The 283,653-nt window shown below is 25.7% G+C and overlaps 57 protein-coding genes and 1 long non-coding RNA gene across 62 annotated transcripts in view; 29 read left to right on the top strand and 29 right to left on the bottom strand.

Annotated features, from left to right (window-relative positions):
• Window positions 1–520, top strand: part of LOC128964753 (uncharacterized) — a 2,203-nt gene extending 1,683 nt beyond the window's left edge. Inside the window, exons 5-6 of the mRNA XM_054311390.1 lie at window positions 1–132; window positions 190–520. The exon at window positions 1–132 is cut by the window's left edge and continues 217 nt beyond it. Of these exons, the coding sequence (XP_054167365.1) occupies window positions 1–132; window positions 190–520 (463 nt within the window). The remainder of the gene's footprint in view (window positions 133–189) is intronic.
• A 3,888-nt stretch (window positions 521–4,408) lies between these two features.
• On the bottom strand, window positions 4,409–5,473 carry LOC128964752 (uncharacterized). The gene is made up of 3 exons (XM_054311389.1): window positions 5,276–5,473; window positions 5,093–5,206; window positions 4,409–5,013 (listed from the first exon to the last, which is right to left on the bottom strand). Exons 1-3 carry the CDS (start codon window positions 5,454–5,456, stop codon window positions 4,409–4,411), a joined length of 900 nt encoding a protein of 299 aa, XP_054167364.1. The 5' UTR covers window positions 5,457–5,473.
• A 4,042-nt stretch (window positions 5,474–9,515) lies between these two features.
• Window positions 9,516–13,464, bottom strand: LOC128964751 (BOS complex subunit NOMO3-like). The gene is made up of 4 exons (XM_054311388.1): window positions 13,138–13,464; window positions 12,855–13,083; window positions 10,038–12,788; window positions 9,516–9,971 (listed from the first exon to the last, which is right to left on the bottom strand). The coding sequence occupies exons 1-4, from the start codon at window positions 13,272–13,274 to the stop codon at window positions 9,516–9,518; spliced, it is 3,573 nt and encodes a 1,190-aa protein (XP_054167363.1). The 5' UTR covers window positions 13,275–13,464.
• Window positions 13,465–13,963: 499 nt separating this feature from the next.
• On the bottom strand, window positions 13,964–15,321 carry LOC128964538 (ER membrane protein complex subunit 7 homolog). The gene is made up of 3 exons (XM_054311160.1): window positions 14,987–15,321; window positions 14,578–14,917; window positions 13,964–14,511 (listed from the first exon to the last, which is right to left on the bottom strand). Exons 1-3 carry the CDS (start codon window positions 15,217–15,219, stop codon window positions 14,383–14,385), a joined length of 702 nt encoding a protein of 233 aa, XP_054167135.1. The 5' UTR covers window positions 15,220–15,321; the 3' UTR covers window positions 13,964–14,382.
• Window positions 15,322–15,569: 248 nt separating this feature from the next.
• LOC128964448 (protein unc-50 homolog) lies at window positions 15,570–16,641 on the top strand. Its single transcript, XM_054311035.1, has 3 exons — window positions 15,570–15,896; window positions 15,958–16,304; window positions 16,383–16,641. The coding sequence occupies exons 1-3, from the start codon at window positions 15,724–15,726 to the stop codon at window positions 16,619–16,621; spliced, it is 759 nt and encodes a 252-aa protein (XP_054167010.1). The 5' UTR covers window positions 15,570–15,723; the 3' UTR covers window positions 16,622–16,641.
• A 65-nt stretch (window positions 16,642–16,706) lies between these two features.
• Window positions 16,707–19,754, bottom strand: LOC128964456 (exocyst complex component 1-like). The gene is made up of 2 exons (XM_054311043.1): window positions 17,106–19,754; window positions 16,707–16,895 (listed from the first exon to the last, which is right to left on the bottom strand). Exons 1-2 carry the CDS (start codon window positions 19,614–19,616, stop codon window positions 16,743–16,745), a joined length of 2,664 nt encoding a protein of 887 aa, XP_054167018.1. The 5' UTR covers window positions 19,617–19,754; the 3' UTR covers window positions 16,707–16,742.
• Window positions 19,755–22,755: 3,001 nt separating this feature from the next.
• Window positions 22,756–29,396, top strand: LOC128964750 (proton channel OtopLc-like). Its single transcript, XM_054311386.1, has 9 exons — window positions 22,756–22,955; window positions 27,182–27,296; window positions 27,371–27,464; window positions 27,608–27,790; window positions 27,874–28,046; window positions 28,100–28,562; window positions 28,623–28,817; window positions 28,894–29,042; window positions 29,109–29,396. The coding sequence occupies exons 1-9, from the start codon at window positions 22,756–22,758 to the stop codon at window positions 29,394–29,396; spliced, it is 1,860 nt and encodes a 619-aa protein (XP_054167361.1).
• Window positions 29,397–44,759: 15,363 nt separating this feature from the next.
• Window positions 44,760–46,364, bottom strand: LOC128964749 (leucine-rich repeat-containing G-protein coupled receptor 4-like). Its single transcript, XM_054311385.1, has one exon. The coding sequence runs from the start codon at window positions 46,362–46,364 to the stop codon at window positions 44,799–44,801; it is 1,566 nt and encodes a 521-aa protein (XP_054167360.1). The 3' UTR covers window positions 44,760–44,798.
• Window positions 46,365–70,769: 24,405 nt separating this feature from the next.
• LOC128964581 (ubiquitin-like domain-containing CTD phosphatase 1) lies at window positions 70,770–72,202 on the top strand. The gene is made up of 6 exons (XM_054311208.1): window positions 70,770–70,832; window positions 70,903–71,086; window positions 71,149–71,454; window positions 71,523–71,621; window positions 71,701–71,837; window positions 71,905–72,202. Exons 2-6 carry the CDS (start codon window positions 70,912–70,914, stop codon window positions 72,163–72,165), a joined length of 978 nt encoding a protein of 325 aa, XP_054167183.1. The 5' UTR covers window positions 70,770–70,832; window positions 70,903–70,911; the 3' UTR covers window positions 72,166–72,202.
• Window positions 72,203–72,745: 543 nt separating this feature from the next.
• LOC128964575 (ATP-dependent RNA helicase Ddx1-like) lies at window positions 72,746–76,083 on the bottom strand. Its single transcript, XM_054311203.1, has 13 exons — window positions 75,801–76,083; window positions 75,686–75,737; window positions 75,485–75,624; window positions 75,264–75,427; window positions 74,843–75,206; window positions 74,421–74,763; window positions 74,139–74,340; window positions 73,901–74,081; window positions 73,713–73,826; window positions 73,481–73,633; window positions 73,313–73,384; window positions 73,089–73,243; window positions 72,746–73,007 (listed from the first exon to the last, which is right to left on the bottom strand). The coding sequence occupies exons 1-13, from the start codon at window positions 75,814–75,816 to the stop codon at window positions 72,783–72,785; spliced, it is 2,181 nt and encodes a 726-aa protein (XP_054167178.1). The 5' UTR covers window positions 75,817–76,083; the 3' UTR covers window positions 72,746–72,782.
• A 956-nt stretch (window positions 76,084–77,039) lies between these two features.
• LOC128964583 (transmembrane protein 170A-like) lies at window positions 77,040–77,654 on the bottom strand. Its single transcript, XM_054311210.1, has 2 exons — window positions 77,432–77,654; window positions 77,040–77,342 (listed from the first exon to the last, which is right to left on the bottom strand). Exons 1-2 carry the CDS (start codon window positions 77,526–77,528, stop codon window positions 77,041–77,043), a joined length of 399 nt encoding a protein of 132 aa, XP_054167185.1. The 5' UTR covers window positions 77,529–77,654; the 3' UTR covers window position 77,040.
• A 71-nt stretch (window positions 77,655–77,725) lies between these two features.
• On the top strand, window positions 77,726–78,853 carry LOC128964579 (GPN-loop GTPase 2-like). Its single transcript, XM_054311207.1, has one exon. The coding sequence runs from the start codon at window positions 77,833–77,835 to the stop codon at window positions 78,844–78,846; it is 1,014 nt and encodes a 337-aa protein (XP_054167182.1). The 5' UTR covers window positions 77,726–77,832; the 3' UTR covers window positions 78,847–78,853.
• Window positions 78,854–78,951: 98 nt separating this feature from the next.
• LOC128964577 (MICOS complex subunit MIC60-like) lies at window positions 78,952–80,994 on the bottom strand. Its single transcript, XM_054311205.1, has 5 exons — window positions 80,797–80,994; window positions 80,664–80,725; window positions 80,068–80,608; window positions 79,704–79,932; window positions 78,952–79,645 (listed from the first exon to the last, which is right to left on the bottom strand). Exons 1-5 carry the CDS (start codon window positions 80,833–80,835, stop codon window positions 79,008–79,010), a joined length of 1,509 nt encoding a protein of 502 aa, XP_054167180.1. The 5' UTR covers window positions 80,836–80,994; the 3' UTR covers window positions 78,952–79,007.
• A 139-nt stretch (window positions 80,995–81,133) lies between these two features.
• Window positions 81,134–82,824, top strand: LOC128964582 (ubiquitin domain-containing protein 1-like). Its single transcript, XM_054311209.1, has 6 exons — window positions 81,134–81,441; window positions 81,514–81,565; window positions 81,652–81,724; window positions 81,813–81,924; window positions 81,978–82,257; window positions 82,343–82,824. The coding sequence occupies exons 1-6, from the start codon at window positions 81,366–81,368 to the stop codon at window positions 82,455–82,457; spliced, it is 708 nt and encodes a 235-aa protein (XP_054167184.1). The 5' UTR covers window positions 81,134–81,365; the 3' UTR covers window positions 82,458–82,824.
• A 6,424-nt stretch (window positions 82,825–89,248) lies between these two features.
• LOC128964576 (F-box/LRR-repeat protein 12-like) lies at window positions 89,249–92,011 on the bottom strand. Its single transcript, XM_054311204.1, has 7 exons — window positions 91,853–92,011; window positions 90,841–91,051; window positions 90,254–90,787; window positions 89,822–90,191; window positions 89,588–89,757; window positions 89,434–89,501; window positions 89,249–89,362 (listed from the first exon to the last, which is right to left on the bottom strand). The coding sequence occupies exons 1-7, from the start codon at window positions 91,961–91,963 to the stop codon at window positions 89,249–89,251; spliced, it is 1,578 nt and encodes a 525-aa protein (XP_054167179.1). The 5' UTR covers window positions 91,964–92,011.
• A 2,302-nt stretch (window positions 92,012–94,313) lies between these two features.
• On the top strand, window positions 94,314–95,547 carry LOC128964748 (zinc transporter ZIP13-like). The gene is made up of 5 exons (XM_054311384.1): window positions 94,314–94,359; window positions 94,574–94,782; window positions 94,840–95,043; window positions 95,133–95,413; window positions 95,475–95,547. The coding sequence occupies exons 1-5, from the start codon at window positions 94,314–94,316 to the stop codon at window positions 95,545–95,547; spliced, it is 813 nt and encodes a 270-aa protein (XP_054167359.1).
• An 84-nt stretch (window positions 95,548–95,631) lies between these two features.
• LOC128964578 (cytochrome c oxidase assembly protein COX15 homolog) lies at window positions 95,632–97,267 on the bottom strand. Its single transcript, XM_054311206.1, has 5 exons — window positions 97,067–97,267; window positions 96,711–97,003; window positions 96,446–96,632; window positions 96,191–96,358; window positions 95,632–96,123 (listed from the first exon to the last, which is right to left on the bottom strand). Exons 1-5 carry the CDS (start codon window positions 97,139–97,141, stop codon window positions 95,632–95,634), a joined length of 1,215 nt encoding a protein of 404 aa, XP_054167181.1. The 5' UTR covers window positions 97,142–97,267.
• A 2,270-nt stretch (window positions 97,268–99,537) lies between these two features.
• On the top strand, window positions 99,538–103,907 carry LOC128964584 (uncharacterized). Its single transcript, XR_008484676.1, has 3 exons — window positions 99,538–99,693; window positions 99,827–99,990; window positions 103,695–103,907. It is a non-coding gene; the product is annotated as an uncharacterized LOC128964584 (long non-coding RNA).
• Window positions 103,908–104,056: 149 nt separating this feature from the next.
• Window positions 104,057–108,301, top strand: LOC128964574 (heat shock 70 kDa protein 12A-like). Its single transcript, XM_054311202.1, has 10 exons — window positions 104,057–104,916; window positions 105,220–105,362; window positions 105,511–105,544; window positions 105,639–105,780; window positions 106,177–106,401; window positions 106,530–106,716; window positions 106,882–106,926; window positions 107,009–107,346; window positions 107,417–108,154; window positions 108,212–108,301. Exons 1-10 carry the CDS (start codon window positions 104,138–104,140, stop codon window positions 108,284–108,286), a joined length of 2,706 nt encoding a protein of 901 aa, XP_054167177.1. The 5' UTR covers window positions 104,057–104,137; the 3' UTR covers window positions 108,287–108,301.
• A 1,337-nt stretch (window positions 108,302–109,638) lies between these two features.
• On the bottom strand, window positions 109,639–110,217 carry LOC128964635 (transmembrane protein 230-like). The gene is made up of 2 exons (XM_054311265.1): window positions 109,991–110,217; window positions 109,639–109,920 (listed from the first exon to the last, which is right to left on the bottom strand). The coding sequence occupies exons 1-2, from the start codon at window positions 110,102–110,104 to the stop codon at window positions 109,660–109,662; spliced, it is 375 nt and encodes a 124-aa protein (XP_054167240.1). The 5' UTR covers window positions 110,105–110,217; the 3' UTR covers window positions 109,639–109,659.
• A 144-nt stretch (window positions 110,218–110,361) lies between these two features.
• Window positions 110,362–112,630, top strand: LOC128964463 (vesicular integral-membrane protein VIP36-like). The gene is made up of 4 exons (XM_054311051.1): window positions 110,362–110,631; window positions 111,418–111,533; window positions 111,603–111,717; window positions 111,781–112,630. Exons 1-4 carry the CDS (start codon window positions 110,475–110,477, stop codon window positions 112,404–112,406), a joined length of 1,014 nt encoding a protein of 337 aa, XP_054167026.1. The 5' UTR covers window positions 110,362–110,474; the 3' UTR covers window positions 112,407–112,630.
• An 80-nt stretch (window positions 112,631–112,710) lies between these two features.
• LOC128964746 (uncharacterized) lies at window positions 112,711–113,412 on the bottom strand. Its single transcript, XM_054311383.1, has 6 exons — window positions 113,229–113,412; window positions 113,125–113,162; window positions 112,992–113,054; window positions 112,897–112,940; window positions 112,817–112,837; window positions 112,711–112,750 (listed from the first exon to the last, which is right to left on the bottom strand). Exons 1-6 carry the CDS (start codon window positions 113,323–113,325, stop codon window positions 112,711–112,713), a joined length of 303 nt encoding a protein of 100 aa, XP_054167358.1. The 5' UTR covers window positions 113,326–113,412.
• A 4,220-nt stretch (window positions 113,413–117,632) lies between these two features.
• LOC128964461 (drebrin-like protein B) lies at window positions 117,633–120,142 on the bottom strand. The gene is made up of 7 exons (XM_054311050.1): window positions 119,970–120,142; window positions 119,707–119,811; window positions 119,591–119,637; window positions 119,398–119,519; window positions 118,183–119,344; window positions 117,859–117,987; window positions 117,633–117,792 (listed from the first exon to the last, which is right to left on the bottom strand). Exons 2-7 carry the CDS (start codon window positions 119,793–119,795, stop codon window positions 117,653–117,655), a joined length of 1,689 nt encoding a protein of 562 aa, XP_054167025.1. The 5' UTR covers window positions 119,796–119,811; window positions 119,970–120,142; the 3' UTR covers window positions 117,633–117,652.
• A 615-nt stretch (window positions 120,143–120,757) lies between these two features.
• LOC128964863 (rho-related BTB domain-containing protein 1-like) lies at window positions 120,758–128,136 on the top strand. Of its 2 annotated transcripts, XM_054311513.1 has the most exons (8): window positions 120,758–121,117; window positions 121,184–121,299; window positions 125,034–125,137; window positions 125,195–125,392; window positions 125,695–125,733; window positions 126,178–127,286; window positions 127,360–127,478; window positions 127,563–128,136. In XM_054311513.1, exons 1-8 carry the CDS (start codon window positions 121,054–121,056, stop codon window positions 128,103–128,105), a joined length of 2,292 nt encoding a protein of 763 aa, XP_054167488.1. In that variant the 5' UTR covers window positions 120,758–121,053; the 3' UTR covers window positions 128,106–128,136. The 2 variants fall into 2 exon arrangements, with proteins under 2 accessions (XP_054167488.1, XP_054167490.1); XM_054311515.1 differs by lacking the exon at window positions 125,695–125,733 and having other exon boundaries at window positions 120,759–121,117.
• Window positions 128,137–129,762: 1,626 nt separating this feature from the next.
• On the bottom strand, window positions 129,763–130,551 carry LOC128964487 (39S ribosomal protein L35, mitochondrial-like). The gene is made up of 2 exons (XM_054311091.1): window positions 130,379–130,551; window positions 129,763–130,317 (listed from the first exon to the last, which is right to left on the bottom strand). The coding sequence occupies exons 1-2, from the start codon at window positions 130,413–130,415 to the stop codon at window positions 129,863–129,865; spliced, it is 492 nt and encodes a 163-aa protein (XP_054167066.1). The 5' UTR covers window positions 130,416–130,551; the 3' UTR covers window positions 129,763–129,862.
• A 206-nt stretch (window positions 130,552–130,757) lies between these two features.
• On the top strand, window positions 130,758–132,240 carry LOC128964805 (uncharacterized). The gene is made up of 6 exons (XM_054311442.1): window positions 130,758–130,944; window positions 131,019–131,067; window positions 131,156–131,259; window positions 131,332–131,417; window positions 131,496–131,646; window positions 131,734–132,240. The coding sequence occupies exons 1-6, from the start codon at window positions 130,845–130,847 to the stop codon at window positions 132,159–132,161; spliced, it is 918 nt and encodes a 305-aa protein (XP_054167417.1). The 5' UTR covers window positions 130,758–130,844; the 3' UTR covers window positions 132,162–132,240.
• An 18-nt stretch (window positions 132,241–132,258) lies between these two features.
• On the bottom strand, window positions 132,259–132,932 carry LOC128964809 (cytosolic iron-sulfur assembly component 2B-like). Its single transcript, XM_054311448.1, has one exon. It carries the CDS (start codon window positions 132,792–132,794, stop codon window positions 132,321–132,323), a length of 474 nt encoding a protein of 157 aa, XP_054167423.1. The 5' UTR covers window positions 132,795–132,932; the 3' UTR covers window positions 132,259–132,320.
• Window positions 132,933–133,046: 114 nt separating this feature from the next.
• On the top strand, window positions 133,047–134,017 carry LOC128964808 (golgin subfamily A member 7-like). The gene is made up of 4 exons (XM_054311447.1): window positions 133,047–133,269; window positions 133,343–133,471; window positions 133,531–133,683; window positions 133,737–134,017. Exons 1-4 carry the CDS (start codon window positions 133,243–133,245, stop codon window positions 133,932–133,934), a joined length of 507 nt encoding a protein of 168 aa, XP_054167422.1. The 5' UTR covers window positions 133,047–133,242; the 3' UTR covers window positions 133,935–134,017.
• Window positions 134,018–135,329: 1,312 nt separating this feature from the next.
• LOC128964804 (coiled-coil domain-containing protein R3HCC1L-like) lies at window positions 135,330–136,965 on the top strand. The gene is made up of 5 exons (XM_054311441.1): window positions 135,330–135,480; window positions 135,549–136,346; window positions 136,410–136,576; window positions 136,639–136,779; window positions 136,832–136,965. Exons 2-5 carry the CDS (start codon window positions 135,709–135,711, stop codon window positions 136,888–136,890), a joined length of 1,005 nt encoding a protein of 334 aa, XP_054167416.1. The 5' UTR covers window positions 135,330–135,480; window positions 135,549–135,708; the 3' UTR covers window positions 136,891–136,965.
• A 35-nt stretch (window positions 136,966–137,000) lies between these two features.
• Window positions 137,001–137,834, bottom strand: LOC128964807 (uncharacterized). The gene is made up of 2 exons (XM_054311446.1): window positions 137,579–137,834; window positions 137,001–137,512 (listed from the first exon to the last, which is right to left on the bottom strand). Exons 1-2 carry the CDS (start codon window positions 137,679–137,681, stop codon window positions 137,055–137,057), a joined length of 561 nt encoding a protein of 186 aa, XP_054167421.1. The 5' UTR covers window positions 137,682–137,834; the 3' UTR covers window positions 137,001–137,054.
• Window positions 137,835–138,156: 322 nt separating this feature from the next.
• On the top strand, window positions 138,157–140,015 carry LOC128964800 (F-box/WD repeat-containing protein 4-like). The gene is made up of 3 exons (XM_054311439.1): window positions 138,157–138,541; window positions 139,021–139,668; window positions 139,762–140,015. The coding sequence occupies exons 1-3, from the start codon at window positions 138,213–138,215 to the stop codon at window positions 140,006–140,008; spliced, it is 1,224 nt and encodes a 407-aa protein (XP_054167414.1). The 5' UTR covers window positions 138,157–138,212; the 3' UTR covers window positions 140,009–140,015.
• A 106-nt stretch (window positions 140,016–140,121) lies between these two features.
• Window positions 140,122–141,362, bottom strand: LOC128964803 (syntaxin-18-like). The gene is made up of 3 exons (XM_054311440.1): window positions 141,069–141,362; window positions 140,885–141,006; window positions 140,122–140,806 (listed from the first exon to the last, which is right to left on the bottom strand). The coding sequence occupies exons 1-3, from the start codon at window positions 141,293–141,295 to the stop codon at window positions 140,136–140,138; spliced, it is 1,020 nt and encodes a 339-aa protein (XP_054167415.1). The 5' UTR covers window positions 141,296–141,362; the 3' UTR covers window positions 140,122–140,135.
• Window positions 141,363–141,571: 209 nt separating this feature from the next.
• On the top strand, window positions 141,572–143,061 carry LOC128964806 (TM2 domain-containing protein 2-like). Of its 2 annotated transcripts, none has more exons than XM_054311444.1 (5): window positions 141,572–141,629; window positions 142,176–142,361; window positions 142,440–142,527; window positions 142,593–142,708; window positions 142,793–143,061. In XM_054311444.1, exons 2-5 carry the CDS (start codon window positions 142,213–142,215, stop codon window positions 143,004–143,006), a joined length of 567 nt encoding a protein of 188 aa, XP_054167419.1. In that variant the 5' UTR covers window positions 141,572–141,629; window positions 142,176–142,212; the 3' UTR covers window positions 143,007–143,061. The 2 variants fall into 2 exon arrangements, with proteins under 2 accessions (XP_054167419.1, XP_054167420.1); XM_054311445.1 differs by lacking the exon at window positions 141,572–141,629 and adding an exon at window positions 141,661–141,724.
• Window positions 143,062–143,785: 724 nt separating this feature from the next.
• Window positions 143,786–149,359, top strand: LOC128964790 (serine/threonine-protein kinase 10-like). The gene is made up of 11 exons (XM_054311428.1): window positions 143,786–144,013; window positions 144,735–144,899; window positions 145,222–145,420; window positions 145,507–145,579; window positions 145,648–145,724; window positions 145,794–146,110; window positions 146,310–147,527; window positions 147,595–147,758; window positions 147,837–148,488; window positions 148,548–148,991; window positions 149,069–149,359. Exons 1-11 carry the CDS (start codon window positions 143,846–143,848, stop codon window positions 149,279–149,281), a joined length of 3,690 nt encoding a protein of 1,229 aa, XP_054167403.1. The 5' UTR covers window positions 143,786–143,845; the 3' UTR covers window positions 149,282–149,359.
• A 1,511-nt stretch (window positions 149,360–150,870) lies between these two features.
• On the bottom strand, window positions 150,871–152,491 carry LOC128964793 (tetraspanin-33-like). Its single transcript, XM_054311431.1, has 5 exons — window positions 151,988–152,491; window positions 151,716–151,916; window positions 151,432–151,646; window positions 151,275–151,371; window positions 150,871–151,195 (listed from the first exon to the last, which is right to left on the bottom strand). The coding sequence occupies exons 1-5, from the start codon at window positions 152,183–152,185 to the stop codon at window positions 150,959–150,961; spliced, it is 948 nt and encodes a 315-aa protein (XP_054167406.1). The 5' UTR covers window positions 152,186–152,491; the 3' UTR covers window positions 150,871–150,958.
• A 1,308-nt stretch (window positions 152,492–153,799) lies between these two features.
• LOC128964792 (protein O-GlcNAcase-like) lies at window positions 153,800–157,594 on the top strand. Of its 2 annotated transcripts, XM_054311429.1 has the most exons (8): window positions 153,800–154,068; window positions 154,123–154,174; window positions 154,237–154,326; window positions 154,399–156,038; window positions 156,360–156,425; window positions 156,539–156,624; window positions 156,703–157,267; window positions 157,404–157,594. In XM_054311429.1, exons 1-8 carry the CDS (start codon window positions 153,963–153,965, stop codon window positions 157,541–157,543), a joined length of 2,745 nt encoding a protein of 914 aa, XP_054167404.1. In that variant the 5' UTR covers window positions 153,800–153,962; the 3' UTR covers window positions 157,544–157,594. The 2 variants fall into 2 exon arrangements, with proteins under 2 accessions (XP_054167404.1, XP_054167405.1); XM_054311430.1 differs by lacking the exon at window positions 156,360–156,425.
• A 1,946-nt stretch (window positions 157,595–159,540) lies between these two features.
• Window positions 159,541–161,467, top strand: LOC128964796 (aspartate aminotransferase, cytoplasmic-like). Its single transcript, XM_054311435.1, has 7 exons — window positions 159,541–159,811; window positions 159,886–160,067; window positions 160,130–160,238; window positions 160,299–160,667; window positions 160,748–160,844; window positions 160,927–160,995; window positions 161,076–161,467. Exons 1-7 carry the CDS (start codon window positions 159,703–159,705, stop codon window positions 161,356–161,358), a joined length of 1,218 nt encoding a protein of 405 aa, XP_054167410.1. The 5' UTR covers window positions 159,541–159,702; the 3' UTR covers window positions 161,359–161,467.
• A 407-nt stretch (window positions 161,468–161,874) lies between these two features.
• LOC128964745 (COMM domain-containing protein 4-like) lies at window positions 161,875–163,096 on the top strand. The gene is made up of 7 exons (XM_054311382.1): window positions 161,875–161,980; window positions 162,051–162,122; window positions 162,191–162,256; window positions 162,322–162,481; window positions 162,536–162,616; window positions 162,695–162,862; window positions 163,050–163,096. Exons 1-7 carry the CDS (start codon window positions 161,978–161,980, stop codon window positions 163,094–163,096), a joined length of 597 nt encoding a protein of 198 aa, XP_054167357.1. The 5' UTR covers window positions 161,875–161,977.
• Window positions 163,097–163,595: 499 nt separating this feature from the next.
• On the bottom strand, window positions 163,596–190,635 carry LOC128964815 (lysine-specific demethylase 3B-like). Its single transcript, XM_054311453.1, has 10 exons — window positions 190,022–190,635; window positions 184,938–185,081; window positions 181,129–181,245; window positions 176,105–176,314; window positions 175,398–175,482; window positions 174,354–174,443; window positions 169,410–170,997; window positions 169,180–169,342; window positions 165,097–169,107; window positions 163,596–165,028 (listed from the first exon to the last, which is right to left on the bottom strand). Exons 1-10 carry the CDS (start codon window positions 190,241–190,243, stop codon window positions 163,973–163,975), a joined length of 7,686 nt encoding a protein of 2,561 aa, XP_054167428.1. The 5' UTR covers window positions 190,244–190,635; the 3' UTR covers window positions 163,596–163,972.
• A 956-nt stretch (window positions 190,636–191,591) lies between these two features.
• Window positions 191,592–194,139, top strand: LOC128964573 (uncharacterized). The gene is made up of 6 exons (XM_054311201.1): window positions 191,592–191,915; window positions 192,801–192,873; window positions 192,947–193,026; window positions 193,096–193,216; window positions 193,272–193,385; window positions 193,436–194,139. Exons 1-6 carry the CDS (start codon window positions 191,884–191,886, stop codon window positions 193,988–193,990), a joined length of 975 nt encoding a protein of 324 aa, XP_054167176.1. The 5' UTR covers window positions 191,592–191,883; the 3' UTR covers window positions 193,991–194,139.
• LOC128964744 (protein O-mannose kinase-like) lies at window positions 193,995–195,364 on the bottom strand. The gene is made up of 2 exons (XM_054311381.1): window positions 194,429–195,364; window positions 193,995–194,033 (listed from the first exon to the last, which is right to left on the bottom strand). The coding sequence occupies exons 1-2, from the start codon at window positions 195,362–195,364 to the stop codon at window positions 193,995–193,997; spliced, it is 975 nt and encodes a 324-aa protein (XP_054167356.1).
• Window positions 195,365–195,421: 57 nt separating this feature from the next.
• On the bottom strand, window positions 195,422–195,847 carry LOC128964817 (small nuclear ribonucleoprotein G-like). The gene is made up of 2 exons (XM_054311457.1): window positions 195,780–195,847; window positions 195,422–195,702 (listed from the first exon to the last, which is right to left on the bottom strand). The coding sequence occupies exons 1-2, from the start codon at window positions 195,832–195,834 to the stop codon at window positions 195,527–195,529; spliced, it is 231 nt and encodes a 76-aa protein (XP_054167432.1). The 5' UTR covers window positions 195,835–195,847; the 3' UTR covers window positions 195,422–195,526.
• Window positions 195,848–196,056: 209 nt separating this feature from the next.
• On the top strand, window positions 196,057–198,027 carry LOC128964816 (nucleolar protein 16-like). 2 transcript variants are annotated; one of them, XM_054311456.1, is made up of 4 exons: window positions 196,057–196,104; window positions 197,185–197,260; window positions 197,330–197,442; window positions 197,608–198,027. In XM_054311456.1, exons 2-4 carry the CDS (start codon window positions 197,230–197,232, stop codon window positions 197,995–197,997), a joined length of 534 nt encoding a protein of 177 aa, XP_054167431.1. In that variant the 5' UTR covers window positions 196,057–196,104; window positions 197,185–197,229; the 3' UTR covers window positions 197,998–198,027. The 2 variants fall into 2 exon arrangements, with proteins under 2 accessions (XP_054167431.1, XP_054167430.1); XM_054311455.1 differs by lacking the exons at window positions 196,057–196,104; window positions 197,608–198,027 and adding exons at window positions 196,239–196,360; window positions 196,441–196,887 and having other exon boundaries at window positions 197,330–197,379.
• Window positions 198,028–203,149: 5,122 nt separating this feature from the next.
• LOC128964518 (uncharacterized) lies at window positions 203,150–205,170 on the top strand. The gene is made up of 4 exons (XM_054311132.1): window positions 203,150–203,255; window positions 203,827–203,923; window positions 204,015–204,226; window positions 204,421–205,170. Exons 3-4 carry the CDS (start codon window positions 204,037–204,039, stop codon window positions 204,756–204,758), a joined length of 528 nt encoding a protein of 175 aa, XP_054167107.1. The 5' UTR covers window positions 203,150–203,255; window positions 203,827–203,923; window positions 204,015–204,036; the 3' UTR covers window positions 204,759–205,170.
• Window positions 205,171–205,873: 703 nt separating this feature from the next.
• Window positions 205,874–209,302, top strand: LOC128964643 (eukaryotic translation initiation factor 2-alpha kinase-like). The gene is made up of 5 exons (XM_054311274.1): window positions 205,874–206,145; window positions 206,221–208,468; window positions 208,565–208,759; window positions 208,831–208,995; window positions 209,070–209,302. Exons 1-5 carry the CDS (start codon window positions 205,958–205,960, stop codon window positions 209,226–209,228), a joined length of 2,955 nt encoding a protein of 984 aa, XP_054167249.1. The 5' UTR covers window positions 205,874–205,957; the 3' UTR covers window positions 209,229–209,302.
• A 771-nt stretch (window positions 209,303–210,073) lies between these two features.
• LOC128964649 (U6 snRNA-associated Sm-like protein LSm1) lies at window positions 210,074–210,829 on the bottom strand. Its single transcript, XM_054311280.1, has 4 exons — window positions 210,729–210,829; window positions 210,593–210,661; window positions 210,409–210,524; window positions 210,074–210,340 (listed from the first exon to the last, which is right to left on the bottom strand). Exons 1-4 carry the CDS (start codon window positions 210,772–210,774, stop codon window positions 210,173–210,175), a joined length of 399 nt encoding a protein of 132 aa, XP_054167255.1. The 5' UTR covers window positions 210,775–210,829; the 3' UTR covers window positions 210,074–210,172.
• Window positions 210,788–212,129, top strand: LOC128964647 (peroxiredoxin-2-like). The gene is made up of 6 exons (XM_054311277.1): window positions 210,788–211,017; window positions 211,089–211,297; window positions 211,381–211,516; window positions 211,572–211,765; window positions 211,837–211,877; window positions 211,933–212,129. The coding sequence occupies exons 1-6, from the start codon at window positions 210,997–210,999 to the stop codon at window positions 212,010–212,012; spliced, it is 681 nt and encodes a 226-aa protein (XP_054167252.1). The 5' UTR covers window positions 210,788–210,996; the 3' UTR covers window positions 212,013–212,129.
• Window positions 212,130–212,262: 133 nt separating this feature from the next.
• Window positions 212,263–213,336, bottom strand: LOC128964646 (PRELI domain-containing protein 1, mitochondrial-like). Its single transcript, XM_054311276.1, has 2 exons — window positions 213,108–213,336; window positions 212,263–213,048 (listed from the first exon to the last, which is right to left on the bottom strand). Exons 1-2 carry the CDS (start codon window positions 213,194–213,196, stop codon window positions 212,445–212,447), a joined length of 693 nt encoding a protein of 230 aa, XP_054167251.1. The 5' UTR covers window positions 213,197–213,336; the 3' UTR covers window positions 212,263–212,444.
• Window positions 213,337–213,492: 156 nt separating this feature from the next.
• Window positions 213,493–214,632, top strand: LOC128964648 (glutaredoxin 3-like). The gene is made up of 4 exons (XM_054311278.1): window positions 213,493–213,712; window positions 213,781–213,898; window positions 213,966–214,406; window positions 214,496–214,632. Exons 1-4 carry the CDS (start codon window positions 213,651–213,653, stop codon window positions 214,538–214,540), a joined length of 666 nt encoding a protein of 221 aa, XP_054167253.1. The 5' UTR covers window positions 213,493–213,650; the 3' UTR covers window positions 214,541–214,632.
• Window positions 214,633–214,699: 67 nt separating this feature from the next.
• LOC128964644 (RING finger protein 145-like) lies at window positions 214,700–217,088 on the bottom strand. Its single transcript, XM_054311275.1, has 4 exons — window positions 216,666–217,088; window positions 216,317–216,598; window positions 216,162–216,226; window positions 214,700–216,050 (listed from the first exon to the last, which is right to left on the bottom strand). The coding sequence occupies exons 1-4, from the start codon at window positions 216,832–216,834 to the stop codon at window positions 214,779–214,781; spliced, it is 1,788 nt and encodes a 595-aa protein (XP_054167250.1). The 5' UTR covers window positions 216,835–217,088; the 3' UTR covers window positions 214,700–214,778.
• A 128-nt stretch (window positions 217,089–217,216) lies between these two features.
• On the top strand, window positions 217,217–218,380 carry LOC128964875 (protein MAK16 homolog). The gene is made up of 3 exons (XM_054311526.1): window positions 217,217–217,345; window positions 217,415–217,461; window positions 217,535–218,380. Exons 1-3 carry the CDS (start codon window positions 217,331–217,333, stop codon window positions 218,352–218,354), a joined length of 882 nt encoding a protein of 293 aa, XP_054167501.1. The 5' UTR covers window positions 217,217–217,330; the 3' UTR covers window positions 218,355–218,380.
• Window positions 218,381–218,682: 302 nt separating this feature from the next.
• Window positions 218,683–222,627, bottom strand: LOC128964874 (catenin alpha-like). Its single transcript, XM_054311525.1, has 5 exons — window positions 222,109–222,627; window positions 220,066–221,929; window positions 219,510–219,991; window positions 219,328–219,444; window positions 218,683–219,254 (listed from the first exon to the last, which is right to left on the bottom strand). Exons 1-5 carry the CDS (start codon window positions 222,286–222,288, stop codon window positions 219,090–219,092), a joined length of 2,808 nt encoding a protein of 935 aa, XP_054167500.1. The 5' UTR covers window positions 222,289–222,627; the 3' UTR covers window positions 218,683–219,089.
• A 1,521-nt stretch (window positions 222,628–224,148) lies between these two features.
• Window positions 224,149–225,849, bottom strand: LOC128964794 (DDB1- and CUL4-associated factor 10-like). The gene is made up of 2 exons (XM_054311433.1): window positions 225,480–225,849; window positions 224,149–225,403 (listed from the first exon to the last, which is right to left on the bottom strand). Exons 1-2 carry the CDS (start codon window positions 225,698–225,700, stop codon window positions 224,149–224,151), a joined length of 1,476 nt encoding a protein of 491 aa, XP_054167408.1. The 5' UTR covers window positions 225,701–225,849.
• Window positions 225,850–225,942: 93 nt separating this feature from the next.
• Window positions 225,943–227,794, top strand: LOC128964795 (short/branched chain specific acyl-CoA dehydrogenase, mitochondrial-like). Its single transcript, XM_054311434.1, has 6 exons — window positions 225,943–226,136; window positions 226,201–226,461; window positions 226,538–226,744; window positions 226,810–227,106; window positions 227,168–227,350; window positions 227,407–227,794. The coding sequence occupies exons 1-6, from the start codon at window positions 226,101–226,103 to the stop codon at window positions 227,716–227,718; spliced, it is 1,296 nt and encodes a 431-aa protein (XP_054167409.1). The 5' UTR covers window positions 225,943–226,100; the 3' UTR covers window positions 227,719–227,794.
• A 12,136-nt stretch (window positions 227,795–239,930) lies between these two features.
• On the top strand, window positions 239,931–243,127 carry LOC128964743 (homeobox even-skipped homolog protein 2-like). Its single transcript, XM_054311380.1, has 5 exons — window positions 239,931–240,277; window positions 240,417–240,677; window positions 242,075–242,520; window positions 242,609–242,626; window positions 242,708–243,127. Exons 1-5 carry the CDS (start codon window positions 239,965–239,967, stop codon window positions 243,095–243,097), a joined length of 1,428 nt encoding a protein of 475 aa, XP_054167355.1. The 5' UTR covers window positions 239,931–239,964; the 3' UTR covers window positions 243,098–243,127.
• Window positions 243,128–273,469: 30,342 nt separating this feature from the next.
• LOC128964543 (NK1 transcription factor-related protein 1-like) lies at window positions 273,470–277,397 on the bottom strand. Its single transcript, XM_054311166.1, has 5 exons — window positions 276,844–277,397; window positions 276,545–276,739; window positions 274,564–274,925; window positions 273,841–273,858; window positions 273,470–273,775 (listed from the first exon to the last, which is right to left on the bottom strand). Exons 1-5 carry the CDS (start codon window positions 277,151–277,153, stop codon window positions 273,473–273,475), a joined length of 1,188 nt encoding a protein of 395 aa, XP_054167141.1. The 5' UTR covers window positions 277,154–277,397; the 3' UTR covers window positions 273,470–273,472.
• Window positions 277,398–280,186: 2,789 nt separating this feature from the next.
• On the bottom strand, window positions 280,187–281,852 carry LOC128964742 (transforming acidic coiled-coil-containing protein 2-like). The gene is made up of 5 exons (XM_054311379.1): window positions 281,835–281,852; window positions 281,714–281,728; window positions 280,680–281,637; window positions 280,431–280,610; window positions 280,187–280,214 (listed from the first exon to the last, which is right to left on the bottom strand). Exons 2-5 carry the CDS (start codon window positions 281,724–281,726, stop codon window positions 280,187–280,189), a joined length of 1,179 nt encoding a protein of 392 aa, XP_054167354.1. The 5' UTR covers window positions 281,727–281,728; window positions 281,835–281,852.
• A 929-nt stretch (window positions 281,853–282,781) lies between these two features.
• The window catches only part of LOC128964901 (serine/arginine-rich splicing factor 10-like), a 2,162-nt gene continuing 1,290 nt past the window's right edge, over window positions 282,782–283,653 (bottom strand). Inside the window, exons 3-5 of the mRNA XM_054311557.1 lie at window positions 283,574–283,653; window positions 283,357–283,504; window positions 282,782–283,304 (exon numbers count right to left, since the gene is read on the bottom strand). The exon at window positions 283,574–283,653 is cut by the window's right edge and continues 24 nt beyond it. Of these exons, the coding sequence (XP_054167532.1) occupies window positions 282,902–283,304; window positions 283,357–283,504; window positions 283,574–283,653 (631 nt within the window). The 3' untranslated portion in view covers window positions 282,782–282,901. The remainder of the gene's footprint in view (window positions 283,305–283,356; window positions 283,505–283,573) is intronic.

Here is a 283,653-nt window from a genome sequence, read left to right as displayed (position 1 = left end):
GAATGGACTTCGGAGGTATGAAATTACTGATAGCGACTGTCAATCAAGAATCATATGTGAAGTACATCAGAAAGCAGTCGGAAGAAGTACACCATTGGCCACATTTACTGCACAACTCATGGATATTATTGGGTATTTAATAATATAAAACCAAAAGCAATTTTTAAAAAATTAAAATTTTTATTTAAGTCTTGAGAAACATTTAGAGGGATCTAATGCTGTAACAGAAAAATCCAAATATTTTATTAAAGACTTTGTGAGGGCCGCTAAAACAGGACTCAAGAATAAGGACTGTTCGTCTGTATTCAGTAGATGTCCAGCCATTTCAAACATCTTAGATTCGCCACATTTTAGTGCCATTAATAATCTTAAAGACAGACCAAATATTCAAGAAATCAATCAATTATTACAATCAAAGTTATCTCCCAATAAAGCCATTGGCAAACAAGTCATTAAAGCATCACTTTTGAAGACACCGCAAACCCTCATCTATAACACAAATATTAAACAAAAACTGTGATCTAATCAAAATGTATTTTCAACTTGTTTTTCATATCGCTAACCATTACAATAATTTCTATTTAACATCATTTTATTTAGTTTTATATGATATTATATATGAAATTAGTAAATGTTTTGAATTTTGGGTTAAGTAAAAAAAGGAACCCTTTTATTATATTTTTATCTATACATATATTTAGTGTTTATCATAATATATTTACATTGAAATACATTTTTGTCATTTAACGTTTATGTAATAAATATTTATGTTGTGTAATATAATCTTTATATTATTGGTTAATCATAATCTTAAAAATAAATAATATTGTAATTTAATGATAAGAAATAGGATCGTAAACGTTATAATTTATTTAATATTATTATTCACATTAATTAAGTTTTTTACAATTCAAATATTAATTATTTTTTTTGTTATTGATAAATGGTATTTATAATAATATGAAGTAATAGTATTTACAAACAATTTTAACGACTTTCAAGATTTTTAATACAAACAACAGGTTCTTCACATGTAATGTAAGTTTTAGGAGTCAACGAAAACGGAAGCATTGAATAGTAAGTACTGACTAAAAATACCGCATATATAATGTTGAGGCACTAACAACACTATAACCCCACACCCACTGATAAACCCAATGGTAATACATACATACCGTTCCCTAAAGCTATATATTCATGACTTTTCTTACTATTCTTTAGTATAAGTTTTCTAAACATAGCATCACTTCATCTAAAGTATCAACAAATTTATATTAGTATAACATTTTGGATATTTTGCTAATTCTTGTGTAAGTATTTTAAAATTTTATGTTTTCTTAATTATTACAGAAAATGTTTTAACTCATTAAAAATTGTCAATAATTTTATTTCTTATAATTTCGAGGTTTATTTGATTTCTTAATGTAGATTTGATATTAACTTTTGATATTTTCTTAATGTTTAAATAATGATATACTGTATACCGTATATCTTTCTATTTGTTATATCAAGATTATAGTTTTAAAATACTACTACTGTATAAATTAATAATAATATTAAAATTACAGTATATAATCAATTGTATTTCATAAATATATTATGAAATACTATTACTAAAATATTTAAATCATTCTTAGATTCAACAAATAGTAAGCCATAGTAAAATAATATAGATTATCAGTTTGTTAATTAATCAAATTTTAAGTTAAAAATTAATATCTTTTTAGAAATTTTAATTTTATATGTGTATTTTATTTTTAATAATTGGTATTATTAAAGTTTTAAAGCTAAAATTTTTTTATTCATTAATTTATAGATTATATAAAATTAATAATATGGAAAACTATACAACTATTATAACGTGTTTATTATTAATATCATTATACGGATCTTATGAATGTAATCAACAAAAATCTGTGTCAAATGTTTACAATGAAAGCACTGGTCGACAGTTATCTATTTGGCCATTCAGTACACGACTGAGTCGACAAATCTTCGATATGTTAGACATAGTGACAGATGTGGCGGTCCTAACATTCCTGGGAATACCAATTCTGGGACTCGTAGCTGTTTGTATCATTCAAATATAATATTAATAGAAAATTGTTCATAAAATTACTTTATTAATAAATTTGTTGTTTCAATAGTTGGGCGCATCAATGATGGGTCCGGCACTTAATGGTGGACCTACCAGTCGGAACAAAAGATCTGTTGATTTTATAGATAGATCCAAAAGAGCCATTTTATACGCTAGAAATCTATTTGATGTATTGGCCAATCTTGAGGACACATTTCAAAAATACGAGATCATTGAGTCTGAGTGTCAATTGAAAGCCGTTTGCGAAGTTCATAAAAAACAAAATAATTTAAATCCAAAGTTTAATACTTTTGGTACACAAATAATTGATCTCATCAGGTATTCAAACATTTATTTTTATTTCTTACAAAAATACCTTATTATTAAAATATTTTATTATTGTTTTTATTTGCATATAAAAAGGATGCAAAAAGATTTAGAAGAGTATGAGATCATACCATTTGCTAAAATTATTTTTGGTCAATACGCTGATGCAGCCACTTATGGTAACTTATTTCTAATCATTTATTAAAATTATTTTAGTTATAATATTTTTTATTTATACATTTACTTCTATTTATACATTACTAATTAATGTTAATGAATAATTATCATACAATATAACATTGAATAGCATATATTAACAAAATGTATAGTTTATTTTGGAATTTAATTTAATTGATTTATGTATTTATTATATTAATAATTTTCATTAATATATTAATTTTATTTCATACACAATAGGAAATGAAGATAATGATTGCAATTTGGTTTACAGTCGTTGTGCACACAATTTAAATGATTTGCTTAATAAAAGTATTAAAGATAAAACAGAAAACGAGAAATATTAATCATATATTATAATACTAAAACATTGATAGATATCGTTATATTGTTTTCACAAATATTTATTAAAATTACATTTTTCATATTTATATAACATTTTGATACAACTATTTATTTCATTTTCATTTTTCTTATTTATTGTTCATTTAATAATTTATTATTATTTTTCGTCATTTTATTAAAATAACAAATTTTATATTATTTACTTGAATCTGAATTATATATTTAATATTGTATAATTGAAATTTATTGACTTATTTGAATTGTGATATAATTATTTATAATAATTAAATAAAAATTATAATTTGCTAAAAATTACTTTTTTAATTGTTTAAAAGTTGTCATAATAATTATTTTTTCATACATTTTACAATTTACATATTTATTTATATAGAAATACAAATTAACAAAATTACTAATTGTAATATAATAAGTATTTTGAAGGAAAAATAAATTAGTAAACAATATAGTAATTAGTTAAATAATAAACAAATACAGTATAAATATATTATATTATTAGTGAGTCTTATCCGTCAAAATTGATGCCAAACAGGACTTTCAATGTTAAGTTTAGACAATTAGTAGAGAAAAACAACAAACAAATTATTCATTTATCTATTCATACATTATATGTAATCATAGTTTGTTTCAATGATAGCCAATACAGTCAGTTTGAACTGTAATAATGTAATAATAATGCTTTTGTAGCAATCATTGTAATTACAATCACTGTATTGACTGACACACACTGTAACAGTCTGTAAGCAATAGTGCCCTTCAAATAGTTAGATGTTGTGGTTGTGGGTCAGTCCGGTCATCGACTTTATGTTGTATAACAGCAAAACATGTTTGTGTTTACGTCACTAATGCCTTCCGCATAGTTTCAAATGTTTGAGACAATTATGAAATTGTCTCTCAATTTTAAAAATACTAACATTTTTTTACTAATTATCGCTGAAGTTCAAGGTTTCTGATGTTAATGAATCTAACAAAACATTAAAGTTTGAATCAAATAATTAGCAGTTATTTCAATTTACTCACAAATCGATTTAATTAAATTGTAATCATATTAAACATACAGTATTTTATTTTTTTAATACTACAGTATAGTACGGTATTTGTTTCATTGTTATAATTTAATTATCAGTACTATATAAATAATGCTATAAATGATTATTTTAAAAAATAAAAATAACTATTAAATATGTTATATTCAAATATATTTTTTAAAATTTTGTAATTCATTTAATAATTTATTTTTTATTAATTTTAAATTATATTATTAACAAGTTTTTTTGCAATGGTAGTTATATTATTTTAACAAAATATGTAAATAGATAATTTATGATTAATGACAAAATAAATATTAAAATAAATAAATAATGTTAAAATCGACGAAAAGTTTAAAAATAAAATATTAGATTAAATAATGGATTTAATGTAATGTATATTTTGATGTTAAATCAAAACTCAAAACTTTAAATTTTAATTCTTAGTTCTTTTGCTTGCATTTGAATCACTGGTCGCCACTAAAGTGTAATTCATTTTCTCTTTATCTTTGAATGTCTCAGAAGTGGACACTTTCTTCATTCCTGTGAATTCCTTGATCTTATCGAAAGTGTTTTGATTATAAAATTTGTTGATAATATCCGCCGAATCGTATCTGTCATCGGAAGTGATGTCAGCGTAAAGATTCTGGAGTTTGATTGTATCGTTCAATACTTTGGGATCCGTTTCGACAGCAAATGACGAGTAAACCTGAGGCGAGATCTCTGCCACCGGATTACTACTAATTCTGTTTTGTTTGACATTTACTTTTGAATTCCTATTCTCCAACATATTAACCATCTGTTGATAAGCGCCGGCATTACCGCCGTTATCCATATCTGAATATTTTTGGTTTGTTTGAGGAAACATTACATTTGACGATATGTGAGGGTTTGGGTTTGGCATTGAATATTGCGGAACAGCTCCAATCCTCTTCTTGTCAGACGCTATTGGTTCGCGATGTGGTGGCGGCCATATTGGGTGTTCCGGTGGAAAACGCCCGACTGGTGGATCAGGTAACGGAGGAACTGGCATTGGTGATACTAATTCATCAATTTTTAATTTATAAATAATTTTTATACTTTTGTATACTTTAACAATAATATGAGAAAAATAAAATACCGGGCGATTCATAAAATGCAAGCATAGCTACCACTCCGGCCAATACAGACACTGCATATACAGCTGAAGTCAAAGGTTTACTGAACACCGATCTTACAGATGCTTCAATATTAGCTGACAATTGCACAAAAAAATAATAAATATAAAATAAAAACTATTTTAAAAATTTGAATATTGACTTACATCTGAAGAAATCACTGTCTTTTAATTTGATGACACCATTGATGACGGAAACAATGAGATTATCGCTGGCACTACTGTCCCGAGCTTTGACTTCATGTTTGTCTTTACATTGAACATAAAAAATAGTTAGCAGTAAAAAGCAAAATATCAATAATTGATAATTATTGAAATGTCGACTCATTTTTGCGAATATTTTCTCGCAAATGAATGTTTGACTGAAAATTATGAGACACTTATAGGCAAAATGTTTTTTAAAATAAATTTAACAGAATATGAATGTGAAGAGAGAATCGGTTTATTTTGAGGTCAAACTGTATATAATAAGATTGGCTGACATTTCATACAATTTCATGCCATCACTACAGTTGAGACTGGATTCTGGGAATTGCTCTTATATTTGGCAACTGCTTCGCAACTATTTTTCAAAAGCCAATCCTCAAAAACTGTAGCTCAGCTCAGGTAGTATATTGTGAATCTAATGAACTCTCAAACTACCGTTAAGTATAATTTAACTTAAGGGCTACCTATTGGCAAAGTTATACTCAGATTTTACCGATTAATACTGCATATGCTCTCTGTTTGGCACTTATAAGTTATAACATCAAAATTTACCATTGTCATTTATCAATGGCACTAATTAAATCAAAACATTAAATACTTTTAAATCAATTAATATAAAATATATTTATATTTTGTCATAAAATTTCAGTGTTTACTCACATATAATTTTTATTACTAGTAAATCATGTTTAATTATAAACTTGTTTTAATTCAAAATACTTGCTCTTATATGTACAGTATGTGTATGTGTGTGCAAAACTACTGTATTAATTTTAACTAAAAAAATAATTTATAATTAATCTTTTTCAATCTTTTAAATATAATTGCACTCAGTTTCAAAACAATTCATATTAATTCAACATTATTATCTAAAAACCATAAAATCAATTTTAATGCCGTTTGTTGTAAATTGTATAAAAGTTTTAGATTATATTAATATTAAATTTCATTTAAATTCAAAATACTGAAACTATGTAAAGATTTACAAAACTATTATCTTAATGTTTGTTGTAATCTACTTGTTTTGAGTCTATCATATTTATAATTTATTGAAAGTAAAAACTTAGTTTTAATGTAATGTTTTGAATTTATCAACAATACTTAGTTTTAGCTATGCATAACTTTTTTATTGTTTTAATTAAAAAATATGAAATATTTTTGGTTATATATTATACAATTTTTTTTACAAAATAGTAACTCAAAATTATTTTCAAATTTATAAAAATAATTTTTTGATAAATTAATAAAAATAGTATTAATTACTGGTATATATTTGCATTCAGTATAGAATATAATAATACCATTAGTTTCTAAACAAATTATAAATTAAATATTTTATAAACAAAATTGTTAATTAATACTGATATTTGTAAACTAAAAATAAAAACCAATTTTACACAAAAAGTATATTACAAGTATTGTTAGTATAATTTACTGTATATATATAACTTTAAGTCTGCTTAGAAAATAAAACAATATCTGTAATTATTACTGTAAATAATAATTTCAATTATTTGTGTGATGTTTTCAAAACAATAACTTATATATAAATTTTTTACAAAGTCAAAGGCTTAAGGCTTGGTATACAGTATTGTATAGAACAGTACCTAAACATAGTTTATATTTGTATTATTATACTATAATTTATATAAAAGTTTTCAATATAAATAATAAGGTGTTATACCGGTATATTGCAAAGTTGATTATAAATTATGTGTTAAAATTATTTAACTATATTTTCTATTTAAATAATCATTGATCAGTATATGATAAATAATAAACTGTTTATCATTGTTTTTAAAGTTACAAAAATAATTTTTCAATTTTTATTTTATTACTACTCAATTTCCAATTTATTTTTTTTGAAACAATATTATTATAAATAAAAATAAATATAAGTAAATTAATAAAAAATATTATGTATAAAATGTCATTTGAAAATGAATGATAACTTTTATATAAGATGACAAAATTCAATGCAATATTATATATATATACATATTTTGATAATAAATCAAATGTTGAATTTAAGAGCCAGGAAAGAGATAAGGGAATAGGAACTGGAGGTGAACTACTACTTCCATGTCTTCATAAAATAAAGTTCGTTTGCGTCTCCGTCTCGGCGGGGGATCAGAGGTCAGGTTCACTCTTCGGTATGGATTTGGTATTATAGGCATCGAAAATGGGACTATAAGACTGATATTTTAAATAATTAATCATAAGATTTTAATAATAATAATAATAATAATAATAATAATAATAATAATAATAATAATAATAATAATAATAATAATAATAAAACTATTTGTAAAACATACCGAATCATAGCTGTGGCAAATTGATTGTCAAAGATATTTGGGTTTAATTGTCGCGATTGAAAATATCCCAATGAATAGTCACTTTGTGACCAATTTTCACAATTAATTAATGAAATACACAATGCATTGCATGTCATAAACATAGAAAATAATTTATTATTATTCATTTTGTCGATAATTAATAAACTTATTTAAAGTTGTTTCTCATATGCTTCAAACTCTTTGAATGTTTTATAAATAGTCAAATAAATAATTTATATTTAGGAAACACTTTACAAATGAATACATTATCTTTTAATACTTTAAGCTTTATTTAGTTATTATTATAGTAAGGTTACGGATCTTATTATAATTCCGGGAAAAAGCCATAGTTTTTCTAAATACTTACAATAAGTTAAATGACTGTTTAATATACAAATTAATTAAATTAATTCGTAATTAAAAACCTAAATTAAACGTTTCTAATTTTTCACATTATATTATACATAGTTTATACTTTATATTTAATGTATAATAATTAATAGTAAAATAAATACAATATAGTCTTTAATATTTTATTTTTATAATTGATGACATAAAAATATTTATTTAAAAAAATTATTAATAAATATCAATCTTCATATTTTTGTTTGTCTAATATTTTTTTAATATTATAATATAAAACAATGTCTACTTAAGTAAAACCTAAAATCTCATCAATCTATTTATGAGTTGTTAAAAATATATTTCATTCAGTATATCATTCTTTATAACAAATATAATATGTTGTAAAACTTAATTTATAATATAATCTACAGCTGTATAATAACTGCATAAATAATTTAGTGAACAATTAAATAAAAAATTGTTTTAAATGATTGAAATCAAAGTTAACATTAAGAGCTCTTAGAGTTGGCGATGCGTTGAAGAATTGGGCCAAAAATAGATCCAAAAAGAAACTGAAGAATACTTTAGCCATTCTTATCGCTAATACATTCCATTTGGCTTTTTCTATGGCTTCGGACACAAAACCGATGATTGGTATCCTTTTAGGTCTTTCTTCTGATTTGGTTTTGTTTTTATTATCGACAGACACTTTGTTGTTCACATTGTTGCCAAACAAACAGTTAATTTTGATTATAATAATAAAATATATACATATTATTAACAAAATCTTCATTTTAAAAAAAATCAAAAAAATTATTATAAAATTATCAAATCAGTGGTCAATAATAAAATGTGATTCACATTTTTATCAGTCATTTGTCTACTTTATTAAATCCGGTATAAGTATACAATAGTTGGCATCTAATTTGAGTATTAAAAATTTAGTAAACATACAGTAGATTAACATTTTTTAATCTTTTAAACAAATAATATTAATCTAATTCTAAGCATATAATATACAAAATGTCATAAACTAATAGTTAATAACCACGTTATATGAATATTAAATATAGTAAAGAACCTTGTTACTATAATAATTGTAATTTATTAAAAAATAATATATTAATTTGCTTTTACATTAACTTATTAAAAAAATCGAAATTACAAATTTTTGTTTTAAAATAAATATAGTAATTTTCAGTTTGTATAAATTACCGTAATTGAAATTTACGAACATTAAAATTCTGTATAATAATCCAAATAATCTATAATATATCTAAATTTTCAATTATAAGTTTACAAATTAAAATACTTATTACTGTACTATTTGTATTACAGTGCAAAAACTACACCTTAATTAAAAGTATAAAATGTATAAATATTTTTGTTACAATTTTAATTAAATTATAAACTCAACGCATAAAATCTAAATTATTATAAATCCTAGAATAATAACTATATTATATAAATATTATACAAATATCAAAGCAAAACAATTAAATCTTTTTGCTTTTTGTCTTTTTCTTTACAAAAAATGAATTAATATCTGTATCGAGAGTTCTTTCAGCATTCAGACGATTAAAATTATTTGACATTTGAATAATAAATGGATAAATTTTGCTATAATTATATACAGCAATAGTAATGATCAAAATTAATGGTAATGTATAAATTGATCCGTGACTGATGTCCTGATCAATGAAATAATTTGAGTTATCATTTGATTTAAGTCTCGGATTAAATGTGATCGTCAAATGTATATGACTTGTGTTGGCCCGAAATGTCCTCAAAGGTGTATCCAATTCATATATATTTGACGAAAGACTTGATTCTAAACGAATAAAATAATTTCTATTATCAATGTTAAGCGGCGGTAGAAAAAAAAATGGACTCTTATTCAGTGCTATTGTGGTAATCGGTTGGTCCGGATTTAGTTCACTATACAAACGAATCTTTAATAAAAAAATAAATTAATATCAAATATCCAAAAAATGATATAATTTTATGTTTGTTGTTACCTTCAGTGAAGGCAAGTGTTCAAATGCAGTGATGACATCACCGCTGACATCCATTTGAGTGATTTTCCTAAATATAATTAACCGCACATTTGTTATGTCGCGATCTTCAACTCGAATCAAATGAATTCTAGGTATCGATTGATTAAAATTTTTATTTCTGTCGTCATTTGCTTTAATTCTGATGGCGTATTGACACTCAGGTCTTAAACCCCTAACTCTGAAACTACCATTAGGTTCACTGATTGTTTCTTCCTGTAATTGTGAGCAATTCACCTGAGAGTTAGTCACAATATTTCTTAAACCAATAGCTTCGACAATAACTCCGGATTCTGGTTCACCATTAAGTGAATCAGTGATACCAATGCAACTAAAGGCAACCTGTTTGGCGCTAATCTCTGCTTTAATATCAGAGCCGTCATCGACAGTAAGCATTTGAGATGAAGGTTCAAAATCATACTCTTTCTTCATAACTCTTAAAAAATATTGTCCGGAATGTAAATCTTGGAAAACCAACTGTCCATTAGTTGGTGTCACACTATTTTTACGGTAATTGTCAGTTCCGCCACTTATAGATATCAATACATCAGAAAGTGGTTCATTCTTCTCATCCTTAACTTCAACTAATATCTTAGACAAACGAATGGCCTCAAAATGGCCTAATTTATTGGCCACACTTTTGAAGAAATAGCCCTCTTTTTCAGCGCTGACAGTAAGCGAAATATCACTATCAAAAGCGCCGGCAATGTATTTGCCGAGTGAATCAGTTTTTGTGGTAAATAATAATTGATCGGAACTAACTATTTTGATAACAACACCTTCAAGTTTTGGAAATATTTGACCATTAATTATAAGACCAATTTTTCCCTTAAATGTGACCGAATTTTCTACACAATTATCTTCGAGTTTAACTTCAAAAGAGTTAGGTTTAAACAAGAGTTGACTTGAAGTCGGTTCCAAATATATATTAACCATAGGTTTAGTCCAAATTGATATTAAATATTGAAATAATTGTTCGTTATTTTCTATATAACTCTTATGTTGAACTAAATGAAGTCGTTGTGTGTACTCTTCGTTACCAAAAGATTTCATTTTGACTGTCAATACAATATCAGAAACATTTAAATTTGTTATAACATCGGCAGTCATTAAATGCTTTGTAGCTGTTTTTGAGATCAAATTTCCCGAATCTTTAGTTGTATCGAAACTAATCACTTCCGTTGAAGAGTCACTAAATTTGTGACATCCTTTGGGAATAATTGAGTAAATGCCTGATTCAGTGACACAATGTCTTAATGTACGATCACTTCCAATACGAAGTTTTTCCACTTTATTTGACGGATATTTAAGATCAAAATCAATGATATGAGAAAAATATAAAGATAACAAATAGCCTTTTTGATTGAACTCAAGTCCTTCAATATTTTTATCAATTACTTCAGTCGTATGAGTATCTGTCTGCCAACACCACGAATCGGTACTTTTACTGATCACTATCTGATAAATACCTGGCGATAAATCTTCAAATTTAAATTCAAATTTATTGTTAGATATTTTACGCAAATCGCTAAACTTTAAAGTCTTAAGCAAATGATTGTCAATTTTGTTAAATAATTTCAGTTGTAAATCATTTGTCAAATGCAATGTATTAATTAAACCACTAATAGATGCAGTAAATTGTAGAAATTTCAAGTCTAAAATGGGATCACTTTTGACTGTAATAGTCATTTGTGACGGAATTAGTTTAAAGTTTGGATCCGAAGCAATAGGACTTATAGTATAAGTATCGGGTCTTAAAAGGACACAAAACTCTTCGTCTAATATTTCAATTATACTTTCACTGTGTTTATTGCCTTTAAACTCAATGTTAACGACACGATTAGTTGGAGTTGACTTTAATGTAAAAGTACCGCAAACATCAAAAGCATTGGGAGATATATCGGGAATTTGTGAAGCAATCGGTGATATTTTTAAAAGAGTTGGATTAAATGTCATGTGTGGAGAAGTGACAAGTATTTCATAGTTTCCGGTTTTTATATTTTCCAAATTATATCGACCATCAGTTTTAGTGATAACTGTTTGTTCGTTACCATTTGTTTGATCCTTAACAATAACTTTAGCATTGGGAACACCTTTTTGGTCGACAACAATACGTCCCGAAACACTGAAGCCCTCGATTTCAAATAGTGTTTCAATTTTAACGTTTTGATTCTTTACCTCAAACTTCAATTCTTTAGGTTTTACGTCAAACATGACATTATTTCCGCCATAAAAAGGGATTAAAACATAAGAACCAAAGGAAACGGTTGGGAAACGAAAAACTCCGTTCTTATCAGACGACGTATGGCAAAGATATATTAAATCGTTTGATGAACTCTTAATTGGGATTTGTTTTGTATCACATCCCAGAATTGAATGTCGTTTTTGTGAGAAAAGTGCAAAAAGGACTGAATGTATGGGTTCGCCGTCACTCATAACATTTCCAGTCACTTCATATCCCAAAACTGATAAACTATTTGCAGAATTTGCCGGTAGATAGACGTTATCGTTGGTGACACTGACCTCAATCTGGTTTTTCTTTAACTTCAGGGTTGGATGAGTGGCTTCAATGATATAATCACCGGGAAGTACTTCTTTAAATTCATAAAATCCATTACTTGTAGTTTTAGTTGTCTTCAATATATTATTATTTAGTTTAGCCTTTAAAGTTGTTGATATGTCCTCTGGACCTGTTGTCGACCCATCACTTAATACCTGAAGATTTTAAAGAATAAATCAATAAAAATATAAGAAAAATAATTTTAACTGAAAAATCAATACATTTCCCGAAACAGTGAATCCTTTGAATGAAAAGTTGATATCATTTTGTTGGGAACAGATATCAGTTTTGCCATCAAAGTTGAGTTCAACGGACATCGGTTCAAATGTCCAACCCTTAGGCGGCTCTATCTTCAGCTCATATAATCCCTTATCATATAATGGTATGAAATAATAGCCATTATTTGGGGCGCAATCAGTCGTGTACTTAACGATGCCTTTATCTGTCAAACTATAAAACAAATCTATAAAAATCAAAATCAATGGATCAATTCATAAGACATACAGTTTGATGAAAACATTATTATAGTTAATATTAACGATGGACTTCACGAAACCGCCGCAACCGATCACATCGTTATCACCAAATGTTGTGCCAAATATTTGTATTGCAATCGTTATAATCAATAGTATTGCACTCATGGTTTACACAACACATCAATTGGTTTTTATTGCAATCAATTTAATCACAAAATGACTAAACTATCGGTTGATAAGTGATGTCCACTAACTATGAGTCCACTAATGACTAGTCATTGCAGTACTCAATACAAGTCAAACATATACTGCACTTCAATAGCATTTGAACACATGGTTTGACTCTCTATTCAATGTTTCTAATGTTTCACACAGTCGTTGAATATTACATGTAATACATTGAATAACTTCATATCATATTCAGGTTATAAAAACCGAACCAAATTTAGTATAGTATTTGATGATTAAGTTTGTTATTAACATTACATTCACATAATATTATTAACAAATAACACATCTCTAGATAAATGTGTAAAACATAAAATTAAAATAGACTTAAATGACAATCAAATGCAACACAATTGGTTTAAAAGCGACAAAAAAATATGACATTAATTGTCTTACACTATATAAATAACCATGGTTGATTAAATTGTGTAAATTGGTAAAATAGATCTACCGTTAGGTTAATACCAAATATCAGTCAATTATTGCAGAACCCATACCTAACATAATTTTGTACATTTTATTCAATTTCTTAGCTAATGTTCAATCATATTAACAATTACAGTAAATATCTTATAATCAAATTAAGATAATTATATAGAAATGATCATTTTATTTGCAATTAATTAATATTGTATTGTATATTACAATACAATACAATACAATCAATTTTATTATTTATATTAATTGAAACATTTTTTGTGTTTTTTGCTCTTAATTATCAACTGATTGTTTTATTGGTGACGTTATGTCACATATTATCAGCATTTAGTCTGAGATCAAAGGACTCATTATTTTCCCCTCAATTAAAAAAATGTTTTTATAATTTTCAAAAAATTTTTAAATCTTAATAACAATATTAACTATCATATAATCAACAAATAAAAATAAATATTGACAAAAATTGTTATCAAAAAAATATTACGGTTATAAACAAAAATCCATTTAATGTGACTTTATATAAATAAATCCAATTAACAAAAAAAATAAAATAACAATTAATCTACTAATTGGTGTATTTGTAAAAAAACTCTAAATTAAATCAAAGCTATTGTCGTTTCTTAGACTTTTCTTTAGATTTTGTATTTTGTGTTTTGGGTCCTCCAGTGAACCAACTGGTCATCATCTCTGAGAGCTCCGGTACATCATATTTAGGCATTTGCATGTTTTGCATCTCCTATTTGAAACAACAAACTTTTTAGTAAATGTTTAAACCACTAAAATGATGTTTAAGTGGTCAAACCCGTTGTGTATCGGCATCGGCCGAATTCATCATTTTGGGCAAAACCATAATCAGAAGTAATGGCAAAACCATCATTAAAACCATTGGATTCAACAAAAAGTCTGTGATTTTCCACGTCTCGCGAATCTGAAAATACTTGAAATGTCCTTTTGTTTTGAATTTCAATGGATATGATAACTGTTGGACAGCCGATGTCTGGATGTAATTGACTTTTCGGGCGCGGGTTTTGCCTTTCGAGTTGATGTCCACCCGAATCGGCTCATAAAAGTAGTCGGGATTTGATATCTCAAGAAGATATGAACCGGGAGTCAAATGTGTCATTGAAAACGATCCGTCGCTTCTGTAAATGTTTTATTGGTTTTCTTGAAATCAAATCATATTATATTTTATGACAAATGATGACAAATACCTGAGAAAAGCAAAGTGTTGGCCATAATTGGCGATCACTTTAGTATTGGTCAGGAAGTGGTTCATCGATTGAATCATATCTGAGTGAACAATCACTTTACCATCGATGGTGTAATGCTTATTATTATTAGTTATCTCATTAGATCCAATAACTTCAATGTTATTGCAATTAATTTGTGATATTTGTGTTATCAATGATAACATTGATACTAAACTATATACTAATAAATTCATAACTAATTTAATTATTGAAAACTATTTAAAATTAAATGTATTTATAAATTATAATCCAATGTTTGTGTGACTAAACATAAACACAACAATAGAGTCATCGATATTATACTGTATTCTCAATGTATACATCAATGATGTAAATATTACAGTAGTTTTAATAATTTTATACAATTTATTAATTTTATTAATTAGTAAACAATTTCCTGACAACTAATTAAACAAATAAAAAATTAAAATAATATGTATTATTATAAAACAAATTGAATTATAAAGTATTATTAACAGTGAATATATGATTCAATAGTTAGTCATATAATGTGATTCATAATAAATATGAATACTTTATGAGTGAATGTATTGCTGTAAACACTGAATGACTGAAATGTAAACAATTTATTGCAAACTTTATGATTGAAAGTGTCGTTCAAATGGTTTGATTGATGGATATGTTGTGATACTTGAATGTCAATCACGTCATCTAATTAGCCATCAATTGCAAGTGCGATGAGTTCGAGTCCATTACCCGAACCGGTGACCAACAGGCGGCACAAAATGTCGTCAATGAATGCGCTCCAGAAGTGCAGTCAATATATTTACCGACTGTTCCGCGTCGGACACATGGACTTTGAGTTTGCCGTTTGGCAAATGATTTATCTGTTTATATCACCGAAAAAAGTGTTGGTTAATGACATGTAAAGTATAATAGTGATGATTAATAACAATTTTATTGTCCAACAGTTACCGCAACTTTCAATACAGGAAACAAACGAAGAATCAGTTCGCTCGCGACGACCCGGCATTTCTTGTCCTACTTTTTGTTTGTTTTCTCATATCAGCCACCGGTCTATCACTGGTATTGAGACTACACTTCTTGGGTTTTGTTAAGTTCTTGTTTTGGGTGGTGTTTGTCGACTGTATACTTGTGGGTGCAGTCGTGGCCACACTTTTTTGGTTTATAACCAATAAATATATGCGAAAATCTGAAACTGAAGACATTGAGTGGGGCTATGCTTTTGATGTCCATTTAAACGCATTTTTTCCACCACTCGTTATATTACATGTATTTCAACTATTTTTCTATAACGGTTTGTCTCATATTATAATATGATTAACAAATTATTATAACTCATAAACGATTCCTTATTTGTGTCCATCAAATATAGTGCTTATAAGTCAAGACTACTTCATTGCCCGCTTCTTTGGTAACACATTATGGCTGATAGCCGTTACTTATTATTGTTATATAACTTTTTTGGGATACAGTTGTTTAGCATTTGTAAGACACACTCAAACCATATTATATCCATTGGTTCCCTTATTCTTGTTCTATTTGGTTACAATTATCTCTGGAGTTAATATCTGTAGAGTTATTATGGATTTCTATCATTACAGAGTCTATTGATTTACTGCTAATATATATTTAATTTAACATTTCATTATTTATACTGTATAAATATAAACATTTAATAATCTAATAAATAAAAATATTTTTTTTTAAATATACAAATATAAAAATAATTAAATCAATGCGATTGTGCTATTTCTGAGAAGACATTCAAGACATCGTCAATAGTGAAGAGTAATGTGATGTTAGCGTCCGGATAACAGCGTTCAATCATTTCCTGAATCGTCTTGTATTGAATAATGAACTCCTCTTGCATTGAACGCCAAATCACCTAAAAAATAATTATACAATAAATAAATTTGTTGTTAACTCTGGGAGACGTTTGTCTAATTAATCAACAGATGCCTTGTATTGATAACTCTTTTTAATTTTGTATTTATCGTATAAATTCAAACATATAATTGAATGACATTTTTAATGTAAAACAATAAATGAATTGACACTTGAAAGATGTCAAATGGGAAGTGTCGGTGAGTTATACCTGAATGAGAGTAGTTGTCGGTTCACACGTGTGTTTCTCCACTTTTCGATACATATCTTCCAAACCTTTTTTCACTTCTTTTAAATTGCAATCTTTGATAATTTTTCTGAGTTCTTGTTTACTAAATGCCAATTGATAACCAATTTCTTCTGCTTTCACTCCTTGAGCTACCTTTTGTTGGACGCCTTCAAAGAAAATATTGAGTTTTTCAAGAGGTCGACCAAAATATCTTTTGACATAATCTTTAAGCGATTCATTGTATCGGTTTTTAGCTTCTTTGCGTTCATTTTCGAGACACGATATCTTGAGTGTCGACAAAGTATTGTGTAAGTAGTGATAGTTTTCCAAACGGATTATCTCTTGAGGTGTTTTATGGTGGTCTTTAGCAATTCGGTTAATCGCTTCAAACATTGATCGAACTAATATAGTATACCACCGATCGATGTCAGTCCTTCTTTGGACTGCATTCTTGAATATGTTTTCCGCCTGTTTTGCAAAAATTTCAAACCTCTTAATGAATGACAAAACACCACATTTAGCGCTTTTGGGAGCTTTTGATTCTTCAATACTGATTTGCTGTGAAAGCATAAAGCGATCAAAGTTTCTCTTCACTTGAATTAATATATTTCCGTATGATTTGGACAGAAATGATGCCGTGTCTTGAGCTGATAGTACGTGATGTGTCAATCTTACCAATAGATACATAGAGTAAAGACCATCTAATTTATCATAAAATGTGGCAAAACTGATAAATTCAGGTTCAAGTGCTGCAAACATCTCACTCATCATTGGTCTGATTTGTTCACTTCGTTTCGAGTCTTGTGTCTCATTACTACTTTGGCTCTGATGTGAAGGTGAAGGACTCGAACAAATCGATTGATTTGGATTTGATTGTATTGTTGGACCAATTTCCAGATCAAAGAAATCGATACAAAATTGTTGTTCAGATAGACAAATGGGATCAATTGCTGATAACATTCTATCGACACAATTATCAAACTCTTCCCATTCGCTTAAACTAAATTCTGAACTTCTTGTGGATGAAGTCTCAAAATAATCACTACTCATATTAGGCGTTCCTGTTATTGATCCGGAATTTCTTCGATTATCACTCGACGGTAATGTTTTGCGTTTGTAATCCATATTCTGTGGCGGAGTAGTGTTTGCAACTGAATATCTGCCACCAGATAGACGTTCTTTAGCCAACTCAAAGAACACACCAAATTCACGTTCGTATTGTGTATTTTGAAAATTTTTATAATTCTTCATCAAATGAGTAAATATTTCGTTGTCATTAATTTTAAGCCATTTCACTAATGGACTGTAAGTTCGAAGCATATTATGAATAGGAGAATGAACTGGAAGTGTTAGTTCTTCGCGAGAAATTATTGTCAAAAATTGGTCACTATATTGATTAGTCAAATGTGAGAAAAGATTATTTAAGTGATGCGAAAGTCGTGAAGAAAACTTAGTACAAGTCTTGTCCAACAATTTTCTCTGGTCTTGAACTGCACTCATATATGAAAGAGACGGATGAATGTTAGCGTTCAATGCTTTTTGCAAAACATTAGCCGATTGTATACATAAAGCTATTCCATATTTTGTGGTCAGATCTCCTTCAAGAAGTACATCTTCATCTCTTTTATCAAAATTTAATTGTTGTATAAGATATTGCAATTCAATCAATAATTTATTATTGTTATCGTTCTGAATCTGAACGATAGCTTCTTTCTGTTCCACCTGAAGAACCACTTCTCTAACATTCTTAAGAAGTGTCTCGTAATGACTAATTCTGTTCTCCAGTTTCGACGTCTCTTCGATGGCGTTATGAAGAGTTTGCATCAAACCTAATACGCGTTGCTCTGAAGCCATTATATTTTGTATATTAATTGAATCCATTGAATTGACTTCTTTGGTCAGTTGTTCAGTGAATGCTTCGGCGTTATGTATAGTGAACTCGCATTGAGACAAAAGGCGCTCCAAATCTGCTTCTTCTCTGGCAGTTAACGCCTGATAAGACTCTTCATCGGCTTCCTCTGAGTGTCCATTTTGGCCGTTTACCAATGTTTTAATTTCTGGACTTTCTTGTTGTGAAACTAATGACTCTTTTGGTGCATTTAAGAATTGGATCCGTTGTGGTGACGACTTTTGAGATGACAATCGTGTTAACCATTGAATGAAAGAATATTTATCATCGAGACTATTGGCTATCCATTTGTAGATCTGTTTGTTATTGAAGTGCAGTTCAAACTCCGGTGTTTCGCCTGAATGACCACATTTGGCGTCCACTACTCTTAAGTCACTTAATGACCAACTTTTATGTTTGCGATAGTATTGATCAGTCTTTTTGATCAAATATATTAAGACATTTCTGTTACTATCATTTAAGACAATCGTCAAAAAGTATATTTTCTTCTTCTTATGTGGTTTTGTCACTCCAGTCAATGCCATTAGTCTTTCGTTGTTATGTTGAAAGACATCCTTCTGTAGTGACAATCCTATTGATGTCATTATCTTAATCAACAAAATGCTAAATCAATTGTAAATCTAATGTAAATCATTGAATAATTGGTGTGAATGTCAATAATAAATATAGTGTTGTGTTGTGTTGTGTTGTGTTAACTCCCAATTGATCTCATATTCAATGCAATCATTATATTAGGAGTTAAAAGTCAATTACGTTAAATACGGTATACTGTAATACTGTACTTATATTATTAGTAAAGCATAAAAAAATATTTAATATAAACTTGAAAATATTCAATAAAATATTTACTAAAAACTAGCAAAATATTTATTTAAATATTTATTTATAACTAAAATGCTTTTGTGGAAATCTTAAAAATATAAATTTATAGTTTATTTTGCATAGCATTTAAAGTACTATAAATTATGTTTGAAATATAGATTTGTATATTTAGATTCTTAAACAAACCAAATACTTGCAAATAAATAAATTTTATACAAATAATACTCAAAATAAACTCTTATATAAAATTATAGTTAAATCATTTACAATTAAAATAAAGTATTATATTTTAACAAAATTTTAATCGAATAATTCTAGTTATTGATTAATTATTATATAACACTTGATATAATCATAAAATAATGTAAATAATACTGATTGTCTAATAAGCAAATTAAATTATAAAAACTTTTTTATTATTAACTTAAATAATTATTTGAGTAGATTTTATGAGAGACTAATTCATCGGATTCTTTTTTTTGAGTCTATTATTCTCTAATAACGATTTAAAACATACATATAATATTCAATTCATACAATTTGTAATTTATTTACCTTTAAATAATAAAAAATAATTTTAATAAATATTTATATTTTTAGTTAAGTGCGTTAAATATTTTTACGATATTAATAAAATTAATTTATACTCTAAATAATCATCAAAACAATTTTTATTTATTTTTATAATACTTAAAGTTTTTGACTATAAAATTTCTATTATTTAAAAAAATAAATCCCAAATAAAAGTATTAAAATTTAGACTATCGAAAATTTATTAAAATAGATAATTATATACCATTACTACCATGACTTCCATTAATACTATAAATACTATTACTATAAATTCTATTAATGCACGATAATTAATTAACAATTATTTATTGTATAATATATTTACTATATCATATATCGTATAATGTATAAATTATTATTAAATTTAAATAAGTTATTTTAAAAGCTATTATTTTTAATATTTATATAAACAATAAGTAATTAAATTAGTATAATAATTAACCATGAATTTTAATTGTCCTCAAACTCCATTTATTTTTTTGTACATAAATATTATATAACTATTTTTATTCATCAGTTTTGTTTTTATATTAAATAATTTAATTTTTAATAACTTGTTATTAAATATAACAAACATTTAGAGCAAAACAATTTCCGATTTTTGTTATTAATAATACGTTTTAATTGTTGTCAAAACAAGTAATTACTGATTACATAATTATTTTTAGATATATTTTTCATTATGTATTATGTAACTTTAAAAATAAAAATTATAGTTATATTTTTAAAAATTAATTATCTATATATTACAATATACTACAAAAATATTTTTCTCAAGTTTTTACTGTTTTTCATTATAAACATTAAATTCAAGATTATTTTTCAATAGAAAACACTGCTAACCTATTACTCTAATTTCACATCTATTATTGTCATATTATTTGGCATTAATAATATGTTTTTACTAATTTATTGACACTTTTTATTCAGTTAGTTATTGCTTAAATAATTTTTATTACTATTATTAAGATCTAATCAAACGTAAAATTTAATTAAAATTTAAAACAATACTATAATTTGAAGGTTATGTTGCAAAAATCATTTATTTACATTTCAATTTAAAATTATATTTTTTAATCTCATCTTTGATAATATTTATTTTCAAACTGTTATTTTTATTATTATTTAAATTGTAGGTGTGCTAAAAATATCATCGTATGAAATAATTTAATTAGAAATTTATAGTTTTATTATCAGTTAAGTAATAAATATAAAAATATATTATGCTTAAAAATTTAAATAAAATTCATAAATTTTATATAATTCATATGAATTAATTTCTTGATCTTATAATTTTTTAAAAAGAAATATAATGAATTGCAAAATATCAATATCAAAATTAAAATTAAAATGACCATTTATTAATCATTTATAATCTCAATATAGTAATTAAACTGTAAAATTATTTAACGATATGATATTAGTAATTAAAATTGTAGTCATTTTTTATAATTTTTAGTACAACATGTGTTAAACATTAGTGAAAGATTAAATGATAAGAGAATATAATTTGTGTTTTATTTAATCTTAATTATACTTTACTATACAGTTATACTGTTAGCAATATAATGATAATTGTGTTTGAATGGCAAAAAAATATTATTCAAGTGATTGTTGCAAAATTGGAGTTTAGCCATCGGTGCTAAATCAAGCTTACGGTAATCAAAGTTTGCAACAAAAAAATAAATAAGCAATAAATATAATATAGTATTGAAATTGTTTTTATTTGAAAATCTGGTATATATTATATTAACAGCAATATAGTTGTGATAAAGAGAGAAGTGTGGGAACAGTTGAATAGAGGGTCTCAACTCTATTAAAGCTAAATGATTGGTCACTTGGCTTATGGGCTCTCATGAGGAGAACATCATTTGAATTTGAAAACTAACTAAACTAGATATGAATGTCAAACTCATACACAAACAAAAACACATCTTTTAGTGATGGCATACCCGGTATGCTATACCGTAAACAGTGTTTCTCAAATGGTAAGCCCTATGCCCTCAAACATAGACTATTCCATAGATAGTGTAGCGAAAGGTGAAGGCACTGAAAAATTGATGGGCAATATTGAGAGCTTAACTTTAAACGACTAGTCCTTATACATAGTCCTTACAGTCCTTACAGTCCTTATAGGCCACATATACGCCCTTAACTAGTGTTCAACTTTTAAACTGTCAAACTCTGTGTCCCAAACAAAGGTTTGGCCCAAAACTTGTATTTATTTGTGTGTTATCTGACAATAATGTCATCATATTATAAACTATTAATATTATTTGCAATTAATTAATTTGTTTTGACTAAACATTTTGAGTGAATTTTATTACAATGTTTGACAAGTGGTGCACTTCTTGTACCGGAGAGACTCTGGAAATATCTCAAGAGATGAACTCACAAAATGATTTACAGACTGAGGCCGAGACAACCACTACTATAATGTTGGATAAGAGTGATACCAGTGCTGACAAACGAGACCACAATAATAGATGCAAATCCATTAAAAAGAAATTCAATCCACACTATGCCAGGTATGCATCAAACACTCATTTTCATCCAATTTATATGCAAATTAAGGTTTTAATTATATAATCATAAGAGAAATGCTTGTTCTTTATAATAATATTAAACTATAATTAAATGGTTATTTACACAATAATATGCAGTAATGTTATAAATTAAAAATATATTGTTTTTATCAATAGTTTTGTTTAAATATAAAATAGTAATATAAAATAAAATAAAAAAGTTTGTAGGTTTTGACATTTGAGAAAACATGTCAAGCGATACAATGAATTCAATCAAATATAAAATACATTGACTTTTAATGGCACAAACACTGATTTTTGTATATTGGTTTCACATTAATTATATATCCATTACTTATAAATGTATTTTTTTTTTGTACTATTTTTTGTATTAAATTTGTTTTTTGTTTTAAAAGTTATACTTTTGACAAAAACGATTGACCCGTCATTTATTTTGGACAATATTTTTTTTCTACTATCAAAAAAATAAATTTTACTATTTTCACTGAACTTGAAATTGTAATTTTATTTAATTAGTTAAATAATTATAACATATTTAATAAAATATGACGAAAATTTTTAATAACATATGTGTGATATAAAATTGGCTAAAAATTAGGTGAAATATTAATAGATAGTTATGAATATATCAATGATCCACATAAAGCCATATAAATTGATATATAAGATAAGGTATGATATATGTTATGATTATTTGCAATGACATTGTAAGCGTACTTCAGACGTAAAACAACAATCACTTGTATCTCATGAGTGTTGACCCAAATGAGAAGCCAGTGTTCAACAGACAACTTGTCGCACATATAGACAAACATTGATATTCATAATGAAAGTGAAAGTGTAGTGAAATGCCAAACATTGATATATTAAATGGTTTTAACAACACTTGTTCTTATGATTCCTTAGGGAATATCTCTTAAGGTAAGTATCATTACATTAGTGCCATAATGTGTGTGTATATGTGTGTCTCCAACTCGTCTATTGCCGTCTAAATGTTTGCCGTTATGTTATGTGTTATCTTATAAAGCAATGACCCATAAAATCATTTGATGGCTCTGTGTCTGTGTTTACATTGGTATCCAATTAAACAATTAATTGTGTGATAATGTTTTCGGATAATAATGTTTAAATCTATGATAACAACATTTAGGATAAATAGTAAATGTATTTAGTAATTAAAACTTATCATTTTCAATCAATTTATATAACATGTATTTTTAAAAGCTCTTATCAAAATTTAATATATAATTTTGTCACATATTTAATTCAATATTATCATTAATAGATAAAATAATCTATAATAATATATTAAAATTAGTTAAATTATGCATTTTTTTTAGAAATTTGTCAGAAATATATGACACTTCAATTAATTTTTTATATTTTATAATAATGAATTAAATTGTATAAGTAAAAATAAAGTAAATTGATAGTTTATCATATTTTTGTAACATATAATTTAATAATATATTTAGTTTAATTATAATTTATAAAAGTTATTTAGTATATTATTGTATATGAATTATTAGTCAAATTATTTAAAAATTTAGTTATAAATATTCTAAAAACATTTATAGCTTATTTGTGTTATCAAAATGCTTTTATGAATGATAAAACCTTTAATAAACAAAATCAATTTATTTAAAGGCAGTTATATTATAAATGAGCATCATTTTAATATTTTTAAATAATATTGCAAAAAAATAAAAACTAGGAAATGTTTACAATTAATATTGTCAAAATTTTATCGACAATTTTAGAAATTATAGTAAAAAATATATCGTTTATATAAATTATTTATTTATTTATGATCAATTATTATTCATTTTATAATTTTTTGTTTAGTTTAGTTTATATTAAAATATAATAAAATTTTTTATGTAATAAGTAAAAATGCTGTGCATGGCAGCAAAATAAAGCAATACAGATTATTTTAAGTATAAGTAACTAATATTTACATATTATTTATGTATATAATTTAGCTAATAAATTTATAAATTATTTTTATAATTTAAAATCATATTATTATAGAAAAAAATAGAATATTGAATAATTTATATAATTACAATAATGTTATTTAAAAATTAGTTAATATATAAAATAATTTCATTAATTATAGTAACAATGATAAAAATAAACAATGTTTATAAAAAATATTAAAAACACAAAACTATTTATAAAATTAAATTTTTATCTAAATTAAGATTTTAAAATAAAATGAGTTTAAAACAATATTTCAGTAATTATAATAACAAAAAAAATATTGACATAAATGAAAATTACTAATAACATCCTGTTGTTGATAATCAGTATTTTTGTTAAATACTAAAAATTAAACAATTATTTAAAAACTATAATAACTTATATCTAAAAATTTCATGCTTTTAAGTGCTATGATTTAATACACTATTCATACTTATTATTATAAATATTTTATTAGACTAAAATCTTAATTTTATAAATGTATAATAATTCTATACTTAGTAAGGTTATAATTTTTATTTAAATAATAGTAATCATTAAATAGGATACATATAAAGATAAAACACTTATTTCATATTTTCAAATAATATTAGATAGTAAAGTAAAAATATTTGTTATAACTTTATAATAATATGAATTACTTATTGTTTGTATTGAAAGAGTAATTTTGTGACAAATTCGCATTAATTTAAAGGAATTTGAAATAAGTGTTGCGTTAATTGCCTTGAATTTGAATTGCTTTCACAGTTAATATGATATATAAAATGTTTAGAAATTAAACATAATTCAGTATAAATTTATATATATTTATATATCAGTATATATATAACAAATTATATTTAACAAAAATTATAAGTTTAATAAACTTTAGAATAAATATTTTTATAGATATAAAATATAAATATAAATGTAATGTATTTATTATTATTATTATTTTTGCCGTTTGATTTAAAAATAACTGAATACTAAATCAAATGTTTCTTATTTTAGCATATTTTACATTTTAATGTAAATAAAACATATTAAAATATATTTTTGACAATATTTTTTGAAAATTGCATAAATAAATATTAAATACATGCATTTGCATATTGATAGTATATTTTAAAAAATCTTAATTGATAATTTAATAAGAAATATTATATATGAATATTTAAATTTATATTAATGATAACTTACTAATAATATCAAGAAATAAATTTACTATTTAATTAAATGTTTAATAATAAACTAACAAATGATTCACTAATTAGTAAAAGTATTGTGATTTGAGACCGATATATACAGTAGTCAATAGTCAATTTGCAAACAGTTTTTAGTCTTATTTAAAATGTATTGGAGCGTCAAATAGATGATTGGGTCACACAATACCTAACCATAACAGTGTATATATGTTTAACCACTGTTTTTGTAGGAACAGGTACTATGCAAACACCAGCGACAGAACCACAAAGGGCTGGTAGTCTCAGTTCATTGATCAGCAATAATAGTGATGTGAACTGTAAGTTCAGTCTCTATAAACTATGTCTTAGCAGAAGTTCCTTTGATTTGGACAGACATCAAAACAATCAGTTGTTGCCTAAGAATTCAAAGTCTGTATATATTGTCATTATATAACATATACTATAACTGTATTTTACAAAATAAGTGTATTAAATGTGGTTTGTGTTAATTAATAATAATATTTTTATAGAAAATGTTTGTTCAATTAACATATAAATTATTAAAAAAAAGTAAATTACTGTATCATTGAATAGATTAATATTACGTATGAAAAAATTATTTACAATTTTTTTAATTGTTTCGATAATAAGTATTACTAATAATTTTTTAAAAAGCAAATAGTGTCGATTCAATTAGGCATGACTTACAAATGTGGTATGAAATGAAATAAAAGTATATTAATGTATAAATTTATGTATAATAACCTTTGCATTGATTTTCTACATAATATATTACATAACTAAAATATATATTATATAAAATCTTATTTATTATAACTCAAACCGCATTTTTTGCCCTTATTATTATTATTATTATTAATAATAATAATATTATTATTTTTTATATTTTTTTAATTATTAACTGAACAAAGCATTTCTCTTAATTGAAATATTTGTTAAATTTTTTGTATTAATTATGATTTAAAATGCTTTTATATAAAATCAAAGTTTAAGGCCAATAATAAAATCGATGTTTATTTTAAATAACTAATGTATTGACAGGACTGCGGCCTTTATAGTGACCAGTTCTATATACGGACAGCTATTGGTAGTCATATGTCTGGCCTTTTTCACGGCAGAGATCGTCACACTTAAGATACCATTGCATTACTTTGAGGTAATTAAAAAAAAAATATTTTTATAACAATTATCAGACATTATCATATTAATTGATTGTTGTTGTATTTATAGGGCTTTTATCTTTACCTATATTCAGTCAGTTTACTATTTTTACTATATGTATACATCTATCTGCTAAGTGATGTACCGAAATATGAAGCAAATCGTAAGTAATATTTTTTTTGAGTCACGGATTTTTAGTCATAAAATTTGTTAATTTAAAAGTCAGACAATTTTTCAATAACACTGTATAGTTCAAGGATTTGTCTTAATTTTCATTTATAAAATGCATGCAATGACTAATAATAGGACTCAAGCCTTCAAACGGGAAAAAGACTCAAAAGACCGGAGAAACGGATAGATCTCACGCTTCGATATTCTTACGAATCGGTGGTATTGTCTTTGGACTCGGAGTTATGGTTTATAATGGATTAGAATTTGGAGCATATTTTGAGATACCCTATAATTCTCCCTGTTATTCAATACTATTGGGTATTTTTTAGAAATTATTAAATTTATTATTATTATAATTAACAACTTTTTTAATATTCATAAAAAATTACTATAATTATTAGGCGTGAATCCAATACTTCAGGCAGCGTTTACTTTCGCACAAATGTATTTCATATTTACATATTCACGACTAATGATTCATAAATTCAAACTAATTGCAAGACTTGGATTAATGCATTTGGTGGCCACTAATTGTTGTGTTTGGATTAGGACTCTCGGAAAGGAAACACTCCACGTATGATATGATTTTTAACGATACAATCATTATAATTATAATCTGTTTAATAGGAACTCAAGAACAGTGGTTCGTCGCATGCATTTCTTGAAGAGCTTATTCTTCCGCTTCGCAATCAAATCACAAGAAGCAAATCCCGATCAATACATGATAATTACAGCGAAGTCAGCGACTCTATTGTTAACACAACAACAACTCCATTATCGACGACAATAAATCGGTCAAATCCGTGTCAGAAGGAGAACATAATGGGAACCATATTATCGGATGCTTCGCCTTATTTATATCCATTTATTGTTGAATACTCCCTAATCGGTGCCGCCTTTCTATATGTCATGTGGTCCACAATAGGTCGCGGAAAACGCAATAACCTTTGCAATGGTAATGACAATTCTTCGACACCAACTTCACCAATAAGTAGTCCCGGACTACAAATCGACAATTTAAGCACATCTTCGGGTCAAACGTACAGTACTACAACTCCAGCACTCTATAGTTGTCTCGGTTCCAGTAAAGGTATATTAAAGACAATTTTAGTTAAAATTGATTAATAATTATCAAAAAAATAAATTACAGGACTTTTTAGTGGATTCTTGTTTTTGGCCGTTTCTGTCACTGCTCTCATAATATTCTTTGTTTTGGTTCACAATCCTAACTATAAACTGATGGCAACTCTTATTAGTGATATTTCCCATTCAGCGCTATTAATACTCAGTTGTATCGCTATTTTATTGGGATTTATTAAAACCAGACGGTTAAAGTTTCAGCCGGGTATGCATTTTCATCTATTAATTATTGATTTCTTTTTTTGACAAAATTATATAATTTACAGGAATATCTGAAACAGCAGACGGAGGACTAAGAGATCTTTTGTTAAGAGTGGCAGCCTTTGGTCTTTACATTTATTCTTTCTTTGGTGTGATTGCCGGAGCCATGGAATTAAATTCTGTACAACACCTTCTGGTTTTGGCTACCAGTGCTTTGACAATACTTCAGGTATGTATCAAATAAAATACATCAGCTATGGATATAACTGATATACATATATATTTGATTCATTAGGTGACACTGCAGTCGTTGTTCATATCAGATGTGGTATGTCGTAAGCGAAGCTCACAGAAACAACCGGGACGTCAATTGATCACATTTTTACTGATCAATAACCTAACCCTTTGGATAATCTATACGTTTGAGATGCAAAAAGTGGAGGCATCGCCCCTCCAGCTCAGTGTGTATGGCTATACCACTTGGGCTCTCATTATACGGATAACACTTCCGTTATCCATATTCTATAGATTTCATTCGGCCATCACTTTTGCCGAAGTCTGGAAAAACTCTTACAAATATTAATTAATATATTTGTTTGGCTCTCAAATACTAACATTTTTTTTTGGTTCATTATTACATTTATTTATCGCTAATAATCATTATGTAAATTAACTTTAAATGCATTCATCATTTGTAACTTAAATGCCTCATATAATTTGCGATAATATTGAATCCCATTTCTCATTATTATTATATTATATTTAAACTATAAAAAAAATAAATATATCATTTATTATTTTAAAATTATAATTTATATTATTAAAATTTTATTTATTTATAATATTTACATAAACTATGGTTTAATGTTATTTTTAAAGTACATTGTAAGTAGTAGTACTGATAATTACTTATAATACTTAACTTAGAGTACTTTCATTACAGTATTTTATGCAATTTATTTGTTACGTTTGTGACATTATTGCCAAAAATATTTGTACATTATATTGTATATTTTGTTTAGTAGTTTATCTAAATGCTAAAAATTTAACTGAAAAATACAGTAGTTTTTTATGGCCACTAATATTCTAAAATTATTTTTATCACTGCAAACATTTATCGGAATATAAATTATTTTTAATGTAAAATCAGTGTATTTTTTATGTATGGTTTGCATGTTTTTAAATTATTTAAAAGGGAGGAAATACTTATAGTATATAAAAATTGCAAACATTTACAAGTCTTAGACATTAAAGACAGTACTTAATATAGAAGTGGGTTAGAGAGCAAAACCATCTAATTTAGTATAACTATCTCTAGCATAACGGCTCCCAATACTCTTGTCATAGGCCTCTAAGCAAAAAAATGTTATAAAACATCAATATATAGCAAAATTTTATACTCTAACTGTTAGACTAACATAAGTAGACAAGTTTTAGTATACTTTATATCATTTTGGATTACATAATTATTTTTGTATATATTTGATTAAGTAATTAGATACAGTTTTTTATAAATAATATATAATGTAATTTATTTTTATTTATCTATAGTGTTGTCAATACTAGATATATAAACCTTGAGATTTAATTAGATGATAATAATTTGTAATTGATTTAGAATTAATAAAAATAAAATATATTATTTAATTAGTAATAAATTTCAAAAGAATATTAAGTAATTATAATTATTTAAGTATTAAACTTAATAATGGCATTATAAAAGTGCTATTTTTACAATAAAAATAATATATTTTTGAAACTATAAAAACTACAGAAATAATTATTTTACTTTATATTAAATGATAATTTTAATAAAAATATAATATTAATAGTTATTGCTATTTGTTTAAGTCTAGAAAAATAGAAATTATGACCAAAATCATAATTATTTATTCAATTTTAATAATACTTACTATTCAAATAGTGAGCAAAACTAAAAATATGTTATATTTTGTCAAATTTTAAACAACAATTATATTGTTAAATCAATTTTCATTTAAAGTAGATAATATAAATATTAACTATTTTTATTTAACTATTATTTAATTTTAATAATAAGATAAAATTTTTATAAAATATAGTCTTATAAATAAAAATTTATCAATTGTTATGATCTATTATTTTATCATTGTGTAAAATAATATTTATTATTATACTAATAGTAAAATCTGTGTTTTATAGTAAAGGTTAGCGTTTTCAATAGCAGACATTAAACCATAAGTGATGAAAACCATCAAAAAAGGTCAACTTAACGATAATATACAATGTGCTAAACATATAAAAGATTTTATACAATAAAAATAAAATTTGTGAACAAAAAAGTAACAAAAAATAGTTTATTTTATAGTTTATAGTGATGAATATCACTATATATAATATATCGGTATTTGGTTATAAACGATCTAAAAATGAAAAAACAAAAAACAAATTTAGTACTGTATTAGCAATATGTGAATACTGTAGTTAATTGCATTAAATATACAAAAGTGTTTGATTTTTTTGTAAAATCACCTAATAATATATATATAATAATTATTACTATAATATTATAAATTAGCAGCAATACATTACTACAAATAATGATAACATCAATTAAATGATTTATAAACCATATTATATTTTATGTATTATATAATTTCCAAAACACTGAGTATATTGTTTTATCACATTTTTAGATTTTATAATCCTCATAAATTATTGCAATAAAGACTATTTCACAATTATGATAAAAATTAATTAAAATTACAATTGGATTCCTAAATCAGGATTCCTGTTTTTACAGGAATCCCTATGTCTGAAAGGAATAAGACAAGGAAAGGGATCTAAAATGATTCAATAGACAGGATTGGGATTTAAAAAACAAAAACTCTAAAAAAGACTCTGTTTTCAAGAAAATTGTTTATAAGAATTTTATTTATATCTACATAAGGCTAAAGGTTATAATATAAATAAAACAAAAAACTTGTATAATTTTTTTAATAAAGCAATTTTTAATTATTATTTTTATTTTAATCTATCATTTTATTAATTTTTCTTCGAGTAAAGTTAATTACTGATAATTTTGTAAACAAAGATAACAAACAATTTGTTTAATCAGTGTAACAATAAAAATAATATTAATATTAAAGTAAAGCTAATTGTAGTTTACATGAGATGAACGGGAACAGGGATCAGACATTAAAATTGTAAAAAGTTGTCTATTTATAACAATTTATGTATTGATCCAAATGGTACTAAATAATTATGAACATTTCTCTAAAACATTAACCATTATTTCAAATATCATATATGATATCATTTTAGTGTCTATAAAATCTAATTACATAGAAATTCCCAAGAGTTAAATGAATCAAAAGTAGCCATAAATTGTTGAAAACATTTTTAATTTTAAACTCATCTTTGATTTTTATATTACTAAAATACAAACAAAATGTGGTTATAATGATTAAAATAATCTATTGTCTAATATTATATAATATATTCACAATTGCAGTAATCATTCATTTTTATGGTAAATATAGCACATATAATACTTTTAGTAAATAGTATGTGTTAGAGACAACAGAGTTAATGTTTTTAACATTTTTATGATAATAGACTTTATTTAATTATATTGTATATGTATTGCGAACCATTATGTCAGGTCTTTTCGTCCAAAAAGTTAGCTTTAAGTTTGATATACTGTACATACAGACAAAAATAATAAGTGTGTAGAGAAGCAAAATGAGTTGTTATCACATTGAGATGCCTGAGCCGGGTCTGGTAGGTCTATTATTAATGTTCAATTACTGTCATAAGCTATAATTGAATCAATATGTGCACAAACAGCACAAACACCAGCCAAATACTGGTATGAATTTGCACCGACACTGCAACCAAACCCAGTAGTGATTGTCTTTTATGGCAACAAATGAATTATTTAGTATTGATTTGGGATCACTGTTCAACATTAATGTCTACTTATGGTCACTAATATTTGATTTTACACAAACATTACTAATATCCATCTATCTATCCCCTCATTATTATTATTATACATTTATATAGACAAATAAACATTTAACTAAACAATCTGACAATATGTACACAACTATTAATATAATTGTTTTCAATTTGTGATTATAATGAATTGAACTTCACATCGATATCAATGATATGATCATTTGATTAATGAACAAAATATACGGATTCCTTGTTTTATACTAACTTTGATCCGAAATTTAAGGCTAACATTGTTTGATACTTTAAAATAAATGATTCATTAATGGCATTAAATTCCTAATCATTTTTCAACTGTAGGTTTTGTGATAAATGATAGACAAAAATTTTTAAATTTGTTTAAAATAATAATTGAATTTTATATTAAAATAATTTTATATATTTATTACAAACTAATTAAAAATATAAAGAATAATGCAGATTGATTGTCAAAACAATTCATTAAATCAATTTCAATGTACAAACAATATATATATATTTACAAAAATATACATACGATTACTGATGTATAAATAAATAATTTAAATATTGATTATAATAATTTAGTAAATAAAAATTTATATTTATAGTAAAATAAATAGTAAATGATTACATAAATTGATATCAATTGTTTATATCAATATTGCAAATCTTATAAAATATTTATAGTATTAATAAAACAGTAAATGTAGATAATAATTGAATAAAAATATATAATGATAAAACAATAAATAGTATTTGATATGTTCGGTACATTAGGTCAAACTGGTCTCAGACTAATGTATAGTGTTTTTGCTTTTATTTAGTGGTGTTTTGCCAATTGGTTTATAGCCAACAAAAATAATTCGGACCACAAATTATATGACAAAACAAAAGTCTATTTGTTATATAAGTTATGGCATGAATTCCATTACATGTATGAGTACTATACATCCAAAAACCGTAAGGCCTATCAGTTTACCTAATTTTAGAGTCTCTCTCTCTCTCTCTCTCTCTCTTTCTTTCTTTTTCTTTCTTTCTTCTCTCTCTTTCTCTGTAATGCAACACAACTGCATTTTATGGTCGCTTTGGTTGCATTGGCTGAACATTTACTCCGTTACTCCAAAAAATTTCACTTTCAATTCCGTAGAGTCTCTCATCCGATATAATGTATTTGTTGTGAACTCACGGCAGAGCACAGGCTTACATGTTTGCACACATCTATGCAACCGTTTCTTACATAACCGACTCTCACATTCACTATACATCAAACTATATATATATATATATATAATTATTTTCCAGATGAAAGTCTATAAAATTTCAATTACTACTATTTTTTTATTTATCTTAGTTTAGGTATGAATTTAGAAATGATTTGGCATTTCTCGTGACACCATTTATCATCAAATCATTTATTAAAAATTCATATTTTATATATTTTTTCTTTTTTTTTAATTCAATACAATCTTTTATTAATAGTATTTATTCGTAATTCAAAAACCCGTCAATTTAATAGTCACTTACTTAACTCAAATATTGTTTAGAGTTTAAAATTCTTATAAAATGTCTTGAATTTTTATACACAGATTTTATTAAAGAAATAATAATAATAATAATAATGACTTCTCAACTTTAAATTAAAAAAAAATCAATAATCATTTATGACTATTTATTAATATTTTTAATTAAAACTAATAATTTTTTAGTTTAAAACAGCTATATTAATGGATTTTATCAATTTTAAAATAATAAAATGAATAATGTATGGAATAAAATAAAACTTGTATTCAAATAACAGTATATACTTCAAACATAATGATTAATCTAATTTATTTCTAATATTTTTTTTCTCTAATTTAGTCACTGATTATAGAATTAAAAAAATCTTATAAAACATATTTCTGATTATTTATAATGATTTATAAATGCAAAAATGTTAACATCTTAAAATGACACAATACTTTAGTAATTAATAAAAACAATATAAAAGCAAAATTTAATTTGTTAGCACAACTCGCAAGCAATCTATAATATACAGTATATATAAGTTATTCAAATATTTTTATATAACAAAAAAAGCGTTAGTATTGACCATAAGGTCTGTAAGTAATTAATCTTAAGAGCAGAGCTTTGCTTTGTTTTCGATTGCTTTTAAAAACTCTGCGATAAAGCAATCAATTGTTTAGCGAGTGTTCAGCCCTTCATTTGCTATCAGTTGTGAATCAGTCGATCAAATATAAGCCCCGTTTCAGCTGTGAGTTTGTCGATCAATACTTGCAAAATATATTGCATATTATTTTTATATAATTAAAACGATATTTTATGTGCAAAATTCAGTTAAAAAAAGGTTAAAACAATATATTATACAACAATATAACACAACAAAAGATGAGAGAAAAGTTTGCACAACCATTGACTTCACATTTTTTGTGTGTGTTTAGCATTTAATTAAAACTGTCTCACTTTGTGCTAAACCAAATCTATATGAGTTGCACCACAAATACATAGATATATCATAGATTATACTTAATATATACATACAAATAAAAATTAAAACTCCTCCTCTAAGCATTAAACGTTATAATATCGCGCCCATATATATTGCTGTTATACTATAAAGCGTACAGTAATAATGTAAAGATTTATATATAAGATATTATTTTTTAAATTAATTAATTAACTAATAAAATATAAATTATAATTTTTTATTGAAATAGAAATATTTTAAATTTTTAACAATTATTAAAATTTAATTTTATTTATGAATATATTAATTATTATTTAATTATTATATTTTAATTTAATAATTATTTAAATTTGTATTTAATAAATTATTAATTGTATTAATTATTAATATGGAATATATAAAAAATTATTAATTATACAAAATTATTATAAAAAATATTAATTATAAAAAATATATATATTTAATCTAAAAAAAATGTAGATATTATATGACAACTATGACATTAGTTTTATTATTATTATTATTATTATTAGACATTTTAATTAACTTTAATTAACTTTAAAAACTATATTATTGCACATAATTGATTGTTATTAATATTGTATTGTATTTATCACAATATTTAGTACTATTTATAACTAATATTTATTATTTAATCACATTTGTTATCACAAATCTAAAAGTACTTAAACAACACGTGGACTTAGTTTGTTTTCAATGCCACACAATGTCATCCTATAATACAGTCAATAGTATATATGCGCGCAATATTATAGCGTCTAATGCTTAAGGGGCGGAGTTTTTACATGGCATAGTTATTATACACACTAAGTTGTATTGTTTGTATATATTAAGTATAATCTATGATATATCTATGTATTTGTGGTGCAACTCATATAGATTTGGTTTAGCACAAAGTGAGACAGTTTTATAGATAAGAAATATAAGAAATTAGATTTTTGGCAAATGATATGTAATATTATTGATTGGATATATTGTTAATACAATCAGTTATCGCTAGAATTGATTGGGAAGTGTCTATGAGTTGGTTAGTGTTTTGGCACTATTGGACTTAATTGATCACTGGTTGGCAATGGGCGCACATGTTTGACACAATGTCCACATCACGCCATATTAATCCTATTATTTGTATTACTTTTTTTTGTTGTTCAATGTGTTTGTTATATATTATGTAAGCCATGAATGAGATGAAAGAAAGTGAGAGACAATCCGTATGAGAGACACAAAACTCATCGTCTCTTCCGTTCATTGCTTTCAATGATGAGACAACACATGCATTCGTATACATTATAGTAGTATATAGAGTGACCAACTTCGAGGATTAGCCTTGATTAAGGATTTGCCAGATAAGTAGCACTTATTGTTATAATCCTTTACTCTGTTGTCATTTAATAAAATACTATTAATAGTAAAATTACTATTTTATTATTAAATGTTATGCTAATCAATAGTGTAGTATAAATTCATTGATTATTATATTTCATGTAAATTAACATAATCTAACATTATTTTTTTTATATGCAAAATTGTTATTCATAAAAAATTAATATATTTTATCTTCTATAATTATCTTGAGTAAAATTAGTTTAACTAAAATATTTTATATGAATTGATAAATAATTAATAGCTAATTAGTTATAGTAAATAATGAGATAAAATTTATTTAAAATTATTGTTAAGAAATGCAATTTATGTTTTTAAGATTTTCAATTAAAAAAGTTGGTCAGTCTAGTTGTAGTGTTTGTTTGTATTTACTAATACTTAGTCTATTACATAACAAATAGATATAAATATATAGAAACGTCAAACATGTTATATATTTTTGACATAAACTTTTCTTTTATAACCAGTTATGCAATCATTATTTTGTTTGTTTATTTGCAGCACTGCTATCATTAACAGACAAATTAGATAAACTCTACAGACATTCAATAATTGATTGCTTAACAGTTAGTGGTTTTTCATTTGGAAATGATTTTAATATTAATTGGGAGTCCAAAGCAAATAGTGATAACTAATTAAGAGATAGTAATCCATCTCCAGTTGAGTCGACTGTAAAACCCAACGATGTTTTGCTTGTTATGGATGTGTCGATTAAAACGGAGAGTCAATGTTAAGCGGGTTGTCCTGTCTTTCCCATTGCTTTACATATATAGGGTTTGGCATTCATGTTAATTGCATCCTCGGGGAAGTTACTCAACAATCCGACAACCCTTGTAAACAACGTACCCTTTCTCTCAATAGAGACATGAGTTCAATAAGTTAGGTATGAGCTCTCTATTTGCAATCCATTCGTTAACAGAATTACCATCTTTTCGGTGAAAATAAGTTTCGATTTCATTATGAGATCAGATATAAGATAATGGTTTAGTTGGTTATAGTAAAAGTCCTAATTATATAGGAATGGCTTATATTTTATTTCTACTTTCATTCAATATATTCATTTGACTCTTATTGTTGGATAAACATTAAGCACATACTTAATAGTCAAAGTCATTAAAGAGGTGATCACATTATCGTTTTGTTTTATTTATCGCTTTTATTGTAATCAAAATTCTAGTCAACAATAATTATGGGGACAAACATTTTTGTTCAATTGATCATTATTATCAATTAATCTATTTTTATATATACAGTATAAATGACGTATAAAAAAATATTTAATCACAATTGTTTGGTACTTTTCTTTAAAAACTGTTTATTTTAGTCTAATAATGATTTACAGTATTTTTTTATCAATGAATCGATTTTTTGCTACAAATGTTATTGACATTTATACAAATCAATATTATTTTTAAGCGTTCATATATTATATTATTGACACGAAGCTATTTTATATATATATATCTTTCTCTCATAATAATTGTATGCAAACTATATTTAGCATTATTTTTATTAAATAACAAATAAAAATTAATTAAATATCAACATATTTGCAGATTTTTAAACGACAAACCAATCTTGTGGTTAATTAAGTTATTTTCACTGAAAGTATAATCAAAGTCATTCGTGAAGTGTTTGAATGTCATTTCGTGCTTCAAAATACAATATTTCACAATAAAGTTGTTTGAAAAGGTAGGGAAACGTAGTGGAGATCAATGTTTTATATAATATATAATGTATTTTGTTTATAACACTCAAACACATCATTATTGATGTATTACTTACTTTCTTTAGAGAGCAATGGTTTTGATAAAATATATGTTAACTCAAAATCAAACATACAGTGAATCCCAATGTTAGAGTCAATCAAATAGAGTAAGCTTTTAACTGCAATATTACTGTACAATATTCTTGCATTAATGTGTGCATCAAAACATTGGGTAAATTTTAGATAAATTTTGAAATACTCTTAATTTTAAGTTTAGATAAAAACATTGAATTAAAATATTGAAAAGAAAGTATATGAATGCAAATAATTTAATCTTAAACTTTATTTGAGGCAATTTTCTCCTAAAAATAAAATGAAAAATATATAAAATCATTGACTTTGACTTAAGAGCGCCTGAAATGTAGAAACTAAAGAACAAAAAAAAGGTATCATTTGTGTACATATTAGACACGGAGTTCACATAACATATAGCACATAAAGGGATCAATACTACCGTACCATACCATATATATGAGCACAAAGTGGATCTATAAGTTTATATATAGTGACTATAAATGTAATAATAGCCCACATTTTTCTTATTCACTGAGAGAGAGATTGAGAGCAAAAATTTTTGGAAGACTTTATTAGAACTACAAATAAAAGACGGCATACAATGGCATACAATTGATATACATTTCTCACAATATATTACTTATGGCTACACAAGCCATCCATATACTACTTTATGTACATTAATATACACTAAAGATGTTTATGATTAAATGGTATATCGGAGAGAGAGAGAGAGAGAGAGAGAGAGAGACAAAAAATGAACATTAAGTTAACAAAATTACTTTCATTGTATTGATATAGTCATGTCTCAGACCTATCGCTACCAATCACTCTCCAAATAGCTATAACTGTACACAAATAATACACAAATAAATGAGTTTTTCTATTAATTTTGAATAAATTGCTTTCTCTTTTTTTTCCTTATATTATATATATTTCTATAGATAATTATTTTCTTAATTATTTTTTACATAAAATCTGTGTATTTTGACAATTAATGTTTCATATGTTTTTTATTATTATACAGATATTATGATAAAAAACAATTTTTCTAATGAAAATGCATAAAGTTTAAATATACAATAGTATAATAACATAATGTTTTTTAATTATATAAAAATGATTGCTCTAAATAACAAAATATATTATAATATAATGGGTTAACAAAAAATGGCAAATTATTTAAGTCCTTTATTTTGTTGGACTCATCCAATTTCATTGATGACTCTTTTCATTGTAGTCGCTATTGATGTCCATTTGTCGTCAATTAAATATCAATCTCTTCTTTTACAACATTTTTCGTTTATAAATCTATTTGTAAAAAAATAAAAATAAAAAGTCATTAGATTAACAATTTGTTATAACTATGTTTTTGACAGATTTCAATAACATTTTACTATTGAATAATATTAGTCATTAAATATTTATATTTAGAAAACCATTTTTGATATATAAATGCAGATTTAATTCAATTTTTCTAACTAATGAACTGATGGCTAAATTTGATGTTAAAAAGTTAAGCTTAAGTTTAAATAAAATGTCAATCTATATTATAATATCATACAATACAATGCATAATACATAGGGTGCGGTACACTTTGACTGCATTGGTCTTTAAACAATTTGATCCCAATAGTGAACAGTCGGTCTTCAATACAATAGTCCCAAAAGTCCCCAATATATATATACACGATATATACTATGTTTAAAAATAGGCTCAAAATTAATGAAATGTATTTTCATTTATGAATCATCAATGAATTGATTACAACTTTATTTCAAAATGCATTTACAATAGCTTTGAATTAGAGTTAATAAAACAAGTTAAATGTCATTTTTTCAATTTTAATGCACCATTTCTTACAAAACATTTAATTTAGAGTTCAATTTATAAGTGATTCATGATTTCACTACTATTTTACTGTCAAAACTTTGTTTCACCCATTATTCTCAATAACTTATTTGTTTCCCCTCTTCACTGATATAAAGGCTTAAATTATTTTTATACTATCAGTCCTGTCATTAACGTAAAAATACATTGAATTATCAAATTTGTTAGTCTGATAAAGAAAGAGCTAAAATATATTGAATAGTTAATTTAGTTTAATAATACACTTAATATATATATATATATATTTCTAAAAATTATGTCGAATAATATATATATTCTAAAAAAACTAAAAAATTATTTACTATTACTTTACTATTCCTTTACTGTTCCTTTACTATTACATTTCAATGCTAAGTATTATATATTGATGATAGACTTGTTTCTATTGAAGTGTATTTTTGGGAGTATTTTAAAGTATAGTATCGATAGCACTAGTATTTTAAAAGCTGACACACGAAAGTACACAGTGTGTACTACACACTGTCTATGTTGTGATTGTAATGTAAAATAAATTATAGTCTACTTTACTGTATATAAAGCAAACTCTAAAACTATGATATAAATGATGGCTCAAACTTGATATTAGACAAAAGCACAGTCGGTGTCATCAAAAGGGATAAAGAGATGATGTTTTAATACAAAGACTGGTATTTAAAATTTGAATCACTATTTTACTGTTGTGTTCACGAGTTTTGTTTTGAGACACGAGTCGTGTATACATTGATTTTAGAGAGACAGAGAGAGAGAGAGAGAGAGAGAGAGAGAGAGAGAGAGAGAGAGAGAGAGAGAGAGAGAGAGAGAGACCCATTACTAGATTTATGACCAAAAAAATGGCCCTATCGTTTGACAATATATATTCTTTAGTTTTAACTTTTTTATAGTTAATATAACATCTATTATACTTTACTAATATTTCAATATTTTTCTCCTAATATACATATTTTTGCAAAAGAGAAATAGTGATCAAAATAAAGTTAGTCGTAAAACATACAGACAGTACTTTAGATATTATAGACTTTTACATGTGATGTGAAACTCAATTTAGGAAAAGTTCAAACATTAAGATCACGTCTTGTATTAAAAGTAAAGCAATTTTAGTCTACTTTCTTAATTTGAAACAATTTATCCTTTATATCATTGATTTATAAAACTCATTTAATTTAAAGCATTGAAATCAAGGCATTAAACGAACCATAAATAAAATAATTACATTATTTAAGCAATTTTTGTTTATAAAATTTTTAATTATTTTGTGTGATATTTATAAAAATTAATGATAAAAGTATTTTGTTTAGCTTAAGATTCTCAGTAAGTTATCTTTAACAGTAATGTATTAAATAATGAATACAATATATTTAATTTGAATATCTATTTAATATAAATTTAAACACTAAAAGATATAATTTACTATAAATAAACTAATAGCACCTAAATTTTTTTATTGTGTAAATGTATAATAATTTTTTATTAAAAAATTACTGAAATGTACATTTTATTTATAAAATAAAATTTTATTTTTTAATATTTAATATTTAATAATATTATCATTTACTGTACATAATATGTTTAGTATTAGTTATGATTGTAAATAAAACTATATAAATATTGACATATTGTACAACAAAATCGAAATTTTTGATATTATTATATATTTTATATTTGTTGTCAAAAAATATTTTTCATAAAAAGCAAAGGAAGAGAAATGCTTATTAGATTCATATTAAATGTTTAGATAAATATTAAAAAATGCTTTTTAAGGTGAATTACATTTTAATATTTGCAAATATAGGTAACAATCAATAGCTTATCTATTGGTAAAGGAATATAAATATTATGGTTTGTGATTGAAAAGCGTGTAAACATTGAGGAGAGGCTTAAAGTCAAAGCAGTTTCACTTCAAAAGTTGTTTTGAGAGCTAAAACCACAAAAGCTTTTACTCGTTATTCAACACAAAATAGAAACTGAATAAATATATTTCATTTTTAGTACTCATTGTCTGTATACTCCTCTCTGAATGTCGGCTTTATCGGCATTTGGGAGCACAGGGATGATGAATACAGCACTGGTAGTCTCATATAAAAAAATACACAAGTGATAAACACAGGCATATATCAATATATATATAGTATAAAAATTGCATTTTGAATGATGCCTTCAAAGGCATTTTGTTTTAGAAAGTAGGCCAGTCCTATGCCATACACATCTTATACACATTCACTCTATCAAAGCCTAGGGAACGACAGCTAAGAAATAGAAGATCTGTCAGCAGCAGGTGTTACCCACCGCTCACATCAAACAAATCATCAAAACATCAAATACAATAAGTTGACTCTCTCTCTCTCTCTCTCTCTCTCTCTCTCTCTCTTTCACTCCTCTTTTCTTCCGAACTCCACTGAAGAATCATTATTTCTTTGATAAAACGTAATCAAAATTTATATAATATTTATAAATATTTTAAATTTGATTTTAAAGTTATTGAAACTATATAAAAACTTTTATTATACTAATAACTAAATTTACAGAATATTTATAATATCATAATATAAAATAGTGAACGAATATTATGCAAAAAAATAAATATTTATTACATTTGATACATTAATTTTTATGACTGTACTAAATTTATTTTTAATTTTTATTAGTATCAAATAAAGTTATTTAGTTTTTTGTCAGCATATATACAAAAATATGTTGATAATTAATTATGTGTGTAAATTGTATTAAAATAATCATTTATACAAAGTTTTATTTTAACTATATTTTAAATGTAAGATTAATTGTAAATATAAAAAATCTATAATAATTTGATTGTCTAGTTTTAAATTCGACTTACGTATAAAATATTTTTATTTTTAATTTGCATATATTTTAGTATATTAAATATAATATATAATCTATTATTATTATTAATTTTTAAAAATATTCTGAAGACAAATATAACAGTTTTACAAATGATAAAATATATAATTTTTTAGTTACACACACACACATACACACACACACATATATATATATATATATAAGCACATACATATACGTACACACATACGCACACACAAAACACACACACATAAGCACATACACATACGTACACACATTTTGATTTTTCAAAATTTTTTGTTATATAACTTAAAACATATAATATTTTCTAAAACTATCATATAAATATACCATTATACTAAATATAGTATAAGGTATTGTATACAATACTATATATATTTCGGAAATTATTCAAACACAATATCCGTTATCAGTATTGGCTTAAAATTTTAATGTTTTTTTTATATAAAATGTTAAGAGAATAAATCCATAAACTAATAAAACATTATTATTATGACAGCAAATCAATATCGCAAATGGTTTGTAGTCATCTATTGTTATATACTATAAATATTATAACACTAATATATAGCGATATATAATAAAATATCGTGATTTAAACAATTCACTTAAAACAAGTAATCTAATGTTAAATCCTTTATACCGTATAATCAATGACAAAAATAGACATAAAAAATAATAAAACATTGTTATAAACATATTTTACAATTTAATACAAAGTAATTTTATGAGGATCATAGCATTATTATTAATAATAATACTAATATATATATATATATATATATATATATTTGTATATACAGTATATATATAATTTAATATTATTGCCATTTAAATTATATTTATATAAAGTAATATTACTGTATTATAATTTATATGATTTGTGTTTAGCACTAAATAAAAAGTTAAGAATAACTTACCGTTATTTTCAAAAATTATTTCAATTGTGTAAATACTTGAATATAAGTTATCTTTATTGCAGTCAGTCATGGCATACGTCTTACTCATTTTGATATACAAGTGTTTAACATTTTATTTTTTTGAAAATGTATTTTTATATGCAATACTTAATAATATAAATATAAGATTATACGGTTTAATATATTTATATATTATATTGTTTTGATGCCAAAATGTGCTAAAAAACAAATATAGTTTATAAAAAGTCATTGTTTTTAAAACCATTTCTGTATTTTTAAGTTTTGACGATTGATTTTTATGCGTGAAGTGTAGGAAAAAGTTGCAAATGATGGCTAATTTAGAGATGAATATAAATGCATAGAAAGTACATAAATAATATGATTAGTGTTTAACTATAATACAAATGAAGCGCACATAGAGTCGGTAGTTGTGATGTAATTTTAAACTAAAGTCTATTAAAACGAGTTGCCATTCATTGTAAATGCATAGAGACTACACTACAGTATATAAATTGATATAAATTTATATATACTGTATATGTATGTATATATACAGTAAAGCTATATAATTTATATATACAGTACAATAAATGTGTTTAATATATACAACATGTATAGTTAGTTATAGTCATTTTGTTCACTAATGAGACAATGAATTACATTTTAGCTGTTTTGCTGTGTTTTGCACTATTTTTAATGGGATAGTATGTTATAATGAATTATAGCTCAGTTATAGGTGCGATCCTAATGGGAGGCTTAATCATAATAGCAGTGGTTGGAGAACACATCACTTGGTTATCAATAATTCTGCCCTTTTCATAGGTGATGTCATCAGTCAGTGCTGGATATAATGACTGTTCATATTGTTTCTTATGCATCAAATAGGTTAGTCTTGTGCGACACCAAAGACCAACAAAAATGCAACAAATGGTGCAAACGGTGAACACAATTAGGGTTGTCGTCAAATATTGAGAATTCTTGCTTTCATAGCAACCTAAGTCTGATACGGGTATTGACATCAATGGATGAGACATAAGATTAGGGGGTTTGGCACAGACAACACTTTCCAAATACTCTTTTGTCGTCAAATTAGATTCTTTAAGGAATTTCCAGAACCATACCAGAGAACAGTTACAATTAAATGGATTTTCTCTAATATCAAGAAAGTCGAGTCGTTGCCATTGAACGAGTCTTGAATGCAATGTCTCCATTGAATTGCCTCTCAATGAAAGATACTTCAGATTTGCTGAATTGGCGTCAAAAGTGCCGATAAATACATTCTTTAACTTTTCATTAAATTCCAAAACTATTTTCTTAAGCCTCACATTCTCGATGAGCGCATCCCTATCGATGTAAGACAATTGGCTCAGATATGACATCTCCAGAACCTTAAGGTTTGTAAGACCGCGGAAAGCAAACGCTGTTATAATTTGCACTCTATTACCGCTTATGATTAATTCATTCAAATTCTTCAGATTCTCCAACGCTTCGGTTGGTATTTGTGTCAAATGGTTGTCCCGAAGGTTTAATTGCCGCAAATGAGATAAATGAAGGAATGCTGTCTCTGGTATTGATGTCACTGAACACGAATCAAGTAGGAGTTCCTGTAAGCTCATCAATGAGGAAAAGGCATAATCAGGCATTTCTATGAATGAGTTGAAACCGATGTCCAGTTTGACCAGATTTGGCAAATGCGAGAACGCAACTGATGGCACCCGAACCAGACGGTTGTTCCTTAATATAAGACTTTTTAAATTATTTAGTCCAGAAAACGCTTCGGGAGAAACACTATTTATTGCATTTGAACTCAAATCTAGTTTTTCTAAACTAATTAAAGTCGCAAACACTCTGAATGGCAAATCTTGAAGCAAATTGTCATTCAAGTTGAGCACATGTAGTGATGAAAGTCCATAAAATGTCAAATTATTAATTTGTGTAATCATATTGTTGGACACAGACATCACTTTTAGATGATTTTGTAAATTAAAATTCTTTTTGCCTAAACTTGTCATTGAGTTATGAGTCATATCTAATACCTCTAGATCTCGATATACAGTAAAAGAGGAAAATATATTTTTTATCTGATTATTACTTAAATATAATTCTTTCAATTCTGGATTCAGTGTAATGGGAACGACATCCAGAAGCGAATTATTACAAAATGCAATCAATCGTTCGTCATTACAATTGCATCTCATTGGACACAACGCGTCGATCAATGTGTTTGAAAAGTAATTCATAAAACAAAATATTAAAATAAATATTAAATTGAGATAATTCTTCATTTCGATAGTATTTTTTGGTAGTCTTTCACATCAGTTGTTAAATCTGTAGATAAATCAGAGAAAAAAGACATTGAGAAATGAAAACTGAATTATAAATATATAATAATATATTCTGTGATTTAAATACTACAGTAAAAACGTGTGGAAATATATGGATAAAATGCATCTGCTTTTAGATTCAATATATATTAAGTTTTGTGTGGATTTTTTGTGGAGGAAAAGCAATACATCGTTCAATACATTGCAATCAAAAGTTGAGATCAATGTGTGGTTTGGAGTGTTTCACACAACAAAAAATTATTCTCAACTAAAATATTATATATAATAAAATGTTTGACTCGACGTACAGCTGCACTGCTCTTCAATATTTAGGCTATAAAATGTTGAATAATAAAAACTTCCTCAGAGTTATGTAATAAACTTTTTTGTTGTCGAAAAACCTTTTTTTTCAACTATAAAGTGCATTATATAAAGCATCGATGTCTGACAACTTCTCTAAAAAATATACTAATATACTATTCAGCTAACAATGCCTTTAATAATAATAATAATAATAATAATAATAATACTTATATAATAATACAATATTATATACAATATGTGAAAAAGCATTTTTCATAAAAAGTTAGCTAATTTTTATGCCTCTAAATAATAATATTTCAAATAATTAGCGGTACTTATTGTACGTAAAATCAATTACAAGGCATCAAACAATAAATAATAAATATTTAAATTCTAGTAAAAAATTTAATATAAAATCTCTTTAGTGAATAAAAATATAATTTTAATATAATCTATCAAAACGTGCTGAGAGTTGTGAAAGAAATAAACATAACTTTAACAATACATACAAATCGTAACACATGTGTCGCACAAATCAACATTTCTTTTGTAAATTGCAATCAAATAAAGAATTGTAAGCCATATATGATATTTCAAGAAAATATATTACTTTTTATTTATTGTGTCATTTATTATATTATATAATACTGTTATGTTAGCCATAATCAGTAATACAGAGAATAAAAAAAATTAAAGCAAAAAAAGCATTGAGGACTTGAATCAAAATTATTTAAGGTTATTAAATGGTAACAAATATTGGTAATCATTTAATCATAAAAATGATACGAAAAAACTATAGTGTGACCAAATATCATACGATAAAGTGATTATCAGTAATAATAAAACTAAAATTATCAAAACCTGTATTATTTATATTTTAATTATATTCCTTTATTTCTTATTCAATGATTAAGACCAATGATTATCTAATTTTATAACATTAATAAATTATTGATAAAAACACTTAAATCTTAAATTGTCCAGGTAAATTGTAACTGTAAATGGTCACTACAGTCATAACTCAATATACAGCTGTTACAAAACAAACATCTAATTTAACGTCTCAATAAACAAGCTATTATTTATGTTATGTAATTAATTATTGAAGTCTATTACAAATTGATAATACTGTACGACACTATTATAAAAATATTTTTGTATTATATTATTTTAAATATAATCATTAATTAATAAAAATATATATATAATCTTCAATATATTTTTTGTACAAATATTAAGTGATAAGTTGTACTAATGTATTTTATGCCAAATAAATAATTATTTAAAAAACAGATAAAAAAATATAAAATACAAATTTAGTTTATTAATAATTTTTATCTTAGGTTATGTGATAATGTATTATTATATAATGATTTATTCATTGTGTATTACATTATTTTAATCAATTTAATTATTAGACATCAACGAATAAATAATATCGACTTTAAACTATTGTTAAATAAAAGTTTAAATTTCAAAACTTCTAAACTAAATGGAGAGTGCATTCATTCAAATTATAAATAAAATAACTGTTTAAAAATCAATTTTTTATATATATATTATAATGAAATACTTAGCGATTCAACTAATTTATAAAAGAGTCTTTCATTGTATTAATGTATTGTTTAGCAAATGTATGCCAAAAAACTAAAAGTATTATAATTTATGTTAAACATTTAAAAGCATCGAAATAATGGTATGCAAAATATTGTCGTAATATCAATACAAAATCGGGTTAAATAACAAATACAACTAAATCCAAACCATTAAACGCTAATATTAAGAGATAAGTTAAATAATATAAAATTAAATTATTAATAATATAAATAATTAGAAAAATAAAATAGAAAATAGTAGTTTCAAGTTTATTAAATTTTAAATTTAATTAAAGAGATTAGAGTTAAAGAAGTTTAAAAAATTATTTTCAAAAAAAAACTATTACACTTTTATCACTACAATGTAGTGTATGAATGGATAAAAGCAATTGAATGTAAGTCTATATTTAATAAAATTTATGTTATAAGAAATCCAATGCTGAACTTAATTTAAGGATTTTCGCTTAAATGTGTGTTTATTGAAAACACAATATTACTTTTATTGACAACTATTAATGTTGAGTAAATAGATTTTTTCTTCTAAAAATACGAGTAAATTTCAAGAAACTTGCACTTTTTTTAATCTATTTACAATTTACAGAATAATATTAAATAAAATAAAAAATTAAAGCAATAACTGCACTAATAAAATACTAAAATATTTTACCCATTTATTGAAATTATTTTTTAATCAAAATATTAAAAAATATTTCATTTAATTTAAAGAAATTTTTCTTAATTTTTGTGAAAATTTCTATTAGCTCAAACTTTAAGATCTCATATATTTTTTTAATAAAAAGTGCCAAAAAATTATGACAAATATTTTTTTGTCAACTTATCGTTTGATAAAAGCATTTCATTAAATATTTAATAATTCATATATTGCCATTAAAAATATAAATTTTAATATAAATTAAAAAATTAATCGATATAATTTATTGTTTTAAAAAAATATTATTACAAAATTGACAAGACAATGACAATATTGCTTAAAAATAATTTTTTGAAATTTAAACTTTTGAAAATTAAACATATACAGTATAATAATAATAGACATATATAAAGATTAAATAATGAATTTTAAAATCTGTTTTATCGTTATTAATTTATTTAAATATTATGAATTAAAAAATATTAATTAAATAATATTTATCAAAAATATTATCCTCCATAACAAATATTACACTGTACTATATATACAGTATAAGACTAAATTACTATGTATTTTAAAATTAACTTGAATTATATCATTATATTTTTGAAATTTAATTCCGAAATAGTTTTCAATTCTAAAAATAGAGAAAATGTCAAAACTTTCGATTAAATGTGATATAAATCTGTATTAATATAATACTAATACTGTAGTTAGAAAAGAAAAAACAAGTTTAAAAGTGTTAAACGATTCAATAAATTATCATTTAATTTATCATTTTTAAAATTGATTGCTATAAATAATCATTTAAATTGTAATCAGATGTTGAAAATAAACTTTTTATTACAAAAGTTAAATGATATAACAAAAATTAAATGTTTGTAATTTAGATGACTTAATAGTATTTGAGTTTATTTTTTTCTACTCAAGAATAAGCATCAAAGTTAAGAATTGATTGAAACCAATGGGGAATTCAATAGAAATCAAAACTGTATAACAAATAAATGGATTTAACGTCTAATACAATACAATTGCAATTTTAAGACTCACATTCCGGTCAATATTTACCAATCAGTCTATAATGTTATATCAATGCTGTTAATAAAAATACTCAATTGTTTGGTAATGTCTTTAAAAAAATTAAAATACATTTACGTTTTATTATTAATTATCATATCTTTCTTTAGTTAAAATTCTCAGTAAAATTTTAGCTGAGATTAAAGTACAAAATATAATTTAAAATTTTTATTTATTAATCAGTTAATTATTGTTAATGATATAACATTAAATATTAATACAATAATTTGCAAATAATTTAATTAATAGACTAAATGTACAGAATATTCATTTAAATCAACGATTTTAAGTATAGCTTATATGTATTTAAGATCACAGTGTGGGGTAATTAGCCCAAAGAGGGTGTTTAATTGATTTATTGATTGATTAAGGTTTGATATTAAATGAGTATATTTGTAAATATAATAAAATTTTACATAAAATCCAGTTATTATATGTATATAAACTTTCTTAATTTTAACCACAAGTTTATTGCTACTTATAAAATATGTTGTTTCAAAAGTCATTTCCTAATTTACTATATCATCAAATATATGAATCCAAAGTCAAATTAAAAAATATTTTTTTACAAATTAACAGACAGTCAGACACAACAAATTTAGATACACAAAGTCTTTCATGTTTTTGTCAAAATGTAATAAAATAATAATAAGTATCAATTATTGTATACTAAATAAATATAATATACAATATATACAATGTTTATAATTTTTCAGTAATACAATATAACTAATACAGTAAATAAAATCTTATTTACATTTTTATCAATAAAACAATGGATTAAACAAACGATTTGTTTTTGAATTCAATTTATGTTCAGCGATGCAAACGCATCTATTTTATTGCTATATAAATGTTGTGTAAAACAATTGTTTTACAACACAATGCTTTTAATAAATAAATAGCATTTAGACAGTATATTTGAAGTTTTTTAGGAGACTGAGAAATTGTTAGAAATAATATTTTATAGCTAATCATAAAATAACTTTTTTGAATCTTATTTAAAAATTTTATTATTAAAAAAAATTATATTTATTGACTTTTATTACATTAGATTATAAAATATATTCAAATATCTATAGAAAGTGATTGTCTTTAAAAAGACAAATAGTTTTTCTGTATCAAAAAAAGCAAACATACTATATATGGCAAGTGATTCAATTTTTTGTAATAATAATGACTGATCCGTGAAATGAATAACAATAAACATCTAAACAAAAATGAGACAAAAGGTATTGAATACTAAAAATGTTATTATATGTTGTAATGTAGTTATGAAACAAAACTATAGAAAGTCTGAAAACATTTAAAAATAGACGACTTGTATCTGAGATAATAATACTGACTTTGGTTATAGGGCTATAACTTATAGAAGTGATAGAAGAAAAAAAAACTATAAGTGAGTGAACATAACGGGTGTATAACTGCTTAATCGGTGGTTTCATAGTTATACACAAAAGAGTAGTTTTATGTGTTATCTTAAAGCAATGAAATGTGCAAAAGATTAGGCGGTCGTGTTGTTAAATATATATATATATATATATATATATAAACTACTATTTTATATGACATACAAATTCTCAATGGCTTTGACTTAAAGTAACGAAATACATACCAAACGCATGTATTGCTGTGATAAACATAAATCCTATTTTACTATTTTTTAAATTATAAAACAACAAATTTTGTTTTTATTGCCAACTATTGCACTTTAATAGTGGATAACTACTATATATCTATATATTTGTGTATATGTTTGTATGTTTACAATTCAGACAAATTAAGATGACTTGCATTTTGATGTATGACTTCCCAGCTTTGCCTCACTTTTTCCGTCACATTTCCGACGGATAAATAGAGACTCATATCAATAGTATATTAACACTAAAAGCCATTTGTATTTGATTTTTGAGTACAGATTCATTACATAGCATTTGTAGCCTTAACATTGATTATATTATCTTTAGTTACAAATTGCTATAAATTTAATTATTTTAATTATCTTAGTTTTAAGCCAAAACTATTAGTAATTATTGCTAATTAGCTATAAAAATAAGAATAACTAATGACGTTAATAATGTTAAATTAATTATAACAAAAAAAAATAAAACATTAATATTATCTTATGTAACATTATATCATATGAACTTTTATAACAATAAATTTGATAATTTCATCACACTTTGTAAAAGTAAAGAAATACAATAAAAACTAGAAAACAAATTCAAATATATAGAGTTGTTTTCCATATTATTGCTGTACTTTATTTTATTGTATTATATTACAAGTGAAGTAAATATTAGTAATAGCAATAAAGTATTCACACGTTTGGGGGTAGATATTGGATTATTGGAAATGAGAGCACACCATCAGCTCAGGGACTATCGACTATCTGCTGGCACACCAATGTATTAAATTATGGAAACATCACTAACAACTAAAACCAACCAAACCTTACACCCAATAGTTTGAAGCAGAGCTCAAATTTTATCTCATAGTATGCATGAGTTGAATATACACTATTCAATAATATACATACAAAACTTTGTATAAATATATTTGTTGTGTTGTTTGCGATTTGATCTAAGATTCAGTAAATTTCATTTCATATGCGCTTCACTTATAACATATATATATTATCTGCAGTTTATCAAAAACAACAAATGTTACGCAAAGCCATAGATGACAAACACAGTACTAAACAATATAATAAAATCATTTTTAACAACAAAAATACGAAAATATATTCTTAAGATTAAACCAAAAAAATGTCATAAATGCCAACAAATCTTAATTGAAGTCTGAATGTGAAAAATATTTATTGTGTTAAACACTATTTTATTTAAATATTGATTTTATGTATATTATATATCATACAATACTTACATTAAAATCTTAGCAAAAATCAAAATCATAGCTTATATTCAACTGAATATTCTGTATATTATTATTATATAAAACATATGCGTTGAAAGTGAAAGCATTGAAGCAAAAAAATATGTGAACAAAACCACAGACTAGAGAGAGTTGCCATCACTGAGATGTCTGTATTGATATCCCTGAGCACAATGGCTGTCCCGACTGCTAATTTCAAATGCTAATGTTTTACTGTTTTTTTTTTGCCTTTCAATTCATGAATAATTGAAGGATAGCTTTATATTATTTCTTAATACATTTTGGTATTTGATTCCCAAGTAAATCAAAAAATGACACGAAATGTTTGTTTAGTTTAATAGTTGTAAATCGATAAAAATCAAACATTTTTATCTTATTTGTATATAAAGTAAATGTATAATAATAAAAATAATGTTATTTTTTAAAATCTACATTTATCTGGATTTTCAATTAGTTTTTCATTGAAAAAGATTTTATGTCTTATAAAAGTCATTACAGGAAATATGGATTTAATATCAAATTAATATTAGACTCAAAATAATTAGCCCTTAAAAGGGAAAGACATTGTTTTTGAGGTTTTTATCGCTGTTTCAGTGCTTTCATCAGTGAAAGACATAACACATTAAAAAGGAATTACATTATGATTAGTTGGAGAGAGAAAGAGAGAGAGAGAAAGAGAGAAAGAGAGAAAGAGAGAAAGAGAGAAAGAGAGAAAGAGAGAAAGAGAGAAAGAGAGAAAGAGAGAAAGAGAGAAAGAGAGAAAGAGAGAAAGAGAGAAAGAGAGAAAGAGAGAGATAGAGAGAGTCCCAGTGTTAGCAATAGTAGCCATTAATCAATATTATCATACAATAGCAGCATATTTAGTAGATTTTACAACATTTTGTAATTTTTATATAATTTACTTTTTTATAGTAACTGTGATGTTGAGAAATCAAGTCATATTTGAATAAAAATAATTTCTCAAAAAATTGAGTTAAAAATAATTTAACAAATAAAAGCTAATAATGCATTTATATAATTTTATTATATATGATTGTCTAGATTGTTATAATAGAAAAAATACGGTACATATAACAAAATAATTAGCTGATCTCAATAGTTAGCATCTATTGTGGCATTTACTGTAATAAATGTTTTAGTAGAGATTAAATACAACATTAAAGTGTAATTCAGGCAAAAGTCATCAACACATTCAATAAAATCTTTGCAGTAATTTGATGGCCGCCTCTCTGTATATAATAATAGTGTTTTGAACGTAAAAATACTTAATGAACGCCAGTTTTGTGGTTTTATTGAATATACCGATACTTATGTTGTGTAACGAAAATACAATGTGTTTTGTAGTTAACTATAGAGAGAATGGGTTTTCACTAAATAGTTGTAAATATTCTTCTTCTGTCACTTTGAATGGCTTATAACAGACTGTTCTCTATTGGGATATAACACTAAATAAGACTTTTTATAGACAACCACTGCCTCACTATTACATCCCTTACTATCTATTTCTTATATTTTTGTTATATTGATATATCCTTTTACTATTACAAACATCACTAGAATACGAATAAAATTATATAAAATATACAATCAAAATATATATAGTTTAGTGTTATGATCAGTATATCAATGAAATTGGAAAATTATATTTTTCTAATTTATTCTATAGTATGTAAAATGGTTATACAAAATAATGGATAATCTAATTATTTTTGCCAAAAAGATTAAAAATTAAAAAGAAAGAATCAATATTTTTGATCGGATGAGACATTTTTTATAAATTGGATTAGCATTAAATGGGCGATTGTGCTTGATTATTTATTTATATTTTAATCACAAACACAATTAGAATTAATATTATATTTATTTCTTATTTTTAATATTTACTCTCGTTTCGCAAACATATCGTTATATTTAATTATCTCAGAAGATATTATATGTAAATATTGTAATAGTTATTTAAATAGGTTAAAATTGTTGTATTTCATAATATAAATTTATATACATTAAAATATACTGTATATATATAAATAATTTGTATAAAAATAAAATGGTTATTTATTATAAATTTCCTGGAAATAAATATTTTTATTTCTATATTTATACCTAAATATATGATAGTAATTTTAAATCCTATTTTATAGAGATGATGGTTATGACTAATAATTACAATATGAACAATAATAATATCTTTTAATTAATGAAAATGTGTTATTTATAAAAGCAATACAATGTCCTTAGTAAGGACTTACAGTATATTATATGGTTAGCACCGGAACAGTAATATAGAGTAATAACGATTCCGACAACTCTTTTACCGGATTATACTTGTCCTCAACATTACATGTATGTGAACACGTGTTGGCACTAAATCACGTACGAAATCACGTTAGCAAATCAGTCAAAACTAACCCATACATCAATGTAAATAAATTATATTTTTGAAAATAATAACTATATTATCAATATTATGAAAATTACATAAATGTCATTCAAATATTAAATGTCATTTTCCTTCATTTCAAACAATCATTTCTTTTATTTTGTTTTTCTTTATTTTATTTTTTTTACTTTATTATTGCTTACATATCATATCATTTCAATAGTTGCTATTTTGTTTGAACCAATGGTTCATTTTTGAGACTATAAACTGTGTGTTTTGTATATTTATATATTTGTTTTCATTTTAAAATAGCTGACAGTTTTTTTTTGAGCTATTTATCAAAAAGCAAACTTAAAATTCAAAACTTATACACTATTTTCTGGTTTATCACTTTCTTTGATGACACCAAAATGAAAAATTCATCGCTATGTGTAAAATTGAGCAAATATTTTACACACACTCAGTCATGAATATATACAGTATATATATATATATATTATATAATATATGCTTAACCGATCCAGGCTATATTTAAGATTTTTTACTCACATTACTTTAATTTCATATGAAAACATTTATTCATATATTTCTTGATAACTGTGAAAACAAATATTTTTATGCCAAACAAAAGGTTTTTTTTGTTTGAAGTATGAAAACCCATTAGAGAAAGATATACAATAATAATAAGCTTTAGCTTAATTAGGAATAATAATAATAATAATATTACTAAAATCTGAGCAACACTTTTGTGTTAATCTTTTGGTAATAATAGAAAAAAGTGACAAAAAGTGCTTTTCATGTGTTATCATGTGTTTTATGTGCAAAAAGGCTAATCAATTGGCAACACAATAGTGTTTTGTTGGATAAACTCTTAGTTTGTTTGACTAAATAAACAGAGGCTCTCATTGTTTGCAATCTTTCATACTTTACTTTCTCTCTTAATGACAGCACTGCTCTCTAAAAACTCTGTGACTTAAAAGGATAGACTGTTTTAGGTGTGTGTTTAGCACAATAAATGCCATCAAATGAGCACTTATTGTAAGGTAAGGATGAGATATAAAGGAGATTTAGTCGTCACATCTCATCTCATCACATATACTATTGGTGTCCACTATTTTAACTATAGTACAGTATATATTGTACAATATATTATATAATACAATATTATTGATGCCTTTGGTTAAGTTCACTAATCAAATACCATTAGATAAACAATAATACTGTATATAAATATTTGAAATAATAAGCAAAATAAATAACACATTATATATATTATACATTTATGTTATTTAGTCTTATGTATAAATTAATTATAATTAATTCTATAAAATTTATTGTGATATAAAATTTAATATTTGTTGATTTGATCAATTATATAAAATTACTTTATTTTTATTAATTAAAATATTGTAAATTAATTTAAAATCATTGTATAATCAATATTATTTAAATCACTCGTTAGCATTTGATATACATACCGTACTGTATATATAATTTATATATAATAATAATCTGTATATATATATATATATATATATATATATATTTAATATAATAAAGTTGTTTAGTTTTTTATTACATTTGAATTAAATAAAATTGATAAAAATAAAGTTATTGTTATTCATAGAGAATAATATATCCAATGATAATTAGAGTCTATAATCGCTTGACTGACATATAATGTGTACATTTCTGTAAGTTAAATAACGTTTCGTAAATTACTATACAATTGACATTAATATTTAGTTAGCATTTGATTTGAAACATTTATCAGAATTCGTAATAATATACTGAATATACAAACTGTATAAAAACTAAACTTTAATTTAGAGAATTTGTTGCACAATTCACTACCATTTCTTGTAGCACTTTATAAGTCAAACATAAACTCAAATTCTGGTCACGAGACCGACCATATATTATGTCCAGTTCTCTCTCTCTCTCTCTCTCTCTCTCTCTCTCTCTCTCTGTGTGTGTGTGTGTGTGTGTGTGTGTGTGTGTTTCGTCTAATTGCAAATTACGTGACACTTATAAATACCAGTCTATATCTCATTGAAGCCAAATATGTTATTTAGAGTTCAATATTCAAAGCAGACCCTTATTAATGATTCAATTGTGAAACAATGCAAAAGTGGATAACGATTTGAAATAACAATAAATGCAACGAAAAACTAATACAACCGGTGATTGACTTTTATACTATTACTCTGCTCTTCACTTTTATTCTAATTATTATATAATTTATTATTTATATCACTTTTTGGTTACAAAAACGATCCAATATTATGCAATAAAACATATGTGAACTAATCAAAAATGATACTATAATTTAATCAAACATACTTTAATCTATTAAGAAAGCAAGTAATTTACAATTATTTCTTATATTATATATAAAGTAAATTCTAATTGACATGAAATATATGAAACAAAAAATACTATACTATATATTTCATGATTGAAATTAATACAAATTCTAAATAAAAACTTGATTTTTAATATCAAGAAAATAGTAAAATAAAAAAATTTGCATCAATTTTATAAGAATATATATTTATTTATTACAAGTTGTATAAATACATTCATGAATAAGTCAAATATGCATAACATTAGTAGGATGTGAGGCATAAAAATGGATGTGAAATGAAAGTGTATAGTAATTGAATGCATGAAAAGAGACAGTTGTGTTATATACTGTATTCTAAGCCATACAAAGTTTATTATTGATTTTTATTAATAAGATTATAAGGCATTGAGAGATCATTGTAAAGACAATATATTATTATACCTTTTGCTCCTATTTTTATCACTACTAATATAATACAATTTATTTGTTTAGGTTTTACTAATATCATTAAAGTTTGGGAAAAATACGTTATAATTAATTTAATAATATAAAAAATTAGTGCACAAACAATGATGATATAGTTAGTTTTGTATTACCATTTCATTGGATTTCATTATTTTATAAATCAATACAACACTATATTAGTCTATTGTAACATTAAATTAATAATTTTTCTCTTAATAATAATAATAGCAATAAAATAATGATAATTCCAACTGTTATTTTGAATTAGTTTAACATTTCTATAACACATGCATTGCATTATAACATTACGATATATCAAATATATGTCATAAAATACTAATAATATATTTCACGTTTTGATACAATAAAAAAATAGTCTTTTTGCTCATTTAATAAATGACATAAACTTTTGTGACAACTTTTATCATCAAACACTGGATAAATAAAATTCTTATGCAACCAATGTTTAATCATAAAATATACTCTAATAAATAAAATAGCTATAAGTTATACCATGTATTGTGATGTGAATTAAAAAAATATTAAAGTATTATATATTATAATAAATTTATATATTAATTATATACTCATTAAAAATATAAATTTAGATTTATTTTGCAAAATATAACATTTTTCATTAATATATATACCGTATATTTAAAGCAAACATTGATTTATAGTTTGATTGTTCACTAAACTATTACATTAATAATATAACAATATAACAGTTGGTTAATTGGGTTAAAAATCGTAATAAATTTTGCCAAATCTTTAGCTAAATACAAATGTTTTATAAAGTTTAGTGACATCGGAGTCACGCTATCTATCAAACTATTAATCGATCAAAAGTCAGATCATTAATAAAGTCATTTAAAAGACGTGACACTATTATATCATTTGAAAGGTTTGCTTTACTATCATATAATATCATATATATAAATACAATCATATAAATGATGTTTTCAAAATTTATAATATATGCAAATTTTCATGTATATAAATTTATTGTAATATTTATAAATTATAATATGTACATATATACTATATATCTTGCATAATACATAAAGTACAATATTTTTACTGATTTTTGTTAGATTTTAACCCATTGGGCTAATGAAATGTAAATAAAGCATAGAGTATTTATAATAAATTTTGTATGAATGTTAATAGATTATTATAAAAGCAAACTTAGCAAACAAATGCAGAAATTATGCAATTTATTGGAAAAATAACATAAAAATTGAGTTACGCTTAAAATTAATATTTAATAGATCGACAAAATCATTGATGTATTGATATATAAAAAACAAGTGACTCATCATTAATAATGAAAGATCTGAAAATCGGATTTCTGATTAAGTCATATACTGTAGTTGAGACCAATAGTGAAAGCAATGGTGAGACAGAAAAACAGGTCATAACTAATACTTAATAAGCTTTTGATGAAAAGCTAACCAAAAGTTTTGCCGAATTCAAAATCCATATAATCCTATGATATGATAGCATATACTCTAATACATACCATATTATACTGTACTATACAACACATCGCAATGATTATTGAGAGCGACTCACGAGTCATAAACCGTTAGGCATGAGATCTAAAACCCGAAAACTTTCATCAAATACGAGAAAACAACAGGATTTACACTGTTATGCCTGAAGACACGCTTATATATTGTATATATATATATATATATATATATATATATATATATATATTATATATATATATATATTTGTATATACTGTGCTATTATTTGGTATGAAAGCCACAAGATTTTGGCAAAATAGAGCATCATTTGCCAACAAAACAATAATATCAAAGAAAGGCAAATATGTGTCTCATTGTATGCATTTGACATTAAGTCACACTCATATTGTTTCATAACCTCATAGACACAACACTAAAATTTTTATATTATTATATAATATAATATAATAGCTTAAAGAATAGCAAAATAAGAAGACTATAAAAGTTAAGCTTCTTATACAAAACGAAACACTGTTTTTATAATCAAATATATTTTGAGTAAATTTGTGGACAACAAGAATATAGCAAATATATATATAGTATATGACATACAGTTACTTGTAGTGACAAAAGTGTATACAAAAACACTATTCAATGTATAACTTTGTGATCTAAGTATTCAATACTATTGAATTACTTTTGAGCACAAGATTCATATATTAAAATGTATTATATTTGCTATCATTTATACTTGAAGTCTAATATTGACTAAACCTGAGGGCTCACAAAATGTGAACGTTTGCTGATTTTGTGCTTCAATTCAGGAACTCATGTCATCAAACAATAAGAGGGAGTAATCATTAAAAACATTTTATTTGAGAAACATTTTATGAAACAAATTACAGTTAAATTTCTAAAATTTTATCAATACTGGATATAATATTATATATGCTATTTAAATATATTTTACATATAAATCACTTACTTGTAAAATTTATTTGCTATAACTTATTTATTAAAAGCATTTTTTGATATTTTCTAAGATATAGTCTAACTTCATTACAGCATATTATAAATTTGCAATTTCCTTAAAGTTATTTTTAAATTAAAAAATGGTTAAAATGTCTATATTTTAAAAATACCCATACGATTATAAAATCTATGGCCTTTCAAATTTCAAATTATTTTGTGTTATTAATGTAAAAAAGCTTTTTTGAGTCATTTATATATAAAAAGACAAACTAAAGTTTTCCTTAAAAATTTTAGTCAGTGTTTATATATATTTTTTTGTTTATAATATAACTTAATATTATTGTTAACTCAAAACTTTATAACCAAAAATGTTTTATTTAATGTATGTATTGTATGATACAGTATATACTATATTTAATGGTGTATTTATACTGTACAATATTTTCTCTTTTATATGTAATGTAATGAATTTTATAAAAGAGTACAATTTTTGCTATAATATAATATAATAAATAAAGTGAGTCTCATTGCAGTGTCAGTTACAATGAATAAAAGCTTATTTTTAGTTTTTATTTATATATCGTTAAAATACATGCATTTTCTTCAAATAGTTATAAAAAGCAATGAAAACATGCATTTGAGTGACACATAAATCAATTTTCTAAACCAATGATTTGCAACCAGAGGTAAAAACCAATTTCTCTATGAAATTTGGTTTTCCGCACAAAAATACAATATATTTGCTGTAAATTTATTACATTTATCCATTCAGATGACCCTTCAATTCTTAAATATTGTACATTCAATTGGAATTCAATTTTATTTATAACTCAATAAACACACAAATTTTTAAATTTTATTTTAAATCAAATGTTACAAATATTTTTTGTAAATTTATATTTTATAGTTATATTAAATATAATATTTTATGTTATATACTATTTTTATATTTTTAAACAAAATAAAATATATTGTTTGTATAATAAAGTATAATATTCATACAGTATAACAAAATAATATTAAACTATAGTTTATATTATAGTACTGTAATTAATGAAATGATAATCAGGAAAATTATAATAATTGAATAAACCTATATTATTATTGTTAAATTTTTTCCAATTGAATCATTTAATGCAATTTAAAATTAATTAAGTTGCGAACTATTAAAATATAATATAGTATAGTATAGTATAGTATAGTATAGTATAGTATAGTATAATATAAATAAATATTTACCATTTTATATAAAAGTATTTGTTTTATTAAAAGCACCAAAATTTAAGAAGATTTGCAATAAACTTTGCTAAGAATCTCGAGTAGTATTGATGTGAAGATAATGTTGGCGTTAACTGTACTAAACTAAAATAGATTTCATTCATTAATTTTGTAAATGACTGCTTATAATACTAAATTCAGTTCAAAGTTTAAACACATTTATACAAAAAATATATACCTTTAAAATAAAAAAAAATGTGTGTAAAAGAGTGAAGGAGAAAGGGATAGATAGATAGATAGAGAGAGAGAGAGAGAGAGAGAGAGAGAGTCTTGGTGTCAGAAATCGATATGCAGTTTAAGTCTCTTACTCTCTCTCTCTCTCTCTCTCTCTCTCTCTCTCTCTCTCTCTCTCTCTCTCTCTCTCYCTCTCTCTCTCTCTCTCTCTCTCTTTTTCTCTCTCTTCCTCTCTCTTCCTCTCTCTCTCTTTCTTTCTTTCTCTCACTCACTCACTCACTCACTCACTCACTCACTCACTCACTCACTCACTCACTCACTCACTCACTCACTCACTCACTCACTCACTCACTCACTCACTCACTCACTCACTCACTCACTCACTCACTCACTCACTCACTCACCTACTCATTCATTCACTCAATCACTCACTCACTCACTCACTATATACATAAATAATACTATTTGGAGATTCTTTACGTCAATACTTGATACGAAAGTCAATATTCAATGCACTCATTCTTATACTTTTCAGATTAACTTATATATGAAATTTATAAGCATTTAATTTTATTTAATATTAAAATTGATAATTTATTGATACATTATATTAAACTATATACAGTTTTTATTTATAATATGAAAATAATTTGTATAATTATAATAATTTAAATATTTAAAAATTATTTTTGTTAATATAATTCATTGTACTAAATGTTTTTTTAAATATCATATTTTCTTATTAAAATACTAATCTAAAGCATTTTTTAAACAGTAAATATTAGAAATAAAAAATAGTACTATTAGTGGTTAAAACATGAGAGAAGAGGAACGGTATGGCAATGAAATTGTATATTTCGATCTAACAGTGCTTTTGGCATAACATTTGTTGGCATTGATCTGTGTGTCATATGTTTGATATGTATCGTTACTATTAAGAAGTGATGACTTTTGCATTAATGCTAAAACTGATATCAATTTGTGCCTATCTTTACATTATTGGTACGAGAGGTGTAAACTATATAGTATTTCTCTCATATCATATACTATATGAGTTAAGTGAGATTTGCAGCATATTATACATTTGGACAGACATATCATACATACAAACTCAAGTTTCTTGTGTTTCAATGTCTATGAATTGATCGAAATATATGTAAGAAAAGTGATAGAGAAGAAAGAAAGAAAGAAAGAAAGACAGAGAGAGAGAGAGAGAGAGAGAGAGAGAGAGAGAGAGAGAGAGAGAGAGAGAGAGAGAGAGAGAGAGAGAGAGAGACAGACAGACAGACAGACAGAATATTTCAACAGTGAATCTAATAACAAATGACTTGAAGGCGTCGGCAGAGATGGACTAAAGACTTTGTCTCTGGAGATCAAAGGAATTATTGATATCTCTTTGAATTATAAAAGCAAATGAATTACTGTATATAGAAATCCAATGAATGGCTAATTTCAATGACAGTCACTTAAGATTTATTACTTTTCATTATATATGCGCCTGAAATCATATAACTAATGTTTTTACAAATAATGTTAATAAATGCATTTTTAACAAATTATGATAAACACTTGTTTAAATCGATATCACAATTTTTTTTGGACGACTACTCTGGTATATATTTATCATTATTTATGTTAAACTTTATAAAGTCGTTTACCAATTGACACTTTTCATACGTATTTCAAATATTTCAAACTAAACAAAAATGTATTACATATTTAGATATATAAAATTTTGAAATGTTGTCAAAATGATCAAGATTTTAAAAGTTACTATATTTGCATCTAAATTATTGATTTTTATTATGTAAATAACTTTAAGTTATTTTTAATATAAAAAATAATAAATGTGAATATTACGATAAAAACAATTGTTATTATTATTATTGATACTATTATTCTTTCTATTGATATTTATCTTGTAATTTTGTAAATATTAATAAACTTTAGCTAATAATTTAATCAAATTTAAAGTTTTGTTAAATTTTTAGATAAATAAGTAGTATTAATCGCATTTAAAAATAAATAAAATTATAGAAAATAATTATATAATAATGTAATTAAATATTACTAATTGTCTCATTTTTATCTTATGATAACCATACTGATTTAAATAATAATAGTTTACAAAATTAATCATAGATTACTATAGTTAATGTTTAATTAATTAAAAACAATTTTATAGATATGTTTATGAAACTTTAATGTAATCATAATATATAACAATGATTACATATTATAAATAGCATACCATAAGTACAAATAGGTGCTAACTTTTTTGATGTTATTATTCATTTATCTTATAATTTGATTATATCAACTACTTCTTTGAAAGGGAGAGTTATGTCAAAATATGGGTGCGACCTAACAGTCGGTAATCTCTCTAACAATACTATTATTGAATGACTAGTGAAAAAACGTTTTACTATTAATGAGCGATGTATTGCATGATTTTGAGTCTAATAATTATTATATAATTTTTATAACACTATATTAGTTATCTGTTATATAATGTATATACTATACAAATTGTATATACATAATAATAATGCATAAGTTACATAAAATATAATTACAGTATATTTTCGAGTCTTATTTAAATTTCTCTAAATTATAATTTTTGTCAAAAAAAACTTTTATATCATAAGTGTTATAATAAATATAAAAATTGTATGATTAATGATGGGTAGGTATGAGCCCCTGAAAGGCTATTTCTTGACAATACATTACAAATAAGCATATATAACGTATGGTATAACATATAGTATTAAAAACTACTATAAAAAACTACAATAACTTTTGATATAATGATGAGTTTGTATACAAAAGTTGAATACAAAGCGACTGAGAGAAGTGATTGAATGAATGTTATACTAAGTATTTGAGTTAATACTATAATTCACAATAAAATAGCGATTGTTTGCAATCAAATTAATTTTATTCTTTACATAACAGTATAAATATATATATATTGCTAAATGAAAAGCAATAGAAAGCAAAAGTACTCTTACAGTTGTAATCGATTTACTACTTTCTCTGCATTTATAAGTAATATAAAAGAAAGTCTTAAAGTGGTATAAATATAGCAACGATTGCGGACATACAATGAAAAGAAACACAAATTTAATAACATTTTGTCTATTGGTGTTTAAGCACAGCACTGGCAGTCCAGTCCCTACCAGTTGTGACACACCATCCGATTCTTTAATTCCCAATGCCTTACATGAGTCGAGTCATTGATAAATAGTGTTTGTCTTGTATTGGGATAACAATAACATTGCATTGCATGCCATAAGTAGACACTTAATTTAATTTGACTCAATTAAATGTTTGATTTGTTTTATAAACACAACCCATGTTTTACAAAGCATACAATATATATATACAATATATTCAACAAAATTGCATTACTCTGTGAATATCTACTACATTATAAGCTATAATATAAAGTCCATTATTGTAGTAAAGACAACATCAATAAAACAGTGCAGCAGATGTTTAAATAAGTTGTAATTTTTATTATTATAACAAAAGCATAACAAAAGATAAAAATTATTTAACTAAATAATAATTTTCTCTGATTTTTTGTGACTTTTCTTTGTTTTCTATAACAATGAAATATACATTATCATAGTTAAACATAGTATAAATAATTATATAAGAAATAAAAATAAAGTAAAAGATAATAATTCAAAGGAAACAAAGATAACAGTATTTTTATTTTAGAGAGAATTACAAGTGATGGACAATATAAGTACTTAAAGATAACTTACTAAATGTCAAAACAGTAGTTAATTGGATGAAAGTTGTTATCTAATGAAACAAATGTCTTATATGTCTTCATATTGTATACACTATTGTATAATACAGTCAATACTATTGTTGTAGAGAAACAAAACAGTTATCACACATTCAAACAGTTATTAGTTGTCAATAGAAAAAACATATAAAGTGTGGGAAACAAGTCTTTTTTTATTTGCTTCTCATAATATGACAAACAAATACTCTATTATAATATAGACTGATCTCATGAGACAAATGAAAACGATATGAACGTTAAAACTATGCGCCACTGCATGTCATGACATCAATAGACCAAATGTTACTCAAGACACGAGACATGTGCCCCAAACACACTACTCTTGTTTGATCCCTGAAGTTGTGTCAATGCAATGCGTGCGCACCCGACCTCATGGACTGATCCACTTTACACGACATACCGACGCTGACGGCCATCACATTAACTGATCGCTTAAATGAGGCTTAAAACCAACATTTATTGAATTCTTCCAATTAATTAATTGTTATATAAAGTGTTTAATTACTCTTTTAAATGACATTTTATGTCATTTTGAGACATATTTATCACTTCGCAAATACTCATCATTTTTTAATTAATATTATATATAAATTTTATATATAAATGTATATATACTGTATTAATAATCTCTAATTAAAATATCAAATTAAATTAAATCAGTTATAATATCATAAATAATAATATACATATTAATAAAATTGTATTACATTGAAAATATGTAATAATTACTATAATTTTTAAATTAAGCTAAATCTTAGAATAGTGTTGTAAATTTTATACAATATTTTTAATAATAATATAATGCAAATATACTCTATTATTAAAAATACACTAAATTCAAATAATTTATTTCAAAAATTATTTTTAAAATTATAAAAAGTATTAAATATTACATTTCTAATCTATTATTAAAATAATGGTTCAGTAGTTCGATGATATTAAATGTAAATATATAATTTATATGTAATATAATGTATATATAGTATGTTTATTGCAATAAATATATATTTAAAAAGTTAGTAAAACAATCAAACATTTGAAACAATTTTCATGTAATGCCTTTAAAATGTAGAAAATATGTACAAAAAAGATGTAATAATCACACAAAAAGCACATCTGATTTATTGTACGCCCAATGCTTTTGGTGAGTAAGGCGTTCAGAAAAAAGTTCAATTCATTTGCTAACGGGTCGGCCCTTACTTAACAATAGATATGTCGCGCAACTGAATAATAGTTACTTTACTGATATATCACACAACAAAAAAATAGTCTGAAAACAAAATAGCAGTGAATCAGTGCTAACGATCGTTACCATTGCATTAGTGCCTCTCAATCATATCCCAGCCCCTACTGGTCTGATCCGTTTCAATGATATTATATGTTATATTTTACGCTCAGAAGTGTTCAAAAAATTTAAGTTAACTTTGGTTTTGGCTTTACTGTTGTTGAGTCACTCAATTGACAATTTTGTAAAACACGATTTTGATATCACTATCTAAATAATAATTGCAAAACATATCAGAGCAACAAATCCTTTGTTCAAATGGGTTGACCATCGAAATGGATCCAAAAATAAAAGACAATCACTAGAAAGGGATTTTTTTAAAGCTTCACATTTTATGATACAATTGTTGTTATATAATCTATAACTATATATATTATATACACTAAGACTATACACACATATTATTAGCCACTTGTCTATTGTTCATAACGATTCACATCACTAAATAAGACCGGATCTCATGTTTTATACTCGACTAAAGCTAATACTAGTGAACACTTTACAAACAAACACTCATTTCTCTGATAATCTTTAGCTTTAAAGTTGTGTTTTTACTTCAATAAACTTTTTTCATTTTGAGATAAACTAAAAATATTTGACCAAATGATTGACCAAATGAAAGCCATAATATAACAGTAATTACAAATGTTTTCAACTATTTCTTTCACGTTTTGCTCTTATCATAAAAAATTTATTTTTAATATCACTTGATATATATATATATACGGTATATACCGGTTATCTATAAATTACATTATATAATATATAACTGCAATTCAGCTAAAATTGTAAAACACTATATATAGCTTTATAATTATTAACTGTAGATTAAATTTATTATATATTAATTAATATCTTTTTAATTTATATATAAATTATATATTAATAATTATTTGAAACTTTAATAATCTAGATTATTACATGAGTTTATATTATTTTTTGCTTAATAAAAATTATTTTTTAACAATGATATTTAAATTATGAAAAGTTTTTTTAAAAAATTATTTTGTAAAGAATACAGTTAAATTATATAACATGTCTAAATGTGTGTTTATAAAAATAAACTTTAAAATTATTAAAGCATTTTTGTGACACTTATTACTGAATACATACTTTTCAGAAATGTTTTATTATTCCATATATTAATAATTAATACTAATGCTAAAGATATTAAGTTTTTTTTTATTTTTCACTCACTCACTCACTCGCACTTATAATATAAGTATTAACTATATTTTACATCCTATATTGTTACCATTAATACGGTATGTGGTAATATATGTACTGTACATAAAACTTTCTTGTATAAGCACAGTTGAAAAAGCTAAACTAGCATGCTCAGACCAACTTCTAAATTGTATTATAATCTTTGTATTATATAAATATACAAATTGATTTATATCAATCATTATAAATGTTATATATTATACAATGTATTCATATATAAAGCATGTATAGATTGTATCTTTAAAATATGCACTTTTACATTAATATTTTATCATTAAATTATCTTTAAATCATTTTCATGGATCATAAAATATAATTAAATGTTATTGAAAATTATAATAAAGATTTCATGGGTCATATGGCACTAAGGGGTTAATGGGCTAAAGGGGGCCAAATCTGAAACCAAAATTATAAAATATTCAAAAAGAAAACATAGAGAACAAACATAACGAATTCAGATATAAAACTTTTCACTATTTTGTGATTATTTATTTTGTATGTCCTAAAGACATATCAAATACTATATTATATCATATAATTTAGTAATAATTACAAAAATTATTTTTTAAAAACTGTATTAATATATTATCTATGTCTAATAATTTATTATTATTATTATTATTATTATTATTATTATTATTATTATTATTATTATTATTACAAAACATTGAGTTCATATACAGAAGTTGTCTTCAAAGTGTATAAATATATATAAAAGTATAATAAAGATTAGCTTATCGTTAGACGAGTTGACATCATTTCATATATAATATACTATTTTATGCTAAGCTATTGGTTTAGATTTGACACAAACACATCAATATTTATATATACCGTAAGGTTAATAATATTTTATGTAATACTTGATATTGATTATCTGTTTTACTGAATAACAATATATTGGCAAAAAAAAAGTTTGGTAACAGACAACACATTTACTACTAAAAGTAATAAATATTTTTTAGTCTTCAGAGACAATAAATTTATTTTTATTTATTTATTAAAGTAAACATTTATTAAATTTTGATCGATCATAAACTCATTTATTATTAAATTAACTTACTATAAACTTTGTATTGTAAAAAATTAATTTAATAAAATCAAAAAGTAATTACTTAATATAATAATAATAGTTTTATGTAAATAAAATTAATAGAAATTAAATAGAAATTAAATAGAAATAAATATTTCAAAATAGTTTAAGTAAATAATTTAAATAACCTTATTTTTTATTTAAAATATAAAAACAATTTTATTGGCAAAACATTTACTACTAAAACATGAATAATTGATATTTTCTAATAAATACAGTACTGAATGTATAATTATGTGATTTTTTTTAATTAAAATAAGATTTTCTCATTTCGTTTTTATGTACTGTATTTGTAATTGCTTTCATTAATCACAACAACAAAAAACTATTTTTAAAAAAAATGTTGAATCAAATGATTTTATTGAATTTGTTTTTAATAGAAATTGTTAATTATTTCTATTATTTTAAGCATTAGTTACACAAATCTTTTTCATGTGAAAACCCTATGATTTAAAACAAATAAAAATAAAAATTAAGTCTATATTTATAAATATATAGACTAAAAAATTAGTGGGAATAATATACTGTATATATATATATTAATATCATTATATCATAATTGTATGATATATATATATATATACTGTATATATCGAAATATTGTATATTATGTCTATTATTAACTTAATATTATCATTCAATTTTGGACAATAATCATAATAATAATAAATATTAAATTGGTTTTTATTGCATTAATTAAGTATTTAATGCTTTTAATTGTTAATAAATTGTCACAATTTTCGGTTAAGGTATATAACACCAAACCCACAGTTGTTTATTATGTATTACAATTGATTATGTATTATAATAGTAAATTCATATATGATTTAGAAAACATTTCGATACTTATATATATTTATTTATTTTTACATTAAAGTCAAATAATTTTGTTAATTAAATCATGTATTAGTTGTGTATTACCTAAACTGGTGTTTGCCTCACAACCTAAACCTAATTATAAAGTAAATACTGATATTCAATGTATAAATCATAATTAATCATAATTTTTGCATTTACTTTATAATTAGGTTTAGGTTGTGAGGCAAACACCAGTTTAGGTAATACACAACTAATACATGATTTAATTAACAAAATTATTTGACTTTAATGTAAAAATAAATAAATATATATAAGTATCGAAATGTTTTCTAAATCATATATGAATTTACTATTATAATACATAATCAATTGTAATACATATAATACTGTATAATAAAAACTGTATGTTTTGTGTCATATATTAATATTTTAACCCAATTTTCCTATTGTACTGAAAAGTACTGTTGTTTATGAATACAAAATCATTGAGATTTAAAATCAGCTGAAAATTCAAAATATTTTGCAAACAAAACAATAAAACAATCGATAAATGATTTGACAGACAATTGAAAAGTCATTATTCACTTAATTATTGGTTTATTTGATTTATTTTTGTTTTTGATTTCATTCATCACATTATTAGACATCAAATATGAGTGAAGAGTTGGCTACAAATGGTTTAACATTAGTAGTGAAGTGGAGTTCACACGAGTATACCATCGATTCGGTGACCATTGAGGACACGGTTTTGGATCTCAAGAAAGCTATCTTCAAGAACACTGGTGTTAAACCCGAGCGACAAAAACTTATGGGTCTTAAGAGCAACGGTTAGTCATAGAGGTGTCAGATAATGATTTAGTCATTAATATCTACGATTAACCATTGATAGGAAAGCCGGCCACCGATGAGATGCTGCTCTCCAAAGTCGATATAAGACCTAATATGAAGATAATGATGATGGGCAGCAAAGAAACAGATATTGCTAGTGTTGATCTCTCACCTCAAGACATACCTAATGTCATCAACGACTTTGATATCGGCGATGACATCGAATTGGGGAATATTCCCATTCAAAATAGGGAAGAGTTTTTGGCCAAAGTTGACAAACGGGTTAAAGACTACAAAATTAAGATGTTATCCGAACCCCGAAACGGCAAAAAACTACTCGTTTTAGATATCGATTACACACTATTCGGTATTTTATTTGTTTTTTATACACAATTATTACCATATATTATAACTTATATCAATTGTCTCAATCAGACCACCGATCAACAGCTGAATGTGCGGCACAACTGATGAGACCTTATTTGCATGAATTCCTAACCATTGCTTATGAAGATTACGATATTGTCATTTGGTGTAAGTATAGACTTATTATATTGTGATTATTGATATTTTCTTAATTCTGGTAATAATAATAAAAATAAATGGTTTATAGCGGCGACGGGAATGAAATGGATTGAAGTGAAGATGAGAGAACTGGGCGTTGAAAAGAATACCAATTATAAGATAGTGTTTTATTTGGACAGTTCGGCTATGATTAGTGTCCACACAACCAAATATGGATTAGTAGACGTATACTTAAATTATTAATTCATTATATAAATAAATTCAATTAATTTTTACATAATTTTAATATTAGGTAAAACCTTTGGGTGTCATTTGGGGTAAATTTAAAGAGTATTCGCCAAAGAATACTATAATGTTTGACGACATCCGCAAGAATTTCTTAATGAATCCACAGAATGGACTCAGAATTCGTGCTTTTCGTGAGGCCAACAAAAATAGAGATACAGACAATGAGTTATACTATTTGTCTAAATATTTGAAGAAAATCGCGAAATTGGATGATTTTGGTTCACTTAATCACAGACATTGGCAAAGATATCTAAATCAAGAGTGAGACTTATATTTGTTTGCATTTAATTTGAGTTAATCTACCGAAAACATTGCTAATGTTATATATATTACTTTAATTTCATTTCATTTTGTTTATATTTGCCTAATATGTATGCGGTTTAGTTACTTTGCAAAAAAAAAACTATTACTGAATATTACCAAATTTAAATAGTTTATTAAATAGTGAAAACGTGTCTAAATGAAAATATAAGATACATTTTTAGCCATACATTAATTTGTAAACAGTTATAATTACGATATATGTATCAAACAAGTACTGAAAGAATGTCAGTATTAGTTAATTAAATTAAATTGACGGCCATTTTGACCGCATATTCATTAAGAGTTAAGACATTACTTTTTTCAGAAAATTTTTCCAAATCTGAAGTCAAAATTTTTAAATTTCCAAAATAAAAGATACGACACTCAGTCAGACAAATATAAAAACAATTCACTAATATTATTGTAATATAAATATTCAGTAATATTTTAGTTTTTGCAAATTAATTACTTAAATGTTATTTTAATTTTTTTAAAATTAATTTTTGAGATTCATTACACAATAATCATTACAATTACCGGTATATTTATATTATATACACAGTATATCTTTAATTACATTTATAAATAAAATTTAAGAAAACTATTTTGAGCTGACGTTTCTAGTTTAGACAATTGTGTGACTTCATCGGCTAATTGGCTAACATGACCCTCGTATGTATATCCCTGACCCATATTTTTCTTACCATACGTTACTTTGCCATCAAATTCATTAATTTGTAATTTAAAATCCGATCCAATTGAATCAATAATGCAATTTAAACTTTCCTCGATTTCAGCCAAAATCTAATTATTAATAAAAAGTTTAAATAACTTTAAAATACTACACAATATTACCGTTAATATATTTAGCAATTATAAGATCACCTGAAGTTCATTATACCAAACACAACAACCACCCTCTTCGACGAGTGCTGTCTCATAACAACCTTTCCCTCTGGAATTGCAATTTGAGTGATACCACACTTTTTCCGGTACTTCCGACACTAAGCTTATCGCTAAACCCATTTTTTCAGCTCTACCTAAGAGTTTAATAATTAAAAAGTAAATATTTTAAATAATATATTATTATCTAATAGTACTACACATACCAACTCTTCCAATTCGGTGCAAATAATTAGATTTCTCGTCCGGAAGTGTTAATTGAATAACAAATGGAATTCCTTTAAGTGATACAAAATGTTTAAAATATAACATAACTTAATAAAATTATTATTTAAGTAATTACTTAAAGTAATTAAAATTTTAATAGTTATTACCTTTAATATCAATACCACGAGCGGCAACATCAGTACATATAAGAAAATTGCATTTTCTTTGTTTAAATTTATTCAAATTTTCTGTTCTTTCGTATGGTTTTCGATCAGAATGAAGACAAACACATGAATATCGGTTTTTTGGATTTCCATTACCTGTTTCATACAATTAATAAATCAACAAATTTATTAAATACAGTAAAAACTAAAACTGTTAATCGTATGACAGACTAACCGCCACCGATAGCATTGAAATGCTGTTCCAGTGAATCGCAGTCAAGTTTGGTTCGACAAAATATTATGGACTGATCTATATTTAAGGCATCGATTGCTTTCACAACATAATGTCCTTTCAAACAATTATTTAGACAAAATAAATAATTTCAATACAGTATAACAATATATTCATTTAAATTGTGTTACCTTTAAGTGATTTGATGGCTTCACTTAGCGTTTCTTTATTCGGTTGATTGTAATTAAGTCGATCTTTGGTGTGAACGCCATCCGTTTTATATGTCGTCTTCAGTGACTTCCATAACATGTCTTTTAATGGATCAATTCGATACACTACGTGATGTACAGTATCAGGAATTGAGTCCTCTCCCTATTATATCAATTACATGGTCTAAGGTATATCTTGAGTGACAATAATTTAACTGACCTTTAAGTCAACCCAAGTCGGGAAATACATTACAGTTTCGGCAAACTTTTTGACGTCAAAATTATGTAAAGTTGCCGAACAAACAATCGTTTGAAGTCGTTTACCATCAGAAAACATACGCGGAAGTAATGAATGCCAGCGTTTCAGTAAATTTTGATTTCCTTGTTGTATGAGAGCATCCACTTCGTCGATCACAAAAAATCTATAAATCATTTGTTTTAATTTAACGATTTTAAATCGTTTTTAAAAATATCGATAATTAATTAATTCTTAAATACTAACCGACAGGAGTCGAGTGAAAGATTTCCATTACTAATCAATTCTTCAATACGACCTGGAGTTCCGACAACAATGTCAACGCCAGCTGACAATTGGTCCATTTGGTCTCTGGCATTGACACCACCAATCAGTAACAGTTGTTTTATTTGTCCCGACAATCGTTTCATGAATTGTGTGATACAATCGTATGTTTGTTGTGCTAACTCTCTACTCGGTTCAACAATTAATGCTTTTGGACCTATATTTTTGTTCTTTGAATTCGATGAATTGGAAGCACTTATATTTGATGAAAACTGATTGGGATTGGCATTTGCCACCCAAATACTATTAGGAGGACAATCAGTGCCTAAATTAATAAAAACCAATAATATATTAAATTTTATTTTATAATAAACTTAACGCTAATTCATGATCAAAATAAATACCTGAAAACTTGATACTAATGCCAGCATTTTTGATACAAATAGCCGGAAAAAATACATTTTGTTGAGTCAATTGATCTGACAAACGAAAAGCAATGCCCAGATCTTTGCCTCCTTTAGTAAATGAAATGGTATTTCTATCTAAATCTATAAGATTTCCGATGACATCAAACTTATCGCCAAATGTTTGGCCGTAATTCTCAAAATTTTTCGCTGTACTCTTCTTAGCTGTTCCTCCATAGCCCCAACTTTTCTGATCGCAACCCAACTCAAGATTAGCGCCGGCCAGAGACCAACCAATTCTGGCCAAACCGGGATTTGTGAATTGGACTTCAAAGTAAAAACAATTGCATTTGGCTGACGGATCCTTTAATTATATGATAATTACAAGTCATTGTAGTTAATAATAATCAATAAATATTACTTTTTTGACGCCATAGTTAGCCCGACATCCCTGCCATTTCTGGTCTCCTTTACTTTGAGCCGACAAATAATCAGCACTAAGGGATAGGTTTAGCTCTCTATCAGTTGAACTCAAGCGCCACTGTTTATCACTTGAAGAAGTCTTTGTTCTGCCACCGGATATATCTAAAAAGCAAAGTTTTATTTTATTTGATCTAATAGTCAATTATTAAATAATCAAACCATAAATGGTTTCCCAAACTATTTGAAGTACTGGTAAACAAAATGCTCCGGTCTTTCCAGAGCCGGTCTCGGCTGCCATCAAGACATCACCGCCGCCGAGAATAAGTGGAATGGCTTCGGATTGAATATCAGTGGGAAGTCTAAGATAATTATAACAACAGTTAGCAAACAACACAACCAAATGACCACTTCTTAACATACGTCCACTCCATCTGTTCGACCGCTTCAGCGATCTCTGACATGATTCCCATTTCTGTCAACAATTTAAGACAATTTTTTTGTGACAATTGATTCAAATTAATCAAACAATATATACCTTCAAATGCTGTCATTGTTTTCAATAACTTTATTGTTAATCACTTTTTTGTAACTAATTTTAATTAACATTAAAATCAAAAATTTAGTGAAAAGTATCGTTCAATTGGTGTCTAATATTAGTGTGAATTGACATCAATTACGACAAAATCCTTTTTATCGATCGGTTTGATGTCTGTTATCAATAGTTATTAAATAATACCACAAATTGATTGATATTCATCTAAATCTGATCATTGATTTTGTGAATATCTGTTAATTATTTATAAATGGTTTGATTTAATTCAATTGATTGGTATAAGAGATGATAATTCTTAGCAAAAAAGTTGCCATTTGTTGTTCCCTTCTGTCTGTTTGGGCGATAGTTATGCTAACTTTGATGGGAATCCTGTTATACAGTCACGCATTGGCTTTCGCTGAAGACCTCGAGTTGGGATCAATCAAGAGTTCGGACACTTTCGAGTTCGTGGCCGAAGCCTTCTCTAAGTACGAGTCGGCGGCACATAACTGTTGGATCGGCGCCTGTCTATACATCGCAGCCCTGGCCTTCTCTGTCCATCAGTATATGTCTGCCCGTAGACTACAATACGGACAATAATCAGACACTCATTGATATCATATTTGATTGTATTAAATGTAATTGATTTTTGTTGATAATTGGTTTCAATTTTATGATATCTATTTCAATTTTAATGTAAATTATGTATTTATTTACAGTATTGTCACAAATAATTATTATTGTAAGTTATTATCGGTAAATATAGGATCTGATAATTATTGTATTATTTATATTAAAAAAAAAACAATTATTATTTGTATTATATAAAATTTATAGAATAAAATATAATTTATCCAAGTTAAAATTAAAATATATATTTACTATTAAGTAATATATTTTTTTAAATTAAAATAATTTGAAAATTGTTTCAAATATTTTACTTTTATCTACAATTAATACATATATACGGTATTACATAATTTATATACACTGTATACCCTATCAATGATACATATTGTAGTTAAATTTATTTGACAATTACTAGTGATGTTATTTAACGATTAAATTATATCAAAGGGAAACAACATTTTGATGTTTTTTTTTTTTGGTTTTATTTATCAATTGATTTAATGATTTAAATTATATTATTTTGCTTAAAATATATAAAATTTATTCAAATTTAAATAAATAAAAAATATTTATAAAATAATAAATAAAAATATATTCAATATATATATCTCTCTTAAAGTGTGGCCAATACTCGTGTAAACGACAGAATAAGAGTGACCAGAGTTTGTCCGCAGCCCCAGAACATAGCATATAAGGGATACATTTGAAAGCTGGCCGCTCTGTGAGCACCGGCCACTGCGGCAGATGTTATTGAGTATGCCGTCAATGGAGTGACCACTCCTGAGATCAACACAAGAATTGAACCAAATCTTAGTGTTTTGTGTTTCCGAAGTGAACCAAACGCTATACCGGAGGCCAACATATGAATAATTATTGACGAAAATAGTGACCAAAGGAAGACGTGATACCACATCTCTGTGTTATTAATAAAACATTTGTTAAGACAATGAAAACAATTAAATTGTGATAATTGAGTCCTCTTTTAATTAATCGGTAATCATTACCGACAAATGTGTCGATCGGGTCGTGAGATAATCCAATGACTGTCCAGAAAGAGTTTAGCTTTGAAGTGTCAAAATCTCTTGATTGTGAAGATCCCATCGCTTAACACAACCAATGATTCAGTCAATCGACGGAACAGTTGAAGACTAAGACATTTGAATCACATTTTTAGTCATTATTTCCTTTTTTGATATTAAAACTACAAAATCATTCAATCATTTGGTACTTTTTAGACTATATTATTAGTTTGCTTGTAATACATGAGTTGTAAACTAAAAAAGTACTGAATTGTTGTTTAAATGTTATTAAAAGTACGCAATGTTTACGAAAAAACATTTGTTTAATGTTTTGAACGAAAACTTGTGACCAAAGACTTGCATTTAAATGAAGACATTAGTTAACAATGAATAACATTAATCCAGTGTTTGGACAGTTAGTTATAGGACCGGCCGGATCGGGAAAGACAACATATTGCGATGTTATGGCCAAATATTTACGACAATTGGGCCGATCGGTGATACTGATCAATATTGATCCGGCAAACGATGTCCTCCCATATGAGGCCACTATTGATATTTCAAAACTGATTACTTTATCGGATGTTATGGAAACAATGTCTTTGGGACCTAACGGTGGTCTACTTTATTGTATAGACTACTTGAACAGCAACTTTGATTGGCTTCGAGATGGGCTACAAAAGGCCATCGACGCCATAGAAAGCGGCGACAAAGACAGCAGTGGTAAGCCATCGATACCTTATATCTTAGTGGACAGTCCGGGACAGATAGAGCTCTATACTAACCATTCATCACTCAAGAATGTCTTAACCAAATTGAATTCGTTGTCAAAACAATTAACTATTAATAGCAGTGATGTTGCAACCAATGGTGGAAGTGCTTCCAGTGATCACCAGAAAATAATAGACTTACGTCTGGTTTGTGTCAATATAGTTGACTCTCACTATTGCAACGATCCTTCAAAGTTCATATCAGTTGCACTCAATTGTCTCAATACAATGATTCACTTAGAGATGCCACACATCAATGTCTTATCAAAAGTAGATATCATCCAAAAGTACGCCAAATCAGACTTTGGTCTCGACTTTTACTGTGAAGTTCTTGATCTTAACTATTTGGTCGATAAAATCAGTGACGACCCGTTTTTAGCTAAATTTAAGAAATTAACCAAAGGGTTGGCTGGAATTATAGAAGATTATAGTTTAATTTCATTTATTCCTCTGGATGTAAACAATGCTAAGACAGTTTTAAACGTACTGAAAGGTTGTGATCGCGCAAATGGATTTTATTTAAGTGATTTAGATGAAGAACAATTGATCCAAAAGTATTTTAGAGACAGCGGTTCGGCCAACTTTGAGAGTTCAAAATACGATGAATTACTCGACAATCTTCACGAATGACACACAATAAGAGATCAATTTCTAAACCATTGAATCGTTTATTTATTATTAACTAATAATAAGTGAATCCATTTTTACAATTAATTTTAATTTAATAAAACTCTCATTAGAAGTATTTGTTAAAACTACTAAAATCTTTTTGAAAATAATTTATATAACATTTAATTAATTATCTGAACGTTAATGGCATCGGCTTCTGATATCAATAGGTCGATGGCTTGACTAAACTCGAGATGAATTCTTGTGTCTCGAATCCAATCGTTGGCTACATTCCTAGCCTCACCTCTCAATTGATTTGCATATTTAAGAGCCATTTCTAAGTTGTAGTTTTTTAATGAATATCTAACGCGACTTAATATATCAAAAGTATCCCATTTTGTTGGATCAACTTCTTTATCTTCCAACTCTTCTTTAGGAATTTTTGAGTCACCAATAATTAAAACAGACTGAATATATGATAACAAATATTGAAATATGTTTCCGCCGTCATCTCCAATAAGAGCTACTCTTTTACAATATTTGTCCACTTTTTGAAATCTTTTGATGAGGTCTTCACGACTATAAACACCATTTTCAAGAGCGTATTGAGGTATACCTTCGAGTGCACAACGAATTAATGGCCGATCATTAAGCGATTGTTTATTTAATATTGACTTAATGGCAGTTAATTCTCCTTTTAAAGCTATAGGAAGACTATCTTCACTCAACGATGGTTTGTGACAAAGCGATTCTTTGAGTGTCTGAGCTAAGACCCAAAGCTCACGCACAGGATGTTGATCTGCATCTAACTGTTCCCGCACTTTGGTTAAGAATAATGATATTTATTATTGCTTTAAAAATATAATATTCATAAATACCTTTAAGAAGTCCTTCCAATATTCTTAATCTATAAAAACTGTTTTGAAGTTCAGATTGAAACTGAGCTCTTAGTTCGAGTAATTTTTCTTCAGTTTTGCTTTCATTATCTCTTTTCAATTGTTGCCTTAAAATAGTCAACTGATCCTGTAAATAGTCATTATAGGCAGCCAATTGTCTCTTTAATTGTGTATTTAATTCAATTTCAAACTTTTCCTCGAGTTTTGCTAACTATTGGCAAAAAAAGGCATTAAAAATGTTAATTACAGTAATTATTACCGTAAGTGTAATAACATTTCAAATACTGACAAATTAAATATACCGATACTAATAATTAACTGTAAATAAATTTATTATAAAACATACCTTTCTTTGATATTCAAGATCCTTATCATTTGATGATTTGTGTTCATCATTAGAAATATCCATAATATCTTTAATCAGATTTTCTAACTCTCGAAGTGAGGCATCGGTGATGGCATTCGAAGATAAGACCTCAGGCTCTTTGTTGTCACTCTTTTCATTAGATGATTCATTTAAGTCTTTAGTTTCACTTTGATTATCATTAGAAATGATTAGATCACTAGTTTGTGGTAATTGTTGTGAAATTGTTGTATTAATCTCTTCTTTCTTTTCAATGTTAATATTGTCTGTCTTAGCGGTTGAAGTATTCAATGAATTTCTTGTTTTCTTTTTGTCTAAAAAACTCTTTTCAAAATTTTCTTTTGATTGCTTTAACTCTTTTTCAATTAAAGGCCCAAATAGTGTATCAAATATATTGTCTGAATATGGGATCAAATTCTGAACTTTTCGTCTAAAATCAGTGTCATATTTAGCGTAACCGATGGTAATGCCTGTGAAGGCCGCCAAAGAAGAGCCGACAATAAGTCCAACTTTAGCCGAATTGCTATAAATTAAACAAATCTGTTGAGAAATAATCAAATGATATGTAAAATATTTACCTTTTGTCAGCATCTGTGGTATAATAACGAAGAAAAGTATTTCTCTGATGTCTTGAGATTTTCTGTAAATTAAATGTCAAATTAAATGTAATTAATTATTACTTCAGAAAGTATGTGAAGAGTGAAGACATACCCTAACAGTATTGTTGAGCTTAAGTGTTGACCGAAACATCTTCTTAGAGGTCACTCAAGAGTACATTCAATTGGATCACTTGACTTGTGTTGTCCACACTTACCGGTCGTTCAAACAAACAATCACACAATCAATACAAACACTACTACACTGTTGTATACTATATATTAGCCCCTGTAAGCTATCTTCTAACTGTAGTTACAAATAGATTGCATACTTGAGTAGAGATAAAGTTTACTTTTGGGTCTTTTTAATGTTAACGTATTATTCTAATGCAATTCAAGCCAAATGTTGATCTATAGCTTACCTTAAAGTCTATAGTAATGAAAGTAATGAAGAGTTTTATTGTCAGCTGTTTTGTTGAAAGGCTTTCATAGAAATCTCATAACAATTGACTCCAATAAACAACTATTACATTGAAAACACTAATTCATTGATTATTATAATTATTATAATTAGTTATATATTAATAGTATTTGTTTGCGTGAAATGTGACTAACAATTGGTCACCAAATTTGCATCAATTGATTGATCACTTGTTATGTAATTTTCTTGTTTTTTATCAACCAATGGGTGGATGTCTTGGATCGCGAAGAAGTCGTCCATCGAGTGGTGATTCACTTAACAGTAATATTCATCCAAATGGTAAGAAATTATCATTTATTTTAACTAACGATTTACTAAGCAAATGATATGATATCTGTATGACATATGTAGTGTCTATCGGGAAGAATCAGCCGATGAAACATCAGGTCCTCAAATGGAAGAGGTCTTCAATTTCAACTCACTTTCACTTATCATTTCTTTATATCATTCATTTTGTTTAATCAATTTATTTGATTGTTTGGTCAATAGTGATGTTCCCCTAACCGATGGTCAACTCAGATCTAAAAGAGATGAGTTCTGGGATACGGCACCAGCTTTCGAGGTTTGCTGAAATTATTTGATAATTTTATACAATATGTTATATATTTTATATAATTTATAATTTATTGACCAATTTGTTAACAAAAAAGGGACGAAAAGAAATATGGGACGCATTGAAGGCAGCGGCCATTGCAGCCGAAAGTAATGACTTCACATTAGCTCAGGCTATCATCGATGGCGCAAATATCTCTTTACCCAATGGTATGAATTACTGATACAGACGTTTTCAATCTTATGATTTTATTTATTTTTAGGTACATTACTTGATTGTTATGATGAATTGGGTAACCGATATCAACTGCCCATCTATTGTGTCAGTGCGCCCATCAATTTGATTGATGAGAGCAGTGACTCTGAATCTCCATCTCCTGAGAGTGAGCCCATCAATGCCATCGGCGGCGAAGAGATATTTGTTAAGTTCCGAATCAACCCGTCTTGTAATGACGTCAAGATGGCTGTACTCTCAAAAGAAACCATTATAAGTGCAAAGAAAAAGTTGGCTCTTCTTGAAAATGTTGAGCCCTATCGACAAAGGTATACATCGAGTGATTTTCTAATTTAATTTTTTTAACAAATGAGTGAACAATTGTTTGATTACTCATTTGGTTTGTCATATTAGGTGGTATTTTGGTGGACGACTATTAAGTGATAAACAGAGGATAGAAGACATTAATCTTCAATCAGGATTTGTAGTCCAAGTTATAGTCTCTTCACCACAAACTACAGATCACTGAGAGTTTCGACTTTAGTCAAAGCAAAATGTGTTAATTTTATGTATAAACTTTTAATTATTATTAGAGCGCTCTTTTCAATTGAATTCAAACTGTGATATAAGCGACAAAATATTTTTAATTTTATTAATTGATTGAAAACATTCAAAAGTAATGGCAATTATTTTACTTAAAGCACTAATGTGACTGAAACTTGAAAGCAATGGCTAAAAGTCAATAATTATTTTTGCCATAAATTGTATACTGTATTGACACACATTATCTTACAAACTGAAACTCAGTAGATAGGAAAAGATGCAAAACAAATATCTATAAATATAATTGATCCCAATTTTATAATTGTCACAAATTGTTTAAATTGACATAATGTTGTGGCCATAATATAGTGTTTTAATGATATGATATAATATATAATTATTAGTGTTAGTTTACCGTAATGCTTTTATTTATATTGTAATAAATGATAGTATAACTTATTAGTACCGGTAATTGATTTCTAACTGCAAAATCTCGTTGATATAGTTAATGGAAATTATTTAAAACATTTTATTTGTTTATTTTTAAAAAATTTTATAACTTGTTATTATTATTAGTTTATTTTATATAATAGTATAATATTTATAGTGATGATTGAATGGTTCAAATATAATTTAGATACTGTTTTGCATCTAATTTTTAAAAATGAAGTCAATGTATGCAAAGTGTTGTCAATACGGTATTAGGATATTATAAAATGATATCAAAATTAAAATTGAAAATGATTTAATCAAATTAAATAAATGACTTCATTCCAAATGTTTAGATCACAAATAATTTACAGATTATCTAAATATCATAAAATTTGAATCAGAGAGTAGTTTATAACTATAAACAGGAATAAAAAAATTTGATTTATTTAATAATTCATTAATAATTATATACATTATATAATTATAAATATATATATAAATGCCATTTATTAAAGAGTCGTGTAATTTGCAGCTGAAAGCCTTTGCAAACAATTTTTGCCTTCATTTTTCATAAAAGAATATCTAAAACACCATAACTTGAAATATAATTTTGTTTTATATTTATTTTACTATAAAAGAAATATTGCATTCATTATATAAGCCGATTGTCATAACACCGTTGCTATCAATATAATTACTTTTCGATAAATTAAAATTGATTTCTAAATAAATTTGAATAAATTATTAATATTCTTTCAATATTCAAGAAAACATTTAATAACAATAATATATATTATATATCGTATAATTGTAATACAACTTTATTAAATCTAGATATTTTTATTTTAATTATTTTTTGTTTTTATTATCATGTTATTAAAAATAAATTTGTACAAATATATATACATAATATAATAAATTAATATATAAGTAATAAAAAATCATTATGAATTGTAATATATATTGAATATACTGTATATTGAATATATATTTATATCAATATTGATATATTCAAAATACAGTACTTTGAGGACAGTATGGTTGGTATGATGTGCTCAGTCTGTTAAGCAGTCGTGTGCAGGTAAGTTACAACACTGTATTACCTGCGGCACTACTACTTAGAAGTCTGGCATCAAAATAAAATTTCAATTGAAAAAAACATTTGGTTTAAAATTAAATTTCTCTTAATTAAATTAAGTGATATTATTATTATTATTACAATTATTTGGTGATAAGTGCCTCAAATATATATATAATTTCGTTGAACACATAATTTAATTATTATCCTTAAAACATATGCTCCTCTTCTCTCATTAATGACTGGTTATCTGTAAAAATTAATAATAAATATTACTATTATATTTGTAGTATTAAAAAGCATAGGCATACTGTTTGATTTAAAATAAAAGCTATATATGTTATTATAAATGAATATATGCTCATAAATTAATAGTTGAAAAAATAAGTTACAATTTGTCTATAAAAATGCATTAAATGATATCATAATTGAATAGTTTGTATGAATCGCACGAATGATTTGTGGCGGAAACTCTTGAAATGATAGCAAACAAAAAAACGATGTGATGTTATGATAATATAAAAATATTTTTATATAAGTTTATACATATGTTGTTTCATAGAAAGTTTGTATAAAACTCCAGCAAATCAATGATAATGCGATTGACACCAAAGTTTATGCCATTCATTTGACAAAATCTCTTATCACTATTTAGTTTCCTAAACTAAATATAACAAAAATCATTATTTTCATTGCTCTCTCACTTATAGTTTGTCCCCAAATCTCGGCAATTGATAGTGACTTCAATGTAATGTTGTACTGTAATGACTATTAAATATAATAAACATTTCGTGAAAAATAAGTGAATATCAATGACATTATAGACAGGGCTTACTCTGGGAGAGAGAAAGAGAGAGAGAAAGAGAGAGAGAAACTCGTACTTTGAACGAGTGATTGCTTTTTTTTGATGATTTCAATATAATTGAACCATAATTTGGTCCTATATTTTATATATATATATTTTATAATATTTTATATATAAGTTTACATCAATTATTAGCACAAATGGTGATCAATAGTAGAGACGGTTAACTAAATTTGACTCCAAATTTTCTAGCATTGAATTTTCAAAATTAATATCTCAAATCTCGATATTATTACCTCTAAAATAGCAAAACAGTGCAAATATGATGATAGTGTCTCTTATATTAAATATGCTGTAATTGGATATTCATTGCGTTGGTTAACACAGAAGGTAGTCGTTGTGTTGCTGTTATATTCACAATATATTAAAAACTACTATAATTTCATTTAATTATTTATTAACTATCTCTCAATTTTGATAAAATGCCACATTTGAATTTATAAACTTATATTTTTACACATTACTTCTTATAGTTTTACATACATTTACTAAATATTTAAAATTAATTTAATATATTAAAAAATTATATTATTCACTGTAATAGACTATAACTTATACCGGTATAACTAAAAATATAAAAAGTTTGTTGAATTCGACTTTTATGTATTAAACAATTTTAATATAAAGTTGTGTTATATGTATTGTAATTTTACAACAAACATATTGTTAGTTGAAAACATGAAATAAGCATAAAGTAAGCAAAAAATTATTTTAAAAAGAGCCAATAATTGAATGATATGCAGAAATGATGCCATTATGACAAGCAATGAATGAATCAGTGAATGAGAGAGAGAGAGAGAGAGAGAGAGAGAGAGAGAGAGAGAGAGAGAGAGAGAGAGAGAGAGATGACTGGAATAGTACTCACCTAAAGATTTGCATAAAGTTTGAACCAAACAGTGAATAGAGTCGGTGGCCGTCCTGTACTATAAGAGACCAGATTATGGTTCATTACATTGCTTTATGTAGTTATCAGATGTTTACTTTAGTTGTTCTGCATTTACTCATTAATGTCTGTTATTTTTGCGGAGAACAGGTAGGTATTGAAGAGTAACAGTGTATTGTATAACAATAGAGTTGGCTTTTTTGGAGACCAATAGCAATGCATTGGTTGGTATATAATGTGTACAATAGTACACCTGTTGTAATGTTAAGTTACATATTAATAGTTGTAATGATAGCTGTTTTTTGTGAATCTCTCGTATACTAACTAATGCTAACTAAATGAAACTAAATGGTGGACACTATCTCTTGTTTAGCTAACGTTTGATTGGTTGTATAGATGTATATGACATTATGTGGTGCTGTCGGTTGTGCTGCCGGTGCACTACATATTCACATCCAATTCGTGATAACATTCAAACTAAATGCACACCAATAAGGCATCACTTCCAGTCTGTCTGCAACACTATTATCATATTATTATATGATATTTCAAAATATCACACATTATACCAATTATATGTATATCATTATATACTGTATCTAACATTTCATTCAATTTATTGTGTATTCACCTGTTGTCACAATATACCACTTATTATTGTTTTATAAATAATATAATTATTTAAACTTATTTTTTGCAAATCAAGTGCTCTCACTCTATACTAAATGTCTAATGCTTTAATTGATTTGAAACCCTTTTCAACTATTGATAACTAATTTATCAAATTAGTTATGATAAAACTTATTATCAGTAATTATTTTTATTACAATTAGTATAAAGCAGTGGTAGCTATAAAATATAAATATAATATATTTATATATTATTCAGTCATTAAGGCATTCCGTCTAGCATTTCGCTGTTTATAACTTATTTATTTATTTAATTAAAAAATTTCATTGTAATTTGTTTAATATAAAAACACTATCTTTTCATATAAAATATACTTTAAGCTACTAATATCTAATAAAATATATTGTTAATTAACTTATCTGCCTTTACTTTTAAACAGTTAATTTTTGATAATAATAGTTAACAGTAAAATTGTTTTAAAAACTAAAATTAACACTGAAAACTGATACTGATTTTAAATAAAAAGAGAAAAAGAAAGAAAGAAAGAGAGAGAGAGAGAGAGAGATTGTATGACCACCCTATGTGTTCATCCAATTAATATTTGCAAATACAGTTAAAGTTATAATTTTTTACATAAATTTATGTTGATAAATGTAAATGATAATTATATATCATATAAGTGTGCATATATTGAATAGTTCAATATATTGGACTCAATTTCAGAGATAACTCAAAACTATTGGTACCATTGCATGACATTAAATGTTTGATAATAAGCAGTGTTTGCACTGAATTCATATAAAATACTTCACTATTGGTGACGACTATTCAATAAAATACTGACGCTTTTATACAACATTACTTACATTCATATTTGATATATTAAATATAAATATAAAAATATTATTCACCTGTTTATAAAAGCAAACAATTTGTGCTTATTTTTCCTAAATATCATCAAAATTTATTATATTATAGAAATATATTACTGTTTTTAAAATTTTTATTCAATATATTGAAATAACTACTTTAAAACCATTTAGCACTAGAGATATATTTTCAATTATTTAATGCGCGATACAATAGTTAGTCAATAAGGATTAAAGCCGACAAAAGCAAATTATATATATATATAATAATAATAATAATAATTAAGTACTTTATAACATATTAATAGTATATTATATATTATATATTTAAGATTATTACCAATTAATATAAAAGATGTGATGATTACCGGTTAGTCAATTAGGTGTCGGTGCAAGTGATGCAATGCTTTGCAGTGCACGATATAATGAGCGTATGTCTGTCTCGGGACACTTGACGCCCATTATAACGGTCACAATAAAGCAATACATGATATCATAACAGTTATTTACGATCACATATTTATAACTTCTCATATTAAGTAAGTTAATATCATATAAATACTATATATGATATAACAATTAATAGTTAATAAAAAAATAATAAATATATTTATTTTTAACAATATGATCAATGAATTTGTACTTACCTGTGCTTCCAACTACTAAACTAGACACTAGTAAATGATAACTTAAACACAAATTGAAGCCACAAATGGATAAAGCATTTGGTTTGTGATTAAGGTGTTTGAATGTTTGTTTGTAAGACCCGCATCATTATCGATGAAACAAGCAATGATTGTCTACCAGTGCCAATGCTAGTCAAATGTACGGTTGGATCAGAGCCCGTATTATTAACGACTAACAGATATTAAAGAACAAGTGAGACCATAGCCCACGTGGTATATGGAAAGCCTACAGAACGCCTATCATATAAAATCTAATAAAAAGCTAAAAAGCTGGCCATATGTGGTCCGACCTGTCTATCAAATAATTACTCTTTTTTAGCACATGTTTGCAGCTTTTCTTTTAACATTTTATTTGATGGGATATATGTTTTGTGACATTTCATATCTATTTATCTGTTTCTATATCTCCGTTAAAACGTTTTACATAATAAATAGACAATTAATGACTCATTCAATTACTTTCTATATATTTTATATTAGCTTTTAATTAGAATTGTTAAGTTGTTGTCTGTAATAAAAACTAAGTAAATACTAAACTAATATAAAATATTTTAATTTAATTAAATTACAGAAAAAGTAAAAAATATTTAAATATATATTTAATGTTTAAATATTTGGTATTTAAATTAATAAATACTTTATTAGAAAATAGTTAATACAATCTATAGTCTATATCATACATATCGAGGTTATCATTCATCTGTCATAACACCTGGCAATGTATTTGCAAATAAACTTTTATTTAATACTCATTTAATGCCACCTAAATTAATAGTTCACTAAAATAACATTCATATTAATACTACAGTATAAAGACTATAACATATTTTGTCTAATTGTTTCAATTATTTCAAATTTTACTATATCTGTATTTATTTATCTTAACACTAATTCTAAATTTAGATATTATTTAGACTTTTTAAAATTAATTTTTAATAATTTTTATCAAAAAATAATTATCATATTTGATTAATTTTTTATTTAATATTTTTTTAATCAATACATTTAAAGTGTATTATAGATATATAAATACAGTATCATAGTCAGTAACCATTATAATTAACAATTATTTTTAATAAATTAGCAAAATGTTTAACAATTTAAAAATTATTAGCTAATGTATAACAGAGACAATATTTTTGATGAATAATACACAACTTATAACTGTTGCCCGCATTAAACACAACTCAATATTGCATTAGTTATAACTTCCTGCAGATGTTTCAATATTAATATTAGATGTAATAATAATAATAATTAAAATACAAAAAAATTATTTTAGAGTTGATTTCAATCCTAACAAATTTAGCAAAAATTTAGACATCTATATGTTTCTAATTAAATATCAGATCCTTGTAATTGTGGAGTAAATAAACTAAAGTAACTCTAGAGTTGGTGGTTGAGCGCACAACCGTAGCCCTGTCCGCCCGTTCAAAGTTGCTCTTTACCTATTAATAATCAATTATAAATATTTTTATTAATTATAAATATTAATTAACAATATTTTTTGAAGACATACCATTTCAAAGTATTTGCCATCACTTAGACATAAACATCGCAATCTTAAACACTTCATTCTAATGGCATCTGATTTACAAAAATAAAAATATCATTTTATTAGAATTATTTAATAATAAAATCAATAAAATGACAATAAAATGAAGAAAACAGACCAACAGCTTTGCTACTTCTGTCTGAAAAACGGAGTGTCTCTGAATCCCAATGGGCCTCAAACCTCTCCAATTGACAACAATTGTTGGCAATTGAATCGATCAATGAGTCGATGTGTATCTTTTGGTGGATCTTTTGACAACAACCTTCAGGCATACCCATCACTAAAATTCTGTATTAATTAGTAATTATTAATACTATATTGAAAAGTATTAAATGCATTAATAGTTGTTAACCTAATATTTTTAAGTAATGGTAATACTGTAGTCCAAAAAGACTCTGTCAAATGTGGTAAACCAGACAATTGTAGACCTCTGAGGTGAGTCGCTTGCATTTTCAGAAATTTAAGTAACATATCGTCCGAAACATTTTCATTGCGATCCAAATCCAATGCCATTAATGACTTTGTGTTTCCCTTTTCCATAAACTCATACAATACTAGATCTGTGAAGCAATCCTGTTGTCCGGCACTTAGATAACGAAGAGCTGGTATACGACATAAGATATCAATTAGACATTCCGTTGATAATTCTGTTGCAGTTATGTCCAACTCTTGTAGATTTGTCTTTTCCCACTCAATAGCCATCATATGATCACTTTGTAAGTCTAATTAGATATTCAAACAATAAATATCAGTAATATTTATCTATATTTTGTAAAATCCTTACTCGTGTGTTGCATAAGAAGACATCTGAGTCTTTTGCATCTTTGAAATAATTGTTTTAATATACTTCCCGTGAATTTTGTGCAAAAATTGAGAGACAGACACTCTAATTGAATACAATTACTACTGAGAGAATCGACATGACTGTCGTCGACAAAATTGATACCAAATAAGTTGACAACTCGTAGATTGGGAACAGCACTCTTCAGTTTGTGAATGTTTACCACTTCATAGATTTCTTCTTCCTCTTCTTCAACAGCCTTCTCATAAGTTCCGACTAAATGTAAAACCTCTAAACCATTGATAAAGTTATAGATTTTTCTCATAAAACCCTCCATAAAGATAACTTCAGATAAACAGACGCACATTGTTCTGAGTTTTGTTGGAAATGAATGCAAATCATTGAAGTCGTGTAATTGCATTGCTGTTGAAAAGTCCAACAATATATTGGTTAGATTTGGACACTTATTGGCCAACTCATGAAGTACTGTATGAGTGATCAATTCAATGGGTAACTCTATATAACGTAAAGATGGGCCTAAAAAAATTTATATCATTTATTGATTAATATTTATCAAATCAAAGACAAACCGAAACGAATTGATATGAGAGCCAGCAATGACTCTATACTCGTAACGTGAAGTCCCGATACTTCTGGTCGGAGCGAGACGTGAGTCCATAGCTTGGAATCGCATGAAATCATTCGCCATTTCTTGCAAACTCTGGCTAACCGTGATATCTCCCGATGCGGTAAATTACTAAATATTTTAAGCAAAATCTTGTCCGGAAGCTTATCTAATGTCTGGTATTTTTAAGTAAATTTTTAAATAAAGAAATTCATTCACTATTTGTAATTTTATTTATTTTAAACAATTATTATAATTATGTGCAGTTATTTTATCAATAAATTATAAAATAATGTCTATATCAATAAAACTTAATTAGTTTTATATGTGAAAATATCAGACATTTATATTGTATATTTTATACATTAATATTATGCACTTTTTTAATACATTACACTTAATGTTTCTATTATAGAATACACTATTTATACTTAAATTTTAAAATATAAATATACATTTATCAAATTAAAATCATTATTTAATTTTTATTATAATTTTATAATCCATATTTGTATAATAACTACTTCAGTATATACTGTAAGAATACAGTGTTTATTGTAATGAAAATCAAACTAAAGCATCAAAATCAAGTATAAATCTTATTTGAATTTAATTTATTTTGTTTATATATTGGTTATCATGAATTTGCACAACAATATACAGTAATTAACTAACTTATTTTTATAACAAATATTATTTCAATACTTATTTTTCGTAAAAGATAAATCACGTATTTTTAATCCTATTTATATTATAAGTATAAACTTTATAACTTATAATAATAAATATCATAAACAGTATTTATTATCAACACTTGATTCAACATTACTGTATATAAAAGCTAACTTAGATTTTTTTAACCACAAATATATTTTTATTAATTCACATTAATTAAAACTATTCTTTAAAAAAATATTCATAAACTATTGATGAGTTTGTAATTGTCAAATAAAAAGGTATGTTTGAGGATATGGTACCGTAATGTGCTGTAAGAATCCATTTTTGTTGTGTTGGTCCTTAATGTTGGCCAATGCAGCCGATGACACATCTTGAGTGACGGCCCACATTGAAAGCCTTCTCAGATCCATCTCTGCCTACACTCACAACCTTTTATATCTGAGCTCAAAGGGGGTAAACAACGGGGAAAACACTGTTTTTTAATAAAATAGCATTTATTTCATTTTTTCTTATCTTTTTTGTCTCCGCAAACATTGGTATTTTCTTTTTTAAAATAAAGACATTTTATTTTTTTCCTAATTTCTATTATTAGTTATTATAAGGAGCTCTTAAATGTAATTACATGTCAGCGCATCCAAACTATGAGAGATACCATTTGTTGGTCTAAATTTAAATTATGCATTCATTAATGCTTCTTTGAAATTATTTTATAATGTATTATATTATTAATAGATATTAATAAAATTATTTTATTTTAAGAAATAAACATTTTTAACTTTTTAACTAAATATACGGTATAAATATCAGATATTAATTATTCTTAAAGTACTGAATTATTTAACCAAAATTTATCAATGCATTGGAAATATATTTTTATTATTATATTAATATATTTTTTTTTGTTAATCATCAACCAGTAGTTATCATAATATTATAATAAGCGAAGTCATTATAAATTATATGCTAATACTGCATAACATTTAGATTGCATATTATTATAAATAAATTTTCAGAGAAACAAATACATTTAAAAAATATATAATTTCCTAAAAAGTTATAAAAATAGGTTTATGAAAATAAAGTATTAATAATTTTATAGTTATTTATTACATTTTTTTTATTTCTACTAATATATCAACCAAAAAATTAAAATTACGGTAAACGGATTACATTATAAATATAAAATTTTTGTAACTAAACGATTATATTGTTTATTTAATTGATCCCAAAATAGTTTTGAAGACTACATGACTTCACTACACGAGTCTCAGTCTTATTCTGCGTTTATATGTATTGACTATAAATTTTGACATTAAATACTGCATTATTATATTTACTATATATTATACTTCATTTTAACCAACGGTACGGTACATATGACCAACACTTAATATGTTTATACTAATTGTGTTTATGTATAGTTTATCTATAGATATCATTGTAATGTGTCTACTAATGTATACTATGAATAAACAAAAAAAATGCATAAATTTAAATATAATATTGGTTTTAATTGAAAAAATTTGTTTTTCATATTTATTATGAATATTCTAAATTATTCATAGACTACATACAGTAATTCATTTACACATTATAATTATATCATAACTGAGACATCTATACTAAACTTATTATAAACATATTAAGTGGTCATATGTACTGTTGGTTAAACGAACTATAAGATTATAGTTTTTATTAAAGTAATAATTTTTATCTAATATTTATTATATACTTTTATATAATTTATAAAAACAATTTATTTATATAACTGTTTAAATTGGTCATACTTTCTTATTTTTGTAAATATTTTTTAAAAAAACGTTAAGTAAATAATAATTATTTATATTTAATTTTGTTATATTTATTGATTATATTATTATATTTGTTATGAAATTTAAATAATATTCTAACTCTACTATGTATTCTGTATATATTTATATAATATACTAAATGACCTAATAATACAATTGGTTATTTTTAAATAATATTTTATAAATTGATAAACAATAATGTATATAATACTACCATCTACTTTTTGAATATTTAAAAAAATTAATTAATAAAAAAAATATTTTACATTAAGTAAAAACTATCAAAAAATTACTAATTTATATTATAATAGAAAATATATTAAAACTACTGTACAATTAATTATTAGAGTGACCAACAATGACCACGCATTTTCCGTGACATTGATTTGACTAAATATTAATGTAATTTTTAAAACAAAATATTTTTAATTAAACTTTATTTTACAATAAATATTATACTGTATGTACAGTTTTTACAGTCCAGTTATTCTCAACTATTAGTAAAATATCATTAAAATCAATATCACATATATTATCATTAATATCATTAATTGCGATAAAAATATTTAAAATGTGTTTAAAACAAAAATTTATTAAATTTTTTGATAATTAACAGCACATTGTGAACCAATGATAGTTTCATAATTATTATCAAATATGAATTAATAATTGATAAAAAATAATCGCCAATATTATTAATATTACTGTTAAATTCGATAAAATATGATTAAACTTTTTTACTGTTTATAAAAAATTCCAAATTATATATTATGTACTGTATATACAGTATGTGATCTGAAACAATTTTTGTGATGACAAACTTATTACTTATATCAACAATCAAAATATTATAATTAAATAATGTGTTTGCTATGCAACTAAAATATAAATAACTAAAATTATTTTTAAAATAATTTATAAAATTAATATTAAAATAAATAATTAAAAAATGAATATGTTTAATTTAAGTGAAATACCTCAAGAGTATTACACATGTATATTATGCCTGTTGTGTTCCGGTCTAATTGGTTTAACGGGAATATTACCCATGATTTTTATAAACAAAAAGGATAATTATTATAAAAATAAGTTTATTTTCTATTTTTTTTAATTAAGTAAATTTTGAATATACTTATATCAGTTATTATTAAAATAATTTTTACATAATATTTTTGATATTCTAATTTAAAATGATTTTTAAATCTTTAGGTGAAAGTAATAGGATTTCACTTTTAATAAGTCTAGGAGTGGGAAGTCTATTGGGAGATGTCTTCTTTCATTTACTACCCGAAGCTATTCGGTTGTCATTAGATAAAAACGATTACAATCCCTATACCATTGGTTTATGGATTTTGGTGGGAATCTTCACATTTGTCATCATTGATGTCCTCATTAATCAAATACACAATAATAATGCGGTAATTATTTTAATTTTTGTTATAAAGTTAAATATTAATTTAATATTAACTGTTAAGACTGAAAATATCAAGAAAAACGATCAAAATAACAAAATCAAACATAAAACTAAACAAATTAATGGAAAATCGGTTCAAAATAATAATAATAATAATAAGGGCCAACAAATTGAAGCCATTGGTTATTTAAATTTGATAGCAAATGCAATCGACAATTTTAGTCATGGATTAGCTGTATTTTCTGGATTTATGGTCAGCATTAAGGTATTGTTTATTAAAACATTTAAACATTTATTAAATTTAAGATTTAAAATATTTAAATTAAATTAAAATTTTTAAATATTTTCTAATAGACTGGATTCCTAACAACTTTAACAATAATAATCCATGAAATACCCCATGAATTCGCTGATTTTGCCATACTTTTAGAATCAGGATTTTCTAAATGGGAAGCAATTAGAGGACAACTAATCACTGCCTGCACTGGTATTTGTGGATCAATGTTTGCTTTCATACTAAGTTATAGCACAAGAGTTAATATTGAGATTTGGATTCTCACCTTCACTTGTGGTGCATTCCTCAACATATCACTCGTTAATCTTCTACCAAAACTTCTTAAAGAAAAAAATATTAAGTAAGTACTGTACTAACTATTTAATTGAGTGTTTAGTTCAAAAATAATTATATTTGTTTAGACAATTAATTTATCAAATTTTGATAATTGGATTCGGAATCGGACTAATGGCTATTATAAATAGTTTTGATTAATCATAAATTATTATTAGTTTTTAATTGACAATAAAATTATTTATTATTATTAATTTCCAATAATTATTTTATTTGAATTAAAATTTATTTGGGAAGTTTCTTCAAAAGTTTCATTTCATGTGATAACCAAAGAGCAATCGTAAGGACTGTGAGCGCTCCCGATTGATGCGATGCGGCCAATGATTTCGGTACATAAAATAGCAATGTTGTAACTCCAAGAGTTACCTGTAATAAAGTGGCGGCAAATAAACAGTTGACTGCAAGTCTTGTTCGGGGACTTAATGGTAAACGTCTTGAATAAATCCAAAGACCAGTTGAACCACATAATACTAGTTCGCCTAACCTTCTGTGATCAAACTGGACAGTTGTCGCGTTTTCAAAAAAGTTTTTCCATTTCGGAGACTGTGATAATAAATCTGTGGGAATAATTCTGTCGGCCATTAATGGCCACGAATTGTAAACCAAACCGGCATCAAGTCCTGCAACTAAAGCACCCGAAAGAGCCGTAAAAAATATAAAGCCTTTTGTCATATGTGTATATCGTCTGAATTTGAGTACTTGAGGAGTGACTTGAGTCTTAAATATGATAAAAAAAATTACCGTAAATATTATTTCTTAATATTATAATAAAATGATTACTGACTTGTGATGGAACTGTTAGATGTGAAAGTCCTGACCAAATAAGTAATGAATAAAATACAAGAGCTGTTCCTAAATGTGCAGCCAATCGGTAGTGACTAACTTTTGGATCCCTTTGGTATTCTGGCTTTTCTTCGAGACCACTCTTAACCATATACCAACCCAACAAACCCTAGATATACCAGTATATACATTACAATTACATTAATTATTACAATTATAAAACAGTTACCGAAGTAATTAATAACTCAATACAAACCTGAAATGCAAGAAGACCTCCAAACACAAGAACTCGCGGTTTCATTGATTTGGTAAACCATTTCTTATACCAGAAAATGGCGGCCGGAATGAAGTATACGGCGCCTATGGTTCGGCCCAGAGTTCGGTGAATGAACTCCATATACCAAATCCATTTAAACTCCTCTAAAGTCATGTCTTTATTTCGGCTAAACTTTGATAAAAACAAATAAACATTAAATCATAGCATTCATCACATTATAATCATTTTATCCACAAATCATTACATTTTAAATTCAGGAAATAACTTATATTTATTGAACTCTTCAATCCATTTATTGTTATTCAGTGGTGGAAACTCTTTGAATGGATGCCAGTCGACCATCGAGAGGCCAGAATTGGTCAGTCGGGTAATACCACCGATTATTACAGTAGTAAATGTTAGTCCACCGCATGTCATCAACCAATAGCCAACAATTTTACGGCTTTTTGTTGACACTTCTTCAAGTTGTTGTCCAACCGTTCCTGTAGTTAATTGTTTGACAACTTTTGTCACATTCAAGCTTTTGGTGACACAAATCTTTGATTTTCAATATTTTTAATTATTAATACCGGCTTAATGTCAAACAACAATTAAACTTACATTTGGAGTATATTTTGGTGACTTTAGGATACAATGAGTTGATCTCATCCATACTCTTGACATCAAAGATAACATTTTATAACCTTTTCTTACAATTTAGTAATCATTTACTAAACACGTGTTCACACAAAATACTGATTCAAATTAATTGTTGTCAATATTTTCAAAGTAAACAATACATTACACTATGGGTTCACATGTATTACTAACCATACATATCGTGTAAGTTTACTGTTAGTGCAATAAAGTAGTACATAATATATAGTGTATAAATAATATTACATAATATTAATACAATTTCAATTAATATACTGTATATAATAATTAAATATATTATACAGTTTTTACAAATAGTTATTTTTATTTAAAATTAATTTTATATAATACTTTTTCTTTAATTTCCAATCATTATTTTAATACTGTATAAAAATATGTTGGCATTTGATTTAATTAATTAAAAATATATCACATATGTTATAATGTATTGTATATTGTTATAATTAATGAGACAAATAGTGTAAATTATACAAACAAACTTAACTGTATTTATCATAATAAAATAAATTTGTTAAAATCTATATAAAATATAACTAATTATATGATTGCAAATTTAAGCATAAAACATATTGACTAGACTTTTAAAATGACCATCATCAATTCAAACTTATGTCAATATATATTACGATAGTTTTTTAAACAAAAAAATCAGATAAAGTACAGTAGATTTCATTGATATAAATATCTTTATATTTGGAAAGTCATTCAAAGACTATATTAAATTTTTTTTAATAAATTGTTAATTTCTAGTTAAACAATGAGCAAAATATATTCAATTCATTTATATTCATTTAATTTACTGATTTATCATTTTTTATTAAATTCTCCTATATTTAAAAAATATATATAAATATTTATATAGATTTATACATATGATATATGTAGAAACATAATATATCAGTGATACTGTATATCAATATTATATTTATTTTAAATATAGGGGCTAAAAATTGTAAAATACTAAAATTTTTCACTAAACAAATAAGTGTAAATTTATGTAATAATCTGTAATAATATAAAAATGTATTCATTTATGTTTTAACTCAAAACTTTAATTAACAAATATTTGATAAAAATTCACAAAACATGTTTCCAATCATTAGTGAAATAAAACACTAAAACTAGTGAAAAGCTATTTTTAAAAACAAAAGTGTAGAAAAACCAAATTAACAATTGATTATTAACACAATACAATATATTATGAAACTATATGATGCTATTAAATAACATTTATAACATTTATATTTATTATATTAAACATAACTTTTGGATATTATACACTGTATAATATACAGTATATACAATATTACCAAAAAAGTACAGTATATTATATAAAGTATATATAAATATTTAAGCGATAAATGATTATATTTATTCAAAGTTTTACTAAGTAATATCAAATATGTAATATTTATATAATTATACAATAAATATGATGACATAGAAAATAAAATGTATATAATTATATGGATGTGTATTTCATATGTATTTCTGCACAAATGATTTTGGGAGTGGTGTTAGTCTATTGGAAAGCAAGGAACGGGACATATGAAACCTTTTACTAAAATTTTGAAACATTTTTATGTTTTGTGCCACCAATTAGTGTAGTGTATGGCTCTCTCTCATTGCCAAATCTGTGTCCTCTGAACCTAATTCACATGTCTTTTGTATAACAGTTTAACTTTTAGTTCAGACCATAACATAAGTTAAAAATCTTATATCAAGACAATCACAACACAAAATAAATATCAAGTTTTACATTATTATCAAATATTATACTATAATAACTTATGTTTGAATAGTTGAATAAATTGTTATAAACTATACTAAAACTGATTACAACTAGTGATACAACAAGTGATTTGTCTAAATTAATTCATATTAAGTCAAAATTATACAATATGATCGTGTATAATATTATGTTATATTATTAACATATTAACGTCAATTATTATTATTTTTATAATTTTTGCTCCGATAGTTGTCTTATTTTCTAAATATACTATTTGTGATTTATCTCATTAAATTCAACTAATTAAACGTAAAATTTAGAGTAAGTGATTAGTAGTGTATTATTAATAACAGTATTAATAATAACAGTATTAATAATAGATAAGTTGTTCAAATCTTTAATAACTTTATAATATTAACTATAATAATACTTTAAAGAATTTTATAGAAAACTATTTTATATAATTGAAATAATTTTATCATACAGTATAATATATTATATATGTATTGTAGTATATATTTAAAAATAACTATTATTATTAAAGCAAATGTTTGTGTGATGAATAATAATAATAATAACATTAAATGATGAATACATTGAAGATATCAACTACTGATTCGCACCGAAAGGACACATATATAAGTAATAGCGATATCTCACAAGGGATTGGATATAAGGCATACCTCCCGTCTCTACAGTTGAGTTCTCACATAAATAAGAGTCTAAATTCAAACTCAGTTAATATTGAAGGCATTCATATAATACCAGAAGAGTTGTTTGAAGTGTTAGTTGAGTCCAAAGTAGATCCAGATGTGCTCACAGACAACAACAACATAGGGTTAGTCTAGTTTATGACTTATGTCTTATAACATGTTTCAATCAACTTAACTGGTTTTCTTAAGCTGTGTTTTACTGTTATCTCATATACTGTAATATATTAAACACAAAACTTTTCATCTTTTAATTAAAAGGAAAGTTTGCCAAACATATTGTTCACAGCAAACCACTGTTCCGCCCGATTCACACAATACTGGCCTTGAATTAAACAATAGGACGACTCCCGACAAACAATACAAAGTGTTTCCGTATTTATCAACCAAACCATTCAATGCTGAACCACACATCATTAAAAAAGGTAATGTATTTTATAAATTTTAAATTTTTAGTGAATATCATATTTTATAATATTTCTAACTATTAATTTTTTTTTGTATCAGAGCTTTAATGATAAATACTTACAGTATAATATATACTGTATGACTACGAAATATCTATAATTATTCAAAAAAATATTATTTTAATATTAATATTTAAACATTATATAATATATATATATATATATATATATATATATATATAATATTATAAATGAAGCTCTTTATTGTACTGCAACTATAAGTTGCTTTATATTCCGGTCTATAATACAGTATATGATAAACCATACATTTTACCGTATAGTATGAAAGCATGATATACACCACCGCCTACTTTAATGAGAGTTTTGTCAAATGTAACAAAACTTTGTCCATAACAATACTTAAATTATTTACTATATTATAATCCATATACAGTAATATACAATATAATATAGTATCCGTATATTATTAGTTATATTGTCTATTATATTATTATCTAACAAATATCCCATATCTAGTATTCAAAAACAAGTCTTAATTAGTATATAAACTTTAGACTCTAAACTAATGGCTACTATAATATTTGTATATATAAAACAATAAAACAACAGTTGACCCCTATTTTTGCTTATCATTTAAAATTATCTTTTATGAAACATATACTGTACTTTAATATATGTAATCCATAATACACCGGTTATAAGTTAGTACACTATCTTTTTAAAAATGTTATGTATTATTGAATTTGTAGTAACAATATTGTTATATGTATTTGTGACCTCTATTATAAATAGTTTTTTATGTGTTCAACTTTAATTATCATTGCAACTAATTATTATTTAATTAATCTTTGATTTAAATTTGTGTGTCATTGTGTACACTAACTTATATATATATATATATATATTAATTTTAATATAATACTTATAAATATATATTATGACTAACCAATAACTTGTAATGTCCAGTATTAGTGTCAATAAGTTTTTTATTAAAACCAATAATGACTAAAAAATCATATATCAGTGTATAAAACGGTATATTAAATTACTTTAAACTATTTACACTAATAGGTATTATAACTCATGAGTGGATAGTGTGGTATGTGTTGTGTGTGTGACACGAATTGAAATGAAAATATAACTTAAAATAAGATTTGGGTTTCAGTTCGTTGAATAACAAGTCATCAGTTATTTCTTTACATACTTTGCTTGTATTATATAATAAGTTTCTTTTGTTCATTTCTTAACACTTTTAAACATACTATGCATATGATTATACATTTTTCATTTTATATACACTTTTTAGTTATATTATATTTGAAAAATTCTAAAAAATAATAATTTTGTTTATTAAACCTTATAAAAATTGGTTTTAATAATATTTTTTAAAATTATATATTTCTTGATTATATACAATAGTTTTTTAATCATTGATTTTTCAAAAAGTATTTTCTATTTTTATTTCAAAAACAATTTTATTACTTGTTTTGCTCTATTTGTCAAAAAAATGTATATTTGTATTAACAGTGAATAATGTGTTAATAGTTTTTTCAATATGAATAATGTCTCATTAATCAATATATTAACAAATGTCAATTTATTTAATTTTAAAAACAATCAACTTAAAGGTAATTATAAATATTTTATTATAATTTTTAATTGTACTGTATATTACTCTACTTGATAATAATTAAGATATACAGTATATAATTATTTATTTAATTACTAAATTTTATTTTCTAAAATTGATTTAAAGAATACTAATATAGATAATTAAAATAGATTTTTTTTTTAATTTTATAAAATATAACTCATTTACTTAATGATGTTTTATTTAATAAACTTTTAAAAATGATTAGTAAATTAATGTATACAAAATTAAAAACATTATACAGTAATATAAAAGAATCTTTAGTATAAAAAATAAAACTATTTTTTAAGATTTAAACAAAAATATGTTATTTAACATAATTTACTGAATTACATAATCTAAATAGTCAATTGATTGAAACTAAATTATAAATACAATAAAATCAATTTAAATGTCGCAATATATTTTTTTAATTTGCTAATAAATGTATCAGTAAAATAAAACTTTTATACAAAATGATAAATATTACAATAATAAAATAAACAAAATATTTTTTTAATTAGACACTTCAAAAATTATATATTGTAATATCACTAAATTTAATACTAAAATGGATAAAATATCAAATTAAATATATTTTTTTGCAATTATAAAATATTTTTATTAGACATATAACTGCATAGTTTAATAGTCTAATTGCCAAAAATTACCAAAAATATTATACAAATGAATTGCAATTTGATATACATTAATAATAAAGTTATTTTTATGTCTGTTTTAGCATAACTACTAAAACGTGATTCATTTTGAATTTTTCTGTATTTAAAATTTAATGATTTTTTGAATTTGTATAAATAATTTTTTAAAATAGTCTATTTAGTGGTTATTACGGTATTAATTCAGTACAATATGATACGGGTATAAAATAGCAATTATATACTGTCTAGACATTAAATCAATATTAAGTATAAAATCAAAGTTTTATATTAATTTTTTTAATGACTTTTAAATGATATTGTCAACCAAATTAGTTAAGCAGATTATTTTATTTTTTAAAATAAAAAATAAAACCACTTGAAAATCTTAGGCCAGACAAACTTTTTGAATCTATTTTATTAGTATTTTTATTATATATATATACTAATCATATAAATAATCATACAGTGTTTACTTCAAAAGTAATTTTAATTTATAAAATAATAATTATTTTTAAATACTCATAACAAATTAGCAAACCATATACATTAGTATATAAATACATATTATAATATTGTTTTTTTTAATTAGGGTTAAATACTATTTTACATTATTAATTAACTTTAATATAAATGTTATGATAATAATAGATTACTTGTTTTAGCATTTTAATTATAAATTATTTAAATAGCTATTTCTCACAGTAAGTTAAATACATAATAAATATTTATAAAAAAAATTTCCTTATAAACAATATTAAATGTGAATAATATTTTAATGTATTTAAAATATTAATATTCTAATTTTAAAAATAAAAATATAATTAATATTTTTTTAAATTTTGTTATTTATATCTAATATTGGCATAAAGATATAATTGTTTTAAAATGTAAATTATTTTTTTTCTCTAAAATTAAATATAAATTATTTATTATATTTGCAACATTTAAATATAAAATATACATTAATTTATAAACTAAATATTGTTAGTTGAATTAGAATATAGAGAACCTAAACAATTGAATTTTATTATTTGTTTAGTTGACACTAAAATAGATATAATAAAATATACAGATTTTTTTTTTATACAATACTATACATATAAGTTAAATGTATAAATATAAAAAATGCATCATTTATATTAAATGGTTAAATAGGTTTTATATGACCTCCAACTTGAATACAATTAAGTTTTTTAATAAAGCTTTTGGTTTAAAACAAGAATTAACTGTATTATTGATTTCAATAAAAGGCAATTAAATTTATAGATAATAAACAATATAACAGAAGAGTAAACATATAAAATAAATTATTTTTATTAGCAATGCTTTGTTTGTAACCAATTTTTACATTTAACTTACATTTCAAATACCTATTTTGATTGTAAGCATAAAATTTGTTTTATTTTTGAAAGGTTTGGCACAAAAACAAAAGACCAGATCTTCACTGTTTACTATAGTTGGACATAAAATAACAAACAGTACCGACAAGACTGCCATTGACTGCTTAAGAGAAGAGTCAACAAACACGTCGAGTGATTATAAGTGTTGTTCCGGTACTTTGTTTAGTGTCTCGGCTTCACCTAAGCTAACAAATTGGAGACAAAATAACTTTGATATAAATAAATCTTCAGAAAGTGATAAACAATCAAAAATTTCTATCGAATTCAATAAAATTGATAATCAAAATGATTTTGACAACAAAAGTGAAGATAAGTCATATATGACTTCAATTACTTGTTCAACAAATAATCAAAATGTGAATCCTATTAAAGATAGTAATAATGAAAATTTAAATTTTAAAACATTGGTTCCACAAGAGGTACCGATTCAAACATTTAAGGAGTTTTGTTGTGTTATGATTGAAGACAACATTAAAACAACATTTGATGTGAAAGAAGAAGTTTTTGAGGAAACGAGAGATGCATTGAATGAATCAAATGAACAATTGTTGTTGTCTTTGAAAAGTCCCACAATTGTTAAAGAAGTCATGAAAAAGATTGCTTTTCTTCCCTGTGGTCATGACTTTACCACCGATTCAAACAATAGTGTCAATGAATCATCAAATAAATCTAATGATTGTAATTTGTCGACACATTCATCGCCCAAAATGCAGTTAAATGGTTATACATTGAATTCAGACAATGATAACGAAGCGATGTTAGCAATACAACAATTGGATCAAACTATAGATGAGGCCAGTCCTTCAAATACAAACTCACCGGTAATTGTTGCCAAAATTCAAGACAATTTTAAAAATGAACAAATTGACCAACAAATTAATAATATGAATAATAAATCAAATAATGTTAAGCCAACTAAACCGCCGCGTTTTATCAATTATTCAACCATTGAAAACAAACAAAAAACATTAATTGAAATAAACCAAACACAATGTGATAATCTTATTGAAGAGATGTATGTGACTGATGAAAATGGCAGTAAATCCAATAAAATTATCGATAAATGCATTACTAATCATATGAAAAGTCAAACACTTTATAATAATGATTCAAATAATAGGCAAACAACACATAAAAATGAAATTGACTTAAATTATAACAATTATAATATTAAACAAATGAATATCGGAGTGTCTACTGATTTGGACGTTGCCATCGCCAGAGCCAGTCTTAGGTATGTTTTATTGTTAGAAATTATTTTTTTAAGTCATAAATTGTCAATTACTTAGTTATTAAATACAATTACACTTATCTAAAAAAAGTTAATTAGCAGAAATTAAGTGTAATATTAGTGTATGAAATAACTAATTTTAGTATAATTTAATAATGTACAATATTGTACAATAATAATAATAAATTGTATATTTAATTGTTATAATTAGCTTATATACGGTATAAGATAATTATTTTTAAATGAATGTAAGATAAATATAGTATAATAAATAAGTGAAATAAAAAATATATATTTAAATTATAGTTCTGTCGACTCCGGAACCAGTTCTCCAAATTCAACCCATTTTATAGTAGTAGCCATTGATTTTGGCACAACTTTTAGTGGCTATAGCTTTGCCTTTACCAGAGATGCAGACAATGCCATTCATGTGATGAGGAAAGTTGAAGGTATTTCATCTGAGATTTTAATTTAAAATTAATACATTCAATAGCTATAGTTAAAAACTCATAATTGCAAGCATTCATGCATTATAACTATAATTTCTAAAAATATTGATATTATTATACATTATTTAATACATTTGACTTATTATAGGCTGTGACCCCGATGCTAGCAATCAAAAGATACCGTAAGTAATTGTAAATATAAGTGTTAGATATGTACAGTATGTATATATCTATAGATTTGTTGATTAAAATATATATATATATATATAATTAAAGGACTATATTATTACTGAATCCGGACGGAATATTTCATTCATTTGGATTCGCATCCCGTGACCACTACTCCAGTCTTGAGCCCAAAGAGGCCAACAAATGGTTTTATTTTGAAAAATTTAAAATGGATTTGCATTATAATCAGGTATTGTTCACAAATATACTGTATATTATAAGGTATATATATATATATATAACGGTATTCTTTAATTATAGTATTCATAATCTATTTTCAAAGTTTATTAATAAATTGTCACTCATATAACAAATATATCATTGATATCATTGTTAGTAAAGTAATACAATAATGAATGACACAAATGAATAGATGTTAAGTGAAGTGAAGCATTGAAACATTCAGTCGCGGATGACTTATCGCTATAGAAATACAGTATATAATCACTTAATTACCAAAAACCACTTAATCTTATAAACTGTTTGTCAATTTTTAACTAAAACATCTATATTTATATGTTGTGGTTATATATTGTAAATAACATAAGTTAAACATATATTTAATTATAATTAATATTTGTTTCAGTCATTATCATTGGAGAGTACAATCAATGCAACCAATGGTAATAAATCAATGTCAGCTTTAACTGTGTTTGCACACGCACTCCGGTATTTTAAGCTACAGGCGCTACAAGAGCTAAGTGATCAGTCGGCCACCAATATTCTTATAGAAGATATTCGATGGGTTATAACAGTTCCGGCCCTTTGGAAACCATCGGCCAAACAATTTATGAGAGCAGCAGCTTATGAGGTAAATCTTTATAAATTTAATTAATGAATTATTTAAAATAATTTAATTAATACGGAGTTCAATATTGAAATTTAATTAATAAAATTGCCAATAATTATGAGTATTTTTATGTAAAAAATAACAAATAGGCGGGAATAGGAAGTGTTGACAACCCGTCACAATTGTTAATAGCCTTAGAACCAGAAGCTGCTTCAATATATTGTAGACGTATTAAATTGAATCAACTGATCCCAAGTTGTCCTCCAAGAGAATGTCAGTCACAGTCAGAAAATATCAACTCAAATGATGATAGATTGGCCATACATTGGAAGAATGGTATTTATCTGTATAGCTATTTTGCTTTAATATTAATCTATTAATGATATAATTTACTGTATGCTTATTTGCTATGGATTATCATTTAAAGTTAGCAAAAAATGCAATTTAATACTAATACAGTCTACAGACTAACAAAATGCTTATATTTGAAATAAATCACAGATTCTTTCAGTGCTAACGATTCAGTTGAGACCTCCTTTACTAAAGGTAACCAACCATTAATAAATTGATTGTTAAAACCTTATCATAGATTTTTAGATTTAATATTTACGATTTATTTGTTTTTAAGGGACCAAATATATAGTTGTAGACGTTGGCGGTGGTACTGTTGATATTACATGTCATCAAATGCAAACAAAAGAAGGCTCTCTTAAAGAACTACATAAAGCTATTGGAGGACCCAATGGGTCAGTTGGTGTGGATATAAATTTCGAAAAGTTATTATCTGATATATTTGGTGTGGATTTTATAAAACAATTCAAAAACAAACGACCGGCCGGTTATGTAGATTTGATGTCGGCTTTCGAGGCGAGAAAAAGAAGTGCCACTACTTATCAAACAACTACTTCCAATATATCCCTTCCCTTCTCTTTTATTAACTTTTTCAAAAAATCTAAAGGAATGTCTGTAAGTATTAATAATAATAAAAATCTAATAATTGTATAGAATTTCATTAGTAGTTTAACTGTAATAACAGGTCGATAGTGCTGTTAAAAAGTATTCAGACGGTAAAGGCATAACTTATTGCTCCAAACTAGGAATGCTTAGATTAGATCCAACAGTTATGCAACAGTTGTTTGCACCGGTAGCCAAACAAATCATAAGTCATATCTGGGATATACTAAACAGCAAACATGTCAAAGACGTGACATTTCTGTTTCTTGTCGGAGGCTTTTCTGAGTCACATATACTTCAAACTCATATAAGAAATGCATTTTCATCGCGACTTAAAGTAATAATACCTCAATCGCCTAATTTGGCAATACTTAGAGGGGCTGTAATGTACGGACTGGACCCCACTGTTATCAGTTGTCGAAGGGCTAGACTTACATATGGAGTGGGAGTTCTCAATCGATTCATTGATGGCAAACATCCATCACATAAATTGGCCATTAAAGACAACATTGAATGGTGCGCCGATGTCTTCGACAAATTCGTAAATTGTGATCAATCTATAGGATTGTATGAATCAATCACAAGAAGCTATACTCCAGTTAATGAGGGACAGTCATGCAGTATAATCCATATATATTGCAGTGAGAGAGACGATGTCGAGTTCATTACCGATAAAGGTGTGCAACGATGTGGTACTTTGTATCTCGACTTAGATGACATCAATTACATCTCTCACTCCAATCATATCAACTCTGCATTTAAAACTATTATTAAACGAGAAATACAAACGCAAATGATTTTTGGAGACACAGAAATCAAGGTTTGTAAACATTTAACCATTGAATGCTATTTATATATATATTTATTATAACAATAGGTATGTGCTTTGGATGTCATGACTGGCAAATGCGTGAAAGCAGAGATTGATTTTCTTAACAACTCTAATCTATAATATATTCATATAATTAACTCAAGATACGAGTGCCATATCATTTAATATTGAATAACACAATAGATTTTAAGTTTTTCAATATTTATGACAATTGTCTATATAGTCATTATAATTTTAACGATTAAAAATATTACAGTAATTTTAATAAATCGTATGTTTTTAGTATTATAAATTTTATTTTAAAACATGTGATAAATGAATAATAGAATTAAGATTTTAATTAAAATTATATCAATTATATAGCATTCAAATTATCTAAAAATCACTCTAACATAAAATACACATATTATATATTAATAGTTATGTATTATTATTATTATTATTTCACAATTTATATATAATCGTGTATATTATAAATTTATAATAAACTATAAATTTTGAAATATTATTATATATAACAAACTAATGAAATAAAAATATTTAAAATGACTGATTTATTAGTTTTGATAAAATTGATATAATTACGGATTAAATATGTTTGCATATAATATGTTATATCGTATATAATATTTGATATATTTTTTTGAATGACTTCGGTATAAATCACAGAATATATAGGATATGCTTATAATTAATGTAAAAATAATATCATTTTTTTGTATATTTTGTTGTAAATAATACTGTTATATCATATATGATATACATACATATATATATATACATACATATATATATATATATATATACATATATATATATACATATATATATACATACATATATATATATATATATATACATATATATATATATACATACATATATATATACATACATATATATATACATACATATATATATATATATATATATAYATATATATATATATAYATATATATATATATATATACATATATATATATATATATATATACATACATATATATATATATATATATATATATATATATATATATACATATATATATATATATATATATATACATATATATATATATATACATATATATATATATACATATATATATATATATATATATATATATATATATATATATATATATATACATACATATATATATATACATACATATATATATATATATATATATATATATATATATATATACATATATATATATATATATATATACATATATATATATATATATACATACATATATATATACATACATATATATATATATATATACATACATATATATATATATATATACATACATATATATATATATATATACATACATATATATATATATATATACATACATATATATATATATATATACATACATATATATATATATATATACATATATATATATATATATATATACATACATATATACGGTAATGTAATAAATTTGTGACTAAATTGATGCATAAATTAATTAATCAAAGTCTGGGATGTCATCAAAGGAATATCCATAGCATCGATGGTAAGCATAGTATGCAATACGGATGTGATAAAAGCCAGGAATAAACATTATGACACCGAGTAATACCAATACAAGAAGTCCATCATTGGGTTTAATGTTGACAATAACTCTGAGATATATTAATATTGATATCACTATAATAGCGGTCCCGAAGACCAACAAAAACAGTGCCAAACATATGGCTCTCCACGGAATGCGTCGGCTTTCAGACACCTGTTTTGGACATTAAGTCATTAGTGGTGGTCATCATCGGTAACATTGATAATATGTGTCAAATAAATACCTGTTTATTGTTTTGGTCGCAAAAATCATGCAATAATTGATAATCTGACACATCTTTTGACGGCTTATTCACTAATCGATGCGTTAATTGATTGCTAAACCAATTATAACTCATTTGTTTTGATTTTTTAGTTTATATAATATTCACTCAATTAGTCAAACATTTAAATATTATTTTATATTATATTAATTGAAAATACAATTGAATTGACTTTTGATTTAATAAATAATTTATTGCTTCAAAGTATACACAATAAACATAAATAATGTCAAAAAATTATCAATCATTTACAATGTGTTTGCTTATGAAATGTTTATTATTTGTTTGGACGTAATCTATGATAATATTAATAAACATTACTGTATTATAAATGATATAATTAACGATAAAAAGCATAAAAACAGTGAATCATTAAAATCATTGACTTTATTATAACAACTATAGTGTCGATGTTTAGCGGCTTTTGTTAAATACATTATTAAATATGCAATTTATATTGAATTTACATTTATTTAATAAACATATTTATAGTTATTTAGCAATTTGTTTATCAATTGTGGCCAATGTTTTGACACAAAATGATTTTGAAGCCAAAGGTATTTACGCCAAGAAAGAGCACTCTTTGGTCAAACCATATCAGGGTATGTATTGAATAGACATTTATATTAATCAATGATATTATTAGTTTATATTTCATTAATTTAATTTACCGACAATTATCTTATTGTTGATTAAATTATTATTATAAATAACATATCGATTATGCCATTAATACAATAATATACAGTACTTTAATTGTATTTTTATCGAAAAACGCCTAATTATTTAGTTAAATGCAATACAAATACATTCAAACTTTTTCCTCTAAAATTATTATATAATTTATATCCTATAATAAAAAAAGTAAAACAGACTAAATAAATATTTATTAAATTAAAATAAAATGTTTAAAATGTATAAAAATATTTTAATAAATTGTTTATTTTTTCTAAATTAAGTTTAATAATGAAATACATAAAATATAATATAAAAATGAAAAATCATATCTGACTAGTATTTTCTCGACTATTAAATACACGTTTCATTAGAGATATGGTTTTATATTCATTGGTGATATTGTTTTTATGAGGTTTTTATTTATATAATATATTTTATTAACTATTTTCCCATATTTTCAATTTATTAGTATTATTATTAACTCTGCTGTACAACAAAAGTACACATTTGTTGTACACAAACCTCAATTTATGAAAGTTTTTTTTGTAAAACTATCTTTTTTATCAATTTTTAAAAAATGTTTATCAAAAGCCAATTAAAATTTACAAACACTATATATGATAATTATATACAGAAATGATTTTAAATTTATAATCAAAGCTAATAAATAAATTTGTAGTTTAATACAATTTAATGTTTTGAATGGACAGGTACTGGTATGACAATCCCCAATTGGGACTTTTTCGGCAGTACAATGGTTACGACCAGTTTTATTAGGATTACACCCGACTTACAGAGCAGACAGGGAGGCCTCTGGAATAAGAGTGTATTTATTTGATTACTATTATTAATCTTTAATTATAATTATTATAAACTATTTTTATGTCTAATAAAGCCGTATTCATTCCGCAATTGGGAAACACAAATTCACTTTAAGGTTAGCGGACACGGAAAAGATTTATACGGAGACGGAATGGCTTTTTGGTATACTAGAGATCCTCTTAAACCGGGTAATCATCTAAAAATGATTTCTTTTAATGTATTAATAATATTTGAAAAAAATCAATTAATAGGACCGGTGTTTGGTAACGCTGACCCATTTGTTGGTTTGAGTGTATTTTTGGATACCTATGCCAATCAAAACGGAATCCATAGTCACGGACATCCCTACATCTCAGCGATGGTAAACAACGGATCAAATCATTACGATCACGACAGAGATGGCACACATTCAGAGTTAGCCGGATGTGAGTCAAAGTTCAGGGGTGTAGATGAGGACACGTTTATTGCCATCAGATATGAAAACGATATATTAACTGTCAGTACAAATATTGATGGAAATAATGAATGGAAGGAATGTTTTAGTGTTAAAGGCGTCCGATTGCCGACTGGTTATCACTTTGGTGTGACAGCAGCTACCGGTGATCTCAGTGATAATCACGACATTGTCTCAATCAAGACTTACGAGTTAGAAGTGCCATCAGTTATGAATCCATTAGAGGATCGTTCGCAAATCATTCCGTCCGCCTCTATATTTGCTTCCCCAAGAGATCACACACCAGATCCGCCGCCACCTATGTCTGGCTTCAAGCTTTTCCTTATAATATTGTGTGCCATCATTGGTGTTATTGTCTGTGTTGTCGTCGGAATTATGGTGTTCCAGAAGAATCAGGAGAATTCACGCAAAAGGTTTTATTAAGTGACTGATTGTGAGATAAGTGATCATAACATTAGACATAATATTTAATTTCAAATGATTTGCAATATCATCGAAGAGTTTTATCTTTTGTTTTATATTGTAGTCTATGTTTTCCCATTTCAAAAGTCATTGTAAAGCTATTCCCAACAGTAATTATTTTCAATTGTTTTTATTTGAAATATAAATTATATACAAACTTACATTTTATTCTAATTATTAATATATTGTCATTTTCTGATACATTTTTTAGTAATATTACAACTATTTTTAATAAATAAAAGTTTAATATTTATAAAAAAAAAATTTAATTCATTTTATCGACAACTTCTCGTATTTGTTGACAACTATTGTTTGTATTAAATGAGTTAATGGTTTTTAGGTTAATATATTAATTAGTTTTATATGAATACCTGTTATTGATGTCCTCTAATCTGAAATCATATTTAAAAGTCATTAATATTATCAACAAACAAACCACTATAAGACTCACTGCATTTGGAACTGTTTGGTTGATATCTCGAGTTTCTTGATATTCTGTAAGAGTTATTATCATTAAAATTAAGAAGAGTATGGTTTAAGACTAACTGAATAAGTATTATCAATAGTGTTGTCGAGTGCGGCCAAAGAGCGGGCGCTTTGATTGAGTGTCTGTTTAAAAACAGTTTCAATTGTTAATAATAATAATAATAATAAATTTTAATTCAATAAAAACCATTACTTCAACACATTTTGAGCCTTTAATGATCTGTCGGGTGACTGAAGATATTAAATGAAAAAAATCATTTTAACACAAATTAGTGGTCAGATTAGTTGATTGATCACCTGATCCGGCGCTCTGTATATTAGAGGCTATTCTGTCGCAAAGTCTTGCTTTAGAGTCTGAGTACAGACTTGTTGTCTGAGATGTCTGTCCACTCATTGCTTATATGATATATAAGACAATCATATGATTACATCAATTGTTTCAATCAAAACAAATGTCAAACTCTACCACAATATCCAAACACATTATAAACATTGGTTGCTATGACAGCAGTCAACTTACATATTATATTAAATTTAATGTTTATTAAAATTTTTAATATTATCAAAATTATATAAAAACTTTTTTAAAATATTATTAGAGTTAATAATGACATCCAATTCATTTGTTTTTTCTAATACTTTAACACAATTGAAGACTCAGATGAAAAGTCTAAACAAAGTTTAACATTTGATTGATAGATAACAGTTGTCTGTAAAAATTAATTCATTAGAATACAGTATAATAGAGTATTAAATTTATACAGTATATCACATAATTGTATATAAATTAATATTATTTTAGTTTTTAAAAATATTAAATGACTGTTATATACACATGTGTTTTAAAATGTTTTGACAAATATATAATATTGTAAAAAATTGTTTATAACTTGGATAACAATAGTAAATTGATTGACACCGATATCACAAATTGCGTAAATTTATGGATTTCAATTGGAGTTCAAACTTTTAATAGATCTACTAATAGTATTGATATTTATTAAATTTTAGTTTATAAATTGATATCAATTAATTAAACTTTAATGTATAATATTAAATAAACAAATTTGATGTAATAAAGCGCAATACATAAAATAATTTCATAATTATTTGAAGACCAAAAATTTCTCACAAATAAAAAATAATAATTAATTAACTGAAAATTATAAATTAAAATATATATAAAATATTTTAACTAAAACGACAAACATTATTACAAACTAAATACAGTACTATTACTGATAAAATTAATTTTAAATATTATTAATGAGATAATAGCACTTAAGATAAATAAATTTACCATTACTGAAGTATTAATAGTTTTAAAGTAAATGATAAGATTACTACACTATAAGCGTATTTCAATACATATTTTAGATATTTGTGTTTAAATTATAAAAATTATGAATTCATTAGATTTGTTATTATTTTTAATTATTTATTAAAACAAATTGTTTATTAACCGTGAAATAGCTTTTTTAAATTGTGTAATAATGTACTAAATATTATATAGAAATTAACTAAATAATAAAAATGGATGCTCTTCTTGTATTTGATCCACAAAATAATCTCATATCAAACAAATGCAATAAATTATTCAAAGATTACTTATTTAAGTTTGTGGTCGACATTGGATTCAGTATTAATCCACAAGATGTTAACGATCAACAAGTTTTGAGAAATATATTGTCTGTATTGATCACACCATTTGTTGTCTCACAGAAGTACCTCAATGTCTCAAATCTGACATTTGATTGCATCGCAAATATGAATGCCGTCTACTCTAAGGTTTATAAAAACATATTAATATTTAATAAGATGTGACACTAAATGTTGTTTAAATTGAAAAATTAAATCAGAGTCACGACTTCTTTTTGCTTCTTGTGTTTGAAGAATCAGAAAATCGACTTTTAATGCAAAGAAATTGCAATCTCTTCTCACAAATCATTCAATTCATTTTTGGTCCGCTTATCAACTGTTTGCCAAAATATTACCATTTAATGGATATATCTTTTAAAATGATTGATCAATGGCTGGCATTTAAATATTCAATCACATTCCTACTGGAAGTAAGACATTAAAACCATATTATAATTATTGTGTGTATTATAAAATATACAGAATATCTAAGCATAAAACATATTCCTATCGCAACTATAAAATAATGGTAAAAAAGTTATAAATAAAAAGATTAGTACAGTATTACAATATTAAATAATTAGATAATTAAAATTAACAACAAATAAAACTATAGAATAATTCATAGAATACTGTAATTGATTAAAAAAATTATTTTATAAGTAGAACAAGTAGTTTAATAAAATATAGTAAATTATTAAAAGTTTTATAAATAACTAATTGATCGGATTTTCATAATGAAAATACTTATATAATTAATTAAATTAACTTAAGTTATGTCGACTTAGTGTTTCTACAATTCATTGAGAATATATTTTTACATTTTGAATTATAATTTTTTTAATGATCATTATAACATTTTACGAAGATTATATTTTTAATTTAATTTAAAGATTCTAAAGTATTAAATATTTATAAATTATTTTTTAAGTCTATTAAAACACATGTTCTCACATTTTTGACATTAACTCTATATTCCAGTCAATCGAGAGACTGTTTATCGGATCAGATTTGATGGATATCTGCAATAAAACATTACAGCAAATATTGACCCGAATTCAGTTAATTTCAAAAGTTTCTGATGAATCTATTAGTCATATATATCTATTTTATGGACACAAATACATCACATCCTACTCCGGGTGCTTTTTCATTGTTAATATTGTTATTATTATTATATCTAATTAATAACTTTTAATATTAATAGTCGTAACTCAGCAAAGATCTCGAGAGGAGACATGATTTTGATGATTCTGTTGTCAATTACTTTAGAGTCAAATCAAGACAAATGCTTAACTGATACCATTGAAAGAGAGGAACAGATGCTATCATTCAGTGAAAAGATAAGATCAAGTCTTGAGAATAGTTTCAATAGTTTAATGAATAGTTCTAAGAAAAAGAGTTCACCGAAATGTGATCACTATTTAGTATTTCTTCAGTCAAGTAAAGACCAAAATCTACTGATTCCACACATCTTTAGAAGAATCAGAATCGATAGCGAAATGTTTGTCATTATCTTAAGTGAAGTAATTAAATATTTTTCAAATAATATAAAATGTTTATTATATAAACTAATATTAGACTAAATATTTATGTCATTTAACAGATTCCCACACAAATGGCAACAAATTTGATGATTTTAATGAATGTAATTAATATATTGATAAATGAATCAAACGATAAAAAGTGTTGCCATACAGTCATTGAATTGCAAACAAGCATTAAACACATCAAAGATTATATAATTAAAAATAATTTAACAAAAGAAAAACCATATCTTTCATTGTTAAATAATTTAAATTTTCTAAACAAATGCAAAATTTTTGAATATTTGACTGATTTGGACCAAAATTTACTTAACTTTCAAACCGAAGCCCAATTACAGCTAATTAGTAACTCTTTAAGAGAAAATTATAAAATATTAATATTTGATTTTTATAATAAATTAATGGAAAAATCTGATTCTTTACACAACAATCTCTTCAATGAAATGATATTTTTCTGTAAAAAAGTATTTTGTGATTATTTAGCATTTTTTAGGGTTAAATCACAAAGAAATATGACTTTATTGGGCATTAATATAGATATTAAAAACTTAATGGGATTTATATACATTGATCGTACTGTTAATGAAGTGATCATAGCTCCCATTGAAACCATTAACGATGAAAATAAATCAAAACAACTTATGTCTCATACAAACCATTGCCGACCATTTGAAACAATTGCTTTAAATATGATATCATGTGCTTATAATTCATTGACTAAAGGAAACCTCACCACTATTTGGTCCGATCAAGAGTTTCAATATAGTTATGTTATTTGGTTTGAAGATTCAACAGTTGAGTTATATTTCAAATTAATACATATATTACAAAATATAATAATTTATACTAAATTAAAGTATTTTAACAAACTTGCATTTAGGGCTCAATATTGGATCCAAAAGTTAAATATTTTCAATTAGACTCATATCCCAGTATAATAGCCGGTAATTTCATTCAAGACATTATTTCAGTTATTTTTAGTAAAGATATTAAAACTGAGCGCCGGTGTCACGGATACAATGGCTATAAGTCTACCATTTCCTGCTATCCGTATGAACTTTTCTGTATCTATGACAATACCATTACATTGGATCAAATCAATGCAATTCAATATAGTAAACAATTATCAGCAAAATTATGGAAAATTTCATCTGAAGTTTAATAAATTAAATTCAAAATACTGTATAATTAGTGTTAAAAGTATTAATTATTATATAAGTTAATAATAAGTAATTGTAAAATAAGACTAGTTTTCGTTTTACATCAATTGATTCACATTAATAATTAGCTAAACTTTTGATTAATTAATTAATTAATTAAATAAATTCATAATTGTTAAAATGCTTATAAAATGCATATAAAACATTATTTTTTCATAATATAAAAAACCTTTAAACCATTAAAAAATATAAACTCACTTTTGAATAAAAACTATTACAAAAGTTCTTGTCTTACAAATTAATACAATATAAAAAAGTAAAATAAATTCAATAAACTTTTAGCATAAAATGTTAGACAAAATTATATAAATTAAATTCAATCAATGAGTTCAACATAATTGGCGGGAAATAATCCGTAAGTACCGTCGGGTGCCAAGCCTTGCCACCAACCAGAGTCTATCTGTTCAATATGTGTTATGATGTCTTCGGGATCAAAGCTAATCTCGGTGTCATCCGCTGACATACAAAATATCAATTATTTTAATTTAAAAAAATATATCTAAATAATAGTTGAGTACTTACCCGCCTGATAGTCAAACAAAGCCCGGGCTTTCTTTAAACCAGTTGTGTTATCGACAGTACTCTCTTCTCTTTGATCAGACAATACATTTTCAGTGCTATCATATTGGTCTTCAACAACATTATTGCTTTCTATAGTATAATATTAAATATATTGCTTTTAAAATTAATATTTTCATAAACTTTAAATGTAAAATCATGTTTTTAGAAAATTTTACACGAATTATAAATATTTTATAATAGAAATGTTAAGCATAATACTGATCAACCAATACTGTACATCAAGACATGTATTAAATTAATATCTATTAAATAAATAATACAAACCATCCCATGTTTGTTCTTCAGCAATGTCTTCTAATGGATGTGTTTCTTGATAGGTCTCTTGCAATAAGTTTCGAGTAAAATAGGAATTCGTAGAATTCTGTGGTTCATATGTATCATGAATTCCATTTTCGCCATTCGTTCCATTAGTAACCACTTCTTCGACATCATTATAAATATCATTAGCTGTATCAATGATTGGCTCATTAATTGGTTCATTGATTGGTTCATTAATTGAATCATTAATTGGCTCATTGATTGATTCTTTCATGGATTCATTGGATGGCACGGGTGATGGTGTAATAGCTGCCACAGTAGATGCAATTGATGGCTTGGGTTCATCTTTTTTGTCATTTTGATTAATCGGTGCGTTTAGTTTCAAATTATTAATTTCTGTTTGAATTTTGTTCACATCTTTTGAATTATTGGATAATTCATTATTAATATTATTTGATTCAAACATCTCTTTTCTATTGGAAACCAAAGATTTATTATTATTAGACTGAAATGAGTTGCGAATTGAATTCATTTGTCCGGCACTGGAGTTCTGTTCAAACAAAGCCCGCGCCTTCTGTATGGAATTGTGACCAATCATTGTCTTTACCTCTTGAGCTCTTTCTAGTCGCATATTTTCACTTCTAAGTCGTCTTTCATTGTCATCAACCGTACAATTATTATGACTGTCATTATTTTTGGCACTATTAGTTGCATTCAGTTCCGATTCCCTGATTTTCGATATATTTTCGTCCCTTTCTTTAATAGAATTATCTCTTTGTTTGGTTTCCTTTAACTCTCTTTCTTCTCTTTCCTTTTCGTTCTTAACTCTGAATTCATTTAGTTTTTTCTTTTCTTCCAAAACTCTCTGTTCCTCTTCTTTCTGTGTTTTTAACCAAAACTCTTCTCTATCTGTTCGACTAATCTCTCGCTGTGGCTGTACTTTTCGGTAATTAGTTCCAACAGGACTTGGATTTTCAATCACTTCTGATCTGTCTTTTAGATTTACTTTTACCGACAGCTTTGATACCTTATTAATGATTTCTTGCGGCTCTACTTCATCCTCATTGCGAGCATTTATTGTCAAATGAGAGCCCTTAAAGAAGTCACAGACATCTCGCGAATGATTAATACAAACACTTTTTTGCCGAAGAGGTGCTCCTTCTCCTTGCTTTACAAAATATAATCATTAATACCATAAATACATAAAAAGTAAATCAATACCCAATTGATGAACACGTATTTGATTTGACCGGTGTTTGAATCGTTTACTTTACAAAAGGCATACAATATTTGACTCGAAGAGAAGCCATCGTACAGTTCCTCCAAACCTCCATTTCCTTTACCTATTGAATAGCCATTCAAATCAATGGTTAATCATTGAAATAATTGAAATACTTTTTTATATAACCCATACCAACAAGTGTTAAGTCATTTGTTTGTTTCTCGTAACCAAAGAGAGCCCTAAATTAAAGATAATGTTATCTTCAAATCAAATGACTATTAATTTAATAAATAAATGACAATTAATACCAATTAATGTTTGATTTTTCATTAATCACTTCTTTATAAGCCGACACCATTTGGTCTCTATATTTGTAGAAATTGACACTCATTTTCATCCGATTGTTGTCTTATCTGTCAAATTAAATCATATAATAATATTATAATTAATTAATAAAAACATTAATTATTATTTTTATAAAACAAATCAATTAAATAACTTTTAATAATAAAGTTTCATAAAATATCATCAAATTAGCGGTAAATATAATTTATAAACAATAATGACATACAAATCAATTGATGACAACCAATGACTTTACACTTCAATCACTGTTTTGAGCGATTAATTCAATTGAATAGCAGTTAATAGCAGTTAATTGCACTCAATTGCAGTCAATGTTTGAAATGTTGGTAAACATCAACAGTTTTGACTGTTTTTTGAGTCAAACAATTCAAGCGATCACTCAATTCAATGCATGCATTCAATGCATTACAACAACACATTCATTACTTTAATCAATACCAATGTATGTCAATCACTGAAGCATTTTTTATAAAAAAAAATTTTGTGTTATAACAACATATTCTTTAAAAATATTAATTGTATTTCTTATAGTTTTATTATAAAATAATCTAATTTTTAATAGATTTGTTATTTAATCAATTTATAAATTATTGAAAATAAATTATAATAAATTAATTAAAATTATAATTAACAAAGTTCTTTATTTTAACTATCATATAACTATTGGTGAAATTTTATTAATATACTATAATAGAAATTTAATGATGTTAATATTCTCTAATTTATTAGTTTAAAAATATTTTTAAAAAGTTATTAATAAAGCAAATACGATAGAATAAGTATTATTTAATAATTATCTGGATCATCTATTGTAATTATAAATTATTAAAACTTAAATTATTTAAAAATCTAATGTCTTATAAGTTTAAATAAAATATATTGATAAAGAATTGTAAATTTAAAGTTATTAAAACATTAATTGAAGTAAATTTCAATTGTAATCAAAAGTCGTCCCGAAAGTTGAGTTGAGTCAGTAGTAGTGATCCATTGATAAAATGTTAGGCCATTCATACTGTAATGTATTAGTATTACATGTATTGTATTGTATTGAGTATAGAGTGTATGCTTCACAGTGTGTGTGTGTTTGTGTCAAGTGTTGAGCGCATGTGTAATGAATGTCATCTCATATGATATTAATATTTGATTCAAGTATTGAATGTGTTGTATATGTTGTATGTGTTGTATGAGTGTGTGATTTGCACCCCATTTGCAGTTTATATAAGAGTCAGTCAGTGAGTGAGTGAGTGTCTGACCAGTGATTAAGTGTATGACAACTGGTATGGCTTGTGATGGACAACGAACAGCCACATCAAGAACTCGTCAAATGTGTGGTCGTCGGCGACACAGCTGTCGGTAAGTGTTGTCACAACTGATTTTAGTGACAATTGTTTGTTTAATACTAAAGATATGATTATTTAGGCAAAACCCGACTGATCTGTGCCCGAGCCTGTAATTCACGGCTAGACCTGACACAGCTTATGACTACACATATTCCTACTGTTTGGGCCATCGATCAGTACCGCATACATAAAGAGGTTTGTCATCATCTGCACAGTTGATCATTAAGTTGACATCACATCCCATGTTTGCATTGATTGCAAATGTCATTCAATTATTTGCCATTTAATTACTCAAAAAATTATTATCCATTAGTTTTGCAAAAATGAGACAATACTTACATTTGATAAACAAAATACTGTTAGTCTATAGTTTAGTTTGCATTACTTGAAAATATGTTTGAATGCAAACATAAATAAAAGATTTTTTTCAAAACGTTTGGTTCAATCATTTGTTTATTATTACAAACTTTATAACATTATCTGACATTCACTTCACTATATTTTAAACATAAGATATTTTAAGAACATATCATAAGCTATTCAACATAACTATATGTTTGCAATAACATTGAAATTGCATTGATTTTTGAGACATTACTTCAAATTATATAATAATATATTTTGACAGTTAACTTAAATTAAACTTTTTTAACATCAATACATTGCTATATTTGTAAATTTATATTAATGCTATTATTTTTTTATATTATTATTATTACTATTTATTTTTTATTGCTATCAATTATAAATTTATATATAAAGAATATTAAGCATTAATTAATCTTATAATAAGTTATCGTAATTTAAATATTTGTTTAAAAACTAACCAAATTTAGAAATAATGTAAAATTATAAGATAATAAAATAAATTTATATGACATGATGTGTCAGAATAAATATTTATTAGATATTTATTATGTTTAAAATTAATTGTGATGTCATGATTTGCCAACAAAATTAAGATAAAAAAATTTAATTATTTATTAAATATAAAATAATAATAATATATAATTAAATATTTGGAAAGTTTCTGATTTTATATTTACTGTAATACACTACTTATTAGTATTTTTTTGGCAAATTCAAAATATTTTAGTCACTTATGTACAATGTAAGCCAAAAGTGGATAAATTGATTATATAATAATTAAATTTGCATTTATCAATTATTGACGATATTATTAAAGATTGAAAATGTTGATTGCTTTTGATTTTAATATTTATGTATACATTGTATTGGGTAAATATTGACATAAAATAATGTATTTATGCATAATCGAGACTATGTTTGGTAATTGTCAACACAATACCAATTGCCAATAATATGATTAATTTTTTTTCAAAATATTGCATAAATTAATTGAAAACTGTTTTTTAAAACTTATGAGTTCTCATAAATTAAATGCATTATTATTTTATTGTAATTACTGTACTATGAAATTAAATTGTAAATTAGTTGCTGACAGTATTGCATTATATTAATACAACAATCTATATTATTTTATTGTTAAGTAATAGTGTATAAATGAATGATACAGGTATTATTACCAATTGCTTTAATAACTATAAAAGATTAATTATTGAATGATTGGCATAAATAACTTAAATAATAAAATTTAAAAAAAGAATATATTTTAATTTATAGATTTATTTTGTTATTTTATTTATTAATATATATATAAAATAATGTAATTTTCAAATTATGACAATCATAATATATTAAATCAAATCGATGCTGAATAATATTTTTATTTTATTTTTTGATGTTAAGAATTAATTACAAATATTCAACAATTTTCAAACAATTATTATAACTTACAATTAATTACTGCTTAATTTGGTTAACAATAATATAATATAAATTATTGTTAATTTAATATTAATAATACAAATACAACTTTATTTTGTATTACAATTTGATTTATTTAAATAATTAGATTTTGATTAATTTATTATTATAAAAGCTATTATTACAAACTATTCTAATATTTAATAAATTTGATTGAATTTATTTATCGGTAATAATTATGATTATTTTATTTATTAGTCATTAAAAAAGCATTAATGGTGTGTGGAATATATACATGTATACCAATGATAATTAAAAAAGTTCAAATTAATATTTACCGGTAATTTTGATAAAATTGTTTTTAACACTTAATAAGTTATAATTATAGTTTATAACATAATACAGTATAATAAACAAAATTAACTGTACAAGGATATGTTTAAAATTATTGTTATATAAAATATACAATATGATACTATAATTAGATAATAAAGTAAACAGTAAATTTGTATTAACCATAATATGTTGAAATGTTTCAAAAATTTCCTCTATATTATACTGTATTAACATTTACTTAATTATTCCTTAGTCATAATTATTTGCAAAATATTAAATACTATAAATAAATAACTTATACAGATTAGAAAAATTATTGATATAAAGTAGGGTTAAAAATCGAAACCATTTTCATCAATCTTAAACAAACCAATATTTAAAACCAAAACAAAAATTAAACTGAGATACAAATAATTAACCATTTGATACAAATGTTTAATAAATTTTATTGTTGATTATTAATAATATTACAATAATATGTATTATGATTTTATCAAACTTGTTGTTTACTATATTGTATTTTTAAAGTGCTTTTTAGTATACTATTTAATAATGTTTAAGTAAATTTGAATAAAATAATAAATATAATTTTATAAATAAATAAATCGCATTAAATACTTTAAAAATAAAAACAACTCTTTTGCAACTATTTTAATAGAATAAACCCGAACCGAAAAACTAAATTCAAACCGAAACCGTTTTTTATGGTTTAAACTATTTAAAAGCAAACATCATATATCCTATCGATTGTTTATATTATTATTTTAATTTTAATATAAGAAATAAAAATATTTAACTACATTTCTACCAATTACACTTTAACTATAAAATTTACTATTTTATTATAGAATATTTTTAGTTTACTATAATTGCAATACAAAATACATATTATTATTATGAATCTATGACAATATTATTGCAATATTTTTAAATATTACATGTCATTTAAGTTGTATTATTAGACTACAGTACTTTATATTCAAATGTAAATATAATACAATATAATACTTTATACAATTTAGACTCTATATTATAGAGTATATCAAATAGATTTTTAAATAGAAGTAATGATATATTAATGGATTGCATTGAAAGCATATGACATTTAAATAATAGATAGATTTACTATATTTTTATTTTAATCAATAAAAATATTTATTATCATTGTAATATTAAAAATGGATTAAGAAATTTTTAAATAAATTTATAATTATAATGTTTTATAAATTTTTTTAAATAATTAATTGTCTTTTGTGTGACAATTTTAGTAATTTATAATTATAATGTGATAATTTATTTTATTACTTGAATGTTATAATTTACCTTCGGATAATTTGGGAATTCCCGATTATATATGAATTTTTTAATTGTTTTGAATTTAAAATTAGTAATAATATTCAAAATATTATAGATTTAATAGAAATTGTTTTCTCTATTTTATGATTAAATAACAAATAATTATAATTTTTATAAACATGTTTTACGATCAATAAAATACAAATCTTATTTTTTATCCATATATTTTAATATTAAACTTTTTTATTAAAGAAAAACTAAAATACAGACAAAATATTTAGTGTGATTATTAACTTATTTGGATTAATTTATTTAAGGCATATTTGTAGTTATAAATTTTGATAAATTAACAAAAAATAAGTTATTCATTTTTATATTGTAGTTGTATTTTTTTTATTGTAATTTACTTTAAATACTATACTTTATTTTTATTAAAATTTTGCTTTATTAATATGGAGATTAGTATATTAAGAAATTAATATAAATTAATTAAATTATAATTATAATAGGTATTACAGCGGTCGTGGGAAGTGGTAGATGGTGTCAATGTGTCATTGAGATTATGGGACACATTTGGTGATCACGACAAAGATAGACGTTTTGCTTACGGGAGGTATGATTTGTTGTCATGACTTGTTATATATGTTTATTAAATTGTATGTTATTTTAGGTCAGATGTAGTGTTATTATGCTTTTCAGTTGCAAATCCCATATCTTTACGAAATTGTAAAGTTATTTGGTATCCGGAAATCCGTCGCTTTTGTCCGAATACACCCATTGTTTTGGTCGGATGTAAGAATGATTTGCGTTATATGTTTAGAGACGAAAAGTTTCTAACACTTTGTCGCGAAAGAAGTCCATTCTTCAGGTATGATATTATTATTATTATTATTATTAAATATTTTATTACTATTTAATTAATGCTTAGTTAATATTATTTTGCATTGTTTTTGATTTTGTTTGGAAAGTTGTGTTTAGAGTGTCGGATAAATTATTAAATATTTAATGTAAAATTTTTTTTTAATTGAAACCAAAATAAGTAAACATTTGATTTTTTTGAAACTCCTTTTGATTTATATATTGTAATATAAAATATTATATTTATATATATTGTATATATAAGTATCAGTACTTATGAAACAAATGTCTTACTCGAAGTTATCATTTTAGGGCAAACCATCTTTGCAGCAGATTTCCTGAGATCGGAAGGTACTGATCATACGTGAGATCAAATCTAATTGTGCTTTCATTTATATTAAACAATGCATTTATTTATTGCATCTATAGATTATTTATTCATATTTAAGCATAAAAATTATTATTATTATTGTTTATTTATATTATATTTGTTACTAAATTTTATTCAAATATTTCTCAATATAACATTTGATTGATTAAAAACTAAGACACGAAATGAAACACTGAATAATATGAAATAATTATGACATATAAATATCAATATTTATTATTATTTATTATTATTGCATTAGTATATAAATAAAAGTGATACAAAAGCTAAATAAATGCTATTATAAATTTATTGCACGAATTGATAGCTTTAATGCATTTTGTATTATAGTTTAATAATCGCTTGCTTTATAATCAACTATTAAATATTGTTTAGTAATTTATGCCATTGTGTGTTGATTTTAGACCTCTTAAAGAGACAGATATATTGACACCAGAACAAGGAAGAATGGTTGCCAAAGACATTGATGCGCCATATTATGAGGCGAGTGTCTTCACCCACTTCGGCGTCAATGAAGTGTTTGAAAATGTCATTAGAATGGCATTAATAGCCAGAAGACAACAAAGGTTTTGGATGACAAACTTAAAACACGTACAGAAATCCTTAATTCAGGAACCATTTTGTCCGCCCCAACCACTATCACCTAAAATAGTTGTTCCCAATTCACAATTCGAACAACACTTGTCTTTATTACTTGAAACCCAGGCCTACACTGATATTATAGTATCAATTGGCAAGTCTGGTATCTGTGCCCATAAGGTTATACTCGCTGCTGCTTCTCAAGAGTTTTATAAGTTATTAACAATGGATATAACAAATACTTATGGAAATGAATTCTCAAGTAATAGTAGTCCCGGATTTTGGGGTCGAAGTGCAAGTGACTCGAGTATTACCAGTTCTGCTACCGATGTTTCTGTCGGTAATTTCAATACAGATACGGAACAACTATTAAGTACTTCACCCGCTGGAGGACCTGTCGATAGCGGTCACACCAATAAACTTTACACATTTCGTGCCTCACAGGGCTCTACATCCCCTTCAGGAAGCGATTCAATGACAGCAAATTTAAATGTCACTAAAAAGAGGTCCAATTTTCGCAATCAGTCATCGGATTTATCTTTATATAGAACAGGTGTCCATAAAAGTTTAAATCATTCACTATTTCAATCAATTAGTGTAGAATTGGGAGAAAATGTAATCGACTGCAGCGGTAGACTCGCCTCAAACGTCCAAACAGTCGTTGCAATGACTAATGCCATTACTATGGGTGCTATCCATAGCTATATTCGTTTTATTTATTCAACAAAACTAAGTGTTGTAAATGAGACACCAGTTTCGGAGTTATATGACATCGCAGAACTGTTAGGACTGCAGGAGTTGCAGGTTTTCCTCAGAAATCTTGAAGATCTTAAAGAGTCTGACATATACTTCAATCAAACGTTTATTAATGAATTTTCACAGAAATTGAAAAGAAATTTGAAAACCATTTGTTTAGATGAAGGATTGTTTGCAGGTTTGACACATATTAACAATATTATATTATTATTGATTATTGATTATATTAACTTAATTTTTTATTATAATAGATGTTATCTTCAAGTTAGAAGATGGAACCTGTTGTGGACATAAAGCTATTCTTATGTCTAGATGTGATGTAATGGATGCCATGTTTAGAGGAGACTTTAAAGAAAGTTTGGCTAAAGTGGTAAATAATTATATTTATAGAAAAATTATATATATTTTATTTTTATTAGAAAATAATATTTAAATATTAAATTAATTAAAACAGATTCCATTTCCCGGAGTCGTTAGAGAGACTTTCCGTCAAATGCTTTATTATTTATATACAGATGGTTTGGACACTAGTATCACACATACCAATTGTCTACCTGTCCTCGAATTGGCCAATAGATTATGTTTATCTCGTTTAGTCGCTCTAATAGAGAATCATATAATAAACGAATTAACTCGAATCAGTGAAAGTGGTGACATAACAGAGATAGTGTTGAGACTGTTAGAGCCGAGTCAGATACACAATGCCGACCAACTGTCTGAGTACTGTCTCCACCAAATAGCCATTCATTACAATGAAATTTGTCACAAAAATACAAAACTCTTGCGTTCACTTCATCCCGAAAACCAGGCGTACCTCAATCGCAACCGATGGCCACCCGTTTGGTATCTTAAAGAGTTTGATTACTTTGAGCGCTGTGTCCGTGAAAGACAATGGCAAGAGAAGCCTAAAGGACTGAAAAGACATCGACTTAATAGTGGATGTCTTTGTTTTTCGGTTAAAAACCGACGAAATGATTCGAAACAAGACATGACTTGATTTTAATTTATTATATATTATATTAATTATATTATTATATTACCGATAATTTTAAAATAACTCAAAAAAATATTACTCTTTTTGGACCAATTAATTGGATTAAGGCTTAAGTTATTTGTTTGAATTTATTTATTTTATAAATGTCTTTCATTTGAATTTAATGTTCTAATGTCCACAAAATATCACATTAATGTTAATCTCATTTAGTCATAATTAGTCGCTTTTCATCAATATATTCATATTGTGATAAAATCATTGTTTTATACTTTGATTACTTGTTTAATGTATGCTTTCAAGCCTTTTATCTTTTGCTCAACTCGTCTCAGTCCGTCTCATGATTTTCATCCCATTTATTACTATTAATATAATGTTTTTCATAAGTCGTGTTCAACTGAAAACAAAAATACATTACAAATTAGTTATATATTTAAATAATACATTCATTGATTAAATAAAATGCAACCAATCATACTATACAATCATTGATGCTATTGTATTGGCCACAATATACTAAATATTTAATTATATATTTATTAATCAATTTGTTTATTTTTAAGTTAGTCACTATAAAAATAGCTAAAATGAAAATTATAATATCGTCGTTATTTTAAATATGAAATGAAAAAATAATATATTTACATTGATAATGATAAATATTTGATTATTAGTATTTTTTGTTGTTGAAAAATCCAGTTTCATTAATACTTTTAAATCAATATACATAAGAAATTTGTTATAAATACAATCCTACTATTTGAACAAATTTTAGATTAATAAAAAAAACTTATAAGAAACTATTTTTAGTTATTAATTCGTTAAAAAATCAAAACATAATTTAATAGATTTTAAGAAATATATTTTCTGAAAAATTTTAATGGAAATTATTTAATAAATAATACATTATATATAACTTTATAATTTTCTAATATAATTTTAATAAATAATATATGACATTAAGAAATTTATAATAATTTGATTTGTCTTATTTAGCAAATAGATTTGTGATAATAACTAATTTAATTAATTAATTTTTATATTAAAAAATAATTCAATATGTTTATTCCGATAGTATATTTTGATGTCAATATATTTGCTTACAATAAGATATTAAAATTAACCACAAATTTATTTATAGATTTTAATTAAAGAATCAATAGTTGAATTCGACTTTTGTGAGACATTGTATTACTCTATGTTTTAATGCAATTAATTATACTGTATTTCATTATTATTTATTATTTATTTATTAATGTTTGCATATGTTTTGAATCAAATAAGTGATGTGAGATTATATGGTAAATAATTGTTGTAAATATTAATAGCTATTTAATTTTAAATCATATTCCAAATGATATAACACATCAAAAAAAACTAATTAATAAATATTTTTAAACCCTTTTATAAACTATAACAACAAAACTAAAGCATTTGCGACCAATTACTCAAACTTTTTATGTGTTTATACACTTATTAATAAATAACTGTATCTTATATTTATTATACTGTATAATACCTTGGTATAAATATATATATATATATATATATATATATAACTTAATATACTCTAAAACTTCATTAAATTTTATTTATTAAGATTAATCACAAAATGTATATTTAATTTTTATTACAACTAAATAATAATAATAATAATTGCGGTAATATTTTTAAAAAGATTTGTTATTCAATAGAATTAACGGGTAATAGATATTAAATATTATAATAATGTGAATATAATTACTACAGTATGAAGAAGTGATTTAATTATCATTTTTGTATTCATATAATGTGTTGATATAACTGGTGGACACACTATTCCTACCCAACGGAACAAAAGCAAAGTTATGTCTTTTATGGTACGGTTCGTATGGGTCGTCACCAGTCGGTCCACTTAAATATGTTGGCCGCTTGTAATATGAATCAACCATTTGATCCAACATTTTGTTGTGTTCATCAGAACAAAACACGTGTTGTTTAGCCCACCATTTGATCCAATAAGGCTTTTGCCATAAGTGTTTATGTCTTCCGGCTCGTGGTCTGATCCAAGCGCCCCAATTTAACCGATAAAATCGTTGTGTGACCGCTCTATTGGTCCGAAAATTTCCCGTCGCCCGGTTGTAGTAAATAACTGTCCTCTTCGGTACTAATTGTTCCGATGTGACTACTTTACGACCGATCAATCGTTGGCCAGTTTCGGCACCGAAGACACAAAATTCTGCGTTAAAATGTAAAACTATTAATAATTTTATAATCTATATATTTAAGCATTAATTTACCTCTTAATCTGGATGGCAATGATAACAAAGTAGCCATCGATGTCAACCAATTGGATGTCAAACCAGTGAATCAATCAATTAGTTTTCAAATGAAGACAACAATCAATGAATCAAACATTCAATGCATTCAATAGTTTGTATCAATGTTTGTGTTATGTAATACAGTGTACTCTCGTTATAATTATCAATGAATTAACTACTTTATACAATCACTATTAGAGTCAATAACTATATGTATGACTAAATAATAAATTTTATTTTAAATGATATGATTAATAAATAAATTTATTTTTAATTATTTGATAATTAAAAAGATATGATATATAATACAAAAAACATTAATCATAATAATTGGTTAAATTGTATTCATTTTGAAAACACGTGATGTTATGTGCGATAAAATTGTGTTTATTTTATTAATATTAAGTTGTCTTCAGTACTGACCATCACTTCATTAACTATTGCTATGTCTTCATTGATATCTTCAAATGTCAACAATTGGTTGCATTTGTTGATCACTCAGACATCACCCATCAGTTCATCCGATGTCCACAATGTGTGCCAACGTATGAATTAATTGATAATATTTTTATGATATATAACATAATAATTGTTTTATTTTTTTGCATTTCTTTTAAAGTGATTCAAACAAATGAGTTAACTCTTGAAAAAGTAGTCATAGATTTGGGGTAATTATCATAAAAATTAATTATAAAAATTATATACTAATAAAAATTGAATTTTAATTAACTAAATATAACTCATAATTAATTGCAGACCACTTATAACGGACAGTGATATCAATGAACGGTTAAAGGGTTTAAATATATTGTCAGTGATTATTAAATCCCTTCCCAAAGACTTGTTGTCACAAAATGAAAGTCTGTATAATTGATAACTTAGAGAACAATTGGTTTTAATAAAGAAATTAATTTTTATTTATTTAACTTTAGTTCAACATTTGATACAATTTTATTGTCATCGACTTCAAGACAGTGAGCCATCGATTGCTACAATCTTTTCGGGACTTTTAGCTCTCGTTTGTATTCATAGATTAATTATAATTAAAGAAAATTATATAAATTAATAAATTATTTTATTATAAATTTACTATTAGATTGAATGTCTTAATTTTGACGAAAGTTTGAATCAAATGGTCGTCAATGGTTTAACCAAAAAAATGTTTGAAAGTGACAGACAGTATACTGAATCAGAAAAATCTCTTCTTTTCCAAATTTTAGGCCAACTTTTTAAAAATAATTCAAATGGTTTGATATAATTTTAATAATTTTTATCAATTTAATTATTATTTCTTCAGTTTTTTTATAAAATTGTTTTTATAATCTAAAAAACAGATGTTGTTTTAAATGCAATGCTAACAAATGAAGTGAACGGTCAAACACTTTTGCCTATAATATTGGAGGCAATAAGTGAAGAAAAAAGTAATAGTAATTCATCTGAATTGAGTCATTTGGCAGCTCTTGATGTCATTTTGCAAATATTAGTTGAGGGAAATCAAGATATATTAGGACCGAGTCTTAAATCAACTGTAAATAATTGTATCAATTTATCAATCAATAGTTCATACCTTAAAGTGAGACGCTCTGCACTCAACTGTTTGGCACTAATTGCCAACAATTTTAATGATTCAGATTTAAATAGTTTAAGAGATGAAGTTATCAGGAGATTGAAGATAACATTGAATGATAAGAAACGACTCGTTCGTAAAAGTGCTGTCAGAGCCCGATGTCAGTGGATTTTTGTCGGACAACCCGGCAGATGATAACAAAGATAACATCATTTTTAATATTATTAATACCATTACTAATAAATATAAATAACTTTATAATAACAATAATTTTATATATTTAACACAAAGACAACAAATTGATAAAATATTTTATATTCAATATTAAAAACTATTAATTTCCGTTGAATGCGTTTAAAGTGAGTCTACGAGACATTGGTTGACCACTTCAAGCAAATGTTGGTTTTCGAGAGCGGCGGCGACTCGCTCTTTGTCGGCCAACTGTTTGTTAACTGCGTCTTCGGTTGCGTGCGTTCCCGGAGTTATGGACACATCGATCTTGAAGTGTTCGGGAAGCGATCGGATCAGTTTGACTTGTATTGAAAGACCAATAAGTGTAGCCATTGAACAATGACTGATAGTCGGTGTAAACCAAACGCGACACTCATTGGTGTTGATGTCGACCTCACACTTGTCTTCTGACACTACATTCAACTCTTCCAAAGTCAACGGATGTTCCGGATCTTTGATACCACGGATTAAATCAAACACTTCTCGCGCATCTATTTCATCGACAATGTGATCATCTTCTTCTTGAGCGGTAATGTGTCTCTCCTGTGATGGCAAATGAATGATTGGATTTGAATTATCCAATGGTTTTGATGTCATTGTTATTATCAACAAAACAATCAATTATTGCATTAAATGTTTACAATCTATTCATTCAATAGTAAATCGCAACTCAATATTGTACTACAGTTATGATCATATATTTTCTACAGTTGCATATTGTGAGCAAATTTCAAATAAGTTTATTCTATTATACAGTACAATGTATTATACAGTATAATGTACTGTACTTACAATACAGTTGTACATCAATACTCAAAACTATAACATTAATCGAATGTACATTTAGTGTGATTTTGATTCATAACAAACCATTGTTTTTATAGCTTTTTTAGTATTGAATTTACATTTGATATCAAAATAACACTTTTGATGACAATTTAAATGATTATTAACACAATTATTATGTTATTTATTATTAAATGACATAAAGTTATGCTTTATATTGTTTGTGAACTCATTTAATGGTTATTATTAGTCGGTAAAGATGTCGAAGAATGATATCAAAGAAATGGTAAATAATTTATCAATTGAATGGTTTAATCAGATTATAATATATTGGTTTGTATTATATTATGTCTTCAAAGAAATGTCTTAATTCGGACCAAACAAAAATCAGTTCACCGAATGTCCGCAAAGTATTCATTCAAAGAGATTATGGCGAAGGAACTGATGTCAGGTTTCAGAAGAAATTTCCGCAAGAATTAGAGGAATACGTAAGATATTAGAGACAGTGATGTGATTAAAGACATTGATTGTTGATTTGATTGAACAGATTGATAGACAATCGTTTGAATACCTGATCGACACATTGAACAGCATTTATGCCGACGCGGAGACAATGAGTGGCCGCATATGTCTTGAGAGTTGTTTTGCCTGTTTTACCGCTTATTTAACGTACATTTGTTGCGATACTTATTACGATAAGGTATTTAAATAATTGATTTAAGGCTTTCAACTAATCATTTCTTTTATTTTTAGTGTTTGCGAAAGATCTCAGCGTTTATTGCCGAACAAAACGATACGGTTTGGAAACCAAGAAATCTTTACGTAACCGATCCCATCGAAAGAGGTCTTAGAGTGATAGAGATTGCTATTATTGAACCAAACGGTGAACAGATGCACACAAACACCGGAAACACTAACTATAATTCAGTGACTAATAACAGAAACCCATAAATCGCTTCTAATTTATACTAATTTTAAATTTTTTTTAAATATTTGATTTTTTGTTAATTTCTCATTTAAAGTCAAACAACTCTCAATGAACTCATTATAATTCATACTTTAAATGTATTTGTTTAGTCTTATACTTTATATTATTTATTTTCTAAATTTTACATTATTTTTAAATTTTTCGTATACATATATATATCATATATATGGTATGATTTATAAAAAAAAGTGGCAATTATTATTTAATTATTTAAATATTAATAATACTAACTAATACAATTAAAATTAAGTATTTTATTTTTATGAGTTAATTTAATTTATTTAATTATCGTTACTTTAATATTAAGTGTATATACTGTATAAGTTAGTTGTATATTCTTATAACTAAAACAGTTAAAAAAACAAAAAACATGTTAATTATATATTACAGTAAACAGTTTTTTACCTAATAATACAATTATAGTATATACCGGTGATCTATGGGTACATACGGTACTAATATTGGAAATTTTGATTACCGTTAATTGTCATTTATTATATATACATATCTACAATGTAAGGTATATACATGTATATGATTACCATTAATAATGGGACAAACAGTATGATCATTGTGTTATTGATCGTTAATTTTGTATTTAAATTTTAAGTTTAGAAATTTCATAAATTTAAAGTAGCATGGTAATATGTTGGTTTGAAAATAATTATAATAAATTATAATGTATTTAACATAAAGTTAGAAAACAAAACTCCATTCAAATTCCTTAAAAGGCTTCAAAAACCCATCAGTTTACATAACTTGTGATACTTTTAATTGAATATTGTATCTGTAAATAACAATTAAATAAATTAAAACAATAAATAAATAATATATTATTATCTTCTCCCGAATTTACTAATTAATTATTCAGTAACTAATTAACTAAATACTAACTAAATACAGTAATAAAATACAGTAACTAAAAAWATATATTTTAATTAATGATAGTTTTTTATTTTCAATATTATTTTGGCTAAATTTGATCAATTAATATTAATTATAAACTACAAAACTACTGCAATACAATAGTGTATAAATAATGAATATTCAATTAAATTATTTAAAGTATAAATTAATTACTAACTAATGCATAATTATCGGTAATATACTGTACTATTTGTGTTAACAAATTAATGGGTTTTTAAAAATGCATGAAAAACTTGTAACGAAATCAATGAAAAGTGCAAATCATTTGTTATTTTGTTGAGTATTTGTAATCATTTTATTATAATATTAAACATAAGTTATATAATAATAATAATAATATAATATTATTATTAATAATAAGTATTTAAATAACATTTTGTTATCAATTAATTATGAAAAGCATTTTATGATATTTTATGAAAATAGTAATTAATGTATATTTTATGACAAATAAATCAATTTATAGTTAAAACTGGATTTAAAAGCAATTAATTTTCGTTATTTGTCGTCAAAGGACTTGGATTTCGCTGAAAAAGTTATCGAAGAAATTCAATCATTTGAACGAAGAGGAAGTGTCCAAAGGTTTGGTTGATTAAGACAAATGACAAAATGATTACCATTTAATGATAATTGTTATCTATTGTCGACAGTGTTCTTGTATTTCCACCAATTGAACGACGATATCGTTATTTGTTTCATGAGTTGACACAAACATATTTCGGTCAAACACTCGGAACCGTTTCCATCGGATTTGAAGGACAACGACAACCTCTTCTTTACTTTAATGCAGTCATTGAGTTTGGGCACCAAATGGACACAATTGAAGACAAATCGATGACCAAATCATCTAATAGTGGTAAACATAAACAAACAAAAGCACACAAACCTGTCAAACAATCGCAAAGATATAATGACCGAAAGTCTCGGCGACCGGATATGAAATTTTATGTCCCACCGAAAGCCAAGACTGATAATAGTAGTGGCGATGACAAGACTGTTGACAGGGATGAGTCATCTGAAGAAATGATGTGCCAAAACATCAACTCATTAATTGATCTGCAAATATCTGACTCTAGTCTTGAGTCTAATGTCACGCACACAACACATCCATTATTAGTTAATAACACTCAAAATGAATCATTTGATACCAAAGAGTCCAATGAAAACAATACAACGAAAAAAGAAGAAGAAGAAGAAGATAATTCTTGGGATACAATGTTTGACGATAACGGCGATTGTGTTGACCAACAATTTGCTGATAAAGTTAGTGATTTGATTTGTAATAAAAAAGTAGACTTAAAACTTGAGAAATCACGAATCGATTACTTAAATTTTGAGTCTAAAGAGCCTGAAATCGGTGACACAGAACTGCCGCACGTTCTCGAAGTATATGACTTTGCTTCTGAAGTGAAGACACAGGACATTATAACCTCAATCTCTATATTTAAGTGAGTTTTTTGTAAAAATTATTTTCACAAATACTTAATAATTGCTTTTCTATATACTATTAGTTCTCGTGATTTTGATATTAAATGGGTTGACGACACTCACGCCTTAGCTGTGTTTTCTAATGGCAGGACAGCCACTGAAGCCCTTAAATTTAGTTATCCTAATATTAAATTACGACCTCTTTCTCAAGCTATTAAAGAATCAAAACTTAAAGCACGCAATAGTTCCGGTAGTTATTTAGTTATTTACATTTAAATTACAGTTAAAACTAAACTAATCTGTTATTTGTAGAATTTTTACAGCCATATAAACAAAGGCCTCAAACAAGTGCTTCATTAGCCCGAAGGCTAGTAACACAATCACTAGGACTCAGGGATAGAATAACACCCGAACAACGGGCCAGAGAAAGAAAACAGTTGGCCGACGCTAAAGGTCTGTATATTCATCCCATAAGTAGTAGTAATTTATATATTATTGAAATTAGAAAAGAAAAAGTTAGCCGTAAAACAAAATATCGATGTCTGGGAAGGAAATGTCTTATAAACATAACATTTAAATAATCAATAGTAATGTAATATATATTTAAACTTATTAAAAGTACATTTATTAAATATTTGTTATAAAGTGGTTTAATTAAAAAAAGTTAATAAAATTAGTAAATGAAAAAACTAGTTAATAGTTATAATTTTTGACAAAATAAAAGTATTTTAAAGAAGATTATAATCAAACTCTTTGTTGTCGAGCAATTCATCTCCGAAATCGCTATCAAATTGCATCTCAAAAATCTCTTTATCGTCGATGGCATACAAGTCAGTAGTGAGCGGATCATTGATATCTAACATTAGCTCCTCTTTCATGGGATGCATCTCTTCGATGTCATCCAAATACTTGGAATCAATTGGTTCAGAGTAAGTGTGTTCAACATTGTCTTGTTTTTGATGACCGCCGACATCACTCATCTCATTGTTGGCCTGTTTTGTGTTGTCTTTCTTTACTGTCTTCGAGTGATTTTTGTTTTCATTAAGTCCGCCAACGGATGGTTTTATTTCTGAACGCAAGACATTACTAACATTTCCGAAAGCTTTTCGCGACGATTTCAAAGCCGATGTTTTGGTAAATGTAAGGCCTTTGCCTTTGATTGCCGGTGTCTTCAGTGCTTTGAGGTCTGTGTTGAATACAAATGATATAAAATAATTATTTCATGTCTTAAGGCATATCATTGACAACTGACCTGAACTTTGCGTCTGTGATTGAAGCGATGCCTTAAGCGGCTGTCCACTGGTCGACACCATCGACAACATGTCATTCTCTTGTCCGAGAGTCAAGTGATCCATTTGGTGATAATCTTGTAATAATAATAATAATAAAATTTTTAATAAAATGTTGTCATTTAGTTGAAATCAATTTAAATAAAATGACTTTAATATTGAATGCAATAATAATTATTGAATGAATGAGATATCAATTCAAACCAAATATTTATTAAAAGCGCCAAACATTACGTCTAATGACTTAACCGTCAAATCAATTGCAATGCAATCGATAGAGACATCTGTCGAGTCGTAAATGCTTTAAATAAATGAAACTTTCAGTTAAATTGCAATACATTTACAATTGATTTTGTTATTGATTTTAAATATATAATCAAATTTTATGTTAAATTTAATGCATTTGTATAAAAATGTATTAATAATATTAGTTATTAATTAAAAAAGTTATTACCATTTATTACAGTACAGTATATTAATACTAATAATGAATATATTTCTCATTAGATGTCATTATAGACAACGTTTAGATCATGTGTTTGAATATGAATTAACAACAAGTGATGTAATGTTTTGATTATTCAATCAATTGATGACATGAATGACACTTTAGGTGACAATTGTGACCACAAGAGTGTCACTTTAGAGACACTTCCCTCTGATATCTTATATGTTATATTCAGTTATTGTGATATCAAGTGTTTATTATCATTGAGTTGTTGTTCACTTAAGTTATATCGTTTGGTTATAACTGATCCCTATGTTTGGCTGCACAAGAGTTTGCGATCTTTGGTTACAAACCAATTGTCACCACAAATAATATGTCGGTCTTCATGTGTATTATCAACACTCGAGAAGTGCAGAGTATCTCATAATTGGATTAATGGTGTCTATAAAGAAAAAGTCATTATTAGACACAAAACAAGGTTTTTATACATTTGTTTTAACATTTTTATTAAATATCTATAAATATATATCTTTGGATCAAATGTTTAGTTTATGGCCAATATATTGTTGTTTATTATTAATAAATATTTTGATAATAACATAAAACATACAAATAATCTAATTTTATATAATATACTCAATAGATATTTGTAAATTAATTTTAAGACCAATTAATATTTTGTCAAAAATATAATTGATTTATACATATAATGCAAATTAAAAGTTTAAATTTGAGTTATATTGTGTTGATTTAACTTTACGTTAATTAAGGTAACTTAGGATACATTTACCTTATATTATGTAATTTATATAAATAACGGCTAAATCATTACATAATTACTAAAATTTAAACTTTTAATTGACATAAACTGTACGTTTGATTGCATACACGATAACAATGTATGAACTGTTTGTCCATAAATTAGATTTAATACTCATTTTATGACTCATTTCATAGATATCTTCCGTGGATTTGCTTAGAGAAAGACTTCTTGTGGTTGACTAAAGGAAACATAATATTGCGATACAAAAGAAAGTCAAATAACTATTGTGTTTATAAACGGTTTGTCCAAAAGCTGATGTCTGCCACTCAAGATATTTGCCGTTTCGTTGTTACCAATGATTTAGTTATATCTGGTGGTCGTAGGGGTTGTATTGCTATTTGGGATAAATATAGCGGAAAATCTATTTATTATGAAAATAATCTTCATTTAAATGATATTAATTCAGTTGACTCTTATAAAAACAGATTAATTATAAGCGGATCTAAAGATAAACATATTAAGCTGTGGTCTATAATTGACAACAATTTTAGATCTGATGTATATTTAAATTACGAAAATACTATTTTAGTTAACGATAGGATTTGGACAGTAGCTACCAATGAGTTAAGTGATAGCTTTATAGTTGGTTCAGCCGGTTGTGGACCAATGCAACCTTTAATACAATATGATATACAAAGCGGACAATTGTTGAATCAATTCGGAACAACTCATCAAAGAGGAGCCGGAGTTTTACACGCTTTCTGGGAGTCAAACACTCAAGTGTTAAGCTGTGGTTACGATAGTTTTGTACGTTTATGGGATACAAGAGCAACAAATCGATGGTAATAATAATAGTGTCATAATTTTGAATATGTATAAGTAATACTGTATTTGTATAATAAATTTTTAAAATTTTAATCATCACTTTTTTATAGTGTTAACAACTTTGAAGATCCACACGATTCAGTTGTTTATTGCATGTCATCCGATCACTTATATACAATAATGACGGGAACAGCTAGATATGGTCTGACCAGACTTTGGGATAAACGTTATCCAAATAAATGCATTCAAATGTATTATGTCGGCAATAATAACAGTCCTGTATATTCATTATCGTTTGATCCGTTATGTGCTTATGTAGCTTTGGAGTCATCAATTAATAAATTATCATTTATATAAAAAATTATTAAATTATTATAATAATATACACTTTTATATTACCCTAATTTAAAAATCTAATAAATTATAATAAACTAACATTTGATTTTTTACATTATATTTATAATTTGATGAATACAGTTGTCTTTCAATCATTATACCAGTCGAGGAAAAGTATTGTAAAGGCGAGTGTCGTTATGAAGAAGAGTATCCAAACCCGAAAACCTGCGTTTTTCTTCATAGCTTCGCGTAATTGTTGATTACCTTCTCTTATGTTTTCGGTCGACGAAATGGTTACATCACTGACTTTGTTTAAATCAACTTCTTGTTTAAGAACATTATCAGTGAATATCTCTTGAAGACGTGCTATTTCCACGACTTTCATCTCAATGTCTTTCACTTCAGAACTCAAACTATTCATATCTTCATATAAATGTTGATTCTCTTCTTCAAACACCTGAAGTTCGTGTTTACTTAGTTCTAACTGTTGATATGTATCTTCATTATTGTTCAATTGATTGGATTCAATAGGTATTTCACTTTTAATTTCAATATCATTTAAACTATCATTTATTACTTCATTTGGAGTAAAATTTTCTTTATTATCGGAAGAATTCAAATCCTGTTTAACAATATTTTCTGTCGACTTATTAGTGATTATATAACCTAATCGTAAGAGTCTTTGTTTTTCGACGGCTCTCTTAATTCTTATAGCCTTTTGTTGGCTATGAATATCACAAACACTTTTAAGATATTTTTCAATCAAATCTATGACAATGTTTTGGTGATTACTTAATTGATTTTTCACTCCTCTCTTCACTAAAATATTGAATAAAATAATTATAATTTAATAAATTTCTTATCGTTTAAATTGATAGCAAATGCTAAGAAACAAACCATCATTTCTGAGACATTTGATTGCCTTTTCGTTACATATTTTGATGAACTGTTCCACATCTTCGTCGATCTCATCGCGCTCTTTGTCGGTCATCATTGAAGCCAATGATAGCAATGGACTACTGTTTTAATTAAGACGATAAATACAAATCTTATTAATTGTTATAAAAGTTATAAAACTTACTAAATATTGATGTAATCGTTGCGATTGTCGAGTAAATACTTCTTCATATCAGTAATAGATTTGACCAAATCTTTGGCATTTTTACTGAAGATGTTATTAGAATTTAAACTCGACTTCAATTTCTTCACATTATTGGTCACATTGTCGTTGGATGTCATCTCATGAATGGCTTTATTGGTAGATATAATAGATTGCAGACAATCACTGAAAGTCTTGGTTATGTCCATAATGTTGTCTTTAAAATCAATTAATATATCATTTAATGATTAATCAATATTTTTATTACATATGTATTATGAGTTTAATTACAAATAACTTTATGATATTATTTCAATAATGTATTATAAAAGACAGTGAAATACAATATAAGTCAATCACTGATGAGTTGTTGTTATTGTTGACAATCACCACATCTGGTGTGAAATTTTCATAATATTATTAATTTATAAAAACAGTAATACCTTTACATTGAATATAAAATATTGAATTGCATTGCATTTACTGTATATTTAATAATAACGACTATTAATAACTGCAAGCAATGGTCAATATATTTAAATTGTAAGTAAAGTATTGACTAATCATTAAAAAGTGATAAACCATTGGTTTTTATAGACATGACGTGTAGTCAAGTGTTACACACTTTGCATTCAACTGTAATTCAATGATATTTTTGAATGCATTCAGTGATCGGTTGACTGCCGAAGACATGTGTTGTTTGTTTTGCTTAACTTTTAAGCACTTCTAACCTAACCTATAGTTATCCGATGATAGCTATTATGCCATTAAATACCCGATTAATGGTGTGTTTGAGTGTCAGTTCTGGCCATTAACTCGGTGTCCGACATAAGTAACTGATACTAACATTCAACACATGTCTTCACCGATCACTTGCCTAACACGTGAAGCATAACTTAAAACCATTAGTTAAAAGATTTTAACAAATATTTCGCGTACAATAAATTGGCTTTAATTACATTATATATAGTCATTATAAGACATTTAATGACTATTATGTATTAAAGCTTACAAAACCATTTGATAATTGATTTAATTTTTTAAAAATTTTATATCATATTTGCAAACTATTAATAATTTTATTTTTAGTATTGATTTCAAGTATTTTTGACTCGTTTGGTAAATAATGAAGTTGTTGTGGTTGTCATCAATTTATACCATAATTGGTTTGATTGAGTGTCACCTAAACACAAGTGAAGAGTCGTGTTCTTCGGATGGTTTTTGTCCGGATGTTAACTATGGTCCACACTCTCCATACATTCCCTGCAGTTATTTGTTAGTATTTTTTATCTTACAATATATTGGTTACAAATTAACTTATTTTTGTGATATTTTTTATTTAATTAATGAAAGACCTATGGATTTCTTGGAATGTGATCCACTATATGATCATAAGGGCAACGAAACTGCCAAAGAGGTGATGGGTTATGGATGTACTAAAGTAATGTATAATTGATATAATATACTATGTGTTGTATATTAATAATGATATTATCGGTAATATAGTTTGGGGCCCAAAAATACGAAGACATGCAGTTTACGTCCCGAAACTGTACTGTTTTAGATGGTATTGACTGCTTTGGATCTAAAAATTTTATGAAACCCAACTTTCCTTGTGTTAAGTAAGTTAGCGATAAAAATAACTGATATTTTTTCTATGGTTATCTCATACCTGTAATTGATTTGTATTGCAATTTTGATCTCAGATATACCGGTCATTATTTTGTGACCACTTTATTATACTCATTATTATTGGGTTTCCTGGGAATGGATCGCTTCTGTTTGGGTCATACGGGCACAGCTGTGGGTAAACTATTGACATTGGGTGGGGTTGGCATTTGGTGGATTGTCGACATTGTACTACTTGTTACCGGACATCTAGTCCCTGAAGATGCCAGCAATTGGATGCCAACCGCTTAGATATCAATACATTTAAAACAGTTGTATATAATTGTAAATAATATATAATATTATGTAATTTATACACTTTTTCATTAAATATTAAATGTTTTTTTAAATAATATATTTATTGACTAATTTATATATTAGTTAAATATTATGATTAAAGAGACGTAATTAGTGTATAAAATAAAGTGGTATTCAATCGGATATTGTAATGAATGAAATGGCAGTCAATGTATAGTCAATGTAGGAGTGAATCAGTCATTCAATTAGTGTTTGTTTTAATGTTTTTGATGTTAAATACCATTTGATATGTTATTTACAAAACTGTTTAATGTTTAATCAAATTATTATTATTACATATAATTAGTGTATTATTATTGTTATGCATAATGAATGACGGATAGTGTTGTTGATGTTGATTATGATATCAGTTATAAGTGATAAAGTCTTGAGATTGACATCAATGATGATATGATATGTAATATCATATAAAATATATGAAGAAATGAGTGATTGATTTAAAGATATATAATATTATATATAATGATTGAACCGATAGTGCAATCAATCAAATGAGAGCTCAATTGTTATATGAAATGACTGTTATTTTTATTGAGTTTTAAATGCCTTTAAATGTGATTTGTTTTATCACACATTCATTAATGACTTCATTAGATAATTGAATACAAATTCTTACAAAACATCTATTTTACGAAATATTATTAATATAATACTAATGTAATAATAATAATAATAATAATAATAATAATAATAATAAAATCATACATAAAATAAAGCAATAGTTTGAATAAAGTGATTAATCCATTGGATTTGACATATCTATTGTGGACACAATGGCCGCACTTTTGGACAAAATCGGCAAAATATTCAAAGGAAGTAATGGCTCTTCAGATGTCAAACGTAAGAAAGTCTATCACAACATCAGATTCAATGAAAATCCCGAAGACTTTTGGAGAATCATTGGAGAAGTAGGTGACGGAGCTTTCGGTAAAGTCTTTAAGGTTTGTATCAATGTTTTTCATAATATCATATAATGTCTGATATTTCATCTTTTATTAGTTATTATGAAATATCTAAATAATTGCATTAAATATTATGGTTTATTAATTAATAAATAAATTAAATAAATGCTAAATTTTTAATTAAATTGATTATCTGTTAACGTATTAACTTAAAAAATACTATTTTTATTTGTTTTATCGTCAAAATAGTTATTATTTATCGATAAATAATAAGTTATATGATATACGGAAATATTAATCCTTTTTTCTATAAATTTTAGCTTTTTATCATAAATACAGTATAAATAACAATAAACATTATGATAACTAAAGTATTACTTATCAATTAAATAATTTTTATATTACCGTAAATTAGCTATTATTTATTAAATAATATACTAATATTAAAATGTTTATTTTTAAAATATAAAATGTAAAACAAACCACATAATAATAATATTATTAATAATAGTATAAAAACAAATTAGCTAAATATAAACTTTTTTAAAAGTTTATTTTAATAGCTTTAAGCAATTATATAGATTTTAAGCGTTAATTTATGATAGCGTGTAAATAGTTATTATTAATAAATTATGTAATAGTTTATAGAATAAATAAGTTGTAATTAATAGATATAATTTATATTAATGGATATAATAAAACAAATAGTTTGCATATTTATTAAACAACTTTAAGTAATATATATGTTATATAATGATAGGCTGAGAACCGGGAGACCGGCAAACTAGCGGCCGCTAAGATCTGTGAGTTGAAAGGCGAGGACGAGTTGGACGACTTCACCGTTGAAATTGATATACTCTCTGAATGTAAACATCAAAATGTTGTCCAATTACTTGAAGCCTTCTTTTTTGAAGAAAAACTATGGGTTTGTATTAAATATTTTTTTTTTAACAAATATTAACATTTGAATGCATTTCAAAATTATTTAATACAGTTATATAGCACTTGACCTCTTTATACAGTATATATATATAGTAATTTAAACTTGTTTATATTTTTTTAAAAAAAACTTTCATAAATTATTTTATTATATCATTAAAATTATTACGGCAACCCTTTAGTGTTTCAAATTATTAATTTAGTCATTTTTTTTTTTATCAAACATACATATGTTTATTTTTACAAAAATATAAAATTTGATAAATGTTTGGTAATTTGTAATTATTATATTTAAATGATAATATTAGATGTTAATAGAGTTTTGTGAAGGCGGTGCCATTGATTCAATTATGATTGATTTGGAGAAACCATTAACTGAAAATCAAATTAGATATGTTTGCCATCATATGTGTAAAGGACTGGACTTTTTGCACAAACAAAAGATAATTCATAGAGATTTAAAAGCCGGTAATGTTTTGTTAACTCTTGATGGAGAAGTTAAGTTGGGTGAGTGTCGTCTCAATTTAAATATAAATTTTTGTCATAATTTATTTTATTAATCTAATTGTTATGTATTTTATATCTTATTTTAGCCGATTTTGGTGTATCGGCTAAAAATAAGGAAACACTTCAAAAACGAGATTCATTTATAGGAACTCCTTATTGGTAAGATTTAGACACTTGTTTGTATGACACATGAAATTTAATAAATAATTTTATTGTGCTTATCATAGGATGGCTCCTGAAGTAGTAATGTGTGAGACATTTCGTGATAATCCATACGACTATAAGGCAGATATATGGTCTTTGGGTAATAATTTATAATTTAATAAAATGATTGAAATGATAACAAATTGCAATATTTGAAAATTATCTTCAGGAGTCACATTAATAGAATTCGCTCAAATGGAGCCACCAAATCATCAAATGGCACCAATGAGAGTATTGCTCAAAGTGCAAAAAGCAGATCCACCCAAACTAGACAACCCATCGCTTTGGAGTAAAGAATTCAGCGATTTTTTAGCCCATTGTCTCATTAAAGATCCCACACAACGATCAACTGCTTCTGAACTTCTTAATCATGCATTTATTAGAGACGTTTCCGATAAGAAATCAATTTTAGCACTAATTAGTGAATTTAAAGCCGAAGTTTTTGAAGAAGTTGTTACCGAAGAAAACGATGACGAAATTATTGAGGTATTTGTTTGTTTTGTTTGTTTATAGTATTGTCTTAATTTTTAGTCTTACTTTCTAAATCTGTCAAACTTTTAACTCTATTGCTTATCATAGAAGAGGACGGGTAGGCAAAAAAATCTACTTTTAATTTATAATAGTTTTAGTTATTAAAATAAAGTGTTTTGTAAACTAAATTATTTTATAAATGTTTTATTATTAGGAAACGAGTTCTGTTCGTCAAAGTGTTATTACAGAGTCTCAGATGAGTGTCGAAGAAAATGAAAAACCAAATGATTTGGTTATTTCGTCTTCAATGACACCTAAAGAAGAGAAAAAGATTGACTCTAAGAACGAAGAATTAGTCAAAAGTAATGATTTGACTAAAGAGGAAATGAATAAGAAATCAAATGAAACTTTAACTCCCGTTGTAAGCCATAGTCATCATCATAAACGACAGGCACCAAAACCGCCGCAGATTGTTAATGACACTAAAAATATCAGCGATAAAATTAATTCAAATGATAATAATATTGAAACAATACAACAATTAGACACAACTAATGAAATCAAAAATGAAAATAAAGAAATAAAAAAAGATAATAATATTGAAGATAATAATGAAAATATAGAACCAATTGCTAAAGGTTTGCAAATACAAAACGAAGAGAATTCAATTGGCAATTATGAAGTTACTGTAACTCCAATTCACAGCACAATAATTAAAACTGAAGAATCTATTGCTGACACATCTCATGTTTCGATTGTTACCATTGATAACAATGGAAAAGATGTAACCATTCAAACTGCCAGCGATGAAGAAAATTCGTTGAAGACAAGTAACTCATTGAGTGGTTATTTGAATAATACATTTAAAGATGAAGTAGTAGTCGTTGGCAATGATTTGTTTTCGGATAAGATTGTTGTCAATACAGAGTATATGCCTTCAAATGATGAAAATGAGACCAAAATTGTAGGCACAGAGTCAGAGAGTGCTGACCAGATTTCAAGTCAGAGCTCATCGCATATTGACGCCGATGATAGTCTCTCTATACACACATCATCTTCAGACAACAGTGCAAATAATTCAGATAAACCAAGAATTAAAGTTAACTTAAATTTAGTTTCCGAGTCAGAACACGAGCCTTATTCACATCAAAAAGATACCAACGAGACACCGAAAACACGTGTAGATCAGGTGCCAGTTGTTAACGATAATATGACACCTAAACATACCGGTAATTCATTTACTAAATCAAACGTTACAAACGGTGTCAACTCTCCGAAATCAAAAGTCAAAACAAATGTTTCTGCTCTTAAACGAGAGCTTTCAGATTCCGGTAGTTTTCTCAGTGTTAACAGTGATAAAGAAAATAGTATTTCAAATGACAATCAAAATAACACTCAAAATCCTATAGTTTTAAGGAAAAGACGCGAAAAGGTTTGTTTTTATTGCATCCGTAATCTTAAAATTATTTTATATATCGTCTAATTTTTTTATTGATTAGGAATATCAAATGAAAAAGAGTGGTACAACTCATCAAAGTTCAGCACAAAAGAAGACATTGACCAGAACTCGCAAGTTTCTCATCGATGGTGTAGTCGTTACCACAACTACTAGTAAAGTGATTTATGGAGATTCAGATAAATTACGCGAAGACCATGTTTTGAGGTATTTCAACGATAAAATATCTTTAGATAATAGTTACCAATATTTATAATTTTATGTTTATTTAATTACCGGTAATAGAAAACAAGAGTTGCGTGAATTAAAAATGCTTCAAAAGCAAGAAAATAAACAATTTCAGGATTTGTCGTTCAAAGCACAGTTCAGTATTGAACAACAAGAGAAACGATTTGAAGTCGAAATGATTGGTTTGAAACGCAATTATGATAACGATTTGGATGCACTTAATAGACAGCAAAAACAATTGGTCGAAAAAGCCGAACAACAACAGGAAATGGATTTAAAGTTTGCCTCAAAAAAGATTAGAGCGGAACAGGAAAGGGATTTAAAGCAATTTCGTGAATCTATTAAAAATGAGCTAAAACTGCTTAAACAAGAAGTAGATCTAATGCCTAAAGATAAGCGTAAGGATATGTTTCGTGTGAGAAGAGAAAAGTTAGATTTCGAGCACAACGAAAGGGAACGACATTTTATTGAAAGTCTTAATGATAGTCACGATATGTCTCTCAAAAGATTAAGTGAGAGTCATCGCGACAAACTCGCTCTTCTTGAGAGACAATTTCTTCAACAGAAACAACAACTCCAAAGAGCCAGAGAAGCTGCCATTTGGGAGCTCGAAGAACGACATCTTCATGAAAAACATCAACTTTCAAAACGACAACTTAAAGACTCATTTTTTCTTCAAAGGCATCAAATGCTTGTTAGACACGAAAAGGTAAAACAGAATTAGGATAACGAGTGAGACAATTGATTAATGTATTAATGTTTTGACAGGAATTAGAACAAGTGAAACGAATGAATGCTTTACAAGAAGATGAACTTCTTAAAAGACAAGCCATTGAAAGAAGACATTTACCAAAGAGAATTCGTTCAGAAATGAAGACAAGAGAATTAATGTTTAGGGAAAGCTTACGCATAAGTATGGCTAACCTTCCAGCGGCCTCTTCTTCAGATGAAGAAAGAGATAAACTAAAGAGATTTCAAGAAAGTGAGAAAAAACGATACAAAGCGGAACAGTTAAGACAAGAACACAAACATAATAAACAATTAGAAGATTTGAGACTATTTTGTGAATCAACAATAAGAGATTTGGAGCAAATCCAGAATGAAAAGCGAAAGGCTCTGATGGAACACGAGACCGTCAAACTTAAACTTCTTGAGGAACAACATAGCAATGAGTTCCGAGAATGGAAGGCACATCTTAAGCCTAGAAAACAGGTTTTGTTTTCTTTCAATTGATAATTAAATGTTAATTTTAAATATAATTTGTGGTAATTTACTGTATATTTATATAGAGATTAGAGGAAGAGTTTATGCGTCAGCGCGAAGAACAGGAGCGCTTCTATGGCTCTAATATGCCGTTTCTCAATGAACTGACATTGGCCTCAACAGCTGATCATTTATCACATATTTGCCATCAAAGTGCCAGCGGTTCGAGCACTTGTTCAGTGCCCAGTACTCCGGGTTCGCCTAATAATGACATGTCATCGAAACAAGCATTTCATTGATTGAGTCATAATTTAAATGAATGAATGAATTGTTGTCTAACATTCATTGGTTTTCATCTATTTATTTGTTATATAACTAGTCTTATCATTGATTATAATAATCATTTCCAAAAAAAAAACAAATGATTCCAATGTTAATGCAAAAACTACTTATGCATTCATTGTATATTTAATTTTTATATTTTTTAAAATGAATTATTGCCAAAACATTTGTACAGAATATATAAGCCAATTGTAAGTTATTTATGAAAAGGGGTTTTAATTGATTTCTTAATATTTGACCAAATGATTACTTTTTATTATTTTTTCTCCCATTTAGAGGTCTTATATGGTATTGCAATAAAGTGCCTAAAATTAATTTATTTTCTATAAATTAAAATAAATATTTAAATTATTTGCATAGTTTATTGAAAAATATTTATTTTTTACTCATTTTTAAATTATGTTGAGGTATAAAATATATAAATATTTTTACATATTAAAATTTTATTAAATTATATATTTTCACTTAAATCCTCATTAAATATAATTAAGATATAATTTTGAATCAAAATATACTGTAATTGAAATTTCATTTCAAATGTATTATTGTGTCCTCAGAGGTCAGATTGATTCACGTATGTGTCGGACAACATTAATATTACAATTACTGTTATTCACTAATTATTGTTAATATGATTTTAATTATATGAGAAATAAAATTTTGACAACAAATAAATATATATTTTGGATTATAATTACCTTGATTACGTCTTACTAAATTTTGATAGGACCAATCAATTGCTAAAAAATAGCCAGCACACTTTAAATAATCGTATATTTTTGGTAAATATTATTAATAGATAATATTTTTAAAATATGACTTTACTATAAATTTATTGGTGCTATTAAAATGTCATTTGAATATTACAGTCAAATGATTGAATCCTATTAAAGTTTTTTAAAAATTATGATTCAATTGAGTTTTTAATAAAAATTTATAGAAATAAAATCTCATAATTGATATATGAGTAAAACCAATGTTATAAACTACTGTAGTTAACTACAGTATTATAAATTTACTGTAAATTTATATTGATAATTATCAATTCATTAATGCTGTCTCACTTTACAATAATTATTGTTATAAGTGTCACAAAATAACCAAATAATTAATATTACATTAAATAATATCAATACTTTTGGAGATAACAGTAAAATAATTAGTGACTGATTTACAAATGTTGAGTTAAGAGTGAGTGATTGACTTTGTTTGTCGACATTGAAAATTAAAAGAAGATATATATGAAAGTCATTTCAATTGATTAAAATGATAAGTAAATTATTATATTTGGTTTTAATATGTAATTTGAAATAATATATTTTGAGTACCATTTTGTCAATTTAATAATGGAGAGGCATATTATTGTTTAATATTTTTTAAAATACAATTATTATAACCGTACATTTACTATACTATTAAATGAATGATTTACGGTAATAATAAATTTATAAAATATATATTTATTCATCAATTTGGTTCAATAGTATGTTTAAATAACTATATAGTTTACAATCACATTTAATTATACTTTTTTATTTATAAAATATATTGTAAATAATAATTAAGCAAAAAGAGCATAAACTGAAAACAAATGAAAGACGGATTGATGTATTACAGTGTGTTTACTGCAAGTGTCACATCCATCGAGCTCTCTGTGCGAGAATCTGTCCCTGAAGGGATCGGGCTAAAAACATGGCCAACAATTGGATGAGTGCCGATCCCAAACAAACAGCGGCCACTAAATTCATATTTCGCTCAATTATCTCAGTTATGGCTTCCACACAACCTCTTGTAAATATATATTTATTAACTTCAACTACTGAACTGATATTCTGTACATTATATCCACACATGATATTTATGAGACCACTCTATGAAAATCAATAAAATATATCATTTAAAATTACAACAATTGTTTTTAAAAATAACAATAATACTGTTATATATTACATCAAAATTTCTAGGATTTCGACAACAAGAGAAAGGCACTGCACATCGCTCCGGACTCGGGTTGGTTTGGTTGCACTCAAAGTATATGTTGCGGTTCCTAAACAATGGCAATGTTTAGACAATCATATATTAAAATGTGGTTTTATATTATATTTACCAATCTTTATATCCTTTATCTGAAATACCACAACATTTGAACTCAGTTTGGATGACATCAATGAGATTCTGGAGATTTGTGTCGTCTCTATATTTAATTATGGGATCCTTTGAAAGACTTTCCTTTATGTAAAATGAGAAGGAATTGGGAAAAACAAATGCAACGGTTGACAGAACCACTTCTCCGACAAACAGCAATAAAAGCATTAATGAATACTATAATCATTAAAAAAAAATTAATATTAAATTTATATTTAAATTAATACCAAACTGTTGAGTAAATACCAGTTTAAGTAAAAATAGGTTCTCTCGGAGTGCACCCAAACATCCGGCAAAACTCATACTGAATATAATAGTGCCGACAGTCATGAGTGCAACAGAGATATGTAATATAATATCCAATATATTCTGCACTTTAATAAATGTATGGTTATATTCCTCGAGGAATGACCACAAACCCAGACCTATGAGCACACCTCCTATTAACTGATATATAAAATCAAATATTTATTATATTAATATCTAAAAACTCATATCAAATGCCATCAAATATATACCCAAAACAAGAGGTTGAAAAAGAAGAGCGAATATTTAAGACACGGAGAGATAAACGAGAAGTTTTCATCAAATGTATGCAAAATGGCATTTTGTCCGCAAGAATGACCCGATCGATGACCAGAACGATGAGATCGTTGCCAATTGTGACCACCGGATGAACGACTTCTAGAGCGTTGGCCGCCATCTCTTGAAGGCATTGCTTCGGCAGTTCAACGTCTGGTCAGTAAATGAGATGAGAGTCAACCAAATGATATCAACACAACAGCTGATCAATCAATGATAACAATAGTCAACAATGCATTGGTTGGCAAAACAAACAACAATTTATAGATTGATTGTGAGATATATTATCAATATATATGACAACAAAAACTATTCAATTTAGTGATCGACTAATCAATTGATAACATATTTATTGTAATAACAGATAAACAAAAACACAAAACATATCATAAAATGATTTCAATTTCAAGTTATCAACTATTTGTCACTTTTATGACTATTGAATATTTCATTATTAATTAACAAATATTGAAAATTAGTCAAAAAATTATTGAATTTGATTTAATAAATTTGAAAATCAAATAACTTTTAAATTGATTTATTTGTTTCAATTGATTCAATATTAGTGACCAAAAAATTTACAGTAATTTTGATGAAAACATAAAATGAACGACACTTTAGTTGAGTCAGTGATTGACACTAACAGCGCATGTCTTCAAACATAAACTTTTGACAATTGATTTAATACTTATTCAATGTATTATTGTTTTGATTGTTGTGTTGACAATACATAGTGTATTACAAACTGTATTACAAACTGTATTACAAACTGTATTACAAACACTCAATTTAATCACATTTTCTTTTATCTAATAATATACAGTATATATGATATATATATATATATAATTTTAATATTTTATTCATATTAATACTATATAATAATAAACCTATAATACTATAAATATTTATAAAGTATATATAATTTACAATGAATTAGATTTAGATATACATTGAAATATTATACACACAATTAATATACTAATAGTTAGTTTTTGAAATTATATATTAGTTAATATACATATATTTTATTAACACAATAAATGATTTGAGTTAAGATAATTTATATATTAATATACTGTAGTAATTTATACACTATATTTATGTATATTATTTTATAATAAGTGTTACAAAAAAAAAATTATAAAATTTATTACTGTCATTGAATTGTTTTTTTTAAATAATTTTATTTATGACAAAAGTATTTCATTTATTTTTGTTATTTATAAAAATCTCAATTAAATAAGTTATTTATAAAATTTTAATACAGTATATAAAATTATAAAAAATATTATTGCAATTCAAAATTATATAAAATACATAATTGATTTAAACCTAAATAAGTTAATTTAATTATAATAAAAACAAATTTAATATTTATAAAACAAAATAGTTATATTAAATGCTTTAAAAATTGAATTTTATTTTTTTAAAATTAATAAATTAGTTCACAAGTTATGTTACAATACTTGTAATTTATATATCAATACAATGTATAATATGTGCAAAAACCAGTCATAACTGGTATTGACTGCAATTCAACATAACTTACATCAATATATACGGTGTTTATTATAATTGTAATTATTTTGATTAATATAAATATATTTAAATAATTACTATTTAAATACAAATAAAATACAATTTTTAAATAAAATGTTTTATTTGGTTAATCACAAGTCAATGACTAAATGACTAAATGAATGTCCAATTGATGTGTTGATTGCAAACTCATAACCACTCCCTCAATGGTTGCGTCAAATTGACTGATATATTGAAACACAAGTTTGCTATCATTTTATCGGATTGTAATCACAATCGGATCAATCAGTCATTTATTATATTGTCATTATAATTGTCATAATATTAGTATCAACTGGTGATCGACAATAATAATAATAATTAGTGATAATGTCAAAGATGACTGAAGAATGTGTGGCAACAATGGACGTAAAGTCTGACATCAAAGCCGACACTAAAGATATCAACGATCACTTCATTTGTGGTGTCGTTGAAGGTATTTATTGATAATTAATATAATCTTCTTTGATTTAATTGATTCATTTCATAGGTTTTTATGGCCGTCCGTGGACTGCAAGTCAACGAAAAGATCTGTTTATTAAGTAGTGATTAATGAGTTAATTGTTATATTAAATGAATTAATTTTTTGTGTCTTTTTATAAAGACTTAAGCGATTTGGTCTCAACACATACATGTATGCCCCCAAAGATGACCTCAAACATCGGGCCTATTGGAGGGAACTCTATACAGTCGAGTCAGTTGTCTTTAGTTTAATTATTGTTGTCGTTTCTTATGTTAACAATTATTATTATTATTTGATGGACAGAGAGGCGGATCAATTAAGTGTATTGATTAATGCGGCCAAAGAGAGCTCTATTGAGTTCATATATGCGTTATCTCCCGGTCTCGACATATCATATTCAAGTGCTAAAGACATGTTATGTCTTAAACGAAAGTTAGAACAGGTCTCACAATTTGGATGCAATGCTTTTGCTCTACTTTTTGACGATATTGAACCCGAAATAAGTGAATCCGATAAAGAAGTGTTTCAGTCATTTGCCAGCGCACAGGTCTCAGTCTCTAATGAGATCTACCAAAGCCTGGGTCAGCCAAGGTTTCTGTTTTGTCCGACTGAGTACTGCAACTCACGAGCCGTTCCTAATGTTCAAAACTCGGAATATCTTAATACAATCGGTCGGACATTAATGTCAGGAATTGATGTTATGTGGACCGGGAGTAAAGTTATAACTCACACATTAACTGTCCAATCAATACAAGAATTATCAGAAGTTCTAAGACGACCGCCAGTCATATGGGATAATCTTCACGCCAATGATTACGATCAGAAGCGTATATTTCTTGGCCCTTATAGCGGCCGATCTACGGATTTGATCCCTCATTTAAGAGGTGTGCTTACAAATCCTAATTGTGAATATGAGCCCAACTTTATTCCTATACATACTTTGGCGCAATGGTCTAAATGCAAGTCTGACGCCAAATGTCAAACGAGTTCTATCAGTTCGGACATCAAACTTGAGGCTGAAAGTGATAATGGATTAATTGAAGACATACCAATGCATTTGAGCCCTACTGCATATCATCCAAAGAAAGCATTGAGATTATCTATTACTGAATGGTTGTCTGAGTTTAATAAACAAAAGACAGCTTACGGTCGATCTAATTCTTTCCTTAATTTATCTTTGCCACCGATTCTTCCAATAGTCAATCCACTGCCTCTCGAGGAAAATGCATCTAATGATGATAAACCATTAGATATGAACACTGCTTCATCTTTATCTTCGTCGTCATCACCAACTACTAGCTCTAATGACTCAAATGCTGATAAAACTACTGAACCTAACGATGCAAATGAATTAATTGAAAGTGCAATACAATCACCAAAAGACACAAATCAAATACTTGAACCAATGGACTGCAATACGAGTCCTAATTTGTCACCAAAGCATACATTTGATGCACAAATGGAAGAAACAAATGTAAAAAATGATGATTTAGACACATCTCCACAATTAACACCTAAACGAGGGGCTAATAGTGTCGATTCCGGCGAAGAGATGCAGACAGAGTGTTGTTCAGAAATAGATGATGAAACTCGTTGTCATCAATTAACATATGAAGACATTTCACTTTTAATTGATTTATTTTACTTACCCTTTGAACACGGAGGACAAGGCTTACAATTTCTCAATGAATTTCATTGGCTTAAAGCTAATGGATTTCTTGTATCTGAATTCCGACGTAAAATAACTACAGAATCGGAGGGACCAGAAGTGTCTGAATGGTATGCGAGGGCAGCAAAGTTTGATGACATGACTGCATCTGTTGGCCGATTGCTTACAAAATTAACTTTTTGTAAAAACCGATCGCTTTTATATGATTTATATCCATATGTTTGGGATATTAAAGGAGTCATCTCTCTATTGAATTCATATGTTAAATGGCTCGGTATGTCAAATGTCTTATTATTTAATTATATTGTTTTAATTTTTGTCGACAACTGTACAATAAATACTTTTTTGATTATAATTTTAAATATAAAAAGTCTAAATATAATATAATTTAGTAGTTATTTACGAGTCATATTTGATGCACATTTCGGTTTGAAGTTATTAAAGAAATTTAGTTTAAAATAATGAGACTTTTAAATTTGGTGAACCGTTTCATTGCAAATATTATTATTTTTTTGGACAAATTTTGTCTGATTTTGAATACAACCAGTGTTTCAAAAATATATATAATAATGGGTTGTTTTCTTGTTTGGAATAGCCTTAGGAAGAGTGCCGACATCTACTCTGACACAACCAAATGGGTTCATCCCTCCAACCTTTACCTGTATGACTCAGTTTTAATGATGATTTAGCAAATTATTTATTTAACTATTAATTAAAATAGTTATATTATTAACAATTAAATTAATGTAAAATACTTTTTTGTTATTTTCAAAGGGTTTTCAAAAGGCTATAGAGAAGCGTTTCAGAGCGGAGATCAAGAACCATGGGTTTTCAGAGGAGGACTCACTGCTGAACTTCAGGTATTTTACTGAAACAATAAAAATAATATGTATTTTACGTATTTAAAAAAATCTAATAATTAACTATTTCGATGACAGAGATTACTACCGGTAGAGACGGTCAGTGATTTGTTTTTATACAAAGCACCCGAATCTCCTTCGAGTCAAATCTACACTATTAGACCATACCTTCCAAACGATGAATCGCATGTTTATGACATTTGTCGCAAAACATTTGCTTTGGAGAGAGAAAACATAACTTTAGAAGATATAACTGATTTTGTTGGCGACAGACTTGTCGGCGGATTTTTATCACTCACTCCTGAATATTGTTTTATAGTTGAGGACGAAATGGGGATCTGTGGCTATGCTTTGGCTGCTATCGACGCACAACAGTTCAATAAAAAACTTGAAATTTCGTGGACACCCGAACTCAGCCGCAAATATCCGGCGCCGACCGAAAAATTAAGTTCCGGTCAAAAATTATCTCCAGTCGAGCAAATGATTCATGATATGCACTCAACAAGTGCTGTCTATCCAATACCTGATGTCATTTTAAAGAGTCATCCGTCTGTACTGAAGATGTCTGTTTTGCCACATATTATGGACTTAAGTGTTCCCAAGAGAATACTCGCCTGTATTATAGCAGCTCTTAAAGCCAATGGTTTGTTATTCAATATATTACTTAATAGTATTTTTCATTGTTTTATAACTGAAATTAAAAGTTTTATTTATGATTTTCAATATAGAGACTAATATTTTATAATTTACTAATAAAAACATTTTTTATTTGATTATAGGATCTGTGGGTGTCTTCAGTGAGATTTCATCAACTGATAAGAAGTTATTTGACTTTTATTCTAAATTAGGGTTTTTACAGATCCAGGTGTCCAGTGATTGCACTAATGAAATGTCTATTTTCATGGGTCGAGTCATTTGATTGCAATCATTAATTTATTATTTAAATTAAATTTTGTATCTTTTTTTAAAACGACGACTAAATTAGAATTTTTGTTAATACTATTTTGATTAATGATTTTTAAGTAAAATTTTTGAATTGTATTATTGTCTTAAACAATATTTTAAATAAAATTATGATTTGACTTAAATTAATTTCGGCTAATTTTTGTACTGATCTCGAAATAGTTAATTGTATTAAAATCGTATTACTATTGAATATATTTTAATTTGTTTTTTAAATACAAAATTTCTAAGATAATTGAATTATTTATTAGTTTGTATTATATAATTCAAAACGAAAAGGTATACAAATCTGTATGTATTTTTAAATTTAATAATAATAATAATATTTATTAGGAATCTCTTTCAACAAAAGTGTATTTTAAAAGAAATCCTTTGATGCATAAACTATACATAAATTAATTAAAAAAATATTTTAAAAATCTTATACATAATCAAAAACAAGTATACAGATACTGTATAAACAAATACTATAAAAAATAATTTAAATTAAAAGTATTAAAATTTAATGTTTTTAATTTTTCTTTAAAGCTTTTTATTGTTGATTTTGATCTGACATCAAGTGGTAATTGATTCCATATTTTTACTCTATTTATTCAAAATAATTCAAAATTTTATTTTAGATATACAGTACTGAATTTGACAGACAATTATTAAGATAACAATATTGAAATTTGATTGCAATAATTATATCGTTAATAAAAATATAATTATTGTAACATATTTTGAACAATACATTGGTTTGTATAGTTTAGTAACGTTTGTATTGACTTTATATCTTATAATACATTTATTAAGTGTTAGACTAAATAATTTCAGGAAAATTACAGAATCCTTGAACTCAAAGAAAAAATTATAACAAAGTTTGCAATATATAGCAGTATATGCAGTGTTTGTACATTGATCTGTACTCTCCATACAGTATAGTAATACAACTTTTTAAAATTTAATTTTTTTTTATTATAGTTGTTTAATATTTCCATTTATTCGGTAATTTAATATATTATAATTTAATTAAATCAAAATATTTATCATTTGAATTATATAACTTAGAGTATTTTCATTTACATAGACATGAAATTAAGACAGTAAATAAAATTTTGAATAAAAATTAATATTATAAATTATAATAAATGTAAAATACATTTTCAATTATTTGTTTTAAGTTACTATTAGACAATATTTCTGAATTATATTAATTCATCATTTTTAACAATTAGTAGAAATATTTAACAAAAAGATTTTATATTTATTAATAGTTTTTACTTAATTTACTTTTTATATAAGTTTATCAATTAATGTTAATATATATTTAAAAAATAGATTATATTGACATAAACTTTATGATATATCGATAAACTTAATACTAATTAATATTAATAATCAAAGCATTGATATTATTAACTATTTGACGGCATATAGAGGTCTCACTATATTCTGTTTGAATGCAAACTAAAAACCAGAATATTATAGAAACATAAGTAATAAGTAGTGTATTGATTAATAATTTTTTATACTCTATTAAATAGTTGTTATAATAGTTGCTAAAAAAGTCAAATAGTTATTGAAATAGTTATTTATTTTCTTATAAATATTTCAACTGATATATAATTCACTTGTTTTCAGCACATTTACAAAAATGATTTATATAAATAAACTAATTATTTCTATTGTTAAAAAAGTAATATTAGTTAATAACAGTTTACACATTTTATATAATTTATATAACTATTACTTTTTGTTTTTAAATATTTTGTGCAATATTTTACAATTTAATGCTTATATTTTTCAAAATCAATGAAATAATTATTTATAAGTTTTTATAGTTTCTAACCCAACAAATAGTTATTTATAGTTATAATAAAATTTCGGAAATAGCGTCCACTGGTCAACTTCGGTGGACATACTAAGTCCCAGTTATAAGCGTTGAACCGACAAAATAATTTTTTTAGTTGGAAATCAAGACACTAGTAATAAGTATTGCTATAAATAGTGAGACAATCGATGCTATGATTACATTGAATGTCACACAAGTGTCGCATCCATTGAATACTTGTTTCAAACGATAAGTCAATTGAATTGTCATTTTTTTGAAGATCTGATCCCTAATTGAAAACAATGTCTCGTTTTGATTGTGTTGAGAGCGCGCCGGCCATCGAAATATTCGCGTTAAGTAAGGCTTATAAAGAGGATACAAACCCACAAAAGGTTGATCTCGGCATCGGTGGTAAGTTTGCATAATTTATAGATACTATTAAAGATATCAATGGTGACAATATCATCAACTGATCCAATGAATAGCTTACCGAACAAACGAAGCAAAGCCATGGGTTTTGCCGGTCGTGCGAAAGGCAGAGCACGAGATCGCAAACGACGACTCATTAAATCACGAATACTTAAGTCAATTGGGAGACGATTTGTTCGCACAGTTGGCCACTAAAATGCTTTTGGGAGACAATAACAAAGCCATTGAAGACAAACGGGTTTGCATTCAGACAATACCTTTGATTAACAAATTAGATAACAAATTGAATTTAAAATTAAGGCGTTTGGTGTGCAGTGTCTGTCCGGAACCGGTGCCCTAAGAGTCGGAGCTGACTTTCTTCGCCGAAACGCTGGTTTTAAAACAGTTTATGTTTCAGATCCGTCGTGGCGTAAGATTAATGCGAAAGTAATTTTAACGTAATATTTATTAAAATTAATTACATTTGCAGCCAATCATAAGCTTCTCTTCAATCACGCGGGCTTTGAATCGGTGCGGACTTATCGGTATTGGGACGCAGCTAATAGACAACTAGACTTTGATGGTCTGATTGAGGACCTGCGTAATGCACCCGAAGACTCAGTGATAGTACTACATGCTTGTGCTCACAATCCGACGGGAATTGATCCGACTGTAGATCAGTGGAAAGCAATCGCTGATGTGATTGAAGAGAAAAAACTGTTTCCGTTCTTTGATTGCGCGTATCAGGGATTTGCTTCGGGAGATCTCGATAAGGATGCCAATAGTGTCCGCTATTTTGTTGATCGAGGATTTGAAATACTGTGCGCCCAATCATTTGCTAAAAATTTTGGACTTTACAGTAATATTGACACAAAATAATTATAATTGTTTCATTAGTTAAACTAATTTTTAATTTATATTTATATTATAATATATTAGATGAACGCATCGGTAATTTGACAGTTGTATTGAAAAACACGACTCCAATTGTGAATTCAAAGGCACAGATAACTCTATTAATTAGAGGAAACTATAGGTAGTTATTAAATATTTGCATAAAATATTAATATATTCCGGTATAATGTTATTAACAAAATAAAAATATAATTATATGATAGTAACCCTCCTGTTCATGGATCACGTATTGTGGCCAAAGTACTCAATGATCCTCAGCTCTATCAGGAATGGTATGCATAATTGAAACACACTTTTGTTAACATATTCTTATATTATAATAATTTTATATACAATATGTATATTTCTAAAGGAGAGAATGCATTAAATCAATGGCCGGTCGTATTCAAGATATGAGGAATCAATTGCGACAAAACATAGAAAAATTGGGAACTTCTGGAAAATGGAGTCATATTACGGATCAGATCGGAATGTTTTCATATACGGGTCTTAATAAACAACAAATACAACATTTGGTCGACAATTATCACATATATTTGCCAAAAGACGGTCGCATTAGTTTAAGCGGAATCAACACTCAAAATGTTGAATATGTGGCCAAAGCTATCAACGACGCCGTCAATCAATTTCCTTAAATTGTTATAATCTTATAGTTATCAATCAATTATCAGAAACTACAGTATATTTTAGTGAATTAAATAATAAAAGTATGGTTAATAGGGTTTGAAAATTTTATTTTTGTTTTTACCAATTAATGTAAATTGAAGTTAAATTAGGTAATTGTTTTAATATATAGTATATAATGTTTAATCTAAAATAAAATATGTTTTTAATATCATAATACTGTTTGAATATTATTTTATTTGATTACAATTAAGTAGTGGTGTATTGAAAGAGTTTAAATGATTTGGTATTTAATGGTATGAAAAGTATACAAACAGTCTGTATGTTGTGTTGTCTTCACTGTTTGTCCATCACTTACATTGCTATACACAGTGATTGTAAAACTAGTATAATATGTAGATGTAGTACACGTATAGCAATGTAAGTGATGGACAAACAGTCAACACATTATTGACATAATAATGACAATCATTGATTGGTTGACAACTCAACACATGTTTACTGTATATAATAAACTCATAATATTTGTATACATTTGTGTTGATATTATTAATCAATTGTATATTAATATCATATGAATTGTTGTAAAAGTGATTTTTAATCATTTAGTGTATGAATTGAATCAATAAAATGGTTTGTTTTTTATATTTATATTCATATGTTATTAAATAAAAAATAAATAAATGTATTATTTATTGAAAAGCGGTTCAGATTTTGCGGTAACAATGACTGTCAGGACTGGCTTTTGGCACAAATATCTTTGTTGTCTAAACTGGTTATTGTCTATATTGTCGTCTATATTGTCCATCAATTATCACTTATTATTGTTATGTTTTGTTATAGACATCAATCAAAATGAAAGTCTTATGCAATGAATGTCTCAATGATATCGTCGACAATAACTTAAATGTATTTACAATTTATTTGCTATTTATTTGTTTATTATTGATTTAATTGAATGTAATGTCCAACAGATGCAGACAATCACTAAAATAGGTTCGGAGGCAAAGCTGGACAGCCATCACATTAGAGGCATAGTATCTGCCATTCAATTCATTTTTATGAGTTCCTCGAAATACAGCACAGATTGTGACACTCTTTCCAATGAATTACAACAATTAGGTCTTCCCAAGGGTTAGACAATCTTTCTATTCATTTATTTTTGTCACTAATTTTGTGTCCAATCAGAGCATAGTTCAGCTCTTTGTAAAGTATATTCAGAAAATGAAGAACGACTCCAACAAGTTCTCAAACATCAGAGTCTTAGATGTAATTTAAGATATAATTGTAGTTTAATTAAAACTTTAATATTTATCTATTAATTCAATATTGTATTTACCATTTAAGTGAATCGTTTGAATCAAATTGATTACAAAATCGACACACAATTCAATGGCTTGTCTTTTAAAGTGAAAGCACCGGCACTTGAAATAAGTGTTGATATAAGAAATAACATGAAGAATGATAAGACATCATTTCATGTGAGCCATCAAAAGCTATCGGCACTCATATACGGTATGATCTCATTGTTTGTCTCACATTTCAATCACTTTATATAACAAAATAACAATCACAACAAAGTATTACCAATTTCTCTAAAGTCTTATAAGAGATGAGATGTCTGCAAGACTTTGATGACGTTTTTATTTTGTACGATAGACTCATTTATTAATTTCTTAATTTATTGTTATTTAATCCTCAGAATTAAAACAATCGCTTCAATTAATGGATGACATTAACGTAAATTAACATAAGTTTTACGTAATATATAATTCTCTCTATTATTATATTTATTAATTTTCTTAAAATATAAATTTGACAAAAAATAACAATAAATTAGAATTTATACTAAAATTATTGAAATATTTGTTAATTAATAATAATTTGTATATAATTTTATTAAAATTGTCATTTGAAAGTTTAAATTACACTATTAACAGTACAATATTTTAATTAAATCTTTATGTTACATTTAATGTTCAATTATGTAGTAATTAATTGTAAATTTTGTTTTATATTTGAATAAAATTATATCAAAAAAGTATTAACCATAATTGACCAAAAAATAAATAAATAAATAAACAGTTAGTCATAAATTGATATTTTTATTATTTATTTTACTAATAATTATTCAATAGTTACATATATTGATGAGTATGTCTTTAATATCATTAAACAAATTGTGATTATAAGCCAAAAACAATGGCAGGAAATAAAATAAAATTTATAAGAAATGAATAAATGAACGAAAAACCAGATATAAGGCATCAAATATTACACAAAACTAAACAATGTTTTGAGCTTTTTATGTATATTTCATATATTGATTCACTCGTTTACATCATATATCATATCTATAATAATCTGTATGAATACCATTGTGTGACAATCGTAACAAAATTGTCACAAATATGATATATACTTGTATTTATTTATTTATATATATATATATAATTAATGTTAATATATAATTACATTAAATGAGCCGTTAATACAAAATCTATTTCAAGTCAAACAACCGAACGCTTGTGAGGCCAATGAGTCAAAAATAGGACTTAAATGTCAAATCAAGTCATCAGATGATTAAATTGACACCAAATGACTGACTAGTATTGAATCTTTATATCATTGCGAGTCATTGGGAGGGCACTGATGGTTCCGGAGCACAGAGAGGGCATCTTTGACGGCATGATATATAATGTTTTTGATCTGTAGTTTGTCCTCATGATTGGTATGAGTGTCAGACAATTGTCTGAATTCTTGTGTCAAATTGAAACAATGCGATACATTTTCTGGTGACACGAAATCTCCGGCAACTTTGATACAACTGTTCAAATTGCGGACCTGATGGGGAGCACCGGCAGGAATAAAGATAGCATCGCCCAAACATTGTGCTATAGCATAGCCTTCAACGCCGTACTCCTTTGAAAGTCTATTTCTTAAATTTTCATCCAAATACCAGCTTTGGTCGTGAATGGGGTCGTGATGTGGTTCCAGTGTTTCTCCCCTTTCAATGGCCACTTTGTTAAGTAAATCGCGTATTTTGTCGGCATCTCTGGCACTATAGATATGCCAAAGAGCTCCTAATTTGACTCCCTTTTCGCGAACCCTTTTCTTCATGTGTTCGTCACAACCGGCACTATCAACAGCTTCTTGTACTTCTTGAAGATAATCTTTTTCAGTTTTATAGCTCTCTTTAGGAATGCCTACAAAAATCATGACATTAACGGCATCACTGATGTCTAAATGAAGATTAGTTGTTCCTTTATCCGAGTACTGACACGATCCGTATGCGCTGTACATCTTTGGTCCCAAATCTGGTCGAACAAAACAATCTGGAAGACGACCGGCGAGATTAAGGACACCATTTCTACTCGTATATTCCGGAAGTGGAAGAGAAGACATCAGATCTTTATAACGAGTGGGTAATAGTTCACTAAATTCTTCATCTGGTGGCCAGTCTTTTAGCTTTAAGAGCATATATTCTCCTGATTTGTCTTTCATTCTAATCTGCAAATTCTCAAATCCGTCCCAAAACTTCCTCATCGGTTGCTTTTGTAGAATATCTCCATTGAGACAATTTATTAAATCATTTTTAATATCACCAAAATCTTTACTAAACGAATCCGGGTGCCAGAGTTGACTATTCAAGTTCTTGTGATTGTTTTTTACCAAAACCGGCTGTTCAATCAAATATATTATTATTGATTAGAAACAAATTTTCAATTAATGGTAATATATTAACATACCTGTCCTCGAATCCATTGTTCCTGAAATAATGCAATGTTTTCGGGATTCTTAGGTTCGAGTAATACAAGAAGTTTTCCGTCGCTAAACCAGTCGTGTGGTATTTGCGGATATTGTTTCTTAGTTTCTTCGATTATCCGACAAATTATAGGCAACGGATCAGTTTCTTTGCGAAGCGGAAAATATCTTCTCGTAAAGTGTTGTAACTCTTTTTGTGGCTCTTTTTTCGCACAATTTTCATCTTTTGTCTCAACATCTGATGACTCTAATTCAGTCTTCTTAATATTTTGTGATTCATTAAGTGATGATCCATTGGATTTATTATCTTTAGTCGTTAATTTAGATGTGGGACCCATTAGAAGTTCCCTTAATGTTGAATGTTTAGTATCGTCGTCACCATCGCTGTTAATTTCACTTTCCTTTTCAGCTTTGATCGCTAACTTCTTTTTACATTTGATTTCATTGTCATCTTTAGAAATCAACTTTTCAGAAGTGAGTGCGACGTCAACGAAAAAACTGAGCGGAGAGTTACCACTCTCTGAACTATAGCCCGTTAACGTACTGTCCGTTTCCTGTTTAATCATAGCTACCGAACCATTAATTGATTTCCAGTTTTTGCTATTTGTGTCGTTAATGCCATTCACTTGTTTATTGTCCAATTTGACGACACTTAGCACTTGTTTGGTAAATCCATTGGGTTTCTTGTGATTGTTATCTTTGAGAGCACTAACACACGTACAGTTGGCACTGATATTCCATTTGGTCCGCAAATTATGAAGCATTCGGCCGACACTGGAGAGGGCAGAAGCGGCTATGATTTGAGTCACTTCGAGTCTCTGAGGTTCGTGTTGTTGACGATTATTGCAAAGAAGCCATTGGAAGCCATCTCTGTCTTTCGCTGGACACATATCCTCTTTAATTGATCCAACTTTTCTAGCTTTATAACAGTCAATACAAACAACAAATCCACATTTATCACAAACCCAATGAATATTAAAAAGAGTGGTTTCACAGACGTCACACATTTCTCTAACTCCCTGTACCACTCTTTTCCATGTGATATTCTTATTAGTTGATCCCATATGTAATAATTGTGCCTCTTTTTCTTGTTTAACTAAATCACAGAACTGGTCGCCCACGTGTGCGATAACAAACTTAGCTGTCTCTAAGTCAAGATCTGCTGGCATCTCATCATTTGGAAGCCATAATTTGAGATCCTCTTCACTGGCGTCCTGTGGTTGAGAGAAGCCGGCGATTGTTAATATATTACTCTTAAACACCAGTTTTCTGTAGTCATAAAAGCGACAAAATATAGTTGGCTTTCGATTTCTCTGAGTTGGAGTCATTCGACATTCTCGACATTTCGGGAGTTTGGGCGCCACCTCAACACAAGAGCCGCCCTGAAGAAAGTGTTTACCAGTTTTCTTAAGCTCTGCGATTGCCATTCTGTCAGATTTTCCTTTTTTCTTCATCAGTGAACCACTCGCTTCTTTGGATGACTTATCCTTTTCGTCATTTTTCAATGCTTTAGGTTTGCGACCTCTTCTGGTTGTTGTTGTCGACCGCAAGTCATTAGACTCTTTGTCATTATTTTTATTTTTGTCTTTCTTTTTCTTTTCTTCGTTTTCTTTACCAATTTTTTCATCACTTTTATTGCTTTCAGATTTCCGCTTCTTTAGGTCTTTATCTTTATTTTGATTGTGGACTCTCTTTCTTGTTTTAATTGAGCGCGTATTTGAAGTACGTTTACTACTTTTCGATGAATTACTTAATTCAGTTTCAGAAGTAGATGTGGTATCGTCATCATCACCACTAATATCCTCATCTTTGACTTCTTTTTTATTAATTACACCATTAATTGTAACATCACTTACTTTAGAGTCATTAGTGTTGTCACTGTTTGAATTAGATATATCATTATGAATGACAACATTAGTGGTCGTTGTCGTTGTGGTAGTAGAAACACCCGTCTTATCTTCAGAATGTCTCTGAAGCCACGCTTTCTTAAGTTTTGGATGAAATGAACTGGTGGTCGATGGAGTAATTGTAGCGCTTGAAGTACTGGCCATCACTTTGATATCATCTTTTGTCTGAGATGTTGAAGAGTTGCTATTTGTTGGCGAACTAATAATAGTTTCATTTGAAGTGTTGGATGAGATTTGTGGCTTAATATCTGCAACAATTTTTTCAGATGTTGTATCATTTGAATCAATTATTGCATTAGATTTTTGAATTGGCACTTCACTCAATGGTTCAAATTGATCACTGGATGTGCTTTGAATAATGCCAGTAGTATTAACCACATTATCATTAGATGGTATCTGCAATGTATGTATAATATCTGAGTTCTCTTCATGTTTTGGCTTTTTATTGTTATTTAGAGGATTGACTATTGGTTCCAAAGATTTTCGTTTAACATTACTCATATTATACGGATTAATCCCCGAATGAGCGGCTGGAGGTGTCACCTGAGTTGGTATATTAGAACCGACGGAAACCATTCCTGGTGGCGGTCCATAAGGTGATTGCGGTATCGGACCACTGGATATTCGAGGCGAATGTGGAGAAGAAACTCTATGAAAGACATTACGGTCTTGAGTTTGAATATATGGCTGATGTGTTGGTTTGGCGCTTCTGTTAGCCTCTGAATGTATGTTTGAATCGGTTTTGTTGAGAGAAAGACTTTGTGGATATTTTTGCGAATTTGACACATTTGTTCGGTTAGGTTCATAATAAGGAATACTGTTTGGACGGCATACGGGAATACCACTCATTATTCCTGGTCCGGGCTTATTGAACATTGCAGATGATTGTGACTGACTTGAAGTAGGGGTAGTACTCGGTATTGGTTTTGCTGAATGTGGTCGTGTTATCACTGATGGCGTTGTATTTGTCAATTGTGTTGTAGGCATACCTTTATATGAAGGATTGGGAACCAATCCCTGTTGTATTAAATTAAATGACTGATAATTAGTTGATAAATTGGGAGATTTTTGATGTAAATTCATGTTTGGAGAACATCTTTTTCTATCGATTTGTGTTTTCATTATGTCATTAAAACTCTTTGATTTTGAATCAGTTTTTACAAGATTTTGCGGTTGTTCTTGATTTTGTGAGGAATGGGCAGTTGGTATTTGACTTTGTATTTGAAAAGATATGGGCGATGCACTGCTTAAGTGAGGTGTTGTCGATCGGGAAGTGCTTCCCTGATGAGCAGGTGGTGCACTGGTCATTGGATAATCGTATTGTTTGATTATTTGATTTTGACTTCTGTGATATAAAGGGCTAACTCTTTCTTGAGTCATAAGTTTAGGTGATTTTTGTTTTGGCGACAATGACGGAGGTCTTCCAAGAGGTGTACTATTTCTACTATTAGGTGTAATCGATCGGTCAATTTTTGGAGATTCCCTTTTGTCGAGACTGTGTGCCGATGGTGTTCCTACTTTTGAGTGATCAGTTCGAGCTGTCATTAATGGTGCCGTTGAAACAGCTGATGATATATTCAAACGATTATTATCTTTAAGTTGTGCAGCAGTTGCTGCTGTTATATATCCGATGTTCTGGTTATTTGGTTTATATCCATATATGTCAAGACTGGGTTCGTTTTTGGCACGAAATGACATTTGATTATGTTTTGATATATCCATCACTGGACTAGAAGTTGCCCCTTTCCTGGCCAGTTCACTCATTAAATGATGTGTTGGTTGTGATTGCAACTGCCGAGCACTTGATAAATGCTGCTTAGAAATAGCCTCAACTCGAGATCCCTGTGCTGTATGAGAGCTATGTTGATGATTGGATGGTTGCATATACGTGAGCCACGTCTCCGAATCATTTCTATGTTCTTTAGAAAAGACATCTCTTTCTCTCACATATTCTCGAGATTTTTGTGAAGAATGCTGTGAAACATGTGATGCCGAGTGTGGCAATTGATGTTGAGGTAAACCATGACTTTGATGGGACAGATTTGTAGGTGTTTTAGACAATTGCAGGTTTGGACTCCACCCGGGATTCTAAACAATTAATAACCAATTGATTAATAATGTATAATAAAATTGAAATCATTTATTCAAATTTTAACTAACCTTTTGTCTCATTAGACGTAATGACTCTTCAAAGTGTTGGTCCACCGCTTCCTTTGCATTTTCTTCCCTATTCTTAGAGTGCACTTCATGTCGTATCCTTTCATTATAATCTTTGCTCTCTTTTTCATTCTTTAATAGTTTTTCCTTTTCATCTCGTCTTTCCCTAAAATAATTAATGAAAATAATATAGTTTTGGAAAATATGAGTGTATTTCTATAATAATGCAAAACCTATCAATTCTTTGATGTTTATCTTGAAGTACTTGTGCCCTAATCTGTTCATTATATAGATTCCAAGCGCCGGGAATTGAAGAGAGATGCTGATAGTTTTTTTGCTGCCAATACAAATTGTCACTAATTGCTTGAGCATTCAACCCGGGAACCATTGGATGCGTTGTTTGCATCAAATGGTGATATATTGGGTCCACTGGACTTGTAAGTCGATGTGATGGATGAGATGAACTGACCGGTAATATATGTGATGACTGTGAAGGTGATTGTGAATGAATTGTTGGCTGCGTTTTAAGCTTATATTGTGTTGGAATTGAAGACATCGATGACATTGAAGGCGGAAGAATCGATGGATGACTACTTCTCACTTGTGATGTTGTCGACGACATGTGACCCAAGTCAGGGCTTCGGGTCAATGTCGTAGACGATGTCGTGTTCACGGAATGCATGAGTCCGTGCCTTATATGTTGCACTGAATCAATATGTCTTATAATTTGTTTGTCCACTAAATTTGGATCTCTATAAACAGTTACCGACTCGTGTCGATTTAAGGCCAATGAAGCTTTTGAATTATTGGTTTCATTCAAACTTTTATCCAAATTATTATTATTATTACACTTAATGTCTAAATTGACACAAACACTATTAGCACCTGAGGTCGTCAAGTGTTGGAAATCAGTTTTATTGTCATTACTTCGGTTATCTTCACTAATAATATTAGATCGCTTCGGGAATGTTTCACATTTCATTTGATTGGTTGCCAATGTGTTCAATGGTTCACTAATTGAACACATTATAGGCACCGTTGGAGACACATCACAATTAGGTGTTTCCGAGATTGGCGTTTGATTTGATTGACTGATATCTTTGCGAATAACAGAAACTGAATTTGAACTATCTTTTGTAGTGTTAATTAATACATTAATTGAATTTTGTGATAATTGTGAAACACATTTAACACTTGTTATATCATTAGCTTTTTGATCAGTCCTTGATTTCAATTCATTTCTTTTATTACAACTTTCCTTCAATTTTTCATTTTTTGAAACTTCACAACAAATAGTTTGTAAATCCTTGACATCTTTTAAAACATTTAAATCATTGCAATTATCACTATTAGTGTTAGCAATGCTATTATCTGATGATATCACTTGTGGTTCACTGTCTTCTTCAAAAAAGTTAATATTGAGATCACTTTCTGATATTTGTTGACATTTCTTGCGATTCCCTTTATTGCGAAGAGTCTTCTTGTGTTCATCTGATATCTTCAATGAATCTTCAATTTCGGTATCACTACTATCACTGGTGTCCAACAACTCCTTAGCTTTTTGTGCTTTTATTTCACAACTTTTCGATGTCTGTCGACAAGAATTTCGAGGTTTTACTGAATTAATTGTTTCTATTTTTTTTATATCCGATTTAGTCTTTTGATTGTTTGACTTCTTTGGCTTATTCTGGAGCACCTGTTGATCGCTACTGTCTATGGAATCCTTAATGTCTTTATTTTCTTTAGTAATATGTCTCTTATGACTCTCACTAACGTTTTTAACATTAACTGAACTCTTGTTTTCAGAAGTTATTACTCGACCTAATCATTGATATAAAAAAATATATAATTTTTTGTTAATTATTTTATAATTGACCAAAATTAATACGTATAAAATACTAAATTTATTATTGATCACAAAATATAGTATATTATTATTATGTTATTCATCACTATATACTGCATCTCTCTCTCTCGACACCCACTCATATCTGACAACTCTCTGTTTAGTTATAATATAAAAGCAATGGAGTTATGGCTCATGAGTTGTTGACTATTAGACTAATATCATTGATATATCAATACTATGGTCTATATAATAGTGTTGACAAACTGTGGCCTAAAATGAGAGTACATCACACTATTTGTCCATAAATTGTATTCACATGTTTAATAATCTCAACCAATTTATCTGAGTTTAACATTAAATTCACTATTTATTATAACAACTAAAAGGTTTAACATACTATATAAAAGCAATTAAAATATTTAAAAATTCATTATAATTCAAATATTAATTTAATAAATACAAATTATAAATCACATAATACTACTATATATGTGTCTATCGAAAATATAATGTCCAAGGTTATACAATTATTTTAAAATTAAAGCAAACAATACATACATTAATAAAAATAATAATAAGTAATGTTTTGAATTATCACTTGGTATTAAACTTGCAATTTGTTGACAGTGTATAAAATAATTAAAATATTATATTAATGTAATTGTATTCATTTCACTCAAATATTTTTATTATTTGCTATCAAATGCTTTTGTAAGCAAATAATCAAATGTTTAACGGATAAAGCATTTGCACCTACACTTACAGCTATAAATAGAAATCATGATTATACCTATAAATTGCTTATTCATTATAAAATATAAATTCAACTAAATTTTATAGTAGTTAATGTGCAAATCAAATAAAAATGCAGTTCAAGTCAATGAAATGTATGTTTTAGAAAACAAACAAAATAGTGGACAAACATTAAGAAACAAATTTACAGATGTTTGACATATGGTTCTTACTTAAGAAATTATATTACAGTGCATTCAATTGCAGCAAAAGTCTACTTCAAATTACACAATCTTTTTAGTAAATAACAAATAATACAATTTAAAGGATATCATATAATATATATATAGTATAATATATACTAACACAAAATTCAGATTAAAGTCTACCATTTGATTATACATCAATATGTTATCGTTTTTTATTGTATCCATTATATTCATTATTTAAAGAGTACTTTTAAGATAAGATTATAATATATTATTTGAGTGAACAGTAAATGTTTTCATTGCAACTCATAAATAGTTGCTATATCTTAAACTCAAAGCTTTTTTGATTATACAAACATTTTTGATAATTTATACATTAATAAAATGTAAGCGAATAAATCACTTCACATAACCTTATATTGTATTAATTTATTACATATGATACTAATAATACAAGTTTTTATTAACTATTGCAATTATAACTTTACTTATATGGTAATATCAAACATAATCATTCAGTAATTGATCTAATTATATATATATATATAAAGAAAAAATTAATAACAAATTTTTAAGAAAAATAAAACAAACATAAATATAATTTATTAAATGAAATTTATAAAATTATCTGAGATTTGTAGACATACAGTAATGCTTATTAATTAATAAGGCGTTTACTTATAGAAAATACAAAAACAAGACAAATGAATTGATAGACTGTGAAATAATTGCAAAAATTACTATCGATGACTATATGATATACATATGTAATTAAGAGTTAAAAATAACACAATTACTGGTAAAGAAAGACTGATAATTTATTCAACATTAATTTGGTTTATAAAAATCAATAATTTAATTAATCAAAACATTAAATTAATTGATTTGTAAAAATAAAATGTTTAAATAATTTAATGATTATATGGTTTATAGTAATTGTATGGCAGAAATGCCATCAATTATATGCAAAGGCATTAACAACTCTATGACCTTGAGTTTAGTCGACAATAATGTTGAGACTATTTTTACATTATTTGGTTTTAAATAATTTCAATAATAGTTTGCTATTAATTTCATTCATTTATAATGAATTACATCAGTTTTAATAATTATTCATTTAAATAGTTGATTCACTTTTATATATAATAATAAATATTAATTAATTCAAACTTATATATTCAATAAAGATTGTTGAAATAAATTTCAGTATAATTCAAATATATTTTTAAATAATTAATTTTAAAAGGCTTACCATTGTTAAGTATACAATCAATAGCATTATATCAACAAAATGATAAACAAAATAAAACAAAAATTATATAAAATATCACATAATGATGGCCTGGTTAGCACTGGTAAGACACTAGTTGTATACATTTAGTATTATTATTAATATATAAATTGATAAAAAAAATTATTATTAAAAGCAAATATCATTTGATAAACAACAGTGTTTAGCAACAAATCTAAAATATGATATCAATTGATATAATAATTACAATGACTTTAATTAGTAATGAATTTAGTCAGTAATGGTACAAATGGTACACCATTTTAGTGTAAGTCTTCAATAGTAGTGGTGAACAACTCATACATTTGAAACATTCATATAATTTCAGTGTTGAAGTCCTTGAAGTGTTGGACAGAAAATTGCAATAATAATTAGTTGATCGGCGATACACTCAATACTGTACTGTAATATAACTTATAAACAACAACAACAACGGCTCTACTCTATTGATGGCACAGACAAAGAATTGTGTGAAGAAATCATGAACTCATCTATTGGTTCAGACACTCACTCAACATACCAGAGCCATAGAGAAAGCACAGGACTGGTAACTAACAACTAACTAAATATTTTGTTAGCTCTGTCTCTGTCTTAGAGACTTTGAGGCCGGGATGAGGCACACAACACAACTACTAAAACGACCAGAGCTTGTATGGCATGTATTTGGGCTGAGAATGAAAGCAGACCAACACTGGCACTGGCTGTGGCTCTCGACACCAGCAATACATTGCCCCCGGCAAACCTTCAAATGGTTTGGTACTGGTTCTCACTTTATTATCAATAATACAACATACAAGTGCACCAACTTTTGCCTCTTCAAAAAATATTGTATACAAAAATAACTATACATACCATACAAAGTAGTTAGTGGTTCACTGCCAGTACTAATCGCACACAAGTGTCATATAAATAAATTATTTTTATATACAAATATACATTTCATTTCAATATATGCCATCTTATACTTAATATAATATAATACCAAATCATTTTTAAACATTTATTGATATTTTGCCAATAATTATCAGCATTAAAGTTATTATTGGAAACTATAACATAAATTTTAAATTTAAAAAATTAGGTGTTTTTCACTTACATTTCAAAAGACTTAGGGCTTGATTTTGATTACAGGTTCGTCTTCTTGGAGTTATACCAATGTCTTCACCTTTCAATATAGACTCGACCACTAATTCAGTAATAAAAACATTTTATTAATAAATGATTGGATCAAATTGTATGCAATATGTTTAGTAGTCTATCACTGGGAATATAATTTAATAATAAATATAAAATTATATGAACACTGAACTCAAACATATTTGCCATTTATTTCATTTTGTGATAAAACTAATCATTTATGCGATAATTACAACAAACAATCTTTTTTTACATGTAAGTTACATGTATTCAATGTTATTAAAAATATATCAATTTATAACAATTGACTTTTAAATAAATATAAATCAATAATTTATTGAATCGGAATTTAATTACTAATGGATGACAAGTAAGTTTTAATAAAGAAAATTTTCATTGACCCAAATCATAGGGAAGGGAACCACTAAATAAATAATTATTATGACCTCATTTCACACAAAAATCACTATTTTATAATAAAACTGAAAGCATTACAAAATGTTGTTACATAATGTTTTGGATCAGATATTTATAATAATAAAAAATTAATTTAATGATAATTTGTTTGATAAGTTTTACTTGTTATTTAACACTAATAGTTTATACTTCTCTAGTTTTTATCAATAAATAAATTATTAAAGCCTACATAACGTCAAACAAACAAAAATAAAAATAAATCAATTATATTAAAAAATAGTAAACTAAGCATAGATTTAGCAAACATGACAACTAATCAATAGTAATGCAAGTCTTTTCCTAGCAATTAACAATTGAAATATTTTTTTTTGCTTAATATCTTAATTAACAATAATAGACAAATAAATAATATTTCACATTATATGATATAAAAAATATAATAAAAGGATATTATAAATTGCATGTACACTAAAATATCTAATTGCTTATATTTATTAATAATATAAAATAAATAATATGTTACAAGTTTTATGATATATTATATAAGTTATATGAATAAAACAAAATGTATGACACAAACACTGACCTCCGTCTCCAATCAGTTTCATCTGCACAAGACTGGGATCTTCATTGTGCTCTTCTAGTACTGTATCGTCGGTTAGCGTTAATTCCTAATTCAATCATTTAAATTAATATTTATTTTCTTATTATTAAATTTAAATAATTAATATAAAGTATGATATGTGATGACAAAAAAGTATAAGTCATTACTTTCAAGGACTTAAACATTTTTGTATACCAGTAGTATTTAGTACTATAATGAATCGTTTCATTACTTTGAATTAAGATAAATAACTTAAATATAAATATATATATAAATATAAATATTTCCCGCATTTTCATGATAAAAATATAGACTACATTAAAAATAATGTAAACTTAGATTAGGATTGAATCCAAAGTCAAATAAACAATACTATTATTTAAACTAATAATTTAAGATTAATGTACAGAATGGCAAATGTTTATATCAATATCACTAGAAAAATACAGTAAATGCATGTATAGTATGATTACTAATTAATATTTTATGAAAATAGTAGATTTTTTCTAATAAAAACATGCCATTAATTTGTATTATAAAAAAATCAACACTGTTTCTTATTCAAAATTTTAATACAAATTTTAGATTCAATTGTTTAGGTAAATCATATTTTTATATTTTTATGGCATTATCTAAAATTGCAAAATTTGAATATATATTTAATAATATATATATATATATATATATACCCGGGTATTATCGTTGTATGAGACGATGACAGCAGTGTACCACTGAGTGGTTCCTTCACTTCTATAGACTTTAACGCGATATCCGACTAAAACTGAAGGTGTAGTCAATAATATTTTTTGTGAGTCTTGAAATTCAGTCCACTTTCTCAATGCTTTTTTAACTTCAGGCGCTTCAATGTCTGCCTTTTGGTTCTCCAAATCTTTCTCGTCCTTCAAAACATATTAAAACACAAAACATATTAAAACACATTAAATATAAAAACAAAAAATTTCTATTAAAAGCTGTGAAACGAGTCATAGATTCAGTGTATGTATTGTATGCAATATCTTATGTTAACCATTGCTATGATAAGCACATTGTTGTGAACGTGAACTCACATTGATTTCTCACTCATTCACTACTATATAACATCTATTGTGTAATTATAATAAACGTCTCTCACATCACATCCCCTCTCCGGTACCGGCAATGGGTCTCTCCTTCGCACAGACGGAAGGCTCACATATTTCTCTGGTATTATTAACAAACACTTTGATCGCCATCCCTGTGCTCACTATTCATAGCAAATTCAATGCTTTAGATTTGTGAAGCACTGGCTGGCCATCTAAAGCACATCAAGTCTCCCCTAATAAAGACCAGCTGTTTCTAAACTATGTCATTTACAGCACTAGTATTATTTAAAAAAGGTTACAGTAGTAGTCAACTCAATAATGAGCTATTTTTTAAAATACCAATATAGAGAAAAAACATAACAACAAGTCATATATGTTTAATCTAAATGTTATTTTAATAAAAACACAAAACTTGTATAATAAATTTCTAATAAACTTTCAATATATTATATAATGTATAATTTATATACATTTGATGGTAATCTAATTAAATGATTTTTTACTCAATAACCTCATCAATATTCATACCCTTATCAATATCTGGTTAAATAAAATCTAATAATATTCTCTCATATATTATAATTTATAAATCAATAATATTGAATATATCAAGTTATCGTCCGTTTAAAATTAAATGTTTTAAATAAATAAAAATATATAATCGGGTATATTATTTTAATAATTTTGATTATTGTATATATTTAACAAATTTATATCATATGCATGACTCAATTTTGGTTGATTACAACAATGTTTTTATAGTTACAAATAACTAGTAATTTATTAAATTTAATAAACATAATTCTCAGTAAAAACATTATATCATTTATATTTTTATATAACAAAAATGTAAATTATTGTAATAAAAAGATACAATTTTATGTAAATTAGATCCATTGTATTTATTCTATTTATTACATATAAATAATATAACTATCTTTATTATTATATCAATCAATACATTTTTATATCATATATTTTTTAATTAAATATTAATTAATAATATTACTCATAAATTTATAAACATTTATAGAAAACACTAGAGATTTTCAAATAACTCATTTGTCTCTCAGTTGAATAGTATAGTATGGCAACAAAAAATCAATATATTGATGACAATGACTTAAGAAAAAATAGACAAAACATAAAGGATATGCATTTAAGTGAATGACTGGCAATAATTAGAGCATTAAATTGTTGTCTCACTCGTTGTTGTCTTTTGTTTGTTAAAAATGTCATTTTTATCAATATTGTAATAAAACTTCAATTCACTATTAAAACGATAACGATTTGATCAATAAAATATTATTTACAAGATATATACAATACTGTATGTAATAGTAATAGTAATAATAATGAATAATAATAAGTTATTATTGGTTTTTATATTTTGATTTTTAAAATTCAGGTTTATATATAAAGTCAGATAAAAACAGATGAATCATCTCATTTGATAGCAAATTGTTTTTTGTTAAGTTTGTGTTATTCATAGGCAGTGGTAGGAGTGGTAGGCGTTATACATATTACGGCCAAATCTTCCAGTACTTGTGTGACTACTAACTAATCTCACGCTTTTAAAGTTATATTTGTTTGTAATGCAAACTTTGTATTTATATTATGTATATAATTGTATACGGGTATAGACTACACTTAAATATGTTTCTTAATTTAAAAATAACTTAATTTACTTATTAAATATAACTCAACATTTTGCACTATCATATTAACTTAATACCTAATATTATCCATTATTAATGTAAAATAATTTAACAATAAAAGCGTTTAATATTTTAAAACACATCTATTGAACATTTTATTAAATTTTGATGAGATTATAAACATTATAAACTTGACCGACATTTCATTATTTTGTTAACAAAAATATATTTTTTAAATAAAACAACTGTTTATTCATTATATGAATAAGTAATGTAATTAATGGTAAAATCAAAAGGGAATTGAATTAATAACGACATAAATAGCGCACAAAACAGGTTTTAAATATGAAATTACAATTAAACGTTTGATAGTCAAAGGGGAAGGAAATAATAGAAATAATAAAAACACAAAAAAGACGATAAATATGTTTGATATATAATCATAATTCATGTGTTCATCACTCAAACATAACAAATAAATATCTTAATAATTATAATAATAAATACAATACTGTTTTTTCTCTTCACATAAACTCAATGTGAGCTCAAAATTAGTGGTTTTCGAGGAAAGCTTTAAAATGAATACTCATTTAAGCGATCAATGCTCTGAATATACGGTTTACTAACTGGTTGTTGGGCTCAATGTCCCAAACCATCAACTATTTTACTGGTTCTCCAATAACAGACCCTTAGTAGGGACTATGGCTTATATAAGTTATATCATTTGTGTCATTAATAATTTGTTATAAAAAGTATAAATACATTATATAAATACAGTGTATATATAAAGCTATGGCGTGACTGACTCTCAAATTGAGTCTCAATTTATAAAATGTTTTATATATGTTTGACATAATAGTGAAATTGATGGCAAATACAGGCAAAAATTATATTAACTCATGGCTAACACTAAACTAGACAACTCCCTATTTTCCCTAATACAACACATTTAAATTATAATTAAAAAATTAACAACATCAATCTATAAATATTTTTATCTAATAATAATAATAATAAACAAAAAAAGTCAATAATAATAATAAAACATAAAATATACACTGAATTTATTGATTATCTAAATAATATTATTGAATTTACATAAAAAGGTTATATATTTACAATGTATTTGTGATTTGACAACAATGTCATTGAACTAATGATTAAAACAAATTTATTCACAATAATGTCATTTAATTATTAAGAATATTTATACAACTTTGTTGTTAATCTAATCAAAATAGTAATATAGATATTTACTAATAAATTTAGTAACCAATATCAAAATTATCTACATTTTACAATTCACCACATTATAGATATTGTACATAATTTTTTGTCTATTCATTAAATAATAAATCTTTAAAATTATAAAATATGTAACATAAAACATATGCAAATATTACATTGTATTGAAGTTAAATGTCATATAAAATCAATAAATTACAAGCCATTATAAAAGTATGAAATGATAAAAATAATTTAAAGTAAATAAATCCATGAATTTATTCATAAGTCATTATATAGTATGACAAGTGATATATTGATTATAAAATAGACAGTGAAATCACTTCAATGAGTTTGTTGATCAAATTATAAATAATTTTCTAATATTATTATTTTAATAATTTAACTTTTTAAGGTTATGATTGTTGTATAACTATTGATTAGAATCTTTAACTATAATAAATTAAGTAATTATATTAAATCATATGTATTAATAAATATGTTAATAAATATTATATATTCTTACCCTTAATATCTAATGAATAACCGATAATATGGACACAATATTTTAAACATTGATTAAATATATCACAAATTAATTAGTATATTATTATAAACATTTGGTTAAAATGGGTAGCAATATGTGTATAAATGTTATTCAATAATAATGAGATCAAAACAAGAGTAAGGACTAACTGGTCTCTGGATTGGTTTGGTTGGCAACCATTCATGTCATGCACTGAACATCAAGTCATACAAACAGTGTCTGAAACCTCCATAACAGCCTCAGAGCTGACTGACTGACTCTGGTTTATGTGTTGTCTTGTGTTGCAGTATTTCAAGACTATAAATGCTATCATTTCCAGGAAATGTGAGTTTAAGAAAACCTAATATTTAATACAATATAGCATTTGACTAAACAATCACCAATTGATGCCATTTTCAACATAAAAACATTAAATATAAACTGTTGCGAGAAATTATCGCTTTCAACAACATGTTTATCATTTATTGTCATTTTATTAAAGCATATGATATACGGTTATAAAGTATATTATTATCATTATTTTCAACAAACTTATGGCTTTATGTAAACATCGAGAAAATGAAAAAAATAAATAAAATTATTTTTATAATTATTTTACAAATATTTTCAAAAATATCGCTTCATTTATATAATAAAAATACTTTAACTATTATATAAACAATGACATACAATACTGTATGAATAATGAATATATATTTAATAACACGAGTATCAGTGCTGATATAATAATAATAATAAATATAATTATAAATTAATAACTAAGTTAGACCATAAACTCCCACATATGACACAAATAAATGATTTATTTGAAAAATGCTACCATAAGTAATCGGTATTAACAGTTAAAAAAGTATGGTTAGACTATAAAATATGGGGTCAAATGGGGTAACTTTTTTTTAATAAAACCAATATTTTCTGGTTCGCCTAAATGTTGCAAAAAATACTACTTTTATACACAAAGCTCATAAATAATTTTTAAATTAATAAAAATACATTAAACAGTATCTAAATTAATTTGTAATCTTAAGACTCTATTGGATATATTGTCCTCATTTTTCAATGCAACATAAAATAAGTTCGCAATCATTATTAATGATAAACAATTTTTGTGTTTAGTTATCAACAAACAAAAAACCAATTGATTTTTAAGCAACTTATGAAACAGATGTCATTTTATAAAATAAAAATTGTTTGATAATTACCTGATATATAGTAAGGTCTTTACAATCAACAAACTCTAGTTGTTTGTCAATTAACAATTCAATTGGTTTTAATTTATTTTCTTCAAAACCAATTTTATCGACCAATGGCTTGAAATTCTAAAAGTTAAATAAAAATAATAATTTTTTTAATTTAATTAATAATTATATAAGTAATAACTAAATATATATAATTAAATATATAATTAAGATAATAAAAATCATACAAATATGCACTCTTTTGGTTATATTATAAATTATTATAGCATATAATGTTTTTAATAAGTTATCAGTTATTTCTAACATAAATACCATGAAATCTAATCTAATAGTCGCAGATGTAATGAAAGTAATATTATATCGACTCTAAGGATTGGCCTACAGTTATGTCAGCTCTTTGAGACTGTTTTTGAAAAACAGCAAAAAATCAATAAAATGTGGCAAATATATAGTGGTTTATAATTTTAGTGACACATCCATTCACTTTAGTAATATATATATATATATATATATACAGTATATATACAACATTTTTGCTAACTATTTTATAAACGGACAACTATTGACAATTAATGTACTATAAATACCCCGCTATTAATTGATTCACTTTTTCTATGCTATCTAATATATAATCAAATTTTACGCTATTTACACTACCATTATAACCATGTTTATAATTGTTTATAAACATAATACAAAATGCTTTTAATATAAAAATTGCTTAATTCAAAATCAATTTTTTTTATAAATAATAAATAAATTATAGATAAAATAAAATGAATCATATGAGTGAATGTATTACTTATATTATTTATTTTTATATCATTTAACATAAATTTATTATGTTTTTAGTGAAAGCAGTGTTTGCAATGCAGTGTTAGTATTGAAGGACAAATGAAGGTCATAATACTGGCAATACTATACAATACCTTAAAGCCTATAACTTTGTACTCAATTTTGTTGCCTTTTCATTGCAACCTATGGATCAACTTATTTATAATTAACATTAGTTGCATAATATCCAGATTGTTGTCTTAATATTCAACTAATTTTAGACTATATTTAGATAATGACTAAATTATTAATTATAACTCAAAATCTCAAATACCTTTATAATATTATAAAATACACTTACAATATATATTAATAAATATTTATTATGTCTTTTAAATACTCGTTAAATTTAAAAATAGTATTTCGTTATAATTAAATATATTTTTAAATAATAGTTAGTCTAAATGATTTGGAAAATTTTGGCAAAAAAATCAAATTTATTTTTAAATCTCAAAGATTTATCCACAGTTTTTATGTTAATTCATTGCTTATAATAATATGGTATAAATATTATATATAATTTATTTTTATAAATTTGAGGTTCATGGTTACATAAATTGTTTAATGATATTTATATTAATACTCTACTGTTTTAATAAGATTTATAGTTAAATTCAATATTAAAAAAAAACTTATTTTCAGTAATAAAATTTAATAAATAAAAATATTATTAATTAACATGTTTATTTTTACTCGTTATAAACTAATTATTATTTATCCATAAATCATTCAATAAAATTTAAAAAATATTAAGATAAATTATGTAATACTATTTAGTACTTATTAGTTCAATAGTGAATTAATATATATTACCATTAAAAATAAATTATTTTTTAAAAATTAAAACTAATTATAAAATAAAGACATTTTGAAACAACAATTATTAAAATAATTAAGATATTAATTGTAAATATTAAAAGAATTCATTGAACTCTAAGTTAATTAGTTCACAACTATTAGCTATTTGTATAAACGTTTAGGACATTAATTCACTAAAAATCGTTATATATATATATATAATGCAAATTCATGTCACTATCAGTCTATTTTATATACCGTATTTTAATATATATAAACAAGTATTTTTGTATATACAGTGTGTTAAAAATATAAATAGTAAAATCATTGAAACAAAAAAAATGAAAAGCAAACAAACAAGTTATTCATATTAAATAATTGTAAAACAAATATATTATAAATATGTTTATATTTTTCAAAATATAAATAAAACTATTTATTCACAAAATAAGGAATCAGTTAAAGAGTTTGATTATTGTATTATCGTTTCCATAGAAACTAATTGATAAAATCTCTTATTATAATATAAATATATTACAATATAATAAAAATTTATTGACTATTTCATAATATTAAGTTTATTAACATTATTTATTGACTTTAATAGCAAATTAACAATTTATATAATATTTGCATAAAAAAAGAAATGCAAAATATATTTCAATATTAAAAATTAAATCATATATTTTCTCTCAAATATTATATCAAGAAAATAAATAAAAGTCAGTCCATTAAAAAGTTTTTTTTCTTTTTCATTTAAAAACAAAGAAAATATTATAAATATAGTATTTTTAGTAATGTAATGAATATATTTATAAATTCAATGACAAAACCGATATAAACAAAAAAACATATATTTTTAAACATATTTCTGCATAATAAATGCTAACAAATTAAATAACATGTTGTGTAAAACACATTTTCATTAATGTAGTTAATATAGTACTACTAATAAAATAACGTAAAATTTAATAATAATAAAGTTATTAAATAAGTTAAGTAATACATTAAATTTATGATATTAAAATAAATTAATTTAAAACCATTCATAGCTTAAGGGAAATTTGTTACTCATATAAAATGCAATTTTTCCAACAAAATGTGTGTTTCAATAAATAAAATGTCTAATATTTAAATAACCCAAATAATCATAATTACACTAATTATTATTATAGTCACCGAATCGTATGTCAAATAATTTTTCCTCATTTCTAAGCTATTTAATAATCAAATTATTATTTTAATAAAACAATAGCTCATTGTCTTTCTAGACATTATACTTAAAATTCAAGTAATAAAATTAATATATAAAAAGTAAATAAAATGGCAGTTTTTGGATTTAATTATTTTTTCTTAATTTTTATAATAAATAAATATTAATTTAAAATTTGTAAATTTTAAATTAATATAATTTTTATAGAATAATTAATAAATATAAATATAAACAATTTATAAAATTATAATATAAATATGATATACCTTGAAAATGAGGAAAATAACAAATATGAATGAATAAAACAAATACAAAGTTAATCACAAAGTTAGTCATAAGTTAATCACAAATAAATACAAATAATTTAATTTTAAGTCAATTTTTGGTTAACAATAAACTAATTAAATAATATCAATTAAAAAACAAAACAAATTATGTATTGATAAAAATGCAAACAAAGGTGTGCTTATAGTATAAATATGTGGCAATTGTTTGGTTTGATATATCAATGGAGTAAATGGTTGTTCAAAGTTGGGAAACATTGAGAAAGGATTGTATGAAAAAAACGGTTTACAACAGTGTTTGGCTGTGTTTGAGACCAATACGTAAACTGAAGGACAAAAAAAGGTTAATAGTTTGTGTACCTCTTAATCATAAGATAGCAAAATAATGGGAGAGCAGTGATTGCACACAAGGACACAAACATTACACTATAGTATACCGTCATCTCTATACTTAACTACCAGTCCTCTCACTATATTAAAATTGCAATGCAAGAGATAATTAAAAATTCATTCCCTTTTTATGGCTAAACATATCAATTATTATATTTATCGTAACATTCAATGACAGACTTACGACTTTCAGAATTCATATTAAAAACATTTTTGCAAATAAAAACTTAAAATATTTTCATAGATTACATATACGTAAATATAAAATAAATTAAAAAACTTTCAAAACATACCAATGATGGAGATAATGAAGTTTGTTGTTTGTTGTCATACCATACGAGTGTTTTCTCAATAAGAAATAACTGAAAACTGTTGCCATCGTAGACACGAATCCATTCTCTCTTATTCCAGTCCTGACCATCAAATTCTACTAATATCTGTCAATACAATCATAAATATTCAATTAATATGTTATTTGATAATAAAGAAAACAAATCTATTTCAGCAAAACTCATGTTTGTGTTAAATATATATTTTCAACAAATTATCAAATATAAACATATAATATAAATACTTGAAATATATTTTGCAAATAACTCACAAAACTAATCGTTAAATTTTCAAATAAACAATTCGTTAACTTTGAACCAAATACTAAAATAACTTTAAAAATCTATCTATTTTTACAAACATTTTAGCGTTTAGTTTGAGAGATAATATTAATAATAATAAATTTCAAATAATTTCAAAACTATTATAATTTATTTAATATATTTTTGTTAATCTGTTTAAGAAAACAAAAATAAACTGAGATAATGGCAACATTTTTGCTAAATGTTTGTAATCAAGTTTGCATTTTTGTTTATTATCATTAAGTTTATTTCAATAATTGTTTCTCTATTCAACTTTTAATATATATATATATATACTTAAATGTTATAAACATTTAGAAAAATGAAAATAAAAATTTAATTTAAATATTGTTTATAATAAATATAAAACTCTTAATTCATAAAACAAGTTATTTAATAAAGAAAAATAAAATATAGATTGTATTATCATATTTTAAATCAATTATATTACTCTAATACAAAATAAATATAATGATTTAATATTAATATATGTATTTAGAAATAGTATTGTATTATATAAATACAGAATAATAAAATGACTACTCATTCAAGATTCATATGAATGATATAAACAAAATAAATAGGAAATTATAAGTTTACAAACATTATACTGCATTATATATAGTACTACAGTATATACAGTATTATATAGCATTTTGAGAAATAGTCTAAAAATATTAACCAATAAACTAATTTAAGTTTTTATCATTTCAATTTAATGGCTTTTTGTTCAATAACACAAGTTATTTAAATGAATTACAGTATAATTATATCTAAATGAATAACTAAAACAATAAATTATAGAGATTTTTAAATTACCGAAAACAATGAATACAATCATTACAGTGATCAACACATTAAAATTATAAGTTAGTATAAAAATGTGTTTTATTAATAAAAACAATAAAAATGAAATTTGCTATTGTATAATATGTTTTGTAAAATTACAATAATTTAATATTATTTTCTAAAGCAAAAAAATAAACCCAAAAAAACTGTCGCCAAATGCTGTTTCAATGGTTTATGATTTGTAAATAACACAAATTTCTCTTAACGTGAGATCAGACTATACACTATATACAGTATTATGCGGTCCCACTCACAGCCTATGGTTCATTGTAGTCACTCATATAATATATTGTACTTCAAGTAAAGGTTTTCAAAAAAAAGTAATGGCCTTCATAAATATATACCTGTATATATAATATATGGCATATATGTATATTTATAACAACAATAGACATTTCATGTATTGGTCCCTAATGTAATACAATAGTCAATAATATAGGCTTAAAATGGGTGCAAAACACATAGCAGTGTACAGTTATTATACAATATATTGTGTAATGAAATTATTGACTAAATAATAATAATAAGAAATGAAGCATAACTTGGATGAAGAAAGCAATGCAAACAAATAGTAAAGATTGATATCAAGGACGATAACACCTGCATCACTACATCACTGCATTACTCGCTGTTATTTGATATTTTCAATAACATTTCAAAACATTATTAAATCATATGTTTTTAGTCTCTTTAGTTAACATTTAGTTTTTTTGTTATACCATTTCTATATAATATTTTTTCATTAAAATAACTAAAAAATAATATTCAAAAAATGTTGTAATCAGCAAATTTCGTAATATACTGCTTACATCTAAATATACTAACATTTATAAAAATATTAACCTCATTAGTTTGCTATGTATGTGGTATAAATGATTTATATTATACAGTGTATTATCTAATTTTATTCAAAAATTTATTTTTTAAATATATTTTTAACAAATAAAAATAATATCTATGTAATAAAAATGTTAATTGGTTACAATAGATATAATACAATATATTTAGTGGGAAAATATTTACAGAAAATACGCTTGTTTGTATTTACTAATTTGTTAAATTAAACATATATAAAAGCAAACAAAATAAATTTAAAAAAACAACATTACATTTATAATAAATTTGATAATAGAAATTCAACCCATTCTATAAGCTAGTATAATAGCATAATAGCTAATATAATCTTCAAAAACAAATGTTTTTAATTTTGTACATTTTATTCATATAATTATTTTTTTAAATATTTTTAAATGTAATTTAATGAATAATCAAAAATGTATTATAAAAATAAAAAATGAGAACAAAACATGAGATTAATTTTGTTAAATATTTAATCGTAAGTAATGTCATTCAATAAAAGCAATGAGTTTAGAGTTAAGTAATAAATAAGCAAAACAAAGGAAATGCCTGAGGCTTTCCCTTAACATTAAATGCCATCATTTGAATGAAAAATCATTATATAAGGGATGTAATGATAACAAAGACTACATTTCATAGTCTTTATTAGTTGTCGACCAAAACGGAAATACCAATGACTTAAATATATATAAAATTATAAAATCGTTAACTAATTTTGGCTGTCATTAAATATTCAAATAACTCTTTATATATAACTATTTCATTTTAGTATTCATATAGTATTCAACATATACTCAATATTAATACCAATAGTTCACTTAAAGCTATAAATATTACATATTTTAAAATACAGTATTTTATATTTCTTAAATATTGATCAACTTATTGATTGTGATATTAACTTCTAATGTAATAAATTATAAAATTGTTATAAAGTTGAAATTTATTTGATTTAAATGTCAAATGTGAATATCACTTATATAGTAAAAGTATAAAAATATAATTATTAATTAATAGTAAAATTAAAATATGTTAAGTGATATACAAGGAATAAATCAATTACAATTAAATCTCAATCAATTTTGTATAAGTTTGCAATTTAATGTCAAGTTTAAAATGAACATGGGAAAATTATGTTGATTTACTCGACAATTATTTGTCACATAAAATATATCTCATGAAAAAATAATTAAATAAAATGTTTATTATGTATTTTGAAAATAAAAATGAAAAATAAGCCTCAATTTTATAGTTCAAGAGACTCTAAAGTGGGTTAAATGTGCGCTCAATATATAAGATATAATGAATAAGACATGAGTGCTGTGAGTGCTATAAGAAAATGCCTTTTAGTATAAATGCATTTTTACACAACACTTACTGTATATTGCATTTCCATTACTTATAAAAACAGTGTTTTTTTTATATACAAGTTTTTCATTTCTTAAAATAAAAATAATGTTTCGGGCATTTCCTCGTTTTTAGTTCTTCACTTATTTTCGTTTTTTTGGCTCAAAAAACTATTTTCACATAATTTTAATTTTCAAAGATAATTCACATTTAAATAAAACAACAATAACAATAAAATATGACAATATTATTATACATTTTATAATTTAATACAATACCCACAGTACATGTGTATAAATAATTTTAATAAGATATGATTTATAAGGAAAAATAATATAATGCCATGAAAATTGTGAGTTAATAATTAATAAAAATAATTTAATAAAAATAATATAAAATTATTATTATTAAAATAATAATAAAACAGTTTATATTATAAGGAAAAGAGATCAACGAAAGAGAATTAAAGGTTGTGTTCATTGAAATGATGCCATAAATAGCACAAACACTAACACATAGTATTAGTAATACTATAGTAACATATAATAAGTTATAAATGATTTTTTTGGTTGCAAATTAACTAACACTAACTAAACGGTACAATGAATTCAGAAATGAGTCCAAAGTCCTTAAAGTGAGTTTTCAAACGTTAAATATGTTTAACTATTTTTAAGAGGTTTAGCCATTAAATGGCGTTATGTTATCGGCAATTATGATGCACTGCTTGTATCACAATTCAAGTGATGCCCAATTTATAGCCTGTCCTCAATTCATCCCAAACCTGACTCACTAACTAACAGTCCGGTTATGTCAGTGACTCAACACAAGAAAATATATTTAGTTCACAGCTATTTGTACCAAATATTGACATTTTTTTCATCAATATTTCTAACATACATTACTTACATTTTGTATGTGTAATAAGTAATACAACAATACATATAGTTTTTATCGATTTTATGTTAGTCCTATTTAAAAAAATATTTTACAACTTTGCAATTTTTTACAATATTACACAAAATCTAAATATCATCAATTTAATGTTGCAAATATAAATATTAATAAACTATTAATCAAATTAATTGTTTAATAATTTTGATAAACGCAAAACATTAATTATAATTTAATAGAAAACTATTTTTACATAAACAAAATGTAAAAACAACATAAATAATCTATATTACAAAATATATTAATTATATTATACTCTAATATGATTATGCGATTTAATATCAATTAATTGCTATAAAATCATATACAACAAATATTTTTATTTAAAAATATAAATTTCAATGTAAATAACATTTAGGATAATAAACCTCTGATAATAAACAATTGAATATAACATTTAAATAATGCAAATATAATTATTGCTACAATTAAACTAACTATTGATAACATAATGATTTTCAAGCTATGAATATATTGCTAATGTATGTATATATTTGGTGTTATTTACAAATATTTGATTAAATGTAAGCTAACGTCAAAACATATGATTTGCTTAATTTGGTGTTATTTTGAAAATTTATTTATTGGTTTATCGTATATATATATATATATATATATATATATATATTTATAATCAATAATAAATCAATTGTTATTTATATGAAAATAATAGTAAAAATAATAATAATTTGTAAAATAGTGGTAAATAGTGATAAAAAATAGTGTTATTCAAGACATACAGTTAGGTCGTGATGGTGTGGGTCGTGATGAGAGGCAGCCCTAACGGTACCTCTTTTACAGATGATATCACTGGATTGGTTAAGATGATGGTTATTAATGGCATTGATAGCACTTAATGGTGATAATTTGGTCCTCTTTGATACTTTATGTGAACCCGATGTCTGTAAATATATGAACCGTTTGCCAACAATCTCTTCTCTTTCCCTATACTTGTGAGCCATTGAATGCAACAATCATTGACTTCACCATCACTTAAGACATTGATCACTATATCACACATCAGATCAATGTATTCCACACAAGATATCACTTAATTACTTCCAATTTTCTTCAAATGGTCAGTCCATACAATACATGCTGAGGTGATGTTAAGACAAACACAAATATACAAACAAATTGGTGGCAAAACAGCATAACATACATAACATACCAGTGCTTAACATTTACACACATATACTGGATATACAACTCAATTCATTTGAAGCTATAGTCATACCAGACATAGTATGACCAGAAACACCAGTTCCGCCTACAAACACCATTACCAACATTACAGTACTTCTACATTATTTCCAATACTACCAGTGCTTAATACCAGTGCTATAGTACCAGTGCTGCACTACTTACAGGCCAATCACCCAACACTACACCCAATCACCATAAATACAGTAATTACGTCAAACACTACAATATTATTCAATTAATTGTTGCGATAGTTGTCTCAAATTAACAATTAATTTAAACATTATTTTTACTAAAAACCCAATACTATTAATATACATATTATATACATAATTATAATATAATGATTACATATTTGTTTTTTACTAAAATATTTGTATTTTGCAAAATGTATTGCTAATCAATAAATTTAATTTTGATACAATTTGATTTGAGAGGATATTATTATTTAGTTAGTAATAAATAAAGTAATGTTAAATTAGTAAATATATGTCAAATAGTTGCCAGGGTCATTCAATTATTGATTCAATTATTCATTCAATATTTTTTATACATGTATGTAATCCCTATAAGTAATGTACAGTTTAGTACTTTATTGTATAAAATGATTATTTACTAATACCTATGATATTAATAACAATTGGTTAAAAATTGACAATATATTAGTGATTGTATTGCATGTGTTTGTTAATTAAATTGGAGGAAAAGTTCAAATGAAAGTCATAAAAAACAATAGCCCGGAGTCAAGGGTGTGGTTCCTAACACTTAATGTACAGTAAAAATAAAGGCAGCGATTGATTGCAAATGATATGCTATTTGAGGACTGCCTTACAGTGTCGGCACATAATCTCCGATCCAATCATTATTATGTATTTTATACCATACATACAATTGTATGGCAACTTTGATGATCAACTGTAATCGTTGTCATAATTTTCATTAAATTTAATATAATATCAAATACAACACAAATTGACAATCCGTTTGATTTAATAAACCCATAATATTGTCACTAAAGTTAATATAATTAAGTTTTTTCATTATTTAATTGGTTTTTACTGTATATACAAATGACATGCAATGCAGTATTGAATGCCATCTGTTGTGTGTTTAATACATTAATATTCAAATGACAGCTGACTTTGAGTCCATTGAACAGTCAATTGAATGCATAGTTTGACAACAATTGTAAACAAAGACTGCAATCATATGAATGACACAAACGTTAAGTGCTTTGAATGCGACGCTAACTATGAGTTGATCTCTTGAGTATAATTTATGTCCATTTGGTTGAATCCATCACCCAATTGATCCATTGATTGATTTATTGTTTTTAGTTAATTTTATTACTAATTTCATTTCATTGATTATTTTATTGCTGTCATTGACCTCTTGACCAATGATTGGCCACTATTTGTCGCGACTAACGATGTAAGTGATGACAACTTTTTTATTCATTTATTTTATCATAACTTTTAATTAAATTAAATTTAATTAATTAATTAATTTCCTAAAAATGCGTTTTATTTAAGTTATAAAAATCTAATACCTTTTATGGTAATTATTTTTTAATTATTTTAATTATTGTATTGTCTTATATGAAAATATGTGTCAAAATAGCATTATTTGTGACATTTTGTTGTTGTTATTATATAACTATACATATAATTAAATATTATATTTATTACATTATATAACTTATTACAAACTGTTATAACTTATTAAGTTATATAACCGTTTTTATTAGACAATGCAATCATTGAATTTAAAATATAGTAACTTTCAAATACACTGCCATTGGATAACATGATTACTATTATAAAAAAAAAGTTATATAATGTTTATGTTATTTAAATCACTTGACTGTTAATACTCTTAAATATAATGTCTGTCTTGTAATATGAAATTCAATGCAAACGAACCGTTTCTCTCGGATTAATCTATTTATAGTATTTAAACAAAACTATAATTAATTTATGTTAGTTTTGACTTTAGTATAGTGTATATGATATATAATTTTTAGTCTCCAGTTTGAGAATAATGCGAGTTTACAAAAGTTTACAATGAATTTGCAATAAATTAAATGCAATTCATTTCCTTAATTTAATTTATTAGAGAATATTATTGAATGAATTTATTAATGAAAATTATTATTTTAAAAAATAAATTGATTAAAAAGTTGATGTGATGTTAGCAACAAGTGATGGTAGAAACCAATATACGAGTGACGATAACGGCTGCCAATACAGCCTTAGTGTTGCTCTTCTGGAGCTCTTGTTTTCATTCATTATCCAAATATTTGTATTTCATTTATAGATTATTCTTCGGCACTCTATTTCCTGCTTATTCTTCATATAAAGCCGTCAAGAATAGGGATATCAAAGAATACGTAAGTCTTGAATAATAAGTTATGATTGAATTGATATTACAATTATTATAAATATTTGTCATATAATTGTCAGTCACGATGGATGATGTATTGGATTGTTTTCGCAATTTTCTCTTTTATTGAAGTATTCTCTGATATATTCATTGGTTTTTGGTATAACTATTTGAATTGACTTATTATGAATGGCTTTATTTATATTATTTATTATATAACTGTTTTAAGGCTTCCTTTCTATTATGAGTTAAAAATTGTGTTTATCCTATGGCTTATGTCTCCTTATGGTAACGGATCCAAAATACTATACTTGCATTTAGTTCATCCACAGTTAACAACCCATGAACAGGTTTTGTATGACATTTTAATAATTTCTATAATAATGTAATTTATTTTAAATTCAGACAATAGATTTGTATATTGATTCTGCAAAACGAATGGGCATTACTTCCGTATGGAATTTGTGGACAAAAGTTACAGAATTTGCCAACAGATCTTTGATATACTTTTTTCAAATTGTAAGTAAAATTTTGATATAAATTTAGTTATTTAATTATTCATATTATAGGCGCAAACAATTGTTATAAATCAAATACAACGAACCAATACCAGTGCTGTCGACGGTCCGGCAATTCATTCCGTCCAAACTCAACAATTGTTAAGTCAATCCAATTTCTTACCACAATTTCTATTTATGAGATCTCCAACTACCAAACCTATTGAAACTCAGTCTGCAAACAATAGTCCACAATCAGACAATACTAGTTCACATGAAAGTATGGCTCTTAAATCAAATGCAATGTCTCAGAGATGGTTCTCTGCCGAAGCTTTACATTTATTCGATATTAACGAAGACATTAAACCAGTTCCCAATTTGATGTCACTACGAATGCGTTCAGAATCTGAATCCAATCTCGACGATTGGGAACAAATGGATATCACAGAAGTTGATGGCAAACCACCCGTCCAGCCGTCAAAAGGTAGGAAAAAGGCTAAAACACCTAAGAATACAACAAATACAGAGAAACCGGTAAGAAGAACAACACGTGTAGCTGCTGTTAAGGCACGCGCCAAATGCAAACAGGATAACAACTTACCTGAAGATATCGAAGAATTTGTTTGAAATATTAATTTAACTTTTGATGCATTTTCGAGTCGTTTTTGTGCTTATTTTATATACAAATATATCAGAATTTATTCATCTATTCTTGTTATATATCAGTATAAATCTGTGATATTATTCACTAATAATTTCTGCAATAATTAATTGCCTGCACTTACTTATCAATTTATACACTTTTATAGGATTAAATTTTTGCATTAAATGAATTGTATTTCACTTTAAATAAACAAAAATTATTTGTAATATTTTGAATGATTACTGTAAATGTCTAATATATGTACAGTATATCATACAAAATTATATTTTAATTTTCACAATTATTATTGTATACAAGTATTAAATATATATTAAGTATATATATTTAATTTGAGATTTTATTAATAAATTTTACTTTAAAATATAATGATTATCTAATTTATTTAATAAATTTATATAAACATTAAGCACATCATTAGCTGTGGGTCTTAAATTTGGATCAATACTTTTACATTGACTGTGAATATCTTTTAAATGGCTTAAAACCCAAAGCAACTTTGATTGATAATCGAGATGTGTTGATGTCTTGAGGAACCACTGACAGACATCTGGTATTTTCCAGATATCAGTTCTGTGATCGTATTCACGCATTTTATCGTTACTAAAAAGTTGATCACTTCTATTCCATAGCTGTTCCGGTGCTACAAATGTGCCAAACAGTTGTCTCGGTCCACACTTAACACCTTTATGTCGACTAATCACTTGTGGCAAAGCATCCAAATCATTCAATACAAGTGTTAATTCATCCGTTAATAAGTATTGAGAAAGTGTTTTCTGAAGTGTATTTGAATCACACATAACTCGAGTACCAATTGGGCTATTGTGCAGATAATCTAAAATTTTCACATAATTTACACACAAATTGAGAGTAATTGATGTCATGTTATGGTGTATACTATTTTTGACGATAATATGCGGCAAATTGTTTGCGTCACCGTTTGGGTGATATTCAGTAAACAACATATCATTATTACACCAACCAATCAATTGCACAATCAATGCATTTTGTGATAACTGTTTCAACATTTGCAGATTATGGTGAAAATCACTTAAATATTGTTTATCACTAACATTGGACACAACAAGATAATTGTCGTTCCACTTAACTAAGTGTATATTCTTCACTAAACCTCTGCTTAAGAACATAACTGGAGTCATGTCTTTATAATCACTACAATCAAGCATTTGGTGACAACTATGCATTGATCCGATTCGGAAAGTGCCGACGGGACAACTGGCCAACATTTGCTGCCGATTGTCATATATAAAGCATAGCAATATATCTAAGACAATCACATTAAATGATAACAATTTGACAAATAATAATATTTTATCCATTTCTCTCTTTCTCTCTCTTTATATCATTATTTTTAATTAATTTGAAACAAAAATATGTTTAAATAATGGTTAATATTTGAAGAAAAATTATAATAACAAAAAAATAGATGAATTAAAGAGTTTGTAATTAATTAAAGTGAAAACATATGTTGTTATATAATATCAAATTCGTTCCAAAGACTCGAGAAGAACGACGGCATTACCTCTGATGACAACCATTCCGATCGGTATTTTCTCTCCCTTTCGGTTCTCTTCGACCGCTTCGTCGACCACTAAATTCATGAACGGATCAAATCCACGCAAAATACCATTTATTGTTCGACTTCCGTTCAATTTGACTGTAAAGACAACATAACAATTTGGATCAAATGGTCATTCATTGATAATATCAAACAAAGAGTGGGTTAACACTCACGTGACAAACGTTTGTCCATATATTTCTTGAGTTCCGGTGGATGTGCTTTACTCATAGTTGTTAATATGTATTATATATAACTTAATGACAATTAGATTTAAACAATAATAGCTCTTTTTGTGTCCAATTCTTCTTCTACTTGAAAACAGATGAAAATCAATTGAAACAAACGCTTCACAAACACAATAGTCTTGTCTTTAATTTACTCAATAGTATTGTAATGTTGTATGACTTGAATGCAGTCAATGACTGACACCTATTGATGTATTAGACATACACTCAATGAATGACTGATTGTTGTCATCACTGATCGACACACGTGTTGGTGAGTATTGCAATCAAATTGATTTGTTTGATCACTTGTTGAGCGCATTTCCATCTATTAAACCATTGATTGCAAGTGTTGTACAATTAATTGATATATCAGTAGTCAGTTTTGATTAATAATTGTCACCAAAAATGTCAAAAGCAAAAGGAGTGTCAAAACGAAGAAAGGCAACAAAAAGGCCTAACTTTGTCCATAAAACGAAACTCAAGAGACAGAGGAATAAAATCCTTAAGAAGACCGTCAAAATTGAATGGTTTGTCTTTTAAATTGTAGTTATAATTAAATATGTTTACAATTATTATAATATTTTATACAAATTATAATATTATTTAGTAAATCAATTCGCGATTCAATCGATAAGAAGAAGAATTTGACCATAAATTTCACTGCAATGGGTCTCTCATTAAATCCAAACAAAACTTTGGCAAAAGTTGGTACTGAAGAGCAAAATGAAATTAAAAACAGTAAACGGAAAGAAGTGAAGAATAAATCTAAAGATAATTTGAAAAAGACTAAAGTTATTGAAGAGTTGGAGGCAGAGGCCAGTAAAGAGATCCCAAAGAAGTTTAAGTTCGGACCAATTAATGCTAAGTTTTGCGTTTATATGATTGAAAAATATGGCGATAATTATGAGGCAATGGCAAGGGATCCAATCAATTACTATCAAGAATCTGTTGGACAAATCAGACAAAAGATTAAAAAGTTTAAAGCGATTCCATCCAATTGGAACTCATATCTTGAGGCAAAAAAATTAATCGAAACTCAAGATACTAATGATATGTAAATCATTATAATAATTGATTTGTAAATTAATATTTAGCTTCAATTATAACAATATAAGCATTACTTTATTATTTCGTTAAAATTATTAGGAATATACAGTATTTATCGTATCATTAATTATAGTGTATATTAAAGGCCTATATTTTTATGTTCTATACCTTTATTGATGTTTAATGTAATTTAATTGTATAATAAATATTATCATAAATTTTAGGTGAAATGCGCTCAATTTGTTATCATTTATAATTATTGTCTAATAATTTAAGTTTTATTTATTGCTATATTTGTTAACAGTTATTATTTTACCCGTAATGAAGTGGCAAATATATTACATTTATAATGGAGATTGAAAGTGAATCGTCAAATAAATGTTAGTATAATAGCAATGATTATTACTTTGATTTATACTTTAATTAATTGAACCGATTGTCACCAATAGGTCAGAAAAAGATTCAGTTTACTGAAGACACATTTGATAGCCAACACGACTCTAAGATAGGAGTCAAATATATTAGCGATAATAGAGTTGACTTTCATTTGGGATTTTTACAGGTATTTCAATTTACCGATAATTAGTTAATAGACATTTTGGAAAAATATATCTATAAATTACTGTAATATACTATCTTTGGGTAGTATACTATACATATTTGGATTTATTGTTTTATTATTTATCATATTATAAATAATTAAAACTATTAACTCATTGTTTATTAGGTTCGACATCGATATGAAATCAGATGTACTTTCAAATGTCCGAAAGCTATTGAGGGCTCACTTGTTGAACGAAATACCGATCCATTGATTCCAAACCCAAACATTCGTTTAATTGATTTAAAACGTTTAGATAAGAGTTCGGAATCGAGTGATGATATCTATGACATATGTATTGAATATTTTGCTCACAAAGAAAAACTATTGAAAGAACAGATTAGTCTTCAATCGAGTGATTCTGTGTCACAAACTTTAAGTCTTGTATTCAATGCACGTGTCTTAGGCAAAGGCAAAGGAACGCCTTCGATAAGGAAAGGGATCAAACAAATTGCTATTGAAATGGATGAAGACGATGACGGAGAAGCCACTGATTGGACCGGATTTACTAATTAAATGTTAACTCAATTTTATAAAAATAATTTCTATCATATATATATATATATAACTAATTAATTACTTAAACATTATAAACGCAAATGATATTTTAGTATTATTGTATATGATTATCGATAAATCTTTAAATTTTTATATTAAAATTAAATAATTTCAATGTGTTAGAAGCTATTTATGGTTAATCGCATAACAATTAACATTGAGATACTGGCACCCCCTTGAATTATGTGTGGTATCAATTTTTAAAAATTAAAATGAACAAGTTAAAATTAAGATTTACTATTTTATAAGGTAATTAATTAAGATTATAAAGAGAGTTACAATATATTATTTATATTTTATATTGTTTTTCTGTAATTATTACTTATCTGTAAGAGTATTCTAGTAAATAATATTATTTAATTAAGATATCATTGAAAAAGAGCTAAAGTATAACATTTAAAAATTTTCATTTACAATAGTTATTACAATAATTGATATTATAGATACAAAAATTAGATGCACATATCACATGATACAAATCAACTTTTTTGCACTACTCCTAAACTACGTTATCATATATACTGTTTAAACTAAGAGCGCATTTTTCAAACAATAATTTCATTTTAAATAATAATTACAATAAGTTTTAATTATTTTAATGTATTTTCAGTATTAATATATAAAATACAATATATATAAACAAATATAATAAAACAAATATATTATAAAATAATTTAAACTGAAATTATTGTTTGAAAAATGCGCTCTTAGTTTAAACAGTATATATGATAACGTAGTTTAGGAGTAGTGCAAAAAAGTTGATTTGTATCATGTGATATGTGCATCTAATTTTTGTATCTATAATATCAATTGTCATCCAAAATTATTTTAAAACTAATATCGTCAAAACAATTTTACTGTAATAAACTAATTCACAATTTTTATAACTTTATATGATTATAAATTAATTGCAATGAATTTTTCTTATTGTTAAACTATTATTGTTTTTGTGAATTATAATTTCAAAATAAATGTTCATCAGTTAAACTATTGTAATAAAGCCAAAGACAAAGTCTGAAATTAAATAATATCAAACAAAATATTTATTATTTGATAAAAATTTATTTATTAACAATAATTATCACTAATGATTGCATTTCAATTATTTTTGATTATATTTTAGCTCATTTTTGATCTTAGAATAAAATTATTGTAATTTATTTTTAATTATAAGTTATAACTATTATAATTATAATATAATTAACTGTTATGACTTATAATTAAAAATAAATTACAATAATTTTATTTTAAGATCAATAATGAGCTAAACTATAATCAAAAATAATTGAAATTTATATGTAATAATTTTAGCTATTTTCACAAAATTATATCATTAGTTATTTGCTCTTTTATTTAGTATTTAATATATTTTCTAACTCAATATAGTTATGTTATAAAATTATTTTTAAGCAACTATTTGATTACTTTTTACTATTACTTTAATTAACAATTTAAGATAATTATTTTATATTTTGCTAAAAAACTATAAAATAATAAATTAAATGATTATTCTGTATTTTTTGTTTAATATAAACTCAATGTACTGATAAAAACTTAATTGTAATTTACATTTTTTATAAAAATATAAATATTGCTTTACTGATATTAAATTCTAAATTTTTAATATAATAATATAATTTATTAAGTTTCTTATATGTCATTTGCAACAAAATTGCTTATTAAATGGTGTGAATAACAATAATTTGAATCACATTATTAGTAAATTAATTGTAATACAAATGGCCTTCAATTTACTGATGATTTTTTAAAAATAACTAAAATGTTTTTAATTTATTCGTTACTAAGGAGTAAATTAGTGTTAAGATAGTACCATAAAGTTTATAGACTATACTATAAATATAAATAATATATAAGTTAACAGTAATTATTGAAAGGACGTAGTGATTGAAAGATATTTTCAAAATAAAAATAATAATCATATTTAATTAATTCAAAATTGACATTTTATTATTATAAATATCTAAACTTAACTATAAAATAATAATTTCAAAAATTTTTCAAATTTTAACAAAGATTACAAATTAGTGTTAACTGAATTTTATTTCATCGCTACTATCTTACAATAAAAATAAATATATTAAAACTATGACTATGACTATATTAAAAGTGAAAATGACAGTATAACTTTTGAATAACTATTTATGAATTTATTGATTTGATTGCTACTTATACAAAAAACTGTTAAGAAAGTTATATTTATTTCAATTAAATTTAAATACACAATTAACTATACAATAATACTAAAATACTTTTTGCCAATTAGTAACAATAATATAATAACATTTATATCATTAGTATTTATTCTTCAATTATTGATATACAGTATAGTAAATGTAATTTTATTTTTATTGAATATTTACTTTTATAAAAAAATCCTGTTATTATATCATTTCCTAATTGATAATTATTTCGTACAACTTAATTGATATTATATTATTATTTACAATATACCGCTATATACAGTATTTTATAAATTTATAAATTACTATAGTTAGATTATTGATATTGTTAATTAAATAAGTATAATTAAATATTATATTATATAAAACATACAGTATGTAATGTACTTTATTAATATTTTTTAAGTACTCTAAATTTATTATCAATTTTATAGTTAACTACAGATTTTTGTATTTTTGTACTCTTATTAGAATAAATAAAATCATAATTTTTGTAATAATATTATTGATAAACATTAAAGCGACTTTAAATATAATTATTTAATTATTTAATTTCTATCATTTATTTTATATAAAAAATTGATTTTGAATACTATATACCATTTGGTATCAAAGCATAATTTATTTAACACAATTACTTTTATAAAAGTATAATAGTGCAAATTTTGACTTTGAATTTTTAAATTTTTAATAGACAAAAATATAGTTTTAATCAAATGTTTGACTTATAGACTATAAGTTATATTAAAACTATTAGAAAATTTATTATACTAAATATATGCTCAAATTATGTAAAATGTAAATACAGTAAATATTAATATTATCGTAAATATTAAACATGTTAGACAATTAGGAAACTTTATGGAAAATTTGTGTGAGTTTTGTATATATTTTTAATGTTACTTTTATTATCGCATTTGTGTAACAAATCTAATCCAATGTACAGTATATGTAATTTTATACATTTACAGTACATTTCAAGTATAATTAAGATATTCTGTATATTTCAAGTTTTCAAAAGTATTTTAACTTATTAGAGCGTATACTAAATGCATATTTGCTTAGTTTTACTAAATTAATGGATATTAATTTCAAACATTGATATCGTATCTATAGAATCATATAAAAACAAAATAAAATATCTAACTTATTAATATATATTGACAATATGACCTGTATAAAATAATTTTAAATATTGAATAATAAAGTATTTTTTATTTATTTAGTTGATATTGTTAGCAAATAAAATTATGGTATTCAAAAATTTATATGATCAAATTAAGATATAAATTACATTTTTAAAAATAAGTAACTCTAAATTTATAAATATTTTTATATATTGTATATTTATAAAATACAAAAATTTATAATTAAAATTAAAAAAAATATATTCAGAATTATAAAATATTTTTTTGCATAAAATTATAGCATGTTTTGCGATAAATAGACAAAATTGTTGCCAAATACTGTATATATATATTCTTTATTATTATTTTTGTCGATTTTTTATTATAAGATAAACTGAGGGAATGTTTTCAATTATATGTACAAAGTTTTCCAATTTAAAAAAATATTTAGTTGTTTATGTATTTTATACAATTTATTAATTAATTAATCAATAAATTGATTTTGTTTACGACATAACTGTTTAATAATAACAAATATGTTAAGCAATAATCAGTTGATGTCATCAATCGTCAGAATAATAATAATTATATTATTGTTTAGTGTTTTCCAACTATTTTATAGACTTTTTGACTGCAGTTGTGATGTCAGTGCTGTTGAAACACACGATTACATTGAAGTTAAGTTTGAGAAGAGAAATGTATTACTATTTCATCATTATTTCTATTACTTACATATTGTTTAGCTTAAGATCACATTAAGTATAATATAAGTTCATTTAGTTTTAAATACTTTAGAATTTTGTTGACAACTATTTTATTAAAATATGTTAAATATTTAATATAACTATAGTTGTTATATTTAGTACACATTTATATATTTTATAGATTTTAAAAACATAATAGTAAAAAGCAGTGTTGATATTTTGATATATTTATTGGCATTCAAGATTAGCATAGTAAATTTACAACATTTTTATATAAAATATATTATATCATAATTTATATGGTTTTATTGGTTATTAAATCTTTTATATATAACTTATATAAATGGCTTATTATATGGTTTTAGTTAATTATTTGAAATATATTTTTTCTGATTTTTAAAACTTTAAGTTAAGTTTAAGTTAAGCTAAACAAAGTATTACAGTACTGTAGTTGTTCTAAACTATGCCATTGGGTTACATTAGATGTGTAGACAACACAATATTTCTAACATATAGGAAAATTCCCAATAAATTAAAATTAAAATTTCCATTAAAATAGATTTTTGTTATTATTAAAAATACAATTTAAAATATTGTTTAAGTTGTTTATATACATTGTGTTTATAAATTTTGAACATATTTATGTTATATTTGAATGTGATTTCTATATAATTTCAATAAAATATAAATATTTTTTAGCAATTTATGTGAAAATATAGGGAAAGAAAGTCTAAATATTATATATTAGTTGTGTTGTGTTGTCAATGCTATTATGCTATCATTGATTGCATTGAATGCCTGTATTTTTCGACATTTTGTTTCATTCATTGAGACTAACAATACATTTGTTTGTAATCTGTGTTTACAATAATTGCAATTAAGATCTGATTTATATAATAATAATAATTAATAAATTACAACAAAAATATGAATCAATTGGTTGAATGTGTGAACAGTGGTTCACAATTGTCAGCAATTGTATCGATGATTATATTTATTCACACTTTCTTATGAATTGATTGACACCTCATCTCTCTATTTCTGTCCAATTAATTAATTAATTAATTAATTTCTTCTGTATAACCATATAATCACATCATTTCATTTTTTTGTGTTTTTCTTCAATTGTGTGGATCTGATTGAAACAATTGGGTATTTGGTCTCTTTCTCTATATATTCTTCCGGTAAGTCATAGACACTATCGCATAGTTTTTATCAATTGATTGGCCAATATGTTTGAACATTGGATTCAATTATAATTAATAAAAAAAAATATTGATTTTGTTTGCTTGTAATCAGTCAGTTGTCACCAGAGCTAGAGTTATGGCACATGTAATCACTATATTAATGATATCAGAGTCAGACCATCAATATATCATTTATTAGTTAGTGCTTTGGTTTATAAGATAACAATTTAGACTATCAGTCAAAATGTGTTTATGAAATGACAATAAATATGTTTTGTTGCCAATACTTCCAACACTTGTTTTTTGTGTATATATTTCTTAAGATAAAAGGCTTCCCAATGAAAAACGGGATGTCTTCGTGACCTTCGCGCTAATCTTCCAGTTCTTCATCTGTAATATTATATAAAAAGAGTCCTTAAAACTAATTCATTTATTAGTCATAAAATTGTCTTAAAAATTGGTTATATTTTTTTTTAAGTAATTGTGATTTTAAAGCAATATTTTTTTATTTTAATATATTGATTATTTAAAGCTAAAAAAAAGATAATTATAAATATGTATTTGTCAGACACTGAGATCAGGTCTTTTGGTTGGCAATCAAATACTTTTCAACACTTGAATAGTCTTTACTTTTGGCAATACTATTGCAAACACTTAGACTTTTTGTATGCAATATTTTATTTATTTATTATATATTTAATAATATATAACTATCAATGTTTTTATAATATTATCATTTTTTTTGTCATTAAATAGTGAAATCAATTTTTTTGTCAAAATGGATGCATCAGAAAATAATCAGAAGAACAGCAATAATACTCTCAACGATTGGTTTAGCAATCCGTTTGAAAGAGTGAACCACTCGACCAACTTTGAGGACTATGCCTGTGCTCCGGATGATAACAACTATTTAAATACAAACAGTACTTCTTATGTCAAAAAAGCTACCATTCCTTCAATAAATAAAGGTAATAATAACCTCATAGTTTTCATTTAAAATAAAAATTAGATTATATCTGAGATTAGTTAATTAGTAGTTTACTTTAGAGTTAAACCAAGTATATTAAGGTCAAGAACTTTTATATTTGATATATTTTAACGCAAAATATCAAATGACATACATTTGAATATTTATTTATAATGACAATAATTTTTATTATAGAAATGGGCTCAACATCCTTAAAATTGACAAACAAAGCAAATGTTTGGAATTATTTGAGTGATCCGAGAGATCATAGTTCGTCAGCTGAAGTGACGCCATCGGGATCTCCTCAGAACTCTCCGTATTCTATAAGGAAATCAATGGAAGGCAAGAAAGTGTCGAAGAATGGCACAAATGAGTTGTCCTTAAATAACTCCAAGCGTTGGTTTTATTCGGGTTTCTTTAACACCGATCTAAAGGCAGGTCTAGAAGATAAACCAATGACCAAAACTTCAAGTTTCAAAAATCTTTGCGTTTCTAACTTTGACATCAATGCTGTCGGTCCCACTTCATGGTAGTCATCCCTCCCTATCCATACTATCACATACTAACTCAGCATTAATATCTCAAAAATTTCTAATTTAATTTAAATTATTTATACATCATATGAGAGCCAAACAAATTAGTTTTATATTACATATAATTATTTTGTTTGATTTATATGTGAATACATTCCAAAAGCAATCATTGGTTTACTTGAAATATCAAACTAACAATAATTTAATAGTAAAAAAATTCAATATTTATAATAATCTCAAATTTTGATTAACAAATCAGTATTTTATTAATAATATTCACACCTGTTATCAATAAAATCATATATTTTTAAAGTTTTTCATTTTTCACTTTTTAAAATTTATTTTCCTTTCAATGTTAAACTATTTAATAATTAATAAATATCTATTGTGCAAAATAGTCAAAAAAAAAAATAAATAAAAACACCCGTTATTTTATTAATAGTTACTTTTACTTTATTACTATTTTATTAATTGTGTATTAAATGTTTGTTTTATAGCAGTCAATATTATATACGGTAATGAGTTTTTACCACTTTGTTGACCAATACTGTAGTTATAATTATTTTTTGTTCACTATTTGAAACATAGAGTAGTTTTAAATCTTTAAGAAAAATGAAGTAAAAATACAACACATTTATGATTTGTAATCATATACTACAGTATATTATACGGTATATTCTATATATAATCTATAGTCTATAATATTATAGACTATATATTAGCGTTAATATACCTGTATTATGATTAAAGTAAAGGGTCTAATAATTACAGGTAATATTAAATATAATTAATTATTATATTATACTATTGAATGATTCATAAGCATAATATCACAATAGATGGCACAATATTAGTTTGAAAACTAGTGTTGTATTCATACAAGATTTATATTATATTAATAATACATTATAAATTATAATATTTAATTAAACCAATTATGATGTTAAATAAGTTATATCTAATTAAATTAAAATTGCATTTAATTAATATATAATTAAATAACAATAACTACTAAAAAGTTGTATTGATTTGTTGATGATTACAACACTAGTTATTTGTATATCATTTATATAACATTACGAAATGATGACTCAGTTTAGTATAAATTTGTAATAAAAATAATATGAATTGAAATGAATGGCAATTAAAATGCAATTGAAATGCAATAACAATGTTATGAATGAATGAATGTCTGAGAAATGTTTTCTTTGGCCGACATCTGTAACGCTATTGTCATCACTTTAATTGGTCTCTCAATTGGTTTAACATTAAATCAATGCATAGATTCGGATGATACCTATGAAGCAATAATTGATCACCAATTGGACAACTCGTTAGACAATTACTATCCATTGATCCATAAGTGCAGACATAAAGCAAATGATAAGTTAGTTTAGAAGTGAATTGTTTATTGATTTTATTGATTGATTTGACAAAACAATGCATTTGTTGATGATTTTAGAGACCTGTTAATTGTTAGTACATTAGATGGAAAGCTGTCAGCTGTTGATGTGTCGACTGGACATCTCGTTTGGTCCAAACAACTATCATCGCAACCGTTGTTTTCATCGACAATAAGTGGTTTTGAAATAACTAAAAGAGGACGTGTTGTACGAGTTGTACCATCACTTGATGGCAATTTGTATCTATTTAATGGTAAAACAATTGATGGCTTACCATTAAATGCAGACACACTGCTTAAAAGCTCTTATAAATTGGGCGATGATTTGGTCATAACTGGGGGTCAAGAAAGCCAACTCTCGGGTATTGATATATCTACGGGTCGTGTCTATTATGAATGCGGTATCAATGGTTGTCCTGAGGCACAGCTCAATGAAAATGAAACATTTGATGATTTAGTTTTACTTAAAAGGATTACACAAACAGTTCGAGCAATTGATCCGAAAACTGGACGACAAAAATGGTATTTCACTGTAAGTGAACCACAATTGTCTAAATACGATATCAATGAATGTGATTATGAAAGTGATTTAAGTACCAGTAGTTATGAATCAAACGTATACTCAACTGATAATTATTCACAAACTAGTGATCAAACACGTAAAGAGACTAAATTTAAAGTAATAGTTCCCAATGGCTTTATATCTGCTCATATTCATAGTGAAGACAATATTGTTAAAGAAACCAATTGGTCGCATCGTTTTGATTCACCAATAGTTTATGTTTGGCACTATCGTAATGGTCAGCTAAATGTATTTAATTTGTTTGATAAACAAAAATTGTATGGTTTAAGCGATAACTTTGACAACAAGTTATATGAGCCTTCAGTTTATATCGGTCTTTATCGAAGTCAATGGTATATTCAATTGGCCAATAAAATTAAAACTAAAATTTCTGGTAAAATGGCTTCAAATGATTTATTAACTGCAGAAACTACAGAAAACAAAGACTCTACTTCTAATATATTGCAAATTGAATGGAAACCCGAAGCTGTTTTGGGCGATAAAAATCATTTAGAAAGTGATTCAAACTTAATATCAAAGCCTCCTTTTTCATTCTCTATATCATCTGATGATAATTCTAGAGCTGGTTATTATATATTTAGTGCCATAGAAGATATTGAGACTAAATGTCTTATTAATTCCAGTGAATCTAATAATTGGGATTCTGATGAATGTGATGATGAAAATGATGGTTTGATTCAACAGATAGTAATCGCATCTCTTTGGTATTATTGGCGAGAAGTAACTGCTATTTCTGTTGTCTCAGCATTTCTTCTTAATATTATTTTTTCATTTCTTAAACGCAAATTTAAGAAAAATATAAAACTATTAGAAAATGAAATTTCTGAATATTGTGCCAAAAATGATAAGTCGAGCGCTAACACAACCCCAACAAACCTTTTATTTTCAGCGCCTTTTAATTCTTACAATTCATTAGAAAGTGGTTTTATTTCAAGATATGAATCTGATTTTGAAGAAATTAAAAGACTTGGAAAGGGAGGCTTTGGTGTAGTATTTGAGGCAAAACACTTGATAGATGAAAGTCATTACGCCGTCAAACGTATATATCTTCCCATTCGTAAAGAACAGAGAGAAAAAGTGATGCGAGAAGTGAGAGCATTGTCTAAATTAGATCACACGGGGATTGTTAGGTACTATAATGCTTGGGTTGAGTTACCACCTCATGGTTGGAAACAAAGTCAAGACAAACCAGATCTAAGCGATGATTATTTGTCAACTAATGATTTGCGTATTAAAGACAAACAAATTGTTAACAAATCTATTGCTAGTGATAAGTCATCATTTCATTTACAAAATAACGAAACTACTTATGAAAGTAGTCTTACTTATGATAAATCTGATGCTATTATAACACAAACGCAAAGCAATCAATCGATTGACATTGTTTTCGATGAAAATGTTTCATCAATTAAATTAATAAACACTAATATTCAACAAACTATAAGTAAATCAAAACAAGAGACTACTTACAAGTCAGACAATAACTTAAGTAACTCTCACTTAAAAGATAGAGAAGCCAACAAAAGTGCTAACCGTCCCAATACTATAAGTCCCCGGTGTTATCTATACATTCAAATGCAATTGTGTAGGAAAGACACACTGAAAGACTGGTTGTTAAATAATTCAATTAATCGCAACTCTCATACAGTTTTAGATATTTTTGATCAGATTGTTAGTGCTGTCCATTACGTGCATTCAACGGGTTTAATGCATCGCGATCTCAAAGTATGATATCATAACAATTATATCAATAATTATTAACAATTTTTCAATTAAACATTAATGACAATATTAATCTATTGATACTTTATATTGATATAGCCATCAAATATTTTTTTTTCAATGGATGGTAATATAAAAATTGGTGATTTTGGTTTAGTCACGGCTACTGCTGCTGACGAGGAGATACACACTCCAGATGTTAGCTCAGATGACAGCAATTGTTTTATTTTGAACCGAAGCTCCAGTTCACACACTAATTGTGTTGGAACTCAACTATATATGAGTCCGGAACAGGTATGGTATTAATCATTTAAATTACAGTAGTTTACAGTAATTTTATTAATGAATTAATATTTTACTTATAGATACGTAATCAGCCGTACAGTCATAAAGTGGACATCTTTTCGATGGGAATCATATTATTTGAACTATTAGTTCCATTTAATACTGAAATGGAAAGAACTATTACCTTAAATAACGCGAGAAAACAAATCTTTCCAAAAGATTTTATTCAGAAATATAAATCAGAGGTTTGTGTCAAATAAATTGTATTAAATGTACTATTTTTCAATGTATTGAATCAATTTTGTAATTTTATAAATAGTGTAATCTTTTAACTAAACTCTTGGATCACAATCCAGACGAAAGACCCTCAACGGCTGAGATTAAAGAACATGAAATTCTTGATAATTTTCAGTCAAACGGTCCGATTGTTAGACAGCGAACCCGAACCATATCTCTTAATAATGGCGACCATTTATAACCTCACATTTGATTTTGTTTTCAATAAATGTCACAAATATCTAAATAATACCTTAAATAATGCTTTAATTAACATTTTTATGAAGCAATTATTAATATTAATATTTTTTAATATTTTGTTGTAAGTAAAAATTATTTGTAAATTTTTTTAAGTTAAACTAAATAATATTAAATCCATAAAAATTTGTATATATTTATAAATTTTACTATATATGGTATTTCAAAGCAACAAATTATTCTGTTGTTTCAAACAATACAATTCAAATGAAATTCATATAAATATAAGCACAAAATCATTTACAAACAAACAAAAAAATAATACATTTTATTATACGATTGCTTTTATACTATTTATTATATGATGAAACAATCGTATAATAAAATGTATTAATTTTTTGTTTGTTTGTAAATGATTTTGTGCTTATATTAATATAATAGACAGCATTGCATTCAAAACTAAAGACTATTTTAAGTGATGGATAACTACTGTATTTAATGTACACTACAATAGAGAGAACAGAAATATATTGAAAAGATAGACAAAAGTACCGGTAATTGATATCTTTGATGATAATATGATACACAACATAATGATCGTTATAGTTATCATACAATAGATGATTAAAGTAATTAATATTTTTATAAATGAATTATATTATTATTAAATACAATTAAATTTACACATATCTATACCGTATGTTAATTTTGTACAAATTAAAATACTGTATAATAATTATATTGAAACAATACTAAGTTAGTTAAACCAGTTGTTTATTGCTATATTTATTTGGATTTAAAGTTCAAATACTTTCATCATAGAAATTATACATAAAAATAATTATAATAATATAGATTAATAATAATACGGATTAATTAACACATCAATTGACATAATTTTTGAAAAATCAGAAAATAATGATTTATAAAACAAATGATTACAAAGTATTAAAAGTCGTCAGCAATGGACTCGACGTGAGAGGAAAGTCCTCTTTCGTGAAGTGCTTTGAGTCTGATTTTGTCTTTGTTTTGTTTTTCCTCGATTTGGTTTTGTTGTAATTCAAGTATCTCTTCGACGGCCACTTTTACCAAATCTGGTGTTTCTTTTTTGGTGTCCTTTAAAAAAATGATTAAAGCAATCATTTATTAAAACAACAACAACAGTGTCACCAAAGATGACCTACAATTTCTCCGCAGAGAACCATATTCTCTCCCCTAATCAAGAATATCCCGCGAGGAATGTCTCCATATTTGTTGTCCACATATATTCGTTCAATGGTTTGGTGAAGAACTAGATTTGCTGTCATTTTAATTAAAAAGCAGATAATATATGAAATCAGAAAAATAAATAAATGTTGTGATAATTACCGAACTGATCGATACTTCTTAAGTAACCAATGAGTGTCCGTCCGTCGCGCAACAGAACCATCAACTTCTCTGTCAAACCAAACAAATGAAATATAATGAGACAATCAATTAAATGTATGACATCTTTGGTCATTACTGTCCAGTTCTTCGAGTAAACTGGTATTTCCCGGAAAGTTATTCATTACTGATATAATATTTAGCGACAAATCAAATGAAGGATCAGATGAAGAGATGCAATAATTTGGTCATATGTTTGACACGTGACTCAACACTACTCTAATGTATGTATTGTTGTGTTTGTTATCAATAATTGTATTGACTTTCAGTCTCTGTGTTTGACTCATACACTAATCGACGCAATCATTCATTCAATTAATTAATTTGTTATTTGTTTGACATTTAAAATGAATTCAATATTAAAATATGTAATCAAATGATTGATTGAAAACAATTGACACAAAAATCTAATGAAAATTATTTTTTATAACATTATTAGTCTCTTAGAGGCCTTCAAACAGTTGGCTTGACATCAACGGTATGTCGACAGCGATGTCTTCATACAACACGACCAGCACTGCAGGCATTTGTGTCCCGACCGGCGCCGGCATTCAAGGGAACGGCAGTCGTGGCCAAAGACTTCAAACAAATCCAATTAAGTGATTACAGCGGCAAATATCTGGTTGTCTTCTTCTATCCGCTGGATTTGTATGACTATAACTAATCAATACATCTTCATTAGTGATGATTATATATCATAATTGTTTGTCTTATTTATACCAAATCTACAGCACATTTGTCTGTCCGACAGAAATCATAGCATTCAGTGATCGGATCAATGAATTCAAAGCAATCAATACAGAAGTGGTGGCCGTTTCGGTTGATTCGCATTTCTCGCACTTGGCTTGGATTCAAACTCCTCGCAAAGTATGAATTATTTGATTATAATATTTATCTGATTATAATAATTATTTGCAAACAGAAAGGAGGCATTGAAGGCATTAATATTCCCGTTTTATCAGATCTATCGAAACAAATCTCAAAAGATTACGGAGTTTTGATTGAGGAATCAGGTCTTGCATTGCGTGGTCTCTTCATTATTGATCCCAAAGGCATTCTCAGACAAATTACAATCAATGACTTACCAATTGGTCGATCAGTTGACGAGACTCTGAGGTTTGTTTTAAATTGAATTTGTTTTAAAGTTATTGTAATATCGATAATAATAATAATAATAATATTTATAGGCTTATAAAAGCATTTCAATTTTATGAGAAACACGGAGAAGGTATGAATTTATTCATTTAAACAAATTTGTTTAATATTTATTGTTAACCTAACAGTATGTCCCGCCAATTGGAAACCCGACTCTCCAACTATTGACCCGAAAAACGCCGACAAATATTTTGAGGCAAACAACTAAGTCTTATATTGATTTGTAGAAAATTATTTCATTACTGATTATGTAAAATATTAGAAAATGTTTGCAAAAATTTGATTTTTTAAAATCATCGAATCTATGATAAAATAAAGCAATATTTTAGAAATAGTTTATTTGTGTTTTTATCGACCTGTATATTAAAATTTATATATACTATACTATATACGTCTTTAAATACAAAATAATGACTATTAATATATAAGAATTACAAAGATATTAATATTTATATAAAAGTATATACATTAAGATTGGTGTTTGAAATACAATCTTCAAAGTTATTAATATTAAAACAATTCAATGAAAACACTCCTCTTTTTAAAATTCAAAATAAGTGATTCAACTCTTCAATCAAATTTGAGCTCTAATTATATCAATTTATAAAGAATTTCATAACAAAACAAAACCAAACATTGTTTAAGACTCTTGACGATTGCCATTATTGGCCATTTCATTAACCGCAGCAACAATGGGAACAGCCTTAGACTTGGCCACAGCAGCGAACTCATGTGCTTTGAGTGCTTTTTCTTTTAGTTTTTCTTTGAGAAGCGGATGGATTTGGTTTAATCTATTGTCAAAAGTGGGAACTAATTGGTCGGCATTGAGATTGCCGTACAAAGTGTTCAAAACGAAGTTAAATCCCTGACATGTTTTCGATACATTTTTCTTGAATCTCTCCAAACCAAACCTTTGGACCGCAGCGGACAAACCGAAAACATTTGAGTCAATCCAAGCCTTACGTTCAGCAACTGTCCACTCTTTGTCGTCATCACTACTTTTATAGGTAACCTTTTCCTCGAGAGTCATCAAATGTTTGAGTCCTATATTACGTGTATAAGTGGTCAGTGTTTTGCATTTGGGGTCCAAAATGGACTCTTCAATAATGAACACCAATTTGGAGGACAAGAATCTTTCCGTCCATTTGGGCGCTGAATTGGTTTTACTTATTAGTCTTTTGGTCAATAGTTTGCCGCTTTCATCAACCTTTCGTTGGACTACATCTTCAGTCAATACATGAGAACTAATAACAAATGTATTTTTAAATCAATGGATCAGATGTTTGTTTGTTTGTTAGCAAACCTGAAAGGGTTAGGATATCGACACCAGAAAGCTTTGGACACCTGTTCCCAGTTGTATCTGAATGTATGTGAAGTCTCGTAGTAACGCATTGTTACCAATCAATCAAACATCTGATCCATTGATTACTTCAATGATTAGACTAACAAAATGTCTTCAAAATGAATACTTTGAACCAAATGTTAGACCAAAACAATGTCTAACTTTACACCACTTATTCATCACTAATAACGTTATCATTAATAATAAGAAATGGATTAATAATTTTGTATTACATTTTAATTAACTTTATTTTTAGGGGATTAGTATTATATGTTTTATAGTAATGTTGTTAATGAATGACTCATTTGATATTATTTAACTGATAATAAACACATTTTTATTAAGAGTAGAGTTAAGTACTATTTATTGGAAACATTGAAACACTTTTGTAATACTCTATTAAATTACATAACTGTTTGAAAATAGCATTCAATTGAAATCAATTGATTCATTGATTTGAATATCGATTTAATTAACAAACAATTATTGTATTGATTGTCAATAATGTCTACCAATAGTGTCATTGATATTACAAGTAGTGAACAATTGAATAAAATATTAGTCGGGTATTGATTGACATATTATTATGAAATATAAATTATAATTAAATTAATAAAAATTGTTAACTCTTTAGATCGGATGTATTGGTCATTCATTTTATGTCAGATGGCGTCCAACAATGTCTTCAAGTCAATGATGTCTTGAGTGAAATGTCTAAAAGCAAAGATTACAAGAATGTTATATTTGGCAAAGTATTGCATTTTATTGTGACAAATGTTGAACCAATAGATTATAATGAATAGGTTTTATGATAATTAGGTTTTGGCTACTGATATGTCGGACATATCGGTGAAGTTTAATGTGTCATCAGTGCCGACGTGTCTTTGCTTTGTCAAAGGCAAAGAAGTTTCGCGAATTAATGGCGCAGACGTCCAAAAGCTAAGCACTCAAATCAAACAATTAGCCGCTGATTCAAATGGTGATAATACGACCACTTCAGACAATATTGAAGATCGACTCAAAGTGTTGGTCAATAAGTCACCGGTTATGGTGTTTATGAAAGGATCTCCTGATGCTCCGCGATGTGGATTTAGTAGGACTTTGATCTCAATTCTCAATGAAGTTAACATCAAATACAATACATTTGACATATTAATGGATGAAGAGGTTCGCCAATCATTGAAAGTGTACTCTAATTGGCCGACATATCCACAGATCTACGTCAAGGGACAGCTTATTGGAGGTCTCGATATAATTAAGGTATTAATATAACAATTAATTAATTCAATTATAAGAAAGTTTAGTTTAAATTTATATTTAGTAATAATTTATAATTTTATCGTTTAAAGGAATTGAAAGAATTGGGAGAATTGGAACAAACACTTAATGGATAATTTGTTTGTGCAGTAAATGTTATTTCTTTAATAATTATTTAGTTATTACAATACAATAGTTTTTTTACTATTATTATAAAATTTATTTTACACTTTTAAAAAACAATTGGTGTTTAAAATATGTCAAAATTGTGTTTATCGTAAATTCATATCATATATATATATATATTAAAATAAACTCAAAATAAATTCATTTATTATTTGGTCAAACTTAATGACTACAATCAGTGGTAAACTCTTAATTGGACTGTTGTTGAGTTGATTGACTACGAGTTATAGATACCGTACACAAGGGACAGGTGTCTTGAAAACAGAGCCATTTTCGGAGACATATTCGATGAAAATAATGATTACAATTAGTGATAATTGATGAGTTAGGGACAGTCATATCAGTGAAACATATGGCACAGACATCATTGTGTTGTTTTAATTGATTAGTTGTAGCGAATGAAAGGGAAGATGTTTTCAGTAATGCTTTCCTTCGCCGAACATAACTACTAACTCCAGTGTTAAGTCTTTGCCAAACATTAAAATAGCAGTGAATTATAAGAATTATTGCATTTGTTAGACTCCATTGTCCTGTAATTCCTTCCCAAACACCCACCACTACCACACTTGTGGCCACAAAAAATTCAATTATCTTTGTAAAAGATCGCACGTAATATACGGCTTCATCTAATGATTCCATCGGTTCAGATCTTAAAGAATCGTACCATAAAATGCAGTGAACTATTAAGAGATCTGCTACTTGTGCTGATGTGAGGATACTTGTGGAGAGAACCACTGCCATCCAGAAGTCAATCGGAAATATTTGCGACAAAACATAAGTTACATGAAGTGGAAACAAGAATAAGAAGGCACACAAAATCAACACTTTTATGTGATGTATAGCATTCTTGCCGTGATATGCACTCAATGACAATATTACCGGTTCTGCCATTTCCAGCATTGACTGCAAAAGACTTGATAGGACTACAAATAAGATGATTGTGAGGACAGCCATTCTTGCTGGTTGTTTCATATCAGTAATGCCAGTCAATAAAGCTAACAGCAATGTAGTCATGCCTTCCTCCCATCCGCTGTGTTTATTGTGAATATTGGGTGCATTGGTCAGTGAATGAACACTATTGCCCCATAAGTAGTATTTCATTGCAGATAATAAAAAATAAGACATATATGTGACGGCAACTGCAGTTGAGAACAATGAGACCGGACTTATACAGACAGCACTCGCAGCACTTAATACAGACACAAACCAGTCTTTTTGTGGATCATTGATGGTCTCAAAAAGTCTCATAAAAAAAGCGATGGACCAAAATAGAAAAAAATGTGTCGGAACAAAGATCTTGTGGCAAACATTGACTATCAATGATGTTAAGCCTTCAATTTCCATATTAACTAACAAATGGTTGATCCAATCTTTCACTTCACTTAACACTTTAGGCATCCAATTGTATAAATGAAAAACCAAAGTGATTACAACTACTGCTGAACTAAACTTATGGATCACCTAAAGGTAAAAGTAATCAAATGATATGAAATGTCAATTTTAATCAATCGTATGGTTTTATAAAGAAATGCTATTTTATATAAATTAAATAATATTAAAACTGAAACAAACCTGAAGTGATTCGTTGGGAAAATCGAGAATTCGGGCAAAAACTGGCAAAGAATATGAGGCAAACACTGCAATCATTTCAAACAAATTGTTACAATTGTTATAACATTTAAAACTTTATAAAAGCAAAATAATAACAATAAATAAATTAACAAAACCTGGAACTAATGTCTTTTGTGGTCCTTGTAATATAATGGACACTATTATAGCAATGGCCACATGAATGGCTAACAATGATATCTGTTTAATGGCATTCATCTGTACCAGAGATAGAGCTAATGATTCAAAAAATGAGACACCATTTTGGACATCAATCATATGAACCAAATAATAGGATAACAAATGAGCTGTTATTAGGAGTGCACCGCAAACTATGTGGCAGTAAAGCAATCGGATTAATGACAGCGGAAGTAATAACAGAAGAAATCCATTGAGTAATGCTTTTGAAATGAAAGAAAAAAACAGATAATAATTGTAAGTTAACTCATAAGTATTGTCCAAAATTACCAATATTTGTGACAAATGATGTCCAGAATTGGTTCCAATCATTTGAATGCAAAATAAACTTGTGGTCATCACATCTCCACCAATACTCTATAATGAAGAGTCCGGGTGTCCGCAGAATCACTGCCACCGCTGTCTCCACTCGTTTGCCAAATGTTGGCCCCCAAGACATCACTGGATCTTTAATCTCATTTAATCAAATCGATAACAATTATATCAAAAATTCAATTAGTCATCAATTGATTTACAAATGTCATCACATCTTTCAATTGGTGATAATTAACCAAATGATGGCTTAAGACACCATTCAAACAGAGGTTTTGTCGGAATGACATTCAATGAGTTGTCACTTAAGAAGTCATTAATTATTGTTTACATTAATTTATATCTAATTGTAAAGTCATTACTAATCAGTGATTATAATAAATGTTACAACAATTACATCACARTATTGTTAACACAACTATAGCTTCAAAACAATTATTAATACTTTATTTAATTCAATGTTTTATTTATATTATATTAGAATCGTTACGTTATATATGAATACAATTTATTTACAATATATACGAAACACATGTGACTGTAATGTAAAGTACTTTAAATTTATTAACAATTTATGGTTTCATTTAACTCATGAGTTATTTGTCTTGAGCTACCAATAAGTGATGCAAAACGACGACGTAAGACATAAACTAATTGGTGATATCCATTGAATGTCTTGTAATAACAATTTTGTTATCAATTTTCAGGTGATTTGGAGTGTTCTCAACGGAACCTTCTGTTCACATAAAGTACAGTCAGTATTGCCATCGAGTCTTGAATTAATTGTATTGTAATTATGATTAAAAATATTTGTTATTGAATTTCAGGACAAAAACACAACACTTTTGTCGAAATGAATTCAATGTTAACGGTCTTTGCAGCCGAACTTCGTGTCCGTTGGCTAACAGTAACTACGCGACGGTTCGCGAAGAGAAAGGCGTTTGTTATTTGTTTATAAAGACCATCGAAAGGGCGGCATTTCCGGCAAAATTGTGGGAAAAAATTAAGTTATCGAAGAACTACGAGAAGAGTTTGGAACAAATCGATAAACATTTGATTTATTGGCCAAAACATATGAAACACAGATGTAAACAAAGATTGACTAAAATAACACAATATTTAATACGAATGAGACGTTTGGCGTTAAGGCGACAGAAGAAATTGGTTCCGATTCAGTCTAAAGTTGAACGAAGAGAACGCAGACGTGAAGTGAAGGCTTTATTGGCCGCCAAACTCGACAACGCCATCGAAAAAGAACTATTGGAAAGACTGAAAAAGGGAACGTATGGTGATATGTATAACTTTCCTCAAACAGCATTTGAAAAGGCACTCAAAGACGATGAAGAAGAGAGCGATAGAGAATCGGTTAAAGAAAAAGAATTGGAAGAAGAAATGGAAGTAAGCGATGACGACAACGAAGAAACTGTTGAATATGTGGCGGCAAATGATTTCGAAGAAAGCGATGAATCAGATATTGAAGATTACAATAAAGTTGATAAAAGCAGTGAAGAGTCATCAAGTGATGAGAGTGACAATCAATCGAAGAATCGTAAGAAGAAATCACAAAAGAAATCAATTAAGAGATCCAAAGTTGAGATGGAATTCGAAAGAGAGTTCGAAACAGCCGGTCCTTCGCGTATCAAATAATTATACATTTTTTGTATTTAATATCATATAAATCACATTATATTTTATTTTGATTTTTGAATAAAACTAATTTTTAATTATAAAATACAGTACTATTTATTAAAATACACATTAAATTAAAATAATTATTTATATATATATATATAAATACAATTTGAGCGCATATTATTGATTAATTTGTCTCAAAATAAATTTTTATAAAATCTAAATAAGTTTAAAATATACTAAAGAGGCACTTAAGATATTGTTTTAAGAAACTAAATATACTGTATGTATTTCAAAATATAAAACAATACTATTATCAAAACATAGAAAAATTAAATATATTATTAGTGTTTACATTTAAAATATTTGTTGATATTTGTAGTCAAAATATGTACGTATAGTTTCATTGTATAGATATACTGTATATGTTGTATTGCTATAGTTTTTGAATATGAAAATTGCTTAAATAAATAAATTTGGCAAATTATTACCGATAGTTAAACGGTTATAAAAAACAATTTATAAAATACATTATTTCGGTACATAAAATAATTTTTAAAATACTGAATAATTTTTTGTTTAGTATAGAAAATTATTATTTAAGTCATGCATTTTTTGTGTTACCGTAATGTAAGAGAAAGATAGTGATAGAAAAAAGCGTATTTAGAGGAATGTCACTCACGATAATAGTGTATATAATATTTGGTTAAGTATTAGTGTATATATAAGTTTAAAATAATAATTATTACATTAAACAGATTCGGCCGGACTCTGGAATTCACTCAACGCTTTGATGGGCGCAATGTTACGCTTCTGTGATCCGCGCCGTACTTTCGCCCGAACTTCTTCTGGCTTTTCCCTTCTGACCAATGGTTTCTTTTCTGGCGCTTTCATTCTCCAGACAACTATTGGTGACTATATTTTTAAAAAAAAGACATTCAAGTGATTGAGTCAATTGTTTGCAATCACAAATGTAAACAAAACTTACAATTGGTTGTCCACCTCTTGGATATTTAGTAGATGCAACATATGATGATTTGACAGTCAAGACAACTGAATTCATTAAGTTCTTCGCCGCCTGGATTAGTGATGTGGCGCTATCGAGCTGTTAACAAATATAATCTATTAATTTAAATTTCTTAATAAGTAATAAAATAATAAATATCTTACCCCCGAAACAATCAAATTTCCTGATATGTTTTGTACGTCAGCCTTGACTTTAGATGTAATATTCAATTGATGACAGTATAGAGTAATTCTTGCCAAATATGAAATTAAATCATTTTTGGTGGTAGACTCTGGACATTGATCCGCAATTTGTTTGGCAAATTTATCCAATTTGGATCCAAATTCAGATATCCTTTTGGCCGCATTGATGACATCCATAGTAGTTTTAAGTGGTCCCTTACCACGTGTAAAGTCAGTCATTTCCATCATAATCATACACATTTCCTTTGCAATCACTATAATATCATTTCCCGTATCATCCCATTTGGCCACTTCTCTATCAAACTTATTCTTCTCAGTTCTGAATGTCTCCACTTGTTCTGCAATTCTCTCCTTTTCTTCAGCTGAAATCAATCGATAAGCATCTCTTGTATTACTGATTCCAGTAATATCCGGATACTCATCAAAGTCCGTATGAATACTCGCTATAAATTTAAATTACGGTAAAAAACATTAAAATAAGAAATTAATATTTCGTATAAAACAATCAAATCCTTACATTTGCTTCGAGTCTCATACGTATTGTCTTCGTATTCTATTTCTGTTTCAGAATCAAGTTCTTCGACAGTTCTATTCAAAAGAACTGCGCGTCTGATCTCACGGACGCCATCGTAAACAAGACGCGAGGCATCAATGAACTCATTTTCATCGAGTTCTCCGCGTTGATCACTTGAAAGTGCGTCGACAGCTCGTTCAACACGTCCGGCAAAATTAGGCATAACTTGATCTCTTAAACACGTCACCGCTTCCAATACTCTTTCCGTATAATTTCCCGGTTCATAATTATCCATTTCAGCGGTCACTACATTACATACTCGTGCAGATCGACCTCGAATAGCACCGGCTGTTCTGTCAAGACTATCAGCGTCTGACACTTGTAGAGCGACCACACATTTTTGAACGTCTTCTAAGATATGATTCTCCGAAACGGCCAAAAAGTCATCTATGGTTGTGATGTCGTCAACTGCTTCGGTAAGTATGCGCACCTGATTATCCCAGGCCTCTCTGAATGCCTCCATGTTTTCGAGTGCAACCTTAGAACGCGGTCGCGCAGCCAAAATCCGAGCGGCGTTTATCACTTGTGGACAAAGACTATCGATTTGAAGAGCTGCGTAGCGAACCATTTTGACGCCATCTTCATTGGGAGACATACTACACGCTAGATTTGCCACTTCCACCAGTTTTGATGCGTGTTCTGTAAATACCTGAGCATATTCTTCTACTTCATTAACACTTCCTTTCTTTGCCGCTTCAATTAGCACCAGAAGAGGTACATTGGTTTCTAAGAATGAATCGGACACGTGATCTATAACTGCTTTTCTCAATTGTCTTCGCAAATCTCTAGTTTTGCGATTCATGTGATCAATAGCTTTGTCCAATCCTTCATCTGGTTCTCTACGGCCAGCATTTGCCATATACTCTGACAATAAGTCTTGTAGTGCCTGACGAACGGCATTACATTCGGCAACAATTCTCTCTCTTCGTTCATCTCTAGTACACGAAGAGTCAGCCATAAGTGCGGCGCCACTTATAATACTTTCAAGACGTTCTTCAAGTAGAGGTCGTGTTCTCATCTCGTTATATACCAACGGATCCATTAAAATACATTCATCAAAATCGTCAAGAGCTGCGGCAAGTTCTCCGGGGCCGTCGAAAGGAGGAACGCCTAAACCGTTATTGGACTCGAGTTTGCCCTGAGCCACATCACTGATTGCACTAACGGCTTCACAAACCTGTCTGAAAATAAAATCTCTGTTTTCTTTAGCCGCTGACAGTTCCGGATGTCTAACATATACTTTAGAAGCTGTCAATAACATCATACAATTCTTCTTAAGAATAGCTCGAGCGGCGGCCAAGTCGTCTCTAAGACGCGGATCTTTAAGTTCTGCTTGTCTTTTGGCCGCTTGACTAATAAGATCGGCTGTATTTTTACCAAAACTCTTGAATGATTCGACTAACTCTGAATGACTGGAAGCGCTCTTAACTTTGTCCAAATCATTTTCAACTATTTGTAATGATTTGAGAAGTCTATGAACATCAACCATATCAGCTAATATAAGAAGTCGAGTTACGGCTGACAATAAATTTCGGGCCGCTTTCACCATATTTCCTCTCTTTATTGAACTGCACGGGTCTTCAGCAAACTCTCGAGAAGATTTACCCATTGAATCACCAGCTTTTCGGACTTCATCGACGGCTAAAAGCATTTCGTCCTTAATATCGGGATTTTCAAGTGCTATCTCTTCTCCTTTTTGTATAAAGTTTTCGGTGGCCTTTTCCACAGCCGCTACCAATACATGAGCTCTTTTGGATCGACCCTTCTTTTTCTTGGACGGACCCTTCGTGTTGACCAAAGTAGTCACCTATAGTTCATTGGTAAGAGATGTACACAAAATAAATATCAATATCAAGATATACACAAAATAAAAATACATTTAAATCTTTTATTTTTTATGAGTTAAAACACATTTTCAACAAAATGTTTAAAAACCCGTAAAATGATAATCAAATAAATTTTTACTATCAATTATGTCACCAATACCTGCATCACCAGTGGTTCCAATGTCTTCTCTACAGATAATGTCCTGATTTCCAGATTTTTCGGATCCCATTTAATGGACATTTGACTGCCAAATGTGTGGTTATTATTATTATTATTATTAATTAAATTACTGCTATTATTGTTATTATTATTATTAATCAAAACACCATTTGAGGCCATTTTGACAGAAATTGGTTTAAAATTTATGAATAAATAAAATCAAATGTTATGTCAAACGTATGGTTACATCAATTCATTTGTTACTTAATTGAGTCAATCGGTAATCAATTATTGTTTACAAAACCCATTGACAAACAATTTAACGGAAGTTATGATTATTATTACATATAAACAGCAGTTATATTGAGGTATATATTGATGTTATTATTATAGCACTCATTCACTGCCAAATGTCGCCCACTATTATCATATATCAACAAATAGCACACTCTATGTACTATCTATACTGTACTTTATTTACACTCAATCAACGTATGAATCAGTACAGTATATATAGTATACGAGTCAACGTTGTATACATTGGATGCCAACGTAAATATTTAAAGCTAAAGTCTATGAGTCATTAACTGTAAGTACAGTACAGTATAGCATTGCCAACACAAAAATGTTAACAATGTATTGACAAATCAAACATATTATAGAATGTATTCTAAATTAAAAACATTGAAAATTGTTTTTAAATTTTATTTATTATTATAATAATAATGTTTTGACAACAAATTGTCTCATTAATCATCACAACAATCACAACAATCACAACAATCACAACATAACAGCCAATTGAATGACAATCAATACAATACCTTTGCTATTGACAACCCTTAAAAAGTATTGCAAAACTTTTAGTTAAATGTGTTATCAAATAATTGTTATACTATTCTATAAAATTGAGTTAACATTGAATTCAATTACAATATAATGTTTTTTTATTTTATTTTTTCATACGACTAATAATAATAAAAAAATATTTTACATTATTTTGCATTATATGAAAATAGTTTGCATATATCAGTAAATGTCTAATAGACTAAAAAAAACAATTTTTGATACTTTTATTGTTATCGCATTTAGCTAGTACAATTTATATATTTATTCCCCCATTTAATAGGTAAAGTATATTACTAATAATATAATAAGTATATTATAAATTAGTTTTAACTATTTTTAAAATAAATAAACGCAACATATTTTTTGATTGTATATTCAATTTTCAATTAAATTCAACATAATTTCAATTAAGTCAATAGTTTATTAATCAATTAATAATAATAATAATATTATTATTTAGACTATCGTACTATTATTATAGTACTAATGACAGAATCATTACAATAAATATTATGATTATATAATCGTTAGATAAATATTTTTAGTTAAAATCAAATTTGATAAATAAAATAAATAAATATAATTAGGTATTGAATCAAACAAACTTATATTTTTTGTTGATATTGCAAAACTACATGAGCTAGACAATTTGAATAAATTGAGGAAATGTATTATTTTAATATAAAATTATTTAAAAACAATTGCATGTTGATATACAGGGTATTTTATTATATTAAATATTGAAATTTTATTTTTTTAATAAACTAGGTTATATTACTCGAAAACTATTTAATATAATTAAAAATGCTAAAAACATATCAAATTATTTCTAATTAAGTATAATTTAGATTCAACAGAATTGAAATCTCTTTTAGTTTTTGAGATATCATACCTCCCTGAGCTAGCATACCATTGCTAATATAAAATCAAAGTACTATAATCATTGTGTTTGTGACAAAAAACCATAGTTTTAAATAAAATATTTGTGTTTTATTCAAATTCATTTAGAAGTTATAACCAAAAAAAAACTATTGTCATATATTTTGAAAGTGATTTTATATTGTTTAATATTAAAACATATGCTAAAACATTAAACTAATCATAAAAATAAACTAAAATATAAAACTTAATAATCAAAATATTAACCATTAATATACAATATATACAATTAATTACACAATTTATTTGTTATCATAGTATTGGTTGACTGAAAACCACTCGTCCTTTAAGACATCCCGAAGCTATTTGGCAATGCGTTGGACAGAATTTAGTGGTAACAACATAGTCGGGATGAGATAAATTGGTTTTCAGTTTACATAACAATTTTGGTTCATTTGATACACAATCAGACATTTCAGAGCACTTATCATCAAAAGTGAGAAGTCTGTACCCGAAGTGATAGGGAGAACATATGACACGTCCGTCACTACTGAAACACAACTCTTTAATAAATCCATGACTTTGATTGAGTTCTTCAATATAATACTTAAGTCGAGGAATATTTTCGTAAACATAACCATTATTTTTGGATACATGTCTTGATTGATGAACAACTGTAGTGTGTGGTTGTGTGGAACCAATTTGATTGCTGATTACAATTATAGAGCTATCAGATAATTGAGAGTCTCTTAATACTTCATCAAATGAGTCGAGTTGTGATTCTTGTGATATTTGCGACTCGTTATCATTTGAAAGCTTTTTGATTGGTTTCATATGAGATGGTTTGATACTGTCATCGATGTCATGAACACATGTCCACTCAGAAGTGTCGTCTTCAGTTGTATTTCTTGATAATACAGACCAACCGAATGGATGAACATTTAAAGTAGTTATGTATCCGTTTTTGTCTTCACTCGGAAAATCAGAGATCAGTTCAACTCTATTTCTTTTGGCAGCAAACAAATGGTTAATCCACGAACCAATATCTATACCATAATTACAATTATCTTGCATTAATCGATATAATTCTGGCATAAAATCTTCCAAATCATCGGATAATTTATTAATGTCTAAGTCATGAATAACAAGAAGATATCCATCGGCTGTCGATATAATCATTTTGTTTGAGTCCGGAGTCAATACCATTCGTAACATATTTTTAATTTGAAGAACTTTTTGTGGGCTAACACAAGAACTATTGATATCCCATCGGAGGACAGTCTGGTCATAAGCGGCCGATAATAGTACGCCATTATTAGAGTCATAATCAACACTTTTCACCCAATTTTTGTGGCCAATCAATGACTTAACCTTTTTGTCACATTTTCTGAGATCCCAAATCCCAAGACTGCAGTCATCAGAACAGGTGACGAAAGTTCGCGAATCCAAGAATTTTATTAAATTAACACAAGATTTATGTGCTTTTGGTATCTCTTGTAACAACTTATGACTCTTTGCGCAGAAAATCAAAATCTTTTTGTTTTCTGTGGCCGCCAATAGAGATGACCTAATCGTCAAAAACAATAATATCTTATATTATACTTATTTAATGTTATATTAATAATTATTTATATGTTTAATACCCATCGGGACTATACTCGACATTGAATATTGAACCGGTATATGAACTGCATGTCTGTCCTCTATCTATATGATTGTCCCAAATATACTCTTTACGAGTGGACATTGATTTATATAAATTATAAGACAATTCATTTCTGAGACCCAAATCTACTTTCTCTCCAAACAATTGTCGATTGTTATGAAATAATGGCCAAAATATGCCGACATTTGGTTTAGCCATTGATTCATATTATGAACAAAACTTGTCTTAATTAATGATTTAATAAAGTCATCAATTAATTGATTGATTTATTTAAAGTGATTGCTATTTAAATGTTGTTTACAGACAAACAACACAAACACGTGATAAATATGCAGACAATGGGAGGAGTTATGCGTTAGTAATGAAAATATTATGATATTTGCGATAAAATATTAAGTCTATTAAAGTCTAAACTAAAAGTATTTATTATTTACAACAACTGTTGTCCAAAGTTTGTATTAAATGATTGCTATTATCATTGACTTAACAATTATTATCATTAAAATCAAGATCTGAACCCAAATTTACTCTAATTTTTTCACAAACACTACTTCTTGTAATATTTGAAGAAACAATTTCTTAATAAATTATTTCAATAATGTTTTTGACCACAAATTGTTTTATATCATCGAAAGTATGTTTTTAATTGACATTTGATTTTGAATTTTTGTTTAACATTTGATTGTTTTTTGTGACAGACTTTGGTTAATGTTTTACTGCGAAACAGTGGTCGCAATATCACCGCTGGAATCAATGGTCACAAGAGATGGACACTAAATACTCTAAATAATGTAAGACATTTGTCAACTGTCCCATTGACTCAGTTATCTGAAGAAGAATTGGCAATGAAAGACATTGTTAAGAGATTGTCTGTCGAAAAGATCCAACCGTTGGTCAAACAGATGGACGAACAGTCAATGCTCGACAAGAGTGTCATTACAGCGCTCTTTGAAAATGGGGTATCAATTAATCTAAGATATAATTATGATGTACTTAGAAGTGATAATAGTTTAGTTTGTATTGTTAATATGATAGTTAATGGGAGTAGACATTGATCCCAAATATGGTGGCACCGGATCGTCATTTTTTACAGCTATGCTTGTGATTGAAGAATTAGCAAAAGTTGATCCATCGGTCAGTGTTTTTTGTGACGTTCAAAACACTTTAGTGTCGCAAACCTTTCATCGATTCTCTTCTGAAGAACAAAAGGCTAAGTATTTACCACGGATTGCAAACGACACCGTATGTTATAATTGATATAAACTTATAAGTGATTTGTATTTAATTTAATTAATGTTGATTAATAGGTCGGATGCTTTTGTCTGTCAGAACCAGATTCAGGTTCGGATGCATTTGCTATGAAAACAACAGCTGTAAAGCAAGGGGACAGTTGGGTAATAAACGGAACCAAGTGTTGGATCACGAATGCAGAACACGCCGGCATATTTTTAGTCTACGCTAATGTTAATCCAGCGGCCGGTTATAAGGGCATCACTTGTTTTGTTGTCGATGGCGGAACTCCCGGTCTTTCAGTTTCCAAACACGAAGACAAATTGGGTATCAGAGCTTCGAGTACATGTCCTGTCATTTTTGATAATGTTAAGGTTAGCCTTTCAAATAGATCTATTTTCAACAATATCAATTTATTTTAATAAATTTTGTTAGGTTCCAGAGTCTCATGTTATTGGACAGGTAGGACAGGGATATAAATACGCTATAAGCACCTTAAATGAGGGTCGTATTGGTATTGGAGCACAAATGTTAGGTTTAGCTGAAGGCTGTTTTGAGCACTCGGTTAGGTATACATTAGAGAGAAAGCAATTCGGACAACGAATTTTTGACTTTCAGGTAATTWTTGTTAATAACCGGTAGATTAAAAAATATGACAATTAACTAATATTTAGGGAATGCAACACCAAATTTCACACATAAACGCCGAGATTGAAGCCGCAAAACTGTTGGTTTACAACGCGGCCCGACTTCGAGACGCTAAGAAACCGTTCATTAAAGAAGCGGCGATCGCTAAATATTATGCCTCTGAAGTGGCCGCTCATACAACCACTAAGTGTGTCGAATGGTTGGGTGGAGTTGGCTTTACCCGCGATTTTCCCGTTGAAAAATACTATCGAGACTGTAAAATAGGTGCCATATATGAAGGAACTTCTAATATACAGCTCAATACTATAGCTAAACATATTGCTGAAGAATTTAGTTAAACATATTATATATTTTTAAATTGATTTTTTATACTCAAAACTATAGAGAAATCTCCTATTTTTATAATTGATTTTTAATGGCATTTAAATAAAATTATGAATTTTTGATACTGTAAATTATATTGTGGTAAAGTTGAAAAAGAAACGGTTCAAACATTTAAAGTAAAAATATTTAAAATATACAGTAAATGTTAAAATTAATTTTAAGTCCGAGTATTATAAATAGGAAAAAACAATAAAAATACAAATCCTAAAAAATAAATCAAATTCTTGTATATAAAATTTATGATAAAAGTAATGAGAAATGCATTTTCTAGAAATTTTAGGATGAAATGAGAGGACAATTAAATTTTTAATTAAGTTCTCGATTTTTGTTATGTATACAATAGTGAATATAATTTTTTTCTATGAATCACATGTATTATGGATCTATTATATAAGCTCATGTAAATGTAATATCTCTAATATCACAGAAACTATTAAAAATACATGTATATTGGATAAAAATTATTAGATTAATGTTTCTTTATTTTTCTAAAATTATATACAATATTATTAGTAATACTATTTTATTATAATAGATTTTTTATATATATTTAGTCATTAACAATTATCGTAATTATAAATTTACATTAAAAATACTGTATAATTATGCAAATTAGTTTATTGTTAACTTTAATATTAGTGCTAATTAATTTACATTTTTATTATAAGTTTTTAAATATTTTTTTTATGAAATTAAAATAATTTTTATCTATTGATGTTATGATTTTGATATACAGTGTTTTTATATGTGTCATACATTATAAGTTTTTAAATAGTTTTTTTTAATAAAAAATATAATTTATTTTTAAACAGTCAGTATTAATAGTGATTCACTGTAACGTTAATAAAATTTAAAATTGAATTTTTAAAATTTTCTTATAATTAACTTATTAATTTATGAAAATAAATCAATTGTGTCATATTGTAGGTTAATTTAGTTTTTATCTAATTTAATTGATATAATAAAAATAAAATAAAATTACCTAACATTTGTCGAGTCGTTTTGTTTATCAATATATTTTTGGTTTGGCTTTAATTACTTATAAGCAATTTTATTGTAAATAACATATTTATAATTAAGTTATTACTTTATTTTATAACATTTTAAACACTAATCTGAAGTATTATTTTAATTTTAAGGATGAAAACAAACAATTTTAAATTGTTATTAATTTTAATTAAGTTTAAATTGTCATCAAAACTAAAATTTTACTATTTAAAAAATTTGTATTTAATAATTAGCATGAACTATATAAAAAAATGTATAAATAAACTTTTAACTTAATATTTAACAATAAGTAAAATAATAGCTACGATTATACACATAATGTCAAATAAATTACTAAATATTGTATAACACTTTTATAAACAAATATATCTTAATATTAAATTAAGTAAAAGTTATGTAATACTGTTCATACCTTTATATGCAAAGAGATATCATTGTATGCCTTTGTTTTACAAACTTTAGAGACTTTGATCTTCAATAAAAGTATAATTGGTTTTTTATAAATAAAAAATAATAAAATTAGATTTTATATAAAGTATTTTATTTGATAATAACAACAATAACTTAAATCTTAGTATACGGTATTTTAGTATTTTATATATATTTTTTGCCAAAAACAACATACAAAGAGTATTGAAATTTTACGATAGTTTTGTATTGGTTTAAATAAATATCTATTGATTTGACAACACACTAAATATACTGTAAATTACAAAATTGTATAAATTTATATCTATATACAGTACAGTCTATCAGTAGATTGTTAAATATAATGCAATAACACATACATTAGTGTTAAAGTAATTTTTCGATTATACATTTTATAAAGAATTTGGACAAACAATTTTCAATTTAACTAAACATTATATGCACTATAAATATGAGTTTAGTTGAAAGTAATGTTCATTATATGAGTGTCACAATTGTTATAAATAAGTCTATAAAAGTAGTCATTGTATTCACTAAAGAGAATTGAGTTGAAAATAAAGACAAAGTTAAAACTATAAGAAGAAATACATTTATATTACATTATACGGCACCGGTATGTGTATGTACTGTATGTGTCAACATATTATTCTATATATTTGCCAACAAATGATGATAACTATCTATTGTGACTCTTATAGCGAGTTTGCAGACATTTATTACATGTTTCAATGATATTAGATTTGAAGGCATAGTCATTGAGTGCTTATGTGTCTGTGTTTGTCATTTTGCAAATAAATCTCAATATTTGCCACTAAAACACATGTTTGCGGATCGGGAGAGAATAGATAGGATAGACTGAAAAGATAGATGTAATGGGATTGCAAAGGAAAGGTATAGCGGGTGACAAATGGCTACAAGAAATAGGATCACATATACCGTTGAATCTTCACTTATGTGTAACTTATGTTCACTTCTGTTCATTTGTCGACAAAAACAAACTTTTCTCACAAACGTTGTGCCAATCGTTTACTTATATTTACCGTTTTTCTCTCTCTCTTTCTCTCTCTCTCTCTCTCTCTCCTTTTCTTACAATACCTATAATAATACAATGTGTTTAGCCATTGATTTGTTACAACAAAGTAATGTTTGCACACAAATCTATTGTTGCTATTGATTGCCGTACTCATCACACAATAGATCCAAAAATAAACTTTTATTCAATATTTATAGGTCAACATCGAGTTTGGTTTGTTTGCTGAGACTCGATAGTCCATTACAACCACTGACCAGTCATTATATTAAAAAACATTTGTCGCATAAAATAGGTATTTGCTTTCAAATTAAATTTCAATATTCTAGTGCTGGACGACCACCTTCTGAGTGGCTCTCAGTTTGTTTGACAATATAAATAAAAATTTTATTACTTGTATGACTAATAATGTATACGATATATAAATATGTTTATTCAAAAAAAAAAAATTACTCAACGAATATTTTTTACTTTACACATCACATTTAAAATAGGTATTCATATATAGATTACAATAGACTAAGTATTGATGGCTTCATTTTGGTCTCATATATAATAAAAGCATAAAGTTTAGTACTGTATAACTTAATGTTTAACTCATTTGTTGTGTGTGTGTGTGTGTGTGTGTGTGTGTGTGTGTGTGTGTGTGTGTGTGTGTGTGTGTGTGTGTGTGTGTGTGTGTGAGTGTGTGTGTGTGTGTGTGTGTGTGTGTGTGTGTGTGTGTGTGTGTGTGTGTGTGTGTGTGTGTGTGTGTGTGTGTGTGTGTGTGTGTGTGTGTGTGTGTGTGTGTGTGTGTGTGTGTGTGTGTGTGTGTGTGTGTGTGTGTGTGTGTGTGTGTGTGTGTGTGTGATGAGGATTCACGCTGTGTTTAAGTATAATATATAAATAATATATAATGCTTATAAACATTTTATTTTACATGAAAATATTGGTCTTTCATTATATTGCATGTTTAGTATATTAGAGTACTGTATATGTATGTAATACCACATATTTGTATGCATGGATCGACTTTATTGTTATGATTGAGAGGACATTGAATTAGGTAAAGATATGCACGTTTTGGCACATCTCTCACACATGTATTAGCACTGCATTAACACTCTCTTTCAATATCTCTATGAATATATAAATGAATTTCTCCATTGCTTTACCCTATTTTGTACGCGTGTTTGCATTAGACTATTGTAGGCATACATTGTGCCAAATATACCGTCTCTTACTTTAATGTTATTGAATTTGATTCAATACTTAATAGCATTGGTTTTAGATGTTTAGACATTTATTATAATAGCCGTCACTGCACTTCATTTATCTTTTTCCAAATCCATTAAAATTCAATCGATTTAACCAAATATTTAACTTTAAAATTATAACTTCTTTATATAAAGTTTTCAGTTTGTATAATATATTTCTACTGTAATTATTATACTTTTGTATATAAATATTAAGTATATTTTACTAATTGACAAAATTACATACCGTCATGTTAGCTTATAATAATTTAAACTTAGTTATATTATATCAGTCATGTACTTTATAATCATTTAATTGATATTTTAGATAACAATTTTTAAATGTTAATATAATATATAAATAGTTATCTAAATACAATGTGTTCATCTTTAGACTAAATTATCAATATTAGCTTATAATACTGTATGGTATTATACAATACAATACAAATACAAATAAAATTGTATTGTTTGTTATTATTATAGAGTATTATAGAGTATATAAATATATTTTGCAATCATATAATGTATATAAAATTATATCAGATGGTGGAGTTGCTTAAATGGTTAGTTTGATTGTTGGCATAACATTAATAGTTAACTCAATTCATTATATAAACATATTATTGCTGTTTGGATGTACACTATTAGAGAGTAATTTAATATTCTCATTGGATTTACATTGCATTTAATCAAAAGCTTTTTGATATTCAGTCTCTATTATCGTTATATGTATTAAATATTATTATATAAGTGAACATAAATACTGTATACAATATAATAGTATATTTATATACTAAGTTAAATAATAAAATGTTATCTCATACCTCCCGTCTCCCTGAAAGCAGAAAGCACCCTATTTTTGAATAAATGACAAATTTTACGAAACAGACTTACAGAGGAAAGAGAGAGAGAGAGAGAGAGAGAGAGAGAGAGAGAGAGAGAGAGAGCTTCTGTCAATCGAGAAGTGCATAGGTTTTCATTTAATATTTGATTAGTAAATGCAATATTTTAACCTATAAATGGACTTAATATAAGAAGATTTTAACTCAAGTATATCTCAAGAGAGTTACGGCATCACAACATTTGGTGATTCAAACAAATCACTAGAAAGCCATAAATGAAATCAAAAGATACTTTTATTTTTTACATTTAACTAATGATTAATGGTTTATGAAATTTGACGTCTTTTTAAAGTCAAGTACTGATATATAAAAGCCACCAAAACTTTATATACAGTTATAATAACTTAGTATATAAGCAGTTCACTACTTCTCAATCTTGACTTCCCTTATATTTTATATTATAAGTTAATGTAAAACGACTTTTCATAGAAATCTGTATACAAATGTTTTGTGTGTCTATACTTACGACTCTTTCCAAACCAATTACTAATTTTTTGTGTATATCTTATACTTAATTTTTACATAAACACAATAACTCTTTTATAAATTGTAAAAAGTTGAGATTACATTTACTTTTTCTATAAATTACATTACAATTTAATTAAAGTTTTTAAAATCGTTATATAATATTTACATAACATAATCATAATTATTATTTTGCATATATTATATAATTTTTTTAAAAGATTTTAGTTTATTATGTAAAAACTGAATATTTATTTTGTAGTTATTTTTATAAATTAGTCTTTATTTGTTAACTATAAGTAATAGTCTATAAGTCTTATATTAAAATGTTTGTATTATATTATTAAATATAATAGCATAACTTAAAAGCTTTACATTTGTATATAAAAGACATCATTGAATTTTTTTAAACAAAATTTCTGCATTCAATCATTTCTTGTTCTCAATACATATATTTTATTAAAAGCACTCAATTATATAATGTCAACACTATTGATAAAAAGTAAAAGTACTTTTTTATATTTTCATTTCTATATATAAAATATAGTATATAGTGATAATGTAAAGTATTTGTTACTTAAAATTTATGTCTCATAAGTAAATAAACTGAATTAAAACTTTAATATCTTTATTGATATTCTATTGATTTAATTATAATTGACGAGTAATTTAGCTATTATAAAAAAATTGTTTTTAGACATATTTTTAATAATTTATAATTCAATATTTATGGTTAATTACGTGCAAATTACATATATTATTTGTGTAATATATGTGTCATAAAATTTTTTTAGTCAATTTTAGTTGATTTTTAATAACATATCTTAAAATTATAATATTGTCAGAACATTAAACAGTAAACAAATACAATTAAAATTATGGTATTTAATACAGTATGGTATATACAGTACTATAATTTGTACTATTTATTATATAACTCAGAAATTTTTATTTAAAATTATATGCCATTAAACCGTTATTCATTATTAGTGATCAAAAACAAAAATAAAAATATTTAAAAAACAATATCTAATTTGTTATGATATGCAATTAGTAAAGAAAATGGTTTAAGAGATTATTATAAAATTTATTAAATTAGTAATATTAAAATTATTAATTAAACAAAAATTCTGAGTTATATATAATAAATATTATAATTTTAAGATATGTTATTAAAAATCAACTAAAATTGACTAAAAAATTTTATGATTGAGCATTTAATAATATTTCATATAAACTAAAATAGCATTTTTATTTTGAATAACTACAGTATTATAAGTTAAATCTTATTATATATGCAATTTACAAAAATTATTTTATTGTAAAAATTATATTTCTTAATAAAAGTATTAACAATTATGCATTTTACAGTTTTATTGTAACTTTTTAATCCACTTAACTAAAGACATACTTAAATTTTAGAACAATTTTTGTTAACTTCAATGTTCAACAATACAAAAATGAAAATATAATTTTTAAAATGTAACAAAATTTATTGAATACTATATTTGATAAAAATATTTGTTGTTTTATTTAACTCTATAAGCTTTACTAGATTTTAAGTAAAAGTGAACCAAATGATATTGAATGTTAAAAATGTGTGTATGTGTATGTGTATGTGTATGTGTATGTGTATGTGTATGTGTATGTGTATGTGTATGTGTATGTGTATGTGTATGTGTATGTGTATGTGTATGTGTATGTGTATGTGTATGTGTATGTGTATGTGTATGTGTATGTGTATGTTTATGTGTATGTGTATGTGTATGTTTATGTTTATGTGTATGTGTATGTGTATGTGTATGTGTATGTGTATGTGTATGTGTATGTGTATGTGTATGTGTATGTGTATGTTTATGTGTATGTGTATGTGTATGTTTATGTTTATGTGTATGTGTATGTGTATGTGTATGTGTATGTGTATGTGTATGTGTATGTGTATGTGTATGTGTATGTGTATGTGTATGTGTATGTGTATGTGTATGTGTATGTGTATGTGTATGTGTATGTGAAAGAAAGAGAAACTTAAAAAAACTTATTTTGTATAATGATTTAGACTTATAAATTTACATTCATACCATTAAATATAAAAATAAAGTATTTTGTGCTCAATTCCTAAAATATTCAATTTAAAATAAAAAATTAATTTTTAAATAATTAATTATTTTTAAATTCTGCAACCCATGTAAATGCTAAACTTTATTGAATTTTGATATTATTATTATCAATAATACATTATAGAATTATTTATATGTAATTTAATTTATAATTAAATTTTAACCACAATTATTATTATTATTTAATAGTATTAAAAGTTTACAAAATAAAAATCATTTAAGTAAAACATTATTTTTATTTTACCTTTTGAACACATTAGACCCAATGGACTGTTTACAATGCTATTTAATATTATCACCTTGTTATATAGTTTATTGTTATATAAGTTATACAATAATTGATGATTTAAAATGATTGCCAATTATATTAAAATGTTATAAGCCTTACATTTGTAAATTACAAATTGAGTCAACAATTGAACAATGATGTGATGGTCTCTATAGTGTTATCTTTTCAAACGTCAATTTTTTTGCAATTTTGTGGTCCATTGCTTTCTCTTTTCTAATACAATGATTCATAAGCTTTAAAAAATATAAATATATAATGAAAAATAAGAGATGAAAATCATTGTATAATTCAAATAATATAGAGTATAATATACGTATTGATAGATAAAGCACTTGAATATATAAAATGTTTGCTGAATTATAGTAAAATAAGTTGGTTTATAATGTAATAGAAATTATATTAATATAAAGATGTTTAATATAATAAATGTGCTTATTCTCAGTGAAAGCGTTCATTTAAGCATAAAAACCAATTTACAAATATAACGGCACTATTAATGTAAGTCAGAGTCAATTAACAAACCTGAATGCTATACATATCTCTATTTATGACTTAATTTGCAATTTCATGAGTCGCCAAACATTTTAACAAATTGTGTCACTAAAGTAAATAAAGACTTTATGCATATATAATGAATATTCTACACGTATTAGCATTTTATAAATACATGTTATTAATAACATTATTATTGCAATTTACACCAAAAGTTTAACAATTAATCACAAAATTATTTATATAAAAAAAACATTTTTTTTACTAAATCGTAAACACGATTTACATAAAACATCATTTAAAGTATATATGTAGTAGTAGTACTGTAACTGAATTATATTTGTATTTTTAAGAAATCAACATAAATAAATTATAATATATTTATATGCATTATATTTATATAATTTATATTATACAATAATATAGATATTATTATTTCTAGTGTTTATATATTAGATGACAGCAAAAAAACAAAATAATTTTTGGTTACATTATCTACTGAGCTTTGGTTTAGAGGTAACGTCCCCTCCCCTCCCCCACAACGAGTTTGGTCCACAATTGTTTGACTCAATCAAACATTATGACCGACTCGTTGTAATAAAGTGAGAGATGGCTTAAACTTGTGAAAAACACAAATGACAAGTCCTGTGGAATCGAACCCGGAATTCACTGCTCGGCAACCAATTAGGCTATCACTAAACCACACTTCGGTCTTCAATTATTTTTAACTATAAATATTAAATTGTTAAATATGCAAATATAATATATAATAATAATACAAAATGTATAAATTATAAGTGTTGGCAAAAAAGAGAAATTTATAAAATAATAGAGAAATTTCTAGAAAGTTTCTAAGAGAAATTTCTAGAAAGTTTCTAAAAGAAATTTCTATTTATGGGATCCCCATGGTTAATTTTGTTTTGTCGACATTTGTTATCTTTAACATTGTTTTTATAAGTAATATTTAAATATTATTATTAATATTTTAATTATTAATTAAAGTAAAAAAGTAATTTATTTAATTATATTAAACTATGTTATAATAAAATGGTGAATAAAATTTTACAAAACTGTTTATTATTAAATAATTATAATTATTTATATAGGTATCCCATTTGTATAATAGTATTATACAGTAATCTACATTATATAGTATAATATTATATATACTGTATAGTAGTATGTCTCATTAATATATTTATAGTTTTATAATATCTATAGATATGGGGATCCCATAGTATAACAAAAAAGTTAAATTTCTATAGAAATTTATTACTGAGAAACTTTCTAGAAACTTTCTCAGGGAAATTTATTAGAAACTTTCTATTTGCCCATCTCTATGTATAATACTTTATTTTATAAGATATAAATTGAATTAAAAAATTACAAATACAAGATTATTTAGTATTGTATATGTTTATGTTACAGTATATGTTTGCCACTAATATAGTTAATGTATAATAATATAAATGATCAAAATATTTATTTTATTTATATCTGTACCTGGTAAAATAAAGAAATTTTATTTAATAAAATAGTAAAATACTATTTAGTGGTCAACACTAGTCATTCTAAATAAAATTAAATTAACAATAAATTTATTTTAAAAAATATATAATTTAATTTTTTTTAACTACTAAATACATTTTATATTATATGAGTGTATTAATATGGTTTTAGTATAAAAATAATTAAAATTTTGCAAAAATTTTATTGGAAAGTATAAAAAAGATAATTATAATATGATTTACAACTTACTATTGATAAAATACATATTTTAATTATTTTATAAATATTATAGTTGATTGAATGTATAACAATTAATATTTTATATAGACAATGAAACAGCACTAAAAATAAAAACTAATTCAAATATAAATAGATAAATAAAGTGAATGAGTTATATATATATATACAGTAAACATATAATAGTATACTTAAATTTATATATATCTATGCCTGAGGTGTATAAGTTAGTATCAAATGAAATGTTTGATGCATTTGATGTCTATTACTCGTAGGAATTATCGCTTTTAAGGACCCATTATGGGAACGTCAATGTAGTTGATGTTGATGGGGATCAAAACAATGGTCGGGTACACATGTATCTGACCTATCAATAGGTTTTAAATGTGAGTCACAACTAAAATGCTATCCTATGAGGACCGCAATGAGGAACATCACATTATCAGTGAAGCACAAACTAAACGCCAATATATATATATATCTGACTGTATAATATAATATACAGTGTATATACAGTATATACTCTATTCTCTACAATCAATGCTTTTATTATCTTTGCCCATATATACCGCTTTTAGACTATATAGCTGTAGAGTGCATATGCTATCAAATATCGTATTGATGGCTCTCTCTCTCTCTCTCTCTCTCTCTCTCTCTCTCTCTCTCTCACTCACTCACTCACTCACTCACTCACTCTCTCTCTCTGTCTATACCTCTCTCCCTAATTCTCTAGTTTATAAAACATTCAAACAATACAATGTATATAATATTGATTACTTGAATGCGAGTACTTTTTTTAACATTATTCTATAGAATGCACATTATATTTATAAATATAGTGTATATAATGATTACAGTTATGAACAATAATAAGGTGTACTTCAAATAAGTTGATATAAAACTTCAATCAAAACTAATTGGAGTTTATAGGAAATCTGATCACATTTGACATACATTACTTAAATGTGAATTCACTAAATAATATTATATTGTCTACACAGAAGAGATCAAATTTAAATCAATAATGTGGTTGTGTTTGTTAACATTTTGATATTATATCATAAAGTAAATGTAAACTATTTAGGATTCATAATAAATATGAGTGTAGTATATATTTTAATAATCAATATAAATAATTTTTAATAATATGTAAACTATGTTTTTAGTACGTATAACTTATACAAACGATAAAAGTATAATTTCAAATTATAAAGTATTAAATTTTAATTATTTTTATAACATATTGTAGTAGTATATGATTGTTAACATAGAGGATATAGAAAATTAAATAATTTTCTGATAAATGTAGATTTGTCTTTCATATATTGAATATAACAAAGTCTATGAACATTAAATGCTTTATCATAATAAAGATTTTCATACTGTTTAACATTTTAAGTATAATTACAATATTGTTGCTTTGTTATACACACTGTATATAATATTCAATAATAAATCTAATAACAAAAGTTGTATATTAATAATGCAGTACTGTATGAAAAATGTCAAAATAATTTATAATATTTTGTGAATATATTTGTAATGATTGGGTGAACTTTATTTGCAAATTGATTGAAAAATGCTTAAATAGTGAATAAAATGAGAGTACATATTGAGAACAATACAATACAGTATTTGTCTGATTGTCCACAGGTATTGTCAGTACTATAATAATGTTTATCTATTAAGCAAATAATGCATTGAAATATTTAAGTGGACATAAGTGGGGATAATTGATCCCTATTGTAGTGAGAGATTCGTGTAAGGATTTCCTCAAAAGTTTAAATCATTAGAGACTAACTAAATGGTCAAAAGTAGTTCATAGTTAGACTAAATATTAAAACATCCAATTAATATAATAGACAATACAATAGGATAGGACATCGAGTTTGACATTTTAAGGCAAATCTTTATTGTATTGTTTATTATTAACGTAGCTTAAGATAAATTGATTTGAGATAAAGGTGCCAATTATGGATTGCCTTAAATTAAAACTAACTAAACTTTTATTCAAATATATTCAATAAATAATACTTTTATACACTAAAGTTATTTTAAGTACAAACAATTCAATCGAAAGCATATATCAAAACAAAACATTGTTTTATTTATATACATATGTATTATATGTATACAAATTTATGACTATTGAAAGTATACAATACAAGCGTTCGTTGAATTACTTAACTCAATGATTGCCAATAAGATTGCGACTATTATTATATCAACCAATAGTACAGCAATCCATTAGCAGAGCGCTTGCTCAGCATCACTACCTACCAGTGCATCACAGCATCACTTGTATGCCATCAGATATAAGCATTTAATTCAACTGTTCACAAATTTAGGCAAATCTTTCACTTTTACTCAATTGTTTGTTCAATCTTTTAATGTTAACAATTATTTGTAAATTCATTGATAACTAAGTTGTCCATTACTTAATTGAAGTCAACTTTTAGTTCAAATTTTTAGTTTCATTAAAATATGGCTATAATAATGTCATCGGACTCTGACGAAACATCACCACAAAGTTCTCCCGTAATCGTTGACTACACGGCTTCGGCACCTAATTCTCCGCTTTCCTCTAATGTGTCGACACTTAACAACAAATCGTTGAATATTAAAGAAAAAATTGGCAATTCTTCGGCTATTAAAACAAGTTATGTTTCGACCAAAAGTGAACTCAACGACAATAATCACATAACTAAGCCTTCGATACCATTTTCCATCACTAGTATTCTTAACAGAGAAGATCCCGTCTCTAAGCAAACCAAACAAGACTCCAACATATTATCCGGTATTGTATTTTTAATTTTAGTATTTATACTTTTTATATACCGGTATACAGTATATACTGTATCTTACAGTAATAGATATATTTTTAAGTTAGATTACTATTGTATAATTTAATAAATAAATGAAAATTGCAATAATAGAAAATCAAGTGTTTCGTTATTGTCAACCATCACTTGACTCTTCAATAATATCTACACTATCATCATCTATACTACCAACCCGACCGGCATCTATAGTAACAGTATCTGCAAACTCATTAATGCCAGCTGTATTGGCATCGAGTAATCAAATACCACAAAAGCCTACTCCTTGGTATCCCTGGGCGGTTACCCCGGGTTTAGTTAGTAGTACTCCAATCATTAATACAAATACACATCATTTGCTTTTTAATAAAGATTTGGGTAAGAATTATGACATTTGATTATAACTTAAATACAGTATTTTATTTGAGTTCAATACAATAATGTTTGAGTGCATGAAATCAACTCATTTATTGCTATATTAATAGTAATTCAATTGTATGGTTTGCTTTTATATAAAAATAACTAACCATAAAATTATTTTAATAAATTATTCTTAATTTTAATACTTTAATAATAGTATTATTTTTGACATTACATTACATTTGTAGTTATAATAGAACTAAATATTAAATGATAACCAAAACGATTAGCCAATTCATCATTACTTTCAATGAATGTCTTTCTGACACACCCTGTGATCATTGGTTTAAATATTTAGTTAATTTTACAATTAATGAAATTTAATCATAAAGTTATTTCATATTTTATTTGCAATTATTTTGAAATTATTCTTTATAAAAATGTATATTTATTATTAGTATAAAAATTATTATTTATTACAAAAATAATTAAATAGATCTACACTATTTTAATTATAAAAAAATATTGATTAAATAATTTATGTTTAATATTTAACTATTTTTCTATTTTTCTATTTTTCTATTTTTTATTACAAGTATTAAGCATTTTATTTTATTTTAATTTCAAGTATACACTATTTGACATAACAACTCTCTTTTTTTGAATATCGATATTTTAAGAATAAACTGATAAAAATATCAATATTAGTTTAAATTAAGTAAAATTGTCCAAAAATTACTATAATATTTATTGAATTTTTAAGTTAAGTAAAAAATTACATTATTAATACTATATTTTATTAAGATCTAATTCGCATATCTTTCACTTAATTGCATATCTAAATGTAAATTTAATTTTTAAACCTCTTAGATTGCAGATATATTAATCATTGAAGAGTAGATAATAGTAACATCAATTAGTGTCTAATAATATGTTAAATTAATTATAATTTATAGATATATGTTTTTGTTTAAAAATATACATTGCAATCATATAAATTATTAAAGTACTAATAAATATACAGTCAATTGTATTAGAGTCACGAAAGCCACCTGTTTTTGCGTATTATATTCAATAATATAATTTGTATATATATTTATAAGTGTTATTAAATTTAATATTATTAAAAGAGTTAGTCTGCCTAATTTAGTATAGAGTTTATAATAAATAAAATTTTATTTATTTTTACATATTCTTGAAGTGTTAAAAAATTCAGTTATAAAAAACTAATAATTAAATGATTATTTGATATGCTTGAAAACAACTAACAATCAATATATAATACAGAATATATGCCTGTATTATAATATGTGTATATTTGTATGTGCATTGAAAACGATGTCTACAACATATGTGTTCAATAATTATTATAATTAACTACTATTTATATTTACATTTGCATTGCATGTGTTTAGTGTTTAACCAACGAAGCGTTTCTCTTACCAATAATAATGAATCGATTGCAACGATTAGCAACAAAATTAATGTCAATTATATGGAGAGAAGTGACAGCAGATCTATGGCCTCGAGTCCTATGTCTCCCTGTGTCGGACACTGCAATATCTCTCATTCAGATCATGGAGAAGACATAGACATGGATGATGATAACCAATCAGATAGTGGTTCTGAAAAAGATATGGATGAGGATAAAAACAAATTAAATGGTCACCTAATACACAAAGATTCAAACATTCAGAACAATAATAATGGCATTAATGGTAACAGAAGAAAAAAGAAGACCAGAACTGTATTTACCAGAAGTCAAGTATTTCAGTTGGAGTCGACATTTGATATGAAGAGATATTTGTCGAGTTCAGAGCGGGCAGGACTCGCAGCATCTCTTCATTTAACTGAAACTCAGGTTTGAATACAAAATAACATATTTGACAACAATTTCAGACACTAATTGCTTTTATATCATTTGATACAAACAATTCAACAAATAATAGGTGAAAATATGGTTTCAGGTATTTATTAAGTCAATTCATTTTTATTGAAATTTGAGTTTTTAGTTATTGTATGCAATTTTATATGCATTTAATATAAAGAATCGAAGAAACAAATGGAAGCGTCAGTTGGCAGCCGAGTTGGAGGCGGCGAATATGGCTCACGCGGCCGCTCAACGTATACGTGCCGTTCCTATACTATATCACACAACTGGACATTCAGCACATCATCACCACAACACTCACGAATCAGCACTTAATACCAATCCCTCTTCAGTCACCAGTTCTAGTCTAAGTAGTTCGGGTCACGCGGACAATGCGACCGCTTCATTACAGGCCGCACTTTCATCATATTATTACCATCCGTCACATCATACATCTTCGGCACCATTCATATCAAGCGCATCGCACGTCAATTCGGTAGTGGCCTCGGCATCGGTGGCCACCAATGCATCCGCTTTACGCACACCAACCATATCGGGTTTGGTTTGATTTTAGTTTATATAATATATTATAGAATCTACTGTACTGTCACTGTATATAAATTAATTATGCAGTATATCGTGTATAATATAAATAAATGTTGTATATATTTAATGTATATCATTATAAAATAGCATAAATTTCAAGTAAATTTTGAGTCATTTTTATAACATATCATTATATTAATTATATAATATAAATTGAAGTTTTGATTTTAACACAACATTAATTAATGCATTATTCAAAATAATAATCATTTGTAGGTAATTTACTACAGTAACATATTTTCAATTAATTTAAGTACTTAATGTAATATAAATGTTAAACTCAAATATATGTTATTAAAAATAAAATAAATAATTAATTAACGAAATAAACAATTAATGTGTTGATATTTAATGATAGTATCCAAATTGATATATAATTAAAATATTAAGAAGATAGATTTTAATTATATGATTTACTTACTATAATATGTTTTTAATTTAGTTGAAAATTGGATAATAAAAGTTTTTATACTATAAAACCATTTGCTCTTTAATGGTCACAATTTATTTAACTTATATGTGATTCTCAAATCCTATTCACTTCTATAATCCTTAAGACAATTCCCAATGAATTTGAAACACAAATAAAAACAATGTTTTCAGTGATTTAAAGCATGCTTTTAGTGGACGGAGTCGTCAATAATCGTCAACTCGTATGTCTTCATTCAATAATGATTTTAATGCAATCATAAAAGCATACAAATGTGTACTTAACTTACAAACTATGTCTTTATAGGATATACTCTACAATACTAATCAAACTGTTTATTCGTAAAATTTATTTATTTATTTATTACTATTAATACATTATAATGTACTGTATTTAGTTAACTCAAACACATACAAACATACATATATATCCACACACACACACACACACACACACACACACACACACACACACACACACACACACACACACACACACACACACACACACACACACACACACACACACACACACACACACACACACACACACACACACACACACACACACACACACACACACACACACACACACACACACACACACACACACACACACACACACACACACACACACACACACACACACACACACACACACACACACACACACACACACACACACACACACACACACACACACACACACACACACACACACACACACACACACACACACACACACACACACACACACACACACACACACACACACACACACACACACACACACACACACACCCGTTATAGTCTCATTATGATACAAATAGTTGTTAAAATGTTATATATCCCCTTTAAAGACACTTTAGTGCAATTCTTTTATTTTAGTGTTTTGTTTTTTGATCAAAATTTTACATAAAAATTATTCTATCCTGGTAATTTATTAATAAAGTATTCATTTAAAATATAACTTTTTATAATAATAATAATATTTATTTACTTAAAATTTTAGACAAATTTAATAAATAAATAGTTGTATAGTATTTTTAGAAAACAACACATTATTTAATAATGAATAAAAAAATATACAGTATTTTGATTATACTTAATATATTATATAATATAAAGTGAATATTGATTAGAATTGATATAAAGTGTTATTATATGACATCAATGAATATATAGTGTTTATATAATGTATAGCAATAATATTATTTTACTGATAATAGACAATTACAATCACAGGTCGATTCAGTTGATTTGCTTATTTTGGTTAATCTCTCTCAAGAGCTTATCAATGATTAAATGTTTAATAAATGTTATAAAAAGAGGAACAATAGGTATTATTCACTACAATACACTATTATATCATACGTTTCTAATGGAAAAGCATATGATTTGCATAAAATGGTTACATAAAAATGTTATTTCAGTATTAAAGACTATAAGAAGTACATTAAGCGGCGATTCATTATAATGATTATTTCGTAGAGAAAAGCTTATTAAAAATTAATAAATGGTACCAATTATGCTTATGGATCGCTATAAATGCTCGATTGGGTCTAATCTGCTAAAGTCGAGGGGTTGGGCACCAAATGCACACAAATACGTCAATACTTGTATGAGTTGGAGAGTTATGTCACAAACAGTGACTTTGCATTTGTGCCACTCCTGTGCCTCTTTTGCCTCTTTCGCCTATTTTTCAAAACTATTTTATCCCCAATAGAGTTGATTACGTGTACCAAACTATACTTCAATTGTACTTCACTTAGAAATTGTTGATTTGAACCTATTTGCGATATTTTATCAAATTATTAAATTTATTTTATACCACATTTATTTGATAAACTCACGCTTAAAGTCATACAAACAATATTATTATTGTCAATGTTTTCTATAAATCTAATATAAGTTGTTTTTCTATTATGCATATATAGTATTATTGTTTATATTTACTATAAAAATCTATTATTAATAATAATAAAGATAATAATAGAGTAACAATAGATAAATAAAAATAAAACAAGTAATTATAAAATTAATATACTGTTTATTGAAAATAGTATTATTTAACTTTAATAATTTATTTAATTACAATATTTAAATAATTAAATTATGTTTATGGTACATTTTATTAATAAATAAATTATGTTTAAAATAAAATAATTAAATACATTTATTGAATATTTAATAGTAATGGTTTTGACTTTTGTCGTATTATTAAAATATTGTGGTTTTATTACATTTATAAATGCCTAACGGTTTCATTAAATTATTATTATCATTATTATTGAGTACCATTTAAATTCATTTGAGAAAAATTTATTAAAATTGCTGTAAATATTTAAAAGCATATATTTATCGATCGCTTAGTTAGCTTTATATACCTATTTGTGACCTAAGGGCGGAAACCTTTTAGACTAAATTTATATTTTATTTTAGATTAAAATAGAGTAAAGTGTATTATACTAAACATAAATATAAAAACAAGAGATGAGTAGATCAGTAAAAATATTGTACTTTATATTTGAGTGTTTATTCATTTTTTATTGACATTTTAAAAGTAAAACAACTAATAGCTTAAAGTTACTCTCAGTTTTACACTATTTGTATTATTTTGATGCCTTTTGAGAAAACTTTTTTAAGAAGTATTCAAAAAACATTTCGTAAATAAGTAATCGAAATCACTGTTAGGTTTTATTGCTTAGTTTATCAAAGTATCGCACTTTTTGACAAAACCTTGATATAGATCACAAATTTTGCTATTTTTTAAAATACAGTAATTACTATATAAGTTATAAATGTAGTTTTTTAAAATGTATTTACTGAATTGATATGTATGCATGTGTGTGTGTGTGTGTGTGTGTGTGTGTGTTTGTGTGTATTTTCACTATTAGATAATGTTTTGTAAGTTTTGTTGTATAAATATAAATAAAATTGAAACGCCTATCAAAGCATAAGATGCAAAGCAATTGTAGGCGAATGTAGTTTAATATAGAGTATAGTTTTGGTAGAGCCGTATACATAGCGCACACTTTAACATATTATACAATAGGAGGACACGTGCCGCCAATTTGCAGCCTTTTCCACTTTTGTGGCTTTTATCATACATTTGCATTATATACAGTTTAAGCATAATATGTAATTGAATATAGTTTTGCAGCAATTATTTGGTTTGTCCTCTCATTTATGTTGAGAGCACTCATATTATATACAATATAATATATATATTGATGGGTTAATAACAAGTAATGGGCACAACATATGTCAATAACAATGCAAATAATTGTAAAAAGATGTGTAACTTTAGGTGTTTGTATTGGACTGACGACTCCACCCAAACACTCACTCCATAAAACAACTAATAAAAGTTAAGTTGAAAAGCGTTAAATTATTACTGTTATAATCAAATGTAATTATTTTTTAAACAGATAAAGGACTAAAAATCATATTATCAAATAGGAGTTACTGTGAATAGATGTGCACAACATCTGCAAACTTTATAATAATTACCACCAATTTTGATGTCAATTGAATGAATTGCTAGAAATAAAAGCTAACAAATAAAAAGTTAAATAAGATTTAGTTAATGGAAAAGGAGATAATTTTAAAAGTAAGAGAATAATGTTTGGAAGCACTGGTATTTGAAATAATTTTACGTCAATTTTGCCATTAATGCCTATTTTTGTGATCTGTATCTCGAGTTTCACTCCTAAGGGATACAGTTTGGCGTTCGTCTAATTGAGTGCACGCAGGGATGCACTTGTGATGCACTGATGCTCTCATGCATTGCACCGATGCCTCAATATTGCCGATATTGTCATATTGCGGCCCAATCTCTATATAATACAAATATAATGTCTATACGACACTCCACTTATTTATTCTACACTTAGTCTACCCAATGATGCCTTCTCTATAAAAATATATGTTATATGTTTTGAACATAAATCGCTGCACCCAACCAACCAACCATCTGTCCTATCAACTCAACTCTATTTTAATACTGATGAGTCCATAATACTGCCTCATCACTACTACATCCCTTTCCATTAGTATCAGCTAATAAATGAAGCATAAAAATAACATATAAATATTATAACATCTTATTAAACGAAATAATGATTGAAATAAATATAACTTAATTTTTTAATTGTTTTAGTAATTGTTTATTTTAGAAAATAATTAAATCAATCATAAAAATTAATTTTACTGATAAATTAAAATAGGTTGATTATTTAAATCATATACATAATTTTGTATATATTTTTATTATAAATAAATAAACATTTTTAATTTATTTATTTAAATTTTAAGTCATTTTAATGCAGATATTATTAAAGAGAATTATTGATTAAATGGCAAAATTGATGCGAAAATAAGTGAAAATTTCCCTAAAGGTTACATAGGATTAGAGACAATAAGCGGATAAATAGTGAACTGTATTTAAATGGTTTGAATGCAGTCATGCAATAGAAACGATGGTCTCATGAATACAACTGAGCCCGTCGTCAGTGCTAACGGTTATGAGTTTGCCTTAAGTTTTGGTTCATTTGCAGCTCAGGTTATTGTAGAGATAGATGTACTGTACTTCTGGGATATAATACTGTAAGAGTATATACTGTACAATACAGTAGTATATCATTGTATGTACTTTTCATATGATATGATATTGTGGTAACACATGGCTGACCATCAGTAAATGGCGCGTAACAATTCATCACTATTTATATATCTTATGCAACATTATCTACAAATTGAAAAGATTTGCTAAATTGAAAAAAAGTTGTCTTTATAAATACAATATAAAAACATTTCAAATTTGTTTTGTCTATAGCTTTATTTGCCATTATTATTATTATTATTATTATTATTTACTACTATATTGTTGTTACTATTATATACTCTATTGTTGTTACTATTAAACTTCATTTGTAGCCCATTATCTATATGTGGTTTCACTTCAATGTTACCGTACAAACCATCAGTCTTTGATATTGTCAATACATTCACTTATAATATTTATTGATCATAATATATCACATAACTTTAGTATATACAGTATAACACAAAATAAAACATAAATAAAAAGAGAAAAGACAAATACAAAAGTAATTTATTGATAAAATTGAAAGACAAACCAAACGCCGCTATAAAAGCAGGAGTCGGCTGACGACTGAGGGAAACCAATTTAATGAATAAAGCTTTACTCAGTTTAGTATAGTTTATGTGTATATAACTGTGCAAAAGCTACCGATTCTATTCTCCTATTACTTCTCTTGAGATGTAACTTAACTATACTCTAGATTTTATTATAGTCTCAGACAAACAACCGAATTCATAGCAACATTACAAACCAATTATATTGATAACTCATTTTATTATTAGTAATAGTAGTAATAGTAGTACCATATACTCAATTATTATATATAATTATACTGTATATACTGTACTTTATTATATAATAGTTTAGAATAAGTACAGTATTATCATTTAAATTTGATGAAATAAATTAAAATAAATCTTAATAAAACTAATATTAATATTAATTGAAAGTAAAATACTGTACATTAATATATTTAAAATGAGTTTTAAAATTGAAATGATTATAATATAAAAATTAATATTTTTTTCAAATAAATATTAGTGAACAAGAATTAAAAATAATAATACATTTTACATATGCAAAATAATAATTGTTTATTTGTGATAATAAAATAATACAGTATAATAATAAATCGTTGTTTAGATCTAACAGTTAAGTTCATTGCCTAATCACCCAATAGCTTGATATAGTGATTATTAATAAAAAAAAGTTACCACAAAAAACTATATACAATATATTATAGTAATTATACTCTCATCATATATACAATACTGATTGTTATTACCCGTGGAGTCAGACTTAATTCATGGCCTCAATCATTGCCGGGACTGTAATTTTAGGATAAAATAGTCACTTGTGTGCCATTGCAAAGATAGCAATTTGCCAAATCATAGCCATCTGAGCTTAAATGACGTCAAATATAGTTAAATAGCTAATGATATGATAGTTGGAGTCTTAATATTAGTTATTTATATGAGACAACTCACTATTACTTTACAATATAATACAATACCGTATATTACTTGCAATTCAACAAAACAACAGATGCTTTTCAATAATTTATTGTTTCTAATACTGGAATAAATCACTAAATTGTTTCACCTTTTAATCTTTCAAAAGTTAATAAAATATATGTTTATCTATAATGTTATCATTTTAGTTCATATTATTAATCTGTTATTTAATGGAGTTATTAATTGTTTGAATCACAATCATTAATATAATGCTTAAATGAAATTAATGTTTAAATTAAATTAAAATTTGTTTATTTAAATTTTGCTTTTAAAATTGTCAATTGTTGGTTATTTTATTTAATTATATTTTAATGAGTTAATTAAAAATGCAAATAATTATTGATTTTTATATTATTTTTTTAGTAATTAATAAAATAGTAATATACTATACAAATAACAGTTTGGTATCACATTGAATGTTATCTAATAAAAGCTCATTAATGTGAACACAAGTAATGCTATAAATATAAAATTAATTACTTAAAAGCTGATGAATTAGTTTTTAATTTATGTGACTCTAAATTGAATGCTTTGCTTGTATTATAAGCAATATAAAAGTGGTGATAGTTTTTTCATTCAACACTATCATTGCTTTTACATTGAATGTCATTATAAGCAATTTTCGCTTATAATATACTAAATACGATACTAATTAATTAATGCAAAATATCAAATGAAATGTTGTTTAAATAAATAGCATTATTATTATTATACTATAATTATTACTTAATATAATGTTTTGCTGTTTGTTGAATAATAATAATAATGCAAATTTGAAAAAGACCATTATCTTTGATTTAGTACATATAAATTACAGTAGGCTTCATTACTAAAATATCAATCATTTTACATATTAAATAATTGTACTCATTTTGTTGTATAAATTAATATTGCTAATGTTCAGCAATTAATAAAAATATTATTCATATATTAATACTATTGCAACTGTAATATATATGAATTACTATTAATGACATGTAATTTTGATGCAAAAAAGACTATCAAACTGTTAATCTCATTTTCTTAGTTAATGATTAGACATTTAATTTGTTTTATCAACTGAGCTACATGTGCTAATTTGCAGTACTTATACAATAATATATACATACAATATATATATATATATATATATATATAGAATATATACAAAATGAATAGTACAATAATTTGCTATAATGTACAAAATATAATGCATCTGCAAATATGATGCTTGAGTTATGTTTAAAGTGAGTTTTTAAAATAAATGACTAAATATATTGTTTAATGCACACAATTTTCATGTGTTATGTATTATATTATATACTGATAGTAGTATTAGTAGTGAATGTAAAATAATGTATATTTGACAACAAAATATCTTAAATGTAATGCTAGTGCGCGGGTATGTAATACAGGCCACACTTGTTAATGATTATTGCTTTCGCAATGCAAATGCCTTTAAATAAATGTCTAAATGCACTAAAGTTTAGCCACCGATGGCATCAAATTTAACTAAAGAACTTGTATTTGCTTTTATATAACAACATATGAAATATGGCATTAAAGCTATGAATGTGAGGCACAGTTAGCATTCAAGTCACTCTCTATCTGTATCTCTCTTTTAGTGAATATTGTCGATATAGAGCACTGGGATTTAGTATTCACCTAAACTAAACTAATGGATAGCAAAACGCATTAAGAGTCATAAATAATTCAATGTAACGGCAATGACTCGTCCCTTAAGATCCTAAGATTAATTGGGTGTCCACACAGTCCACAACTAGTGACCCTCACATGACTAACAAATGATCATATGATGGCATACAACACACTCAATCAAGTCTTAGTAAAGCCATCCTATCCATAGCATACCTGTTTTAGTGGCTTCTCTATGTTATTTGGCCATAAAGAGTTTCAAACGTTTGGGTGGATCTCCTATTACAGACATCATAATCGTTAGCAAATCTATTTATTTTGTTATATAAATATACTGTAAATGTATATTAATACTGTACTCTATTTTTATATACTATAGAATATACCGGAATAACGTTATAATATTAGTACTGTACTTATCATTTTAATAAACATTGTCTTAAACTATAAAAACATTTCAATTTGAGTATAAAGATAATGTGTATAAATATTTATCATATATTTAGCCACTGATTAACTAATCTTATTATTATTATTATTTTAAAATTAGTATAAAGAATCTACTGTAAAAGTTTATTATAACATTTTTATCTATAATTACTACTAACGTTACTACTACTACTACTACTACTACTACTACTACTACTACTACTACTACTACTAMTAATAATAATAATAATAATCCTAATAACTTTAAGACATTTGTTTTGTCTGTTTGTTTGTTTGTTTGTTTGTTTGTTTGTTTGTTTGTTTGTTTGTTTGTTTGTATGTGTGCACACTTCCTCAACAACCATTTTTTAATTCAAAGCTAAAAATATATTGTTATATTTTCAATTTTAATTTAAAGCAATATTATTTCTATGGGAAATTTTAAATGATTATTGAGCTCAGGTAGGTTTTAGGGACAGGTAGGCTGGTGTCGTGTAATTACACTTTGCTATATTATATGAGTTACAGGGCACCGGGAGGTAAGCTACCTGTGCTAAATTTTTGCAAAATTTTCTCAAATGCAAAAATTTTCAATTTGTGTTAAAATTTTCAATTTTAATTTAAAGCAATGTTATTTCTATGGGAAATTTTAAATGATTATTGAGCTCAGGTAGGTTTTAGGGACAGGTAGGCTGGTGTCGTCTAATTACACTTTGCTATATTATATGAGTTACAGGGCACCGGGAGGTAAGCTACCTGTGCTAAATTTTTGCAAAATTTTCTCAAATGCAAAAATTTTCAATTTGTGTTAAAATTTTCAATTTTAATTTAAAGCAATGTTATTTCTATGGGAAATTTTAAATTTTTGTTGAGCTCAGGTAGGTTTTAGGGACAGGTAGGCTGGTGTATCGTGTAATTACACTTTGCTATATTGTGTGAGTTTATGGCACATTTAGCTACATGTGTTAAATTTCAGTAAATTTTTTTCAAATGCAAATTTTTTTTCGCAAAAATTAAATTTTCAATTTTTATTAAAATTATTTAAATATATATAAAAACTAAAATTTCTCAAAAGTTTAGTCGAATTAATGTGTATTGGTTCAGTAATTTTGTTACATTAGGTTATGTAGTAGTTGTATAAACAAATTAAGTCTCATTCAAATTACTTATAGTAAATATTTTTAAATTAGTAAAAGAATTGCACGGCTATACATGTTGCTCGGGACAAACTAGTAATAATAATAATAATAATAATAATAATAATAATAATAATAATAATAATAATAATAATAATAATAATAATAATAATAATAATAATAATAATAATAATAATAATAATAATAATAATAATAATAATAATAATAATAATAATAATAATAATAATAATAATAATAATAATAATAATAATAATAATAATAATAATAATAATAATAATAATAATAATAATAATAATAATAATAATAATAATAATAATAATAATAATAATAATTCTGTGAGTTAATTATATGATAATATAAGTAGTTTTTCTGATATAATGAGATCGTTAGGAAAGTAAGCAAAATTGGTTAAAATGTTTGATATTATTGATGCTATAATTGACGACAATATGTTTTAGACTTATAGCGAGTGTTGATTTGGATTCATAGAGACACTTAGGGTCTGATGTGTTGCCAATGAATGAGACTAACTCTTAGTAATTAAGTGTACTCTAACTGAATAGCTATGAGAAGTGGAGATTTGAGTTAACAGTGCTATAATAGTACTTATATAGTGCTAACTGTGCTAAAGAGTGCTGAGATGCGAGAAAACAGAGACTAAGCATTAAATTAATGTTGAAAAGAGTGAGAAATAATGAAACGCTTGATAGCACTCAACTAATAAATTGTTGCCAATGTATGCCATTGTATGCCATTGTATTGCAAACTATGGTAAACACTCTTTTATAACAGTCTTTTGTTTTATTAGACACAGAGATAGTGATCTCTCAGATGGTCTCCCATTTGGATTAACTCTTTAGTGTAGACTTGGCTCTAAAGGGTTCGATTAATTAAGACTCCGTTTGTCAAACCGTTAGCTAACTAAGCATCTCATCCCTAAGGCTTACATCACTAATCATTACTTTCCTTTTTTCTATACTATCTATAGATTAATAGAAATCAAAATAAGATAATTGTGATGACAGCTCACATGTCATTTATGGATTAAATTATACCAGATTTTCATTTATTTAATACAATTTATATATTATTTCGGATTAAATCGTTACAAACATACGGGTTCTCAGTCTATATTATATATAATATGTGGTTATCATATATATATATATATATATATATGTAGCAAATATTGTACTGTAGTTTATTTCTGTATAATCAATATGTGTATGTTTATATGTTTTTGACCAATAGTTGAGCCAATATAGTTCAAAGTGGTGTGAGTTTGTGTGTGTGTGTGTGTGTGTGTGTGTCGTTGTGTGTGATTATTGAGTTTAACCACAGTTAACGACATTTTCTTTTTAGTTAAGCCCCTGTACTTACATGGCATCACTCGTGTCAATGTATATCCTCTGGGAGTGCAATGCATGTCACTTCTCTACTTCTCTTTTTTTTATCGTAGACTTCACTTATCATTCACTATAACTCACTATACTATACACTCTATTAGTCAACAACACATATAGTATGATATGATTGCGGTCACAGTTAAGGCTATACCTAATATATATATGAACACATCGTTTTTGTTGTATATACAGTATATATCTATAAAATGTTATCATCAGATTTATAAGTTTGAAAATATATTAAATATACAGATAGACTGTCTATCTTTTCATGAATAGACCTCCAATTCCTTTCACATTTGCTGTAATTATTCTGGGAATACGAGACACTATATAAATCTTATTGATTTTTATATAATCTATGAAAATAACTTTTCAACAATTTATTCGATCAAAATCATAAAAAATATATACAATTTCTATAACAAACTCAAATTAAACAAACTTTAAAAACTATAAAACATATCGTATTCTATACTGAATTTAGATTCTTATTTTTGAATTCTAAATATCATTTTATATGTATTTTCAAAAATATATTAAATATCGTTTTTAATATAATATATGTCAAAAACTTATTCAAAATTTTAAATTTGCAAAATTTATTTTAACCTATTTCTTAATAACAAATTTATATATAAAGTCATCTTATATTGAATTTTATATTTTTAAATACATTATATTGATATATTAGTTGAATGCCATTTATATTTTTGTGATTCAGTTTTTTTAAATAGTAATAATAATAATACTTTGCAGTAATATAGGCTTAAATATTTCAATTAGTTTTTACAAAATAATAAATAATTTATAGTATATTACATTTTAATTGATTAAAGGGTATCAAGATAAAGTAACTATCAAGATAAAAGTTTTTTAAGTGTTTAAAGCTTTTTAATTAAATAATATAAAATTAAAATAAATTTATTTTACAGTTTTTTACACTTTTCAATTTAATTGATGAATATGTTGATAATATAATGAATTGTAATAAAAATGGTATCACTAACGCTCTGAAAGACAACAACAATATTGTCAATAAAATTATACTTTTTTAATAAAAAAAATCTAATATTTATTTTGTTGCAATTTTTAAGGGTTATCTAAACATATTTTTCCTTTTTATTATTAAAGTATTGATAGTATTGCGATATAATTACTTAAACATTGGTCAATAAATATCAAACTTTTATAATATGATGTTGAGGTCAGAGGTTGTATCGCAACATTGGTTTTACAGCAAAAAAAGTTTCTATTGTTAAATAGTCTATAATAAAAATTAAATACTATTTACTGTAAATAAAAGATTCAGAATTTGATAGATAAAAGATAATACAAATAAAGTTAACTTTAATTATATGTCATTAATATATTGCCATCTATTGGTTCAAAACATAATGTATGCAATGTTGGCAAAAGTGAATTAAAAATTGAAAATTATATGAAATTAGTTATAAATTTATTTATATATTTATCATAAATCCTGTTAGCGATTAAAATGTAATATAACGATTGAGCATGCACAATTTGATGATAATCAACTATTCAATCCGATTAAAATAAGGATTTATTTTTTTATCGTTAATCTTGTTGACGAAAATAAATTGAAATAAAAGTGGACTAAAAATAAACGGATTATTCACTTTGGTCTGACATTACATATAATTGTATTATTGGAAAATTTGTAGTCGTTTTTTACAGTCTTCACATTTTATAATATTAAATAATTTTAAGTAATAACACTTTGTAATAGTTATAGTAATGAATTTATGAATGAATATGGTTTAGTAACAATTAGTGAAAAAAAGTTAAAATCTAAACAATTAGACCATAGAATCAATACAAATGTTGTGTAAAATTCTAACACAACTATCAAATATTGATTAAAACTATTTAAATACTACAGTCATGTGTGTACTCAAGTGAACACGTTATCTGCCGTACGATCCATAGGTTCGATGACCAGAATATTCTTCAATGAATCACTTTCTACGTTCAACCGTATCTAACGGTGACTTCGACGCCGGGGACGGGATATCAACGTTATCTGTCGGGACAGAGAATCTAACGAAAGTAAGGACAGTCGTATATTATTGGTATTTTATATGATTATTGTTGTAATGTAACATTATCTATTAAATAAACCAAGTCATATAAAACTAATTAGTATTATAGCCAATATATTCTAAGTATAAATTATTAAAAATTAATATTTTTATAAATTTCACGCTATAATAATATTACATAAAATATTGTATAGAAAAAATAAAGACTAATTAGAGMTTATATTATATCTTAAATCAATATTGAAATAGTGTTGAATAAATAATTTGTTAATTTGATTTTTTTTACATTTTTTAATCTGTTTCTTCAATTCTATGTTTTAATGTATAATACAATACTACGATATAATTTATAAGTGATTAATATTGAATTTTTAAAAAATCAATATTACTGTTAGTTTTACATAACTTAGATGTCACCGTTTGTATTGCATTTTTGTATACACTGTGATATTAATTTAATACAATATTAAATTTATATATTTCATATTTCATTATTTATTACTGTAGTTAAATTTATATCGTAACAAATATATTGAAATCATACCAATTTATAGTTATAGTGTAACAAATAACAACAACAAAAATAATACAAAATTATTTAATATTTAAATTAATATAAGAATTATATGTTTAATACAGTACAATAAATATTAATAAATATTAATCAAATATAGTTTTAAAGTGTTTACAATGATTTACTTAGTAAATAATTATAATATATATAAATTTATAGTGTTAAAAAAAATAAGCATAAGTTTAATAAATTTTGAAAATGTTACACTAAAAAATATACAAAAATAATATTAATAATAAAAAATCTATGAAGATATAATTAAACTTTACTAATTAATTCAAAAATATAGTAAACTTGACAAATTGTTCCTGATACTTAACATTGTATAGTAATTTTAATAGTAATCATTCAATTATTATTGCTTTACAATGTTAAAGTATCATGAACAATTTGTCAAGTTTATTATACAATTTGTATAACTCGTTCGTATGGTTTTGAAGCAATTTTTTAATTAAACAAATAATTTTATAAAATATAGTAAATTATGAATTAATTAAAAAAATATATTTGATAAATAGACATAATTATATGTTATAAATAATAAATTAGTTTAGAGCTAAAATCATTAACTATTGGAGTATCAAATAATAAATTTATAGTTTTGTTAAAAAAATTTTTAAATATATAGAAAGTTAAAATAATTTAATGAAAAAAATTGATGATAAAATATTAATATCTATTGGAAATGATTTTTTAGTAAAGTATATGATAGCAAGTGTGCAAATAATGTTAAAGTAAGCAAAAAGAGAGTTTTAGTGAAATGCATCGATAGATTTATGCAAACATCAAATAGTTATAATAATAGAGAGTAGGTATGGGAGTCGGCAGTCTAGTTGAACGGTGCATACAGTCTACAATACGAGTGATTGTGAGTGTATAAGCAGTAGAGTTAATATATCTGGTGGTTAGGCAAACACGGACTCACTTACAATTTGATTTCCCTTGTGATCCCTGTCCTCTGTAAGCGTTTAATTTCTCTCTTATTGTTGGTATTGAGAAAAAGCAAAATCAACTCAAGATTGCAATGCAATGATCCGTAGGGACGACCAAACGTCACAAAAGATCACAACTTATTTCGATAAAAGCATTACTCTATTAGCTATACATTGCCCATACATTGCCCATACAGTGCCCATACAGTGCCCATACACTACATATATTTACTATCTTCTCATACCTAAACATGTGTAAGCAATACATGTAATAATGCAAAACATGCTTTAGGGGGGAAGGAGTTTACAATTCAATAATGTTTGCAAAATAACTGCAAATACAATCTTAATCTATAAGTAAAACTATACAATCATTTTATAATATCACGACATTATTATATGTAAACAATATTTGAAAAATTATTAAATAAATAAAACCCTTTTAAGTGATTGTCAATTATTAGGTATACTTATTGTTTGATTTTTTATTGCTATATAACTTTTAAATATATTTTATTTAATCAATAAATCAATAAATAAAATATACTGTAAATTCAAATTATTTAAAATAAATTCAATGATATTTTTATATCATAACAGTATACAGTATATTTTAACTGTATTGTGATATTGGAGTGCCTCTTAAGTATATTATTATTATTATATTATTTTTATTATTATTAAGTAAATGTTTATATGCATTTGCAATTGGGATATATTTCAATTAGATCATCAAACAGTGAATTTTAAGGTTCACTGAATAATTGCTTTATTGTTTGCCTTCAACTCAATACAACATGTTATACATAGTCTAACATACAATACATTACATTATTATGTTTTTTTGAGTTAATAGTTTGCTTATAACATCTGTGCTCTATCTCTTTCTTTCTCTCTCTCTCTCTCTCTCTCTCTCTCTCTCTCTCTCTCTCTCTCTTTACTCACTCACTTAAACATAGATACAATTTGTATGTTATATTTATATTGTATAATGCATTTGTGTTTTACAATTATTGAATGGCTTTATATAAAACTTTTGAAATATCATTTTCATTGGTTTTGTTTAAACAGTATGTATGAGACCCTCATAAGACTTAATTATTTAAACAGAGCATTAACTCAAAGGCATCTTTTATTTGAATTATTTGAATCAATTAAAATATATACTCGTTTTAGTCAAACGCTTTTAAAATGATTTGCTCACTTTAATGAAATTAATTTATGTTACCAAAACATTTTTATCAAGATACAATTACAAGTGACCTAGTTTAACAAATTATCATATTTTATTTATCTAAACGTTAATAAATATTAATTATTTGTAAAAATAAAAACATTTTATAAATGACAAAAATCTTTCAAAATTTATATCATCTCTAGATATATCTGATATTTAATTCAACTTTATAAAAATAAATCTTGATTGTAGTATGAAATAATATTTTTTTAAGTTGCTAGTAATGCTAATAATTAATAAAGTATATTTTTATTTAATATATTGTAGTTTTAAGTAGCTTATTAAATACTATATAATTAACATTTTTAAAAATTGTTAAATTTTAAAAATTTTAAAGAACGATATTTCAATAAAAAATCAAAATTTAGATAATTTAAATTGTTTTAATTATTTTGATTATTTATATGCTATAAAAATGACATTTAAATTTAGTTATTTAAGTTTTGATGATCATTATATAAATGGATTTATAAATTAATGAATTAAACTCAAATGTAATAAAAATACAATTGTTATTTTTAATACTAGATTAGTGTTATTGCTTATGTAATATTAATCACATGATAAATCATACTTAATAAATTATAGTCATTTTAAGACAAAAATATTTATAAATTAAATTATTAATTATAACTTTACTCATATTTACTTTGATTATAGTTTGAGATAATCATAACATAAATATTGTCTAATATCTACTGGAGTGAAGTTTTTGCAATTTTAATGCAATAAATAAATAGTTAGTACATTGTCGACGAAAATGTGAAATTTTATTATCTCATAACTAATAAGATTGAGTAAATGTTAGGAGAAAATAGTAATAGTGATACATAAATATATATAGCAATGTTAGGGACAGTAGTGATGGTTGAGATTACTTTTGAGATTTGAATGCGCCTAAAGACCAATATATCTCAATTATATTAACTTATATTACATACAATTTTGTTAAAATAATGAGAATAAGCAAAAATAATGCCACTTCTCGTTTAAAATTCATCACAACATTATATGAAACCAACATTGAAATTACAGTATATTATAGGTAACAATACTGAATAAAAGGGCCAACCATATAGTTAGTAAAAAAATATTAACTATTTAATCATTTTAACAAAATTAATAATTATATAGATTTAAAGTATTTAGAAATATAAATATATTTTTGTCACATATTTTAGATAATATTATATGTTTATATAAGTAATAAATATAATATATATGAATAGTGGACACTTGGTATGTGTGCTATTGTTGTCATAAAATATTTATAAAGCATTTCATGAACTTTAGATAATATTCATGTAATATGTTGTCAGAGATGCGAGCATTTTATCATTGGATTCATTTTAATGGTAAAACGTTTTGATAATTCAAGTGCTGTCCCACTAAAACATTAATGATTTCATCCAATTTTCTTTGATGTCTTTCCCAAGTGTTTGTGTGTTTTGATAAATATTTAAATAGTGTGCGGACTCATCATCCCTATCCCTATCATATCCTATCCAATGGTATAAACAGTGTATTACTAAAGTAAAGTTGTTGTCAGTTTCACTCGAGACTAATAAAATTGAAATGACTTATAAAGCTTACACTATTTATTATACACATAACGTTAAACACTACATTACAGGTGCTGTTTGCTTGATTGGCCTACCATTCCTTAAAGAGTACTTTCCGGCACATATATATTATATAAACTAAATACAGTATATATTGTTAAGATGTTATGTATATAACATAGTACCTGTAATTTATAATAATTGGTGAGTTTGGTCTAACAGCACATTATATGTTATCCATTCATACAATATTAGTGACATCTCATCTACACTTCTAGTATAGTATATGACTAACCAATTCCTATAGGAAAAGCATCCAAACGAATGAAAGCCAAATTCAAAATGAGTTCAATTTAAATATTAATGATATATATGACCGAAGGATCGACCATATAGTGGATTATTCATATTAATAATTGTTCACTATTTATAAATACACATATTTTCTAGTTTTCAAATATATCATGTAATATGTGGGTCAAAAACACATCAATATAAATATAATGCTAATGTATTAGTCTTTATATACTTGATATTTATATGTGCAAAAATATATACAGTACATGTATGTATTTATGTATGTATGTACAGTATATATGTATGTAATGAGTATACGAAATATCAGTATATAGAATATAGAATATAATACATAATAATTATTATTTGGTATTTTAACACAAGTGATAAAACTTTATTCTTAATTTATTTAACAATTGAGAAATTAGTAGAGTTTAAGACAAGCAAATTAGCGTAAACACAAAAACTGACAATGAATTGAATGCATTCAAGCATTCAGGGATGCAAACGATGCAATACTGGTAGTATAGATGGTATGACTGCTATTTATTACTGCAACTCATTAGTACCACATATATAGCCATCAATTTGCTTTACCGCTACGGGATTTAGTGATCACTCAAGCAAAACAAAAGCATTTATTGAAAGATCCAGAGAGAGAGAGAGAGAGAGAGAGAGAAGAGAGAGAGAGTTATGATACGTATTAATGAGACTTAATTTAGTTGATTATTAAGATCATAGAAATCAAATCAAAACTATTGAACGGTTTTTAGTATTAACAACATTTAAAAAGCCATTGAATTATAGTAAATTCAATAGTAGTTTAATATGTATTAAGTATTAGACAACGCATTGAAAGTTTATTTTGTTTGTCTTTTATAAGGCTGTATCCTATGAAGTGTTGTCTCTTTGAATAAGTGAAAGCAAAGCCTATCGTTTGTGTTCACGTCTATCGTCTCATTGCTATTACTATAGAGATAAGTGTTTAGTTGGCTTTGCTATACTTCTGATGACGCTTTGCCTCCAATTTATTCATTCATCTGTAAAGAGTCGCAGCCAAGAGGGGATTTAAGACGAGGAACGCTATTGTGAAGCCATCCGATAAACAGCACTACCATTACTACCATTATTACCCACACAGTCATACCAGTCCTTGCAATCATCCGGGCGTGTAATGAAAGCACTCGCTCTCGTCTTTGCGCACCCAATACATACAATACCCATACTATATCCATACTATACCAAACCATACATTTAGCCATACTATACCATACAATGGCATTTAATGCAAAATTTCCACCGATTTTGGATTAACTCTACGATCGCTTAATACTTCACATCAACCTTATCACCGCCAACTCATATGACGGCTCCCACTACGACACATACACACAGATATACACTATAGTCTATAACACACACAATCATCCTTTCTTTTGTCTCATATATTATTTGAAGCTATTATTTTCACAGTTAATACTAATACGAAATTTTAAATCTAATTTGACTATAATTACCATACATTTATTCCATAATACCATTCAATTTACTGCAGTCATTATAATAATTATTATCAATTTATTAAATTTAAATCTAAACTAAATTTTTAAATAAAAAGATAATAGTTTATGACACGAATGAATTGTAGACAAGTAATTATTTTCTGTTATCAAAAGATTAACTGCAAATTAATCCTTATTTCCTGCAAATCAATTGCATTGAATGCGTCAAGATTTAGACTTTTTCTGTATTAATCAATTTAATGTTTGCGTTTATAAATATATATACAGTATATATAATGAATATCCTAGAATTGCAATAGTTATGTCAAATTATTTTTACATGTAATTCATTGCATATTATCCAATATTCTAAAATTAACAGTAACTTTACATCATTAATATTATTAAATAATATCTGGTATACTGTCTGACAGTTGACAGTCAACTTAGATTGACATCTAAATAAAGTGTCACTTCATATCACACTTTTTAATATTTTCTGTTATTATTAGTATAATTATATAATAACAAATCATTTATTAAATTGCATTTCACTCATTAAAATGCTTTTTGTTTTTTATATAAAACTATACAAAATTTTATAATTTGTTTTAATTAATATATATTTATATATATAGTTATAATTTGTTTACATAATATTAATTCAAGAAGTGATCAAGATTTTATTGTGTCACTAATTTAATATACTGTATATATATATATTATCAGATATTAATTACTCGATTGTATGCAAAATTTTGTTTTTTTTATCACATAAAATATGCAATAATATAAAAATATTTATTATTTTTGTTTATTTTATTTAATTAAATATTTTAATAAATATATTAGCACAATTAATTGTCATTTATAAAAAAATTTAGTAATTAAATTAAATTAAAATATTTGCAAAAAGTAAATGCAATAATTTTTATTATAACTATATTATATATATAAAACATCATAATATTGGTTAAATTGTTTTAGATTTTTTAATATTTAGATTATATTTATAAGAAAATAAAAAACTATTGACAAAAACTATTGCATTAATATAGTTTAGAATAACTTAAATAATTTAGAATATTATACATGAATTTATAAATATAAGCAAATTATTTATTTGCTATTTTAATGAATAAATAAAACATTTTAATACTTCTAATGGAGTGAAATATAAAATATTTAAATATTTGTATTTATTTTTATTATAATAAGTTTTAATTATTTCCTTTTGTAGTAGAGATCTAACTCTCGATTGACTGTCTTTAAGACAAAAGTACATTATTTTGTAGAGAACTTCAAGAAAACCGTCTTTTGATAAAACTTTAATTATTCGCGTCATTAGCATTGCTATCAATTAGGGAGTCTTCAAAAAGAACGTCCGTTATTATTTAATAGTATGCACTGATAATTGCATTTGCAATTGCTTTGGCATTATTATAAGCAATTTTTAAATTTAACATATGATTTAGTTATTATATTTAATAAATTACTAATTTATTTTTTACAAAGGTTATTCAAATTAGTTAATTTGATAAATTATTTCCAAATTATTATATTGTATTAAACTTAATTTATATTAAAAAGCAATTTTTTAATTATTTCAATATAACTGTAAGTTATACAACTAAATACAACATATGTAATTTGAAGTCATTTTTTAATTTTTTTTTAAATAATCCATAACTCACTAGTATTGATTCATATTTGCTATAATAAAATTTATATACAGTAAAATTTTTTAAAAATTTATTTACTGTACTATATTATAATGTAAGTATCGTTGATAATAATAATTGAATTTAAAAATTTGTAAACTTAGTAGACTTATAAAGACAGAGAAATGGAGACATAAGATAAGCTCGACTTATAGTCATTGATGCAAAAATCAGTGCAAATAATCTAAAAACTATTGGTGTTTAGCAAACTATATAAATAAAGACTTTGTTTTTTGTCAAAAGCGTATCGTTTAAGCGGTTTTTCAACATTAGGGCACATGTATTGAGAGCTACACTTGATTTGCACCTGTGTTTTACTTACAAGTAGATCAAAAAGGAAGCCGACGGCACCATATATGTGATTATTATTATTATTAATAGATTTGATAATTTAATAAACAAAGTAGTTATTTGTCAAATTTAACCAACAAATTAATGAATATATTATATATAAATTTATGTATAAATTATATTCAAATCATTGACTTTATTATTATTATTGTCAAGCATTATAAACTTGTTGGAAGTTAATGACAATTAATTACTATATATATAAAATTAGCAATTTATAAAAATAAACTATAATATGATTTAAAATAGGCAATTATGATAATGGTGATATTTAAATATTATTAATCAAAGCGTTATGTAAATTATTAGTGCCTCTGTTTCATTAAATTTGAGTCATTATATAGTATCAAATAAATTGAAGGCATCAGTGAAAGGCATGTCTTTCATATAATGGTTAGTTTGGATGTCATTTGGGAAAAGTCAAGTGGTATTAGTTGTATGAGTGTATGCATCGACTGACATGCTATGAGCCGTTATGTCATAATTGTAATCATTTTGGGATAAAATAATTTGAGTCGAGAAGAAATAGGTCCACAATCACTGTCTTTATTACATTTCATGTCATATTTACTACTATATCACTATACTGTCGGTCATATAGCATAACATTAGTATTGCATATTTTACGCAAAAATTAATCTCTTAAAACATTTTATTAAAGTAATGCTTTATAATTTAAATCTTAGTTAAACACAAAATGAGTCTCTCATCTCATTTTAGACTAAATAAAAAAAATAAAAATAAAGTTTAATAGAGATTAGCTTAAAATAAAAGCTCATATAATATAATATTGTATTAATAAGAAGTAAACTGTATATTATATACTATATTTAATGTTAAATATTATATCACATAATTTAACTGAGACTTATAAACATTATGTTAAGTAAAAAAGCGTTGAAAATATTTGTCTATTGCCTCCCATTTGAGAGTTTAAATCCTCTATTATTTGGATATAGAATTTCAGAAATTACTATCAAAAAGACACCACTTTTGTGCCATTTTTGCACTTATAATATATGTTTGCAAATAATGTCTACTCGTTTAGTAATATACAATGTAATGTAACAAATAATAAAATAGCAGTCATATAGTATAGTAAAAGACATAATATGTAAAAACTTTAAGCATATATGCTATGTATAGTACAGTAATTTTAGTTATTAAAGATTAGAATAAAGTATTTTTCTGTTTCATATGTTTAGTCTAATGTTGTGTTAAAATGACAGCACAGATATCGATAAGATATAGTAAATATAGCTAAATGTTATGAGTAAACATCATAATAAATACTCATAACATTCATCATAGGCTTTAAACATCAAAATTATTGTTCACTATTTGACTCTAAACACACAATTACTCGATGCAAACGGCACTACCATTTGGACAATAGTTATAACGAGTTTTTAGAGACAACTGCAAGTAATATGGAGGTTAGGGGTTAGGGTTGCCTCTCATTGCTATTTCATTATATCTTACAAATGCTTTATTTGAACGATAATTCATTCAACAAATCCTATGAATGCTGTCAGCAAACACTTGATAAGTGACTTTAAGGACTAAATTTAATGAAAACCAATTGAGACTCAATGACAGCACCCGACAGAACTGACAGCACCTGCTCTGCGATTATCGTTATGTGTTAAGAGTGATAACTAAACCAAACTTACATTATGTCATTCAATATAACATAGATTCTTGAATATGATTATTATTATTATTATTATTATTATTATTATCATTATTATTTACAAATTAAATGATACATTATAACAAAAAAAAATGTTATTGATTTTACAAACAACTTAAATAAATGTAATTAAAAATAATTGTTAAAATATTACATAAATTATAACTACTATAATCGTATTTAAATTATATATTTTTTATAATTGTAAAGTCATAAATCATATTTTTATAAAATGTTTTCGTGTAATTACATAAATAATAATAACAGATTTTTATGTTTATTTTAATAAATGGCAAATTGTAAATAATGTATAATATAAAGTATATATTAATTGAGTTTATATTAAATAAATAAATTTGTTTTTTATTTATAAATTAGAATATAAATATTTTTATTATAATTAAAAAATATAATGATATTTTTACAGTTATTAAATACATTGTTATTACAATTAATTTAATAAAGATGTATAAATAGAAAAAATTGTATAATAATAGGATAAATAACAAATATTTTGTTACAAATAATTTATTTTTAAGTTAAATGATTTGTAGATTAAATGAAGTGTTTAGAAGAAGTGTTAAGTTTATTGTGAATAACACTATAATAAAGTAAATACAATGATGTATAGGAAAGGAGTGAATGCAAGCATGAGATAGGAGTGCGGTTACAGAGCAGTCAAATGGGCCTCAATTGCGGTCTTTTTCATGTTTGTCTCAAAAACCCGAAACTCAATACAACCGATTCATTGCACTGAAATACATCCCGATGTCTCATATGTGTCGGTGTATGTCATCTGTGTCCTCAACTTTGACATCAAAATAAAGCATTTTTTTATTTAAACCAAAATTAGCCTTAATTAGAGCCAAATTTGTATTTTCCAAATACATAAATAAATTCATTCCTTATATACTATATATGAATGTCATTCCTAGTCCTACAACCATGTGATATGTGGTATGTTTTGGTGCAAAATTGAGTTCACTATATATTTCAGTCAATTTAGTCGATACACTACATAACTATACCAAAGTTGTGATAAATGTCTGGTCTTGTCGTTGACAAAGTGTACCACAGCTAACATTATTGAAAAATATTAAATAACGATATACTTAGACTTAGACTTAGATAGTCCAATGTTATTATGATACTGTATAGTAAAGTCACACTGTTAGCTCATCTCCCGGTGCTTATATTTGCTCAGTATGTAGATAGTAGTCCGTAAGTCAAATATGTGACGGGAAATGATAGGAATGCATATAATTTCACTGATTAGGAGCACATATACATTACATATACTTACCATTTAGTTATAGTTTCAATTTAAATAACAACTTAGTAAATGTCAATTTATATGTTAGTTATGTTTCATAAATAATTGTTACATCAATTTGACAAATTTTTTTAATAATTACTTTTGCTATTTTACAGCATCTCATTAATTATATACTATCCATTTAAAACATACTAATACCGTATTATACTTATAATTTCATATGTTTTTCAATTTTTTGCATACGTAAAACATTTAAGTGATTTCATAGAAAATATATATAATATTATATGCAACTTATTTTATAGAGTAATTGAAATTAAGTGTTTTTATGATAACATTTTCATTTAAAAGTTTAACATTATTCTAACCAAATTTATATTTATGTTTCAATTTTATTACAATTTATTCCAAAACTTATAATAAAAAATAGTTTTTATATTTATAATTTTAATTGCAGATATAGATTATAATTAATTGTATATACAGATTGTTTATTTGTATTTAATATAATTGTATAACCTATAAATATATTTTTAACCTATTTAAATTTAGAGGTTGTATTAATTTAAACATAATATTATAAAAGTTACTATCTTAAACAAACCTAATTGCAATTGTATATATTGTAAATATTTTAATTATCAGTATATTAAGCTCATTAAGATTAATACCTTGTTTTCATAAAGCATTCTCTGCAAGTATTTCTCTCAAAGTATAAAATCGTTTTCATTAAGTTATACTTAGCATTACTTTTATAATTATTAATATTTATTAATCATTTAGATTTTGATATTTATATTGACATAAAATATTAATAAAAAATTGCAAATAATATAATAAATACAATATATATGTAAAGCATGTGCTTTACGTCATGCTTTGTAAGTATTTTTTATTAAGTATTTGAAGTCTACTTTCTCTCAATGTTTTGTGTTTTTGCTAACTTTAAAAGTCAAGTATAAGTAGTTTTTATTAAGAAATTTTGAAAGTACTTTGAGAGATTGCTTTATGAAAACAGGGTATAAGATATCTAATAATTTGTATACAGTATTTGTTATAATACTTTGCTTAAACTCAAGATAATATAAATCATTTTAAATGATTATTTATAATAATTTATTAGAAATTCAACAGTTTTATAATAATTCAAAACAAATTTGATTAAAGATTTAAATGATTTTTTTTAAACTTATGACTAAATGTTACGAATTGAATTATACTATTGAAACCTAATTTTGTAATTTGTTTTTTTATTTTTCATAGTATGCTATTTGTCTCAATTTCCATAAGTTTCGATTTAATAATAAAAATTCAATACAAATATAGATTTAGCTAATCATAAAAAATGAGAAATAAGAGACTAGAGTTTCAAATAACAAGTAAATAATAAATTCAATTATATAGTATACTTAAATATATATATATATATATATATATATATATACAGTATATATATATATTCTATAATTTATATAAGAAATAATAACCGCAGGAATAAATTAGAAATAAAAGAATCAAATAATAAAGTTTATGGCAATTTGAGAGGCACTCCACTCATTCACTGATAAATTGTTTGTAGTGAGTGCTCCCTCAGCTTAGTGCTGCCCGTGCCGTATCACTACTACTACTACTATAATACGATAAATTAATCAGTGATTAAACATGTGCCACATTTCCCATTTAATATTACCAAAATCATTTATTAAGAGGATTCAAATAAAGTGATGCAAAGAGAGAGAGAGAGAGAGAGAGAGAGAGAGAGAGAGAGAGAGAGAGAGAGAGAACAATGAAAGAGATGTATTAGAAATGATTTAACTGTTAGAAAAAAACTTTCCAATTTGGAGATAATGTTTTAGTTATACAGTATATATACTGTATATATTGAATGGCAATGCAATGCTGTACACAATTTAATGTAATGTCATCCTCAATGCTCAAGTCATAGCACAACTACCAGTGCAGGCAATGCCAACTTATTTTGTTGGTCTGGTTACGCAAAATTAGATGAGAATCGGTGCGAAACGCATCCACTAAAATGTCAAACTCTTACACAACTTTATTATCTTATTCTTTCGTTTTTATAGTTCTTCTCCAAAAATACAAGACTTTACTAAATTGAGTGATAATTCAGTTTTACTATTATTTTTAGATAATTATTTTTGAATTATACTGTATATTATAATGAGTTAATTATAAATGAATAGTTTAGACATTTTATTAATTGTTCAGTAAATAAATTAATCTAAATTTTTGTTAAAATATTGATATACAGTTTTAAGTATATAATTTAAAGTAAATTTTTTATTTTATAAAATTCAACTTTTTAAAAATGTAGATATAATGTAATATTTTTTATGTATATAAATATGAAGTAAAAAATATAAATTGAGTTTATTTAGAAAAATTTTATGTAACATTAGATGTTTTCAAGTAAAATATGAAATATGAAGTACAGTACTCGTCAACTAAGATGAATGATTTAAATGAGAGTCATATCCTATTAATTTCGTGGACCATAATCCATGTGATAGGCATATCAGTTGCCTGAGAATGGGAGCACTGGTAGTTATAAAAGCAGTGATGCTTATGATGTGGGTCTTGTCGTATTTAGTGTCTTGTGGGACACAACCAAATGTTTGCAAAAAAATTAATGTCACCGAAGGTATAGTTTATAATGACATTCAATTGTTTCCATAATAGGTTCACTTGTATTGTATTGACTGTAATATCAATAGTTTAGTGAAACGGATAGGCGTTTAAATCGATCACACGTTTGCTTTGAAGCCAATTATTTTTAAAGTGGCGGAAACCAAATGTATGACACTATTACTATAAATGTTTAATTTGTTTTTTGCATATTATATGTATGATTGTGATTGTCAAGTGTTATAGTAATGTCAGTCAATATCGTCATCAATGGTAACAATTGTAAGAATACAAAGAGCAAACTCATCATAAATCTCTTCAAATGACAATTCATTATTAGAGGATAAGTCACTTAGGATTGCATTAACTGTTGAGTATTGCATGTATTTTGGATTCATTTTGCAAAAGGGATGACTTGAGCCCCTCATTAGACTATTGTATTGTCCAATAGTATTGTTAGTGTAGCGCATAATTTGTCCTAAAGTTATATCAGGCGTTGAATCCCAAGAGACAGACAGATAGATAGAGAAAGCAAAGCCAACGGTGCGACTAATGCCTGGCCTAATGCTACTCCTAAATGGCTACTATTTTTCACTTTATCCGGTTAATGGCTATAACACATACACTCGTTTGATATTATTTTTGTTATTCCCTGTTATACAACTTTCCACTGAGTGACACACCAGCCATAGGTCGATGCAATTGCTTTGACGGACAAAATTTGCCACAAACTCATTGCAGTAAATATCGACAATCATTACCAATAATACAATGAATCGCTATATATATGTCAATTCAAACTTACAACGACTTACTGCTTACTTATTATAAAAACCGTAGTTATCATTGCCTCCAATGTCTACGTTATGCTCCCAAACCTACATCAGTGTTATAGCAATGTGAGAGCAGATGTGCTATGACTATGAGCTCAACTATAGCTCTCTTATTGCTTTAAGTTTAGTAAAACATTGAAAACATATATTTATTAAATAGCATTTGAAAAACATATATGAGTTAAGTTATTTGTAAATTCATTTAATAAATTGTTTGCCAACTATTTTTAAATATAAAAAGTAACTACTTTAACGATTAGAAACTTAAATAAATGCATTATTTTGAGACAATATTGAGTTTTTATTATTTATGTATTCATGAAAAAACGATATTATTTTTAAAATAAAAATATCCATGAAATAGTGAATTGAATTTATTTATGATTATAAAACAAATATAAAATCAATTTAACAAATAAAACAAAAATAATTTAAATGTAGTACAAGTAGGACAGGTGCAGTGTTTAACAAAATCGATTTTAAAGTCACAAAAAAAGTTTAGTATAGTTGGATTTGTATGCAGTTATTTCAGTGATACATAAAATTAAGTGATGGAGAGGAGGCTAAGGGAGTCAAAGGCTATATTAATAGTGTAATATTGCATTGAATTGCATTAAGCTTTCAATCTGTAAGCACTTAAATAGATAGTAAGTCTAAATCATTGAGCCATAAATGATAAAAATGTTATATAAGAATAGTATAACTATTATTGAGTTGAAAAGCATAAGAATAGCAAACATGGAAACATCACTTTTAGGACATTTTAGTGTAACATTTATTGAATATAAGTGTATATAATATACAATATATGTATAAAAGTGTATATAACTGTATATATATATAAAGCATACAAAGTATTCAATGCATTGGATGAACACAAAACACAAGCAATTCTCCAATAAAATCAACGACTATTTCACTAATGTTAGGCCTGTTTTAAGCCAATTATAGGCTTGACTTGACTTTCAAAAAGCGGCCAATTATTAAATTCAATGCTCTCTCTCTCTCTCTCTCTCTCTCTCTCTCTCTCTCTCTCTCTCTCTCTCTCTCTCTCTCTCTCTCTCTCTCTCTCTCTCTCTCTCATTTGATTTCATAGTTTTAATGCTTATATTATATCAGTACTATTATGCTGTTCATTGTTCACGCATTATATGACAAATAGTAGTGTAGTCCAAACTGACTGCTTATTATATATAGTGATAACAGCTATATATTGATGGAGAATATGATGGTTTGCCTAAAATCTCTTGAGCGCCATCAACATCAATATCAGATCAGATCAAATGGCTGATCAAACAACTAAAGGATACCGAAACCAATTTGTGAGTCCTAACCATCTTATAGCACATTACAAGCATAACAATTTCATACAATACCTAAGCAATTGAGGCTATGATTACAATATTGGGCGCAAGCGTTCATCATTTGGATACTTGTGCTGAACGCCCAGTAATGCATAATTTGCTTGTCTTTGCCCACTATTACTACTACTTTAACGCTATTGTAACTCAATATGTGTCGTGATTGTTATAACGATCATTATTATTGATAGCTATCATACCATCAATACTATTCACTAGTGGTGACTGTACTCACAACAAACTACTGTATAGCACCGGCACATAAAACTTACATCTATTAGAGCTTCAAATAAATGCATTCTCACTCTATAAATGCTTATGAGCTCAAGTGTCTCCTCTCAAAACAAAATTGTTCTGCAAATTACATCCCTGTGCCAGAAGAAAGAGGTTAACACACATACACTCATACAGAGAAAGAGAGAGATTTGTGAGTAAATGCATAACAATTGGCAAACAAAGCATTCATTGCATATAATATAGCATTTGAGCTGAAAAGCTAACGATTATCCAAATTATATTATAAATATAAAACTCTGCAAACATTACTTGTCATCTATTCTTACCAAATGTGATATATTGTTAGTTAACATAATATTTTTCAAATACTTCACTAATTTTCTTATATTTCAAATGTAATGCTTTCATCTATTTATTACAAACACTGATTTAATTCTAGTATTAAAAGAATATCTCATTAAATTACTCAGGATTTTCATAATAATTATTATATAAATTTTACATAAATAACACTATATATTACAATATATATACACCAATATTATATATATTAACTATATCAATAAAAACAAGATTATCGTAAATTATACTTTATTTATAATTAAGCGCCTGAATCACATTTGCATAATTAATTAAATAATGCATAGAATAATGCACATAAAATACAATAAGTTGTGATTATACAGTATATAATTATATACAAAAATTCATTGCTTAGTTTATATATATATATATATTTGTACAGAAAAAAAACTAATATAATTGTTTTATCATTTTGTTCAAAAAAAAAATGAAATACAAGTATAAATAAAAGAAATAAATTAATACAATAAATGTTAACATTAAAAAATACACAGATAACATGCCTTTAGCTCATGTATGTCCTAAATGATGCATAAGTGGGTGGTGTCCAAAATGTTGTGCCGCCGATGACAAGACAGCGGCTGCCGCTGGAAATGATAACGAAGAGTTTGCGTTGATAAATGGAGACAATTGTGATTGAGATAATTGTGATGCATAGAGTAGGGCTGCCGTCGGATAAGCACCGGAAACAAATGATGGCGAACCTGAAGACTGCAGGGATGAGCCACACATACTGCCATTCGGTGACTGAGGAATCGTCGGACTGTTTGCATCCATACCTGGATTCTGTTTCTTCCATTTTGTTCTCCGATTCTAAACAATTGACATTATATTATTAAATCAATAATTGTTTGAAATTTTATTTTATATCTAATTACCTGAAACCATATTTTGACCTATAAGTTGAAAGAAAAAAATCATAAATAAAATTAATATTATAATTTAAACATTAATACACTAAATTATGTTATTGAAATTAGTTTTATTATATTAATATACTGAATGTTACAAATATTCTTAGTATTAAACTATTGATATTATTAATAAATTTCTAAATTGCAAATAAGCATATATAAAGTATATTAGATAATGATAGAAAAAGATTTTAATTTAAAATAACTAAACAAAATCTTTTATTTTATTTAATTAATGATATATATTATTGACATCAATGAATAATGTTATAAAAATTGTTTTTTATAATATTTAATGCATTTAAAACAAATAAAATTTCAATTTATATAAATATATAAAATAAAATTATTTTAAATTACATGCATAACTGCTTATCAATTGATTATTTAGTTGAAATTTATGCAAAGTAATTCATGCAAATCTTAATTATATTAAAATATATAATGGAAATTACGACAAAACCATTAATTAGAGTATAATGAAATTAGTTTAATAAATTTAATTGTTTATTAATTAAATTATATTTGCATTAAATGTCTAAATATTTAAATAATAAATTCAAAAATCGATATAAGAGCTAATTATCGGTATTGTTTAGTAATAAATTAGCCCAAAAAACTAGCAAATAATAATAATGATAATATTAATAATAATAATATTATAATATATAAATCAAATGAAATAACCTGTGTTTCTGTGAGTCGTAAAGATAGCGCCAAATTAAGTCTTTCGCAAACCGATAGATATCTCGTAGTTTTGAATTTGTTTTCAAGAGCTACCAATTGTTCGTAAGTGAAGGCAGTTCTCGCCCGACGGGGTTTACCACTCTTCGAGTCGTTCAACGATTTCTTCTTTTTGCTATTTGTATTGCAGTTGTTGTTTGTTTCTGTATTTTGACCACAAGTTTTGTTGTTTGTAGTGTAGGATGTGCTTGAATTGGGTGATACATCATCTCGGCTTAAATTACTGCTTTCCTTATCACTCGACTCTATGGGTGACATTACCCTACTGTCCAAGTCTAGTGTCAAGTCATTGTCCTTCAAGCACTCTGTCATCAATTATACAGTATATCTATTTATTAGTGACATTTCAAATATTTGCTAATTACTGTAAAAATTATATTTCAATATTTTCCTCATTATATTAACTAAATATAATCAATCAATATGTTAATAATTAAAATATTGATAGAGCTCATCAAATTTAAAAATTTATTTTATAATATTTAGTTGATAATATTGAAAAATATGCTTAAATTTCATATAATATTAAATATCTTTAAAAATAAATAAATTTTAAATTTGTTTTTAGTAATTTGTAAAACATAAAATATTTACTTGTAAAATATTCATTTTAGGATACATAGTACTGTATATGCTGTATATATAAAAATTTATATATGTATTTATACTGTACTAAATTTAGTATACTATATAAGTATTAAATATGTTATAATATTAAAATGTTATTTTCATTATTTAATTAAAATTTACAAATTTATGTAACAAATCACAATATCATATTCTAGTTTTGATTTTTAAAATAATAAAAATAATATAATTAACTATATTTTTTATTATAAATTTTCAAATCAAGTAATTAGTCTTAAATATACTGTACAATACAATAATAATGTATTATTTAAACGGATATAATTATTACTTAAATTATTTGTAAATTCAACTATAATTAATCTTCAATTTGTTAGTTTGCTTTATCTAATTTGTTAATAATTGATAAAAATACTAATAATTATTACTATTAAACATATCATAATTAATCAAATTATGTTTGAATGACAATTAGAGAGCAAAGTTTTAATTAATAAAGATATTAATAAAAATTAATCTAATTGTTTATTTAACATCCCATTAAAAATCAATTTTATATTTAAAATAGATTATTTGGCAATGAATTAGTTAGAAAATATTATGTAAAAAGTTGTTTTAAAATGCATTTTAAAAATAAATAGCATTTTGTCAGATCATATCAATTGCCTAACGTATCACTTGAGTCCTCTGTTAAGCGCTTGGAAACAAACATAGAATTAAAGTGCTGTTAGTTTTGCATATGTTTTACTACTCTTTAAACAGTATTATCTGATGAGCGCATCGACAGTGAATCCAAAGCAAAACTTTTATCAATCACTACAATCTTAACCAAAGAAATGCCGCAAACATTACATTGAGTTTCAGTTTTTAGAAATACTTCATGCATTCAACTCAACGCTTATCATGAATTCAAATACATTTATTTCACCACTTTATCAATGAAACTCATTTAACAATATTTTAATTAACGTTATTATTATTATTATTATTATTATTAAGAAAACAGTAATCATAGAGATAGGGATCAGCATTATATGCCGTACAGTCTAAATAATTCTCATAACAGTAGTTACAGTATTTTAAGTATAAAAATACACTATTTTTATTTGTATAACCAAATGAGCGTCAAATTTGTCGTATTATTATCATTTACTATATAGATATAGATATAGAATAGTATTCAATGTTTTATTTGTCTTTTTAAATAACTAACATTTGATGTCAAATTGTAATCTTTTTTAAAAATAATAATAATAATCAATATTAAGCACATTTAATGATAGATAAAAATTCAAATTCATTGAATGCATAGTAATATAAAATGAATACAAATTACCAGATTCTTTGAATTGTCTGAAAATAATTGAATGTCCGGATGTTGTCGTCTGTTGATTGGAATGGTGTTCAGCACTCAATATACCCGAAGGAGTGACCCATGGATACCATGAACTCTGCTTATGATCAATAAGATGTCCTGAACTTAGATGATCTGAAGCTCCAAAAACATTAGGTATTAATGATGCCGACGATACTATAGGTTGTTTGCAATAGTAGTTTATTAAAAAAATCATATTTATTTAAATACTTAATTATTTATAACTATATTTTTAATTTATTTAAATTGTCATAAAATACCGGATATGTTGGAGTCTTGTTTGAGTTGTTTAGAGACGGGATCTTCTCTGTTAAGAATACTAGTGATGGAAAATGGTATCGAAGGCTTAGTTATGTGATTATTGTCGTTGAGTTCACTTTTGGTCGAAACATAACTTGTTTTAATAGCCGAAGAATTGCCAATTTTTTCTTTAATATTCAACGATTTGTTGTTAAGTGTCGACACATTAGAGGAAAGCGGAGAATTAGGTGCCGAAGCCGTGTAGTCAACGATTACGGGAGAACTTTGTGGTGATGTTTCGTCAGAGTCCGATGACATTATTATAGCCATCTCTCTATTTCTCCCTCTCTTTTGTCTCTCTATTTCTATCTCTTTTTTGTTCCTATGTATCACTATTTTGATTAAAAGCTCACTCGAGTGAAGTCAAGTTATTGCAAACTTTTATTACTAAACACACAAATAATCAGTAAATGAGTTCAATAGACGAATGACTATAAGTAAGAGATTTCCCAAATTTGCCCAAAGTTTAGTTAAATGTTTGTATGCCATAACACACATACAAATGATGCAGTGATGCACTGGTAGTAGTGATGCTGAGCAGGCGCTCTCATTCATGCAATGCTTTACTATTGGTTAACAGTCAACTGCCAGTGCTTTCATTGGCAATCACTAGTCTATGTAATTGAGATAAACCTCATCCTAAGTTAACTTAAAATTTAATCACAATTTTCTGTAAAAATAATACAATAGTGACACTAAATGAGCTCACATTAAAATTACAGTATCGAGTTTGCTATTAATTGACTGTTATTAACAAAGATTTGACAAAATAAAATCATTGTATAATATTTTTACACATTTATAAATTGTTTTTGTATTTAATTTACTGTATAAGTAATCTTAATTAAAAAATTATATTTTCTCACAAAAATATATTTTATATATAAAATAAATATAGACAAAGATTTGCTATTTTTATTAATTGTAATTTTAGATTCATAATTCTTATATAAATATATATACACTATATATATATATATTAAATTACTTGATAGTGATAATACTTTTTATATTAAAATTTTTAATTATACTGTATTATTAAGATTTTCTAGAATACACAAAATTCTTTGTATCACAAATTAGAAATTATTAATAATGTAATTAAATTTTTGTATATCAAAATGTATGTAATTTTTTTAGTTATTGTAAGTTAAAAAGTGTGAAAATTTTATTAAATAATGTTGTTTATAATTGTTTGTCAGTTATGTGAGTAAAATGTAATCTAAAACCAATAGTTAGCTATAACTATAAGTATGGTGTAGTGTTAGGGTATTACTCCTAAGTCAATGTAAGTGAGTGTTAAGCTTAAGACAAGATTTGAAAAAATAGGGTAAAACAGCGGTTCAATTGTGATGACACTGTATGTGAAGTGAACAGCGGGAGTCCTTAAAACATTGAATGACTGTAACGGAAATGCCTGTCCATTGCCTACCAGAGCCTTCTCACACGTGTTTTGGTGGCGATTGATTTAGCCCTAACACCAACACATAAAACACTTATTGATTGCTTTGCACGCCTTGTTGCACATCCATACCAACTCTCAATACTATCCTCTCAGGCCTATCATCTAACTGTACACTCAATACTTATTATACTTAATTATACACATAAATACATTTGCTTAGTATGTTTGTACAGCAATACTACTATAATTGTTTTCACTAAGTTTATTAAAACATTAACATATGAATGAAATAAATGATTTTAATAGTTGTCAACATTTACTACTGTAGTTTGCTTTTACTATTTATAACATACAGTATAAGAAACTTATGGTACAAGTTATAAGCTATACTTTATATAATATAAGTATATTTCAAAGTTTGAATTTTAAAAATCATTTAAATAAATAAAAGCCTATAAAACAACTGAAAACAATCATTTTATTAAAATTAATTTTTAGAATATATTCTACATGTTTATTAATACTATACCATATTAATTAATTGTTATTACCTTATAAGTAATTTTAATTTGTATAATTTTTGTATTTAAAAAATTAACTTTTTTTTATTGAAGATTGAACTATTTGAAGATAGAAAATACAATAACTAAACAATGTTTTATTTTACAGATAAAATTTATATAAAATTACTTTTAATTATTTAGAATTTATTAATACAGTTATTATATGGTAGAGTACAATGATATTCATACATTACTGCATTATAATTCTCTATATAAACTGTATACAGTATTACAGTATATGATTGTACAGTACATATAGTTAAAATATTATAAATACTTTATAGAAAATAAAAATACAACTTTAAAAACTTGAATTAGTAATTAATGATACTGTGATGTAATTAAATCATAGCATTATACTAAATACAGTTATGTATGATATGATACCAAACATAATATTTGATTTCTTTGAATTGCCTCACACTATATATAGTACTGTATATACAGTATATATACCAGTGATCAAAATTAAACTTTATAAAACAAAATTGTACAAATAAACTAGTACATATTAAATGAGTAAATAAGTGTTTGTTTAACTTACTCATTGTTTGTTATAAATTATGAAGATTACTATTAAATATTTGTTAAATTAGTTATGTTATTTAAGTATCACAAAGTTATCATGATAACATTTAATTTTGATCACTGATATATACTGTACTAAACTAATTACATTAACCCGTTATTCCTAAAAATCAATTTAGATAAAAGTAATTTATAAATTTAATGTACTCTAATGAGTTAATATTCAATAGAAATAATAATGTCATCCATGTAATTTTATGCACTTTAGGCACTGCTTACTCCATAACTAAATGACTGCACAATTGACATTATGGGTGATATTCTCCTATTGACTCACATTATAATAATTGTCCTTGATACATTTGTCATCAATTATATTATTGACACTTTAGTAATTGTACTAATTACTGTTGAGTATAATTAATTATTATAATCAAGCAAATCAACTATGTAATTTGCTTAAAACACCATGACAAATTATTATAAATATAGTTATTACGGTATTTACAGTATAATAACCAATAATTGTACAATTAAATATTAGCATAATAAAATAATATTCTACAAATACAAATAATTAAGTCCACTTTATTAATTTTATTTAAATTTGTAAATTACAAAAATATAGTGTTATACAGCAATAATACTAATATTGTATAAAATATATTAAATTTAACCATTTTATTGTATAATATATTTGTGATTAATGTAAGTTATTTAAAAAATACAATAATTGTTAAAATAGTGGCCATTAAATGAGTTAACTCTGGCTTTTAGTTTTGCATATGATTTCCAATATAAAGCACTCTATAATAAGGCTCTCTGTTTCCTAATTCTTCAAATGTTAAGAAAGTAAACTTAAAGAATATTTTTTTACAATAAATTATAAATATTTTGTATGATTTTTGTTAATTACAAGAAAACCACATAAAAACAATGAAATCAAAAATAAATGCTATCTTACGGTTAAAAGATTAAAAATGTTTGAAAAATAAATTAAAATTGAATTAAATTTTTAAAATAATTAAAACATTCAGAAAGTAAACATTACTTTTCAACATTTGCTATTAACTCGTCGACCATTTTTGTCAATTCGTCGTTCTCTTTAGTTTTTTGATCCAATTGTGATTGAAGTCCATTAATCTTCATTTCAGATCTCTTGAGCTGAGCTTTGACTGCAATCAGTTCCGATTCACAGTCTTTTCTGGCACTTTCTATCATAATATTGGCTCTAAATAATCAACAAATAAATAATAACTTATTTATAATTTTAATGAAACACAAAAAAATAGACACAAACTGTTCAATCTTTTGTTCTGCTTTAGACTTCAACATATCGTACATCTGATCCTTTTCTTTAAGTCTATCCATTAACTCATTGAGCTGTTCATTGAATTGCAACTCTCGTAGTTTGCTGTCTTCAAGAGCTGTCCTAACCTTATCGTATCTATTGTGCACTTCATAGAAGTTTTTCTCGACGTTATCCACTTCTTTGAGAGCTTGACTTCTTTCAGCAGTCATTTCATTGCATTTCTCGATCATATCATTCTTATCCGCCAACAAATTATTTATGGTTTCGGACGCCGTTTCAACCAAATCTTCATTACATTTGTGCAAAAGATTTACCAAAAGCTCATATTTGTCACAATCAATGGCCACTCTATTAATACTTTCTTCTAATGTATAAATTTGTTTATCTTTTTCAATGAGTTTCTCCTGAAATAATAATTCTTTAGTTCTCAATTCATCAATTAATTGGTGAGAGATGTCATCAATCAAATGATTGCCATTTTCTTCAGTTAATTGTTCTCCTCTTAAACCGACATTCGTTACATTTAATGGAGTATTAAAATTCATGAGAGCTGTGCTTTCATTGTGTCTCATCGGTGACACTTCATGTCCATCAATGGTCTCGTTAAGTCTTTGATGAGCAATAGTTATATTATGTTGACTTCTGAGTGAATCATTTAATGTCATTGTATTGGTTCTTCTAATCAAATCAGAGATATTCATCGTATCGACCAATGGATCAAAGCGTTTCAAGAGTGACATCCGGGTCGGTGACAGTCCATTGTTTACATCGTTAATTAATGTCTTCTTCTCGAGCGCATCCAACTCGTGGATAAACTTTTCGGGTATTTTAAAGTCATCGTCGGTAAACACGTGGTTGTTGTGGTCGGTAATGACCCGATTCGGTGATTCTATTGTTTGATGTCCATCGCCGCTGTAGTCGTTGCTATCGTTAAAGCCATTGACATCTGTTGCGACCAAATACGAGTGACACTTGAGTTAATCATTCAAATATTTGTCGACAATTTTATAACCAAAACTTACCGAAACTATTCATGGCTTCAGAGATAACAACAAACAAAAGTTAATCAATCAATCAATTGTTTAATCAAAAAGCGGTTTAAATATAATTTAAATACAAATCAAATAATGGCTGAAAACTAACGAATCAATGAATGAATGCAATCGACACTCAACTCAACATCAAAAACGTTTACAAAATATAACCAAACATTGCATTCAATTCTATATATTTGTTGAACCAATTATATCAACATTACTGATGGCACTAACACTCAGCACTTGTTTTCACATTTCAATTGATTGTCAATCAATCAAAATGTTTTGTCTAATAATAGTAAAAATAACACAAATTCAATATTAATACTAAACTATTATATTATAATCAATGACTTTACAAATAGCGCCAAACTATTGATTACTTTCTCATAGATTTGCTTTCATTTACTATTACAACAAATTATTATCAAAAATACTTTTTATTTGATTATATCCTATCAACATATTTATAGTAATATTTAAAAATACTTTTAATATATAGTAATTTTGTATGCATTGTCTACTTATAATATAATCCTTATAATTAGATAATAATTTTTTTCTATTAAATATCTAAAAGAAGTGATTGAAAATAATGAATTTTATTTGATTCCTATAATCGCTATTTTTTAAAATAACATTTAATAACTAAAGTAAATTGCAGTAAAATAAACTAAAGTAAATTAAATGTTATTTTTTAAGTATTATATTACACACACATACGTTTGCAATAAAGTAGATAATGTAAAATAATATTTTAAAAAGTTATATCAGTAAACTTACAATATTATTAGCACTAATTGCTATAAATGCCGACAATGTTAAACCGATCGGGCAATCAATGACCAAAAAATACAACAAATATCATAAATCAATTATTTATGTCATTTAAATTATGCACAATTGTTTGATTACAATAAAAATTATTTACATAAAGCTTTCATTTGAATAAATTATCCCAAAAAAGACATTTTAAAGTCTTCAGTCTTTGTTTATCAATTTACGTTAAAATTATTCAACTATTAATTATATGAATGAAACAAATTAAATCAATTTACCAAACAATCAAACAAACAAATTAGAAAACAAAAAAATCATTTTAAAAAAGTCAGAAATGTTAAACCAAACAATAGCTTTGAAATGAGCGACAAATGTCTAACACATCTTCTCATATCATGACTGACAGTCGTTATTGTCTTCTTTTGAATCGCCACTTAAAGAGTGTTTATCACCATTTGTTTGCTCAATACTGGATGGAGTCGTGTTTGTCGAGTGATTTCTCTCTTCCAATTCGTTGACCTCATTTCGAGGTTCTTCTTTGATTTCTTTGTCTTTAAATTCAATATCTTCTTCATTCTTAAACTTATCATTTGTATAATTATCGTGATTTTTGTTGTGATTATTTGGCTCTTTATCATTATGTCGACTACTTTTATGGCGAGTGCTTTCGTGACCTTTTCTTGACTTTGAGCGTGAGTTTGATTTGGATCGAGATCTGCTATGAGAGTGATTTCGGCGCCTATGAGAGCGTTGTGGAGATCGGGATCGACTTCGGGAACGATGGCGGGAACGGTGTCTATCAATAATTAATAACATTAAATAATCTGAAATGAATCATAAGAACAGACCGTTTATCAGTTCTATCTCTTGAACGAGATCTGGATCTACGTCTCCAATCGTCTCTTCGATTATCTCGATTATATCGACGACTATGACCTCCTCCTCCTCCTCCTCGATAGGTTACTCCTCGCTCTCTAACTCGCATTTCTGACGGCGCTTTAGTTTAAACACAAACTAATCGTTAATATCTTTAACTCTTTCATGTCTTTCATATCTTTAACAAACTTTTTCTGTCTCCCTGTGCGAACTCAACTTCCAATTCACGACCAAATAGACGAACTCTGTCCAAGTTATGGACAGCCTCT

The sequence above is a fragment of the Oppia nitens genome, unplaced genomic scaffold, assembly GCF_028296485.1.
Source record: "Oppia nitens isolate AA-2021 unplaced genomic scaffold, nextdenovo-longstitch-racon4-pilon3 scaffold9_pilon_pilon_pilon, whole genome shotgun sequence".
Classification (NCBI taxonomy): domain Eukaryota; kingdom Metazoa; phylum Arthropoda; class Arachnida; order Sarcoptiformes; family Oppiidae; genus Oppia; species Oppia nitens.
This window is presented reverse-complemented; position numbering and strand designations above follow the sequence as displayed.

Excerpts from the sequence above, each read along its gene's own strand:
- LOC128964752 (XM_054311389.1), bottom strand. The coding sequence starts at position 5,456 with ATGAGTCGACATTTCAATAATTATCAATTATTGATATTTTGCTTTTTA. Across the intron at positions 5,207-5,275 it reads AGACAGTGATTTCTTCAGAT|CTAATATTGAAGCATCTGTA; the intron begins GTAAGTCAATAT and ends TGCAATTGTCAG. Across the intron at positions 5,014-5,092 it reads TGCATTTTATGAATCGCCCG|TATCACCAATGCCAGTTCCT; the intron begins GTATTTTATTTT and ends TTGATGAATTAG.
- LOC128964751 (XM_054311388.1), bottom strand. The coding sequence starts at position 13,274 with ATGAGTGCAATACTATTGATTATAACGATTGCAATACAAATATTTGGC. Across the intron at positions 12,789-12,854 it reads GATTCACTGTTTCGGGAAAT|GTATTAAGTGATGGGTCGAC; the intron begins GTATTGATTTTT and ends TAAAATCTTCAG. Across the intron at positions 9,972-10,037 it reads AACACTTGCCTTCACTGAAG|ATTCGTTTGTATAGTGAACT; the intron begins GTAACAACAAAC and ends TTTTTATTAAAG.
- LOC128964538 (XM_054311160.1), bottom strand. The coding sequence starts at position 15,219 with ATGAATTTATTAGTATATAGTTTAGTATCAATGTTATCATTGATAACA. Across the intron at positions 14,918-14,986 it reads CAACACTTTGCTTTTCTCAG|AAGCGACGGATCGTTTTCAA; the intron begins GTATTTGTCATC and ends AAACATTTACAG. Across the intron at positions 14,512-14,577 it reads CCGATGCCGATACACAACGG|GAGATGCAAAACATGCAAAT; the intron begins GTTTGACCACTT and ends TGTTTCAAATAG.
- LOC128964448 (XM_054311035.1), top strand. The coding sequence starts at position 15,724 with ATGAGTTCGAGTCCATTACCCGAACCGGTGACCAACAGGCGGCACAAA. Across the intron at positions 15,897-15,957 it reads TTTATATCACCGAAAAAAGT|TTACCGCAACTTTCAATACA; the intron begins GTTGGTTAATGA and ends ATTGTCCAACAG. Across the intron at positions 16,305-16,382 it reads TCAACTATTTTTCTATAACG|TGCTTATAAGTCAAGACTAC; the intron begins GTTTGTCTCATA and ends CATCAAATATAG.
- LOC128964456 (XM_054311043.1), bottom strand. The coding sequence starts at position 19,616 with ATGACATCAATAGGATTGTCACTACAGAAGGATGTCTTTCAACATAAC. Across the intron at positions 16,896-17,105 it reads CGACAACTACTCTCATTCAG|GTGATTTGGCGTTCAATGCA; the intron begins GTATAACTCACC and ends ATTATTTTTTAG.
- LOC128964750 (XM_054311386.1), top strand. The coding sequence starts at position 22,756 with ATGTTTGACAAGTGGTGCACTTCTTGTACCGGAGAGACTCTGGAAATA. Across the intron at positions 27,297-27,370 it reads TACCATTGCATTACTTTGAG|GGCTTTTATCTTTACCTATA; the intron begins GTAATTAAAAAA and ends TTGTATTTATAG. Across the intron at positions 27,791-27,873 it reads CTGTTATTCAATACTATTGG|GCGTGAATCCAATACTTCAG; the intron begins GTATTTTTTAGA and ends TATAATTATTAG.
- LOC128964749 (XM_054311385.1), bottom strand. The coding sequence starts at position 46,364 with ATGAAGAATTATCTCAATTTAATATTTATTTTAATATTTTGTTTTATG.
- LOC128964581 (XM_054311208.1), top strand. The coding sequence starts at position 70,912 with ATGAGTGAAGAGTTGGCTACAAATGGTTTAACATTAGTAGTGAAGTGG. Across the intron at positions 71,622-71,700 it reads TTACGATATTGTCATTTGGT|CGGCGACGGGAATGAAATGG; the intron begins GTAAGTATAGAC and ends AATGGTTTATAG. Across the intron at positions 71,838-71,904 it reads CCAAATATGGATTAGTAGAC|GTAAAACCTTTGGGTGTCAT; the intron begins GTATACTTAAAT and ends TTTTAATATTAG.
- LOC128964575 (XM_054311203.1), bottom strand. Across the intron at positions 75,625-75,685 it reads GTCGAACAGATGGAGTGGAC|ACTTCCCACTGATATTCAAT; the intron begins GTATGTTAAGAA and ends TAATTATCTTAG. Across the intron at positions 74,764-74,842 it reads CATTAGTATCAAGTTTTCAG|GCACTGATTGTCCTCCTAAT; the intron begins GTATTTATTTTG and ends TTATTAATTTAG.
- LOC128964583 (XM_054311210.1), bottom strand. The coding sequence starts at position 77,528 with ATGGGATCTTCACAATCAAGAGATTTTGACACTTCAAAGCTAAACTCT. Across the intron at positions 77,343-77,431 it reads CCCGATCGACACATTTGTCG|AGATGTGGTATCACGTCTTC; the intron begins GTAATGATTACC and ends TTAATAACACAG.
- LOC128964579 (XM_054311207.1), top strand. The coding sequence starts at position 77,833 with ATGAATAACATTAATCCAGTGTTTGGACAGTTAGTTATAGGACCGGCC.
- LOC128964577 (XM_054311205.1), bottom strand. The coding sequence starts at position 80,835 with ATGTTTCGGTCAACACTTAAGCTCAACAATACTGTTAGG. Across the intron at positions 80,726-80,796 it reads AGCTCAACAATACTGTTAGG|AAAATCTCAAGACATCAGAG; the intron begins GTATGTCTTCAC and ends TTTAATTTACAG. Across the intron at positions 80,609-80,663 it reads ACCACAGATGCTGACAAAAG|CAATTCGGCTAAAGTTGGAC; the intron begins GTAAATATTTTA and ends TTTAATTTATAG.
- LOC128964582 (XM_054311209.1), top strand. The coding sequence starts at position 81,366 with ATGGGTGGATGTCTTGGATCGCGAAGAAGTCGTCCATCGAGTGGTGAT. Across the intron at positions 81,442-81,513 it reads CAGTAATATTCATCCAAATG|TGTCTATCGGGAAGAATCAG; the intron begins GTAAGAAATTAT and ends TGACATATGTAG. Across the intron at positions 81,566-81,651 it reads CAGGTCCTCAAATGGAAGAG|TGATGTTCCCCTAACCGATG; the intron begins GTCTTCAATTTC and ends TTTGGTCAATAG.
- LOC128964576 (XM_054311204.1), bottom strand. The coding sequence starts at position 91,963 with ATGGATCTGAGAAGGCTTTCAATGTGGGCCGTCACTCAAGATGTGTCA. Across the intron at positions 90,192-90,253 it reads TCTTCTTATGCAACACACGA|ACTTACAAAGTGATCATATG; the intron begins GTAAGGATTTTA and ends ATATCTAATTAG. Across the intron at positions 89,502-89,587 it reads CAGAAGTAGCAAAGCTGTTG|ATGCCATTAGAATGAAGTGT; the intron begins GTCTGTTTTCTT and ends TTTGTAAATCAG.
- LOC128964748 (XM_054311384.1), top strand. The coding sequence starts at position 94,314 with ATGAATATGTTTAATTTAAGTGAAATACCTCAAGAGTATTACACAT. Across the intron at positions 95,044-95,132 it reads GATTTATGGTCAGCATTAAG|ACTGGATTCCTAACAACTTT; the intron begins GTATTGTTTATT and ends ATTTTCTAATAG. Across the intron at positions 95,414-95,474 it reads CTTAAAGAAAAAAATATTAA|ACAATTAATTTATCAAATTT; the intron begins GTAAGTACTGTA and ends ATATTTGTTTAG.
- LOC128964578 (XM_054311206.1), bottom strand. The coding sequence starts at position 97,141 with ATGTTATCTTTGATGTCAAGAGTATGGATGAGATCAACTCATTGTATC. Across the intron at positions 96,359-96,445 it reads GAGGTCTTCTTGCATTTCAG|GGTTTGTTGGGTTGGTATAT; the intron begins GTTTGTATTGAG and ends TGGTATATCTAG. Across the intron at positions 96,124-96,190 it reads ATCTAACAGTTCCATCACAA|ACTCAAGTCACTCCTCAAGT; the intron begins GTCAGTAATCAT and ends ATCATATTTAAG.
- LOC128964574 (XM_054311202.1), top strand. The coding sequence starts at position 104,138 with ATGATTGAAGACAACATTAAAACAACATTTGATGTGAAAGAAGAAGTT. Across the intron at positions 105,545-105,638 it reads GCTAGCAATCAAAAGATACC|GACTATATTATTACTGAATC; the intron begins GTAAGTAATTGT and ends ATATAATTAAAG. Across the intron at positions 105,781-106,176 it reads TGGATTTGCATTATAATCAG|TCATTATCATTGGAGAGTAC; the intron begins GTATTGTTCACA and ends TATTTGTTTCAG.
- LOC128964635 (XM_054311265.1), bottom strand. The coding sequence starts at position 110,104 with ATGAGTTATAATTGGTTTAGCAATCAATTAACGCATCGATTAGTGAAT. Across the intron at positions 109,921-109,990 it reads GCGACCAAAACAATAAACAG|GTGTCTGAAAGCCGACGCAT; the intron begins GTATTTATTTGA and ends TGTCCAAAACAG.
- LOC128964463 (XM_054311051.1), top strand. The coding sequence starts at position 110,475 with ATGCAATTTATATTGAATTTACATTTATTTAATAAACATATTTATAGT. Across the intron at positions 110,632-111,417 it reads TTTGGTCAAACCATATCAGG|GTACTGGTATGACAATCCCC; the intron begins GTATGTATTGAA and ends TTGAATGGACAG. Across the intron at positions 111,534-111,602 it reads GAGGCCTCTGGAATAAGAGT|CCGTATTCATTCCGCAATTG; the intron begins GTATTTATTTGA and ends TGTCTAATAAAG.
- LOC128964746 (XM_054311383.1), bottom strand. The coding sequence starts at position 113,325 with ATGAGTGGACAGACATCTCAGACAACAAGTCTGTACTCAGACTCTAAA. Across the intron at positions 112,941-112,991 it reads CTATTGATAATACTTATTCA|AATATCAAGAAACTCGAGAT; the intron begins GTTAGTCTTAAA and ends TAACTCTTACAG. Across the intron at positions 112,838-112,896 it reads ACCAAACAGTTCCAAATGCA|ATTAGAGGACATCAATAACA; the intron begins GTGAGTCTTATA and ends ATATGATTTCAG.
- LOC128964461 (XM_054311050.1), bottom strand. The coding sequence starts at position 119,795 with ATGAAAATGAGTGTCAATTTCTACAAATATAGAGACCAAATGGTGTCG. Across the intron at positions 119,520-119,590 it reads AAATGACTTAACACTTGTTG|GTAAAGGAAATGGAGGTTTG; the intron begins GTATGGGTTATA and ends GCTATTCAATAG. Across the intron at positions 117,793-117,858 it reads TTTGTTTGACTATCAGGCGG|CGGATGACACCGAGATTAGC; the intron begins GTAAGTACTCAA and ends TTTGTATGTCAG.
- LOC128964863 (XM_054311513.1), top strand. The coding sequence starts at position 121,054 with ATGGACAACGAACAGCCACATCAAGAACTCGTCAAATGTGTGGTCGTC. Across the intron at positions 121,118-121,183 it reads CGTCGGCGACACAGCTGTCG|GCAAAACCCGACTGATCTGT; the intron begins GTAAGTGTTGTC and ends ATGATTATTTAG. Across the intron at positions 125,734-126,177 it reads AGATTTCCTGAGATCGGAAG|ACCTCTTAAAGAGACAGATA; the intron begins GTACTGATCATA and ends TGTTGATTTTAG.
- LOC128964487 (XM_054311091.1), bottom strand. The coding sequence starts at position 130,415 with ATGGCTACTTTGTTATCATTGCCATCCAGATTAAGAG. Across the intron at positions 130,318-130,378 it reads ATTGCCATCCAGATTAAGAG|AATTTTGTGTCTTCGGTGCC; the intron begins GTAAATTAATGC and ends ATTTTAACGCAG.
- LOC128964805 (XM_054311442.1), top strand. The coding sequence starts at position 130,845 with ATGTCTTCATTGATATCTTCAAATGTCAACAATTGGTTGCATTTGTTG. Across the intron at positions 130,945-131,018 it reads TGTCCACAATGTGTGCCAAC|TGATTCAAACAAATGAGTTA; the intron begins GTATGAATTAAT and ends TTTCTTTTAAAG. Across the intron at positions 131,260-131,331 it reads CTTGTTGTCACAAAATGAAA|TTCAACATTTGATACAATTT; the intron begins GTCTGTATAATT and ends ATTTAACTTTAG.
- LOC128964809 (XM_054311448.1), bottom strand. The coding sequence starts at position 132,794 with ATGACATCAAAACCATTGGATAATTCAAATCCAATCATTCATTTGCCA.
- LOC128964808 (XM_054311447.1), top strand. The coding sequence starts at position 133,243 with ATGTCGAAGAATGATATCAAAGAAATG. Across the intron at positions 133,270-133,342 it reads AGAATGATATCAAAGAAATG|AAATGTCTTAATTCGGACCA; the intron begins GTAAATAATTTA and ends ATGTCTTCAAAG. Across the intron at positions 133,472-133,530 it reads CGCAAGAATTAGAGGAATAC|ATTGATAGACAATCGTTTGA; the intron begins GTAAGATATTAG and ends TTGATTGAACAG.
- LOC128964804 (XM_054311441.1), top strand. The coding sequence starts at position 135,709 with ATGGACACAATTGAAGACAAATCGATGACCAAATCATCTAATAGTGGT. Across the intron at positions 136,347-136,409 it reads ACCTCAATCTCTATATTTAA|TTCTCGTGATTTTGATATTA; the intron begins GTGAGTTTTTTG and ends ATATACTATTAG. Across the intron at positions 136,577-136,638 it reads TAAAGCACGCAATAGTTCCG|AATTTTTACAGCCATATAAA; the intron begins GTAGTTATTTAG and ends TGTTATTTGTAG.
- LOC128964807 (XM_054311446.1), bottom strand. The coding sequence starts at position 137,681 with ATGGATCACTTGACTCTCGGACAAGAGAATGACATGTTGTCGATGGTG. Across the intron at positions 137,513-137,578 it reads ATCACAGACGCAAAGTTCAG|ACCTCAAAGCACTGAAGACA; the intron begins GTCAGTTGTCAA and ends TATTCAACACAG.
- LOC128964800 (XM_054311439.1), top strand. The coding sequence starts at position 138,213 with ATGAATGACACTTTAGGTGACAATTGTGACCACAAGAGTGTCACTTTA. Across the intron at positions 138,542-139,020 it reads ATTATTAGACACAAAACAAG|ATATCTTCCGTGGATTTGCT; the intron begins GTTTTTATACAT and ends CTCATTTCATAG. Across the intron at positions 139,669-139,761 it reads ACAAGAGCAACAAATCGATG|TGTTAACAACTTTGAAGATC; the intron begins GTAATAATAATA and ends ACTTTTTTATAG.
- LOC128964803 (XM_054311440.1), bottom strand. The coding sequence starts at position 141,295 with ATGGACATAACCAAGACTTTCAGTGATTGTCTGCAATCTATTATATCT. Across the intron at positions 141,007-141,068 it reads AACGATTACATCAATATTTA|TAGTCCATTGCTATCATTGG; the intron begins GTAAGTTTTATA and ends TAATTAAAACAG. Across the intron at positions 140,807-140,884 it reads CAAATGTCTCAGAAATGATG|TGAAGAGAGGAGTGAAAAAT; the intron begins GTTTGTTTCTTA and ends TCAATATTTTAG.
- LOC128964806 (XM_054311444.1), top strand. The coding sequence starts at position 142,213 with ATGAAGTTGTTGTGGTTGTCATCAATTTATACCATAATTGGTTTGATT. Across the intron at positions 142,362-142,439 it reads TACATTCCCTGCAGTTATTT|ACCTATGGATTTCTTGGAAT; the intron begins GTTAGTATTTTT and ends AATTAATGAAAG. Across the intron at positions 142,528-142,592 it reads TGGGTTATGGATGTACTAAA|TTTGGGGCCCAAAAATACGA; the intron begins GTAATGTATAAT and ends TCGGTAATATAG.
- LOC128964790 (XM_054311428.1), top strand. The coding sequence starts at position 143,846 with ATGGCCGCACTTTTGGACAAAATCGGCAAAATATTCAAAGGAAGTAAT. Across the intron at positions 145,580-145,647 it reads TTTATAGGAACTCCTTATTG|GATGGCTCCTGAAGTAGTAA; the intron begins GTAAGATTTAGA and ends TGCTTATCATAG. Across the intron at positions 147,528-147,594 it reads TAAGGAAAAGACGCGAAAAG|GAATATCAAATGAAAAAGAG; the intron begins GTTTGTTTTTAT and ends TTTATTGATTAG.
- LOC128964793 (XM_054311431.1), bottom strand. The coding sequence starts at position 152,185 with ATGCCTTCAAGAGATGGCGGCCAACGCTCTAGAAGTCGTTCATCCGGT. Across the intron at positions 151,647-151,715 it reads ACCTATTTTTACTTAAACTG|TATTCATTAATGCTTTTATT; the intron begins GTATTTACTCAA and ends TAATGATTATAG. Across the intron at positions 151,372-151,431 it reads GATAAAGGATATAAAGATTG|GAACCGCAACATATACTTTG; the intron begins GTAAATATAATA and ends GCCATTGTTTAG.
- LOC128964792 (XM_054311429.1), top strand. The coding sequence starts at position 153,963 with ATGTCAAAGATGACTGAAGAATGTGTGGCAACAATGGACGTAAAGTCT. Across the intron at positions 156,039-156,359 it reads TTCATATGTTAAATGGCTCG|CCTTAGGAAGAGTGCCGACA; the intron begins GTATGTCAAATG and ends TGTTTGGAATAG. Across the intron at positions 157,268-157,403 it reads AGCAGCTCTTAAAGCCAATG|GATCTGTGGGTGTCTTCAGT; the intron begins GTTTGTTATTCA and ends ATTTGATTATAG.
- LOC128964796 (XM_054311435.1), top strand. The coding sequence starts at position 159,703 with ATGTCTCGTTTTGATTGTGTTGAGAGCGCGCCGGCCATCGAAATATTC. Across the intron at positions 159,812-159,885 it reads GGTTGATCTCGGCATCGGTG|CTTACCGAACAAACGAAGCA; the intron begins GTAAGTTTGCAT and ends TCCAATGAATAG. Across the intron at positions 160,845-160,926 it reads TTAATTAGAGGAAACTATAG|TAACCCTCCTGTTCATGGAT; the intron begins GTAGTTATTAAA and ends ATTATATGATAG.
- LOC128964745 (XM_054311382.1), top strand. Across the intron at positions 162,123-162,190 it reads TATCTTTGTTGTCTAAACTG|ACATCAATCAAAATGAAAGT; the intron begins GTTATTGTCTAT and ends GTTTTGTTATAG. Across the intron at positions 162,482-162,535 it reads ACAATTAGGTCTTCCCAAGG|AGCATAGTTCAGCTCTTTGT; the intron begins GTTAGACAATCT and ends GTGTCCAATCAG.
- LOC128964815 (XM_054311453.1), bottom strand. The coding sequence starts at position 190,243 with ATGGCTCACAAGTATAGGGAAAGAGAAGAGATTGTTGGCAAACGGTTC. Across the intron at positions 185,082-190,021 it reads CACACCATCACGACCTAACT|ATATTAGTAGAATTTGATGG; the intron begins GTATGTCTTGAA and ends TTGTATTGACAG. Across the intron at positions 181,246-184,937 it reads CTTCATTATCTCCATCATTG|AATTTCAAGCCATTGGTCGA; the intron begins GTATGTTTTGAA and ends TTTAACTTTTAG.
- LOC128964573 (XM_054311201.1), top strand. The coding sequence starts at position 191,884 with ATGATTGGCCACTATTTGTCGCGACTAACGAT. Across the intron at positions 191,916-192,800 it reads TATTTGTCGCGACTAACGAT|ATTATTCTTCGGCACTCTAT; the intron begins GTAAGTGATGAC and ends TTTCATTTATAG. Across the intron at positions 193,386-193,435 it reads TGATATACTTTTTTCAAATT|GCGCAAACAATTGTTATAAA; the intron begins GTAAGTAAAATT and ends TTCATATTATAG.
- LOC128964744 (XM_054311381.1), bottom strand. The coding sequence starts at position 195,364 with ATGGATAAAATATTATTATTTGTCAAATTGTTATCATTTAATGTGATT. Across the intron at positions 194,034-194,428 it reads CAGCTAATGATGTGCTTAAT|CACAAAAACGACTCGAAAAT; the intron begins GTTTATATAAAT and ends ATATAAAATAAG.
- LOC128964817 (XM_054311457.1), bottom strand. The coding sequence starts at position 195,834 with ATGAGTAAAGCACATCCACCGGAACTCAAGAAATATATGGACAAACGT. Across the intron at positions 195,703-195,779 it reads TATGGACAAACGTTTGTCAC|TCAAATTGAACGGAAGTCGA; the intron begins GTGAGTGTTAAC and ends TTGTCTTTACAG.
- LOC128964816 (XM_054311455.1), top strand. The coding sequence starts at position 196,239 with ATGTCAAAAGCAAAAGGAGTGTCAAAACGAAGAAAGGCAACAAAAAGG. Across the intron at positions 196,361-196,440 it reads AAGACCGTCAAAATTGAATG|TAAATCAATTCGCGATTCAA; the intron begins GTTTGTCTTTTA and ends AATATTATTTAG. Across the intron at positions 196,888-197,184 it reads ACTCAAGATACTAATGATAT|TTATTATTTTACCCGTAATG; the intron begins GTAAATCATTAT and ends ATTTGTTAACAG.
- LOC128964518 (XM_054311132.1), top strand. The coding sequence starts at position 204,037 with ATGGATGCATCAGAAAATAATCAGAAGAACAGCAATAATACTCTCAAC. Across the intron at positions 204,227-204,420 it reads CATTCCTTCAATAAATAAAG|AAATGGGCTCAACATCCTTA; the intron begins GTAATAATAACC and ends TTTTTATTATAG.
- LOC128964643 (XM_054311274.1), top strand. The coding sequence starts at position 205,958 with ATGTTTTCTTTGGCCGACATCTGTAACGCTATTGTCATCACTTTAATT. Across the intron at positions 208,469-208,564 it reads TAATGCATCGCGATCTCAAA|CCATCAAATATTTTTTTTTC; the intron begins GTATGATATCAT and ends ATATTGATATAG. Across the intron at positions 208,760-208,830 it reads TATATATGAGTCCGGAACAG|ATACGTAATCAGCCGTACAG; the intron begins GTATGGTATTAA and ends TTTTACTTATAG.
- LOC128964649 (XM_054311280.1), bottom strand. The coding sequence starts at position 210,774 with ATGAATAACTTTCCGGGAAATACCAGTTTACTCGAAGAACTGGACA. Across the intron at positions 210,662-210,728 it reads TTTACTCGAAGAACTGGACA|AGAAGTTGATGGTTCTGTTG; the intron begins GTAATGACCAAA and ends TTGGTTTGACAG. Across the intron at positions 210,525-210,592 it reads AAGAAGTATCGATCAGTTCG|CAAATCTAGTTCTTCACCAA; the intron begins GTAATTATCACA and ends TTAAAATGACAG.
- LOC128964647 (XM_054311277.1), top strand. The coding sequence starts at position 210,997 with ATGAATTCAATATTAAAATAT. Across the intron at positions 211,517-211,571 it reads GGATTCAAACTCCTCGCAAA|AAAGGAGGCATTGAAGGCAT; the intron begins GTATGAATTATT and ends ATTTGCAAACAG. Across the intron at positions 211,766-211,836 it reads TCAGTTGACGAGACTCTGAG|GCTTATAAAAGCATTTCAAT; the intron begins GTTTGTTTTAAA and ends TAATATTTATAG.
- LOC128964646 (XM_054311276.1), bottom strand. The coding sequence starts at position 213,196 with ATGCGTTACTACGAGACTTCACATACATTCAGATACAACTGGGAACAG. Across the intron at positions 213,049-213,107 it reads CGATATCCTAACCCTTTCAG|TTCTCATGTATTGACTGAAG; the intron begins GTTTGCTAACAA and ends ATTTGTTATTAG.
- LOC128964648 (XM_054311278.1), top strand. The coding sequence starts at position 213,651 with ATGTCTACCAATAGTGTCATTGATATTACAAGTAGTGAACAATTGAAT. Across the intron at positions 213,713-213,780 it reads TTGAATAAAATATTAGTCGG|ATCGGATGTATTGGTCATTC; the intron begins GTATTGATTGAC and ends TTAACTCTTTAG. Across the intron at positions 213,899-213,965 it reads AGAATGTTATATTTGGCAAA|GTTTTGGCTACTGATATGTC; the intron begins GTATTGCATTTT and ends TATGATAATTAG.
- LOC128964644 (XM_054311275.1), bottom strand. The coding sequence starts at position 216,834 with ATGTCTTGGGGGCCAACATTTGGCAAACGAGTGGAGACAGCGGTGGCA. Across the intron at positions 216,599-216,665 it reads ATCATTTGTCACAAATATTG|CATTACTCAATGGATTTCTT; the intron begins GTAATTTTGGAC and ends TCATTTCAAAAG. Across the intron at positions 216,227-216,316 it reads ACAAAAGACATTAGTTCCAG|TGTTTGCCTCATATTCTTTG; the intron begins GTTTTGTTAATT and ends AAATGATTGCAG.
- LOC128964875 (XM_054311526.1), top strand. Across the intron at positions 217,462-217,534 it reads TTCTGTTCACATAAAGTACA|GACAAAAACACAACACTTTT; the intron begins GTCAGTATTGCC and ends ATTGAATTTCAG.
- LOC128964874 (XM_054311525.1), bottom strand. The coding sequence starts at position 222,288 with ATGGCCTCAAATGGTGTTTTGATTAATAATAATAATAACAATAATAGC. Across the intron at positions 219,992-220,065 it reads GTATGAGACTCGAAGCAAAT|CGAGTATTCATACGGACTTT; the intron begins GTAAGGATTTGA and ends TTAAATTTATAG. Across the intron at positions 219,445-219,509 it reads GAAATTTGATTGTTTCGGGG|CTCGATAGCGCCACATCACT; the intron begins GTAAGATATTTA and ends ATTTGTTAACAG.
- LOC128964794 (XM_054311433.1), bottom strand. The coding sequence starts at position 225,700 with ATGGCTAAACCAAATGTCGGCATATTTTGGCCATTATTTCATAACAAT. Across the intron at positions 225,404-225,479 it reads GTCGAGTATAGTCCCGATGG|GTCATCTCTATTGGCGGCCA; the intron begins GTATTAAACATA and ends TTTGACGATTAG.
- LOC128964795 (XM_054311434.1), top strand. The coding sequence starts at position 226,101 with ATGTTTTTGACCACAAATTGTTTTATATCATCGAAA. Across the intron at positions 226,137-226,200 it reads ATTGTTTTATATCATCGAAA|ACTTTGGTTAATGTTTTACT; the intron begins GTATGTTTTTAA and ends TTTTTGTGACAG. Across the intron at positions 226,745-226,809 it reads CACGGATTGCAAACGACACC|GTCGGATGCTTTTGTCTGTC; the intron begins GTATGTTATAAT and ends GTTGATTAATAG.
- LOC128964743 (XM_054311380.1), top strand. The coding sequence starts at position 239,965 with ATGGCTATAATAATGTCATCGGACTCTGACGAAACATCACCACAAAGT. Across the intron at positions 240,278-240,416 it reads AGACTCCAACATATTATCCG|AAAATCAAGTGTTTCGTTAT; the intron begins GTATTGTATTTT and ends TTGCAATAATAG. Across the intron at positions 240,678-242,074 it reads GCTTTTTAATAAAGATTTGG|TGTTTAACCAACGAAGCGTT; the intron begins GTAAGAATTATG and ends GCATGTGTTTAG.
- LOC128964543 (XM_054311166.1), bottom strand. The coding sequence starts at position 277,153 with ATGGCTATAATAATGTCATCGGACTCTGACGAAACATCACCACAAAGT. Across the intron at positions 276,740-276,843 it reads ACAAGACTCCAACATATCCG|TATCGTCGGCATCATTAATA; the intron begins GTATTTTATGAC and ends AACAACCTATAG. Across the intron at positions 274,926-276,544 it reads CAGACAATTCAAAGAATCTG|AGTGCTTGAAGGACAATGAC; the intron begins GTAATTTGTATT and ends AATTGATGACAG.
- LOC128964742 (XM_054311379.1), bottom strand. Across the intron at positions 280,611-280,679 it reads GCAGAACAAAAGATTGAACA|AGCCAATATTATGATAGAAA; the intron begins GTTTGTGTCTAT and ends TTGATTATTTAG. Across the intron at positions 280,215-280,430 it reads TTAATAGCAAATGTTGAAAA|AATTAGGAAACAGAGAGCCT; the intron begins GTAATGTTTACT and ends TAACATTTGAAG.